The sequence below is a fragment of the Dipodomys spectabilis genome, unplaced genomic scaffold, assembly GCF_019054845.1.
Source record: "Dipodomys spectabilis isolate Male_0828 unplaced genomic scaffold, ASM1905484v1 ptg000234l, whole genome shotgun sequence".
In the NCBI taxonomy this organism is placed as follows: domain Eukaryota; kingdom Metazoa; phylum Chordata; class Mammalia; order Rodentia; family Heteromyidae; genus Dipodomys; species Dipodomys spectabilis.
In genome coordinates this window covers 3797894-4085988 of record NW_024870911.1, presented here as the reverse complement: position 1 = coordinate 4085988, position 288095 = coordinate 3797894, and the positions used below count along the sequence as shown (strand labels likewise).

At 37.8% G+C, this 288095-nt stretch overlaps 3 protein-coding genes and 1 non-coding gene across 11 annotated transcripts; 1 reads left to right on the top strand and 3 right to left on the bottom strand.

The window, feature by feature from the left end:
• Positions 1 to 63126: 63126 nt before the first annotated feature.
• On the bottom strand, positions 63127 to 63598 carry LOC122124376 (chromobox protein homolog 3-like). Its single transcript, XM_042699115.1, has one exon. It carries the CDS (start codon positions 63596 to 63598, stop codon positions 63131 to 63133), a length of 468 nt encoding a protein of 155 aa, XP_042555049.1. The 3' UTR covers positions 63127 to 63130.
• Positions 63599 to 87294: 23696 nt separating this feature from the next.
• LOC122124431 lies at positions 87295 to 87397 on the top strand. The gene has a single exon (XR_006150545.1). It is a non-coding gene; the product is annotated as a U6 spliceosomal RNA (small nuclear RNA).
• Positions 87398 to 119754: 32357 nt separating this feature from the next.
• Bbs10 (Bardet-Biedl syndrome 10) lies at positions 119755 to 123250 on the bottom strand. The gene is made up of 2 exons (XM_042699098.1): positions 123026 to 123250; positions 119755 to 122694 (listed from the first exon to the last, which is right to left on the bottom strand). Exons 1-2 carry the CDS (start codon positions 123208 to 123210, stop codon positions 120765 to 120767), a joined length of 2115 nt encoding a protein of 704 aa, XP_042555032.1. The 5' UTR covers positions 123211 to 123250; the 3' UTR covers positions 119755 to 120764.
• A 1194-nt stretch (positions 123251 to 124444) lies between these two features.
• On the bottom strand, positions 124445 to 261541 carry Osbpl8 (oxysterol binding protein like 8). 8 transcript variants are annotated; one of them, XM_042699102.1, is made up of 25 exons: positions 261364 to 261541; positions 216628 to 216733; positions 208726 to 208764; positions 203733 to 203766; positions 196858 to 196995; positions 173615 to 173685; positions 167717 to 167794; positions 164760 to 164861; positions 161708 to 161911; positions 159034 to 159118; positions 156233 to 156404; positions 153559 to 153796; positions 152806 to 152990; positions 150601 to 150682; positions 150228 to 150326; positions 148144 to 148240; positions 141893 to 141991; positions 141410 to 141507; positions 139206 to 139295; positions 137920 to 138056; positions 136136 to 136321; positions 135771 to 135858; positions 132224 to 132329; positions 129920 to 130022; positions 124445 to 128630 (listed from the first exon to the last, which is right to left on the bottom strand). In XM_042699102.1, exons 2-25 carry the CDS (start codon positions 216667 to 216669, stop codon positions 128498 to 128500), a joined length of 2706 nt encoding a protein of 901 aa, XP_042555036.1. In that variant the 5' UTR covers positions 216670 to 216733; positions 261364 to 261541; the 3' UTR covers positions 124445 to 128497. The 8 variants fall into 8 exon arrangements, with proteins under 8 accessions (XP_042555036.1, XP_042555037.1, XP_042555038.1 ...); XM_042699103.1 differs by having other exon boundaries at positions 196858 to 196986; XM_042699104.1 differs by lacking the exon at positions 208726 to 208764.
• Between the last annotated feature and the right edge of the window lie 26554 nt (positions 261542 to 288095).

Sequence of the window (288095 nt, the reverse complement as noted above, 5' to 3'; positions counted from 1 at the left end):
AGGTGCGTTTATGAAAAGCAGACAAATAATTTATGATATCAGTAAGTGAAAGAGCTATAGGGAAAATAAAATGAGAAAAAAAAAGTTGGAGGTGATTGACTTGACTTTCCTGCCCGGGCTGGCTTTAAACCACAATCCTCATTCTCAGCCTCCTGAGTAGCTAGGATGACAGGTATGAGCCACCAGGGCCTAGCAGTAACAAGCTTTTTAAATTGACCCTTCTTATGACCCCCAAATCACAAAATGTCATTGACCCATCTAATTAAAGATAATGGTGGCACTGACCAGTTAAACTTTTGTTCTTTACCACAATTTTCATTTGAAGATACCTATGGAACTGTAGCTTAGAAGTTTAGAAGTCAGGCTTTGGAGTCAAACAAATAGGTTTTGAGCCTATTCTACTACTTGTTCACTATGTAATTTTAGATAAGTTATATTAGACTCTCAGTTTTCAAGTCTGTAAAACAGGAATAATAAATGCTTAATCCTCATAAGGCAATTTTTAAAAATGTTTTTGTTATTATAAAGGTGATGTACAAAGTTACAGCTATGTAAGTCAGATAAAGAGTACATTTCTTTTTGGATAATATCCCCCTTTAACTCACTTTGCCATTTTTCCCCCTATCCATCCACAAGTTTTTGTTGTTGTTGTTGTTTTGTCAGTTGTGAGGCTTAGACTCTGGGCCTGGTCTCTGTCCCTCAGCTCTTCCTCTGTCCCTTGAGCTCTTCAGCTCAAGGCCAGTGCTCTACCACTTGAGCCACAGCACCACTTCCCGTTTTCTGGTGGTTTATTGGAGATAAGAGTCTCATGGGAAATGAACCCCAAGATAGGGACACAAGTGGTTTTTTCTTTCTTGCTATTGTTTCTAATGTAATTATAATGTACCATGTGATTTTTTTTTGTTGCTTTGTATGTTCCTCCCTGACTCTATAACCCCTGTTTTCACTGTATTTGATGTCAGTATAATTTGGGGAGGGGAAGGGGAAAAAAATGTTTAAATAGGGATACAGGTTGTAACAATGAGATATACAAGACACAGTTGAAAATGAACATTACAATTTAGGTGGGGGTGGAGGGGCAGGGGAGTGGGGGAGGGAAGGGGGGAACAAAAGAAGGGGGGAATGTAGTTGTGGAAGTAGAAGAAAAGGGGTAGTAGGGGAAACAAAGGAGGAGGCAACAATGCTTGATAAGAAATGTACTCATTGGGGCTGGGGGTTTAGCCCAGCGGAAGGGCGCCCACCCGGGACGCAAGGCCCTGGGTTCAGTCCTCAGCCCTGGAAAAAAAAAAAAAAGAGAGAGAGAAATGTACTCATTACCTTGCTCATGTAACTGTAAGCTCTCTGTACAGTATTTTCACAATAAAAAAAACTTATTAAAAAAAAAAAGAATCTCATGGACTTTCCTGTCCAGGCTGGCTTTGAACGGCAATCCTCAGATCTCAGCCTCCTGAGTAGCTAGGATTATAGGCGTGAGTCACCAGCGCCTGGATGCTACCCACAAGTTACACAATTCATTTTCAACTCAGTGTCTAGTGAGTAACACATGCATTTGTTTACCCTTTGTCCCTCCATTTCTGTGCCACCATTTGGCCCTCCAAATAAAGATAAATGAACAAAAAAGACAAAAAGAAAAGAAAACAAAAATAGCATCAAAGAAGGGGAAAAAACCCCTCTTGTTTCCATTTCCTGGGATTTATTTCAAGTATTATACTATATGATCAGATGCATAAAGGCATTGAGCCTTTGTGCTCCTCTCCTAAGAATATCCCCTTTTGGGCTCACTGTGTATGAATGCCTAGAGTCTTGTATAATTTATCATGTCTCAGTTGAACCAAGTTTTCCTGAGCTGAAATAATCCACCCTAATTACTACAAAACTATTATGTATTTCTAAATATTGAATACATGCTCTATAGAAATCAACAAGACAGCTGAAAACAGATAATACCTTACATGCATTATGTCTATGTTTCAGTCTCTAGCAGAAGAAATCATAGGCTTTAAAATCAGACACGAGCCAGTCATGACAGCACATACTTTTAATCCCAACACTTGGGAAGATAATGTAGAATCAACCTGGGCTACTTACTGAGTTTGAGAACAGCCTGGGCTGTGTGTGTGTGTGTGTGTGTGTGTGTGTGTGAGAGAGAGAGAGAGAGAGAGAGAGAGAGAGATGAATGTTGGTTCTTCTGTGATATGAATACTCTGTGATATGAAAAGGTAGTTATCTACTCTGACCCAGAAATACATTGACCTTTAAAATGAAATAGAGTAGAGACAATGGAAAACATAAAGCCAGAATGCCTAGTATTTCTATAAATAATTATTTTAATACAATTATCATTTCACATTTATTACAGAATCTGGAAGACAAATGTGATTATATAGAAGATTTGGTACTCACTGGATGCTATGTTGAAAATGAACTATACAACTCCTGGGTGGGGATGGGAGAGAAACAGAGAGCGAGGGAAGAAGTGACATTGTCCAAAATGGAATGTACTCTTTATGTGACGTATGTAATTGTAACCCTTCTGTACCTCACTTTTATAATTTGGAGATATAGCTTGTTATTGTTTGGGTGTTTGGATATTATTTTCAATCATGAAACAACTGACTACTAAAAAGGAAGTTGTAGGGCACATGCTTAGCACTTGTAAAGCCTTGCGTTCAATCCCCAAACAACAGATGCCAAAAACATGGACACCTTTGAGAACATAATGAAAAAGAAAATAGTCTCCATGATATAATTTGGATATATTACTTGGATATATATATATGCATCCTTTGTTGAAAGATTTAATAGTGAAATGTGGTGGATGCACAACAGAACATTGAGTGTATTGTGATGAAACTGTTGAAGAAACTTGAAAATACAGTGCTTGGAAAATAAAATACACTACCAGGTACTTGTTAGAATTGCTCAAAGTGAAAAGTAAAAAATAAAATTAAGGACCCAAGATGCAGTGAAGATATAAGACAACAGGAAATATAATCCACTGCTGGCGGGAATGTTAAGTAGCGCACCACTTTAGAAGACACTTTGCCAGTTACTTATAACGTTTCCTATATATTTCCCATAGGATCCAGCAATTTTTATTCTTTTCTTTTCATGGTCTAGAGTCTAAAAATATGAAGTCAAGTTGTTGGGGTTTGAATATGAAATGTACTTATAGGCTCATGTGCCGAATGCTTGGTGGTGTATTTTGGGAGGTTCTGGAAGCTTTAGAAGGTAAAGCCTAATGTGAAGAAGTAGGCAGCAGGAGATGTGCTTTTGAAGATTATAAGTGGTCCCTAGTACCTTCCCCATTTTCTGCTTCCTGTCTGCCATGAAATGAACAAACTCCTCCAAAACTCACTCTTCTGCCACCACTAAGTTCTGCTTCCCCATGGGTCCAGAAGCAAAGAAGCCAAGGACTATGGACTAAAACCTCTGAAATCATGAACTAAAGCTTTCCTCCATAAAGTTGTTTATGACAGGCATTTTGGTTGCAGCTATGAAAAATCGAAGACTCAACCTGTTCAAGGGGCTTTGAGAGATCTGTTATCTCTCTTTGGCTTACAGATGATTACCTTCTCTATGTGTCTTTCCTTTCTGTGTTTGTCTATCCAAACTTCCCTTTCTGATAAGATTAGTCAAATTAGTATCTACTTTAATTAACTCATTTTTTTTGGGGGGGGGGGAGGGGGTCCGGTCATGGAGCCTGTACTCTGGGCCTGGGTGCTGTCCCTCAGCTCTTCAGCTCAAGGCTAGCACTCTACCACTTGAGCCACAGCACCACTTCCGGCTTTTTCCTTTTTGCTTATGTGTTGCTGAGGAATTGAACCCAGGGCCTCAGGCATGCAAGACAAGCGCTCTACCACTGAGCCACCTTCCCAGCCCTAATTAACTCATTTTTAACTTGCCTGTCTCAGTAAAGATTGTACTTCGGGGTAGGGGTGGGGGCTGGGAAGGTGGCTCAGTGGTAGAGTGCTTGCCTTGCATGCATAAGGCCCTGGGATCCATTCCTCAACACCACATAAGCAGAAAAAGCCAGAAGTGGCACTGTGGCTTAAGTGTAGAGTGCCTTGAGCTGAAGATCTGAGGGACAATGCCCATGCCCAGAGTTCAGGACCCACAACTGACAAAAAAAAAAAAAAAAAAGATTGCACCTCCAAATAAAGTTACATAATGAGGTACCAAGGGATAGAACTTCAAAATGTGAATTTCAGTGTGGAATAATTTAATCCATAAAGTTGAGTAAATAAATGTAATGGGTATGAGTTTTGGGTTTTTTTGTTATAAGCAGAGAGAGATAGATGATAGGTAGATAAACAGGAAAGTGGACAGATAGATACAGACAGACAAGCAGACAGATATGTGTATGATGGAAATTTATATATGTAGGTTAGTAATACACCCATTTCCTATTTCTGACCACTCAGATAGTCTAGAAGCAGTGACATACCAGAAGCAGCGAGCATACACAACACACAAATCTTGGGTTTGAGCCAGATGCCAGTGGCTCACGTCTATAAACCTAACTACTCGGGAGGCTGAGATCTGAGGATCGCGGTTCAAAGCCAGTCTGGGCAGGAAAGTCCATGAAACTCCTCTTTCCAATAAAACCACCTGGAAACCAGAAGTGGTGCTATAGCTCAAGTAGTAGAGGCTAGTCTTGAGCTAAAGAGCTGAGGAACAGTGCTCAGGCCCAGAGTTCAGGCTCACACTTGGGTTTGGGGGTTTTCTGTGCCAGTCCTGGGTACTATCCTGAGCTTTTTTGCTCAAGGGATAGTGGTCTACCACTCGAGCCATGGCTCCACTTCAGACTTTCTTGGTAGTTAATTGGACATAAGACTCACAGATTTTCCTGCTGAAACTAACTTTAAATGGAAATCCTCAGATCTCAGCCTCCTGAGTAGCTTGGATTCCAGGCATGAGCCACTGGCACCTAGCTTGTTTTTGTTTTGGGTTTTGTTGGTTGTTTGTTTTTAGAAACAATTTTCCAATTAAAGGATAGAAAATACAAGATGATTCTGGAATGACTTGTAATGGTATGAAGAAAGGAAGGCTGGAAAAAAATATTAGGAGACAGAGGGCAGAAACCCAGCCTAAGAAGAAATAGGACAGTGCTCTGGAGGCTGATGCAGCAGAATCACAAGTCTGAGGGAATATAGAGCAAAACTCTTTCTCAAAAAATTACATAGAAGCCAGGTGTCAGTGCCTCACACCTGTAATCCTAGCTACTCAGGAGGCTGAGACCTGAGGATCATGATTTAAAGTTAGTCTTGGCAGGATAGTCCATGAGTCTCTTATCTCCAATAAACTACTCCCAAAAAGCTGGAAGTGGAGCTCTGTCTCAAGTAGTAGAATACTAGCTTTGAGCTCAGGGACAGCCCCCAAGCTCTAAGTTCAAACCCCAGCACTGGCACCAGAAAAAAAAAAAAAAAAGACACAGGAGCCAATCTGAAAAAGATGGAATAATTTCAGCATAAAATCAATGATACTGAGCTAGATGGTGAGTTAAACCTGTAATCCTAGCTACTAGAGAGGTAGAGGTTGGAGGATCACAGATTGGAGGCCAGCTCAGCAGAAAAGTTTTGTACCACTCCATCTCACCAGCAGCTGAGCACAATGTGGCGATTATCTTCCAAGCTACAGGTGAAACAAAATTACTGGGTGGAGCAGTAATGACAGATGCACAAATAGGAGGATCACAGTCCAGGTCAGCCTGGGTATAAAGCAAGATCCCATCTCAAAAATAACAGAAGAAGAAGAAGAAGGGGGGGGGAGAAGAGGAGGGGGGAGAAGAGGAAGGGGAAGAAGAGGAAGAAGGAGAAGGAGAAAAAGGAGAAGGAGGAAGAGGAGGAGGAGGAGGAGGAGGAGGAGGTGGAGGAGGAGGAAGAGGAGGAGGAAGGAGAAGAAGAAGAAGAAGAAGAAGAAGAAGAAGAAGAAGAAGAAGAAGAAGAAGAAGAAGAAGAAGAAGAAGAAGAAGAAGAAGAATTCTAGCACTTTCTTATTGCTGATTGCTTTAAAGGTTCTAATTTTAAAGGTAAGTATTTTATAGTATGTTATGTTTATGGTATCTTAATAACATAACAATTATTCCTCCTCCTTTTCCTATTTCTCAGAGTCTTGTTATATAACTTAAGCTGACCTGAAACTTGATATTGGCCTGTCAAACGCTCTTGAATACTCTAATATGCGTGGACCACCATCTGCCTCTTCTTAAAATACTGAGTTAGATATAATAACAACAACAACAATATTATTAATAATAAAGAAGCTCTTTTGAGCTCTCCCATGTAGCAACCACTATTCCAACCATATTCACATATGTCTCATCTAATTTTCACAACGATACTTGGAGGTAGCAGATATGATCACCACTCCCATTTTATAGATGAAGACATGGAGATTGAACTGTCACACAACTATCAAATGTGAGTTTGGCTTGAGATATCCAAAGTGGTTCACAAACAGGAAGCACCATTAGTCTTTTCTCTAATACACAAAGGATGCAGAAGATGGTAAATAGTTCCAAAGGGCCAAGCATAGTGGTTCATACCTATATTTCCAGCACTCTAGAGGCTGAGAGAGAAGGATTATAAGTTTTAGCCTGGGCTACATAATGGAGCCTATCTCAAAAGAAGAAGAGGAAGAGGAGAAGGAGGAGAGATAAAAAGAAAAGATAAAAAGAAAAGAAAGGAAAAGGAGTTTAAAAGGGCTTTGGAATTAGACAGAAAGTAGTTTGAATTCTTATCCCCTTACCAGCTAAAGTATTTAAGACAAGAGAATTCATCACTGTGAACTTTACTTTTCTCATTTACATTCTGAAAACAATAACCCCCTCACAGGACTATTATGTGTATTTAATGAGAAAACCTGTAGAATGCTTAGTGAAAACCCTGGTAACCGTGTTATTTTGGAATGAGAGACTGTTCTCAGCTTTCAGAAGGAAATTACTTATGATATGCCATTTGCAAGAGGAATTACAGAAGTATGAAATTGCTTTGGTAGATGGACAAACTACTACCTTCAACTCTACCACCTAACAATGATCTTAATGTTGTGTACATTTCCAGGATTATCTCATACTGGCAACCAGAAATCAATCATTCTACGAAAATACTGTCCCATGAAACTTTCTGTAATTGTAGAAATATCCAGTATACACACTGCCTAGCCTGGGCAGTCACTACTCACATGTGTCTTGAGTATTTGAAGTGTAGCTAGTATGACCAAAGAACTGAAATTCCAACTCTATATCATGCACTTAATTTCAATTTAGATAGCTACTGGATAGACAACATAGTTATAGACGGATTGACCAATTATTACATCCAAAGATATATCTATCTATATACATACATATTGCATATGTATATACACACTTACATAGAAAGGATAAGATCCTGATTATGTAGATAGAAGGAAAGAATACTTACTCCCATACTTACTAGAGAAACTCAGTCAAGAATCAATTGAGAGATGCAATAGTCAGGCATTTCCAAAAGAACAGAATCAATAGAATATATACAAGAGGTGATTTATTATGTTGGCTTACCTGGTTTAGTCCAACAATGGCATCTACAGGCTGCAGAGAAAGGGAAACTAGCGTGGGAAAGTTGGAAGGCCCAGAACAAAAAGGACTAATAATGCAGCCCCAGTTTAATACTGAAGACCTGGAAGCTCCTTGAGAGTCAATGGTTCCATGCTCAAAGGCTGAAGAATCTGACAAAATCACTGAAGAAGGGCTGAGAAAGTGAGAGTGTGCTTGGGAACCTCCCCCTTCCTTGTTTTCATTCCATCAGGCTCTCCCAGATTGGCTTACATAACATAGTCTTACAAAGGCCATTTAAAGGTTACAGAGTCAACGAGACCAGAGGCTGTTTAGTGTAAGAAGCTAGAAGCCTCAAAACAAGAAGGATCAATAATGCATCCTTAGTACTGCCCACATTCAGGGCCAGTTTACCACACTCACTTGCTGACCCCACACACCCATTTTCTCTGGAGACATCCTCACACACACACACATTCAATTTTCTAAGTGTCTCTAAATCCAGTCAGATTGATAAGTCAGTTTAACCATCATGACAGATGTCACTTGTATGATACTTTCTTAAGTCACTGAAGTTGAGAGAAATTGTTTTGTGGTTAGTCACTATTTATTTATTTTATTTTTATTTATTTTATTTATTTTTTGATTGCCTAGTTCCACTTCAATTATGTTAGTTAATAATACTTGTTATTAGTTAATGATCACTTCAATATCTAGAGGATTTTATTAAATTATCTCACTTAATTTATGTGAATTTATCAGAAGAGATATGATCCTATTTTACAGATATAGAAAACCAAGGCTCAAAGGGAGTAACTTTCCCAGAAGAAAGCTTTCAAGTGGTACAACCAGGTTGGGGATCCAGCTCTTTCTGACCCAAAGCTTAAACAATAAATACCCAAACCATACGTTATATTAGTTAACTGCTGTCAGTATATTCAGGCTGTATAACTAGTATTTATAAAAACAAACTAGCATTGTTAAACGCATTCCAATGTCATTTAGTTGTGCAATACCACCATACGTATAGTTATTTCAGTTACTTGGTGTATTTGAATTTAGTACAAGGAAAACTGACTCTTGTTGGTTTTAGTTAGAACAAAAGTAAAATAATCCAGCAGGTTTTCCCTTGGGCCTTACCTGCCAAGAAACAATGCCAAATTTATTGCCATACTATCTCTTATCTCAAGTGCCTAGTGTGTAGAGATTATGATGGGGGATGGGGGTGAGTCTACACATCTATCTGTGTAAACACAACAGAAAGTCCCACAGATTGCCTGCAATTGGATAGGGAAAGAAACTACAGCACCATGAGAAGCATGAAAGGTAAATGAGTAGGGACAGAATATGGCCAGGCATGAGAAGCTCTGAAAGCCAACATGGTGGTGTAGTTAGCAATTCTACTGTACATTAAATTTCAGTGCATATAATTTTATTATCATTGCATTAGAAGAAAAACAAAAATAAATAACAGGCAAAACATTTTCTCTACTAATCATGGAGTACTTAATAGCACTTCTTTTTCTTTCAGTAGAACTTTAATTTTTAAATGTCTCTGGAAAATATGTAAAGCAATTTTGGTATAATAAAACAGACATTGAGTTTAAATGATGTCATTGTTTTGGGCATCTGTATTATGAATTTGGAGAAGACAAAGACTAATAATTCTTACATCAGAAGATGACTAAGGAAAGTCAGCATCTCCTGCTGTTGTAGGCTTTGATACCTTGCCACAGACTGAGATAAAAATACCACCAGCATATTTTATTGTATAAATCAGAATTTGGATAAATCAATTTAAGATTTCCTTTTCAATTTAGAGCTCCCCTAAAAGGCAATAAGTGTAATTAATACTCCTAGGGGTCAGTCAGCAATCAACAGATGCAAATGTCAACACATTAACAGAAATAGTAGGAAGCGTGGTCACAAGAAAGACTTCTGTTCTCTTCACAACATTGCTGCAACAGTTTGAATGCATATCCCAAAAGCTCATATGTTGGAACTTTGACTCCCAATATAGTAATGGTTTTGGGAGGCGAGACTTTGGGGAGATGTTCATGAATAGATGAGGTCATGTGCATGGGGTCCTTATGATGGCATTCACACTTCTAAAAGATGATGAAGAGAGCACGCTTGTGCTGTATTTTCATGTGGTGTCCTCCATGCCCTTGGACTTCCTAGACTTTAGAATTATGAACCAAAGAAACTTCTTTCCTTTACAAGTTACCCAGTTATTCTGTTATAGCAGCAAAGAACTGCCTTCACTTCTTTTGCCTTTAAATGCTCTATCAAACTTAAAAGAATCTGAGTGTGCTAAGTTACCATCCCTGGAATTTTCCCAAATGCTTCCTTCATGCTCAGAAGTGGATCAACATCTGTACACAGTGACCAGGAGACCATACACACACACACACACACACACACACACACACACACACACACACACACACACACACACACACATCATCATCATCATCATCATCATCATCATCATCATCATCATCATCATTGCCAGGTTTACCTGACTGAAAATATTACCAGAAAAACATTTGGTGTATGAAGTGTGGTTTTGAAAACTAAAGTATCTCTCGAAAATTCCTTCCTAGCACGTCAGGCTACTATAGTAAGACAATGGGAGTTTTGATAGGTAGAGGTTGGAAAATAAGTAATTTTGGCTTAAAGTAAGTACACCTCTGGTAATGACAAGAGCTTAACACAGGCTCACATATGCGCCCTGTTCAATTTGGACAGAGTAGGACTCAAACACTTAAAAAATACAGAGGGAAATGAGGAACAGCACAAACCAAAGCATTTACTTAAGATGTTAGAACAAGTTGCTTTATCAAATGCATTGAAAATAGCACCTTGCCTTTAATGATAAACACATATTATTGGTCCTAATCTACTGATTTGGCAGATGGGGAAAGGAAGTTCTACATTTTTCTCTTTCAACTTCCATTCTTATGAACTTGGCTTCATGTTTTATGTATAATTTATGGTAGACTATATTCCATATTAGGTTAAAAAAACCTATAATGATCTTGTCTTGGGGCCCAAACAATATTCATCCTATTATTTTTATGGAAAAGTATTTGGCACAAAATAAGTTCTCAATTCTTTGTCTAAATTAAAGCATGTTTAGCATTGCAAACAACTAATAAATGCTTTGGAACTGGATCCATTTGTAGGCTGAGTGTTCCTTCCTATGGGTCCAAGGGATTTTTTTTTTTTAATTTATTTAGGATTGAATGAGAAATGTTTATGAGCATTTTCAAATGATAACCATGTTAAAGTTTTGTGACTTTTTTTAAATTAAAACTCATTCTGAAAAAAAAAAATAACTCATTCTGTCTGGACATGCTATTAATATGGATTTCTAAAAATATAGACATTTTTTTTTTTTTTTTTTTGGGGTCCGGTCGTGGGGCCTGAACTCTGGGCCTGAGCGCTGTCCCTCAGCTCTTCAGCTCAAGGCTAGCGCTCTACCACTTGAGCCACAGCACCACTTCCGGTTTTTTTCTTTCTGCTTATGTGGTGCTGAGGAATCGAACCCAGGGCCTCGAGCACGCAAGGCAAGCGCTTTACCACTGAGCCACCTTCCCAGCCCCTAGACATATTCTCATATCTCTATATCTGTATCTTACATATCATATGGATATAGATATAGATATTTCATTGTTCAGGGACACGAATCTTCCCCAGAGGAACTTGAAAGTAGGAAATGACTTCATATTAGAATGTTATGCAGTTAAAAAGCCACCATCTGGCCAGGCATTGTTTTGTGCCTTCATGAGGTTACCTTAGGTCTAAAACAGGGAAAATCTTTTTTTTTTTTTTTAATTTAATTTTATTTTATTTGAGAACATACTGTACAGAGGGGTTACAATTACATGGGCAGGATAATGCATACATTTCTTACCAAGCATTGCAGCCTCCTCCTTTGTTTACCCTTCACCTCCCTTCCCAGCCTCCCCCCTCCCCCAACCCAATCATACCCCCCCCCACACCGACATTGTAAAGCTGGTTTTGACATGACATTTTGTACTTCTCATTGTTGCAACAGGTCCACCTGAATCCTTAAACGACTTGTTTGTCCCCGTCTCCTCCACATGTTATACTGACATCAAATATAGTGAAAGCGGGGGTTACACTGTGGGGGAGGGACATACAAAGCAACAAAGAAATAATCTTATAAATGCGTTAGAAACACATGCATGAAAGAAACAAAAACATTAAAATACATATTTGAGGGTTCATTTTCCTAACATCACATTATCTGACTTTTTCCGCTTGACTCATATCTATACTAGATATTGCAAATAAGGGAAACCATGGGACCTATGTTTCTTTGGGCCTGGCTTACTTCACTTAATATAATTTTTTCCAAGCCTTTCCATTTCCTAACAAATGGGGAAATGTCATTCTTTCTGATGGAGGCATAGAATTCCATTGTGTATATATACCACATTTTCTTGATCCATTCATCTACTGAGGGGCATCTGGGTTGGTTCCATATCTTAGCTATGGTAAATAATGCTGCAATAAACATAGTTGTGCTGGTAGCTTTAGTGTGGTCTTTTTTGTAAACATTAGGGTAAATGCCCAAAAGTGGGATTGCTGGGTCATAGGGGTGTTCTATGTGAAGTCTTTTGAGGAACCTCCATACTGCTTTCCAAAGTGGTTGAACAAGTTTACATTCCCACCAACAATGAAGTAAGGTTCCTTTCTGTCCACATCCCCTCCAGCATCTGTTGTTGTTAGAGTTCTTGATTTTTGCTGTTCTAACTGGAGTGAGGTGATATCTCAATGTTGTTTTGATTTGCATTTCTTTTATGGCTAGGGATATTGAACATTTCTTCATGTGTCTATTGGCCATCCTTCTTTCTTCTTCAGAGAAGCTTCTCTTTAAGTCTTTCGCCCACTTACTTATTGGGCAGTTGTTTCTTTGAGGATTTGTTGTTGGGTGGTTTAATTTTTTGAGTTCCAAGTATATTTTAGATATGAGACCCTTGTCCGTTGTATGGCTAGTAAAGATCTTCTCCCAGTCCGTGGGCTTTCTATTGATCTTGCTAGCTATGTCATTTGCCCTGCAGAAGCTCTGCAACCTTATGCAATCCCATTTGTCCAACCTTTCTTTGATTTGTTGTGTTTCCGGGTCTCTATTCAGAAAATTTCGGCCTGAGCCAAGGAGACCCAGGGTTTCTCCTATTCCATCCTGTAATGTTTTCAGAGTGTCTGCTTTGAGTTCAAGGTCTTTGATCCATTTGGAGTTGATTCTGGAGAAGGGTGATATATAAGGATCTAGCTTTAGTTTTCTACATGTAGTTAACCAGTTTTGCCAGCACCATTTACTGAAGAGGCTGTCTGTCTTCCATTCTATTATTTTAGCTCCCTTATCGAAGATTAGATGGCTATAGGTCTGTAGGTTCATTTCTGGGTTTTCAATTCTATTCCATTGGTCCTGAGGTCTGTTCTTATGCCAATACCAAGCTGTTTTGATTACTATGGCTTTATAGTAGAGTTTGAAATTTGGTATTGATATTCCTCCAGCAGTGTTCTTTCCGTTGAGGAGCGTTTTTGCTATTCGGGGTCTTTTATTGTTCCATATGAATTTTTGGATTGCCTCTTCTATTTCCTTGAAGAATGAGGGTCGAATTTTGATAGGTATTGCGTTGAATTTGTAGATAGCCTTGGGAAGTATTGCCATTTTCAGGATGTTAATCTTTCCAATCCAGGAGCATGGGAGGTTTTGCCATTTTTTAAGTTCTGTGTTGATTTCCTTTTTCAAGATTTTAAAGTTTTCATCATAGAGGTCCTTCACTTCTTTAGTTAATTCCTAGGTATTTTATTTTTTGTGGGGCTATTACAAATGGAGTTGCTTTCCTAATTTCAGCCACACTTTTCTCATTGTTGGCATACAGAAAAGCCATTGATTTTTGGGGGTTAATTTTATAACCTGCTACTTTGCCAAAGTTTTGAATCAGCTTGAGTAATTTGGGAGTGGAGTCTATGGGATTCTTTAAATACAAGATCATGTCATCTGCAAAGAGGGAGAGTTTTATTTCTTCTTTCCCTATTTGGATCCCCTTTATGTCTGCATCTTGTCTTATTGCTGTAGCTAGGCATTCTAATACTAGATTGAAGAGAAGTGGAGAGAGTGGGCATCCTTGTCTTGTTCCTGAGTTAAGAGGAAATGGCTTTAGTTTTTCACCATTGAGTATAATGCTGGCTGTAGGTTTGTCATATACAGCCTTTATTGTATTGAGGAATGTTCCATGGATTCCTAATTTTTCCAAGACCTTCATCATAAAGGGGTGTTGGATCTTGTCGAATGCTTTTTCTGCATCTATTGAGATAACCATGTGGTTCTTATTCTTGCTCCTGTTGATGTGATGAATAATATTAATTGATTTGCGTATATTGAACCAGCTTTGCATCCCTGAAATGAATCCTGTTTGATCGTGGTGTATGATTTTTTGGATGAATTGTTGAAGTCGGTTGGCCAAAATTTTGTTGAGAAGTTTTGCATCAATGTTCATCAAAGAAATGGGTCTATAGTTCTCTTTCTTTGATGAGTCCCTGCCTGGTTTTGGGATGAGGGTTATGATGGCTTCATAGAATGTGTTCGGTAGTGAGCTTTCTCTTTCAATTTCATTGAAGAGTTGGAGGAGAATTGGTGTGAGCTCTGCTTTGAAGGCCTTGTAAAATTCCGCTGTGAAACCATCTGGTCCTGGACTTTTCTTAGCTGGGAGGTCTCTTATTGCTGTTTCTATTTCAATGCTTGATATGGGCCTGTTAAAACAGGGAAAATCTTAAAGCCTCTTACAATAGGCATCCATTCAAAAATCTTTAGTTATTTATTTTTTTGGCCTTGAACTCAGGGCCTAGGCACTATCCCTTGGATTTTTTCCTCACATATCTATATTACATACAGATACTATATCAATATTTATATACAACACCTATATTATATACAGATATTAGAGATATATTTCTATTATATAGATATAAGTATAGCTATATCTTACATCTATCCATATCTTATAGTTTTTTGTTTTGTTTTGATTTTTTGTTGTTCCTGGGGCTTCAACTTTGTGCCTGGGTGCTGTCCCTGAGCTTCTTTTACTCAAGGCTAGTGCTCTACCACTTGAACCACAGCACCACTTCCTCTATATCTTATGTATCTATATTTTATGTATATCTACGAATGTATAAAGGTATATACCAACATAATAACAACTTTGAATATTTCTGAATGGTGAAATTTCATATGATTTTGAATTTTAATTTATCTACATTTTCTAGTTTTTGAAATGCACATATTAGGTAATTTTGACAAGGACAAGACATTTTAAAAGATGAAGTCTTGTTTTTTAATATTGAAAAGGTAACTATTTAAACATAGATGAAGATCTGTAATCAAGAAGATTGTGTTTTGAAGCCCTGGAAAAGTTCACAAGACACCATCTCGACATAAAAAGCTGGACATTGTAACATGTTCCTGTTATTCTAACTGTCATGTGAAGCATAAATAGGATACCTGGAGACCAGTCAGGCCTGGACAAAAATTGAGACTCTGTCTCAATCATCAGAGATGATATGTGAGGTATGGTTCAGGTGGTAGAGTGCCAGCCAGAGAGGGAAAGGGTCAGATACTGAGCCAGTCCCAGTGCTGGAAAATACAAATCAGAGCAAAAACAACTGGAGGTGTGGTGGAAGCTATAGAGTGTCTGCCTAGCAGTGTGAGGCTCTGAGTTCAAATCCTAGCACTGCCAAGTCAGCATCACCAACAAAAAGATCCAAACTAGTCATGATCAGAGTATTAGAAAACATATGGGAATAAAGAGAAAAAGGTATTTTTTTCCAGTATTGAGGATTGAATTCATATGCAAAAGGAGCACTCAACCATTAAACTACATTCCCAGAACTCTTGCAGAAAAATTAAAGGTGAAAATTCCTCTAGTGAAAAAAATACTTATAAAGAAAAGGCTTTAAGAAAAATAAATGGACAATTAAGGTGGGTGCCAGTAGCTCATGTCTGTAATACTAGCTTCCCAAGCGGCTGAGATCTGAGGATCACGGTTCAAAGCCAGAACAGGCAGGAAAGCCCATATGACTCATCACTAATTAGCCACCAAAAAGCCAGATGTGGAGCTGTGGCTCAAGTGGTAGAGTGCTAGCATTGGTCAAATAAAGCTCAAAAAAAACCTCAGGCAATGAGTTCAAGCCCCACGACTGGCACCCCCTCCCCCCAAAAAAAGAAGACAATTAAATATTGACTACAATAATATCAAGTGAAGAAATGTTTGAATAGACTGCTTATGATAATAATTTCCATTGTGTAAATATTTCTTCTTAAGTTTTTACCACTGATGACAGTTGTAGATGATAAAATAATAAAACACTTAAATGACAAATTAAAAATAAAGTTATTATATACTATAAAGAAATGTATCCCCTCTGACATGTCAATACCAGCATGTCTTGCAGTCATTGCAGTTTTGCTAACAAAGAGGAAAAAGGAATTGTGCTCAGAGGTGACTAATTGTTCAGGGGAACTTTAAAGAAGGAAGTGGCTTCATATCAGTATGTTATGCTGTGAAAAGGCCACCATCTGGCCAGGCATTGTTTTGTGCCTTCATGAGGTCACCTTAGCTCCAAAACAGGGAAAATCTTAAAGCCTCCCTCCTACCCCCTTCACCCTCCACCCACGCTTTTTTTTTTTTTTCTGGTTCTGACACTTGAACTCAGGGCCTAGGCACTATCCATGGGTTTTTTCCTCAAGGCTAGTCACAGCTCCACTTCTGGCTTTTTCTGGCAGTTAATTGGAGATAAGAGTTTCACAGACCTTCCTGCCCCAGTTAGCTTTGAACTGTAGCCCTCAGATCTCAGCCTCTTGAATAATTAGGATTACAGGTGTGAGCCATTGGCGCCTGTGGGGTTTTTTTGTTGTTGTTGTTTTTTAAAATGTAAGACAGACTTGCTATATAATCTAGGATGGCCTTGAACTTGTGAAAGTATTATATCGCTTCACTCTGCACAGGAACATTTTCAAATAACAAATCTTATCACGTATTTATATCCACATGAAATCCATATAAATTAAGATGGAGATCATTGAATTGAACTTTCAAACAGTGTCTGGTGCATTGTGGAAGATGCAAAAAAAAAATGAGAGGCATGATTGGGGTCCAAAAGAAGTTCCCAGATCCAGGGAGAGATCTGGAGGGTCGCAGATAAGAAGGTAGTTGGTAGTGTAAATGATGTTCTCTGGGTGACAAGAGAGTAGATAGAGACCCGGGGGAGAGAAGCATCAGGAGGCTTCTTTTATGAATAAAATGAACTATTTGGGCCCCAGAGGAAGAGTTGTCAGTCACAGGTTAGGAAGGACAAATTAATTGTCAGTAGTAGTCCTTGTATGGCCTTGAAAATAACCTTTCCCCAAATTTTACTTTAAAATGTACCGGGGAAGAGGAGAAAAAATAATTGGCTTGATTCAGGTAATTATGCATTTTGAACTCAGTGAAAGTTAAATGAGTCCTGTAATGCAAGCACTCAGTAGGCTGGGGTAGGAAGATCTCAAGTTTGAGCCCTTGGGCTATACAGAACATTCTAGACCATCCTGGGCAATATATGATGACTCTCTGAAAAACATCAATAAATAGAGAAACATGAATAGGCAAATGAATAAATAAATGATTCACAAGATTATGTTGGTATCATAAATAAAAATACAGTATCAAGGGTTGTCAGAACCTGCCATGTGCTCCTTAATCCGCTGCACTGGGAGCAAGGCAATAATGGAGACTGGACTGAGTTTTGGGGTCCCAGGGGACCTGTAACCTTGCACCAGCAACAGATCCCAAGGTTCCATTAACCAAGGTTTTAATTGGTCTTGTTCAAGGAAGTAAGGTACAAACTTTAACATGTGACTGTAAGGTATATTAAATAGGTTAGGTTTCATTTTATAGCAGATGAAGAGAACACCACGTGGTATTCAGGCAGGAAAAGAAGTTTATTTACCTCTTGACTGAATTTCTGCCCAGTACCTGTATCACCTAGATAACTGGCACCACCTAGAAACAGTAATCTCCCCCTCCTGCTAGTTCACATCCTGGGTAGCCTCTGGTGATGCCTCCCATCTGACCATAGGAGAGTCCCAGGCCCTGAGATGACAGTCAGATCCAGTGCGGCCACACCTTTCCCCTACCTGGCCACACCTCTTCCTGTCTCTGGCCTAGATAAGTCCTGGCCTGGGGGTGAGTTGCCCCTTTTTGGCCATGCCTCTCCACCTTGCAAGGAAGGGGCTGCAGTTTGGTAAATAAATTTCTTTTCCTGCCTAAATATCGCATGGTGTTCTCTTCATCTGCTAAATAATGAAAGCTACCTATTTAATATAACTTTAAGTGACAATATTGTATACACAGTAGTAGGTGACCTTCTTATTCTGGGAAGGAGAGCTAAACAGTAAATAGCCTACAATTTGCATAAACCTAAGTGTACCCATAGGTTCCCACACAGTTTAGGGTAGAATCTGAGTTCTAGTTAAGGCAGGACTGATTGACCTTTCCAGGAAAACTCTCAGCATTCTGACAGTGTATTGGGAGAAAGGCATTCTAATTCTTTTGGGGCCTACAAATGGTCACAGATAGAAGGTGACTATAAATATCTCCATGATAAAAATGAGTGTCCTTCAGCTTATCCTGAGACTGTTTCCACTCCATTGTGATTTTTTTAAAGCCTTTTAGCCTCTGGTGGTCAACTCCTATTTCCTAATTTGCCACAATCTTTCTAGGAACTCCAGGCTGCTTATCAAATAATTATGAAAGTCATATGTTTGGCTCCTTGCAGAATCCTTCCCTCCCTACCTCCAAGAACATAATACTCATGCTTTCATACAGATAACCGTTCATACTTTGGGTAACCAAGGTATAGGATATTTCCTATCCCTTTCTTCTAAGGGAAAAAACCCACTAAATCCAAATACTGCTGAGGGTGAAAATACAAATAGTAGACTTGAATTGCCTTAGTCACTCAGCAATGACTTTGAAAAACACAAAAATCTAATGTATCATTTGTTTGTTAGCAGATAACCTTTCTTTTCTCTAGCTCTCCACTGGGTTATTTACTTATTTTTAGAATTCTGTGGTTAGGTCACACGACTAGAGCATGATTGATCTATTTGTTTCTGCTCTCTTTAATGCTGAAAGCAACAGCTACAGTTGAATAATCAACTGTGTCATAAACCAAACTAGTGGCCACCAACACTAGTGGATTAACAGTACCTAGTACATTTGTTTGGGGGACAGAAGTTCCATTCAGAATCTATGAGAATTAACTAAATTATTGGCAATTGGTAATCAAGTCAATTTCCAATCTCTGTCTTCTCCTTGGATGTCACTGTTTTGCTCCCACCACATGGATTTTTTTTCCTTGGCAACTAGCCCCCATCCTGAGGCTGCCCAGGTAGCCTCAACTACCAGTCATCAAGTAGTCATAAAAAGATATTGAAGCCAGGTGCTGGTGGCTCACGCCCGCAATCCTAGCTACTCAGGAGGCTGAGATCTGAGGATCATGGTTCAAAGCCAGACTGGGCAGGAAAGTCCGTGAGACTTTTATCTCCAATAAACCACAAGAAAACCAGAAGTGGCCCTGTGGCTTAAGCGGTAGTGTGCTCGCCTTGAGCTGAAGAGCTGAGGAATAGTGCCCAAGCCAGAGTTCAAGCCCCACACTGACAAAAAAAAAAGAAAAAAGAAAAAGAAAAAAGATATTCATCACTGAAGTGATTCCAATGGTTTTAAGAGCTTTGTGCCAGGAAAAGGGGGTAATAGATATTTATTTATTTATTCTATCATATGATCCTATGTTCAGATACACGAGAAAGTCCATTGTAGACAAAGTGAAAAATCTTTTCTCTCTTCTTCCCAAGGAAATATATCAGAGCTAGGGGGAATGCTACCAAATCTTTACAAAGCAGATAATTTGATGCCATTCCAACTATTTTGAAGTCTAGATAAAGAGTGGCTAAAAATTATTTTTGTGAAGAAATAGAAAAATGCATACCTAAAGATCTCTACAAATAGAAATGCATAAACTAGTTTTCCAATTAATCTCAACACTAAATTAGTGAAGAACAAGTAGATCCCAATGGTAATTGATGACCTTCATCAACAGATGGTTCATGTCTAGAAAATCCAGTAATATTTATTATCTATCACATAATCATGTTACAAATTCACCAAATGTCTTAGATAATAAAACAAAGTCATTCAATAGAAGAGAATAGATAAATAATCACTTGTTACATCTATCTCAAATCAAATACCAATGTAACCAACTAACCAACAGAAGTGAGAAAAACTAAAGGTATTTGTAGTAAACTCCTATACTACTTATTTAATATTGCACTGGAAAGACAATATGAAGATTTAAAAATAGTTCCAACTTCTAATTTCTTTTTTCTTTGTTATTGTTATTTTTTATTTTATTTTATTTTATTTATTTAATTATGAAAATACTGTACAGAGGGGTTACAATTACACGGGCAAGATAATGAGTGCATTTCTTATCAAGCATTGCAGCCTCCTCCTTTGTTGCCCCTTCCCATCCCATCCTATCCTCCCCCCCTCCTACCCAATCCTCCTCCCAACTTCTAATTTCTTATAGAATAAAGGTAACATCTCAAAGATGGTATTGGAATAACTGGGTAGTTATCTAGTAAGAAGAGTTAAGTTGAATACATATCTAACAACTAACAAATTAGATCAGATATTTAAGTCCTAAAAAAACTGTAATTAGAAGCCGGCGCTGGTGGCTCAGGCCTGTGATCCTCCTCCTACTCAGGAGGCTGAGATCTGAGGATTGCGGTTTAAAGTCAGCCCAGGCAGGAAAGTCCGTGAGACTCTTCAATTAACCACCAGAAAACCAGAAGTGGCGCTGTGGCTCAAGTGGTAGAGCACTAGCCTTGAGCTGAAGAGCGCAAGGACAGTGCGCAGGTCCCACAACTTACAAAACAAAACAAAAACCAAAAATGTAATTAGAATAAATCCACAAAAATTATAGAAGTACAGAGGGAAGAATTTCTTTTTAATCTTGAAGAGAGATACAATCTTTTGACTAAAAAGAATATTTAACTATATTAAAAGGTAAATCTTTTGAAGTGATTCAAGAAGAGCAATAATTATGACATAACTAAAAAAGTCCTACAAGCTTATAGGGGGCCAAAATATAAGACAGTCTCCTATAATCCTTGTCTCCTAACATAGTGTCCTTGTGTAGTCCCCTTCCTGAATCAGAGCAAAATCAGGGCTGGCCTACTGTGACCAATCAAATTAAGACAACAGCGACAGAGTGTGATTTCCAAAACCAGGTCACTGAAAAGGCATTATGTCTTCTTTTCTCTTTAAACACTTTCTTTGGAAGAAACCAGCCACGAAGCTCTGAGAACACTTAAGCAGTTCTGTAGAGAGAAGGAGAAATTGAAGCAGAAGCCCCTGGCTTCTGACATGCCAGTCACCTTAGGAAGACAGTTTGAAGGTGGGTCCTCTGGCCCCAATAGAGTTCTCTGATGGCTGCAGCCCCAGCCAGTGTTTGCCTGCAACTCCACTCCAGAATGCTCTAGCTAAGTTTCTCTACAATCAGTGAGGTAGGCATGAGATAAATTGGTAATTGTTTTGGCCTCTGAGTTTGGGATGATATCTTACACAGCAATAAAAAAAAATACAGAGATCTACCTCTAAAAAAGGCATCAAATTCATATAGCTTGAAGTTCCTTCAGACCTTCAAGAAGTTGATGATTTTTATGCTTTTTAAATATCCCAGGTCATAAAAAAGAAATATTCTAATGCTTTCTATAAAATGAATATAACCTTAACATCAGTCAAACCCTTATAATATTCAAAAAGTATGCAAACAGAAAGGCAGAGAAAGATAACTTCAATTATCTTAGAACTATATATTCAAGGATCCGAATAAAGTATTTTGATTTAGTTTTGTATAAAACACAAAACTATTGTATAAAATAATTATATTAAGCAGACTTTGAACTTGTTAATCGCTAACAGAATTTATTAATGTAATTCATTACATTAGAATATTCACAAAAAGCTACAATAACCTCAAAAGATGCTATAAAAATCACTTGATAAAATTCAATAACCCAATTGAACCCTGTTACAAGTAGCTGTAGCCCCAAATATTCATAAAGCTAAGGAAGAAAGATTACTTGAATCCAGGATTTCAAGGCCATCCTGGGTAATAATGAATCCCCATTTTTGTGTGTTTATTTTTAATCTTTTTTCTTTTTAATTTCAAACTTAAAAAGACCACATAAAATTGTTAGCCAAGTTGACAAGTTTGAGAGAAAAGAATTTGCAGTTTACTTAACAAATATTAATATCCATGTTTTACAGAAAGTTTCTAGAAATCAGTGTCATATTGACTACTACCTTTTAAAAAGGGAACAAAAGACTTGATCAGAATTATTCTTATTTGTGCAAGTCAAAAGCCACCTTCTGTCCTGCACAAAGCATGAGGCAGACTGATAAATGACTTATTTGTACAAATAAAAAATTACCACCTATAGTCGGGTGCCAGTGGCTCATACCTGTAATCCTAGCTACTCAGGAGGCTGAGATCTGAGGATTGTGGTTCAAAGCCAGACTGGCCAAGAAAGTCTGTGAGATTCTTATCTCCAATTAACCACCAGAAAACTAGAAAGTGATGCTGTGGCTCAAGTGGTAGAGTGCTAGCTTGCACTAAAGAGCTAAGGGGCAGTGCCCAGGCCCAGAGTTCAAGACCCATGACCGACAAAAAAAAAAAATACTATCCATGAGCTAATCCAATTAAACCAAGAACACATGGAAACATGGGTTATGAAAACCTAAATCAAAGCCTGGTACTGGTGGCTCAGGCCTGTAATCCTAACAGCACAGGAAGCTGAGATCTGAGGATCCTGCTTCAAAGTCATCCTGGGTAGAAAAGTCCCAGTGAGAGTTTTATGTCCAATTAACCACTCAAAAACTGGAAGTGGCATTGTGGCTCAAAAGTGGTAGAGTGGTAACTTTGAGCAAAAAGAGCTCAGGCCCTGAGTTCAAGCCTCACAATTGGCAAAAAAAAAAAAAAAAAATCAGAATAAGCATGAACTAATAGAAGATCAACAAAGCATCCAACACTCTCACCTAGGTCATATAAAAATAAGAGCACCTAACATTAGGGTACAGTGGCACCCTATGACCCACTGATCAGATTCTCCTCACCCTGCTGTTTTATAAAAAGGCATCACTCAGGGCAAAGCTCTGCCTGAAAGCTTCTGTTCTACACACTGTACAGTAGCTTTGCAGTAGTGCTCAACATCAGTTGCATAGGAGAGATTTCCATAACCAGCCCTGTGGTTACTATAAGCAAAGCAAATCAAGAGACCCCGGATAATCAGCAACATAGCCTGATGTTTAAATCTCACTGATGGTCAGTAAGGGAACCTGTCCTGTTAAACTCTCCAGCTTCTGTTCTTCACAGACAGGAGTCATAGGAAAGTACTTAGCAAAGCGCATTTGGAGGTGCTTTAAATCTCAAGGCATTGCCCTTTATCCTATACTGTAAAAGTAATCTGGTTTTGTTTAAGCCATTCTAGATATGCGTGAATATATACTATGGAGGTTTTATTTTTTATTGTTGTTGGTTTACAAAAACAGGAAAACAGGCTAAATTCATGTCAGTCAACTATCTCTAGGCTTTGCTTCATTTTCAGTGCTTTACCATTTTCAGTGTGCAGAGCAGAAATGCACAAGGACACTCACTGAAGTACTGTTTGTATTGGTGAACATAGATAAGCTAACCATCTACCATAACAAACAATGGGTTTAATAATAAAGATGATTAGTCAGCAGCTTTACAGAATCACAGCTAACAGAGTGTTTGTCATGTGCTCTGCCTTGCTTGGCGCATCTTATGTGTATTCACTCATGTTATGTGATGAGAGTTAAAATCAAGACACGTGTATCAGTTACTGAACACTACTCCTGGTCCACAGCAAGCATTCAAAAAGCTTCAGCTGGTAATGTTTACATTGTTTCCTTGTGCTATTTTCCCATGACATCATCAATAGAATACCACCACCTATACTATCATACCTACTTATAGAGGAGGAAACTTGGCCACTTGCTTAAAACCACTTGCTTAAACCACTTGCTTAAAACACTAGATTTCCCTAAGATTCAAAAGCCAGTAACAAAAAGCCATGATGGAAATTCTTGGCCCTAGGATTTATATTATGATTCTCCCTATGAATTCTTCCTCCTTCAACTCTTTTCCCTTTCTTTTCATTTCCTATGACAAAGAGGACATGGATATTTTTGTTGTAGTTGTTACTACTTTACAGAAAGCTAATGAGGTTCTTTCTACAATGGTCTTCAGAAAATATAAGGTGAACAATGAGGAAACCAAGTGAATTCATATGTGACATCTTCCTCCAGATTTGGTTATGCTGTGTGACCAACTTCTCTTCCTATGTATTGCTTTTTGCATTGTAACTTAATGCTGAGAATGCTCCAAAATTCTGTCAGTTTAGCTGGCCTTATTTTTCGGAAGGACATCCAGGCGCAGGATTTGGCATTCTACCTAGGGAATAAGGTGTGTGTGAGCACATATATTTGAAAAAGATGATTCTGACCTTCCCAAAGTACATTGCAAAGCCAAGAAGCTAGAGCTTTCAGAAAGTGTAAAATCACATTTACAGAAGTATCATACTCCGGGAAAGAAATGTCATTTCAGATTTGTGCAATTCACAGGGAAGGAGAAGAACTTTATGTTCCTTAGGCTTTTACATTTGAAGACAAGGGACCTTGCTCTCTTAACAATAGAGAGAGGCACTTTGTTTATCCAGAATTTCCATTGTCATCCCAAAGAATATGTAGGCTGAACTAGCTCTTCTTTATATTTTTTCTTCTGTTCTTTTTCTTTTTTCAGAACCCAGGGACTTGCAAGTGCTAGGCATGGACTCTACCACAAAATTAAATAAATCTCCAGCTACAAACTGCTTTTTTTTTACTTTTCCTCATCACCAGATAAAACAAATTGAACGAAAGATCAGAAGACATGGGATGTCAGCATACATATCTCCAAGTCAAATCCAATATGACTTGTCATGAGTTATTATGTACTGATCCCAGATGGGGCCTGGAAAGGAGGGCACAGACCAAGGGCTGGCAAGCAACTATCAGTCTTTGTATCTCAGAGGACTTTGTATTGTTAGTCATTTCTAATAATCTTCTAAGTAAATTCAACTGTGGGCCTGCATTTTAAAGACATTGGAAAAAACTGTAAAGATAAGGGACAAACAAAAATATTAAATTTCTTGGGTAAAGATTTTTTATTCGTGAATTATTAATGATGATAGCTAAAAATATATTCCACCCAAGAGCTCCACAACACTAAGCAATCCAATTCTACTTTCTCTTCCAACTGCCATGTCTCAATAGCTAGAGAGTAGACACTACCATATGCCCCTTTCCCTCAGAAAGGAACAAAGGCACTTGCACACGTCTTGTTCTTTGTCAGCATTTGAAAGCCCCCGAAAATATTTGAAAACTCAGGGATGATCAGAATCTCTTCAAAGAAAACCATCAAATATGGATGCCTGGCCATCACCTATCATCTATCCCAGTGTTCAGAGACAGTGAGAACAAAGATCCACAGCCTGCACCTGTTTGGTAAAAAATGAGCTATCAGCTGGGAGGACACAGGAGTCACCGAAGGAATAGTGGTGGGATAAGCCAACGATAAACTAGATTCCATTTCTAAATTTTCTCTGTTCTCAGGCTAACAAATTCAAAATTGATTTTTCCCTTAACCTGCTTAGTAATAAGGAACATGTTCATTTGGGGAGCTAGAAAGATTTAAATGTTTAAAAAATGAGTATTAACTATGTTAAAGAATTTTTTTGGGGGGGAGGGAGGTCTGTCATGGGGCTTGAACTCAGGTCCCTGAGCTTTTCTGCTCAAGGTAGCACTGTACCATTTAGAGCTACTTCTGCAAGGCAAGCGCTCAACCACTGAGCCACCTTTCCAGCCCCTACTTCTGGTTTTTGCGTGGTTAATTGGAGATAAGAATCTTATAGGGACTTTCTTGCTTAGGCTGGCTTTGAACCATGATCCTTAGATCTTAGCCTCCTTAGAAGCATGAGCCTATGGTGCCTGGCTTATTAAAGGATTTTTAGGATGCATTTATTTATTACTAAATTAATATTTAATGACCAAATATCACTGGAAAGATGGCTTTAGATGAATTGTGTCCTTTTTAGTCATTTGTGCAGACTTCTCAATGCTTAACTGGTATGCTTTCCACTCATGGTGAAAGAGGACCAGAAAATATCCCTCCCCAATAGTGCATAGCTTCTATACTCCTTCATAGCAAAGAGGAAGGATCTTGTACTCTCTTTTCCAAGGGGAATTAAGGGGGGAAAAATCAACATCCAATGAACATGATGAAATCTTTAAACAGATCAGGAATCATTTCAATTCTATGTAGGAAAAAGAAAAAAGAAAAGGGTTATAGAGACAAAGATTTATATAACATTTTTTCCCCAGAGTACAAGGATCATATGTGGCTCCTGGGTATCTATGAAGAAGGGATCATCATCGAGGAAGGTGAAAAACCTGTCACCACTGAAGCTGCTTTTATACAAATGATAATAAAACTACTTTACAATAAGAAATAGTTTGAAGAGAGCTGGTGGCTCATACCTGTAATCTTAGTTATTCAGGAGGCTGAGATCTGAAGATCAGGGTTGAAGCCAGCCCAGGCAAGAAAGTCTGTGAGACTCTTATCTCCAATTAACTACCAAAAAAGCCAGAAGTGAAGTTGTGACTCAAGTGGTAGAGTGCTAGTATTGAGCAAAAGAATCTCAGGGGACAGTGCCCAGGCTCTGAGCTCAAGTCCCAAGACTGGCACACACACACAGACACACAGACCACTAAATATAAATATATATGTATACCTATGTATACATATATATTTGTGTATATATATACACACACACTCACTATATATATAATATTTTATATTATAGATAATACATACACATTGCATTGTTCAGAATTTTGGTTGCAATCAGCAGAAACCACAACTTAAATGATTTTCCAGTAAAAGGGAATTTATTAATTCTAATAACTGAAAACACTAGAAACATATCTAAATTTATTTCTAAATATAGGAGTGTAAAAAATGACCAGGATTCCTTTTCCTTGCTCGCAGTCTCTCAGCGCTACAGTTTTCTGGTGGGATTGGCATCAGATGGACCTTCCTCATGTGTTGATCACTGTCACTGTTAGGCATAGACCACTTTACCCACATTTAGGGGAAAGAGGCCTCCTTCATTGGTCTTCCACTGGGTTACATTGGCTCTGGATGAGCCATGAACTCATCAATGAACCAATTCATGGTCTAGAATAATGGGACAACCTGATTGTTTACAGCTAGGACACATGCTCCTCCGTGGAGCTAAGATGAAATAACTCATCCATTACACATGGGTAAAGAGTAGAAAAGATGATGGATCCCTAAAAAAATTAGAGTGAAGTAACCAGAAAAATAGGAAATAGATGATGTACAAGCCAAAGCACAAACACTCACACAGATTTTGAATATCATAGGTTTTATAGGATGTGGACAATATGGATACAAAAGGCTTTAATACTACCTCAGTATGGATAGAAGAGGACTGGACGCACAATGAACCAAATCTGTGCTGAAGGCACTTTATAATGGTATTTCCTAGCCATTTGTTTTATTATAATAAGTCTTCTCTTAAAGAGAGGCTGTATCAATATGACCTCAGTGTATGATCTGTTATACTTATCATCAAATGAATATTTTTATAATTTCTTAACACTTCTTATTTTCTTATCTTTTTTTAAAAATTTATTTATTTATTTATTTATTTGTCGGTTGTGGGGCTTGAACTCTGGGCTTGGGAACTGTTCCTGTGCTCTTCAGCTCAAGGCAAGCCTCTACCACTTGAGCCACAGCGCCACTTCCGGCTTTCTAGTGGTTTATTGGAGATAAAAGTCTCCCTGCCCAAGCTGGATTTGAACCGTGATCCCCAGATCTCAGCCTCCTGAGTATCTAGGATTACAGGCGTGAGCCACTGGTGCCCAGCAATCTCTGTGTTTCTTTTTTTTTGGGGGGGGGGTCCAGTTGTGGGGCCTGAACTCTGGGCCTGGGCGCTGTCCCTCAGCTCTTCAGCTCAAGGCTAGCGCTCTACCACTTGAGCCACAGCACCACTTCTGGCTTTTTTCTTTTTGCTTATGTGGTGCTGAGGAATCGAACCCAGGGCCTCAGGCATGCAAGGCAAGCGCTCTACCACTGAGCCACCTTCCCAGCCCTGTGTTTCTTTTTAAGGTAATTTAGTAGGAAGACTTTTTAAAGTGTGTCTCCACATGAAGGACAAATATATTTAGAGGATGCTAAAAGAGTTTTTCTCCCTTTGATGACACCTATTTGTTTCTTTCTTTAACTTCTCTCTGCTTTCACTTTTCAAATCTCTAATTCCTTTAATACTGATATATTCAATGTGCAGTTAGAACACAACTGAGAAAAGATTTTACTTATATCTAGTTATCAAAGCTGAGGACTCTATGAAATTAGACTCGAGCATATGATGTTTGAGATTTTACCAGATGCTGGTAAAATTTGAGACAGGAGAATGTATGGAATGTCTATTATTTTCTTCTCCAGTGGTTTAGCTCTCTATGAATTTACTCGGACTTACTTAGGTGGTCACAATACTCAAATCAAAGTATGTTGCAAGAATGCAATTCCAATGCTATGGAAAAAATTCTTCTGTTTTCAGAATTGGTCAGAAATCAAAGTTCAAAGAGAACAGAGAAAGGTAAAGAAGTAACCTGAGCTATGATGAGATCTTTCCTTGAGCTCAAGACTGGCCAGCATCCCTGCTTTGTGAAAGGAACAGTGTCAGATAAGAGTCCCACACAGGAATTGGAAAGGAAGCCTACAGGAAGATGAGTTTTGAAGTTGAGAGCCAGTGAGCCTACTTCTGATAGCCCAGCAGGTCAGTCCGAACACCAATGCTAGAACTTGATGTTTTGAGTTACCAAGATAAGTCAAAATATTGATTTCTTTTCTAAGCTTCCATATGTTGGAGATCTTCTCTAATGAGTAAAATACTTTGGCCTTAAACAAAATTATTCTATCATTCTCCTGGCTGTAAATTATAAAGCATCAGCAGGCAGACTGTTTAAATCAAATTAAGTCGCTGGGAAGTTTCTAATTTGGGTTGCAAATTTTCTACCTATGCTTTTATCCCCACCATATCCTAAAAAGATTTACTCTGAACAGAATGTTGCTCAGCCAACATTAAACATAGGAATTAACAGAAATGAATGGACAAAGAGTGAACAAATACGGCAGTGGTGCTCACTAGATACTATGTTGAAAATGAACTGCACAACTTGTGGGTAGGGATGGGAAGGAAAAACTGGGAGAGACCAAGGGAAGGGATGATGTTGTCCAAAAAGAAATGTACTCACTACCTGACCCATGGAACTGTAACTCCTCTGTATGTCCCATTTATACTGTAATAACAAAAAAAAACCCAATATGACAAAAAATAAAAATAGGAACCTGTCTGAAATTTATACAACTAAGTGTCTCCATGTGCCCACTCTTAGTACCTCTAGTTTTTCTCCCTGACTGTAGAGGCAACCCATTCCTTTTCCTAAAAAGCTTTGTCTCCTGCCTGCTATCAATGCACAGTCTCCTGCTGCTATTTCTACATCTGCCAGCAATAAGGCACTGGCCTTTCTACCTCATTCAGGAACCCTGGATTCTTCTTCAAACAAGAATTCATTCACCCTCTACATTCCTGCATGGCACAGGGCATCAGAATTATTTTCAGTGAGTATGAACTCAACATATTCACAGAACAGTTCAGAGGGTCAGCTGAATCTAAAGTTGAGGTAAAATTTTTGACACTTATATATTTATTTATTTTATTACTATTTATTATTATTATTATTATTTTGTCAGTTGTGAACTTGAATTCTGGGCCTGGGCACTGTCCCTGAGCTCTTCAGCTCAAGGCTAGCACTCTACCATTTGAGCCATAGCACCAATTATGGTTTTCTGGTGGTTTATTGGAGATAAGAGTCTCACAGACTTTCCTGCCCAGGCTGGCTTAAACCGCGATCCTCAGATCTCTGCCTCCTGAGTAGCTAAGATTACAGGCGTGAGCCACTAGCACCTGGCTCTTATATATTATTTTAAATTTATATAATAATGTCTAAATATCCCTCAGTCTGAGGAAAGTAGTAATTTTAATAATTCTGACCATTAATGTAACATTCATGTTAAGGAAGCTTTCTTAAAATTTCGTTTTCTTTGGTATTTTCCTTGAAATAACGAGGTTGTACTAGGGAATCTTTGTTCTTTACCCATGAACAATTTCCATGAGTTGTGCTTTTTAGATAATATTCTCCACTTCCCCAAATGGACTATTCATGAAGTTCTCTCTTCCTCCAAACTAACAATATGAAACTACAATTAGCTGTCAGCTATCAATCCCTTTTGGTGACGGCTCCCAGATGGGAACTGGGCTTCCTTCCTACACTACAAGTTTCAGCTTTTCTTGGTAGCTTGCCAACCAGAGCAAGGTTTAAGTGATCACAAGTCATGAGTTGTTGCTTGAATTTTCCTTTTGCCTCAGTTTTCCTCTTATTTTGAAAATGCCCAGGAGAGAGGAAATTACTGTGAAAAGATAACATTGGAAGGGAACACGTGGTTATGTGGATGAGTACTCCTGAGCTTATAGAGGGGATTTTTAGTACTTGGTCCTTAGGGAAGAGCAAAACCCAGAAAATAAGGACTGGACTTCTTGATGCCTTCTGCAGCTAAACATTTTGTTCTGATTTGATTCATACATTGAGATTTTGCACAAAAAAAGAAAGATAAAAGAAAACCTTTTGATAAAATATTCCTAGTGCTTGGACATCATTTTGTGGGTAAGGATGAAGAAAGTTGTTACTTCTCATAAGAACAGTCAGTGAAGTATGGTGTGGATTCTGGCTGGGGGATTACACTCTCTTTTCACAGCTAGGTGACATTCTATCTCTGTCCCGGTTTCCTCATTATAAAACAGAATCAGTGAAGTTGAACTGAGCTGCTTTGATTACAATTAAAGAAAAAGAATCACACTAAGTAGTTGTAAAGCTCTTCACTAAAATGAGCTGTCTGTTATCATTTCTGTGGTATATAACTTTGACACTCTTCACAGGACCTGCTGTGTTCTGTCTGCAAACCATGAGCTCAGGAGGTGCAATGAAAACTGAGGAATGTGTTTAAGAAACCACCCAACTATTTTGTGTCTTACAAAGCCTGCAGCGCTAAAAAAGTACAAGTGAAGAATTTCTTGGCTGTCTTTTAAAAGGTAAAGCAACAGAAGCCCCACCAACTTCAGTTGGTCCTGAATTTCCCTGCCTCCCATTTACTAGCTGCTTCTAAACATGGCAGCTCTCCCATTGCTTAATTAAAATGCTTTTGCAAAACAGCTTCAAATCTGACAAGGTTGACTAGTTGCCAAATGAACCTCTTTCTTTTGCTCCTCCTGTAAGTAATTTGCTTCCAGCTAACAAGAATTGGCACTAAAATCCAGAAGTGAGACAACAAAATGCTTTGGACGCTGGGTAAGGTCTGGTCTGTGATGCTCAAATGTGAAACAAGCAGTTTGGTGTGAGCTTAGATTATTCGACCAATAAATTGAGTAAACTGTACGTTGTGTAAGTCTGTGTCACAAGGCAGCCTAAACAGCATTCAAAGAAGCGGTGCTCAAGTATATGCAATAGTGTCTGATTCCTTTTCAGACTATGATCTCTCCATTGGTACATCAAGGTAAAAAAAACAACATTGGGGTAAAAGAGCTGGTGATGGTGGCTGTGTGCTTACTTACTGAGTATATTTGCTGCATGAGACATGGGATCCCTGTCTCTTCCTCTGTAAAATGGTGGAGTAGAAAGGTTAAGGATTCCTAAAATACTTTGCCAGTCATAAGAACTAAAAGCTCCTTTTATTATCCTTTTATTATTTAAATTGCTACCTATATCAAACCCCAATGGAGTTTAAATTTTTGTGGAGTCGGAAGTCTATTACCCTTGACTGAAGTGTGCTAAAGAAGCTTAGTGCTCTGATCACCACCAGGGCTACTGATTCAGTAAGGACTAAACTGTGCTGTGAGAAACAGATCTGACTGCTAGGGTTAAATGCACACAAAGTGTTTTCTTTGACATGCAATAACTCTGGGGGTAGAAAATGCAGAGCTGCTACATTGTGGCTTTAGAAAAAAGTCTTTATGAAGAAAGTCCTTTTGGGTTGGTCAACCTCAAGGATACCTTGACTGTTAGGATGCCAGCTACTACTGCCTCTATACTTCAGGAGCAAGGAGAAATAGACACAGGACCATCTCCTTTGAATAGGCATTGCTGTTCTTTATCTAGGCACATTGTTGCTACTAAGAAGATGAGATGGATGCCAGGTACCTAGCCAGTAGATGCTGTCACACACAGAGTTTGGTTCAAGGTCCTTGTCCTGCATGGCCTGCTTCCAATATGAGGTCTGCTGGGTGGGGAAGGTGGATCACAATCAGTCTCTCAGCTCTCCAATACCCTGAACACAAAAGGGTGCTGGAGTAAGAGCCTTGTGTTTCTGAGGACCCAGCAGACCATCTTCACAGGCAGAAGATAGCAAATTTATTCTATTACAGGTGTCTTTGTGGCAAATTGATAGTTTAAATGAAGATACTTTTCTATCATGTCTAGAAAATAAACTGCTCACTGTTTTTCAAAAGCAATCCCCATAACTTTATTTTTATGACTGTCCTTGCTGTGAACAAGATGCATAGCTTAGTAACAAGAAGCAGAGGGGAGATAAACAAAGCTTTTCTCATTATTTTTACAATAATAGCTCACCCTGAAGCTTAGATTAGGTAAAAAGACTTTACTTGCTGAAGTTCTGTTTTTATCTTTGTTGCTAAGAAAGGCTGTACTTCTCCTTATGCTTTGATTTTTTTTAAAAGGATTTCAGTTTACTTGAAACCAAAACTATTTAAAAGGTATGTGGGCTTTAAGAAATTAGCAATAATATATGGTTATGAAAAAAAAAAGCTAAGCAGCTTAATATCCAAAGCCAGTGCAGCCAGTAAGGTTTAAACCTAAGTATTCTGAAGTCTGGGGTTCACATTTGCCATAGATCCTAATTTCTCATTTAGGTCAAGTTGGCTAGCTCATGGAACAGATACTTTGTTAAGCATCAGTCTACATGTCACTGGGCTTTTGCTTTTTTTTTTAAAAAAAGAAGAGATTAACATTTAAATCAGTAAACTTTGAGTAAAATAGATTATGCACAAAATGCCAGTAGCCCTTGTCCAATCAATTGAATGCCTTACAAGAAAAGACAGAGCTCAAGCTCACCCCCCCAAAGAAAGACCTCTAGGCTGCCTTCACATTCACACCTGGATTTCCCCTTGCAGTCTGCCAGACTATTCTGCAGATTAGACTAGACTCCATAAGGATGTGAGCCAGCTCCTTAAGATCCATGTCTGTCTCTCTCTATCTCATACACAGACATATACATATGTATGCATAATATATATTTAGTGATCAAGCTCCTTAATTTTATATATACTATATATATATTTGTACTTGTATATGTATAGTTCGTTGTCACTCAGTCACATTGTATAGCCCAGGCTAGTCTGGTGATCACTGGGTAGGCCAAGCCAGCCACAGACTCACAGTCCTCTACCTCTGCCTCCCTGGTGCTGGAATTACAGAGGTGTGCCACCATGCCCACAGGAAAAAATGTATTTATGGATAAGCACTATATATTTTATATGTATTTGTATATGGATATATATATATGGACAGATAATGTTATGTATGTAGACAGATAATATTATATATAATTATTGTAATATGTTATATAAAGCATATAGTTATACATAATTACAATTAATATAGTAGATTTGTCATCTCTGTAATCTAATCAGTAATGAATAATGATGCTGTTTAGAGGATTAAATGGTCTAGATAGTAATGACAACTAAAACTACCTATGTTTCAAATACACACTCTGTTGACATAGGAACACTAACTCTCATTTCTTTCCTGTGTAGCCTTAGGAGGAAGACCTGCATAGAGGTCTAGGAGTTTGTCCAAGCTCCCACTGAGAGCAAGCAGTAGACGCAGAGTCATTATGAGCAGCAGGCTGCCTTCATAACACAGTCTATGTGAACCCAGCCTATGGCTAGCACACAGCAGTTCAGTATTCCCTTCCATTTTCCTTTCCACTGCTTTTTATCTCATTACTCAGTGCATTCTGCTAATGTCAGAGCCAGTGAAAGTAACAAAATATTGTACCATTCCATTTAGAGCGAGGGTGCAGCCCAAAATTTGCCCCAAGGTGATTGATTCTGTCACTTCCTTGGCAGGAACTGAATACAAAAGTGGTGGCTCCCGATTGTGCCATAGCATCATAGATTATCCACTCCTGCCCGGTGACCACATCGGGGACATTGGGAAACCACAGGACACCACTGTGAATCCGCTCCACAGCCTGGCCGTCAAGCTGGTGCACCTGCACGCATGCTCATCACCTCTGTTTTCATGGTGTAATTGAGAAGTGAGACCTAAGAGTAGACGGTGGTCTGAGTTTTTGCTGGCAGCGTGGTGCTGCTTAAACAGCAAGGGCAGTTCTCATGTGACTCTCATGCTGTGGAAGCAGTGCGAGCCGGAGCAAGAAACACCATGCCTCCTACTGCTCTCCCTCCTCACCAGAACCAGGACTGGAGCGGATCTACTTAAGGACCTGGGAGGAAGTTCCAGCTGGCAGTTTTCTCCAAGTGACTCATAAAAGGTCTGAATAGTAAAGGATAGTAATAAGGGCTGGGAAGGTGGCTTAGTAATAGACTGCTTGCCTAGCATGCATGAAGTCCTGGGATCAATTCCTCAGTATCACGTAAACAGGAAAACCAGCAGTGGTGCTGTGGCTCAAGTGATAGGGTTCAAGCTCAGGTTCAGTGGGCCCTGAGTTCAGGCCCCAGGACCAGAAAAAAAAAAAGATGGTAATAAACACACTGTTTCAGCAGACCAAATATTCCATATGTAAAATAGAGGTTAAAGTTTCTTTGAAGAAGATGAACCTAGTCCAACATGTCTTCTGTAATGAAGTCTCTGGAGACCCATCCTAAGTTCTCAGTCACGTGATGCAGTGGCCCTAAGAAGCTTGCACAGAGGAGAAAGTTTCAACTGTCCTTCATAAAGCATATTCTCTTCTTGGCTTACATTCCTCCCTCATCTTTTTGACTGTTGTTAAATACAAACGGTGATGCAGGGGTGCAGGATGGGTGTGAGGGAAACTGGGAAAAGGGGAGAGAAAAAAGAGAAAGAATAGTGAGAACAAATGGAATAAAACTGCATATTAAAAACAAATTAAACCCCAGTGGGCTTGTGCACTCTTGTGGTTCCAGCACTCTAGTGGCTGTAGCAGGAGAACTGTGAGCTCAAGGCTAGCCTAGGCTACACAGAAAGCTCCTGGCTCAAAAAATGCTCCAAAACAATGACCACAAAGACAAGTTCAATGGCTATGCTTAAATTAATGATTAGTCAATTGATAAATCAATAAGCATTTATGATACAAATAGATTTGAAAATAGTATAGAAAAATTGTAAACAACTAGAGCTAAATCTTCCAAATGAAAGTTAAGATTTTGTGAAAGTACAATAATATATAATTACACATACATAATTACACACATATATATATATATATATATATAATTACTGGTGAAATAAGACATGTAAGCTTTGAATTGAAAAGCTATTCAAATTAACATGGAATAGAAGTGAAAGAATCAAAAGAAAAAGAAGTTGAGATGGAAAATGTACAAAGTGGAAGAAAGTGAAGAAGAAAAATGGTTGGGAGAAGGGGGCTGGGAAGGTGGCTCAGTGGTAGAGCACTTGCCTTGCATGCATGCGGCCCCTGGTTCGATTCCTCAGCACCACATAAACAGAAAAAGCCAGAAGTGGCACTGTAGCTCAAGTGGCAGAGCGCTCACCTTGAGCTGAAGAGCTGAGGAAGAGTACCCAGGCCCAGAGTTCAGGCCCCATGACGGACAAAAAAAAAGATTGGGAGAAAACCTTTTGGAGTAAAAAATCAACACAACAATAACAACCTTCTCACTAGCTAGGCAAAGGAAATGAAACTAGGAATGACTTCTTTGGGACAGCCAGGCTTTTCTCAGAAACAAATTCTCGTGAAGCCTATCTCTTATATCAGGGGTCTTGGTTGGTTATGTGTTTATTTTTGCAAGCTTCCATTCATTTTTTTTTTTTTAGTCGGTCATGGGGCTTGAACTCTGGGCCTGGGCACTATCCCTCAGCTCTTCAGCTCAAGGTGAGCGCTCTACCACTTGAGCCACAGTACCACTTCTGGTTTTCTGACCGGTTTATTGGAGATAAGAGTCTCAGGGACTTGCTTGCCTGGCTGGCTTTGAACCTCGATCCTCAGATCTCAGCCTCCTGAGTAGCTAGGATTACAGGTGTGAGCCCGGCTTGTTTTGCAAAGACTAGGAACTCAATGGTTTGAATCAAAGAGAGAACTTTATACCATTAGTGCCTCATGTAATGAGAAGAAAATACGAACATGAAAGCAGGGATTGCACTGGCAAATCATTAATGAGAACTGTAGTGAGAGTTAGGAAGGAAAAGCCCAGGAAGCCATGAGTTTATCTGACCTGCTCATTGGTCGTATATCTGGTATGGATGCTCCGTGGATTTGTAGATAGATGAATGTAGGGGAAGAGAATCTTGAGCATATTTGTACTGAGAGATGAAGGATATATTAGGAATCAACTGGGACAAACTAAGAACAGAGGAGGTCAGCATATATCAACAGAGGAAGGCATTGGTACACTTAAGGAACTAAAAGAAGATCATGGCTCAGACCGACCACCCTATCAAGGGAGAAGTGCAAGATGTGGCTGGACAGGGTGGTTTGCAAATGGTTTATCTATGTGCTAGAAGCTTTGTTTTCGATATGGTGGTAGGTAGAACCTTTAAAGTATGGCTGAAAGTAATTGTCATGAATGGATGGTTTAGAAGAGTGGGTTGGGTCTCACAGGAGTGAATTAGGAAAGTGAATTAGGTCTTAGGAGCCTGGATGGTTATAAAATGAGGCCAGTCTGTGTGCTTGGACTCTTCTGCATGTGGTCCTTTACCTCGCTCAACTTCTCCACCATGTTGCAATGTATCCCAGGAGATACGGCAAGACATCAGGGCCATGCTGGTCAGTCTTCCAGACACAAAAATCATACCCAAATACACTTCTTTACCTATAAATTATACAGCCTCAACTATTTAATTATAGCAACTCAAAACCAACAAATACATCATGGTAAGAAATTTTATCTTTATCATTCTGTCTGACTTGCAAACGTACAAATGTAAGATTGTCTACACTCTTCATGCAAAATGGCTGCCTCTTCATAATCCTGTGCACAATATATATGTAGCTGCTGTTACAGTAAAAAAAAAAAAAACTTATAGGAGGGCCAGTGAGGATGGGAACATAGTATTATAATAAATATCCTGTGGTCTTCTACCTTCAAAGCTATCCTTGGCACCTAGCACTTCCACTCTTGTTATTTATGTTTTTTGTTTTGTTTTGTTTTTTGTCGGTCATGGGGCCTAAACTCTGGGCCTGGGCGCTGTCCCTCTGCTCTTCAGCTCAAGGTAAGCACTCTACCACTTGAGCCACAGCACCACTTCTGGCTTTTTTCTGCTTAATTGATGCTGAGGATTCCAACCCAGAGCCTCATACATGCAAGGCAAGCATTCTACCACTGAGCCACCTTCCCAGCCCCCTAATTATGCTGTTTTATAGCATAAAAGAAAACAGGAGTATATGAACTGCTGGCTATGTAAGAAGTGGTTTCTACAAAGGTTGAAGGGTGTAGAAATTGGCTCTCTACTCCTAACAATGCAGGGTTCCTAGTGTTATTATTGAAATGAAACCTTAACAAAGGCCAGTTCCAGTCTCCAAGTGAAGCATTTCATCTGGAGACCAACCCGTAGTTGCCGGTAGCTACAAAAACCCACCTTGGTACATATTAAAGAAATGTGCTCATTTAAATGTAAGTGTTATTCCTTCAGCAAAACATTCACTGGCCCCAAACTCTATATTTTTCAATGCACACAGCCTCATGCAAGTCTAAACATGTGGAATTATTCTGTCTCATGATGATGAGTTTCCATCTCTGAAATACTGCCTTGTTACACAAAACAATATAAGTATCACAGTAAAACCACATCTTTCATGATGATTTTTGACAAAAATTTAAAACCACATCTGATGAAAGTTCAACTCTCAGGAACCAAGGACTGCCAGAAAATATTAGTGCCTACATTAGGCCTACATCCAGAAGCTTACCTGAATTCTGCCCTTTTGCATGCATATATTGAACTGTAGATTAAAAAATCTTGATTGTTTATTTAAGCAGAAATTAAAAGTTTGCAAAAAAGAATACTTTTGGTCTTTCTCCTAAGAATAATAAAGAACCACGGTTAATTCCCTTCATGGCCTTTAAACCAACCACAGTGCTTTTCATCCGCTTGTCTGTTTACTTTTGGGGTGAATGGGGAGTCTCCTTACTTTGAGTCAGAGGTTATATCTGTTGAGCATTTTTTATGCCTGGCACCCACACAATGGAGAATCAGTACTTTGAATGAATTAAAAGTAAGCCAATCTGGCACTAGTGGCTCATGCCTGTAATCCAAACTACTCATAAGGATGAGATCTGAGAATTGTGGTTCAAAGCCAGCTTGGACAGGAAAGTATGTGAGAGTCTTATCCCTAATAAATCACCAAAAATCTGGAGGTGTGGCTCAAGTAATAGAATGCTAGCTTTGAGTAAAAAGAGACAGTGCCTAGACTGTGAGTTCAAGCCCCAGTACCCATGCCCCTCCCTACAAATTAAGTCATTAGGTTAGAGACATGGCTCATGGTATAACACTTGCATAGTGATTAGAGGCCCTGAGCTCAAGCCCCAGTACCACCAAAATAAAAAATAAAGTGGAGATACACATATCTCATGTGCCTGATCCTTAAAGTTAAAAAAAAATCAAGTAATTTGTGTAGAATCATGATCACAGTCCAAATCTTTTCCCCACTAAGATTCTGTATTGTACCTCAACAGTTTACTTTGAGTTCTGCTAAAAAACACTAGAGGTTAGATATCTCACTCCCTACTTTGTCCATCCTAATAGCAACTTAGATGCTGAAGCATGGGCTACTTCTGAAAGTTGTGAGAATTCTGACTACCTTACTCTACAATAGGTAGATGCCATCTCTAGCTATTTGTGATAAATTCTACAAGTAAAGGAGTTTATTATTTTATATCACATGCCCTTGAATTCTTTTCCTGAAGAACTAACACATGCAATGACAAGTTTGCTTTCTCACTATTAATTTTCACAAGTCTCAGCAAAATCTTAGTAACACTGAGCTTATTAAGTTTTCCTCCCTAAACACCACATTCAGACACCTGGACAGAGCAGTTTTTAACACCCAATTGTAAAGACAAGGTGATATTTAGTAATAGCTGTGCAGTCATTAGGAATGGTAATGCTTCTTTACAATTTTTCTTCACTATAAAAATTAACAATGTAAAATGAAGACTACATTTCAGTTTCAAAAGTATCATTTTAAATTCAGTAAATTGTCATGCATGACTACAATTTGCACTTACCAAACAAAAATATCACACTTTGCATTTTGCACTTTTGATCCATTTTAAAATTTAAATATCAATAAAACATTCAGAGTGGTTATAGGGTATGTCAGTATTGAAGTAAGTCAAATTTTGTTTCATTGATTTTAAAGTCATTGTGTTATGATAGTTTATTTCAAATCCACTTGTTTAAGAGAGGACATCTATAAGGCTACAGTGTTTGAAGACTCAACCGGTACCAGAAGCAAGCTGAAATACTTGGGACTTTTTGTTGTTGGTGGTGGTGGTCATGGGGCTTGAACTCAGGGTCTGGGCACTGCCCCTGAGCTTTTTTGCTCAAGGCTAGCACTTTATATTTTGAGCCATAGTTCCACTTTGGGTTTCCTGGTGGTTAACTGGCAATAAAGAATCTCTGGGACTTTCCTGCCTGAGCTGTCTTTAACTGTGATCCTCAGATCTCAGCCTCCTGAGTTGCTGGGATTACTAGTTTTCTGGGACTTTTTTGTTGTTGTTGGTCATGGGGCTTGAACTCTGGGCCTGGGTGCTGTCCCTCAGCTCTTCAGCTCAAGGTGAGTGCTCTCTACTTGAGCTACAGCACCACTTCTGGTTTTCTGGTGGTTTATTGGAGATAAGAGTCTCACAGTCTTTCCTGCCCGGGCTGGCTTTGAACCGTGATCCTCAGATCTCAGCCTTCTGAGTAGCTAGGATTACAGGTGTGAGCCATCAGTACCTGGCTTTCTTGTGACTTTTAAGAAAACATCACATAGACTCTACAGCCTGGGCCGGGAATGTGGCTTAGTGGTAGAGTGCTTGTCTAGCATGCATGAAGCCCTGGGTTCAATTCCTCAGTATCACACAAACAGAAAAGGCCGGACACAGCATTGTGGCTCAAGGGGTAGAGTGCTAGCCTTGAGCAAAAGAAGCTTAGGAACAGTGCCCTTAATTCAAGCTCCAGGACTGACGAAAGAAAGAAAGAAAGAAAGAAGGAAAGAAAGAAAGAGAGAGAGAGAGAAGACTCTGCAGCTCATTCTGAAGGGAGCAAGTGAGGAAGGCACAAACCGGGAGGACAGGGAAAGTGGAATGTGTAATCGAGTCCTATAAATCAGCTACATAAAATACAATGCTTATTTGACTGGGGTATGGCTCAAGTGGTAGAGTGCTTGTCCAGCAAGTATGAGGCCCTGAGTTTGATTCCAGGTGCCACCAAAATGTTATAATGTTCATTATAGAATAAAAATAAAATATCGGGGCAGATGCCCATGGTTGTAGCACTAGCAACTCAGGAGGCTGAGAGCTGAAGATTGCAGTCTGAAGCCAGCTCAGTCAAGAAAGTTATGAGATCCTTATCTCCAATTAACCACCAAAAAGCTAGCAGTAGGGCTGGGAATGTGGCTTAGTGGTAGAATGCTTGCCTAGCATGCATGAGTTTCAAACCACAAGACTGACAAAAAAAAAAAAAAAAAAGCCAGAAGTAGAGATGTGGCTAAAGTGCTAGAGTGTTCCCTTGAGCAAAAACCTCACGAACAGTTTCCTGGGCCTGAGTTCAAATACAGTACTAGCATCAAAAAATAAAAACCACCACCATATTAACTGAAGCTTACACATATTTATTGCACTTATAATAATTACAGCAATTATCAAAACTGAAATCAAAAATACATTTTGAGAGCATTTTATTTAGAATTACTGCATATTATTTAGAATTACTGCCACATAATAAAAGACCCAATATTTTGAATCATTAAAAAATTTTTTCCTATTAAAATATTTTACAGAGAATGCACATCACTATGCCCTTAGAATGCCACTCTTCCCAAAGAATATAAACAAACCAAGGACAGAGCCCCCTCAGAAATATCAATATTTAAGAAATCAAGGGTTCCTCACTATTTCTCTGGGCTTTTGAGGATCATTTCTAGAAATTAGCTTTAAAAAAACCCACTAGAACCAGAAACTGGTGGCTCAAAACTATAATCCTAGCTACTCAGGAGACTGAGGTCTAAGGCTCTTTGTTCAAAGCTAGCCCAGACAGGAAAGTTCTTGTGACTCTCATCTCCTATTAACTGCCCCCAAAAAGCTGGAAGTAGAACTGTGGCTCAAGTGGTAGAGCACTAGCCTTCAGCAGAAAAGCTCAGGGACAACACCCAGGCCTTCAGTTCAAGCCCCAGGACCAGAACACAAACACAACACAAAAAGAACAACACTGGGATGGAGAACCTCCAATAGGAAAGGCCTTTGACAGACCTTCTGTTCTCTCACTTATTGAAGGCAAACTTCTGAATGTTAAATTGCTGGGTCGAAGTACATTTTTTAAAAAGCGTTTTTGTGCTTTAGCCACGTATCAGATTACTGACTTCTAAATATGAAAAACGATTGCTACTCCTTATCTAAAAGTCTTCCACTGCTGCTCCCATAGAAATTGTGGGCTCCAAAAAAAAGTAGAATTTTGAGGGTTCTGGACTTAAACCTAAGGAAGATCTAGGGCTCACAAGGTAGCTTCAAAGGAGGAAGCTCCTGGGAAGAGCCAGAGGAAGCCATTCCCACTTCCCTGGACAACCTGGTGGCCTCACCCCAACCACCTGGGCTCTTCTGCCTCTCCTAGTAGGAGGTTGGTGTGGGAGGATCATCAGTTTCAGACCAGTCTGAGCTACAGAAGGAGATCCTCATCTCAAAAAGCCAAACCCAACAGGTTTTATTTCCTAGTGACCTCATACTATTTTAGTTTGTCTAGGGTAGTCTGTGATATTCACCCTATGAAAAATCACCAAACAAGACATTTCTCAGAATATATCCTTGTCTTTAGGTGACACATGACTTATTGTCTATATATTCTACATAGTATGTATACTATATATTTACATATTCAAATATAGATAATGTACAGTGGTTTACATGGAGAAATGTAAGTTCTATATAACAACTTTCAAAAGAAACAAATAAGGAAACAATAAAAATGCAAATCCACATAAAGAGCTGGCAATAGTCCCTACTACATAGCAAACTTAGTCCGAGTGTTAGCTAATACTCTGCTGAATGAGCATTAACGTCTCATTATAGTGGTCAAGACCCCCGTCCTACATTAATTGGAATCTTCAATGCATTGCTACAATAATAGTTTGAAATCTCTTAATATTGGTACTGTGAATAAACATGGGATTTTCTTGCTACAGAGGATAGGGAGAATGGAAAAACCTACATCAGGGTTTGTGTCACTGATAAAGACTTTAATACTTTGCCTCAGGAACAAGGAACAAGCGGAGTGCTCAGGGTCAGACTACTTTTACCTGGTCTGAGCTTAGGTAACTCTTTTCACCTGCCAAACTTCTGTTCCCTCACATGCAAATGAAGATAATAATAGTGCTTAGCTTTTCCAGCTGTTGTGAGAACCACATGACACATAAGCATCTAGTATGGCACCTGGCCCTTAGCAGGGGTTCACACAATACGGGTAATTAGAATGCTTTCAGCCTGGCTAACCTTTGTGGAGTTTATTTTTTGCCCCGATTAACTGATTTTTCTCTCACACAATTTAACAAAAAGAAACATGTTATGGAAACGAGCAGTTCATGGTGAGACACAATTATCTAAGAAGGTCACCTTTAAAGGTATTTCAAGAAACTGAATGGTGGGTGAAGACGAAGTCTCTCCCCATCTGTCTCCATAGCTGTCACTTACTTTCCTACCTTTTGTACAACTGGTCCGTTTCATCAAACCCAGGGCCTACTGAATGTAGCAGCTGACAAGCACCATTGTTGTTTCCCATGGGATTTGACAGCATTGTGGGCTCATTTTTTCACCTGCCACCAAGCTGAAGAATGATCAAAATTCTCCCTTTGTTCTGTTCCAGGTTTGGTATTTATAAATATGAAAATAGACATAATGAAGATTCAGGGTAACTTTGGTTTTCTTTTAAAAGAAATGGGAAGGTTGAGTTTGCAGGTGAAAGAAAAATCCTGGCAATGGAGTCTGGGCTGGAACTGGTACCAGTGCCTTGGCTGACTGACCTTGAGACATACCTCTGTCCATTATAACTAAGTTCTCAGGGTTCCAGCATCCTCAGGCCTCACATTTAAGCTCTAGGACCACAGCCAGGATGAACCTGCAGAGCCTGGGTCTCTACAAGTCAACCACCTCCATATCTGTTATGGCTGTAGGTCTCGGTTCTTGCAATGTAGCTGAATCATATTTTCCTTTGACTGTCCGAATCTCCTGTTGCAGCTCTTCTTCTAGGAATGAGTTCTGTCTTGCTCTTTCTGTGACCAGCCAGTGCCCCATCCTTCCAAACATGGACTGTCACTGTTGTGGATAGGATTCTGTGACATCACGTCAAATACTTTTTATGTCAATGGTGGTTTGTCATTTGTGTACTTTGTCATTTCCTGAACACTCACTCACCTCTTACTGGCTGCTTCAGATTACCAGCCATCCTCCTACTTCATCCTACTCAAAAGCAGGACGGCTAAAATAGGGTCTCAATCTGGCTCCCTCCTTGTGTCTCGTATTTTTGCAGGACTCCCTCACATCCATGATGAAAGTTGGTTTTCTCCTATTCATCTATCTTACATCACCTTAATTCTAAAACCAGCCACAAAACCCAGAGGGCAGAAGGAAATACTATCCCCTCTTTTCATCATCCCAAATAAGACATCCATCATCTCAGGTAAAGAAATTCCAGGAGCAAAGGGTTTCTGACTTAAGGTTTAGAGTTTCATTATGACTCAAGACTGAATATACTGAATTTCTAAAAGAAGACATTTTTATACATCTAGCAGTAGCACTGAGCATAGCGCAGGCTTTTGTATAGACAGGAGCAAGTTATCCCCACCGAATAGTTTCAAGTGGCGGAGGGAGACAAAGATAGAGTGTGGATCACGTTCCGTGGGTCATGCTTGTACAACACAGTTACATAAGCCCAGAGCAGCAGCGCGTCCCTGAGAGAAGCCCCGTGCTAATTCTGTCAGCTGTGTCCTCAGTCCCTGCTCCCAGGATAAATATGTCTATTGGATGAGAATATGAAGCAGCAGGTTCTGGAACTTTCTGACTGGCAAAGTGCCAGGTGACTCAGAGCTGTGTTGTGCTGTTAAATGAATCACATCATCTCTCTGTGGGTACTATGTAAATATGGGGTCCTGGCTGAAAAGGCATGTGAGCATCTCTTCAACCTATGAGCACCTATCAGGGGCCGAAGGTTGAAAAAGCAAGGAAACATACTATTTGCTATGAGCAATTCTTTTAATCAAGGGAGGAGATGATTCCAACAGATGTAATGATTAAAGTGAGTTTTGATGAGGAACGGCTTAAGTTGACAGGTCTCCACGTTCATGGGTGCTTTGGAAACATCTAGCATACTTGAAAAATACTGGGCTCTACTCACAAGAGAAAGAGAAAGCTTGCAAGTTAGTCGTCTGGCTTCCTGTCGTGTGTGTGTGTGTGTGTGTGTGTGTGTGTGTGTGCGCGCCAATCCTGTGGCCTAAACTCAGCCTGGGTTCTATCTGATCTTTTTTGCTCAAAGCTAGTCCTCTACCACTTGGACCACACCTTCTCTTCCAATTTTTGGGTGGCTAATTGGAGACAATAGTCTCATGGATTTTCCTGTCCCATTGGCTTTGAACTGTGATCCTGGGTAGCTGGGATTTCAGTCATAAGCCACTACTTCCCTGCTGACACTATACTTTTTAAAGCACACACACACTCATACACACCAGCCATATGTAGTAACAACTTTGCCAGTTTCATCTGTTAAATTTACAAATTGGGTTGGGGTAAAAATATTTTTTATATTGTTATGCACATTATTTTTAACTTATGTTAAAATTAATCTTTAACTTTTTTCTATGCCCTCTACCATTTTTTAAAAAAGCAGTCTTTTCTCTCATATTTTTATTTCTTAGCATGCCTTTCTATTAATCAGATGGTATTCTCAGTTATAATAGGCTGCTCTACCCACGGAATCCAGTAATTCATTCTTCAATTCACTATTTGGGATATGATTATATTATAGTCAACTGTCACACCGCAGATAATAGCTTGTGACATCAGAACTTTGAAAGGACATGTTGATTACCTTACTGATAGACTGAGAAACTTGTTTGATAGTCCACCTCTCTTTGGGCAAAATTTGATCAACAGGACAACTTCCTGGTCCTGAAATGATTGTCTCTAGTTGGTCCCTCATTATACCCTTCCACCTCTCTACATCCTCCTTTCTACACTATTTTCTTTCACCAGGTGTCTGTGAACTTGCTAGAAACCTGGTCCTGAAAAATATTGAGAAGTTGGAGAATCTGAGTTAAATCTTCTCCTCTATTTCTAACAGGTACTTTATCTTTCAACTTCTGTTTTCCTTCTATTTATTCCCGTGGTGCTAGTCTTCTATACTTTTTTTCTATGTTCTCAGTTAGAATCCCTAGGTACTGTTGCTCATCACTGGTTGCCCTACAAAATGGCCCCATGCTCTTTGAGAGGTGCTAAACCTACATGTTATCTCAGGGACATGACAGCGATGATGAAAAAGGGTAAGTCCTGAAAGCCACAGGAGTGTCAGATAGGATGCAACATTGTTTCTTTGTGGGGTTTTTTCTTTTTTTCAGTACTAGGATTTGAACCTTTATTACCAGAGCCTTCCCCTTATTCTTTTTTTTTTTTTTTAAATCTCAAAACGATTGGGTATTGGTAGTAAAAGGTGGAGCCTCTTATGTCAACTACTTTGAAAAGGCACTAATGACACTTCATTGTGTGTCAGAGACTGAGTTCCCTTTTGTATCCGTATGCCGAGGAGAATTCTGACTTCCCACCTCTCCCTACAAGCTGTTAACAGCCACCTTTGTGGTCTTGGTATTATTGCCTTCAACATAGCATGGGATTAAAGAATTTGAATAGGTCAGAGAGACACAGGCCCTGTGGTGGATCCTTGTTCATGAGACATTCTGCATGGGAGATCTAGCTGATGTTTTCTTCTCACTATAACTAGAAGGCTTTCTTAATTGCTCCAAAATATCTTCACAATTAGCTGGGCACAGATGATTCACACCTTTAATCCTAGCTACTCAAGAGGCTGAGAGGGTCATAGTTCAAAGCCAGTGAGGCAGGAAAGTCATCAAACTCTTATCTCCAATTAACCACCAAAAGCCAGAAGCAGGCTATGGCTCAAATGGTAGAGCACTAGTCTTGAGCAAAACAGCTAAGGGACAGTGCCCAAGCCCTGAGTTCAAACCCCAGTACCAGCATACAAACAAAAATGTTCAGTCTTGAAGAGGAGTAACTCCATTCATATAATTTCATTTTTATTGTTATTATGTACATTAAAAATTAGAAAAAATTTAACATGACTCATGATTCTTCAGTGCTAGCTTCATACCCAGCTGATAACAGAAGTCACAATTAATAAATGCAGGAAACTTTGTCATGCATGGAGAAGGAATAGAGAAACATTGTGCTATGGGTAGGAATTCTCAGAAAATTATAAAACTTACCAGAATTTTGGAGACTTCATTTAACCCAGATTCAGTCACTAACAAAGTCCTCATGGACAAACAGGACCTGCTCTTAGTAGTTCAAGCAGAAAGGAATTCATATTGAACTTCTGGTAGAGTTAGCACTCTGGCTGCTTGGGGCTCTGTTGACACATCCTCAAGGTAAAGTCTCTCTTTCTTGTGAGAACCACAGGTCTAATACCCTAGATTCCCTCTCTCCACTTTGGAGCTGGTGCCAATCAAGAACACTCCCTAAAGGCAAACTGTCACTTCCACTCAAACATCTCTCCAAAAGAGTGTTAACTTGACTGCTGCTCCTATTCCTCCATGCTTGCAAGTTCTAACACTAAGTTTAAGGAGCAGAGGAAGCAGGAATCCTAGCCAAAAATGTGAGCTGCTCCTGAGCTCCTCCTTTCTTCTGAGCAATGTTAGTCTGGAATCTGTGATGAAAATAAAATAGAAGACAAGATGTGCCAGGTACTGGTGGCTCAGGAATAGTGCCCAGGCCTTGAGTTCAAACCCTAGGATAAGCACACTCTCACACACACACACACACAAAGACAAGATGAGCCATGGTGCAAAAACACCTCTTTATTCTCAAAGTGCAGATTTAAAAAAAAAATTAAAAGTCTTTTAACAAAAGAAATTCCTGCAGACTTGAAAGGATATCACTGGTTTCACTAGGTACCTCACATTTTGATGCACCCATTCTTTTAGTCTCCAACAGAGGCTGCAGGAACCAGTTTTCCTGAACTTGGGATCTCCTTTTCTTATTGTTGGACTTTTGTTCACATTGATACATTTAGGTCTACATATCTTAAGTCTCCTGCATTTCTACATGATAACTATAGCATGACACCAAGCTGAAAATGAGGAAAAAAGCTTAAAAGCAAAGTATAAGAATGAAGTTCAAGGTTATCTGTGAATATAATATGTACCTTAAGGGAATGGTATAATGTGGCTCAGTACCAGCTGAGAATGTGTACCAGCCTAGAATGCCCAAGGCCCTGGGTTTGATCCCCACCACTGCAAATACACACACACACACACACACACACACACACACACACACACACACACACACACACTTCATAAAATATAAAAGCTGAGTAGGACTTGGCTGCACCTGCCAGGGCCTGAGACTTGGAGGGCCAAGGCAAGATCTTGAATTTGAGGCCTGCATGAGCTTTGTACCAAAACTCTGTCTCAAACAAATAAAAAGGTAAATACTGCATAATCAAAGTTAGTAATCAGTGTCTCCGAGTGCCTCACTTAAGTGTGGGCAGGTGACATTTATAGCAATGCCTCTTCAGGCCCTCAAGCTGCCTGATTTTCCCCCAGCATGACTAACTTTTTTTTTTTTTTTGGTATAGCAAGTCAAATTGCATTTCTTCCCCCAAGACAGTTCCAACTCCTTACCTTTGGTGCCTGAACAAGTGGCTTTGACAGAAATGGTTTGTGCAGGTAGAGTTAAGTTATAGATCTCAAGATGAGATCAACCTAGATTTAGGGAAGCTCCTGAATTCAATGATGGACTCTTACAAGAGATAGCAATGGAAAGACACAGAGACAGAGGGAAGAAGATGATATGAAGCTGGACCAGAGCCTGGGTTGATTTGTCTACAAGCCAAACCACCATTGGCAGCTTCTAGAAATTCAGAAAGAAGCAGAGAATTGATTTTCTCTTATAGCTTCCAGAAGGAGCTAATCTTGCTCATGCTTAGACTGTAGATTTCTGGCCTCCTGATGTATGAGAGAGGTATGAAAATTCTGCTGTTTTTAAGCCATTCCGTTTGTGATCATTTGTTATGGCAGCTGTGGGAAGCTAGTAAAAACAAGTACACTTGTTAGTCTGTGATGTTTTCCCAATGCTAAAGTTCACTTTCTACATTCAATATTATTGCCACAAGCCAGACACTGGTGGCTTATGCCTATAATCATAGCTAATCAGGAGGCTGAGATCTATGGATCATGGTTCAAAGGCAGTTCAGGCAGAAAAGTCTGTGAGACTCTTATCTCTAATTAACCAGGAAAAAAAAACACTGGAAGTAGAGGTGTGGTTCAAGTGGTAGAGAGCCAGTCTTGAACAAAAAAGCCAGAGACAGCACAAGGCCCTGAGTTCAAGCCTAGGTACACACACAAATATATTACTGCTATGGTTTCAGTATAATAGGGTCAACTTGATTTTTTTCTGAAAAAGGCCAAATAGTAACTATTTCAGGTTTTCTAATGCCATCTTGCTCTGTTACAACTATTCAATTTTGCTTTTGTATAATTGTAATGCATAAGAAGCCACAGACAACATGCATATCATTGGGTATGGCTCTTTTTTCAATAAGGTTTTATTATAAAAGCACATGGTGGATCAAATTTGACTTGTGGACCATAGCCCATTAATCCTTTAAAACAAAAACTCTTTTTTAATATTCTGATACCAAATATGTGAGTGCTTGCCTATATACCGAGCTATTCTCCAGTGCTCAGGATGTCCTCCAATTCAATCATGAGGCTAACTACCCAGTTAACAAAGACCCCACAGTTAAGGGCTCAGGCTATAAGACCACCTCTCTTGTCTGGTGTCATCAAAAGTTTCAGGTTATCACTTGTGCGTCTGTTAAATTGTTTATAAATTGGAGCTCCTCACTTACCCTGTCCTCTAGTTGCATAATTTGTTTCATGGAACTCAGGAAAACACTTATTTATACCTGCTGGTTTATGGACAAAATAAAGGGTACAGATAAATAGCCAGTGAAAGAACTATGTGGGGTGAGGTGCTGGAAGACCCCAAGATTAAGAGCTTTTTTGTCTCTTTTGCCTCTTTTTTTGTCACCCTCCTGGCCATCTGGATATGTTCAACAGCTCGGAAACTCTGAACTCCAACATTTATAAATTTTATGTAGTGGCTTCATCATGTAGGCATGACAGAGCACTAACAATCCCTCTCCACACAGGATGGAGGGGCAGGGGGTGTGATGGAAAAATCTAAGCTTCTAATCATGGTGTGGTTTTTCTGGTAAGCAGCCTCCATCCTGAAAGAATTAGGAACACCAAGAGTTATCTCATTAGAACAAAAGATATGGGGGGGGGGGACTTGAAGGGGAGAGATGGGAAGGGATGGGAAAGGGAAACAAAGGAGGAGGCAACAATGCTTGATACCTTGCCCATGTAATTGTAACCCCTCTGTACGGTATTTTCACAATAAAAAAAATTAAAAATAAAAATTGAAAAAAAGATATCCCTATCACCCACGGAATTCCAACAGATTTAGGAATTCTGGGTTAGGAATCAGAGGTATAGATTAAATACTAGACCAATAGATGACTCTGTCACTCATGGATATAGAAGAGAGCACATGGATTTTAGGAGACCAAATATATGCATTTGTCACACCCCTGCCACCATCATCTTAATTCCTGGTGCCATCTCTTGGCAGTCCTGCTGGAGACCTTTCTATATAGCATCTCCCTAAGCACTAGGAGGCAGTTATGTGAAAGGGCTTCTCGGGGCATGACTTCATTCTGCAGAGTTTCCGATAGAGCATGTTCCTTTCAGTTCCTGTTGCCACCACTGATTATCTTAAAATACTCATCTGACCCACTTTATTTCCTATATCTCCATCTTTATAAATTCCAGTCACGAAACATGAATTTCCTTTTCTTCTTATATCCTACGAACTCATTTTCGTAGAGGATTTGTGAAAGTGAAGCGGGAAGCATTTGGGCTGGCATTGGGCTGAGCTGTCAGGGTGGAGAGTACACTGCCAAACACTTGGGGCCAGCAGCCTTCCAGCGCCACAATGAGAAATGAAGGAAAGAACAAGAAAAGAATGAAGCGGCTGCTTACTGCATGCAGTTTTAATGTTCAAGTTCAAGAAGAGGAAGGAGGGGAGACAGACATAGACAAAGATAGATTCTAGCAAGGAATATAAATGGAGCGAGAAGGTTGTAAAATATAGTAACAAGGGAGACAGAATTGGGGGCTGCTCTCCTTTCTTCCTTCTTCCCTCCCTCTCTCCTTTCCTCCCTTCTTTCCTTCTTCCTCCCTTCCTTTCTTCCATCATCCTTCCTTCTTTTCTTCCTTCTTCCCTTCAATTTCTTGTTTCTCTTTTAGCAGGGTCTTTTACCAGCCCATAGCACTTGGAAGTCTAGGACAAGAGTCCCCTAGCAGAGTTGAGAAGGTGGCTCAGTGTAGAGTGCTTGCCTTGCATGCATGAGGCCCTGGCTTCAATTCCTCAGCACCACATAAGCAGAAAAAGCCAGAAGTGGCACTGTGCTGTGGCTCAAGTAGTAGAGCACTAGCCTTGAGCTGAAGAGCTGAGGGACAGCGCCGAGGCCCAGAGTTCAGGCCCCACAACTGGAAAGAAAATAATAAACCTGAGTTCCAATGTTATAAATGCTTTGCAGCTGAGACAATCTTTTCCTTGGTGTATTTTCCCTTTTTTGCCCTGTATCTATGCTCTAAAACAATTCCTTGATTTAAAAAAAATATTTTGGTGGTTTTCTTTCAATTTTTTTTGTTGTTGTTCCTAGAAATACCTCTTCAGGGTTTCAGCTTTACTGCCATTGAAATAGGAGGAGGAGTCATCTTGCTCTTTTGTAATTCAGCAAAGCAGTTATCTTAAGATGGAGACAGATGGGGCAGATTTGGGATCTAGAGAGGATCACAGAACCAGGGCAGCTGGGCTGCCACTCCACACATCCTGTTTGTGTTCTTGTTTGTGTTTGGGTTCAGGGTTCAGTGAGGGCTTCTGCCAGCCTCCGGCAAACAAGCAGTGAGACAGAGTCAGCACTTCCCAGTGTAGGTGCTAGAAACTGCTTAGTAATCTGACTTTGCTGGTTTCTCCATCAGAGAAGTTTAGAAGGAATATTCTTTTTGCTTTAGAAATGAATTCCAGGCTGGAAGTAAAACAGGCTCTATTGGGGGAAGGTACTCTTGAGTAGATTTTATATGCATGTCTGAAAATAGAACAATGTAGTCTACTCAAGTTGTTTTAAGTAGGGAGTAGGGGAATGGGAGAGCACTGAAAAGGATTCATTTGCTTTGGTACAGTTAATGCATGTATGGAAATATCACCCAAAAATGCCCAGGTATGACTAATACATGTTCATAATAAAGGTTTAGAAAATTCATTTCTGAAAGGGCCCATTGAATGGGGCAGCAGGAGTGGGAGGGGCAGGGGAGGGGAGGTGATTAAAGCACACATAGGCACACATGAAAATGTCACAAACAGTTCCAAGTATATTTTAGATATGAGACCCTTGTCTGTTGTATGGCTAGTGAAGATCGTCTCCCAGTCCGTGGGCTTTCTATTGATCTTGCTAGCTATGTCCTTTGCCATGCAGAAGCTCTGCAGCTTCATGCAGTCCCATTTGTCCAACCTTTCTTTGATTTGTTGTGTTTCTGGGTCTCTATTAAGAAAATTTCGGCCTGTGCCAAGGAGACCTAGGGTTTCTCCTATTCCATCCTGTAATGTTTTCAGGGTGTCTGCTTTGACTCCGAGGTCTTTGATCCATTTGGAGTTGATTCTGGTACAGGGTGATATATAAGGATCTAGCTTTAGTTTTCTACAAGTGATTAACCAATTTTGCCAGCACCATTTACTGAAGAGGCTGTCTTTTTTCCATTCTACTTTTTTTAGCTCCCTTAGCGAAGATTAGATGGCTATAGGTCCCCATTGCAGCAATGAGATATACAAGACATTATGTAGAAAAACGAACTTTACAACTTTGGTGCGGGGGGGGGGGGGGGGGGGGGGAGGGGGAAGGGATGGTAAGGGGAAACAATGCTTGATAAGAAATGTGCTCATTACCTTGTTCATGTAATTGTAACCCCTCTGTACAGTATTTTCACAATAAAAAAACACTTAATAAAAAAAACAAAATGTCACAAGAGACGTATTCAATAATGAAAATGAGGGAACTGAGGAATAAGAGCATTAGAGGAGTGAGTATGAACAAAGTAAATTATATGTAAATATGGAAATACACAGTGAAACCCCTTTGTACAATCAATATACTCTAAAGGAAAAAACTATTTGTAGCTGTTGTCACATTATGTAGAATTCTTCGTCACAGGAAACCCATTTATTCCCAGAGGAATATATGAGGAGTGAAGTAGTAAATTGAACACAAGCCAAAAACCCAAATGAACAAAGGACATGTAACTTTTATTTTCCATTAAGAGGCCTAACCCCTTATCAGCTCCCATCCCACTAGGGAGCTGCTCAACTGAAGAGAAAGGAGAAAAACATGAACTTTTCCTTCTTTTCCCTCTCTATCTCTTTCTCTCTCATACTTTCTGTCTTTCTCTTCTGTTTTGAGTCAGGGTCTCATTATGAAGGTCAGACTGGCCGTGAACTCATAATCTACTGATTCAGCTTCCACAGGGTTGGGATTATAAGCATTCACACACCATCACACACACAGCTGTATAGGAACTCTTCTAACTAGTAGGAGATCAAGGCCCTCAGCCTCAGGGTTTCCTTGCCCTATCCAACACAGTGACATCATGTGTAGAGTGGATAGTGTTCTAGTAGACATGAAATCAGCAATACAATCCCTAGCCTTCTGAGTGACCATTTGTCAATGAGCTATGACATCTTTTTGTTGTTGTTGCTTGTGGGGCTTGAACTCAAGGCCTGAGCACTGCCCCTGAGCTCTTTTGCTCAAGGCTCGTGCTCTACTACTTTGAGCCACAGCACCACTTCTAGTTTTTGAGTAGTTAATTGGAGATAACAGTCTCTCTCACAGGGATTTTTCTTCAAACCATGATCCTCAGATCTCAGCCTCTGAGTAGCTAGGATTACAGACATGAGCCACCAATACCTAGCTGAGCTATAATATCTTGAAAAGATGTTCTTGGAAAGAATAAGCTCCAATGTTAGCTTAAAATATTCAGTAAACCATGTTGTATGCAGATATGCTGTCAACAACACTCAGGGTTTGGTGCTTCATTTACAAAGCAAGGGCTTGCTAGGTTTCGTGTAATTCTTGGCTTGCTAGGTTTCGTGTAATTCTTAAGAGCTCTGGGACAATAGCAAGCAGTGAATGACCATTGGTTTCAATTGTCTCCAATAGCCCAAGTCCCTAATAAAAATCAGCCTTTAAGTTTGAGGCTGGGCGTAGATTCTGTCAAGCTTTGAAAGTCCTAAATGCAAGCATTCTCCACCAGGAGGCTGTTTCATCTATCCTGACAATCTGCAGACATCTTCATCATTCATCTTGGCAACAAATGGTCTGTTTTGTTGCAGCTTCTGCTGCAGGAATTTCTCCCTTGACCTGATACTTCTGTTTTGAAGACACATTCTTTTGTTAAATCTCATAAACTGACCTTAGCTGATTCCAAGCTTCCCTTCTGCAGCTGCCTCACAGTTTTAATGGAATTGAAGAGTTAGGGCATTGCTGAGGACGAGGCTTTCGCTAATGAAACACTTGGGCTGGCTTGAGCTTCCACTCAAACCATTAAAATTTCTGACCGCTGAGAAGACTATGATCAAGAAACCAGGCTCAGTGTCTGTTTCCAAGGTTTGTTCATTAGAATGGCTATGAGACTGTCTTGCTTTCTTATCATTTGTTCACTGGAGTAGCATTTTTAATTTCCTTCAAGAAATATTCCTTTGCATTCATAACTGCTGGTACAAGAGTCCTAGCTTTGGCCCATTTCAGCTTCAGACATGCCTTTCTCACTAAGTTTAAAATTTTCTAGTTTTTTATTTAAAGTGAAAGATGTGTCATTCTTCCTTTTACCTGAACCCTTAGAAGCCATTGTGGAGTTCCTAACTAGCCTGATGTTAGTATTTCTGTCTCATGAAGAGGGGATGAGAGGAAGAGAGAGGGGGTACAAGCCGATGGTAAGTAGTAAGGCACATACAATACTTGATAAATTGCATCCTGTCATGGCTTGAATATGCCCTTTTTAAAATTAAAGTGTTGAAATCAAGTTAATGATAGTAAAGCAATACAAAGCCCATATAAAGAGGATTTACAGCTAGGTGCTGGGCTCACACTTGGAATCCTAGCTACCCAGGAGGTTGAGATATGAGGATCACAGTTCAAAGCCAGAGTGGCAAGAAAGTCTTTGAGACTTTTATCTCCAATTAATCACGAAAAACCTGGAAGTAGAGCTGTGGCTCAAGTGGTAGAGTGTTAAATCTTGAGTAAAAAAGCTCAGGGATAGCAGCCCAGGCCCTGAGTTTGAGCCCCAGGACCAGCACCAAAAAAAGAGACTTCACAAAGATTCTTTCTTTTGTTTTCTACTTTTGGCCAGGTGAGGACAAACATTTTTCCAGCAGATGCATGTTTACTGAGAATATCTGAAGCTGAAATAGGCCAAAGCAAGGCCTCTTGTGCAATCGACTGTGAATGTAAAGGGAAATTTTTTGAAGGAAATTCAAAGTTATACTCCAGTAGACAAAGCTGAGAAGCAGAGTTGGAGCCCTCATCAGACATCAGGTCTGCTGGTGCCTCAGTCTTTGATTTCCCAGCCTCCAGAGCTATGAAAAGATAAGTCCTTTTCTTTATAAATTATACAGTATATATTATATAGTAGCACACTATATATATTATATAGTAGTACAAGCAGACTCAAATCACAAACTAGTTGCACCTATACGAGAGACTTTTTTTTAATTTATTTTTTTGTGAACATACTGTATAGAGGGGTTACAATTACATGGGCAAGATAATATAAAAAAAAAAAGACCTCCTGGGTTGGGAATGTGGCCTAGTGGTAGAGTGCTTGCCTAGCAGGCATGAAGCCCAGGGTATGATTCCTCAGTACCACATACACAGAAAAAGCTGGAAGTGGCGCTGTGGCTCAAGTGGTAGAGCACTCGCCTTGAGCCTAAGATCTCAGGGACAGTGCCCAGGCCCAGAGTTCAAGCCCCACAACTGATAAATAAATAAATAAAATAAATAAATATAAAGACATCCTACCCGAGTCTCTTCAAAGCTCAGAAGTACGACATAGTGGTTTTAGTGAATGTTAGGCTGGTTTGCTATGCAGCATTAAAAGTTGGGAGTGGTAAAAAGGCAAGGTAATTTTACTCAGGCTGTGGTATCAGGGGAAGAGAACTTGGCAGGGAAAAAGAACATCCGTTCTTACATCCTTCTGTTCAGAAATGACAGGTGGAATTTCTTCTCATGTTTCATTAGCCAAATCAAGTCAGGTAGCCACACTGAATGCCAAGGAAATTGTGCTTAGGAAGGGCAAGACATGGCTAAGGGATCTACCAACTTGTCTCTAGCAGCAAAGCATGCTGGTGGAAAGAGGTTTGTATGGACTTTTCTGTGTCCAATACATGAGTCAGTACATAGACCTGGGCACAACCCTGAATGTAACAGGATAATTTATCAGGAATGGAGGCAGGAGAAAACACTAGGAGTGGGAGACAGACTGGGATGGAGGTTGCCTGAACCTCCAACGCCAGACTCCAGTCTTGCCTACCAGTTTTGTGCTTTCCCAATCCTCCACTTTCACCCTTTATGTTTGGAACTTGAGTTTGGGATGACTCTGGACAACAACAACAGGAACAAAGTGGGGAAGAAAGAGAATAAAAGGAAAGAGGAGGAGGAATGTGGCCGCTGTGGGCTTGCGAGTGAAATGAAGGAGAGCTTCAGTGCTCCAAACTCTCACTTAAGCACTTTCAGAACTTCTTAGAGAAAAAACAACTGATATGTACACAGAAATTTCAAGCAGAAAGACAAAAGGAAGGGAATGTTTTAGAGGTGTGAAGCATGGAAGTCTGGGTGGTCTGGATAAAAGGAAAAACAATGTACTTGTCACACTGAGCTTAGGGAGAAGTCTGAGAGGCTGTGACTGAAACATTCTGATTCAAGGTTCACGCCTTGTTCGTCCTACCATGGCTAGGTCTTGTGGTCTTTCTGATTTTTTTCTGAAGTTCCCAACTCAGTTTACAGGCTCTTCCTTTGTAGTTAGAATCAAGTAAAAAATAAATCACATTTCCCATTTCCCCTTGATCTTGTCTATTAAATGAATGATCAAACTTGGAAAAAAAAAGTTTGATCATTTTTTTTTCTTTTGGGTCCGGTCATGGGGCCTGAACTCTGGGCCTGGGCTCTGTCCCTCAGCTCTTCAGCTCAAGGCTAGCGCTCTACCACTTGAGCCACAGCACCACTTCTGGCTTTTTTTCTTTTTGCTTATGTGGTGCTGAGGAATCGAACCCAGGGCCTCAGGTATGCAAGGCAAGCGCTCTACCACTGAGCCACCTTCCCAGCCCCAGTTTGATCACTTTCAAAAGACTTCTATATAGTCTTCTCAAGAACCTTATTTATTTTTTTTACGTTTTTAATTGTTATTATAAAGGTGCTGTACAGAGGGATTACAGATAAATAAGTAAGGTGATGAGTACCTTTCTTTTTAGACAGTGTCACCTCTTCCCTTGCTTTCTCCCAGTTTTTCCCTCCTACCAGCCACAAGTCGTATAGTTAATTTTCAACATAGTGTCTAGTGAGTACCACTGGTGCAAAGAACCTTATTACCCTTAATTACTTCCTTAATTTAACCAGTGCTCATAGGGGTTAATTTATTCAACTAGAACTGTCTGCCTTCATTGTCCATGATATGGGGACTTTCAAGGACTGCTGTTAACTAAACCTGGGATCTGGAAATTTTAGCTTGGCCAGCATTTGTTGTCTAATTCATGAATACAACTTCTATTTCCTGCTTCTTATAGAGCTGTCTTTGGTGTCCTCCCACAACTATGTCATTTTAGCTTTCTCTCCACTTTTATCTCCCTCCAAATGCTCTCCAATACACTCCCACTTAACAGTTATGGGTTTCCACATATGTGGAAGCATTAAGCTCTCTTCCTACCTTTCTAGCCTATTTCTTTTGACAAGTTATACCCATCTGTGGCCCCGTCTACAATGATAATTCAATTTGCTCAGCTTTGTCATGCCTATTAAGTATATCTCTTCCTTTATATTGAAGCCTTAAGTTAGCTTGTTTTTTTACATCTGCCTTGCCTTCACTCAAGTTCCTTCAAATGAATCTCTTCACCAGGACTGTCCATTGTTTATAAGTCCACACAGGTGAAAAACTAAGAACTATGCATTCTGGACCTTATTTCCTTACTCCCACCTCCTGATGAATTGTAGAGGGAAGTTCTGGATTAGAAAATCATACCTATAGTCTAAGACAGCTCTGAGTTCCTGAATTGTTATTTGTAAGTCCCCCCAGGATGTAGAGGCATAAGCAGATGTTGGCCTTTTAAGTAGCCAAAACAGATTACTTTTTTTAGTAGTGGTACTAAGATCTGAACTCAGAGCCTTGTGCTTGTCAGCCTGGTGCTCTACCACTTGAAGCACATCATTTTTTGTTTTGATTATTATTTTTTTAATAGGGACTCACACTTTTTACTCCAACCAAACTTGGACTGTGATCTTTCTGCCTATGATTCTCCAAATAGCTAGGATGATAGACATGTGCTATGGTAGCTTATCTCAAGTAATTTTTTTTTGTGAAAGAACAAACTATCAACAAAGGAAGCTTCCTAGGATAGTCAGCTCCAAGAGGCCTGCAGTGATTTCAATTTCTGCTATTCATGGTCTTGTACAGACCCTTCCCTTCTTGTAGACAACAGTTGGTCTGTTTGACTATTAGTATATAACAAAAGTGACTTCACCACACTGCCTAGATTATGTTGGAAGAATATAAAGCGAGGAAGTAAGACCTACAACCTTGTCAGGTGAAAGTGTCTGAAAGACAATTCTCTAATACAGTTCACTTTCCAGAAGCCTACAACTCTACCAGACAGCTTGGCTACTTCCTCAGGAAAGAGAATCATCCAACCAAGCTATACCTGGGTTCCTGACCCTAGGAACTGCGTATGATAATAAATTTTTTTAAAATGTTCTAAGTTTTGGGCCCCAGTGGCTCACACCTATAATCCTAGCTACTCAGGAGGCTGAGATCTGAGGATCACAGTTCAAAGCCAGCCCAGGTAGGAGAGTCCATGAGATTCATATCTCTAATAGATTACCAGAAATCCGGCTCCGAGGCTCAAGTGGTAGAGCGCTAGCCTTGAGCTGAAGAGCTGAGGGACAGTGCCCAGGCCCAGAGTTCAAGCCCCATGACCGACAAAAAAAAAAAAAAGTGTGAAGTTTTGGGGTAACTCATTATGCAGCAGTAGACTGAATTTTTTTTTTCATCCAAAATTCTGTCCCCTCCTTGAGCACAGTGGAAATTTTGTCATTCCCGGAAATTATGCAAAGTTTTGGTACCATGTATTTGGTAAGACAAGACATGTTAGTACTAGCATTTGCCTAGACACCTGCTTTTAAAATTTAGGCTGATAGCCAAGAGCTGCTTGGCTCTACTCAGTAGGCTGAGATCTGACCTGAGGACCACAGTTTGAAGCTAGCCCAGACAGGAAAGCCTACAAGACTCTTATCTCCAATTAACTACCAAAAAAAAAAAAAAAAAAATCCATCAGAAGTGGAGCTGTGGCTCAAGAGATAGCATGTTAGTCTTGCACACAAAAGCTCAGGGACAGTGCCCAGGCCCTGAGTTCAAGCACCAGGACCAGCACACACAGACACACACATACACACACAAAATCAGGGTGCTAGTGGTTCATGCCTGTAATGTTAGTTACTCAAGAGAATCTGGCCCAAAGACAGTTCAAGCAGAAAAGTCCATGAGGCTTCCTCTCCAATTACCCAGCAAAAAGCTGGCACAAGTAATAGAGTGCCAACTTAGCAAGTCAATCAACTTTACACAGCCATACCTGAAAAAAAGAAAAAAAACCCTTACAGTATTCCATGCTATAGTCTTGTCTTTATAATTTGTCTCTATAGTTTTAGCACTGTGTCTTGCTCTGATCTAAAATTGCCTTCTTCAGTTGTTCAGACTGCTGCCAGACTCCCTGCCATTAGCCTGCTGTTAGCCAATCGATTGCTTTAACAGAAACACTCCCAGGGCTTGTGACTCTTTCAGTGCTCAATAGTGCATACATTTGCTCTTCACTTTGCAGAAAAAATGACTTCATGAACTGTAAGTACTATTTAAAAATTTGTTATTAGCATATTTTAATTGTACAAAATCATGGAGCTTTTCATACCTGTATATATTTTCACTACTCTTTTTATGTCTAAGAATTGTAGAAATGAAAGTTATATATGTGTGTTATGCACTTATTTCCTACCTATAGCAAGTAATCTATGCAAAGCACTTGGAACAGCTCCTGGCATGTAAGTGCTTGATTTATATGGGCACACAGGAAGATATTCTATTATACAATAAAGAAATGTCTGATAGGACAAAGTGCTTCACACCTGGCAACCAGCTGGAGAAGGAGCATCCATTAACACAGCCTGAAACCAGTGGCCTTGAAACTATTGTATCCACACCTAAGGGTGAGATGGGAGAAATAAATGCCAGGCTTTCTTTTTTCTATGGCATAAAATGCTACGATAGGATGTTTTTTTAGTGGTCTGGGATTTTAGGGCCTTGTGTTTACTATGGTAGGCACTCTATTCCCCCTAATCCTTGAGGGGCCTTTTCTCTGCCTCTAACAGCTATCTTCTAGTCATGTCAAATGTAAATCACTGAATTCCCAGATTAACCAAGCCTGCCCCTCTCTATTAATGTCAATCAATGTTGATGGGAATAGGAAACAACATCTGCCACTAGGCCTGGCCATCCTAGGCTCAATGGGGACATCACAGCTACCACCTAGGTTTCAAGCTTCTGGAAGTGACTCCCAGAGGACCCAATCAGCAGCAGCCTCAGAATCAAGGGCTCTCTAACTTTCCTTTGTTTCTTTTCCAAGTGCAGGGAGGGGAATCTCTCTAAATTTCTCTTTCCTGACTGAAGAACACTCTTCCAAAACAAATAAATGCCCTTGTCTGAAACCTTCCCTAGGAATCTCATCAAGGAGGTTGGAAAGATCAACCATTAAACAAGAGACTAGTAATGAAAAATCATGACCATCTATGAGCAGGCTTTTTCATCCATTCCTCTGAGGGTAGTTCAGAGTTATTCCTTGTTTTATTATCTGCTGAGTAAGACAATTTTTTTTTTTTTTTGTCAGTTGTGGGGCCTGAACTCTGGGCCTGGGCACTGTCCCTTTGCTCTTCAGCTTAAGGCTAGTGCTCTACCACTTGAGCCACAGCGTCACTTCTGGTTTTTTCTGCTTATGTGGTGCTGAGGAATCGAATCCAGGGCCTCATGCATGTGAGTCAGGTACTCTACCACTGAGCCACCTTCCCAACCCGACAATCTTTTTTTAAAAAAGGCAATGAAATTTGTACTAAGCCATCATCCATTCTTTGGGCACACATATCTATTAGAAAAACTATTTCCAATGTTGTAAAGCAGCCATATCCAGGTTATTTACTACCTCTTAAAACTGCCTACAATCCCTTATTTCCCTCCCCCAGTGACAAAGGGTATGTAAGTCTCATTAGCATATCAGGTAATCGTTCTTCTATAACTTCCCCAGGAACACCAACTAATTCATATACCTTTTGGCCTGTGCTAATCTATTGTCGGTTATTTTCAGTGGAACTTTGGAGAATGAAGGGAACATTTCTACTACCTTTACATTATACATTTGTCCAAACCTGTACAACACCCAGAGTGATTCCTAGTATAGATTACAGTCTTTGAGTGATAAGGATGCATTCATGTAGGGACATGGATTGTCATAGTAAGGAAAGCATTTAGAGTGGACAATTAGTGTAAATATAGAGGTGACCTTTATGAAAAGCAGATTTTAAGACTTTTTTCTTTTGGTCGGTCACGGGGCTTGAACTCTGGACCTGGGCGCTGTCCCTCAGCTCCTCAGCTCAAGGCTAGCGTTCTACCACTTGAGCCACAGCGCCACTTCTGAAAAGCAGATTTTATGAAAGCTGAAAGCGCCTTGGCAACTCGGTCATTGTGCAGAGTGGGTGAGACAAGGAGCAACTTGTGCAGACTGTGGAGCTTTAAGAGGAGCAACAGAAGGGTGGGGGAAGCTGTTGGAGGAAGCTGGGGCTGTTGCTGATTGGCTCACAGTTACAGGACACTGAAACTTAGGTCTCCTGTGATAATCTCATTGGGCCTACCATGGTGAGGCTAGATGGTGAGAATTGTTTCCTGTTCCCATGAATAACAAATGTAACCATCAGGGAGGGGGGCACTGATGGGAGAGGCTTTGCATGCGTGTGGATGCGTCTCAATTTCGTTGTGAATTTAAATCTGCTTAAAAAAAAATTCTTAGGTAAGTGCTGGTGGCTCACACCTGTAATCCTAGCTACTCAGGAGGCTGAGATCTGAGGATGGACGTCTGAAGCCAGCCCAGGCAGGATAACTCATTAAGACTCTTACCTCCAATTAATCACAGAAAAAGCCAGAAGTGATGCTGTAGCTCAAGTGCTAGAGTGCTAGCCTTAAGCAAAAAGAGCTTGGGGACAATGCCCATGCCCAGAGTTCAAGGCCCAGGAATGGTGAAAAAAAATAAGTTCTTAAAACAACAAAAATAATAACAGTGCCTCCAAAGACATCTTGGTTTCATAAAAGCTGGCCTTTGCAAGGCCTACTGCAGGGTCCTTTCTTCTCCTGCTCCTGGCCTCCCTGATTTGCTTGCCTCATGCAGGCACCGCCTCCAGACTTTTTGCTTGGCTCTTTGCTCTTATTCCTATGAAATTTTCCCTGGTATATGCTTGGATCTCTTCCTCGCCCCATTTCATTTTTGCTGGCAAGTGGCTTTCCAAGTGAGGCTCTACCCAGCCATCATCTTTTATTTCACACTGTACACACACAGAGAGCCTATGCAGAATGTCTCCCCACTCCTTCCTCTTTTATTACACTATAGTATATATTTCATGAACTTCATTGTTTACCTTCTGTTGCTAGGAAAACAGAATATACCGTCTCAAACTATGCCAGTTTGGCATAGGATTATTCTGAGAAATTGTAGACAGACGTTCTGAAAACAGTAGATGCTTCCCTTTGGTGAGGGAAATTTACCTGCATAAAGGGTATTTACATGTCTATAATCCTAGCTACTCAGAAGGCTCGGATCTGAGGATTATGGTTCAAAGCCAGCCCCATGAGGAATGTCTGTGAGACTCATCTCCAATAAACTACTCAGAAAAAGCTCAAAGTGGCTCTGGGCTCAGGTGGTAATGTGCTAGCCTAGTGGCTCAGGGACAGCACTCATGTCTCCAGTTCAAGCCCCAGGATTGGCAGATAATAATAATAATAATAATAATAATAATAGGTTATTTACATCATTAATCTCCTAGAAGTTGTTTTTGTATATATGTATTTTTAATGAATATACATATATATATAATAATCAATGGAAACAATTACTGTGTTTCATCTTCCATTCCAATTTAGTCTCTGTTGATAAAAAGCAATTACAACTTGCGGGCATTTAACATTAGCCTCTTTTGCCAGCACCAACTCAGCGTCATCTAAATTTCTCCACTTCATGAGGAACATCAGTTCTCCACCAATATCTGTGACACCAATTATTTGTTCAGGCTCAAGACCCCTAGCAAAGCCATTTTTATCGTCACATTCACTGGCGGATGAACCAGTTTCTTCAGAGTTTATGAAGGCCGTGATTAAGTCAGCACAATGTAAATTTTCTTCCGGCTCCCAGGTATTCTCGGCATCTGAATACCCCTTCCATTTCAGGAGATACTCCACCCTGTGATAGTGCACACGTCGGCCCACTACCTTCTCCACTTCAAACTCTTCGGGCACTTCTTCTTCAGCTTTTCTAGACTTTCCATTCTGTTTCTTTCTTCCTTTCGGTATTGCAGATTTCTTGGGGGCCATTTTCTAATTGCGGATTTGAAGAGCGATTACTAACCACCGCAGAGACCCTGGGCCACCCTGGCCCGCGGAACCTCCGATGGGGATATGTGGTCACTTGCTTTGTACGGTTAAGTCCTCTCCTTGGGCAATTTTAACTCATGTTGAATTGCTGCAGGCAACGTTAGAATACCGTCTGCTCTTGGGTTCCATCTGGTGCCAGGGGCTCACACCTATTATCTTCTGGGGAGGCTGAGCTCTGGTGGCTCTCGATCTGAGGCAAGCCCGGGTGGAAAGGGTGAGGGGGTGGGCAGTGGGTGGGCGGCCTGGCTCAAGGGCCAAGCACCGCGCCAGCAAGCCCGGGGCGGGGACCAAACGCCGCGCACCAGCGGCTACAGAGTGATGGCAGACTTACAGAGCCCCCTGCGGTGTGCTAGGGCTCCGGCCGGCCGCAGGTCCCCCGTTCCTCTGACAGTCTACCCACCACGGGCCCCGACGCAGGCCCGCCGCCCGGCCGAGCTTCCGGGAGCTCCTGGCTTCCAGGGAGGGCTAACAGGGCAGCATCGTTACCGGGCACGTTGAAAGGCGGAGGCCTTGGGGGCGTCTTCCGGGGACCAACGGGCCACCGGGCCTCGGGACTGGGCGGCAGCGTGGCCAAGGCCGCTGGGCCGCGCCTGGTCCTCCGCAGTCCTGCCAGGGGGAGCCCTCCAGAGGCTTTAGAACGTGGCTCTTGAGCTCTGCTCGCAAAGACGCATCGGTGGCCTCTCTCCTCCACCTGCCCGCGTCTTCGAAGGCCCAACTGAAGATCCGAACCCTCGGATCAGAACGCGCTCTCCGCCGCGCGGGGATTTGCCAGCGCTGCCCGGGGCTGGCGGTTAGGATTCGGTCAGCTCCACAGATGGGGCGCCTCGAACCCACAAGTCCCTGAGTCCACACCCTTTGTACGACTACTGGGCTTTCACAAGGTGACTCAACCACCAAGGTGAAGGGCCTCGGGTCTTTAGCTGTGGACACCTAAGCACCACCCCAGCCTGTACTGTTCGTCTCTCTGCTCTTGTTATTAGAGCCCATAGGACATGATTCCATCTTCAGATAATAGAGGGAGAATACACTAGCCTAGCAGTGAAGACATGTAAACACTTGCTGCTTAGAATACACGCACACGGCCCTCAGCAACGGAAGATCTTGTACTGGTTACTCGTGAACTCTCTGGGTGTGTATGGTAAGACGATGCCATTGCCTTCACTATGTTTATTTTCCTTTTGGATCCAGTAGGGTTTTCCTTTCTTTCTCTCTCTTACCTCCTTTTTCTTCCTCTTCTTCCTCTCTCTGTCCTTGTCTCATTTTACTCCCTTCTCCCCCTCAGTCTGGTATTGGTATTTAAATCCAGGGCCTCATACATGCTAGGGAAATAATCTTCACTTACAGCTCCAGCCCCTGAATACAAAACATTATCGTGGACAAAGGAGTGGAGATTTAGATTCTTGCTGCCCAGAACTAATCACAAAGTGTAGACATGAATTAAACTAAATCCTTCATGCCTGCCCTGGTTTCACATTCCTTTGTCACTTGTTGTTGAGTTCAGGTGATGACTTTTGAATCTAGAATTTCCACTCACTCTTTACCAGTGTAAATTCTGGCACAATTGCAGACCACATTGATCTTATTTCAAAATGTCAAATTTTAATATTCAGAGCATTTGAGACTGTGCAAAGATCCTCTGGAACACCTAAGCAATCAAAGTCTTAATATTGGTCATATTCCTTCCCTCCTTCATAGACTGAACTGAATCCCAGAAATTCCAGTAAACTTATTTGCATTTTCATGTCAGTGAGGACAAAGGGAAAAGAAATTATTATCTGGAAGAATAAGCTCAGTGGAACACTAATCTTCCAGTTTATACATGCACAAGAAATTGCAATGTCTCTAACAAGATAAGTTAAATGTCACATAGGTCTGTGTCTCCTTGGTGGTCAGTCTTAATTACCAATACATATAAAACACCAAAAATCAGTGTTATAATAAATACAATCATAGATGACTATTGATCTTTGATTAAATATTATTTCTCTTATTTAATTTGGTTATGTTAGAAATAATTCTATGATATTTGACTCTTGAGTAATACATTTTTCTAAAGATTGCTTGTGTCTGCTTATACAGATAATTCATAGCACACAGTATCTAATCCTAAGGATAAATGTCTTCTTCATAAATATTCTTTATATATTCTGAATTTCCAAACTCAATCATAAACACAAAGATGAAACCTGGAAAACACAAGAGCATCGAGTAAACATGCTGTAAGCATGAAGTTTACATGTTGTAAACCACAGAGCTGGAAAGGATGCATGATGACATCACTAATGACATCAAAAATGACAGAACTAGAAGGGCTGTATAATGATGTCACAGTGAGTCTGAGGTTACCTAAGCCTAGATCATTTCCCTAAACATTCCAGAAATTTAGATCAGGCCTGGAAAGTTAGATCAGTGAAAAGGCTGTGGAAGGGAAATCCTAGAATTTTATCAATTCACCTAAAGAAAATAGATATTTAAAAATAATGATGGACTTAGTAAAAGTTACATTGTCTGCAATCTACTGTACAGAAATTGGGGCTTGAGATGCAAACTTAATCTTTAAGCATTTTTTTGAAAGATGAATATGTATACATCTGAAGATTAAGTTCTAGAACTATAAAATTTTTACTCAGCATACTAGCTTCTAGAGCGTAGTTGACACTGGGCTAAGATCTTTGCATATATTAGCTCACTGAATTATTCCAGATGCTTCTACACACTGCTCCATGTCAAGGGAGGCTAATAGGTATGAGTCACATGACTGGCCACTCTGTCCTCCCTCTTCTGTTGGGTCTGGCCACTGGGGAGGTTGGTAGGGAGTGATATCAAGATATGCAGTCCCAACTATATGCCATTTTGTCAGGGGACATCTTACACTTCCATTGAAGGTCTTGGCTCCTACCAGGTAACTCTCCATATTTCCAGCAACTCAGGGGCCCAGGACCCATTCTACTCCAGCAACCCTTCAGGCAAGGGGTGAAGAGAAGTTTCCTGGTAGTGCCAGTCTCAAAGTAGCATGCTCCTACTCCTTGTTGATTTCCATAAAGCTTGTAGATAGGTTTGCAAATTGCAGACACTCACTTGGAATGCACCCTTTATTTTCTGCTAGGCCACTCACTGACACACATAGGGAAACCACTTTCTCAGTGGGAATTTATCTCTCATCTCAATGGTTCTTTTTTTTTTTTTTGCTGGTTGTGGGGCCTGAACTCTGGGCCTGGGTGCTGTCCCTCAGCTCTTCAGCTCAAGACTAGTGCTCTACCACTTGATCCATAGCACCACTTCTGGCTTTTTTCTGCTTATGTGGTGCTAAGAAATTGAACCAAGGGCCTCATGCATGCAAGGCAAGCACTCTACCACTGAGCCACCTTCCCAGCTCTCTAAATGGTTCTTAATACCTCTTTCTATTCTGCAAGTCTTATGTTGTTTATGGTTGCAATAAGAAATACATTCATTGTGTTTTTATTCAATCAACTATGAAATTCTTATATTCTGTTGAGCAAAACAGTTCTGTCTATCCTTTCAGAAACTGAAAGGCACCATAAAAGAAAACGGAGTAGGGAGAAAGCAATTACTAGTTCTTGTTAGAAGGCAGCGAGGATTCAGTTCCTCAGTGATAGAGACCTTGGCCCTGTGGAGAATCTGTGTCCTCTCTTCTTGTGATGGCTAGTTCTCTAATTAGAGATAGGATCAGACTGAGTGCACAGTGCTTACCGGATGGGAGGATTTCTGTCCATAAGCTCATCTAGTCCGGGGCTTTAAAGCTTTGTTTTGGAGGCACATTTGATCTGCAGAGAGCAGCAACATTTTCCCAGTATTTCCTGTGTGTTCAGCAACCCTGTAAGGTGACTGAGTATGCAACCTCTGGTAATAACAACAACAACAATAATAATAACAATAACGAGGGAGAGGCCCCATGTTCACCAAACACTTTTCAATTACCAGCCACTTTCCTTTGTCCTAAAACCAAATCATTGTTCATATTATTGTATGTATTGCTAACAACACCTCTCAATTATCTAAGGCTTTATAATCTATAATGTCCTCAATTCTATCTTTGCAAGAATATTTTTCTTTTTTCCAGGACCTGGGGGCTGTTCTGAGCCCTTTTGTGCTCAAGGATGGAACTTTCTTGCAAGAATCTGTACATGCACAAATGCAAGTAGATATAGCAGATATGTGCTTTTATTATGATTTTTCTTGTAGTTCTGGGGATTGACACAGTTTTAGAACAAAAGTAGCCACACTTACTTCACAATCCTTCTAGATGTGTTGCAGAAGAGTATGGCCAGCTAGCAAAAAGCATGACGAGATATATTGAATCCCACTGCATAAAAATTTAAACCATACCAACTATATCTAAATGTTGACATCAACTAATGGTGGAACGTGATGAGTGAGCTGGGTTACTGGAAGGAAGGCTTACAGAGAAGAGTGGTATTTCAGAATGGACTGTGATGGAGGGAGGAGGAACATAGAGAAGTGGAGGAGAAAAAGCTAAGTGGAGAAGTGTAAGACACAGACTACTAAGGAGCAGTTAAGGAGAGGTAGTGCTTACCTGGAGCTGATGAAAGGCTTTGAGGCACTAGTGAGACAGAAAACCAACTAGAGGGCTCAGAAGGTGGCTCAGTGGTAGAGCGCTTGCCTTGCATGCCTGAGGCCCTGGGTTCGATTCCTCAGCACCACATAAGGAAAAAGAAAAAAAAGCCAGAAGTGTCACTGTGGCTCAAGTGGTAGAGCGCTAGCCTTGAGCTGAAGAGCTGAGGGACAGTGCCCAGGCCCAGAGTTCAGGCCCCATGACCAGACCCCCAAAAAAAAACAAAAACAAAAAACTTGAGGGGAAGATTGTATTTTTTAAATGTCATCTGGGACAGAGGCAGGGAAGGGGTGACATCCAAAAAGAAATATACTCTACCTGACTTATATAACTGTAACCCTTCTCTTCATCAGCTTTATAATAACAATAAAAGCTTTCTTTTGAAAAACAGGTGAAGTGTCAGGTGTCAGGTATGATGACGACACATTTCTTGTCATTTCATTTATTTACTAAAATATTGTTTCAGATAATAATTAAAAGATTGGCTAACCCATTTGCTGGGTTATAAACTTGTTTGCATCATATTGAGAATTAGTAAGTGTTCCATTCCTGGGGCTTGAACTCAAGACCTGGATAATGTCCCTGAGCTTTTGTACTCAAGACTAGCATGCTGCTATGAGCCACAGCTACATTTATGTCTTTTTTTGATGGTTAATTGGATATAAAAGTCTCATGGACTTTCTAGCTTTGTCTGGCTTTGAACCACAATCCTCAGATCTCAGCCTCCTGAGTAACTAGAATTACAGGTGTGAGCTACCATTGCCAGACTTTCTTCATTTTCTTTTTAACTTTAAAAAAAAGCTGATCATGTTTACCACATGCTTCAAAGCTTTTTGCAAATGTTATTTTTAATATTTATCCTATCTAGTCCAGTTACTATATCAGCATATTATTTTAAATTTCAACCTGGTTGTTAATTTTTTGCTGCAATTATTAATGCCATAATGAACACACTTATATTATTTACTTCAAAGAATTGAGCTTTTCCAAAGGAAGCATGTCAAGGCTGAAGACATAAAATGACAAAGGATTGCATAGTAATGTTGTCTATGTCATTTATAGATGTTTGAGGGTCCATTAATAAGAGTATCAAGTGGCAGTCACTGCTGATGAGTGTGCATTCCACTGCTAAGTGGAATGCTGGCTGTTTCCTGTTTAGATCCTCTGTTTGTAGCTTTTTATCAATATCTGTGGTATCAATACTCCCATCATGGCCAATGGCAAGCTTCTGAAGTGATACAAGTAAACATGGACTTAGAAGGAAGGTTAACACTCAACTGTGCATGTGCACACATACACATGTGCACGTGTATACCCATCCTGGGGCTTGAACACAAGGTCTGGGCCTAAGTCTCATGGATTTTCTGCTCCTGCTGACTTTGAACTGCAATCCTCAGATCTCAGCCTCCTGAGTAGCTAGGATAATAGACATGAGCCACTGTCATCTGGCTTCACACCCAGCTTTTGAGATCTGAAAGAAGATGGTCCTGGGATACCATCTGTACCATGCTTTCTAAGAACCTTCAGTTTTCATATTGGTGAAGACAGAGCTTCAGATGGTGACAGAACAGTAGTTTCCAGAGCTGGCATCTCACTGCAATAGGAATGGCAACTCTGTGAGTGAGGAGATTGCTTCTGTAGATAGCAGCACTGCCAGTTGTAGCCTCCACTTTAGAATGTTCTCTCTCTGATCAAAGTGATTCTATTTAGGTAGAAATTTCCATAATTTAACAAGGTTCATACCTGAGCTCGAGGCCCAGAGTTCAAGCCCAAATACCCGTGCAACACTGCCCCCTCCCAATATCTGAACATGGTAGCATGTGCCTGTCATCCCAGCTATGAGGCATAAATAGGAGAATAGCAGTCCAGGGTAGCCTGGGCAAAAATGCAAGACACTACTCATAAAATAGGAAAAGCAAAATAGCTGGGATGTTACTCCTGTGGCCGAGTATCTGTGTATCAAACACAAGGCCCTGAGTTCAAGCTCCAGTACCACCAAAATAAATTGACAAAACTTATACCAAAATATTCATGGCATCCAAGTATTATTTATAATGTCTATGTTTTTATGTGGCAGTTAAAAAATAAATTTTAAGGTGGGTTGGACTCATCCCTATAATCCCAGAACTCATGAGGCAAAGGCAGGAAGATCATAAGTTCAAGGTGTGCCTGGGCTACACATAGAAAACTTGTTTCAAAGAACCCAAAAGAATTCATTTATTGGGGCTGGGAAGGTGGCTCAGTGGTAGAGTGCTTACCTTGCATGCATGAGGCCCTGGGTTTGAGTCCTCAGCACCACATAAGCAAAAAGAAAAAAGCCAGAAGCGGCACTGTGGCTCAAACAGTAGAGTGCTAGCCTTGCGCTGAAGAGCCGAGGGACAGAGCCCAGGCCCACGACTGGACCCCCCCCCAAAAAAAAAAAATTATTTACTTTGTTTTGATCAGTCACGGGGCTTGAACTCAGGGCCGGGATGCTGTACCTGAGCTCCTTTTGCTCAAGGCTAGCACTCTATCACTTTGAAGCACATCTCCATTTCCAGTTTGGACATGGTTAATAGGAGATAATAGTCTCACCCATTTTCCTGCCTGGGCTGGCTTTGAACTGAGATTCTCAGAGCTCAGCCTTCTGAGTTGCTAAAATTACAGGAGTGAGTCACCAGTGCCCAGGCCTTTTGTTTATTTTTAGTGTAGGATTTTGGGTTTCAAACTGAGAGACCTGGATAATGTCCCTGAGCTTTTGTGCTCAAAACTAGCATGCTGCTACTTGAGTACAACTACATTTATGTCTTTTTTGATGGTTAATTGGATATAAAAGTCTCGTGTGGTTTAGGGCTTTCTCTGAAGATCCCATTCTTTCTTAAAAGCTAGATTTTCCACAAGACATTCAATTGCTGTATAGTCCTTCCTCAGATTCCCAGGGAGAGAGAAGATTGCAGCCAGGTAAACTAGAATTGATTCCACACTCTGTACCCAGACAAACATACACAGACAATCTCAGGTTATTGTCTGTGTGGGATCTATTCCTCACGCCTACAAACTATTTACTCTTCCTCTAAAATTGTCTGCCTTTAACATGAGGAGCATATATAAGCTTCTAAATCTTGGGCTATTAAGTGCTCAATTTTCATTCTGGTGATGCCCTAATACACATAATAAATTTATATTCTTTTTCTCTAGTTAATCTGTCTGTTGTCAGTTTCTTTCAGCGGACTCAATTATTAAATCTTCAAAGGGAGAGGGGAGTTTCCCTAAACCCCTGATAATAGAAAACAGCTTCCATCAGCCTAAATCAGGAAGGGAGGAAACAATGTATAGAGAGACAAAAGTTTCTATGCTCAGCTAGTTTTTAACCTGGGGTCAAAAGCTTTGCTGTAAATGAGGCTTCCCTGATTTCACAGTGAAAACATCTGGAAAGATCATTGGAAACTGGATCTGGGAATATTATCTCCAATGCATGTATGATCTTGAATTTTAATTCACTATAGTCCCAGGGCACTCACCTGGGAGCTGAGATCTGGGCTCTAAGCCATAATAAGATTATCCAGCTTCCCCCATTCCTGTGCTGTCCATCAACTCTGCAGTTCATGAATCTACATAAAATAATCAGGTTACCCTCTGATGCAGCCATGACAATGGCAAAGGGCAGTGAAATAAAATAAGATTAGCACAAATTAATTCTTGTAGGAGTTAAAGTTAGAGAGCTTGTCAACCCAGGGCACTGTCACTCAGTATCAAGATTTATGTTTTATAAGCAAGCATGGGATTAAAGCCATGCTATAAGGCACATTCCAGGAGTCCCAGGATTTAAAGTTACCTACAGCATTAGTTGTAAGGATCACAGGCCGGCCTTGGGCCCAATGTAGTGCACAGGTACATGTGGCCTAGAGTTACAAATGTGTGTGTGTGTGTATCTTTATAGTATATTTAAGAAGGGTTGAAAAGGTGTGATATAAAACAAGGGCTCTTTACTTCTCTTGAAAAATAGATTTCTTTTTTTTTTTTCTTTTCTTTTTTTTTTTTTTTTTGGTCATGGGGCTTGAACTCTGGGCCTGGCACTGTCTCTGGGCTCTTCAGCTCAAGGCGAGTGCTCTACCTCTTGAGCCACAGCACCACTTCAGGTTGTCTGGTGGTTAATTGGAGATAAGAGTCTCACAGACTTTCCTGCCCAGGCTGACTTTGAACCGTGATCCTCAAATCTCAGCCTCCTGAGTAGCTAGGATTACAGGTGTGAGCCACTGGGTGCCTGGCTTAAAAATACATTTCTTGGGCTGAATGTCTGGCTCAAGTGATAGAGCCTCTGCCTAGCAAGTGCAAGTCCCTGAGTTCAAACTCAAGATGCCAAAAAGAAAAAAAAAGAACTAGGGTAAGACATGTACATGATTTAAAAACTAACTTAAAGTACATTTTCTGTTGAAGCAGGCAAGTTCAGGCGTGCAGCTGGGAAGTTAGTACTTATAGGCTGGCATGTCCTTTGGGAGCAGAGTCACTGCCCAGGGCTCAATGAAAATTTGTAATACACTGTCATGTAGTAGGAGGACTTAAAAAGTCTTGGTATCAATTGGAATAAGATTGCTAAGTTTGTCATTTTAAAGTCTTGTTAAAAGTGTGACCAATCCCGAGATTATAGAAAGCATCGTAAGAGACAGAAGCACAAGAGAAAGGGTATTGATCCATTTCTAGTTTTCAGTGTTTACAAATAACAAGATTCAAGGATGGAGAGGCATTGGGGCAGAGAGGAGGAAGACTTTCTTTAGAGCTGGGCACTCAGCCCAACTGCAGTTGAGTGGTTTTTACATCGCCTCTTTCCCTCATCTCACTTGGCCCATTTTCTCTCGTCACAGCTGGAAGGGTGACTTCAGTTTGTGACTTCTGCAACTAGATAATGCTTCAGGTGAGCTCATTTACTTTGCAGGGTACTTCTCTCAAGTGCATTTAATATTTGCACAACCTTCTGTAGAGTACCCCTGCTCAGCTTTATTGAAGGGAAGGAAGAAGATCCCTGCTTTATTTTGTCCATATGGTTCTTGTCAAAAGAGTGCCTTGAATGCCCAGGGCAGGCCAAATACCCAAGATGCAATTTGTTCCCCAGGCTGTTTTCGAGAGGGGCCACCTGCAAGGTCATAGATCCTGGAGTGCTGACCTGTGGAGCCCATCTGGACACAGATAGAACATCACCTCCAAAGGAGCAGAAGCAAGTATGGAGGTGTGTCTGCTTCCTCACATCATCACATCCTCACATCGAGTCTCCTGAAATCCATGTTTCCATCCTTGATATCTTCCCCACATAAAAGGGTAAGCCCTTGAACTTAACATTCAAAGCCACAGGCAGGCCTATTCCTGATTATTATGTTCTATATGTCATCGTGGTGGATAAACCACCCAAGCTTTGTGTCTAAGGCACTAAGAAAAATAAGTGTTTCTCAGATCATATTAGAATGTTTACTATTTCAAGAGTCAGAATTGAGCCATAAACAAGGCTAATTCCCATGAAGTGCATGCATGTCTTAGTCATTTCAAATTTAATAGGGCTGGGAATGTGGCTTGGTGGTAGAATGCTTACCTAGCATGCATGAAGCCCTGGGTTCAATTCTTCAGTAATATATAAACAGAAAAAAAAAATCAGAAGTTGCCCTGTGGTTCAAGTGGTAGAGTGCTAGCCTTGAGGAGACAGTACCCAGGCCCTGAGTTCGAGCCCCAGGACTGGCAAATAATAAATAAGTAAATAACTATAACAGACCTACAAGAGGAAGAGCAAGTCATTAGGTTAACTACATCCTGCCTCCTCCCATGGGAATCTTAGGTTCAGTTCAAGAGCTGCACTAGAAGAGGAATTTTAAATTATTACTTTTATTTCTCTTTTCCAAACATTAATAAAGTACTTACTGAAATGGAAGCTCACTGGAAAGCTGATCCACAGAATCATGAGATTTTCCCCCAAAGCTTGTCATGCAAAAGAGGAAGAAGGCCTTGCTAGTCTCTGTCCTGGAGTAGGGTCACACCCATTATTCCCTCTACAGAAATGGAAACACTATACAGAAATGGAAACACTAGCAGTATGAATATATGCACCAGGTTGTTTTCAGAGTTATTTTTAATTTCTTAAAACTTTTATTATGTATATATGTTACCAACATATAATATTATTTTTATTTCCAATATTTTATGCAACCAATAATTTTATACTACATATTTTCACTTAAGATTGTTTTTAAGACCTAAACACATTGTTACCTTTCTAACTAGGCCATCGAGTTAGTGATGATCTCCCATTGTATGGCCTCATCACAACTCATTGATTGATTCCTACATTATAAGGCATTATCTCTCTTAGCAAAGAACTAGAAATAAAAGGCATGTCTACTAACAAAACAAATTTTGAATAAATAAAAATAGGCATATGTGTGTGTGAATTACAAAAAAAATGAGACAAAGCTATTCATTTGGAAAATGTTCATGATAAATTGCTAAGCATATAGAATGATTTTGTTTTATGCTTAAAAGGTTTAAAAATTGGCCAGGTGCTGGTGGCTCATGTCTGTAAGCCCAGCTACTCTGGAGGCTGAGATCTGAGGATCACACATCAAAGCCAGCCTGGGCAGGAAAGTCTGTGAGAGTCTTATCTTCAATAAATCACCAAAAGCCAAAAGTGGAGTTGTGGCTCAAGTGATAGTGCACATAAGAAAAAATGTTCAAGGACAGCAACCAGGCTGTGCATGCATGCACATAAGCATGCACACACACACATCCAATGCACACACACACATAATTTAAAACTTAAGTATGCACATGTCTATCTACTAGATATGCACATGTGAAATGTTTTTAAACTTTGGAAAATATACTTGATAAGTTCATGAGGAGCCAATAAACAAAACGTTAACACTAATTTTTTCACTAGTGTAACTAAAGCTGGATGGGAAAAGAGGAGACTAAAAGTTTTTACTTTGTGTGTTTCAATATTGTTTGCTTTCACGTGTTGTGAGCTTTATAGTTGAAAATAGCAACAACCACAGAGGACTAAAGAAACCACAAAGTTTTGCTTCAGACTTTTCTTTCTAGATGATTAGTGTTAAAAAACGTCACCTTTTAAACATCCTACCCGTCTCCTCTCCCTCCAAAGTGTCCCTCAAAGTCTCAAGTTCTGAGCTCATTCCTCATTTCTGTGTCCCATGACAAACAAATTCACACTAAAGTATGATTAACTGATATCATTTTAACTTCTGTTTATGCCAGGGACATGAGTATTTTCCAGGGCTGGTTTTGGGGACAGCCAAAAGACACGGAGAGGATTTTACTTCTGTTTTGTTCCCTTTTGCTATACATAAATTACCTGGAACTACAGGAAAAAAATAATGATCATGTAGTGATCTTGCTCTATAGACTGGCCACCTAGATTTATTCTGCTAAGATAGAACTGTTTGGACCAGTCTCAACAATCTGAGGCTGCTCATCAACAACCTGTCTTCCTAAACTTGTATTCTTGCCATTAATCCCCCTGTAGTTCTTGAAGTCCTGGTTCCTGCTTCTGACTGCAGCCATCTCTTTCCAGCCATGTATGAGTGGAAGTGTGTCCACATTGCCAATGCCTCGGACCAGGGGATTGTCCTGTGTCAGCTGGGGTTTTTCAGGACTAATCTGGGGACTTTTTTGCTGTGGTGAAGATCTGGGAAAAAGATTCCATCTATGTTTCAGGGTAAGATTCTTTTTAAACAATTTTCACCTCCCCAAAATGTTCCAAATGTACTAACTCAGAACCTGCAGTTTACTTTGGTAGAATTCTTCACATAAACAGCAATAATATTCTGGAAATGCCATTGTACAATACTCAGGACACTGTCTCTGTAGAAGTGAGTGAATGACACATGATTAGATATGATCATCTGCATCTTATCTGGTGGAGGACAAAGAGCTTCCCAGTCTTTATATAACATGTCCTTTGCTTCTTAGTGGCAAAAAAAATGTCAGCATATGAACACAAGAGAGAAAATATCAGATTCAATGCTTCAGGAAAAATAACTGGAACTACAGCTTTGCCATTGGGACTGGTCTTAGTGGCTAGAACCAGAGTTCTGTTGCAGTCATCTGTTCCTTCTGCTCTTGGTGTATATAGATGGAGTGTTGCACTGTTTCCTCCTCACTTTTCCCCCCGCTGAGTTATACTGAGACAATAGATTCCCCCTAATGTGCCACTGCGTCTAAGCAAATGCTTACTCTATTAATTTTATTTGTTTTTACCTAGTTTGAGGAGACCTATGCTAGACTCCAGTCCAGTTCCTGCTAAAGGCCATTCAACTTCCTGATGCCCTGTCTCCTACCCTTTTAGAAGACACAGTTAACAGAATGGTTAAAAAAATTGTAGCATATTAATGATTAATATTAGGATGTTAATATTAAGTGTCCTAAGATCTAATGTTAAATAGCAATAGCCATTTAGCTACCTCACTTGCCAACATAGGACAGGAACATTGAACAGGCTATCTCTATTTTAGACCATCTTTTGTTCTCTTTAATCCTTAAAATATTGGTGCTTTTGGGTCTTCAGTAGATGGACTAATTTAAGTTGTTTGCAAGACAGGAACTTTCTCACTGGGTATTCTTGGTATCTGTCTGGAAAAACTATTGAGATGAATGCATGTATGGACTCTATTTGCTTTCATTGGTGTACAGTCTATCTTTATGCCAGTGATGTACTATTTAAATTACTATAGCTTTGTAGTACACTTTAAAATCAAGTAGTATACTCTCTAGTTTGGAACTTTTATTTTCCTGAGATTGCTTTGGATTTGCAGGTTATTCTGTAGTTCCATCTGAATTTAGGATTTTTTTTTCTCCTGTGACATATCATAATGAGTCTGCTCCTTGGGGGTTGTGCTTGCTTCTTTATCCCTTTTCCCTTATGCCTTTACAAGGTTGTTTTCCCTCAATAAGCCATTTGCAAGTAATATGACCATCCTTTTGCCCTAACCCCTAAAGAGCCCTACTGCATTGTTGGTAGGAGTGTAAATTTGTTCAACCACTTTGGAAAGCAGTATGGAGGTTCCTCAAAAGACTCCACATAGAGATCACAAACAAGGCTACACTAAAGCTACCAGTACAACTATGTTTATCACAGCATTATGGACCAACCCAGATGCCTCTCAGTAGATGAGTGGATCAAGAAAATGTGACATATATATGTATATATACATACATATATACATATATATAATGGAATTCTATGCCTCCATCAGAAAGAATGACACCGCCCCATTTGTTAGGAAATGGAAAGACTTGAAAAAAAATTATACTAAGTGAAGTAAGCTATGCCCAAAGAAACAGGTCCCATGCTTTCCCTTATTTGCAATAACTAATATATGTCTAGGATAATCTTACCAGACAAGTAGAAAAGGTCAAAAGCTACGTACATATGACCACATAAGATGGTGCTAAGCAAAATGAACCCCAAAATAGAGACACAAGAGGTTTTTTCTTTGTTTCTGCTGTTTTTAAAGCACTTATAATATACTGTCTGATTTTTTTTGTATGTTCTTCTCCCATGGTATAACCCCTGCTTTCACTGTATTTGATTCCGGTGCCCTGCATCTTGTATATACATTTTTCTAACATGGGGAGGGGAAGGGAAATAAAAACCAGGATACAGGTTGACCCATTGTAACAATGATATATACAAGATACTATGCTGAAAATGAGATTTACAACTTTGAGGGGGGTGGTTGGAGAGGTGGGAGGGAAGGGATAGTTGAGGAAAAACAAAGGAAGGAGTAACAATGCTTGAGAGGAAAAGTACTCATTACCTTACTCATGTAACTGCAACCCCTCTGTACAGTATCTTTACAATAAAATATATATATATTTAAAAATAAAAAAAGAAAAGTCCCCTAAATGGTTATGATGGTAACTGCTAAATCTTTCCTTAGATTCACAGGACTTAAAATGTCTGCTAACCTTTGTTACCCTCCCTGCCTCCACCCAAGTCTTTACTCCTAGGAACCAACTAATATAAATCAAGTAAATTGCTTTGAAGTTTAACTTACAGAGAAGTAATATGTTTGAAGAGCCACGAACCAGCCCCTGGAAACCCAGTTAGATGTTCTGGCCAGAGAAGAAGAAAGAATGAGAAATCGTGCTTTAGATGAAAAGATGTTGAAGACCTTGCTCAGCACCTAGCTGTCCTGTCTTGCTCCTCTTTTCCCTCTGTATAAAATTCCTTTGTACCATGAGCCTTCCAAGATGAAGCTTGGAAGTCAATAGTCCTTCCACCTGCCCCAACTCTAGCCCATGAGTAAATCGAATTCCTTCCTTCCTTCCTTCCTTCCGTTCCTCGCTTTTTTCTTTCCTTCTTTTTCCTCCATTTTTTCTTTCCTTCTTTCTCCTTCCTTTTTTCTTTCCCCTCTTCCTTTCCCTTCTCTTCCTTTTTAAAGTTTTGTTTCTGAAATTATCTTTAACTAGTTGAACAAAGGCCATTCCTTTTAATCAGCTCTCATCTCTCAAATATTGGCCCTCAAGCACTGGCGTCCTGAATTTTAACCTGGAAACAGGATGCCATTGGCTATTTGACAGAGACTACATTGAATCTGCATATCACTTTGAATAAAATGGGTATTTTAAAACAATGTTAGTTCTTCTAATCCATAAATGTGGTGTGTCCTTCCACTTACTTGTTTGTTTCTACAATTCCTTTAATCAACGTTTAATACAGAAAAAGGATTATGGATGTGTACCTGCCTCTTGCTGAAATGTCACACATTTTGAAACTTTGTCCTTGTTTGTCTAAGTATTAAGACAGAGTGTTCTCTGGAAACAGAGCTCTTCCTGCCACCCACTTTTGTTACATGTGGGACATTAATAAGGCGATGGTGATCTCATCCTCCTGGCTTGACTTCCTTGGCTGGGTATCCAAAGATGTGGCAGACTCTCGTCTGTAGATCCATCAGGCAGAGCTGAACAATGAACTTGCCCTGGTTGGTCCTTGCCTGGTATTTGCTGACCCAGTATTTTAAGTCTTAGACAAACCAGGTGCTCAGTGCTGTATCCTTCAAGGGCTTTGCCCACTACTCTCCAAATGATGGTCCACAGTGGGAATGCCTTCTTGCTCCACAAATCAATGTCATCTGCTAGGAATACAGGGAGATGGATGAATGGATTGATAGCCTGGGGGGTGGGGGTAATACACCTGAATTCTTTTCTAGAATAAAATAAAAGCAATATAAAATAAAAGCAATAAAAGCACAAAAAATGATACTGAGAAAGGAAGTATGTTTTAGTAGGTTGAGCTTAGCCCAACCAAAGTCCTGTGAGCAGGAGTAGGGCCACATGCAAATTACTGAGGGCAGTTTGCCTAGACTAGGCTTTTATCCCCAACTGTGGCCCTGTAATAGAAAATCCAGAAGCCTGCAGCATGGACATACTCTTCCCTGTTAGGGGTGAAATGAGGCGATGTGTGAGGAAGGGCAGCAGGGAGGAACAGGGAATGTCTTTGATGTGTGTGTGTGTGTGTGTGTGTGTGTGTGTGTGTGTGTGTGTGTGTGTGTGTGTGTAAGGGGGCGGGAAGAGGTTTTTGAGACAAAGTCTGAATGTAGTCCAGGTTGGCCTCAAACTCTCCTCCTACCTGAGCCTCTAAATTCTAGGATTCTAGCAAGATGGTACTACATCCAGCTTCCTGGTTTTCTTTTCTCTCCCTCCCTCCCTCCCTCCCTCCCTCCCTCCCTCCTTCCCTCCCTCCCTCCCTCCCTCCCTCCTTTCCTTCCTTCCTTCCTTCCTCCCTCCCTCTTTTTCTCTCTCTCTCTTCCTTCCTTCCTTCCTTCCTTTCTTTCTTTCTTTCTTTTTTTTTTTTCTGGGTCCGGTCGTGGAGCCTGAACTCAGGGCCTGGGCGCTGTCCCTCAGCTCTTCAGCTCAAGGCTAGCGCTCTACCACTTGAGCCACAGCGCCACTTCCAGGTTTTTTCATTTTTTTGCTATGTGGTGCTGAGGAATCGAACCCATGGCTTCAGGCATGCAAGGCAAGTGCTCTACCACTGAGCCACCTTCCCAGGCCCTTTTCTTTCTTTTTCTTTGATTTATTTTTCCTTAGTCTTAACATCTAGGTTTATCCATCTGGATCTAGGGATGAAAAGTACCCAAAGAGTCTATATCAATTGAACATTCCCCCTAGTTAACAAAAAGATTAGAGCCTTTGATAAAGACTTCACTCCTCAGAAATCTGAGTGACTCATTTTGCCCTGATTTTGACGGGAGAGCAAAGGCAGCAGGAAGGAGGAGCTCTGAGCTGCTCAGAGCTAACCTTTATCAATGAGGAAGAGGAAAAGGGATCAAATTTCCTATCATCCCTTTCCAGAGAGTACTGTGTTAAATGCTATTCAGCCACTCTTTTACTTATTACCTTGGAGGAAACAAATTTCTTCAGCTTCGTTCCAGGGCTGTTGAGGCAATAAGAAATGCAGAAGCTACATCTGGACATGTGGGACCAGAAAGATCCCGGATAGATTTTCTACTTGCACCACCATCTCCACTACTTTGGCAAGGAAATTTGAAATCACTGATGACTCAATGAATAATATATTAGTTGTCATCATGGCTAAGATCTCTGACCTCACCAAATACTCTGAGACAGAGATGAAAGAACATCTCTACAAAGTACTTACTCTAACGCTGTTTTCTGACTTGCAACCTTGGTTCTGGCGTACTTGTCTGTCTATATTGTTTTCAGAAGTGTCTAATGGTATGGAAATTAGAACAGCAATGATGATGCTTCTCCATTGTGCCTCATTATTCTTTATAGCTATATCTCTTGGCCCAGATTTGTCTTTATTCATGTCACTTGAGTCATTTTGATGAATGTCCTCTGACTGCCTGGGAAAAGTTCATTTAGATATGTCAGATCCAGGCCTATTCTCAAGTCTCATTGAAACCCACTGGTGATCTGCAAAGTCAGATGAAATTCTATTGCTTATTACCCAATAATACCCTTTTTATGTATGTGTGCCAATCTTGGGCCTTGAATTCAGGTCCTGGGCAATGTCCCTGAGCTTTTTTACACACAAAGTTAGTGCTCTACCACTTGAGCCACAGATCCATGTCTGTCTATTTCCACTTCTGGTGGTTAATTGGAGTTAAGAGTCTCACAGACTTTCCTGCTCAGGCTGGCTTCAAACTGCAATTCTCAAATCTCAGCCTCCTGAGTAGCTAGGGTTACAGGCATGAGCCACACAGTGCCTAGCCCAATGATGGTCTTGCATTCAGTGCTTTATGCTCATTGCTTGAAACAACACACTATATGTAGAGAATATAGAATCCATTTTTTTTTGGTTTTGATATAAGGAAAGGCTTAATACCTTCTACAAATTGCAACTTCAACAAAGCAATGCTTCAATTTTAGCTCATTACCACTAAATTGCCAGAATTTGCTCAAGAATAATAATGACAGGAGGAGAAAAGAGAATGAGGGAAGGAGTTACATTATCCAAAAAGAAATAAACTCTTTATCTGACTTACGTAACAGTAACCCCTTTGTACAGTACCTTTATAATAACAATAAAAAATTCTAATGTAAAATGTTAATAATAACAGTAATAATTTGACATTACCAATTACATTGTTCAGATCAGGAAACTGAGGCACAAAGATAAAATACCCAGGTTACATAAATAGAATGGTAGAATGTGAACTTGAGAGAACTCACTAATAGAAATAATGTTCATCAGTAATGCGCAAAACTGTTTCTCACAAATACCCTCTTACCAAGGCCCCGTGGCCTCTTCCTTCCTGCCCTATAATCCTCAGTGGTCTCATGTTGGCCTGCTCACCTGACTCCAGACATACTGTCCTCCTTAATGCTGCACTACAGGGCATCTGGAATTCTGTTCTCTACACAAGCTCCTCTCTCCAAATAACCTCCAGGGGTGGGAACATCTGGCCCATGAAGTCATTTGGTACATGATGACACAGACACGTTTACTTCTCGTCAGCTACTGGTGGCCATCTGCCTGTATTAATAACTTTGTGTAGCTGCAAAAATTATGTTATAAATATCCAAGATGCCCTTGGCAGAAAAAAAAGTTTTCCCATCCCTGCAGGCTTCCCTCCATACTCCTTTTGATTAGGCATTTCTTTGGTGCCTAATCAAATGTCACCTCAACAAATTGGCCTCCATATCTTTAAATGAATCCCTTTTACCCCCTGCCTCCACACCTCTGCATTATTTATCTTTATGGCATTTATCAAATATGGTATAGTCTGCTATATTTGTTTTAGATAGATAAAACAAAGCAACTTTTATGATACCATCTCTTAGAATAAGACATATAATGAATATTTGCTGAAGGGAAGGAAAGGTGTTCACACCAATATGTGATTTTCATAATTTTCTCACTTGGAACTCAAAAGATTTCCTAGGTCATTTCCTGAAGCACTTAAGATATCTAGTTCTTACTTTCAAAGTGTCTGGAGATAGGGATAATACAGATTAGTTATGCAATAATCATAAACACTAGTATTTATTATGCACTGAACAGGATTAGGGTTAGGCTTATCTCATTTTATTGCCACAACAGTGCCTTTGCTTTGTTTTATAGCAGTGGGGATTGAACCCAGTACTGAGGATTGGCCTTGCACGTGGGTAGCTATACATGTAAACCCGGTACATCTGAACTACATCCTCAGTTCACTTTAATAGGAAGGAAGTATACATAGACTTTACATATGTAAGTCCTGAAGCCAGTGTTTATCATTTAAAGAGGACATGATATAAACAGAGTAATAGTCTTCCCCCCATGCCCACTCCCACCCCATCCTGGGGCTTGAACTCAGGGCCCAAGCATTGTCCCTTAGCTTTTTTGCTCAAGGATAGCACTCTACCACAGCTCTTCTTCTGGATTTTTTTCTTGTTAACTGGAAATAAGCGTCTCATAGACTTTCCTGCCTAGACTGGCTTTGAATCAGGATCCTCAGATCAACATCTCCTGAGTAGATAGAATTATAGGCATGTCTCACCAGCACCAGGTTGGTAAAAGTCATCTTGAAGATTAAAAGGAATCATTCTGGTGAAGCACTTGATACAGTTTGGCACATGGTGAGCATTCAAAAATCTTAGCTACTATTTTGTCTTCCAGAGCAGAAAACTCAAGCTGAAAGCATTTAAGTACCTTATCCAAGGTCACAGATAACTTAAAAATAAGACTGGGATTTAAACCTGGCACTATTATTAACACTAGAATTTTTCTACACTTTTTAGGCTAGCTGCTTGTTGAATGGCCCTCCAGGGAGTACAGTGTAAGAAAATATCAATTTTATGGACTAGTATTCTTTTTAGAGGTAAGTATTTAACAGTTCACATGGAATAATTATGTGTTGGTAAGCAGAATTAGGCTTGATAATGGTGACTTTTGGAGGCCTAGATATTTATAGGCTGGCTCAAAAAAGTTGCTCACTTTTTTATATGGTGGATTGATTAGAGAAAAACTTAAAAGAATATTTTATGAAGGGGGCTATGCAGAAATGTCTAAGACTACAAAGAGCACCAGCTGCAAATTAGATGATAAACTGGATTTCAAAAAATGAAGAATTTCTTTCCCCTGAAAGAAACCATGAAGAAAATGAAAATGGGAAATGGGGATGTGGCTCAAGAGTAGAGTGCCAGCCTTGATTGGGGGAGGGTGGAGGAGGGGGTAAAAATGAAAGCCAGTGTGAACATACATTTGTACTACTTACAGCCAATAAACAATTCTTATCCAGTATGTACAAGTCAATAAATCAGTAAGATCGATCAATAAGAAAATGCCAGGAGACTCAATAGAAAAACAGACCAAAGACACAAACATATACTTCACAGAGGAAGCCATTAAAATGGCCAATAAAATGTGCCTGTTTAAAATCCATTAAGCCTGTGGAATTCTCAATTAAGATCGAAGGTTAAGCAATCCAGAAAAATCAACTAGCATGCTGTGAAAAAGAATGAGTGTAGATTGTCCTGTGGAAGTGCGTAACACGGTGGAGCACACAGCACAAAGTGGAGAAGAAGGCTTAAAGCACATGACAGTAACATGGCTTAATTCTAAGTAAAGGAATGAGCAGGCTAGGGAGGTACCAATGAGTGTTGTCTCTATGGCTGTGAAAGTGAGTGGGCTGAGAATGTACCTCCTTGCTGGTGGCATTGTTGAAAACAGAAAAGCAAGGAGAATGATAGGAGCATATGTCAGCAGCTCTTCCCATTCAAGGATTGGTAAGACATGGGAGTAAAAACTTCAGGGTTGTTCTGTAAACGCTCTGGAGAGAAGAGGGATCAAAAGGCAGCTCCCCTTTTGTTCACTTCCAGCATTTTCCAGTGGAACAGACCACACTTCTGTTCAGTTCACCATCTCTGGTGTCCCTCAGCTCTTTGTTCTTGGGACCCTGAAATAGGGAATGCTCATGTGTTCTGCGTGTGCTTCAGGAGTCAGGTTTTGGACTCGCATCACTATAGCTTGTCTTGGTTTTCTTTCCCCGGGTCTTTGGTGAACTCACTCTTGGAGGTCACCAGTCCACAGAAGCTTCCCTACAGGTAGACCATGTACTATTTCAACTAATTTGCATGGGACACAAGCTACTGCTTCTTCTAACAATAGCTTCAGTGTTGGGATTCACAGAAAGGATGAAAACACTGCCCACCCATTGGCAAGACTTTCAAAGCAGCTTTTTAGCTCTGGCTGTGAGGGCATCCCAGGTCGGCCATTTTTGCCTCAGTTACTCCAGTGCAAGGCACAATAGCAGCATTGTTCATCCCCAGAAAATAGTGAACCATCCTCAAGCCACTTACAAAAGCGGTTAAAAAACAAAAAAAAAGAGTAAAACACACAAACAATAAAAAGCCTCACTGCTTTCCAGAGAAAAGACATCATTTTCAATGGACTCTTCAATGGAGTTGCACAGATATCATCTGAAACACAGAGCCAATCACAGGTGATTCTGGATTACAAGGCACTGGCTGAGACTTGCCCCTCCCCTATCACCACCACTTTGGAATTTCTTTTTTCTTTTCTTTTTTCTTCCCTTCCCTTCTCTCTCTTTTCCTTTTGTCTCAACACTTGGAGGGTAGTTAGAAACAAGGGGGAAGCTACAAAGAAGGAACAAAGCTTTGGATTGTTTTCTTGAGGGGGAAAAATGAAAAACATTCAAAGAAGTGGCCTAAACTCATCCATTAACTTTTAGAAGAAGCCCTCTGATCAATGTTCTCTCCAATGTCCTCTGATAGGATGACACTATGTCCTCCCAGGTGGGTGGGACTTTAGGCTTGCCAGACTAGGGAGAGATACTCTGTGATTGAGACTTTTCATTTCCTGCCTCTGGTCCTTCCTCTCCTCCCAGTAGGGAGCAGTGTAGAAGGCAGGAGTGGGCCAATATTAAAAATAGAAATGACATTCTGAGAATCCAATGACTATGGCTCAAAACAACAACATGGTTAGAGTATGTTCTGCTTTATATTTATGTTATAAAATACTACACAATAAATTTAATGTGAGCAGGTAATGAACATTTGCTCCCATGTTCCTGAGTGTCTCGAGTAAGACACACATTTGTGGTCATCATCAATAAAACACTAGAGGTCTCAGGAGTCACTGGGAATCAATATTCACACTCACATGATGGATGACTACCTGTCATAAGCAAGCATGGAACCAGCATGGAATACCTGTTACTCAAGGAACTGTAAGAGCAAATGGATCTACATTGGTTCCTATACAAATAACTTGCAAAGAATCAGCTGGAACATTCTGAGTAATAAATGTATGTTACCTTTTATTTATCTTTTGCCCATAGAGGGAAATATATAAAACAGCTAGGAGTAGCATACTTAACAATAATGAGCAAGAAAAGATGGGTCTTGGCCATGAATGGGAAAGAACATGGGGGCCAGCATGCTGTGAAGAATCTGCTTTGATTCAATAGAAAACAATGATAAGTACCTTTGCCAATTTTCTAAACCTTTATCAGTTAATCATCTTTCCATCTTGAAATTTATTTATCTTTTTATTTATACTTCTGTTGGTTTTGTAAAAGGCTCTCACTCTATAGCCCAAGCTGGTCTTGAACTTACAATATTCTCTTGCCTCATCCCCCCCAGTGCTGGGATTACAGACATCTACCACCATATCTGGTCCATAAATTTTGTAATATATCTTAAAACAAATTGTCTGTGCACATAATCCCTCTTCTAAATAAGTACTGATGACCTGAAACACCCTGCTGACAGCCCTGCTAAGACCTTTGCCAGGTCTAATTTGATCTTCTCTCTCTCTCTCTCTCTCTCTCTAACTTCTTTACATTCTAGTAAATCTCTCAAATTACCCAAGTTTCTTCCTAAAATGTAAATCAGATCAAGTTTTTCCTGCTTATAGCCAAAGAAGACTTCCTTGGCTTGGCATATCATTTCTTCATGATCTTTTTCCCTTTTGTCTTTTTGCCTACCTTCTGTAATACCCCATAAAACTCTATGTTCTAATTATAAAACTGGTAGTTTTCAAAATCCTCAGTGCTTTAAAGTGTTTTTCCCTTTCTGGCTTAGTCTGCTTTCTGCCATTACAAAAAATACCTGAGATAATTGACTTATAAAAGAAATGTTTTGTTTTGTTTTTTGCCCCACAGTTTTAGAGGTTTCAGTATACGATTAGTTGGCCCTGTTGATTTCAGCAAGGTGACACATCTCAGGAACGCATGGTGGAGCAATATTGCTCATCTAATGGTCAAAACCCAAGAGAGAAAGAAGAAAGGCTATTTCCTTCAAGGACACATCCCCAGTGACTTAAATCCCTCCCACTTGGCCCTAGCTCTGAAACACTCCACCACTTCCCAATAACACCATCTCAAGGAGCAAGCCTTTGCTAAATGGACCTTTAGGGCATGCTTAGAATCCAAACTAAAGTACTGGAAACTCTAACCATGACTTTACTTCCTAAGCAATTCCTGCTTATGCAAAGCTCATTTAGATTCCCTTTGCCACATCCTATATCTTCCACGCTACTTTTCCTATGCAGAGGGAAGCAAAGGGAGAGCTAGCATAGCCAGAAAGAAGGGAGAAAGAGAGCTCACATGCTAAAAATTGGAATGATACTGAGAAAAGGATCATGGCTTCTGTGCACGGAGGACACCCCAATTAGTGAAGTGTTCCACATTTTTAAAAAAATAAATAAAAGAAAGAAGAAAAAGAGAAGGGAGAGGGTAGATCTGTATTCTAAGAGTAGAAGGGTGCCAATGGACGCTCCACCCCCAGTGAACGGTGCCTCCAAATAACTTCACATCCTTCTTGCTTCTAATCTGGATTGCTCTATGACCCATTTAACCAACAAAAACCAGGCAGAAGTGATATTATGCTTGCTCAGGGTCTTAGACACAGAAAGCGTGCCAGTTTTTGTTGTGTTTTTGTTGTTGTTGTTTGTTTTACTTTGGAAAAAACCTAAGTGACATGTAAAATGATCAGCTAACCTTCTGTAGATAGTGTAAAATGGCCAAATGGAAAGAGACAATCCCAAAGACCATGTTAGGAAAGCAAGAGACCCAATCCCAGTAGCCCAGCTGAGTCCTGATTCTAGCAGTCCTTACCGAAGTGTCAGAAGTGTTAATGAAGCATTCACTAAGCCAGACTACTAAATTAACTGATAAAATAACTAAGCTAAGACTCTACAGGTAAATGAGTCTTAACAATTAAGTCTCTATGAGAAAATGTTATGCAGAGAAGGTGCAGCAACTAATGTCAGAGCCTAGATTAGCAGACAGAGTATCATACCAGACATCCTGAAAGATGGCACGTGTGCACACGTGCGCGCACAACACACTTGTTTGTTGAGTTACACAAACTTTCCCATTGTCTATCACACTCATCAATCTCCAACCTTGACTGAAAGAGATAAAAATGAACAAGCCCAAGTGAACTGTACAACCTGGGGACGGGATTGGGCAGGGAGGGAAAGTGGGGAAAAATGAGAGGGGGTAACAAGTTCGACAACAAATGTACACACTACCTTATGTATGTAACTGTAACACTCTGTACAACACTTTGACAATAAAATAAAAAAAAATTTTAAAAAATGAACCAGCCCCACATAACTTTTACCAATAGCTGGGACTGGCTATCAGGTAAGGCAGAAATCCAGCTGGCAAGAAAGCCAAGGACAGGAAGCCAATATCTGATTAGATGTTACAGCAGAAGTGGCTAAAGTTGATTACCAGCTAGTCCTTTCCCTTTCTGGTCAAGGGCACAGATTCCATCCCAGTTAATTTGGCCTTATTCCATGGCCACAGACTAAACCTCTAACCCCAGCCAGCTGTCCAAATTGGATGTCCTCTATTAGCCTTGGAAAAGCTGGAACAAGACACAATGTCCAATTCACAGTTCTTCTCAGGGAAATGCTGTGCATTGAGTGAGCCCATCTGTACAGTAGCGTCATCAGAACAATAACAGTCTTTTAGAATTCATCCACTCAGCTCCTTCCTCTCCACACAACACCCTAAATTTGTTCCTCTGCTTCAATTCCATATTTCTCTCAATAGGACCCACAAGTCTTTCCCCTCAAGTTTTAAAACTTTGACATAGAGTGGAGACTGGATATAAAACAGCAGGAAGTCGTGGATCCTCTTTGGGGTCTTGCTAAAGGCATTTACATTCCATATATTTCTACCTACTCACCAAATAAAAGCCAAACTCTTCACTTTCACCTTCAAAGCTTTCCATGATTAGCTTCCAATCTAGTTTTACAGACCCAGAGTTTATTAGCAGTGTGTAGCATAGAGTTGGTGTGCTCGTGGTGAAGTTGCCTCCATACTCTTCCATCCCTGGTCATGGAAGACATTGAAACAACTCATGGTCCTCTTTCCTCTTGGGCTCAGCATCATTCTCAACACACTCTGGAGAACCACTACAGACAGAGCAGGTATAATGTACTCATTATCCTCTACTCGTCATTGTGTGCTGGGTTTATGACTATCAATTCCAGTCCAGGCTGAATCTCCAGGTCCCCTCTACTGTGCTACTTAGAATGCATCTCAGGGTATTTCATTCTTGTGAAATAAATACCTGTATTTACATGTTTCCTCTGGCCTACATTCTGCTACCTCATAGGTTATAGGCTCAGTCTCATGTTAAGTATGTTAACCTGCCCATCTCTAAAGGTCATATCAGGTGATAGATCTTGATCTCAATCCTGAGAATTTGACCTGAAAGAGGCTTAGATGAGAGGCTTATTTGAGCTGAAGGATATTTCATGGAAATTCCACCATGCCCCCATCCAACCCAACCCATGCAGTAGCAAACATGGGCCTCTGATTGCTGAGATCTCTCTGACACTCAACAACGTAACTGGTCTGTAGTACTCCATGTACACTTAGTGGGTTCATTTGCTCCTGCTGATGGGTTCAAGATTCCTAGAGCATCATATTCTAGGCTGTAGATTGGGTTTGACTCAGAGGTGTTCAAAGCTTGTGGAAGATGTTTACATGCTATGATGCCCATACCAGACAGAGTGGGTAGCAAAATTTCCTCTATGACTAGTCATTCTATATACATTGCTTCAATGACTTGCTTCAATCACTTTTCTTATCCAATCAAGATGAAAGAGCCTAGTTTTTGTCTTTGTTTGGCAAGACTTTTGTTTTTTCTTTGAAAGTAACTGACTTTATTCTTTATTCTAAAGGAGAAAGTAAGATAGACACTAATAGTATTAGACAGACTAATACAAAATCCAAAAGAAGTGATGTGGGAGAAGGTTCATTTATTTTGCAACATATTTATGGAGTCAGTTTGTCTTTATTTATGATCTTCCCTCTGGTGTAGTCTTTACCCTAATGTCTGCTGCAGTGAGAATCACCTGCTCAGGGTGGATATTGGGTCCTAATGCCAAGTTTGAATATTATAGAACTTGACAGAATAAAAGAAGCCTGTATCTATTGTACGGTACCCTAAATGCTGCTCTAGTTGCCAGTGCAGGTTAATATAGCTCTAACCTTAGGATGATGAGTTTGCTGGGCAACCATAGGTAGTAATGCAAAGGTATGGGAGCAAAAGTATGCTGTATTTAATTGCCATGCCACAGGTGAGAGTCCAGACCTCAAATACTTGCATGGCCTACTGAGTGTCTTTTGTCTGTCAAGAATTCCTGTTTTAGGATTCATTTCAGGGATGCAAAGCTGGTTCAATATATGCAAATCGATTAATATAATTCATCACATCAACAGGAGCAAGGATAAGAACCACATGGTTATTTCAATAGATGCAGAAAAAGCATTCGACAAGATCCAACACCCCCTTATGATGAAGGTTCTGGACAAATTAGGAATCCATGGAACATTCCTCAATACAATAAAGGCTGTATATGACAACCTACAGCCAGCATTGTACTTAATGGTGAAAAACTAAAGCCATTTCCTCTTAACTCAGGAACAAGACAAGGATGTCCACTGTCTCCACTGCTCTTCAATCTAGTATTAGGATGCCTAGCTACAGCAATAAGATAAGATACAAACATAAAGTGGATCCAAATAGGGAAAGAAGAAGTAACTCTCCCTCTTTGTAGATGAGGTGATCTTATATTTAAAGAATCCCACAGACTCCACTCCCAAATTACTCAAGCTGATTCAAAACTTTGGCAAAGTAGCAGGGTATAAAATTAACCCTCAAAAATCAATGGCTTTTCTGTATGCCAACAATGAGAAAAGTGTGGCTGAAATTAGGAAAACACCATTCATAATAGCCCCACAAAAAATAAAATACCTAGGAATTAACTTAACCAAGAAGTGAAGGACCTCTATGATAAAAACTTGAAAAAGGAAATCAAAACAGAACTTAGAAAGTGGCAAAAACTTCCATGCTCCTGGATTAGAAAGATCAACATCATGAAAATGGCAATACTTCCCAAGGCTATCTACAAATTCAATGCGAATACCTATCAATATTCCATCCTCATTCTTCAAGGAAATAGAAGAGGCAATTTAAAAATTCATATGGAACAATAAAAGACCCCGAATAGCTAAAACGATCCTCAACAGAAAGAACAGTGCTGGAGGAATATCAATACCAAATTTCAAACTCTACTACAAAGCCATAGTAATCAAAACAGCTTGGTACTGGTAAAAGAACAGACCTCAGGACCAATGGAATAGAACTGAAAACCCAGAAATGAACCTACAGACCTATAGCCATCTAATTTTCGATAAGGGAGCTAAAAAAATAGAATGGAAAAAAGACAGCTTCTTCAGTAAATGGTGCTGGCAAAATTGGTTAACTACTTGCAGAAAACTAAAGCTAGATCCTTATATATCACCCTGAACCAGAATCAACTCCAAATGGATCAAAGACCTCAGAGTCAAAGCAGACACCCTGAAAACATTACAGGATGGAATAGGAGAAACCTTAGGACTCCTTGGCACAGGCCGAAATTTTCTTAATAGAGACCCAGAAACACAACAAATCAAAAAAAGGTTGGACAAATGGGATTGCATGAAATTGCAGAGCTTCTGTATGGCAAAGGACATAGCAAGATTAATAGAAAGCCCACGGATTACAACAGACAAGGGTGTCATATCTAAAATATACCTGGAACTCAAAAAATTAAATCCCCTGACAACAAATCTTCAAAGAAACAACTGCCCAATAAATAAGTGGTCTAAAGACTTAAAGAGAAACTTCTCTGAAGAGGAAAGAAGGATGGCCAATAGACACATGAAGAAATGCTCAACCTCCCTAGCCATAAAAGAAATGCAAATCAAAACAACATTGAGATACCACCTCACTCCAGTTAGAATGGCTATAATCAAGAACTCTAATAACAACAGATGCTGGAGGGGATGTGGACAGAAGGGAACCTTACTGCATTGTTGGTGGGAGTGTAAACTTGTTCAACCCCTTTGGAAAGCAGTATGAAGGTTCCTCAAAAGACTTCACATAGAGCTCCCCTATGACCCAGCAATCCCACTTTTGGGCATTTACCCAAATGATCACAAACAAGGCCACACTAAAGCTACCAGCATGACTATGTTTATTACAGCATTATTTACCATAGCTAAGATAGGGAACCAACCCAGATGCCCCTCAGTAGATGAATGCATCAAGAAAATGTGGTATATATACACAATGGAATTCTATGCCTCCATCAGAAAGAATGACATTGCCCCATTTGTTAGGAAATGGGAAGACTTGGAAAAAATTATATTAAGTGAAGTAAGCCAGGCCCAAAGAAACTTAGCTCCCATGGTTTTCCTTATTTGCAATAACTAGTATATGTCTGAGTCAAGTAGAAAAGGTCAGATAAGTTGATGTTAGGGAAATGAACCCTAAGATATGTATTCAAATGTTTTTTTTTTCTTTCAGGTGATTTGTAAGATTATTTCTTTGTTGCTTTGTATGTCCCTCCCCCATGGTATAAACCCCTGCTTTCACTGTATTTGATGTTGGTATAATTTGTGGAGGGGAAGGGAAAAAACAAATCATTTAAATAGGGATACAGGTGGATCCATTGCAACAATGAGATGTACAAGTGGTTATGTGGAAAAACGAACTTTACAACTTTGGTGGAGGAGGGGAGGAGGATTTGGTGGGTGAGTGTGGGGGGAGGGTGGGAAGGGATGGGAAGGGGAAACAAAGGAGGAGGCTACAATGCTGGATAAGAAATATACTCATCATCTTGTCCAGGTAATTGTAACCCCTCTGTACAGTATTTTCACAATTAAAATTAAAAAAAGAATTCCTGTTTTTTGTTTTATTTATTTATGTTTATTCAGAATTAAAACCCTATTATGTACTGAATAATTTATCCCTTCTAAATTCATATATTGAGGTCCTAAATCCATATGTGACTGTATTTGGAAGTTGAACATTTGGGACATAGTTAGGTCATTAGGATGAAGCCCTTAGGAGTGGGATTAGTTCCCTCATAAGATGAGAGCAACTCTGTCTCTTTACACCAGGGTTTGATACATTAAGAAGGTTGTAAAGGAATCTCAATCTGTAATCAGGAGGAGAAACCTCATCAGACATTGAAAGTGCCTGTACTTTAATCTTGAACCTAAGTATTGTAAAATATAGATATAATTTATAAGCCATCTAGTACATAATCATAATTTTTTTCAGCAAGCCTAATGAACCAAGATAAACTCCACAAAGAATTAGCCACCTTTAAAAGAAGTGAGATGCAATTCATGCCAAGGTCTCTTCTGCAGTGAGAATGACCGATTCCTTCTATACTGAAAGTAGAGGAATGCTTCACACTTGAGAGACCCTCACTCAGCATGGCAATGTGTTCATGTAGGTTTTATCTCTAATAAATAAAGACAAAGGCACTATTGAGGCAGTTCATGCAAATGACAAAACTTGATAGAAATGAACCCTCAGAACTAGCCATGTTTTGCAAAAAGCTTATTCATTATTGAAAACTCATCAAAACTATGACTATAAAGGGGCATGTGTGTGTGTGTGTGTGTGTGTGTGTACACATATGTATGTTACTGAGGATTGACTTATACATGCTAGGCTGGAACTCTACCACTTAAGCAACATTTAATAATTTCTAATTATCCTCCCCATTATTTGAAATGTTTACTTTTTGTGAAGAAGAAAATGCACTCTGATTTTTGTTTTGTTGTTTTTTGGTAGTGCTGGGGTTTGAACTCAGGGCCTCATATTTGGCGGGCAAGCACTTGTATTCATTAAGCCTCATAGTGGAGGATTGTGAGGCCAAGACTGAAGTCAGTGGCTGATTAGGGGAGATCAGAGCCTTGGTATCTAACAAAGTATGTGTGAAGCAATGATCTAGTAAGTAAGTTGGAAAACTTACTGCTCATTGGTCACTGAAGCGTTTTTTAAAGTTTGTATTAAGATATAGGAACACTGGGGCTGGGAAGGTGGCTCAGTGACAGAGTGCTTGCCTTGCATGCATGAGGCCCTGGGTTCGATTCCTTAGCACCACATAAGCAGAAAAAAAAAGCCGGAAGTGGCACTATGGCTTAAGTGGTAGAGCGCTAGCCTTGAGCTGAAGAGCTGAGGGACAGCGCCCAGGTCCAGAGTTCAGGCCCCACGACCGGGCCAAAAAAAAAAAAAAAAAGATACAGGAACACTTAGAAAAAACTGCAGAAAATAAACACACACACACACACACACACACACACACACACACACACACACCACTCAATAGATACCATGAAGCAATAATTAGGAAAAATTCAAGAGAAGAGGTAGTAACATAGAGCAGCAAATGTCATTTCTTACATAGCACTAATAGTCTCTTAAGGCTTTAAAAGTTTTCTCAAGGCCACCTTTCATGCTTATCATCATTCAATTTGTTTCTTGGGAAATACTTGGCTTTCTTATTTATTGCCATAGACAAAGTTATAACACATCTCTTGCATGCTGTCTTGTCCTTTTTCCTCTCGAAATGCTGCTTTGAAGGGCAGACCAGGGTATAGAGTGTTTGATGTTCTCTGAGTTAGCATGAGTTCTAACTGTAAATAAATCATAAATGTTCCCACCACTCATGAATTATTCATTTTGCCCGTGCTTTCTATAGAACACTATGCATCAAAATCAGATCCAAACTACTGTAATCAAAGGTGGTTTCAGGTCATTAAAATAAGAGGTTATTCAACCTTGCAGAAAATTTTTCTTAAAAATCCATATTTATATGAAAGGTGAAAAAGTAGCGGTATACAGGTAAGCATTGAGCGGGTACCAGTTTTGTCACCATGACAGGAGATCTGCATGTGACTCCAAGAGTTTGGGTGTGGGCACAATGAAGACAGAGCTAGCTGGAGCACCCAGCTAGCTGTCTCAGAACCGGGAAGGAGAGCAAGGTGTCACTGTAGTGGGGTGAACAGGGTGAGAGAGGGACATAAAGCTTTGCGAAGTTTTTAAGAGAACCACAGGACACTAGAGAAACTAAGCACAAAAGAACTGAATGGAGATTACCAGAAGAAGCATATATTATAGATGCCAGAGAATATACAACCCACAAACACTCTTCTTAAAGTGTTTGGTTTGTCCATGAGAGAAGATATTCAACAGCCAAGACAGATGTTGAAACAGTACTGGTAAACAAGGTTATATTCCTATTCCAATTCCTCCTTCCTCTCTACCCTTTGCCCCTGATGTGAAAGAATCAGTGGAATCCTGGGAGACAGGAAAGGCAGGAATGTGAAAACCAACTTCACTCCCTTCCTCTTCAGGAAGGGGGCTCTATGCAGAGGTTATCCTACGTGGGGTGGGGATGGGAGGGAGAGCTTTTAATTAGAAGAAGGGTTGAAAGTTGGACATTAAATTATTGTTTAAGGATAGATGAAAGTTCTCTAACACTTGGGAGTGCTAGATAAAACAAAGGAATCTGCCTGAGATATATTCCAGAGAAAGGAGAATCAAAGGGGATGTGTGTGTGTGTGTGTGTGTGTGTGTGTGTGGGTATGTGTAAGTGTTTTACTGGGAATTGAACTCAAGACTCCATGCCTGCCAGGCAGGTACCTTTGTCCCATTTCATTCTGGTTTTAATTGTTGTTGTTGTTTGTACTGGTAATAGGGCTTGAATTTGGGGCCTCAAGTTCTTACTTGGCTTTTTCAGTCAAGGCTGTTCTACTACTACACGAGCTATACTTCTACTTCCAGATTTTTGCTGGTTAATTGAAGATGAGAGTCTCATGGACTTTTCTGCCCTAGGCTGGCTTCAAGTCTCAGTCTTCTTAATAACTAGGATTATAAGCATCAGATGCCATCACTCAGCTGGCTTTATTTTTTAGACAGAGACTTGATTTTTGCCCAGAAGAACAATCATCCTAATAATCTTCTTGCTCTAGGTGAAACTTGTACACACATGGGGATTGGGGCTGGGGAAGGGGTCTCATGAACCTTTTTTCCCAGAGTGGCTTGAAACCTCAATCCTCCCAATCTCAGCCTCTTGAGTACCGAGGCCTATTGGATGTTTCAAAGCAGTGGTAGAAGAAAAATAAAATAGAAACTAGATTCTACTTTCCTTCCTTCCTTCCTTCCTTCCTTCCTTCCTTCCTTCCTTCCTTCCTTCCTTCCTTCCTTCCTTCCTTCCTTCCTTTCTTTCTTGGGTCCGGTCGTGGGGCCTGAACTCTGGGCCTGGGTGCTGTCCCTCAGCTCTTCAGCTCAAGGCTAGCGCTCTACCACTTGAGCCACAGCACCACTTCTGGCTTTTTTCTTTTTGCTTATGTGGTGCTGAGAAATCAAACCCAGGCCTCATGCATGCAAGGCAAGTGCTCTACCACTGAGCCACCTTCCCAGCCCAATAGATTCTTTCTTTCTTTCTTTCTTTCTTTCTTTCTTTCTTTCTTTCTTTCTTTCTTTCTTTCTTTCTTTCTTTCTTTCTTTCCTTCCTTCTTTCTTTCTTTCTTTCTTTCTTTCTTTCTTTCTTTCTTTCTTTCTTTCTTTCTTTCTTTCTTTCTTTCTTTCTTTCTTTTCTTTCTTTCTTTCTTTCTTTCCTTCCTTCCTTCCTTCCTTCCTTCCTTCTTTCTATCTTTCTTTCTTCCCTCCTCTTCCTCCTCTTCCTCTTCCTCCTCCTCGTCCTCGTCCTCCTCCTCCTCCTCCAACAACAGTTTACCCTTGCTGCAAGGTGTGGAACCAGATAGCTTAGGCAAGTGTGGCAGGATTTGTTTTGATTGTATTAGTGTCTTATTCTCTGTAATTTTCTAAACCACTTCCAAGCTAACAAGATTGTTAGACTCATCCATCCCTTTACTGCAGGGAGGTTTGTACTTCACGGAAGAATGTTAACTACAGGAAGACAAGACATTTTCCATTGTTTGTGGAAGGCTTTATGACTTTTGTGAAAATATTAGATATCCAATAAAGAGGCAGAGAACAGAGGGAGAGGAGGTGCAAGGGAGGAAGGAAAGGAAAGAAAGAGTGGGAGAGGGAGAGAGGCAGGAGATTGGAGGAGAGAGAGATTGAGAGAAAGAGATTTAGAGAGAGAGCGAGAGGAGCAGGGAAGGGAGGGAAGGAAAAGAGAAAAGAATGCTAATGAGATCATACATCACTTTTCTTTCTGGGACTACTTCCATTTAGCAATATATCTTCTAAGTTCAACCATGTAGTCACAGATAGCAGGATCTCTGTTTTTAAAAACCAAATAGTATCCCATTGTTAATATTCAACTATGTCTTATGCATTCTTCTTATAGTAGGCATTGTTTCCCAGTCTTAGATATTGTGAATAAGGCTGCAGTGAACATGGGTGCAGATAACTTTACAATGCTATTTCATTTCCTTTAGATGTATCCTGAGTGGTATGATTAGATGCAAGTGCCAGGCCAGAAGTTTTCTATTTACCCTCCTTAACCCTTATCTCTGTCTGCTTGTCTGCTTGGTAACTAGTATTCAAACTGGTACATAGGTGATAGCTCATTGTAGATTTTTGTTGGTTTCTGTGCCAGTCCTGGGGCTTGAACTCAGGGCTTGGACACTGTCCCTGAGCATCTTTACTCAAGGCTAGGACTCTATTACTTGAGCCACAGCTCCACTTCTGGCTTTTTGGTAGTTAATTAGAGATAAGAGTCTCACAGAATTTCCTGTTTGGGTTGGTTTCACACCACATCCCCAGATCTCAGTCTTCTCAGTCATTAAGATTACAGATGTGAGCCACCAATACCAAGTATTCACTCTGGTTTTGACTGGCCTTTCTCTGATAATAAGCAATACTACCGCAAGGATTGTACTGTTCATGCCTTCTATCTTTTCAACATGTAGGTTTTTAACCAATCACCATTTATGAGATATCTGATTTGTTTCCTATGTGATCACCTGTGTTGCTCACCTGAGTTGGTATAATTACTCAAGGCAGCTTATATACATCTTCTGTAAGGGCATATGCAAATAATATTAGGGCCTTAAATTGAGAAAGTATATTGATACTATTTGAGAGTGGAGATTAAGGTAATTGCAATGGAGATAATAAGGGAGATATGGATTTGAAACATACTTAGTGACTAGAACTTAGAGATGTTTTAGTGATTATTTAAGATTAAGAAGAGAAACAAAGTAGTAGAGCACTAGCCTTGAGCAAAAAAGCTCAGAGATAACACCCAGGCCCTGAGTTCAAGCCCTAGGAAAGGAAAGAAAAGAAAAGGAAAGGAAAAGAAAGGAAAGGAAGGAAAAAGATTAAGAAGGGAGAGTCAGGCTGTATAAGGACAGAATCTGGGTTACAGTCATCTCTCAATCCCTAGGATTCAGTATAGTTGCTGAACTACAGCAAGTACCATAGGTATTACTTGTTAACTTAAGGAATTAGTAAATCAAAATAAGGAGTAGGAATTATTCACCCTGCCAGACTTCTCAGTGGTGCGGATGTGAGCTCTTAATGAAAGATGGAGATAAATGGTAGTGGCAATACTGAAATAGGAAAGTCAGAGACAAACTTGAGGCTGGCATGCCTTAAGAGGTTAGAATAATGATTCCCACAACAGCCAAGTAGGGGATGCCAAAATCTGTGGGTAGAGCTGCAGGAGATAGATGCCGTAGGAATGCCTGAAGATCAGATTTGAAAGGAGGAGCAAACAGATGTTCTGATTTTTAGATGCTGGTTCCATCAATTTCCCTGCTATTAAATTTCTGGGATATGGTTGTTATTGACTTATTCCCCCTTTCCCACAACTTTTGAATTGTGAATTGTGGAATAGACTCCATTACCAGAGTTTTCAGGGGGAAAAAAAAAATCAACCTTTGCAAGTAGTATATAACAAATGTCAAGTCAACACTTCCATGAGAAGAGGGGGACTAACATTGCTTAAACCCTAAAACGTACTTTCTGACATTCATTCCACTCCTGTGGACAAAAGTGGGGTCTTTATCCGCCATGTCTTCCCACCCACTATTGTGAATTATCAACTTAGAGGCTGATATAAGATGTTAGATGACCATTGTTTATGGAGAGCCCTCCCATGTAGGCTTGACTGATGAGTCATTTTGTAATCTCCTTCCTAAACTTCCAGCCAAGAAAGTACCTGGTTCCTTTTCTATCCTTATATCAACATCATCTTCCTTATTACTTCTAGTTTTTCCTATGTTAGTTAATCCTTTAGGATACCCACTTGAAATTTTCTCCTGTGTTTGGAATCTCAACAACTTTTCTGCACATTGCTCTACCCAGAACCCTTGTGAACCAGATACCTTTGTGTTAAAGATTTATAGGCAAGTGCCAAAGCTACTGTGTAGGTGCAGCCATTCCCAATTGATTTTTTTTTTTCAGTGATGGAACTTATTTGTAAAGGTGCCTATTTCACACATTTCAGAGGCCCTTGTATCTACGCCACAAAACACTGTGTATGTTCATCGATCCAATATTGAAAAGGGACTATTACTTTTTTTTTTTTTGCAGTGCTAGGGAAGGACACAGGGCCTCATGACTGCTAGGTGTGTGCTCTCCTCCAAGATACCTCTTGAATGTTCTAGAGAAAGGAAGTGGCATCATAGGAGTACAAAGCTGATAGTCACTTAGTATATACTATACAACTATAACTGTTATTAATATTTTGCTATATTTTCACAGTCCCTGGACCTCTTACAATCCAGAGTCAAGAAATTCAAAAGGTTCCAGAGCCAAGAAATTTGACAATATGTCTTTTACCTTAATCTTGAGGTAAGGTGGCAAGTACTCAGATATGGTAGTTTTTCATCCCTATAACAAAATGTCTGAGGCAATAAACTTGTAAGGAGAAAAGATTTGTTTTTTGCTTACAGTATTGGAGGTTCCAGTCCATGGAGAATTGACTCTGATGCTTCTGAAACTATATAGTAAGGCAGCACATCATAATGGGAGTAGGTAAAGAGTTGAAAGTTTATCTTGTAGCTGGAAAGGATAAAAAAAGAAAAGAAAAAGAGAATAAGGAAGATATTACCCCCCCCCCTTTTTTAAAATTTTTTTGGTTCCAGTCGTGGGGCCTGAACTCTGGGCCTGGGTGCTATTCTTCAGCTCTTCAGCTCAAGGCTAGCGCTCTACCACTTGAACCATAGCACCACTTCCGGCTTTTTCTTTTTGCTTATATGGTGCTGAGGAATTGAACCCAGGGCCTCATGCATGCAAGGCAAGCGCTCTACCACTGAGCCACCTTCTCAGCCCCATATTACCCCCTTAAGACATACCTTCCCTGATGCAAAGAGCTCCTGTTTGACCCTAATCCCAACACTATCTTCATAGGGACAAACCTACTACATACATGGGGGCCATTAGGAGACATTTAAGATTCAAACTATAGCACTGGACTAATGTGTCAGAGGGAAGTAAATTAATCTGAGCAGCCTGCCAGCCCAAGAAGCACAAAGGCTCCCTCAGAGCATGTGTGTTTTGTGTACAACCCCTGAGAAGCAAGGACCTTCCCAGGTTCACAAGGTCAGAAGAGTACCACAGGTAACATTAGCTTATTACTCAGCCAGAACTTCCAGATTAGGAAAATTAGACAATGTCTAGTTCAAGGTGATATACAAAGGGGTCACAGTTACATATGTAAAGTAGTGAGTACATTTCTTGTTGAACTTGTTACCCCTCCCTCATTTTTCTCCTACTTTCCCTCTCCCAATCCCCCGCCCCCACCAAATTGTATAGTTCATTTCCAACATATTGTCATGCTCTCGCTGGGGTTTCTTGTTCACTGCTGATGCTCTACAACTTAAGTCACACCTCCAGTCCATAGCTAGGGACTTTCTATCTCAGTATCACCAAAGATACCTGGAAACAAACCCAGTATTTTCAACTGATTTTTCCTCTAGCCTTGTGTAGCTTAGAGGAAATTCCATTCTTTAGTTGCTCAAGACAAAACCTTGAAGTCATTCTGGATTCCTTCCCTTGTTTTACATCCTACATGCATTCCTTCAAGCAAGTCCTTTTGGCTCCAACAAAATGTGGCTAGAAGCTGGCACTGGTGGTTCCACCTGTAATCTTAGCTACTCAGGAGGCTGAGATCTGAGAATTGAGGTTTAAAACCAGCCAGGGAAGGAAAGTCCATGAAACTCTTATCTCCAACAAACCACCACAAAAACAGAAGTGGCTCTGCGGCTCAAGTGGTACAGCGCTAGCTGAAAAGCTCAAGGACAGTGCCCAGGCCTAGTTCAAGCCCCATGACCAACCAAAAACAACAATAACAAATAAAACAAAACAAAAAAAAACCAACGTGGCTAGAATCTGTGTGTTTATAGCTACACACCCAAACTGCTGTCATCTGTCCTAGATTACTGCAGTAGCTTCCTAATGTGTCCCCCAGTCTCTACTCTTGCTTCCCACAATCCCACAATAATATATAAGCAGCATCAGTTACCCTTCTGCCCAAAATTGTACAGTGACATGTCATCTCACTAAGAATCAAATCCAACTGCTTACCATGGCTGGCATGAGTACATTTCTTGCTCCTTCTGATACCACTTTCTTCCACTCTCTAGTCCTCTGGTTCTTCATATTGCCTGGAAAGGCTCAGCTCTTGCTGTTCCTGTACCTTGGTTATTTGTCCTCAGATGCATGGATAGTACCCCTTCAATTCTATTTAAATCATGTATCATAAGATAAAGCTTTCTCTCTTCCATATAGACAAACTGCACTCCAGGAAGAAAGGTCCTATAGAAATAGACCCTGTAGTAGAGGCTGTTGCAAATTCACCAAAAGGCATTGTGTCTTTCTTCTAGAGGGATAACATTTAGCTGGACTTGTGGATACCTTACAAGAAGCTGCATTCTCTAGTCATCCTTGTGATCAAGTGTGGTCACATGATTGCAAGATGTAGGACAATGCTTTAGAGGGAACAAGCGTGGATTGAGAGTTGGTGAGAGGAGATTCCTCAGTGTACATTTTGACTTTTGAATCAGTTGAGTAGTATAAACAGAATTTTAAAACACTGATGAATCAAGCACATAGATGGAGAATGCTCCTGCAATAGTAAAAAGGACCCTGATCTAAGGAAAGAGAACATGAGCCTGGAAGAAAAACCAGGTAAAAGTCACAGTGACAAATTTGTAGGGCTTTGACAATTTTAATAAAAAGGGAGAGTAAAAACCAAAGGGAATATTCTAGAAGCTATCTGGTTTAGGATTTTCCCAGCAAGCATGGAAATGTTACAACAGTGTTGTTTGGCAGGCTGTGAAGTGATGCGAGGTATGAAAGAGTGCCAGCAAGATGTGTGGCATTTACTTCCTCAGGGAAATTTCCACAGACCTGTGCCTGGTTCCTTCGGATGTGCACTCACCATCAGAGTTTGTCAGTGTGCAGAATGGCTGTGTCTCAAGGGATGACTCAAACCAAGCTTGTGAGTGTGGTTGATTTATTTATCATAAGAATCACCCCAGGAGTTCATATGGTATAGACATGAGCAGTCTTTCCTTTATGGGTGAACATATATGAGAAATCCAATAGTAGTCTGGTGCTTTCTCTGCAAGCTTGGGATGAGCACAAGAGAAATCAAATGAATGGCATGATCTGTTTCTCTCCACGCACTCTCCCAGGCTCTTCTCTCTCTCTATACTCAACTCTTAGAGCTCACGCGTACCATAGTTTGGATGCCACTAGATGCTGATTATGCTGACTGTTATATTTTCAGCCTAGACCTTTTTCTTTGATTTCCCAACTCAGTCATCCAGGTTGGATGCTCATCCTTATTGTATGGGAAATACAATCAATATTTCCCATCCCCTAAGCCTGCTGTTTCCCCTATGGAACCCTCCTGGTGAGTAACATCACAAATTTCCCACTTATTCAGGACAGAAATCTAGGAGACACATTGACCTTGATGTTCTTCACCTCCCACAGGCGAATCTATCATCAAATTCTGCTGACTCCAAGATAAGCATGGGTTGGGAGACGGTAAGAAGGGAATTCCTCAGTGTACATTTGGACTTTTTTTTAACCGGTTGCAGGACTTGAACTCTGAGCCTTTCTGTGCTCAAGGCTAGCACTCTATTACTTCAGCCACAGAGTGCCACTTCTGGTTTTTGAGTGTCTAACTGGAGACAAAAGTCTAGCCCAGGCTAGACAAAGCTAGCCCGGGCTAGACAAAGCTAGCCCGGGCTAGCTTTGAACCACCACCCTCAGATCTCAGCCTCCTGAGTAGGTAGGATTACAGGTATAAGCCACTGGCGCCCAGCTCATTTTGATTTTTGAATCAATTGAATAGTACAGTCTGTAATTCTATGTCATTTTGTAGTTCTCTAGTATAATTTGCCATGAACTTTTTTACTTAAAAATTGCTTTTAATCCCATGAAAGTTGAAAGTATACAATGAATAGCTATATGTCTATCCAGATTGCCAATTACTATTTTACTCCCTTCATGAACATATACATAAACAAAATATGAATACGCATCTTACCCAGCCATCTGAGAGTAAATCAGAGACACTGTTACACCAAATGACTCTATATATCCTTCCTTTGAATAAAGACCTTCGTCTCAAGACAAAGTGATTTTTTTGAAATGGAAACCATGTTACACAATCCCTCTGCACAAATTCTTCCAAAGATTTTCCTTCACACAGAATGAATTCTAAGCGTATCACAGTCTACAAGGTTTTGCATGATTTCTGGCTCCTGCCTATCCATAGGGTCTTGTCTTCTACCTTTCTCTTTAAGTTTCTCTCTACCAGGTACAGTGATTAAAAGTCAGGATATGTGTTCCACACTGAGCTAATAGATAACAAAAATCCCAGAGGCTTCAAACAATGAAAATATTTCCTGATCATATTTCATATCTATTTGGAGTCTACCAGCAACTCTGCTCCATGTGTTTTTCTTTCTTGTTCCTAGATCTAGGCTGATGGAGCATGACCTATCATCATAGCAAAGATGGAAGTAAGAAGTATTTAGAGGGCCCTGTATTGGCTCTAGAACTATTCACATGTTCCTATCTGTCCACAGAAGAATCAATGGTGCAATCCTACCTAGTCTGTGGCAGGCTCCTTTCTCCTCAGCAGTGATTGGATGCACCCAACAACTTTTGCCTCAGTGTCTCCATTTTGTAAAATGTTTCCTGCACCTCCTAAAGTCTAACAGGTTTATTTTCTTGAAATATCATATCACTGCAAAATTCCACCAGCCTGCAAAACATTTCTTCTCTAGGTGGCTGAGTACATCTCTGTTCTCAATGATCACTTGTTAATTTCAGAGTAGTTCTAAGAAATACTACCAAATTTGTACCCCCCCAAATCCTCCCTGTAGCTTTATGTATTGATGACCTATTATGTTATAGTTGACTCATCACTATGCTTAGATTGATAGTATAATACAATGTGCAGCCTCATTCACAACCACTCCTTAGAAGGAAAAGAATTCTCATCCCTTCTATCTCATTATTATAAAGAGATCCTTGGGTAAGAATGCTCCCAACCATTAAATCATTAACTTATGGCCACATTCAATTTATGCTGATCAGGTGTGCACTGTGTTGTACAAGAACAGGGAATCCTAATGGACTCTATTATCTGAGACCCATTAGAGGCAAGTCTTTGCCCCAGTAACAGAAATGCCCACATTCTTTAAAAAGGCAGGCTGCATGGTACATTTAATCATAATACACTTGTGAAAAGTGTATGCATATTTTAAGTTGAAGCTTAATAAACATTAGCTTCTTTGTGGTTGATTGGAACTTCTTTCTTGTGCTTTCCTTCCCCCCTTTACCCGCGCCAAAACATGGTTCCACTTCCTGGCAATGATTTTGATAAACAGTACTTTAGCTGTTGAGAGGAGTTATACCTCTGGATTCCTTCCCTAAGAATACCCTTCTTTAGTCAGTTTGTATATAAATGCATTGAGCCCTGTATATGTTATCATGCATAGTTGTATTTTAGTTTCCACATAAGAGAAAACACGCACCATTTGTCCCTCTGAGCCTAGCTTGCTACACTTATCATGATTTATTCTAGGTTCACCCAATTCCCAGCAAATGTCATGTTATTCTTTCTAACAGAGAAGTAAAGTTCCATTGTGTATATGTACCACATGATCTTGATCCATTCACCCATTGTAGGGCAACTTGGGCTGTTTCCATAACTAGGTTAGTATGAATAGTGCAGCAATGAACATGGCTGTGCAATTATAAAATTTTAACTCTTCCCATCCTACAGCCTTTTGGTCATTCTAGCTAATAGGGAGCCAAAGTTTGGCACTGTGGAAACAGTATAGATCTTTGGGACCTTTGCTAGGACAGACTACAGATATTACAGTAGTAACAGAATGTGTTGTGGCAGATGATATTTTCCTCACACATTTCCCTTGCCATATGGTCTTTTTTTTAACAATGTGACCTTGCTAATTCTCCCATGAAGAGGTGGAGTTCATGTCCATCCTCTTAAACCTGGGCAAAAGCAGCCTAGCTCAATAGGCTATGGTGAAAGTAACACCATGTGAGTTCTTAGGGTATAAAAGGCAATATTGAATGTCCTGGGACTCTTGCTCATGGAACTTATCACCGTGGTGGAAGGAAGGAAGGAAGGAAGGAAGGAAGGAAGGAAGGAAGGAAGGAAGGAAGGAAGGAAGGAAGGAAGGAAGGAAGAGAGGAAGGAGAAAGGAAGGAGAAGGAAGAAAGGAAGAGCTTGAGTAATCTAAGGAGAAGCCCACATGAACAGCAACCAATTCCTGGCCCCTAGTTCTAGCTGTTTCCACCAACCTGCAAGCACCAATCATTTGAGTGAGCTTTAGAAGTGGATCCTTCAGTAACTAGAACTGACAGGTTTTCTTATGAGTAAGTCAGCAAGTATGCTATTCCACAGGAGTGTCCCTAGGTAGTGCATGCCAGTGTGCAGAAACACTGACATACTTCTGAACCAGCCTAGCAAATAGCCACTGCCTTAAGCCTCCCACCTTCCCACTTCCAATTCTGCCATTTTGGCTCATTCCCTGGTAATCACTACTTTATTTTCAACTTCTATGAGACGATATTTTTTAGATTCTACATGTAAATGACATCATGTTGTATTTCTTTTTCTACTCCTGGTTTATTTCACTTAACTTAAATGTTTTTCAGGCTCATCCGTGTTGCTGCAAATGACAAGATTATCAATGATCCTTGGCCAAATAGGGCTCCCCTGTATATAGACAACTCATACTCTTTATCCATTCATTCATTAATGGGCACTCAGATGCTGTGAATAGCACTAGTGCAGATATTTTTTCAGCATTCTGATTTCATTTCCTTCAGATAAATATTCAGTAGTGGGAATGGCGGATTGTTTGCAAGTTCTATTTTTAATTTTACTTTTGGAAATTACTGGGAATTGAATTTAGAGCCTTATGCTCTACTACTGGAGCCATGCCCCAGCTCTTTTGTGTTTCAATTTGTTTTTTAGATAGGGTCTTATGTTCTTGGCTAGTGTCACCTCTGATCACAATACTTCTGCCTTTGCCTTTTGAGTGGTTGGGATTATAGGTGTGCTCCATGATGACTGTCTCTCTATTTTTTATTAGCTTACATTAGTTATACAGAGGAAGATTTCATTGTTGTATTTCCATACATGCTTACACTAAAATCAATTTCATCCCCTCTTATTTTCCTTCTGCTTTTTGTACCTCTATTTTTAAGTTTTGGAGGAAATTCCACAATGTTTTCTTGTGCACTAAATAATATTCCCACCACAATGTGTAAGCTTTCCTTTCTTCCACATCTTTGTTAATACTTTTTTTTTTATCAATAGCCCCATCTGAGGCTAATGACAGGCTCGAGTGGTAAAGCATCTGCCTAGCAAGCACAGATCCCTAAGTTCAAGTCCTGGTACTACCAAAAAATGTATCTCATATAATAGCCATCCTAAACAGTATCACATTCTAGCTTCAATTTGCCTTTCCCTGATTGTTAGTGATATTGAGCACTTTTTCATATACCACTTGGCTATTTATAAGTGTCACAAGCATAAATGTGTGAGAATGTTGGGTTTAGCATTTTTATAGGGCTTAGAAGTTAGAAGGTTTACTTTCTTGTATTTCTCCTGCTTTCAAATGAATTTAGGAAGCACAATTTTATGCAAGTCCTTTTGCTAGAAACTGTGAGGGGATCAAAAGAAAATAACTCACAGATTCTGACTTCAACAAACTTGTGATCTCATGGGGAGCTGGCCCATGAAAAGATGAACAAAATATTATGTAAGGCTTGAATGGGGAAGCACGATTTAACTATAGCTTTTAGCACACTACATGAGGAGAGCTTACTGTGTTGGTGGCAAAGGACAGAAGCAGCTTATCAAACGGGAGTAAATTTGAGTTGGAATTGGAAAGAAGGAATTTAAAGAAATAAGGTAGACATGGGAAATGAGGAGACATATAGCAGGAGGAAGGAAAGAAGTGGAGAGGCAGGATGATAGACCGAGAGAGGGGGGTAGGTAGGACTAGGGAGGAAGGGAGGGAGGGAAGGAAAAAGAGAAACAGTTCAAACAGTTTAAACAAAAATGTCAAGGGATCCATATACAAAGGGGTTTGAACTGCCTTTGGCTCTGAGACTTAGAAAACATATTCAAAGAAACAGTCTAGCAATTAAAAGTAACTCAAACCTCCGAGTCTTTTAAAGGCTGTCCACAGAGGTGCAGTCAAATTGGTATTCCCCTGCATTGTTTCTTAAAATATCCTCTTCCACATTCTCTAAGATCTCACATCTGTCACGTATTGCAGCTACAACTACAGCTGGGGTTGATAAACATTTCTATAAAGAACCAGGTAATCAACATTTTAGTTTTGCAGGACAGTTGGAGTTACTCAACTCTGGAGTAGTAGCATAAAAGCACCCACATATAATATGTACACAATGATGGGTGCGACTGCATTTCAATAATTTTATTAATAAGTATTAAACTGTGTTTTGCTTGATTTTCTCAGAAAAAGATTCACCCCAAGCCCCACAAAGTTCATCCTTTTTTAATATATTGGTGGTATTAGAGTATGAATTCAGCATGCTTGCTAGGCAGGTGCTTTACAATTTGAGCAATGACTCTAGCCCTTTTTTGGTTATTTTCAAAGTAAGGTCTCACTTTCTGCTTGAGCTGATTTGGGCTGCCATCCTTCAACTTGTACTTTCTTGTGTCACTGGAAATTATAGTGTGTACTACCTTGCTTAGCCATTCTTGTGTTATTGGGATAGCAGAAGTCCACCACTAGACCCCAAAATTTGGTTGACGTAGAGTCTTGTTTTATTCCCCAGACTGCCCCTAAACCAATATCCTCCAAGTACTAGGGTTTCAGGTTTTAACCATCATACCTGGCCTGTCTTTTACTTTTATATCCTCCTGCTACCTTCTGTCTTTTTCTTCTCTCTCACATTTCAATTGTATTGCTATAACTCCTGTTTTGTGTTAAGAGCAGGGTCAAATGGTAGACAAAGATAAAATAAGAATCTCAGATACATTGCGGAACTACTGACTGTTTCTAACCAGTGGAAGTGAGTCAACCCAAGTGTTATTTTAAGAAAATTAATGTGGCAGCACTGTGCAGGATGTACTGTAGTGAGTATTTACAGAAGCAAAAAGACTAATTAAGAGGTTATTACGAAAATGTATGCAATGGGTGTGGAGTCTAAGCTGTCATGGAAAGAAGGGACTGGTGTGGGACAAAATGTGACTCAAAGATGAGCTGGAATTGACATTAATTTGGTAGACAGAAAAAGGCAAATCAAGGATCAAAGATAGAAAGTAAAAGATCAGTGGATAGGAGAAGCTAAGTGAAAAAATATTTGAATCATTGATCTCTACATTTCCAGTCTTTTTCCTTGCTTGGTAAGTGATTCCTTCAAATTCTCTTCCTTTTCTTTTTCTTTCTTTCTTTCTTTTTTTTTTTTTTTTTTGGGTCCAGTCATGGATCCTGAACTCTGGGCCTGGGCGCTGTCCCTCAGCTCTTCAGCTCAAGGCTAGCGCTCTACCACTTGAGCCACAGCGCTACTTCTGGCTTTTTTTTTCTTTTTGCTTATGTGGTGCTGAGGAATCAAACCCAGGGCCATAGGCATGCAAGGCAAGCACTCTACCACTGAGCCATCTTCCCAACCACTCTCTTCCTTTTCCTCTCCTCCTCTCCCCTAAAGGGAAATATCCCCTTTTCCTGCTTTCTTTTTCCTATCTTTCCCTCCTTTTCCCACCCCACTTCCCAAACATTTCCTCTTCACAGAATTCAAATCCATGACTCTGACTTCCCAGTTGATGATTTTTCTAGTCTGCTATCTCTGGCCCAAATGTTTCTGGTAAGCAATTCTGGAGGCTGAGAATCACAGTTCAAAGGAGCTGGGGCAGGAAAAGTCTGTGAGACTCTTATATCCAAGTAGCCACAGAAAGCTGAAGTGGAGAGGTAGCTCAAGCAGTAGAGCCCTAGTCTTGAGCAAAAGACCTCAGGGACAACACCCAGGTTCAAGTTCCAGGACCAGCATACACACATGTCACACACACACACACACACACACACACACACACACACACACACACACACAGAACATACATTACTTTCAAGCTAATAAATGAGTAAGTTAGACTTATTACTTCTTTATGGATACAGGCAGAAGAAACAAGACTCTTGGACAAACACAAGGGCCTTTCTGCCAGCAGAAGTGCAAGCAGCATGGGAATTAGCATGTCAGCAAAGTTACATCTTTATCTCAGGGCTCACAAGGTGAAAGAGAGGACTAAAGACACTGTATTGGCAGTGGATGGCATTAAAGGCAAGGCACATAGAACTTAAGGAAACTACAATTTTATAGCAAGCAGCAAGCAAGTCTGCTGCTATTTGTCCCAGCAATTGCTCAAGGTTCTTCTACAAAAGCAAGCCCAAAAATCTGGTCTAGAAAAAGAATGATCAAGGTCTTGAATTTTTTTCAGCACGTTGAGTAGTGTTACAGGAGTGCAGGGGCCAAATGGAAGTATTAGTTCCAACACGCAGTGGGTCCCAAACTGCATTTGGCAATTTCTTTTGCAAATTCGCTCCTCTATTTCCAGTCTTGGTGAGAAGAACCATCTTCTCTGCAGTCACCCAAACCACAAACAGCAGCCATGTCAGCTCCTTCCTGTTGCCTAGTCCCCTCACCAAGTCACCCTCTAGACTGGCTTCCTGTGGCCACCATGATAATTATCTTAGACCAAACAACTTGAAGGTCAGAAATGTATTCTCTTATTTCCGAAGGCCACAAGTCTACAAGTAAGTTTTAGAGGGGCAAACTCCCTCAGGAGACTATTAAGAAATAGCTGTGCTTTGTCCTTCTAGCTTCTGGTGGCTCCAGATGTTTCTGAGCTATTATTTCCCTGAGCTATTTTGTTCAAGGCTAGTTCTCTACAACTTGATCCACAGCCCCCAACTTCTGGCTTTTCTGCTGCTTAGTTGGCAAAAAGAATCTCATGGACTTTCCTGCTCGAGCTGGCTTTCAATCACAATCCTTAGATCTCAGCCTCCTGAGTAGCTAGGATTAAAGGTGTGAGCAACCTGTGCCCAGCTAGAACAGTCATTTTTTTTTTTTTTAAATTTTATTTTATTTTACTTGAGAACATACTGTACAGAGGGGTTACAATTACATGGGCAGGATAATGCATACATTTCTTACCAAGCATTGCAGCCTCCTCCTTTGTTTACCCTTCACCTCCCTTCCCAGCCTCCCCCCTCCCTCCCACCCAATCATACCCCCCCCCCCCCCCACCGACATTGTAAAACTGGTTTTGACATGACATTTTGTACTTCTCATTGTTGCAACAGGTCCACCTGAATCCTTAAACGACTTGTTTGTCCCCATCTCCTCCACATGTTATACTGACATCAAATATAGTGAAAGCGGGGGTTACACTGTGGGGGAGGGACATACAAAGCAACAAAGAAATAATCTTATAAATGCGTTAGAAACACATGCATGAAAGAAACAAAAACATTAAAATACATATTTGAGGTTTCGTTTTCCTAACATCACATTATCTGACTTTTTCCGCTTGACTCATACCTATACTAGATATTGCAAATAAGGGAAACCATGGGACCTATGTTTCTTTGGGCCTGGCTTACTTCACTTAATATAATTTTTTCCAAGCCTTTCCATTTCCTAACAAATGGGGCAATGTCATTCTTTCTGATGGAGGCATAGAATTCCATTGTGTATATATACCACATCTTCTTGATCCATTCATCTACTGAGGGGCATCTGGGTTGGTTCCATGTCTTAGCTATGGTAAATAATGCTGCAATAAACATAGTTGTGCTGGTAGCTTTAGTGTGGCCTTGTTTGTGATCATTTGGGTAAATGCCCAAAAGTGGGATTGCTGGGTCATTGGGGAGCTCTATGTGGAGTCTTTTGAGGAACCTCCATACTGCTTTCCAAAGTGGTTGAACAAGTTTACATTCCCACCAACAATGAAGTAAGGTTCCTTTCTGTCCACATCCCCTCCAGCATCTGTTGTTGTTAGAGTTCTTGATTTTTGCTGTAGAACAGTCATTTTTATACATTAGACATCAGTTGAATTTTGGAGTTATTCACAAAGAAGTAATGATTAAAGCTGTGAAAATAGATGAGTATTCAGGAAGGAGTAAAGAAAAAAACTGTTATTTATGGAGTGAAGCGTTCTCATATGCTTTAAAAAAAAATACTCAAGCTGGAAGCTGGTGGCTCATACCTGTAATCCTAGCTACTCAGGAGGCTGGGATCTGAGAATCACAGTTCAAAGCCAGCCCAGGCAGGAAAATCCATGAGACTCTTATGGCCAATAAACCACTCAGAAAATCAGAAGTGGTGCTGTGGCTCAAGTGGTAGAGTGCTAGCCTTGAGCTGAAGAGTTGAGGAACAGTGCCTGGGCCCAGAGTTCAAACCCCATGACTGACAAAAAAAAGCAAATCATAATTCCTGTAAAGGAGATAGTTTTTCCCCAGTTTACACAAGATAAAACTCATGTTCACAGAGGGCAAAAGCATTTCAAAATTATTCTGGTAATAAGTGACAGAATCAGAATTCTAGATTTGAAAGAGAAAAAAACTGTCATTTTTCTACTGTATTAAATTCAGCAGGGGGTCCAAACTTGGAGTTCTTAGAGGCAGCACAAAATGGGAAAAAGAGGGTGGAGGAGAGTTCTCTAGGGCCACTGAAGACTTATACAAGCACTCCTCTAAATTAATTATCTAGTTAATCTCCCAGGATGATATTGAAATGATTTCTTCTTTAACTGATCATTATTTATTAAGAGATTGGAAAGTTGATGCAGAGAGTTTTATACCAACTTCCACTGGGGAAACTGGAGAATTCCAGTCCCTTCAAGGTCTCTTTTTGAGGTTTTCTTGGAGACAAGGTTTCATTATGTCTCCCAAGCCCGTCTGCAACTGTTAGTCCTTTCGCCAGATTCAAGGCATACTTCACCATTTCCTCCCCTTCCATTTCTCTTAATTGAAAAGCCATAGAATTCAAACTCACTGCAGCAATGACTGTAGAGGGGAGAACTGGAATCTGTTGAGGGCCACTCCTAGAGCGTTCTCTCCCTCCCTCCCTTCCTCCCTCCCTCCCTCCCTCCCTCCCTCCCTCTCTCTCTCTCTCTCTCTCTTCTCTCTCTCTTGTCAATCGCATACTAGGATTCTGCTACTGCTATTCTTGCCAAGAGGACAAGAGGTTGAAGTCTTGATTGAAGTGGAAATTATTCTGGGACTATTGATTGGATCATCTATCACAATGATTTGAAGTAAATTATAATTCAACAAAACTGTCTCTAAATTATGGATTGCTTAACAACTAGAGCAGATGCTAGTATCAGCAAACTTCCATTGAGGAATGACTACAAATGTTTGGGATACACAGAGTGCCGTGGTGAACTGGGGATGCTTTCTCATTCTCCCCCCACCCCCCACAATGCTGCTCAAATTCTGCTAAAAATATGCTGCTTTTCAAAAACAATCTAAAATTCTTACTTTGTCAGATATTGAAATCGAACCTGTTTCACTTTGTTTCGGGGGCACCATTTGGCTTTGGGGAGACAGGTTTTCACAAAATTAAAGCAAGAAAATCTTCAGGAGATCACACAACAATTTCGCCACAACTGTTGATAATCTGGGACTGACTGAGAGACTCTCCTCTTGACACATTGGAATTAAATTTTTTTTGAAATTCATTAATTTTTTTCTTTTGATCATTGGACAAAACTGTGTGTGATAAATTTGTGATCAAGGTAGGCTTACTTAGTCAAATAGCTGTGTTGTGCTATTGACATGTTGGGCTAAGAATATAGGATCTGAAGTTAGGTTGTGTGCATTAAACCTCAAAACTCATTCAATGCACGGATGACCTTGGGCAGGCTGCTGGTCTGTGTTTCCTTTCCTAAAACAAACCGAATGATAGCACTGCAAGGTGGGATTATTTTGAACAGTATATAAGGTAGGATACACAGAAGTGCTTATTTAGCCTGGTTTAAAGTACACTGGTACAAGTACCAATGAATTTTCCTACACATATAACTCATAAAGGACTTGGAAGTTTTTTCTTTTGCCAATCCTGGGGCTTGAACGCTAGGCTTGGATGCCTCCCTGAGCTTCTTTTGCTCAAGGGTAGCATCTACCACTTTGAGCCACAGCACCCCTTCTGCCTTTTCTGTGTAGTTTATTGGCGATAAAGAGTCTCATGGACTTTCCTCCTTGGGCTAGTTCCAAACAGCCATCCTCAGAGATAAGCTTCCTGAGTAGCTAGGATTACAGGCATGAACTACCAGTGCCTGGCCTTGGAAATTTTAACAAAGACAGAACAAGGACATGAATGGGCCACCCCAGATGCTGCTATCCACACAGCCTTCAAACTCATACTTAAACGAAATTCCTGTAGATACCGGAATCCACTTCTCCTGATCCTCCATCATTTGCTGACTTTCTGTTACTCTTCCTCTCTCTTCTGCCTATTTATCTTTTTCTTATCACCCCATCTTCCTTTTATCTCACCATTGGGCACAGTTCAGAACATGACAATTGGGAGGGGGGAGATCTAATGGTGTTTGATTTTCCACCCTGTTTCCCTAAGACCAGAGCACAACATCTGCTTCTCCATTTGTTTTTGGTTACATAAGTGAACTGGTTAAAAATATAGGATTAAAAAAATAAGAAGAGCCATAGCACTTCTCAAATTTGGTTGTGCACATATGTATTTTATAACTATACAGAAAACAGTTCAAATTTAGAACCTCTATGTCTATGAGTGACAGTAAGTATTACCTCAGTTTTTCAAATAGTTCTGTCAACTCAGGCTTTTCTGGACAAATAATCAGTCAGAAACTCAGCATTTTCCCCTTCTTATTTTCCCTTTTGGGGTTGGACTAAATTTTTGGAAAAATCAAGATACTAAAAGGTAACCTAAATACATGAAATTATACAACCATAAACTAAAAATATGTCAAAGATTTTATTTTATTATGTAATGAGGAAACCTGTATGAAGTATTGGCCTCAAAGAGATAATCCAAAGGAAAAACATGTAGGCAGTCAGAAAGTCAGAATTGATTTTGCTAATAATTATGGTTTGGATCTCTTAGATCTCTTAAGAGCTCATGTATTGGCTTGGTCTGCAAATGTAGCAATGTCCAATGGTGGGGCTCTTGGGTAGTAATTGGCTTATGAGGGCTCTGACCTCTTGAATAGACTAATACATAGATGGAGTCATGCTTACTGGGCTAATGGAAAGGATGGGAACTTTAGGTGTGAGGTCTACTTGAGGTCTTAAAGAGTATTATCTGTCTGTATCCCTTTCTCCCCCGACTCCTACTTGGATCCTCATGAGGTGAGCAGCTTTGTCCCTCTCATTCTTCTACTATGATATTCTGTCTCACCTAGAAACAATGGAGTAAGTAACCATGGATTGAAACCTCTGAAATCATAAGCTGAAACAAAATCTTAGAGCCACAGGATGTTGTTTAAGCCTGTAATCCAAACTTCTTGGGAGGTGGAAACAAGGAGATCTGGTTCAAGGCCAGGCTGGATGAAAAGAAGTTTGAGAAATTCCATTTCAACCAATGACTGGGCATATTGTGAAAGTGACATCACTAGTGACACAAGAGTAATACAAGAGTAATAGAGGCCATCCTGTACACAGAGCATGTCCCTATTTCAAAAATAACGATTTCAAAAAAGGGGCTGGAAGAATGGCTTATGTGGCTAGGCCCAGAGTTCAATTCCCAGTAACACATACACACACACTTTTCTGTTCTTTTTTTTTTCTTGTCTGTCATGGGCTTGAACTCAGGGCCTGAGTGCTGTCCCTGAGTTTTTACACTCAAGGCTAGTACTCTACATTTGGAGCCATAGCAAAACTTCTCGTTTTCTGGGGGTTAATTGGAAATAAGAGTCTTACAGATTTTCCTGCCCTGGCTGGCTTTGAATCCTTAGCTTTCAGCTTACCGTGTAGCTAGGATTACATTGCCTGGCACTTTCCTGCATTTAAAAGCTAATTTTATCAGGTACTTTGTCACAGTGCAAAACTAGCCTCTTTTACACTGTGCAAGGTAGGAATTGGTTGGACAAATTTCATTTATCTGCTTTTCTAATAGCAAGAATCTTCAGCATCATCACCCATCTTTTACAAGTTAACTCCAGTTTCTCTAAATTTGTAGTAAAGTAAAAGATAATAAAAGATGCAGACCCTTTTAGAACCAAGAAACACTGGAAAGCTCTTTCCTCTAGAGATTTTGCCAAGAATCCAATCTGTTTAATTTGAGCCTTACCTAGGATCATTGAGGTTTACCTTTGAAAAGTGTTCTGGGACCATGGCTCTTTCCTCTCTGCTTCCTGACCAGCAGAGAGATAAGCAATTTTGGTCCCGTCACATGTTTTCTGCCATGGTATTTAGCTTGCTTAAAGGCCCCTAAACAACAGAACTAAGCAATCAGGGACTAAAACCTCAAACCATGAGCCAAAATAAATCTTCATTTTAAGTTAATTTTCTCAGGTATTTTGCCACAGTGATGCAAAGCTAACACAGCAAGGAAGCTGAAAATATTCTTCTTTTCATACAGTATCCCAACACAATTCACGGGCACTGTGACAACACAGCAGCCATGCTAAACAATTTTGGGGGTTAGCCAGGCACACTGGAGAATCTCATCAAAAGCCTTCAGTATCCCACCTTGACAGTGCAGAATTATCTCAAATACTAGTTTCTCAGGGCAGGAGGTGAGAGCACCTGCCTAGGCAGGCCCTGAGTTCAAACCCCAGTACTACAAAATAACGAAAACTACGGTTTCTGTAGGAAGAGAGAATCCAGTTTAAAATATTTTAAATCACATACAACAGAGTATCTGGAAATGGACTCAAAGCACCAATTTAAAGAGCCTGAAAATTGGAAAGCCAACACTCCTGTTATCTGAACCCTACTTACCCCTTGAACATCTACTTACATTTGGACACTCCATCCTGACTTTTTTATGAGGAAGCATGATGCATGCTGGTCTTTAGATAACTATTCGAGAAACAAAACTATGGCCTATGGTGGATTTCCTTGCTTCTTGAAAAAAAATGATCAAATACAGGAAACTGAACACCTGACAAGCAGATGGAGGATGTTCTTATCTGTGAAAGAAGTGGACACACAAGCTGAGAGTCAGTGACTGGGCAAAAGCCCAAATGAAGGTTCAATATTGACAAATTCTACATTAAGTTCTGGAGACTAGGAGTTGTACAGTAAGCCCCATTAGTCTGGCATGACCCTCTGGAGTTTACTGAAGTTGGTATAGATTAGTGTAGCACTGGACTTATTGTCTTAAGTGTTTTTAAATATGTGTTGCCGTCTTGATGTTTCAAATGCTTTAGTCTTTGTTTTTAGTCTGGCCCCAAACTTCTCAATCCCTCATTGTTAGAAAAACATTTTGGAAAAATAAATATGGGAAAAATTTGATAAAACCACAAGGTAGGTTTTAAAACTATTTCTATTTGATTTTGAAAAAAATATTTATAAAGTCATATAGCCAATGGAAGTTTTTTACTCTCTGTGCCAGATAAAGCTGCCATAACCAAGAGTCTCCAAAATACAGAGGCTGATGCTACACGTTTACTTCAATCCAAGACAACAGTCTAGAGGTGATAGCCTACATAGTTGAGACTCAACCCAGTCTTGTGGGGATCTCAGCTCCTTCCCTTGTGTCCACGCCTTTTCCTAGGGTATTGTCTTTGACTTCACAGCCAAAACTCAGCTGCCTACATGCACTTTAGATAGCAGAGTGGAAATGCCAGTGGATAGGAGTGTACATCCCTTCCCTTGTCCTTTTCAGTTAGTATATCTATCTACAGCTAAGATTGACACTAATCTTTTGCAATGGATATATAATATGTAATATATATATATATATATATGTATAATTAGTTTGTGAGCTAACGTTTTTTGTCTTCTCTGTTGAACTGATGGGAAAGACATAAGCTAGTTCTTCAGGAGCCAAAGAATGAGCAATATTTGGTAAGTTCAGGCTTGAATTGTATTCATTCCTCTTTCCCATTCCTTTTAGTGTGAAACATAGACACCATGACATTTTCCTCCACAACATCATTAACTAGTTCAGACTAAAACATTCAAAACATGCTCAAGTTTCACAACCTAATCCCTATTATTTTGAAGATAAAAATGGTTCCTGTAGGCTTACTGGGGAAAAAAAAAATAAGGTTCCTAAAGGTTACTGAAGAAAATGTTTGTGGGAGGCAGACTGACATGTTAAGAAAACAGTAAAACCTCAGCTAAGTTAAATGCATATTTGTCTTTTATCTCTCCCATGGCTAAGCAGATTTTTTTGCAAAGATCACTGGCTCAATTATATGCCAGCCCACATTCTCTTCTTATAATGTGATGCTGACATCCTTCCTATTGAACAGCAAGGCTCGAGTTCTCCCTGGAATCTGAGCTGACCTTCGTGACTGCCTGGCTGAGTGGAGCTAGAGTACAGTAACGCTCAGTCAAGCCCCAATCCTCAGAAGTAATAACATGATTCAAAGTTCCTAAATTCTGGGGTTATTCATTGTTCAACATTGGAACTAGTGAAGGGATCTTGATTTCAAAATTATCTTCACATTTTCCTTGGTCCCAATTCTTTAATATGTATTCAGATTTCATTCTATTTTTTTTTGCCCAGACACATTTTTATTACTATTCCAAATATACAAAAAAAATGTATGAAACCCATATACTCAGCATAAATAAACAACTCTGTAATCTACCACTGAGCTGAACAATTGGATTATTTCTTCTTGCCTCAGGAGCCCTGATACTTCTTGATTCCCAGTCAGAATTTGCTCTGACAGTTTTGTTCCTGCCATGCCTTACTTTTTAAAAACTATAATTTTAGCCGGGTGCTGGTGGCTCACACCTGTAATCCTAGCTACTCAGGAGGCTGAGATCTGAGGATCGCGGTTCAAAGCCAGCCCAGGCAGGAGAGACCGTGAGACTCCTATCTCCAATAAACCTGGTAGTGGCGCTGTGGCTCAAGCGGTAGAGTGCTAGCCTTGAGCTGAAGAGCTGAAGGACAGTGCCCAGGCCCAGAGTTCAAGCCCCACGACCGACCAAAAAAAAAAAAATTAAAAAAAAATTAAAACTATAATTTTATTGTTATTATTAAGGTGTTGTACAGGGGAGATTACCATTTCATAAATCAGGTGATGAGCACATTTCTTTCTGGACATCCCTTTGTTTTCCCCCCTCCCATCTCTGCTCACATGTTGCATAGTTCATTTTCCAACGTATATGAATACCATTCAGTGAATATTGAATACCATGTTCACCCTTCCTCTCTCCATTTATCATTTTTTATTATGTCACCTCAAACCCTTTGTATCAGAAGGCATAAACTTAAAAGTAATTACACTATTTAAAATCCAAATAAGGAAATAAGGAAAGTTTTATCATCATAACAAAAACATACTTTAATTGAAAGATAAAAGATTACTGTTCCACATTTTATGATTTTCTTTGTCCATTAAGTTTATAAGAAAAATTATAACCTTGTCTAGGAGGACTAAAGGACTAATTTATTCAACAAATACACTCTTAACACATACACTGGGCAGATGTTCTGTGCAAGATATTAAACCAGGTGCCAATCACACAAGGATCCAGTCCCAGGTTACATTTATTTATTTATTTATTTTTCCAGGTTACATTTATAATGCTCAATGAATACCAATGCAGAACATTAGGCAGGTTGGGAAAAATCTCTGAATACCTTTAGTGACTGAAGAATATTTACATTGGCAACAAAAACTAAAACAAAAGGATCTAAAAATGTTTAAAAGAATGGGAGAATGTCCAGCAGTTTGAACAGAGGCTCTCTCATCTATGAACTCAAGAAGAGCTAGATTACACTCCCCATGTTTTTAGAAATGAAATATGCATCTTTTAACATAAACCTTTGAAAATTGAACTATAAAATAAAAGATATTCCCTGACAAAATGCCTAGCTACAGTGGGTTTTTAACATCACTTTTCTTAAATTCAATCTCAAACCAAACAGCGTCATCTATCCATTAATTTTGTAGAAAAGTACACAAAGGCATGGCATATTCAGTATTTAGCCTAGTATTTGGCACACAGTAAGCACTCAGTAAAAATCTGTTGAATAAATCAGAAACACAGACGTAGGGGAACAGATTGAAGATAACACTTTTATTTCACAAGCAGGCCTGAATATTTAGCATAAACAAAAATATCCTTTTGAGTATTACAAAGAACTACAAAAAGCAGAAGACACTGCTCTAATCTATGGCTAGAAGCACAGTATTACTTGCATTTTAAGCTCTTAAAATGAAAAGCAAAATGCATTTCTAAATTCACATTAGAAATATGCCATTTTTTGGTTACTACTGAACAGGTTACTACTGAACATTGCCAGTGTTGGCAATGTCCCATATATAAGAAAAAGTAAGTACATGAAACATCAGGTGCACAGATTAGCTTTATAAGATTTTAGGAGCCAAGGAAAAATGAAAAGTATGAATGTCTTTTCTGGTATGAACTTTTAATTATAGAAATACATTCACAAAGCACAGTGCTGTTTCTGGAAACATATATTAAATATATGTGCATAAATGGCAAAAATTTACCCAAGTTTTTTTCAAATGAGATAGAAACAACCCATATAACTTGTAAAAATTAAAAAAAACATTCTAAAAGGAAAAAATTATGTTAAAAATTATGAGCAGGGAAAATTACTTTTTTCTTGGAAAATTATTTTAAATGAAGCAAATAACATTTGCTTTACAATTAAAATGAGATGGCCTTTGAGGACTCCCATCTGTATCTGAGATCTAACGACTACATGGACTACATATAAAATGAAGTTGAGAGTGAAGAAAGTAGAAAAAAGATAGAAAGGAGCTATAAGCAAGTACCATCTCTCTACACAGATTAACAGAGCTCGATACATATAAAAACAGGCAAGACACAAATATAGCCAAATTTAGCTTCTCCATTTGTTTTGTTTCATAAATAAGTCTAACATAGATTTTAAATGGTCTGATAACCTTACAGTAGATCTACTATTTAAGTTGTATTATTTTCCTAAGTAGACTAAATTGCTTCAGAACCAGGAGTCATATGCCTGCATTACTTTATGGCTTGAGTAGGAATTAAAAATAAAACCTAAAAAAACAAACTTCAGATGTTAAAGTTCATCTTCTGAATCTTGATCACAATTTTTCTGAGGTTGCCTCCTAACACTGATAATCAAATCAATGGTTAATATTTTTGCCAAACACTGAAGAACTGAAGTTAGTAACTGGTACTTACCAGTTACTGATTCCAAACCTACCTGACTGCTTACCATGGGTTGATGGGTTTGCAGTGCATGGATAGAACTCAAATATATTTGTGGAAAGCTGTTATTTCCTTTCTTGGACTTATAAAGGGTTTGAGGAATGCTTAAAAGTGCATTAGCTATTAATGTAATAACTATGGTTTCTTCTGATTGCTGGCATTTTTTGGCATAGTTGAGAAGGTAGTAATGTAACAAGATCTCAAAACTGCCACCTACTGGCAAAACACAACCTGCTGGCACAGATGAGGAATGGTAACATATATCCAATGACTTGGATCTCAATGGTAACAGGTTCCCTTTTCTAGGAATTTCTGTGACCTGTAAATTTTCATAAGAAATTTCTATTCTAGTGTTTTCTGTTGTAGATTTATCAGTGGAATTAGCTAATAGCTCAGAGTCATCCATTATTTTGTTTTTTTCTGGAGACAAACACCTCTGTGCTTTATTTGTTTGGAATGTATCTCTTGGTGCCACTTCTGGTATTGAACATGGAATATTTGCTTCTAATTCTACATCTGAAACTACCAAATTTTCACATACATCTTTGCTCTTTACTACATCCTGATATGATCTAAGTATTGAGTCATTGCTAATTTCTGGTAACTGATTACTTTTTTGGCTATTTTTATAAGTAAGAGGATTTGATCTGCCATTTTGGTCACTGGCTTGTATTACATAATTTAGATCAAGATCAATATATAACTGCCGAAGCATTTTAAGTGCTCCATGTAAAGCACTCTCATGTTGTTCAACAAGGCCCAGAACTGGTCCACAAAGAACTATACTGTGTGGTATAAATGTACATGTGCTAATTAAGCCAAGATGAACATACCTTTTGGATCTAAGTACAAGCGGTTTACAAAATTTCACCAGAGCAGTGTTAGAAATTTCACACTGTGATGAGGTTTGTGGTAGTTCACAGGGAGTAAGACCAATGATTCTCCAGATAAGAGATATTTCTTCTGATGATAAACACTCCACTACTGAAATGCCACTCAATCTTGCATAATAAATAACTAAATCTGGTTGTTTCACACTAGAGAGAAGCAATTTCACATTCTGACTATGTAACTGTGTCATTATTGCTTTTGTTTTTTCTATAATCCAAAACTGAGATGTCTGAAATTGTGCTTCTGAATTTAGCATAAACTCTGATCTAGAGGTTGAAAAAAGAGGCTGGATAATTTCCTTTACTATCACCATTCGTATGTCACCCTCTGCTGGACAGTAAACAGAAAAATCTCTGTGAAGCACGAGCCCATCGACAATTCTAGAGTCTGAAACAGGAAGGCCAGTTACACCAACATTCAATTCTACAAAACAGTCATCCACTAGTTCAAATAATTCAACCCCACTTTCGTAAGTCATACATTTGAAAAAGTAATCACACATCAATTGTGAAATAAATTTGTGATTATTTCTTCCCACCCTTCCACAAAAATAAGCTCCTAAGAGTAACTCTAAAGAGCCCCCACACAAAGTTTTGTCTTTCGCAGATGAAGAAAAGATGGACAGAAAGTGTTTACTTAAACAATGATCCATAGTATAGTCTAGTATTTGTGTCTGAAACGTTAGTAGAGCTTGGGAAATAAATTTCCACTGACAACTATTTTTCCAGTGCCTTTCCAGGGTTTGCATAGTTCCAATACTCAACGAATCCTTTTCTTTTCCTGTGATTGCATGAAGTCCTCTGAGTAAATGGCAAAGAAAAATAATAAATGTTTTAGCACCATCTCCTGTTTGTTTGAGATGACTGGAAACACACGCCACTATCATCCTGTACAAAAAAAATAATAAAGTAACTTGTATTTTCAGAAGGAGGCCTTAATACATTGGAATCAAGATAACACCATGTTCATCACAGCTAAAGACACAGGCACCCATCCTTAGCTTTACTTTTCCTACTCCAAGTCCCTTGGTTCCGTTTTTAAGGTTCTGGGATGGGGCGCAGGGGAGGGTCTCGGGAGGTGGTAAGCTGTGAGGACCAGGCCCGGAGTACTTGCAGGCCCCGTGCGAGGTCGCGCCTGCAGGCGCGCGGCCTAGGGGTCACGAGGCTCGGGCGCCGGCCCACCTGCTCCGGCCTGGCACTGAGGGTGGCACGCAGGTACCTGGCTATGGGATGCTCTAGGTGTAGCGCCGCCAAGAGGCGGCCTCCATCCCGGCTGAGCAGCACCTCGCCGGTGGGCTTCGTACACAAAACCTGCCGCCCATCTGGCCCCAGGCAGCGGCTCACGATGCTCTCCAGCACCTGGGCCACCCGCAAGGCCGTCTTCACCGATGCCGGGACAGCCATGGAAGCAGGGCGCCCAAACCGTTCCCTCCCGCCGGCCTACAGATGTGACGTCAGCGCGACCCGAAGGGGGGCGGGCGAGACCGGAAAGCGGGAGCCGGAAGCGAGGGCGGGGCGTGACCCGGAAGCCAGCCATCAGAACCGGAAGCCGTGGAAGCAAGGCCTGCCAGGGCGGGTAACGTATCCGCTCGCTTGGCTGGAAAGCTGGGCTGGAAGAGCCGTCACGCTTCAGATGGGGCGAGAAAGCCTGGATTTGCCCAGAGCTGTCCCTGAAATGGAAACCCGGAGTCCTAGGTGCATGCCTTACCCTCTGGTGGCCTCAGCTCCGCCCCCCGACCCTGCCTTCGGGCTGCCGCCGCCGCCGCGGGCGGTAGGGCAGGCGGGGGGGGGGGGGAAGCAGGTGGGGGGGGAGCAGGTGGGGGGCCGCGCCCGGGGGAGAGGCCGCGCCCTCCGGGAGCCTCGGGCTCCGCCCCCGAGTCGCGCGCCTGCTGGGCGCGTGGCCGCCTCCGCTCGCCTCCCCGGCACCAAAGCCAGGGAGCTGCCGGACCGCGGCGGCCGCGGCCACCGAGACTCAAGGGTTAGGAAGGGTTTCCACACGTTCTAGAACTCCAGAGCACAAGGCAGCCCCACCAACTGCAGTTGAACCCTTTAACCGAAGTGTTTCGATGATGAGGACATCGTCCCATTAGTCACATCGATGATCAGTGGTATGCTTTAACACTGGTCTACTTTACTGGATCGAGCCCAGAGACTTTAGTAAGTGAAATACTTTTTAGGCATTGATAGAGCAGTAAAATCTTGCTGTCATTCTGGGCCTTTCTCTGTAGCTGTGTGACTATTTCCACTCAAAGCAAAGGTCCTACACCATTTGAACCACACCACTCCTAGCTATCTGCTGTTGAATCGAAGATAAGCATCTCCAGTTTGTCTCCTGAACTGGCTTCAACTCAGTCTCCTGAGGCCTGAGCCACTGGCTTGTGCTATCATTCTTCCTGTGTAGTTTTGGTAGTCATTTAAATTCTCTGAACCTCTATTCTTCATACATAAAATCTAGGTAATTCCCATTTATTTATTGTTAGGAAGAGATAAGAATATAAAGTACCCCTGGTTAAGCATACATTAGAAACTGTTAAATCTCAAGTCCTCCCCCATACTTTGCATCTACCCCCATAGAAAAGGGAGGGAGAGAACTAGTTATACTATGTTATATTAAGAGTCGTTGGATCACAGTTTGCTGTTTTAAAAATTTTATTTAGAATGCCTACTTGTAGAAGTTAACGGTTTTTACAGATCTTTAGAAAAATTCAATTCTTTTCTTTCTGCAAACATTTATAACAGGTTAGGAATAATAGATAAGAAATGTAATACATTACAAAACAGTAGCCTGTGACTATCTACATTTACTATGCACCTTAAGGAAAAGAATGAGTGTGCCATACTTGCACTGCAGATAACATACTTTTAATTTTATCATACAAAACTGACCAGTGGTAGTGCTTGAATTTATAAATGGCCATTAAACAGGATATTTATAAACTTAAGTGTATATTGAGCATGCTAAAACATGAAAAAAAAATTCAACCAAAGTTCTGTGGCTCATCATTCAACTGTTTCATGGCAATTTGCTTTCAATTTTCAGTATTATAATACCAAAATAATTTTACATGATAAATGCAGAAACAAAATTTTCTAAATATTTTAGAAAGTATATTCACATTCATTTTGTCATGGGTTTCTTGTGGCTCTTCTAAAAATGTTAATCATACTAAAGACACTGGTCCTATACAATTTTAACAGTCCATTTTCAATTAAAAACTAACAAAAGTTATATGTTAAGAGTAACAAAAAGGAAATTAAGTACACTAACTTAAGGATATGTAGAAGAAAATGAAATTACATCATATTGGCAGGTTATACATCTTAAAGAATCTCTTTACACTTAGTCAAATAACATACAAATTGAAATGTAAACTTACTGGTTTATGCGGGGTTCCCCTCATTGGGTCAAATTGGAAAATTTTATATAAATACTAATATTTTATTTCTTTATATTTTACATAATTTATCGTAATTTCTATTCTTACATATTGACTCATCAATTAATACCATTATCACTGTAGGTCAAGCAAAAATCTCCAAACTACTAATTACTCACTAGAAATGCTGAACATATGAAAAAAAATTTTACACATTGTTATCTTAAATTTGATGAAGATATTCTTCAAAAAGTTAAAACTGCCTTCCACAGAATTCTGTGTATATGGCACAAGATGACATCCAAAACTGTGTGAATTCCATCAAAAAGGCACTGTTTACAATACTCAGAATAGTCTGACAAGTCTACTTCAGTGATGTTTGAGAATAAGAATATATTTGAAATAGGTAAATAGACAAACCTTTAAAAAAGTACAGCACTGCTATTTAAATATACTTCCACTATATAAAAGGAAATAAAGTGACACAAAGAAATGACCTTTTTATGACAAATAAGCCTATAAATACTTTGAACATATTACAGTTCTGTAACACAAAAATGACAAAAATATTTTCTTAAAGGCACAAAAGCATGAATATTAAGTGAGAGTTGTAATTTACAAGGCCAACTTTTCAATGGAATGCAATTATCAACTGAGCTGTGACAAAGATTATATTGTACCTTCATAAGTGATACATAAAGTACTGATATAAGATATCTATATTGCTGTAATAACATTCCACATGCTTTTATGATCTTTTTTCTAGCCAACAACGTCTCACTAAAAGAGAGATGACTGAAGACCTAGTACATTTCACAACTAAAACAAAAGTGCATGTGTCAATAATTATTACTCATATAAATTTTCCTGTGAGAAAACATTTTCCATAAAAGAAAACTGGTCTTAAGGTCGTAAATCTTAGAAACCACCATGAAGCTTTCAGACAGTTGGGAACTGTGAATGACATTAAAAATCCATATATAGAGGAGTATTAATCTCAGAAAAAAGAACATTCAAAGTCAATTACATATTATGGCTAACTACAAAGATAACTGAATGTTTTAATGGATTCACATACTAAGCCCCAGTATAAGTACTGATCTGCAATTAAGCCACCAATTCCTGAGTTTTGTGTTCTGCCCACAGAAATGAACCAATACAACAAAAGCATGTGGAAACTATTCAATTAGAAATATGCTTTTAGTGTATATAAGAAACAGTCATGAATAACCCACCCTGCTCCTTAGGTTTTGACTCCTTGGGTAAGACTCTATAACATTTTTCCTTAAAAAAAAATCAAAATAATAAAATAATTATTCTTCCAGTCTTATAAGACATCCATGCAAATAAAACAATATTAGATCAAATGAAAAAGTAACATACAAGTGGGTAAGACCAAAACCCTAAGACAGGTCATCAATAAAAAATTTTAAGTTGCCAAGGTTTAATGATGAAATAACTTTTGTGATTAGCCAACCAAGTTTCATATAGTATAAATTAATGCTAATTTAAATCATATAAAGATCAAATTGTACAATATTTACAAAATACCACATGTCAATGAATAGGCAGTTGAGCATATAATATTGGTAACAGAATGCAAATACAAAATATATACTGAGAAATATGAAATATAATCCCAAACCCACCTGTTCTAAGACTAATGAAAATACTGGATACACATACACCTTATTTATGCTGGTACATTTAAAAAGTTCTTATGTGTACATATGGAATGCAGTACTGTTTTGACAATACTGCATGGGACATGGCTCTTCATAGATACCTAAGGATACTTAGTTCTATTTGTTAGAAAAAAACCAGGTTATCAGTTTTCATAAATTAGCAATTCTCCCTTGATATAACATTACATTTGTCACAGCACAGAGTTGATTGTAATTTTACATGTATCTCACAGTCTCTTCTTAGTCAAAGGCAGATATAGTCAGAGCAATTATTCTCTCTGATCTACATTTTCATTTAAAAAAGCACTCCAAAAATCTATATTTTCTAAAGTATATTTTAGGACATCATCTTCCTAAACTTAACTACTTTTGCAAAAAAGAAAAGTTAAGGACTATATGTAAAAACACAAAGTTAAAAGGGTATGTTGAAGATATAGGCAAAAAAAAGAGGAAAAATATGCCTGACAAAATGAATCTTAAAGAATTGTGGTTTTTGCCACAAGATGAAAATTACTAAGAATAGAGGGGCATAATAAAGATTTACACTTTAGAACTCAGTACTTTTAAATGCTCAACTACTGCACATTTTAAGGAAACCAATTTTAATGCATACATATAAAGGCTAGTAAATAGTGCCATTTCTTATTGCCTTTCTCTTTTTGGTTTTTGAAGTAAAACATTTGTTATAGTTTTTTCCTATTCTACTTATTCATTGAACATACTAGGGTTCAAATGAACACTAAAATGTTTTTCAAAAGAAAAAACATGAACTATCACTATTTCATATGCCTTATAAACACCTTTATAATTTGGCCTATTAACATGGACCAGATAACTTAAAAAAAGAAAAAAGGACAGCAATCAATTTTGACCACACTTTTCAACAAGTGCATATGGTGGTGTTACAATTAATACATCCATGTAGCTGCATACCAGGTTTTTTATATTGATATACACATAAGCACATATATACTTATACGTAGAAATGTTAAATTCTACAGGTTTAAAAATCATTTGTAAACTTTTAAAAACTTTGCCACGTCTTTTTCAAGATACTAATTCTGACCATTTGTAATTTTTATTTCTTGGTGTTTCTAAGAACACAATTGACCTGGGTACTTTGGAAATGATTTTTAACAGTATAATATATTGAAATATTTACAATAGGTCTATTACCCCATCATTTCCAAGTCTGTAAATTCCTTGATAATAGTTTTGTGCCTATCTTAAGAAGAAAATAGACTACCATACATACATTAATAAGATCAATAGCATTTTCATTATGAACAATGTTTGCAGTACATCTCAGAACATTCTATAGAACACAAGACTAATGTCTAATAAGAATACATAAGAGATAGCTATGTGTACATGTAATCACATGTAAGACATATTCTCATAAAAGCTAGAAATATCCTGGTTCTTAACACATAGCTCACATTATTAGACAAATGGGATAGCTCTCATTTTAAGTTAAGGATAAAAGATATGAAAGGTAGACACATATACACTTATCTCCTGTAATTTTTGTTTTAGAAATATTTCATGTTTTAACAAAGACCAAACCAACTTGAACACTGGTCCCAGGTCAAAGCTGATCTAGTTCACTGATTGAACTGTAAAGAACTTCTACTTAAACATGAAGTTTATTATGACTTGAAGCAAAATCAGGAGGAAAATGATGAAGTAGTCTTTCTGTTGCAGAAAATAATCCGTGGCAGGTGTACTTGGAACTAAGTGATTTCGAAGAGCCATAATGTTTCTACAAAATTATAAACAATGATTAAATTAATTTTCCAGAGATGTTAGCACAAAATTCACAATTTGATATCATATGGTCAGAAAGACCTTAATACATTATCTAAATAATCTGTTAAATTACTACTAAAACAAGGATATGATGATGCCATACTTCACATCAAATTATATGTACCAAACATAATTATGTTTGTAAAAATTTGATGACATAGAAACATACTACCTTCTGTTACAGCAGTTGTTTTAAAAATAAACATTTGCTTTTTAATTGATTCAGTAAGGTTCTTTTTGTAAGGGTAGAAATAGAAGAAAATTCTAAATTCTCCAGAAAAAAAAATTACTAGTAAAATTCAAACAAACAAACAAACAAACAAAAATAAACCCAGCTGGGCCCTGATGGCTCATGCCTGTAATCCTAGTTACTCAGGAGGCTGAGATCTGAGGATCACGGTTCAAAGCCAGCCCGGGCAGGAAAGTCCATGAGACTAATTTCCAATTAACCACTAGAAAACTGAAAGTGGTGCTGTGGCTCACCTGGTAGAGTGCTCACCTTGAGCTCAAGAGCTCAGGGACAGTGCCCAGACCCAGAGTTCAAGCCCCATGACCAACAACCAAAACAAAAAGAAAAAACAAACCAACACTGTAGATGTAAGCCACTATTTAATTGTCCAAAATGTATCTAGTATTGAGTGCTGAATACATAAAAACAGGTGGGCCAATATTTTCAACATTTAAAAACTAAGCATGGAAGGAATATAAGCATGAGAGGAAATGAATCTGAACTCAGACTAATTTTAGCAATGGAATAGGATCAGGATTCCTTCTCCTCCAAGGAAACTAAGTGTTAATAATCTTTAGTTGCTGGATTTTGGTGTACTTGCTGCAGAGGATACTGGGATAGTAAGAAGAACACTCAAAAATCATTGGGCATGACTATTTACCCATTGTTTTCGTAGTATTTCAATATATCAACAATGAGTAAATTAAATACTAACCATATACAATGGGGCTGTCAAACCAAGCCTTGTTACCTTTCTCAGAAACAATCCCATCTCCACACTCAATTGGAGCATGCAATCCTAGCAGTAAAATACAGTGGTTCCAATTCTACTTCAGAAGAGAAAAAAAATCCACCGTTTTACCCAGTATCTTAGTACTAGAGGAATGTCAAAAGGTTACATACATCAGATGATAGAAGCCAGGATTCTAGTGTAACTTAGCAATAATGTAACTATACGTAAGATTTTCCATATAACCGATTTCTTAACTATTCACTCAGTCAGTAGATATTACCTTTTGATATCTTCCTGTGTTTGTTTTATAGATTCGATGGAATTTTGAATGTCTCCCAGTTCAATCCCTTTCTTTCTTCGTGTACTTGGTTTTACAGATTGAGCTAAAAGACATTTAGAATTAAATGTAAAATTAAATTTAATTCTTGTATAACAAAATTTTCCCTAAGCATTAGTCTTATGGCTAGATATTAGCATAAAACTAATACTCAGTTTTGAGTCTCAACCATATCATTTCAAAACACTATGGATGGGGCTGGGAAGGTGGCTCAGTATTAGAGTGCTTATCTTGCATGCATGAGGCTGGATTCAATTCCTCAGCACCACATAAGCAGAAAAAGCTGGAAGTGGCTCGGTGGCTCAAGTGGTAGAGCGCTAACCTTGAGCCAAAGAGCTGAGGGACAGTGCCCAGGCCCAGAGTTCAGGCCCCATGACCGACAAAACAAAACAAAAACAAAAAACCTTTATGGATGCCAGGTACCAGTGGCTAATGCCTATAATCCTTCCTAGTCAGGAGGCTAAGATGTGAAGATTTATGTCTGAAGCCAGCCTGGGCAGGAAAGTCCATGAGACTCACTAAAAAGCCAGAAGTGGAGCTGTGGCTCAAGCAGAAGAATGTTAGGTTGGAGCAAAAATGTTCAGGGATAGCACCTAGGTTCTGAATTCAAGCCCTAGGACTGGCACAATAAGATAACAACAAAACACCATAGATATAACTAGTCATAAATTATTTTTGGATGGCATAATTTTTTATTCTATAGCTCATTAAAATGGGCAAAAATGATTCACTTAAAATATGTATTAATTGTGGGAAGGTATTACTTTTCTATATCACTTAAATTTTTTATTAGTTGTAATATTCTTTCAGTTACCCAAACTTTAAATCTCTGTAGTCACTTTGGTTCTTCGTCTACACATTTTTATTGCCAAGCAGCAAGCTGTATAGACTTTCCTCCCACTCCCAAATCCCTCATCATATTCATTCCTTCATTTCATTCCTTTTTATTCAGATGTTATTTAACCTCTAGGTCTCAGCTTCCTCTTTCCCTCCCTCCCACCCCTCTTGTTGTTAAGCTGGGGTTTGAACACAGGGCCTTAAACCATAGTCTTTCCATTTTCAGCCTCCCGAGTACCTAGGATTATAGGTATAAGCCTGTCTCATCTTAATAATAATAATACTATTATTATCATTAACATGGTTGTATTAAGGTATAGTTAACTTAGTTTTGACATATGTTAGTCAATAAATAATAAAACTATACATAATGTTACCTTTTAGTACATTGGAATCATATGACTTGCTGATAAACCTTCATTCATTGAATTCCTTAATTTCTCTAGTGTGTTGCACCTCCTTACCACATCCCTAGACTAGATTGCTATAATCCACTAGAAATCCTAAGAATTCATCAGGGCTCTTCTAAGAACCATCTTTCAAACTGAATTGAGATTCTTCTCCTTCAAATTCTTATCTAATTTTCTTATACTCACTGTTTAAGTGAAATTAGCTCCCTAGCAGAGTGCAAACTCATTAGATGCTATGGCTTAAAGTTTATTTTCCCATAATGTCTAAGATATTAATTTGATCCTTTCTTAATTGTATTTCAGTGTAGTTTAAAATCGCTCATATATTATGTGGCTCAAACAAGAATGTGCCATTATTTAATCTAGTAGCCCATAAATTATATATTAGATATAATTTTATATTAGCTATATTGTTTTTGTCTGCGACTTTAAACACCAATTTATTTTAAAAATGAAAGATTTCTTGAAGCATGGAACTGAGCTCACAGCTTGAAAAATGCTTTCTGAATTTCAACCATGTTTTAAGGCATAAGAATTACTATTATTCTTATTTGTCCATCTCTCTTTTGTATCTTCATGCCTTTTCCTTATAGTCTGCTCCTGCAATTTATGTATAATCTAATATAGCTTTTATACCCTATCCCTACATCCCCCTAAATTCTTACATTATCTCCTTGGTTAATTTTGTTTTTAGTCAGTTATGGGGCTTGAACTCTGGGCCTGGGAACTACCTCTGAGCTCTTCAGCTCAAGGTGAGTGCTCTACCACCTGAGCCACAGAGCTACTTCCAATTTTCTGGTGGTTAATTGGACACAAGAGTCTCACGGATTTTCCTGCCTAGGCTGACTCTGAACTATGATCCTCAGATCTCAGCCTCCTGAGTAGCTAGGATTACAGGCATAAGCCACCGGTGCCCAGCTCTCCCTGGTTAATTTGAAAAATCATTTACATACATCAAAATAGATGTTTATGGTGAATAGTTTACAATATATATTTTTACTTTCACTTCCAGATGAGTCCTGGATATCAGGTTCTGGGGAGGAATAGCCTTTTGCCACTTTCTTCTGTTGCCTGGTTGGCTTATGTTTCATTTTGGGGACATTGACCTGAAAAAAAAAAAATCATGCTCTTGAGTTGGCATGGTAATTTATATTAAAAGACCACTGTCATACAATTTTCAAAACCATTCATGGGGGTCAGAAACAGGGCAAAGAAAAAAAGTCTAATGAAACTGAACCAATAATGCATTACAAATTATCTTATTTGTCATAGGAAAAAATTTGGCACCAAAAGTAAAATACCGAAGTAACTCCTCTTTTACTTATTGCAACCCAATGTTTTATTCATCAAATAGACAGCAACTGTTGTTAGTTTGAATTTTCTTCCAAAAGTGTGCTATCTTTGTCTTTTGGAGCTAGAGACTCACAATTTTTCTTTCTTTTTCTTGTTTTCCTATTTTGGAGATGGAGTCTCACAACTTTTCCTTTTTTTGTTGCTTGTTTTTTCAGTTGTATGGCTTGAATTCAGGGGCCTGAAATTTTTAGCTCAAAGCTAGTGCTCTACTACTTACTTCAAGCCACTTCTGGTGTTCTCATGGTTAACTGGAGATAAGAGTTTCAGGGACTTTCCTGCCACGGCTGGCTTTGAACCTAGATCCTCAGATCTCAGCCTCCTAGGTAGCTAGAATTACGGGCATGAGTCACAGGTGCCCGGCTTGTCTCCCAAGTTTTTTGCCTGAGCTGGTTTAGAATCACCCTGATCCTTTGGATCTCAGCTTCCTGAGCAACTAGGATTACAAGTGTGAGCCCAACAGTTCCTGGCTCAATGATATTAAATAATAATGTTTGAATATCATACTTATCAGCTAGGTGATAATAGCTTAATAATTCTAGCTACTCAGGAGTCCTGGAAGCTGTCAGTTTGAAAGCAGCCCAGACAGAAAAATCATGAGACTATTTACAGTTACAAAGAAAATGTAGGCATTTTAGGCATATACCAATTAGTAGAGGCTTGAGCAAGAAAGCAAAGAGAGCATGAGGCACTGAGTTCAAGCCTGGTACCAGTGTAGGCAAGCGCACACACAGGCACACAAAAAATTCATACTTATTTTGTTACCAATATTAGAAATATTGGATGGAAGGAAATACTGCATTATGTTGGGTTTCTAGTAGAACTTAGATGATTTATAGTTTAATAATATACGGATAAAAGAGGAAGCAGCTTAGGGTAAACAGAAATAAAACTAAAATTTTGCAGAGCTTAAACTTACAAAAATTTCTAATTCATAGTGAGCAAGAGGATTCTGTATTCAGCCTATATTTCTACTTCAAATCCTGGAGCATTAAAATGACAAAGGTGTCAGCAATACAATTGAGAGTGTAAATCTTTGCTGATCAGTACAGTCTACTTTTATACAGATGTCTTTCCTGTTCTCTACAATGCTAAACAGTTAAAGAACATAAGCGGTTAAAGAAAGAAGACAATGGATATACATTTTTTTAATGAAAGCATATATACATTTTTTATTTTTAGCAACTATCTACAATGTAGCACCATTAATTAGCAGTATTTTTATATAACAATCACTATTTCCAAAACATCAGTAACTCCCCATTCTCTCCTTTTTCTGATTTTCTGTAGCCTCTAATCTATTTTTAGTCTCTATTAATTCATTCATTTGAAAAATCATATAATATTTGCCTTTTTTTTTTTTTTTGGTCGGTCATGGGTCTTGAACTCTGGGCTTGGGCGCTATCCCTGCGCTCTTCAGCTCAAGGCAAGCATTCTACCGCTTGAGCCACACCACCACTTCCGGTTTTCTAGTGGTTAATTGGAGATAAGAGTCTCACAGACTTTCCTGCCCGGGTTTTGAACTGTGATCCTCAGATCTCAGCCTCCTCAGTAGCTAGGATTACAGGCATGAGCCACTGGCGCCCGGCAATATTTGCCATTTTTATTTGGTCCTACCACAGTGCAAGATTCTCAAGTTTCATCCATGTTGTGGAATACAACAGAACTTCTTAACTTTTTTTTTTTTTTTTTTTGGTCGGTTGTGGGCCTTGAACTCTGGGCCTGAGCACTGTCCCTCAGCTCTTCAGCTCAAGGCTAACGCTCTATCACTTGAGCTATAGTGCCACTTCCAGTTTTCTGGTGGTTTATTGGAGATAAGAGTTTCAAGGACTTTCCTACCAGGGCTGGCTTTGAACCTCAATCCTCAGATCTCAGCCTCCTGAGTAGCTAGGATTAAAAGGTGTGAGCCACCGGCACCTGGCTTCATTACCTTTTATCTTGAATAATATAGAACTGTATCGATATATCACATCTTTATATATCCATTCATCAGTTAATGAATTGTTTCTACCTTTTGGAAAATTGTGGATAATCATGCAATGACCATTGCTGAAGTAGTATTTCCAACAACTGTTTTCAGTTTTTCTGGATTAGAATCGCTGGTTCATGTGGTAATTTTACATTTATAAACATTGAAGAATTATTAATTTTCCTTTTCCATTAATTTTAAATTATAATCTTCATAGTAAGTAATAGTAAGGTAATACCTAAGTGTGGTTTTGGTTTATATTTTCCTCATAATTAATAATGTTAAACATCTTACCATGTATTTTTTGCACCAACTGTATATTTATTTTGGATAAAAGTCTGATCAAAGTCCTTTAACCATTTTCACATTTAGCTGTCAGTTTTGTTAAGTTTGGACTCTTTACATTTTTGGGATAGCAGAGCTTTCTTTATTAAATAAATGAGTAGCAAATACTTTGTCATTCTACAGATTGAATTATAATTTGCTGTTGGTGTTATTGTTACTTATGTTTATAGTGTTATATCTAAGCATCTATTGCCAAGTACAAGGTATGAAGATTTGTCCATTTTCTTCTAAGAGTTTTATGGTCTTAGTTCTCATTTTAAGAATGGATCCATTCTGGAGACAAGAGGCTTTTTCTTTGTTGCTGTTTTTGTTATCTTTCCTTTTCTCTTGTTTTTTCATTGAATTTCTAGAGGAATTTTTCATCTGCTACCATACTTTTCAGCTGTACAATTTGCTTGGTTCTTTTGTATAGTCTCTCATTAATATTCTCAGAAATAAGTGCCTCATGTAGTCTTTTAGGTAGTAAGTAGCCTACTAGGTTGGAATACACACATAAATTCCTGCATATGGTCTGGTTTGATCCTTTGGGCACCAAGAATTCCACTGGAATGAATAAATCTGTAAGACTTACGGGAAGAGGGTCTGGCAAGGGTAAGTAAAATGCTACAGAGCTTTCCTACTAGTTTTTTTTTTTTTTTTTTTTTGATCCAGCATTCTCTTGGTTGATGCAAATGTCTATTTTCCAGAATTCTGGCAACTTTTAATCTGATAGCATTTGCCCTTTTGATGTTCTTTGGGGACATAGAGCTTAAAGCTGCACTAACTCTGCTTAACTAAAATATTTAAATTTGGAAACCAAATTTTAATTGTAGACAGCCATAGACAACAAATTTATATGCCTAGCAGGTGTAATTTTTGTTTTGTCTTCTTTTTAATTACATACCATTGGAGTGCGATGTTTAACTTTAGTCTGGATAACACCATCTTTTTCAAACTGTATCATATCATTAAGTGGGTCCCATGGTCGAGTACTAAATAAATAGAAGAAAAATTGTTTAATGGCCAAGCAAAGAACTTAAAAAACTTGTATTCTGTGATTAGATTTTTATTAATAATTATAAACATAGTTCTAATATCAAGATTGGCCCATATCTAATCTTCTGATCATTAGTTCTACTCTCACGGAATTGAATTTATAATGACTGGAATTGCAAGTTCAGAATTTCACATTAATCTATATAGCAAGTAACAAAACCATTGTAAGAATGCAGGTAAGCATATTATTTGAAATAAATTCATTTTACTTACTCTGCAAACCTGTAATGCCATTCTCCTGTGAGTGCATCAAGTTCAAATAACTTGCAAGTCCATTCTTCATTTTTTGTTTTCCTATCTCTGGCAGCTTGCCTTTGAGCTTCTTCCAAAACACACTTCTCTTGAGTAGCTTCTGTTTGATCTTTGGCATTTATGGCTCGTGTTACTCGTTGCCAGAGTCTAATACATGTGCAAAAATAGTATTAAAAAACAACAGAAAACCAAATCTCTATAAGAATCTATTGAGAGAAAATGATGTTCATGTGGATTTCTGGCTTTAACAGAGCTTACAGTCATATGCTGAGAAATTAGTCAACATAAAAACCCAGTATCTTGAGTAGAGAGACACCTGCTTGTAAGTGAATAATAATTTGTTCTTGGCAAGAGAAATTTATTACATGAATTCTCAAACATATGGTAGTGAATGTTGCAAAATAAAGATAATGGAAATGTACTGAAGGTAGGGCTCAAGAGAATCTACATTTTAACAAGCTCTCCAGATAATTCTTATATATACTGTTTAAAATCCACTGGATTCAGGAAAATCTAGTAGTGCTTCTCAACCTTGGATGCTTGCAAATTATCAGAGAAGTTTCCAAAGGAGAGGGATCAAGTGTCAATATTTTTTAATGCTGTCAGGAATATTCTATGTGTTAACAGTGCTGAAAAACAGTGATTTAACAAAAAAGACTTTCAGAAAGATAATTTAGAAAAATAATTTTCCCATTAAAATTTGTTTTTTTCATCAATCCAATGAAAATACATACAAAATTTATGGATCAACCATCTGAGAATATAGTATGTCGCAAAAAAGAGAATAGAAGTTTAGGCAGATTTGGGCTGAGTCCTAGGGCTGTCACTTCTTAGCTAGTCAAAGTTTTCCATTCTGTCTTATTTCTTCATCTATAAAATAAGACTAATTATACTAATATCTCAAAACATATATTTTTAAAAAGTTTTGCATGGAGAATATCACGTGATTGTGTCTGAATGGATATTTTAGAACTGATGCATAGGTATTTTCTATCTGACAAACTAAATTTTAGTATAGAAAGGAAAGCTCATGTAGACTTGAATAAGGGCATGTAGGAACAATTAATATATATAACTGCATAGCAAAAGTATCTTTCACATAGAAGCATTCTTTGCCTAACATAGATACACTGTATACCATATACCATAATTTTTACTCAAAGGTGTAAGTGATCCAAGCAAAAATGTTATTATTTAGCAATAGAAACTATGGCATTAAGTAAGTAAGGCCAAATAAGTAAGTCCAGCATACCCGTGTCTGTATTCTTGTATTTCAGAGAATGGAACAAAAGTAGATTCAGTTATATTCCCTTTGCCAAGAGTACTACATATCTAACCTAAATTAAGTAACAGCTATTAGGATAAAACCAAGAACTACTAATTTGTTCTGTAATTTTATGCAAACAAAATAAGGCACTGGAGCACATGAGAAGAGAAAGGAAAAATACAGGCAGTTTTAATTGTGAGCTACAGAAAAACAGTATGATTTGTCATAACCCATAAATGATAAACTTCTGCTGAATTAAATTCTGACAGCATATAGAGAATAGTGACTACTCTATAAAGGACTAAGGATGCAATCCTTTCAAAGGTGTGGTTCAAGTGGTAGAGTGCCGGCCATGTGCACAAGAGCCAAGAAAAAAAAACAAAAACAAGGTTTTCAGTTTAAGCCAGCATGCATGCACATACACACACAAAACACTCTTTTGACTTCCATGAAGTGAGCTGACAAATAGTATACTTACTTTTCTGACTCAAAATCTTCTTGCTCTTCAAATTTTACAGTATGCCTTATTAATCTCCATTGCCTAATGTCAGGTGTTGGATTCCAGAAAACCTCTGAATTATCAGTCTTTTTATCATTAATGAAAACTTCACTATCCTATATTTAAGAAATCAAGCATTATTGTGGAGACTTATTGTATTTATAATGAAATTAAATGCATATTGATACAAAAATAATGTTCTTCCTGTTATTGAATCCTATTGAATGAATATATTTTAAAACAAAATTAGTATTTGTCTCAAATTCTTTTCCATGTTTTTTACAAAAACCATTAAGATTAAATATATAACACTCATCCATTTAAAATCTTTGCTTAAAGAAATAAAGTTCATGAGATTTTAGTAAACAAACTTTAGTCATTACATACAAAGCCTTAGCTACCATCTCAAACTGTCCAAGAAAAACATCGTATTTGTTATAGTTACTATCCATGGACTCAATATCTAGGTATGGAAAAACCTTAGAGTTTTTGTTAGCATTAAAGATTTCAGTACAATCTCAGAAATCGTATTTTTTAAAAAGATTGCTTTGTCTGTTTTCTAAGTGACACTCGGGTAGAGCCAATTTTTTTTTTTTAAACTCCATATTTGGCTACGTGCCCAAGTCCCTAAATCATGTTTCATTGGTTACTTTTGCTTACTATAAAGCAGAAAACATTTATACTCAGTTTTCAAAGAGTATCTAATTAGTATGACAATTTTATTCATCTAAGCTCCTCTTTAAAAACCACATATAGAATCTAGAACAACAGAAAAGTACATCAAAGTAAATCAAAGCCATTGCTCTTATATAATAGTTTCTCCAAAAGAAACTATGCTTCTTTCTTTCAAGTGAAAGGTAGTAAAGTGCTGTGTAGAAAAGCACAGCCCTGCAGCCGAACTGCAGAGCTACAATTATTGGTCCACCACCTACTTTAAGCAAAGTATTCAAATGCTTTGAGCTTAGTTTACATCTGCGTAAAATGGGGAACAATAATAAATAGTAGTATGTAACCCACTATACAAGGCTATATTAAATATTAAATAGGTCAATATGAGTTACATTCTTAATACCACATATAGTAGGTGACATAAATTTTATCTATTTCTACTGATTTAAGAAAATATTAAATATAATTGACATTGGAGAAGTATCAAAATATCTATGCTGCTTAAGTTAAATAGTGATGCTTTTATAGCACTTAATTGGTAATCATTTCCATGAGATAAAATTCTTTTTGTAAAGATAATAGATTAAAATACTTACCCAGTGACCTTCCAAAGTAGCTAGGACTTCTTTTCCCAATTTAAGTTTTCCTGATATTTGATTAACACAATCACTACTCCCTAGAAATGGCTTTTAAAAGAGAAAATATTGAACATTTTACTTTTAACTTGTATGCAATATAAGTCAGCAAGGAATAATTATACATTTATGGTATTATTGAAGGCACAAATTCTGAAATCCTGGTCCAAAGTTCAACTAGAAATTTAGTGAGGGCTGGGAAGGTGGCTCAGTGGTAGAGCGCTTGCCTTGCATGCATAAGGCCCTGGGTTTGATTCCTCAGCACCACATAAGCAAAAAGTAAAAAGCTGGAAGTGTTGCTGTAGCTCAAGTGGTAGAGCACTAGCCTTGAGCTGAAGAGCTGAGGGACAGCGCCCAGGCCCAGTGTTCAGGCCCCACGATCGTACTCAAAAAAAAAAAAAAAAAGAAATTTTAAGTGAACTTGATCTGAGGTTATGGAAGACTATCTATGGTACTCTAAATCCATCTAGGATGATCACATTGACATAAATGACACATGCCCTGTGCTTTCTCCTAACACTCAAGACTGTGCCCTGTCAATGTGACAATACATTAAGCAATAACTCAGGAAACTGCAGAAATTTTTTTAAATCTATTAAAAGAAATAGTACATTTTCCTTCACAACAAAACCAAGTAAAATATATAACCAAAAAGACCCTCCAAAATATAAATCTAGAAGGATTACACTTTAGGTTGCCTCACTTATCCCTTCCTTGGTGATGAGATATGAGGATTGCAGTTCAAAGCCTGCCCAGCTGGAAAGTCCATGAGGCTCTTATCTCCAGTTAACCACTACCCCCGCCCCAACAACAAAAACAAAACAAACAATAAAATACATTGGGGTGGTGCTATGGCTTAAGCACTCAAGAGTGCTAGCCTTGTGCAAAAAAGCTTAGGGACAGTTTTATTCAAGCCCCAGGATCTGCATGCACATGTGCGCACACACACAAACACACACACAAAGATGCTCTTTGATACTATTTCATGCAGTGTCCTTTCTTTGACTTTTTCCCACTGTAGCAGTTGTTCTTTCTTGAATGATGATAGTGATGTTTGAAAATCATAATGAAGGTGGTCTTAAAACAATTTATAGAAACGTTCTAAAAACATTAAGCTGGAACACTGCAATTTTGTCCCTCAGACACCAGATACCTAAGTGATGTCTTCAGATGATTCTAGTCTTCAACCGTTAAATCACCCATGCCCTAACAAGCTTTCCTGAAGTGCAAACATTATGTAATGGAGAGAAGCCATTTCTAATATGACTCGTCTAAATTCCTGGCCCTATTCCTTGTGAGGGTAAGCACATGATTATTTTTGAGACAATGAGTTTGGAGCAATCTGTTATGCAGAAATAGTACCCAATACAACTCTATTTTAGTGTACATAACTGGAATGTAATTTGATTTATACATTCTGGTATGTAAAGTAATGCTTTAATTTATGAAGACATTTCTATCCAGTCACTTTTAGGCATTTCTTTTAGAACAGGGGTTTGAATTCAGTCTCTTGCATGATAGGCAGGTATTCTACCACTTGATCTACATCCTCTTACTGTTTTTGTTTTAGTTATATTTTGGATAGGTCCTGGGCTTTTTGCCAGGAACTCAACCTCAGACTATGATCTGCCTTCCTATGGTTTCCCTGTACCTAGGATCACAGACATGTACCAACATTCCTGGCTTGTTGGTTGAAATAGATGTCACTAACTTTTTGTCTAGGCTTGCCTTAAACTGGGGGCCGTCAGATCTCTGCCTTCTAAGTAGCTGAAATTACAGGCATGACTTAGTTACTTAGTTTGGACTTAGTAACTTCTTAATGCTCTTTTCCTATATCAATATTTTTATTAATTAAAATTAAAAACAAAAATGATGGCTTTGTGTTTGGATTTAGCAAGTTTGCTGCCTTAGCCTACCCCAAGATTTTCATTCAACTTGTCCTCGATGGTGGCTTACAAACTTCTTCCCAGGCTTGCTTTGCACCATCATCTTCCAAATCTCAGCCTCCTGAATAGCTAGGATTCCAGGCATGAGCCACTGGTTCTTGGCATGAATGGTGCTTTTATATTTAGTTCTTAAGTAGAAATTAAATTGTGTTCTTTCTTCAATACTTATAACCCAGCTCTCATGTAATTAGGTGATATGACCTATCACATTCTACTAACCTTTAGTTTAAATTCAAGTATTGCACTGTATCCAGTTTTTTGACATGTAATATTGACTGTTCCACCAAGCTCCAGTGTCATTGTGCCATAAAGAATTCCTAAAGAAAAAAACATTGACAAAAGGCTGAAGAGAGAAGGGCAGTGGCCAATAATAAATACCATTGTGTTATCTCCTTCTACAAGAAACTTGTAAATCAAGGTGATTCTTTTCCACAGGATAAAATGCAAACGTAAGTTCATTATATAGAATATGAACAGATATCATCTTATGTCTATTAAATGAATTGGTAATCCTAAATCAAAAGCCTTGGTGAACCCACATACATTCACTTATAAGGATGTAGGGTAAAGTTTGGATAATGATAAAAAAGAGTGACACTGATTAAGATGTATTGTATTCATAACCTGACAAGTTGATCTGGAATCCCTTTGTATGACTACTTAAAGCTAAAAAGAAATATATGAATTAAGGAAAATCTTTACCTTTACAATGAGCATATGGCATTGTCATTACATAATCTTCACCTCTGTTCAAAAAAGTTAGCCGTGCTTCTCCCTCTAATATTGCAGACAAAGAGTTCCCTGAAACAAGTATTGTTTATTAAATTTCACAAGCCTAATTCAACCAATTCAACAGCAAACAAAAATCATTTAGGACATCTATCAGGAATATATAGTAGAATATCTTAAGAAAAATCACAATGTCAGTATGTCCAACCATATATTTAGGACATTGATTCATATTATGAATCCTACAAAATGAGTATTTTAAAAAGTATAGTTTTATGTATTTATTATTCTAGAAAGGTAAAAAGAAGAATATTGCACTTGTAAAATAGTCAATAAAACAGTTTCACTATAGAGCTCCATTTGTCTTTTTCTATGAAAATGTAATTCTTATTTGTAAATCAAATAACTTAGGCCACAAAATTTAAATATAGTAAATATTTATATTAAAATACAATGATTCTAAGATAATTAAAAATAAAAAGATCTAAAATCTACCAAAATATAACTGAAACAATGTCACAGAGATTTCTTAAAGGTTTTTCACAGTGCATTTTTCTCTTCTAATATCTTTAGTCCTCTTATGGTTATAGCTCTATCACTTCATTGAATAGAAACAAATGCACCTTCTAGGTCCATTCAGTTCCAGACCTCTGTACTATTGTACTGGTAACATTTCCAGGTTATATTCTCAGAAGACAATGCTAAATTTTTTGACTACTAATATATATTACAAAACATTGACAACAAGAAAAAAGTCTCCTTTTATTTTTCCAGAAATTTGCCAGTTCAGAAATAATCTTTTTTTTTTTTAATTTAATTTTGTTTGTTTTTTTTATTGTGAAAATACTGTACAGAGGGGTTACAATTACACGGGCAAGAAATAAACTTCAGTTAACTCTGAGTCTGAGTTTCTCTCTGGTATCACCTACCTGACTAAAGAATTTTACTTTGCATTTCTTGAAGTTTGAGTCCACTAGCAACAAATTATTGTGTGTGTGCTTTGGTTTCGTGTGTGTGCTTTGGTTTCGTGTGTGTGTGTGTGTGTGTGTGTGTGTGTGTGTGTGTGTGTGTGTGTGTGTGTGTGTGTGTGTGTGTGTGTGTGTGTGTGTGTGTGTGTGTGTGTGTGTGTGTGTGTGTGTGTGTGTGTGTGTGTCTCCAGGCATAGTCATTATCCTTTAGCTTTTTTGCTCAGGGCTGGCTGGTGCTCTACCACTTGTCATTATTCTACTTCCTGCTTTTTTTTTTTTGGTGGTTAACTAGAGCTAAGAGCCTCATGGACTTTTCTGCCCAGTCCAGCTTCAAACTGCAATCCTCAGATTTTAGCCTCCTAAGTAGCTAGGAGTGTGCCAGAACTTGGCACATGAGATATTCTGATACTTGCCATCTTTTGCAAATTTACTTTGGTGGTACTATATAATTTGAATTTAGGGCCTTGTGCTTAACTATGAGGGCACTCTACACATGAGTCATATCCCAGGTCTTTTGTGTAGAGTCTTGCATTTTTCCCAGGCCAGCCTAGACTTTTATTTATTTATATTATTTTTTAAATAAGTTTTTTACTGTGAAAATACTGTACAGAGGGGTTACAGTTACATGAGTACATTTCTTATCCAGCATTGTTGCCTCCTCCTTTGTTTTTTCCCCTATCATCCTGACCCTCCTAACCTCTCAACTATACCACTCCCTCACCCCCGCCTAAATAGTAAAGTTTGTTTTTCTACATAACGTCTTGTACATCTCATTGTTGCAATGGGTCAATCTGTATCCCTTTTTAAACATTTTGTTTTTCCCCTTCCCTTCCCCAAATTATACCAACATCAAATACAGTGAAAACAGGAGTTATACCATGGGGAACGGACATACAAAGCAACAAAAACAAAAACAAAAATCACATGGTACCTTACTTTCTTAATAGAGATTCAGAAACACAACAAATCAAAGAAAGGTTGGACAAATGGGATTTATGAAGCTGCAGAGCTTCTGCATGGCAAAGGACATAGCTAGCAAGATCAATAGAAATCCCACAGATTGGGAGAAGGTCTTCATTAGCCATACTACAGACAAGGGTCTCATATCTAAAATATACCTGGAATTCAAAAAATTAAATCCCCCAACAACTTATCCTCAAAGATACAACTGCCTCATAAATAAGTGGGCTTTAGCCCACTTAAAGAGAAACTTCTCTGAATAGGAAAGAAGGATGGCCAATAGACACATGAAGAAATGCTCAACCTCTCTAGCCATAAAAGAAATGCAAATCAAAACAACATTGAGATTCCACCTCACCCCAGTTAGAAGGGCTATAATCAAGAACTCTAATAACAACAGATGCTGGAGGGGATGTGGACAGAAGGGAATCCTACTGCATTGTTACTGTGGGAGTGTAAACTTGTTCAGCCACTTTGGAAAGTAGAAAGGAGGATCTTCAAAAGACTCCACATAGAGCTCCCCTCTGCCCCAGCAATCCCACTTTTGGGCATTTACCCCAATGGTCACAAGACCATACTAAAGCTACCAGCACAACTATGTTCATTATTTAACATAGCTAAGATATGGAGCCTAGACTGTTTTAAAGCTGAGCTGACCAAAATGCATGTGTTATTTTCATTCTGCTTTGCCTTAACACTATGTCATAAACTATGTTAAATATTAATGTACAATAGAATCAACTCAAGTGATTGTAAAAATGTATGCTTTAGCGCTCATTAATTTCTGACGTATTAAGTCAAAATCAGTTCAATGTTTTAAAATGTTAACTAATACTCTGATTCTGAAATTGAAGGTTCATATAATGACACTTGAAAAATATGAGCAGTTCTAAATAAGAATATAGTTTTCAACACACAGAGAAGTGGTTGAATACTTACGTTTTAGCTACTCTAGAATAATAGATAGGCACTTGAAAGCAAATGGTGTTTATAGTATAGAATAGCAGTGTGAAAAAAAAAAAACAGGGCAACAGATCAGAAAAGGTAGTCATTAAAGTGGAAAATAATGACTGAAAATCAGTGGTGATTTTCGAAGGGGAAGTTAGTTGGCTTTTGATAAAAGAAAGTTATTTCATTCTATATGCATTTTGTATACGTGGAAATAAATACCAGGCAATTTAAGAAGCAAGACCAGCATAAAAGTATAGAACAAACATGTAAGTAATTACCTAAGCTAAAGTAAGAAGTTTTCTAACCACAACAATAAAAGCAAGAGGTAAAGGGATAGTTGATATATCATTGTAAAATGTCAAGAGAAAGACTTCTTTTAAAAAAAAAAAACCCAAAGAAATTCTTCCAGATTAATTAACTAAAACCCACAGATATAATGATAATGATATGCTGGTTCAATCCAGCTTCTTAACAGCTATATTAACTCAAAGTTACCATTTTTGTAGTTAAAACAGAACATCCACTCTCATCATTTCCAAAATAGGTCACCCTAAAAAAGTCTGTCTGCAAGAAAGCTCTCAAACTTGTTCTTATTTGTATTTGTTGACCATACCTTCCCATGCCCTCAAACAATGCCAGCCTCTGCTACCATTACACTCTTTATTCCTTAAGATCACATCATGGATTTGTCTGATACATAACTTATTAGGTGATATATAATCACCTCAGATATATTCAAATTAAACTTAGACCTAAGAAAATAAAATCATTCCTAGATCAAAATAAACTACTCAAACTCACCTAACAAGAGGTTTCAATATAAGGAACCCTTTAACCAAAGAAAAAATAAGGAAGTTACTTCAAAAATATAAAAAGAACTCTTGCAATGGCTGGATTTCTTTCAAATTATAAAAGAACAGATAACTAACTCTGACATATATAAATTAACTGCATTCTAACATAGGAAAAAGAATGCTAGCAAGGGCTGGGCAAGGGTAGAAACTAGACCCTGAAACACAACAAATCAAAGAAACATTGATAAATGGGATTGCATCAAACTTGTAAGTTTCTACACAGCAAAGGAGATAGTTAACAAGTTAAAAAACAAGTCCACAGAATGGGAAGAGATTTTTACCAGCTATATATCAGACAAGGGCCTACTATCCAGAATATACTCACAAAAACCCAATTAATAAATGGGCTAATAACTTAAAGAGAGACTTCTCAGAAGAATAAGTAAGAATGGCCATGAAGAAATGTTCAACAACTCTGGCCATAAAGGAAATGTAAATCAAAGCAACATTGAGATTCCACCTCACCCCAGTTAGAATGGCCATTATCAAAAAAACTAATAATAACAAATGCTGGCAAGGATGTGTCCAAAAGGGAACTCCATTATATTGTTGGTAGGAACTTGAGCATGTTCAACAACTCTGGAAAGGAGTATGGACGTTCTTCAAAAAACTAAACTAAACTATGATCCAACAATTCCACTCCTGGGCATTTATCCAATAGAGCACAAAGAAGTCTATGATAAAGTCATAAGCACAATCATGTCCATTGCAGCACTATTTACCATACCCAAGATGCCCAGATGCCCCTCAATGGACAAATAGAACAAGAAAATGTGACTTATATACACAACGGAATTCCACTCATCTATCAGAAAGAAGGAAATGAAAAGACCTGGAAAAATTATACCTAGTGAAGTAAGCCAGAGAACAGGTTGTGTGCTTTCCCTCTTTTATGGTAGCTAGAATGTGCCTATTAATCTATAAGTAAACACACTGGGTAGGCAGTATGCAAGCAGTTTTACAAATGAATTAACTGAAGAGTAATATGCTCTATGGAGAGCTCAAATAGTATAATTCTTTAGAAAGACTAAGACAAAGCCCAACAAAATAAATACCAGGAAATGGGCACTTGCAAGAAGAGAGGGGAAGCCAAGGGGAGGAGGGTAAACACGTGAAGGAGGGGAAGGGGGAGAATACAGACAAGAATTCATTGTATATATCACAAAATGAAGAAAAATAAGGGAAGGGGGTGAAAATTTTAAAGGGATGATACAGATCAAGATGCACTAATACATAAACTGCTTTGTTAAATGGCAAAAAAATTTCAATACATACCCTAAAAAATTAAGAAAAGTAAGGGAAGGGGTGAGTTGGGAAGGATGGGTGAGAACGCTGAAAAGGTGACAATGATCAAAAGGCAGTGTATTCAAGAACTACTCTGCTGAATGACAACTTCTTTGTATAAGTACTTAAAATATATATATATAGAGAGAGAGCGAGTGAGCAAGAGAGAGAGAGAGAGAGAGAGAGAAACACCAACATCTAGAGCAATACCAGAATGTGAGGCATTCATTTATTGGTACTCAATAAATAAAATTTTCTAGTTGGCTCACATCTATAATATTAGCTATCACATTATAATATTAGGAGAATAAATTTTAGAGGATTAGGAATTAAGGTTAGTCCAGGCAGAAAGTTTGCTAGACTCCATCTCCAAAATAACCAGAAGAAATGCAGAGCTGAAGGCATGGCTCAAGTAGCAAAACATCAGTCTAGCAAGATTAAGACCCTGAGTGAAAACCTCAGTATGGCCAGTATATAACTGATATTCTTAGTTATTCACCATATGGCTTAGTGAACATAACATACTTTGTGAGATGGTATTTTTGTTTACATCTTAGGTTTCTTTCAAAGCTAAAAATAAAAATTCTATGTACTCATTACCTTGCTCATGTAATTGTAACCCCTGTTTATAATATTTTCACAATAAGAAACTTAGTTAAAAATATTCTACAAGAGTAGAACACATGCTTATAAAAGCTGTATACATTATAGCCAGAGTAGAGAGGAGGACTGAAGGAAAGGAATAATCCAATAAGGAAAAAAATCTTATAATCTGATATGAAATACATGTAACACTTAGAAGAAGCAAACACTAAGTAAACCAAACAAAGCAAAACCCAAACCTGAGCCAAAAGAAATAAGACATCTTGAAAATATAAAGATTTACACCATGTTCCTAATGAAAGACCACTTTCATATTTTCCTGACACAGAATTATCTGTGGTTCTATGCCCTCTCAGGTAGCCAGATCTTTTATTTTTCCTATTTCAGTCTTAGATTCATTTGTTCTCACATTTAAAATTATATGAAATGGTCATGCTTCTATTTATAAGTGGGAGAAAAAAAACTCATTATTCAAATAAACATGATATTAAAAGTGACATAAATTCCTTGCTAAAAACAAATACTGCTTATCTTAGTTGTAAATAAAAACCAGAAAATGCTACCTCTATGGGAAGAGTGCAAGTTAGGACAGAGGGAAACTCACCATAGAATTTGGACTTAGCCAGGATACTACCACTGAGACAAAAGCCATCTTTTCTGTTACTAACATAAAAGGCAGATATTGGTGGATGATGAGACACCTATTGAACACAGTAGAAAACAGAAAATGTAATGGTATGAGAATATTGTTATGCTAGTATCAAAATTTCAAGTATTATACAAATAAGCAGCATCTGACAACAAAATAAAATATTTATGCCTATAGTATATAATGAACCAGATAGTTTGTACAGAAATGATACTATATCACTTATTACTTTTCAATATAGCTTTCATCTTTTGGGGGTTCCCTTGGTCATTTGCTACCCCTCACTTCCGGTCCCACCTTAAGCTCTGAGAACCAGTCTCTCTATGTGGTGAAAAAAATACTACTTAAGGCTCATGTATTGAGGAAGTGAATTATCTTTTATAACAGCGTAGGATAAGCTTGGAAGTGAATTTTCTAGCCACTCAAGTCTGCAGATAACTGTGCTAACTGCATTAGAACCTGACCCAGAATCATTGTTAGAGAGCATTCAGATTCGTGAGCCTGAATATATGAGATAATGTGACTTTAACTCAGTTTTAGCAATGAACTACATACCAGTATATAACTGATATTCTTAGTTATTCATCATATGGCTTAATGAACATAATGTATTTTGTGAGATGGTATTTTTGTTTACAACTTAGGTTTCTTTCAAAGCTAATCATTTTAGCTTTTAAAGCTAAAATTCTTAAACTCTTCAATTTTTGAAGAATTAAAGGGATCTAAAATGTCTTAAAAACCAAAATAGTTCAATAGTATAATAAAATCTCCAGAAGAAGAAAAAAAATTTTAAAGGTCAGAATTATTGAAATAGTCATTTGTTATTGGGAAAGAATACCATATTCCCCAGGTTTGTGCAGATAAAGGAGAAAATGGAGAATCGTGGAAACAGATGTTTATACATTTAATGAAAGTTCAGAAATTAAGAAATATTTTCTGACTGTCTACTATGTGTACAATAAAAAAGATGTGTCTTTGAGGAATAGATGTATACAACTTTATCTTTCTCTGAATTAGAGAAATAAACATCCTTTAATAAAGTGAGTAACATAAGTGTTAAATTAACAGCTTAATGAATGGGTAATCACAAAAATAATACTGATGTTTAGGAAGGAAAACAAACCACTGGGAGCTGCAATTATTTGGATATTAAAGAACATGCAGTCGGGTTGTTCAGATGAAGAATGAATGAAAAATACTGGATGGAAAATTAAGTTTTAAAATAATGAGGCTATAGAGTTGAGCACTGGTAGCTCATGCTGTAATCTTAGCCACTCAGGAGACTAAGATCTGAGAACTGCAATTTGAAGCCAGCCTGGGGCAGGAAAGCTCATGAGACTCTTAAATCAACCAGCAAAAAGCCAGATATAGAGCTGTGGATCAAATAGTGAAGGGCCAGTTACAAAAGTCAAGCATGAGCACAAGGCCTTGAGTTCAAATCCCAATACGATACAAAAACAAAAAAAAATGAGGCAAGAGACTGTACAATCAGGTTACCTATTTGTGAATGCATAGGTATGACTACCAAGAAAAGTCTTTCATTTGAGATCAATTTGGAAGAAAACTGTAAGACTTTGAATGTCAGAGAAATGGGTGTACATCTGACTTAGGGGTTGAAGAACTATTGGAGAATTTTGAGAATGATCATAAACAAACAAAAGGTAGATGAGGAGGTAGAGGAGGAAAAGTAAAGATTTATTTTTCATTAAAGAATTTCATGAGTGCAAGAGTACTACTTAGGAGAATGATATTTAGTAGTTTCTATTTTCTTTTTTCTTTTTGTCGGTCATGGGGCTTGAACTCTGGGCCTGGGCGCTGTCCCTCAGCTCTTCAGCTCAAGGCTAGCGCTCTACCACTTGAGCTATAGCGCCACTTCCTGATATTTAGTAGTATTTAGTACTATACGGCTATATGCCCACCAAAAACATTCACTAATCAGAAAGGCTAAACAACAGTGAATTTACTGAATTAATGTTTTCGTAAAAATATGTCAGCAACTACCAGATTAGTTTTGTTTTTATAACATGCATTTCTAATACCTGTTCAGCAATATAAAACGTTTTGCTGCTTGTTCGTGGATGAATCCATAAACAACGGAAAGTCTCACCAAGGATAGGATTATAAGGTTTCTTTAGTCCCTAAATAAAAAACATTCAGGTTTCAAATTATAAGGAAAGAAAAATCAAAACAGTTTGGACTAGCCAAAACAAATTTAACTGTATCACATAAAAAGATCCCTTTAGAAAATGTTGTAATAAATAAAATCTACATGAAAAAATATGACTTCCATCAGAATATAATATATTACAATCAGAATCAAGCATTTTGGAATTTTGGTAGTAATTATAAATAAATAATCTAAACTTTACACACAAAAATAAGGAACTTATAAAAAGCTGAACAAAGCATTACCTTTGGCTTTTTGTAGAATCCTGACAAATACCATTTTACTACTTTCTTTAAACGGAAATAAGGATTTTCTTCAAGAGCAGCCCTAAAATACAAAATAATAAACCCAAAATATGTATAGGATATTGTATAAATTCTAACATTTAAAACCATAAACTCAATATACTATGACTGGAAAACATAACTTGTAACAGATTTTTCTTAATCTGAATTACTTTCTACCCATCCCTAATTTTTTCTGTTTTTTGGTACACTGTCCCTGTCTCTGGACGATTCCTATTTGGCTTAAATTCTTACTATGCAGTTTTATTTTAAATTTTCCATGAGTATAGGTCAAAAGTCAAAGCAATATGAAGAGAATGTCTTCAGTACATATCCTCAATTGAATAATACAGTAAGTAGTATAAAATACTGTTCTATCCACACTGTTTCTATTTGTCTTCTAAAGGACAGTTTGGTTGAAGGGTCTTTTAAAGGTTTCTTTAGCATGAATGAGCAAATAGAAATCACCTTGTTTTACTTAAAAGGGGATATGGGAGTAAGCAAACAAAATGTACTCTCCTGTACCTCATTTTTTCCCAGAGGGCCTTCTGTATGAGTTCTTCCTTATAAACGTGGATGTACCATGCATTATTTAACCAGACAACTATGGTTGGACATTTAAGCTAAATCTGTTTCACTATTACAAACCCAAGGCAACAAGTTTGAATTTGTCTTCTAGGATATGTGGGAGCTATGTAAGCAGGATTACTACATCAAAGGATTAATGTATTTATAATTTGTCAAATATACCAGATTCTCTTCAAAAGTACTGTGCTAGTTTGTAGGAGTCCTGGGATGGATGAGAATGCTTACAGGCTCACAGAGCCTTGGCAAGAGTGTATGTTGGCAGCAAAATGCAACTTTACATTGATTCCTCCTCTCTCCTCCCTTCTCTTCCTTTCTGCTTCCCTGGCTTTCCCTCTCTTCCTCATTCTCTTCCTTTCCTTTTGAGACAGGATCTGTTATACTTCCCAGGTTGGCCATGAACTTGTGACTCTTCTGTTTCATTCCCAAATTGTTGGATTACAGAGGTGTCCTCTCATTCCTGGTAAAGTACAACCTTTTTATTCATGAAAATGGGTGTTCCTTAAGAAGATCATAATATGATTCACAGAAACTTGCTTATAGTTTGAGAAAAATTAATTTCTAGATAGGAAGGATAAATATCTATAGAAGACAGCAGAACTAGTATATAAAAAGCTTTTGAATTTTTTGTCATTAGGGTGGATGAGTTTTTTGTCATGAGGGTGTATGAACCCAAGATAGTATGAACTATCTTGCTTTAGTTTGAATCTGTGTTTTCTCATTTTGAAGAAGGCTTACATGTTTATGAACTATTTCTATTTCTTCATTTTTTTAAATGCTTCATCATTTCTTCCCCTGTTTTTTCTACAGGTTGAATATTTTCATTAAATTTCTAGTAAGTTGCTTTATTTTAGGGAGGTTAACAATGTCTATAACTTAAGTTGTAAAAATTTTCCACAATTTATTATCTTTTTATTCCAGTTAGGATTTGTTTTCCTGCTCTGTTCACTGATGTTGTAGTTAATAAAAACAACGAAATAGTGATTTTAAAAATCAAGTCACAGAGCCAGAACTCAATACCATAGAAAATACAACACCTTCAAACATCATAACTTGCTAGAATAGGTTCAGCAGGTATCATATGGAAAGGCGTGCACAAAATAGCTACTCATTGCAAAGTTTATGATTTTACAAAAATCTCTTGGAAGAGAAATAAACATTTCTTCCCCTGCCTTCTTTAGATGAAAAGCAAAGCTAACAAAAAAATATTCATGTCAAAAGCCAGCAACTGTAAGGCCATTTGGTTGTAGCAAGTTGCATAGGTCTCAGAAACATGTAGAGACAAACAAACAAAAGCCCAAGAATGGGACCTGCAGATGGGCTTTGTTTCAGAAGAACAATACCAATTCCCTCTCATTGTGTTAGATTAGTGAGCAAGTCTAGAAGGCAGTGACCACACTGCAAGAAGGCTTTAAGTATGTTCTTAAAGTGTACTACAGAAGTGACACAAGACATGTCGCCACACACTGCATGATTTTGGAAAGGCATAATGGTTGAAAAGTAGCACTCTTGAGAATCTGAAATTATGAATTGAGAATCTAAAATTGATTCTTCTATTTTAGGGAATAAAAATATACTTACTCAGACAGGAAATCTGCATGATAGTAGTAATCTGAAAGTTTATCCAGGAAAGAGCGAGGTTCCAAAATAAATGTAGGCAGAACAACCCTGGACAGGTCCATGCCAGGGCGAACTTGTTTTAACAGTGTCCAGATAAGGCTTTTATTTTCTTCAGACACAGTTTCTGTTTGAGAAGCTTCACCTGCCTTTAGCAATTAACAAAACACAGTGAAATATATTTATTTCAGGCATATAAACAACTGAAAGCATGAATTATTTCCAGGTCTATTTCAAGCATTCTAAAATATGCAAATAACCCTCTATATATAAACTCTATAGCTATAAAACTTAGGTAAAAAAGGAGCAATAAGAGTAATATTCATAAAAGATCCAATACAAAAACAATTATTCCACACTACATCTACTTTTATGCGCCTTGGTAAGAATATAAAAATTACAAACTCAAGTTCCCTTGCAATTTACTTTGCATCCAGCAACGATTGAGCAACATTTGTATCCAGCAACACTGAACAGTCCTATATTTCAAAACTAAACTTGAAGGGAATATAAACTTTAAATTTAATAGACTACATTGTCATTTGTGAAAGTGTATCTGTTTAGTTGTTTATAAATCCTGTTTTACTTCATATATATGCACCTTTTGAAATAAGCATATTATATAAGTGTTCAAGAAGATAAAAAAAGCAGATCTCTATAACCTCATTATTAAATTTTCAGGAATCAGAAAACCAGAATTTCTGAAAATAGACTTACCTCTCCAAGTTCTTCATGGCTCTGTTCAGTGTAGGTGGTCTCCTTCAAAGGTTCAACTGGTTCAGGTTCAATATATGAGTCATCTTGTCTTTCTGATGTATCTGTGTCACTTTCTTCACTTTTTCCCAGTACCTCATTGTCTGACTCGTCATGCTCCTGATCATTTTCTTTATCAGATTTATCAGAATACATATCTTGGTCCTTAAAATGCTGTCGATCAATTTCACTATCATTTAATCTTAAGAGAATAAGATGTGATGAAAATGAAAGCATTGTTCTAGAAGGGTTTTATATGGTTTAACTCATTTAATCTTCAAAATTACCCTATGAGATAGGTAAAATTATTATTTTACAGATTAGTAAATAAAGGCATATGTTACATAAAAACCTTGGGAAATATTAAAAGATGTATCTAAGCTCTCTGCCTCTTGGCTTTTGGGTTAAGATCTTCTTAAAACAAATTTTAGACTACCCCTCATTAGACTTTTCCCCTTAGTTTTACAAACAATACTGCTTGAAACAAAATCACTGCTACTTGTGGTCAAGAGAAAAAAAAAAAAAAGGCTGGGCATGGGCACCAGAAGCTCACGTCTGTAATCCTAGATATTCAGGAGGCTAAGATATTAGGATCACAGTGAAGGCAGCCCAGGCAGCAAAGTCCATGAGAATCTTATCTATAATTAACCACATAAAAAGCTGGAAGTGGCGGGCTGAGAAGGTGGCTCAGTGGTAGAGCGCTTGCCTTGCATGCATGAAGCCTTGGGTTTGATTCCTCAGCACCACATAAGCAGAAAACAAAAAACAAAAAAAAAAAAACCAGAAGTGGTGCTATGGCTCAAGTGGTAGCGTGCTAGCATTGAGCTGAAGAGCTAAGGGACAGTGCCCAGGCCCAGAGTTCAGGCCCCACGACCGGACCCAAAAAAAAAAAAAAAAAAAAAAGCTGGAATTGGCACTATGGCTCAGGTTAGCCATAAACAAAAGGAATCAGGTATAGCATCCAGGCCCGGAGTTCAAGCAGATGTTAAGTTACTAGGTTTTCTGGGCATGGTGACACATGGCTATAATTTTAATAAGAGAGACTGAGGCAGGAGAAGTGTGAATTCAGGGCTAGTTGAGGCTATATGGTAAGACTCTGTCTCAAAATTTAAAAAAAGAGGAAAAGAAGAGTATTAGGTTCTCAAGTAAATTCAAATGAATTATGACTTTCTTCCTTCAAAGGTTGCCAAAGTCATTAAAAAATAAGTAATAAACATCAAATTTAAAAAGTGGGAAAGAAGTAGGTTTCATTGGCTCATAACCATAATCTTTGCTACTCAGAAGGCTCAGAACTGAGTATCACAGTTTGAAATCATCCCATGCAGCGAAGTTTGTTAGACTCTACCTCTATTTAACCTCCCAAAAGCTGGAAGTAGAGCTGTGGTTCAAGTGGTAGAGTACTAGCTTTCAGAGCCAAAAAGCTCAAGGACAGCACCCAGGTCCTGAGTTCAAGCTCCACGACCAGCACAAAAAATAAAAATAAATAAAAATGTGAAAAGTGGAAAAGAGAAGCACTTACATTACATTTTATTTAACATTTTTTTGGGAAGGTTTCATCATGAGAAGTATGTTCCAGGGAGAACTGGACGTAATATTTTCAGTTGAATAAAATAAGTCTAGAAGTCTTTAACCCCCATTTCCTGCATGGGTTTCTCTATTTTCATCTACTTTAACCCTGTAATACTGAAATATATTCTTGCTAAAATTTAAAAAAGTCTATAGCCTAAAAATGATAAAAGTCTTCTATACTCATTCTATTTTTATAAAGTAACTGGGGTAATTAATCTATAAAAAGATGGGTAATTTTGTGAAAAGGTACTAACAAATATCCATTTCTATATCAGTTTCCCTATCCCACTCTTGTCTTATTCTACTTAGGGTCCAGATATCTGGGATTAAGATAAACCTCCAGCTCATATGTCTGCAAAGAAAACATGTAAAAAGTCAGGTAATAAGAGATTTTTAAACACTGCTTCTTAAAAAGTAGTGTTGATCAAAAGGATAGGTTAAAAAAAAATGTTCAGCTCAGACACAGAGTAATACACTAACTTTTAAAGGTGAAGAATTAAATGGTTGCAGAGAAGCTGAGAAATGGAGGAAGAGAAATAGTATTTTAAATCCTAACTATAACGAGTGATTCAGAGGATAAAATCATATGTTGGATAATATTTTAATTCAAAATAACAATTATATGAGAATTCTACAACAGCCACAACATTACAAAAACCAAAGTCCAGTGCTACTACAGAAAAATGTGACAAAAAATACCACGAGAAAGACAGATAATAAAGACATCTTATAATTATTCGGCAGAAAAAGGTTCACATATGATGTGACCTTAAAATAAACATATAATTATGACAAGAGAAAAGAAAAAAGGAGTAGAAATATTCTTAATGGAGACACAATATGAACAAAGACAAGGTAGACAGCATAGCTGACTTGGGAATGAAAAGGCAATACACATTTGCATAGAACAAAAGAAATAAGTTCTTGTACCTGATCATATCAGATCAACAAATTTTGAATGCTTCAATTTCAATACTATATACATTAGTAAGGTAAGAGGACTGATACCTAACCTAGTGAACAACATGATCTCTGAAATCATTACTATATTAATAAAGTATCTACTTACTGGAAGTTGTCACCACTGTGGAGATTGTTAGCACGTAATAAGCCATACAAAGTTACATGTGTGTTATCTGATGAAATGCTCAGGTCATGTTCCTTTCCTTCCCTGATCATTGTACGTTTAAGAAGACTAGAACATTTTAAAGCCAATTCCAAAGCATCCATCCAGCATCTTCCTAGAAGAACATATAGTAAATAGAAGAAAATCTATGAAATTATCATTAATTTTAATTTATGAAAAGTATTGAATTAATTAAATAATAACAATAATTTACTAAAATTATTAAATTTATTATTACTTCCTTGAAAAATATATATTGGACAAGTTAATTTGAATACAGTCTTGCTAAGCAGTTAGAAACTACAGATAAATGAATAATATACAACACAGATTAGCAAATTATACATAATATAAGTTAATGTTATTTTCCAAACTGTAAACATTGATATTCAGTGTATTTTAAAGGTTATCAAGCAAAATACATAAAATATACTAAAGTGGTTATGTATCTACTATATCTATACCCAGGCTTACCCCCCATTCTGAATGATTTTAGCATTAATACTTAAATTTAACATATTTTGATCTTATCAACCTCCCTCTCCCCACATTAACATTGCTTGCCCTGGTTCTTTTCCACTTCTCTAACAGCTCTCTTCTATTTTTGTTCATTCTCTGCATTCTATGCAGAGAAAACAGGTGATACTTGTCTGAATCTCCATTATTTCACTTAATACGAAAAAATTTAAGTCAAGAAAATGCTTGTATAATGCCATTATTCACTGCCATATTTGTGATATTCAAACTAGACTTTAGCAGAAATATGTTCACAGGTACTTAAATGCTCTTAAAATTCATTATATATTTAAAGATGTAATGGAATACCAGCCATGTAAAACATTTTCATAGTGAACATTCATGCCTATATTCAGTTTAAAAATAATTCTATGACCAACTCAGAGTGGGCACCAGTAGGAAGTGGAGGGCTAATTAAGGGAGTGAATGGGAAGGATACAGTCCATATAGTTTATTTGTATATATATGAAAACAGAACAATTAAACTGCTGAATTTTTTTATGAAGTGGGAAAGGATTGGGAAGAGGGACAGAGAGGGAAGATTTGATTGGGATACACTGTACATATAGGGAAATTTCCCTTGTACAACAATGTATGCCAAATTAAAAAAAATCATCTAGTAAAAGTCAACTTTAGAAGTTTATAAGATTCCCTACATCAATCTAATCTAAACTATGAAAGTAAAGAAAAAAATCTATTATCAATTATTAAAGTTTTAAAGTTATTTTGCCTCCATGTAAAATTTTTTTTGGGGGGGAGTCCGGTTGTGGGGTCTGAACTCTGGGCCTGGGCGCTGTCCCTCAGCTTTTCAGCTCAAGGCTAGCGCTCTACCACTTGAGCCACAGCGCCACTTCCAGCTTTTTTCTTTTTGCTTATGTGGTGCTGAGGAATTGGACCCAGGGCCTCAGGCATGCAAGGCAAGCGCTCTACCACTGAGCCACCTTTTCAGCCCCTCCATGTAAATGTTTTGTTTTCTCCATATTTGCCTCATAAATTAGGTAACAAGTTGATGAGTGTAGAATAAAGGATTTTGTACTTTAATGTTTTCTTATGTAAAATAAAACCAAAATAGTATATATCTCACAAATGTTAACTTTTTTTTTTTTGTTTTGTTTTGTTTTTTGGGTCCGGTCGTGGGGCCTGAGTGCTGTCCCTCAGCTCTTCAGCCTAAGGCTAGCGCTCTAGCTCTACCACTTGAGCCACAGTGCCACTTCCGGCTTTTTTATTTTCTGCTTATGTGGTGCTGAGGAATTGAACCCAGGGCCTCATGCATGCAAGGCAAGCGCTCTACCACTGAGCCACCTTCCCAGCCCACAAATGTTAACTTTTAATGATAAACAATGAGTGAACAATGAGTTAAATCTATAAAAAATTATCAAAGTTAATGAGCTACCATAAAGAACACTAAAAAAAGTTTAAAAGGCATCAATATATCAACAGAGGACAAAGAGGAAAACTGAGTTGTCAATGTATTGCTCAATTATACAATTATACAATGCTCTCTGTCAAATTTGTCTATCAAATTAATGTGTGTAGTGTTTTAAACAGTTTATTAAAAAAATTATCCTTAAGTACTTGCACAAAGGGATTTCAAGTCAACCAATCAATTTATAAGTATACACATTTTGATCAATGGCACCCCTTCTATCATTGCCCCCTGTCTATCTTGGGATAGACCTCACCTATTCTCCCAAGTTATATGGCTCTCTTTTCATATATGTACATTGTATATTATGACTATCTGCCCACCATTCCTCTCTAGTGTCTTCCCCTTCTCCACAGACAAACATGTTTCAGCTTCCTAGTATTCATTTTCTTAAATTGTCAGCTAATTGTTTAAAGGAGTTACACTATTAGAATTACCTCCACTAAGCAGTTTATGATTATACTGTTTATGGTTACACAGTTTTTGATTATACTGTTCCTGCTGCAAGTGTTATACCAAGATGAGAACTACTCTAGGTTTTGGTAGCTCACATCTGTAATCTTAGCTACCTAAGGAGACTGAGATCTAGAAAACAGTGGTTAATAGTCATACTGGGCAGAAAAAAAATCCCAAGATCATCCCCAGAATAACTAACAAACAGCCAGGATCAAAGTGTGTCTCAAGTGGTAGAGTGTCAGCCGAGCAAGTAACATCAAAAAGTAAGAGAAAAGAATCCCTTCAAGGATAACACAAAGTGATAGATAAACCCTCAAAATGAAAAACAATCCAACAATGTATTTACCATCTGATTCTGAAGTAGCTCGGATGATCAAATAACTGCTAGGTAAGGGCTGAGTTATGGATCCAACTGCTTCACCTTTAGGACCCTTAATAAAAAAATAAATGGTACAGAGTAAGTATCATGAAATCCCAACGTTTTTTGCCACTGTTACCTGGATCACACTGTCAGTCATATCAGACATGGATACTAATGGAAAAGCAATAAGCTCTAACTTCATCCTTCTTGAGAATGCAAATGCTAAGTATTAACAAATGCTCTTTTTCAACAAATATACCTTCTTAACAGAAAACCGAACAAATAATAGTTATTATTAGATACTATTTCTACATATTGTTCACATACTAAAGAAAACAAAAACTTTAGCATATTATACTCTTTAATGAGAATTTACAAAAATACTACTAGATAAGTACTAAATTTATCTAAATCCAAAAAAAATAGGTGGAAATTAAACAAGAAAAAGAGAATTAAGTTTTGACTGAGTCTAGGAAAAAGTAAATCTTTGTTTTATAATTAATGGTATACATTTTTTAAAAGAACAACTATACAACTAATTTTTTTCTTAAAAAAAGCAAAACAAAGGAATTTTACTGATAGCTAGAGATGTTTTAAAAGTATTTAATATAAACATGTAATCCCCAAGTTTTATCTTAGGCAGATAGAGTTCTTATGTGAAAGAAAAATAAGCATTAAATTTACAGTTTAATATTGATGCATAAACAGACTTTTAAAAGTTGTTCTACAGGGCTGGGAAGGTGGCTCAATGGTAAAGTGCTTGTCTCACATGCATGAGACCATAGGTTCGATTCCTCAGCACCACATAAACAGAAAAAGCCGTAAGTGGTGCTATGGCTCAAGAGGTAGAGTGCTAGCCTTGAGTCAAAGAGCTGAGGGACAGTGCCCAGGCCAAGTTCAAGCCTCACAACTGACAAAAAAAAAAAGTTGTTCTACAAAGGTTCGTTATGGTTTTCAGGTTAACAAATGAAACGGGGAACTGGGGAAGTGGCTCAAGTAGTAGAGTGCCAGCTTAGCAAGCAAAAAGCCCTGCATTCAGACACCAGCACCACAAAATACTATATATACTGTAAAATTAAAAATAGATTCCAATTAAGTATAAACATAAGGTACCAAATATGAAAATTCTAAATAATAAAGTTAGAGAAAATCAGTAAGGGTTAACAAATACTATAGTATCCTATTCATTTTCACATGGCTTTGTAATATATGGGTCAGTTCCTAGAACAGTATAAAAAAGAACACAAAAATCAAACCTGGTTCCTTATTAGAAAAATTACTAAAACAACCTCTTTGGTCATTAATGTTTATCTATGTGTAATTGCAAGGAAATCATATTCTCCTCAGAGTTATAAAGACTAACCAATTTCACCTAAAATACCAAATATGGTCTGAATTCTTTTCCCTGTAGAAGGTACCTAATCCCAGAATAGAATGAATTATGTAATCCTAAACCTATTCCTATAAGGACTCTAGATTACTGAAATAAAGACACTAAGTTCACCTATTTTCCTAAGTACACAAATATTGCTTTAAGCCACGGCTACTTTTAGTTAATCCTAATCCCAATTAGGTAGATTTCCTTAAAGGAGAAATTCTAGCCAGATGCCAGTGGCTCACGCCTGTAATCCTAGCTACTCAGGAGACTGAGATCTGAGGATCACGGTTCAAAGCTAGGCCAGGCAGGAAAATCCATGAAACTCTTATCTCCAATAAACCACTAGAAGACTGCCAAGTGCCACTGTGGCTCAAGTGGTAGAGCGGTCTCCTTGAGCTGAAGAGCTGAGGGATAGCACCCAAGCCCAGAGTTCAAGCCCCACAACCAACAAAAAAAAAAAAAAAAAAAAGGGAAAAGTTCTAAATTCTTAACTCAAGGTTGATTTTGACCTGTCCAGAAATTAATGCAATGGTCACTTAGTAAAATATTATAGCTGCATGCCTACTGTTTATAGAATTTGATGATTATTTAATTTTTTATTAACAGAGGCATTTCTATTTTCCTGCTTATCTGTTTTATAGTACAGAAGTGACATAGTAATATTTTTTAACTACAAAGAGCATAAAGCTCCATCTTAAAGAAGGCTCTCAAGAGTAAGAAGACTGCTTCCGCTTCTAGGTTTCCTGTCACATGTTCACATCATGATAGTAGAGGCCAAAACAAAAAAAACCAAAAAAAACAAAAAAGGCAACTTCTGTTTCAGGTGACCTTACTATCTGATGAGAAGAAAAAAAAGTTACAAAGAATTAGTCATTACAGATTGAAAAAAAAAAAAAGGCATAAATTTCATCCCCAAAGACCAAAGATACAAAATAAAATTGTTTAAGTTAGATGTTAAAAGCAATCAAAGCTTTTGGTGCACAAGTCCTTGTAAACAGAAAAAAAAAAAGATGAATGATGCCCTTGAAAAGGAAACAAGATTTATAAGAAACAAATTTATAGGGGAAACAAAGGAGGAGGCTACAATGCTTGATAAGAAATGTACTCATTATCTTACCCATGTAATTGTAACCCCTCTGTACAGTATTTTCACAATAAAAAAATAAAAATTAATAAAAAAGAAACAAATTTATAAGTCCTGGGAGAGTACAGAAAATATTTAGTTTATCTCAGTTTTACTCAGTCATCTTTACTTTTCATCTTTTGAAGAACTTAACATACCTTCACTGCCCAAATAGACTGCTCCAAAGGGTGGAAAAGCTTGAAACAAAAGCCATCCTTTTTTGATGGCCGCTCAATGATTTCACAGGCATTCAGAAGGACTGTTCCAACCCACTGACCATTTTTTTGGGTTTTATAGATCAGTAGCACTCCAGGTTTCAACACACACCACAGCTTGGTCCAGCTCTTCAGAGTACCACGAATCTACAAAATATACATTAAAAAAATAAATATCAGTTTCTCTTTATGCTCCTTAAGATATAAACTGTATAATGGTAAGTATGAGCTACATTTCAGAAGAAGAGCTATTTAAAGAGCTACTGCATGGCAAGCATTATAAGTAGATGTGAAAATGACATCTCATGTTTCTAAGAAACTTAAAATCTTAGTGAAGGACTAGGCTAATAGTTTTGAAATAGTGCACTACATAGAATAGTCTTCCTAACTCCTTACCAAGTAAGGAGACATCACAGAATAGTATTTCTTCATTTTTTAATGTTTATTACAATTGTAGTAACATTTTCTCCCTTACCACCATATCAATAGTGCTAAAAAATACAAAGGTACACTGGATTATCCCTAAATATTTCGTAAATGGTAGAAAAGTCTTTGAAAGAACCTCCTCAGGAAAATGACTTTTCATAAAAATGTTTCTCATCTTAGGATACTGCCATGTTAATAAGGCTCTAGCTAAACTTTTTCTGTCACTTCCTATTTCTGTAACCTATTTAAGTTATTACTAGACCACTCAGTGAATTTACAATACTGAAAAGGATGCTAATGTTAAAAGACAAATAATCCTTACTTTTATTCTAACATATCTTAATAAAACTACATTAATTGCAAAATAAATATACAGATTTCCTAAACCCTATTACTGGCATATGACAGTACTTCTTAGTTAGAAAAATTTTAGAAAGCAAGTTATTTGAAGCTAGGTATAAAAAGAAAAATAAAATTTTTTTTTTTTTTGGGTTCGGTCATGGGGCCTGAACTCTGAGCCTGGGCGCTGTCCCTCAGCTCTTCAGCTCAAGGCTAGCACTCTACCACTTGAGCCACAGCGCCACTTCCGGCTTTTTTCTTTTTGCTTATGTGGTGCTGAGGAATAGAACCTAGAGCCTCAAGCATGCAAGGCAAGCGCTCTACCACTGAGCCACCTTCCCAGCCCAAGAAAAATCTTAATAAAAGGTATGCCTACAATTGGACATCTGTGGCTCATGACTGTAATCTTAGCTACACAGGAGGCTGAGATCTGAGGATTGAGATTCGAAGCCAGTCCAGACAGAAAGTCCATGAGACTTTAATTAACTGCCACAAAAAGCAGGAAGTGGAACTGTAGCTCAAGTGGTAGAACACTAGCCTTGAGCACAAAAGGTTCAGGGACAGCACCAAGTCCCTGAGTTCAAGTACCAGGACTGGCGCACGCATGCACACACACACACACACAAGTACCAGGACTGGCGCACACACGCACACACACACACACACACACACACACACACACACACACACACACACACACACACACACACACACACACACACACTGCATATAATACATAGACATGAAAGAGATGGAAAGACAAGAGAAACAAAAGGAAAAGAATTATCCTGAGATAACATTCTGGGAAATTTCGGCAAAGTGTAGTAAGGTTTAAAAAGCCACCTAGAGATATGCTGGGGATTTAGAGAAGTAGGTTTGACTTGGGGAAAAAAAGTGAAAACTGGAGTAAGTATACTTCCAATTAGAGCCAAAATAATTCATAAGCTATTTTCAGTACAAGACTGAAGATGGTTCAAACATTTCTTTGAACCATCAGGGTAACTGTTACAGCTTCCATCTAAAATGTCCCTTGAAGATACATCTGCTTCATTAACTCTGAAAGCTGATGAATGATTGGGAAGTGAATAGTTACTAAAGACTGATGTAATCCACCGAATCAACAACTTGATGGATTTATAATATGATAACATAATTGGGAGGCCCTAGTAAGAAGTAGGGCCAACTTGGAGGAAGTATGGCTACTGTGGGTATGCCTTGGAAAGATGTCTGTTATCCTGGCCCTATTCTTCTTTCTCTCATCTCTCCTCCACCATGTCTTTCTGTTATATGTTTCTGCCCTGCCAAGAGCCTAAAAGTAGTTAAGACCAGCTGACCATAGAATGAAACCTCTGAAACTGATCCACAATAAATCTTTCCTTCGTTGTTTTCTCAGCTATTTTCTCAGAATAACATTCCTTCCTCCCCAGAAAAGTGACTAACACAACAACCATCATCATAGTATGAGAACACATGACAATCCTCATAAGGCTACAGATCTTCTTAACTCCTTTTTTTAAAATTTATGTTTTATGTCAGCACTGGGGCTTGAATTTAGGACCTCTCATTCTCAGCTTTTACTTAGCTTTTACTCTCAGCGCCCTACCATTTGAGCCACACTTCCATTTCTGGCTTCTAATGTTGGCTAATAGGAGATGAGAGTCTCTCAGATTTTTTTACCTAAGTTGGCTCCAGATTTTGATTCTCAGAGCTCAAATTCTTAGGTAGATACTAGGTATTTAAACTTTCTGTAAGTCAGAGTCCTACAAGTTCACTCTTAAGGACTATTTAAAGCTTCCCACTAGCTACCTCTGCAGATTAGAATCAAAGAATATGACAGACTGACTGGATAACGGGAAATAAAAATAAAAACCATGTGTTTGTCTGATAATTCTTATCAAATGATAATTTAAACTTTTTATCTTTTCCTTCAACAATGCCTAAATCAAGTCTTCAATAATACTAAGTGATAATGAGTAATAAGCAATGAACTGTGTTAAACAACATAACACAAACTAAAGTCTTCTTAAAATAACTATCATATATATTTGATACTACTTCTCTATTAAGTTAGATCATAGAATCTCTGGGGAATAATTAATAGTTTCCATGGCAATGAGAAACAATCATTCTAGGAGTTGTTCCACTCTTGTGGGCTTTAGGTACGCTCTGGGCTTTCCTATTCTAATGGGTAAACATCTAGCAATCAGAATTTAAGCTTTAACACACTTACCTTCAACCAATCAGCCATAACAATAACTGAAGGATCTGTGATTGTACTGAGCAACTCTTTTGTGGCTCTTTTCTTTTCTTCTCGGTAATTTTTCTTTTGCACCTATTTACATAAATAGAAAAAAATTAAAACTCAGGAAAAATATGAAATTCTAAACTTCTTTAGAATGTGTGCATTTTAGGATAAAATAATTATAATTTATTTGGTTGGCTGTTTCAGAGCTGGGTGAAATTCTTTGGAAACCTAGGTTAAATATATTACAAATCATGTCTCATAAATCCCCCACCTTTTGATTCCTAGGCTTCTTAAAGGACACATGTTATATGTAGACCAACAATACCTACTGGACTATTCAGTGCAGATAAATGAAATGACTTGGCAATTGATCATAATTTTAAAATATGAAGGTAGAAAACAACAAAGAATGAGATGGACTCTTAAAACATTGAAAACATTATTTGTACCTTAAATGTAGATTTTTTTGACATTAAAATGATGTATTTATATGTGTAATGATTTAGAAATTCCATTTTGTAGTTTTACCATTCAAAGGTAAAATAATGTGTTTGGGATTTGGGAGATATTGTATTCAGTTGGAGTTGTCAGACAGGAGTCACTCAGAAGTTTAAAAAAAAAAAATCAGTTTTTAAAAGAGATCTGGTTTTTAACTCTTAAAACCCATTGTTGCTTAGATTTTCCTGATGATTAAATTCTTTGGTTTAAATTAGAATCACCAATGCCGTGAAGGAGTTCTTAGAAAATGTGGTATTGGATAGTAACTGCACAGTAACTGCACTGTATCTAGAAAGATCAATGGAAAGTAAAATATTCGAAATTTAACTCTGATAGATTTCTTTTTGATTCAGAAAATAAATCAGATTTTTTTCAAAATAAAAAAATATAGTTTTTGTAATTATTAGTCCAGTTCTTTGTAGCTTTTAAAATAATTTTTTCTGTTTTAATTACATAATGCTTCTGGAAAACATCTTTTCAGACTGTTTCTATGTATATAACCTTCTGTGCTTTTTGTTTTGTTCTGTTTTGCTTTGTTTTTTTTGAAGAATTACAGTTTGAGCTCAGGGCCTCATTCTTGTTCAGTAGGTGCTGAAACACATGAACCACAAACCCTCAACTTTTCTGTTATTTCTCAGGTAGACTTTTAGACTTCCCCCTACCTTCAGGCCTGTCTGAAACACAGCAGTACTACTTACATTTCCCCTGTAGCTGAGATGACAGAATATACAAACCACCATGCTTAGCCTTCTCATTCAGATGAGGTGTTGCTAACTTTTTGTTCAGATCTTAAACTGTGATCCTCTCAGTATCTAACTTAGTAACTAGATTAAAGGTATGAAGCACTAAACCCAGCCTTGTGTTTTTTGGTAAACATAAATTTGTTCCCATTTGAAAGTATATATGTCTACCTTTTCCTTTTAACTACTCCACAGCATTACTAGGCATGAATAAAATAATGAAAGCTAATAATGCTAATAATGGATTCTATGAATCTGACATTGTTCTAAGCCCGTATCTTTATGACAATTACTGTGTTTAATCATCATAAGACTCTTTTAAAGTAAGACTATTATGGATCTTACTTTGTGGATGAAAAACTGAAGCAAAGAATAAGCTGTCTAGGGGGCTGGGAAGGTGGCTCAGTGTAGAGCGCTTGCCTTGCATGCCTGAGGCCCTGAGTTCGATTCCTCAGCACCACATAAGCAAAAAGAAAAAAGCCGGAAGTGGCGCTGTGGCTCAAGTGGTAGAGTGCTAGCCTTGAGCTGAAGAGCTGAGGGACAGCGCCCAGCCCAGAGTTCAGGCCCCATAACCAGACCAAAAAAAAAAGAATAAGCTGTCTAGGATCACACACAATTCAAACTGGTCCCCAAATCTATGCTCTTAACCACTAAGTTATTCTACCTAATTTTTCTAATAAATTCCCTTACTGACATAAATCTACTTGCATTCTAAGGGGCTTTTATTTGTTTTTTTAGCTAATATTAGGTTTAAGCTCAAAGCCTTATCTAAATTGGCTGGAACTCTACCAACTTGAATCATACCTCCAGTCTAATTTTGGGTTGTTGTTTTGGAAGATCAGCTCCCCCTCCCACCCCCAACCTGGTGGTGGTACTAGAATTTGAACTCTGGGCCTTATACTTCCTTTACTTTTCTCTTCTTTTTTTTTCTTGGTCCAGAATGGGACTGGAACTCAACAGTATCCAAATAGAAGTACTGTTCTTTTTCTTGATACCTAAAACCTGCTTCTCTCTCTCTCTCTCTCTCTCTCTACATATATATATATATATATATACATATATATATATATATATGAATGATAACACAAAATTTCTACGGAAAAACACATTAGAGGAAATAGACTATACATATAATAAAAATGTTATAATCAAGTAAACTTTATAGACTTTCCCTCTTGTAAAATATTCATATTTAAATTAAGAGATTTACTATGGGATTACGAAAGCAAATGGGTACAGTATTGGACATGTAACATAAAAGGGTACATCAGATTAGGCAAGGACCTAGAGCCAGTGCACACATTTCTCAAACCCCAGGACCCTAGTCATTTAGGAAGATAGCAAATACTACATATTTCTTAACAGAATCAGTTTGGAAACTATCTTCCGAGTGTCAGTGTCCCATCAGCTGTTCACAACACAGTGATGTGTCTACTCAGCTCTGGTCTATCTGTGAAAATCTGGTACCAAATCCTTAGTCCCTGATGTGGCCAGTTAACTCTGGAACAGCCTGCTCTGGAACAGTCATCAACCAGTCTTATCTGTGACCACAAGAAAATCAGTATTTTCTATTGTGTTTGTCCAACTGGCAGCTGGGAAACTTTTTATTTCCTAAGGAACACATACATATACATGTCTAAAAACATACTTTCAAAAGCACACAAAATACAAGGTTTCTCCTTAGAAATAACAATAGACACTAACCTTAAGAGATTCTTTTTTTGTGAGTTTGCTTGAAGTTGAACTCTCCTTTTCTGAGCCATTATAAAGTTTAGATTCAGACTGAAATCACATAAAAATGAATAGAAAACAAAAGAGTTAAAAACTTCACTTTTTTTCTTAATAAGTCTAGCGCTTGAATTCTGGGCCTGGGTGCTGTCCCTGAGCTCTTCAGCTCAAGGTGAGTGCTCTACCACTTGAGCCACAGTGCCACTTCTGGTTTTCTGGTGATTAATTAGAGTCTCAGGCACTTTCATGTCTGAGCTGGCATCAGCTAAACTTCACTTTTTCTACATGTTATATAAAACTTTTATTTCTCACATTCTTTTTTTAATGCTATCAGGTAAGCAAATAGATTTTCAATTTTTTTATACAGTCTGTGCGTTTAAGAGAAAATGTTAAACCTACAAATATTCCAAAAACTGATCAAAAAGAGCACTTTTAAATTTCTGTAATCTATTTTTGGGATCAGTTCTAAGAACGTATATAATTAGTTATTCTTAGGGAAAAAAAGTAGCCAAAATAATTTTCTCTCCAGTATTTCAACTACTGTTGAAATATTCTAAATTTTAAATAATAATAGTAGTGATTGGGTTTTTAAATTTAGAATCTTCTCAAGTTGCTGCATTACACTGCTCTAAAGCTACTCCTCTTCCCGTGGCAATAAATGCAATAGTTCATCTGGGTGCTGGTAGCTCACGCCTGTAATCCTAGCTACTCAGGAGGCTGAGATCTGACGTTTGCAGTTCAAAGCCAGCCCAGGTAGGAAAGTCCCCATAAGACTCTATTTCCAATTAACCACTCAAAAACTAGAAGTAGTGCTGTGGGGTTCAAGTGGTAGAGCGCTAACCTTGAGCACAGAGAAGCTCAGGGACAATGCCCAGGCCCCTAGTTCAAGCCCCATAGCCCTCCCTTCCCCCAAAGCAATAGTTAGCAACTAGGATTATAACACTCTTTTTGTATCCGTTTATATTTCCAGGCTTGAGATTTTTTCACCTATCCTGCTCACTTCAAGTGTTATTAATGTCATAAATTTGCTGTTAAGACTTTGTTTATATTTCGTTTATTTAGCCTTCATAAGAAACTTGGGGGGGGGGGGCTGGGAAGGTGGCTCAGTGGTAGAGTGCTTCCCTCGCATGCATGAGGCCCTGGGTTCAATTCCTCAGCACCACATAAAGCAGAAAAAGCTGGAAGTGGCACTGTAGCTCAAGTGGTAGAGTGCTAGCCTTGAGCCGAAGAGCTCAGGGACAGCGCCCAGGCCCAGGGTTCAAGCCCTGTGACTGACAAAAAAAAAAAAAAAAAAGAAAGAAAAACAAATGAAAAAGAAACTTGGGGAAAAAACACAACATTTTACAAGTCATAAAGGGAGGCTCAGATGAGCTGATTTTGCAAACCACAATCATTAATATAGCACTTATTAGAACCTAGGCCTCCTTCCTAATCCAGTGCCATAACGGTTTACCAGAGTAGAAAAGAGTATAAAATTAAAGTTTCTTCTATGAATCTGAATATAAAATTAAACATATCCCTTCAATGTAAAATAGATAACAACAAAGAAATTTTTACCTATTGTCAGATATATAATAGCTATGAACCTGAAGTTTTTAATTGCTAAAACTTAAAAGTTCCTAGTTCTTATCTTAGCCATATACCTAATACCAAGAAATTATAAGGGACTTAATCTAAATGGTACCTTTCAAATATTGAATGGCCAGATCTTCAGACTATCATTAGATCTGATCAAAGATGAAAACATTCAGATACAAATTCCCTCCATTTTAATACCTACAAGGGCAGGTGCTATGTTTTGTTATCAGTAACAGCCAGTGTATCACCTGAGTCAATAAATATCTGACCAGTGAATAAAATGAAAATGGAACTAGGACTGATTCTTCTCTCAAGTCTGCTAAAAATGTCTCTGATGTTAGGCTCAAAGCACCTTTAGAAAAATGAGGCATAAATCAGGAATGGTAGTAATAGCAAGTGGCTACACAAGGAAAAAACTGTACTCACTACCTTACTTATGTAACTGTAACCCCTCTGTATATCACCTTGACAATAAAAAATTTTTAAAAGACAGAAAAAGAGAAAAAAATTGTAAATACTGCTCACTATAGAACATGGGGATTGACCTGGTTAGACTGCTGCTAAAGTTACTGACTTAAGAATCAGTCCCGAGGTATCAGATTGCTATTTCCATGAGGTGTCATATACAGTGATGCCAAAACAATTCCTCCAGCTAAACAGGTCTTTACATTCTCCTTGGCCCTGGAAACCCCAAAATGACACAGCTCCTATTGGAGAAATTTGATGGCTTAACATTATCATGAAATTCTCTTTCTCACAAATACAAAAATGTATATCATAACATACTTCTTAGATACTATTAAATGAAGAACCTAACATTACTAGCTTAACAATTAAAGTTGTTAAATGGTTGGTTATTATTTTGCAAAGTATTAAACACATGATATGTGCTATCTCATTTAATATGCAAAGCAATACTATGAGCTAGTAATAGTAGCCCCTTTTTACTAATGAACAAAAGTAAGACTACGACTTAACTATCTTTCAAAAGTCACATTGCCATCAAATAGAAAAGCCAGTGACTAAGTTCTATCATCTTATATCATCAACACAACTTTAATAGGCCAAAACCAATAAACCATTTTTGTGAAAATATTTTACTAAACTAAGTTTCCCTTTGTTCATAAAGTTTACTGACTACTGTCTTAATGATGAACACAGAATTTATTGTACAGTACTTCTAGACTCTTTGTTAAATAGACTTGGAATGTGTAGCATGTTATTTTCTCACTCTTCCTCTCCTTTTTCTCCCTCTCCCCCTTTCTCTCTGTCTCCTCTACCCTCCCTCTCGCCCCTCTCTTTAATTGTTGTGACCTAACAGGCTATGTGACTTTAATAAATTATTTAGTCTCTTTGGTCTTAGTTTCCTCATTTTACAAATGAGGCACAGTACTATGAACTCACAGGGTAGCTTTGAGGGTTAAATGAATTAGCACTTATAAAATGTTTAACTCAGTACTGCTGTGTTTTAGGTTTATGACTATAATCTAGATTGCAAATTCTGTCAAAACTCTGACCTTTCAAATAAGGTATGAACAGTCTTGTGATTTTCTTTGGAAATGACAAAATATTACATTTTATATATATATATATATATATGTATATATGTAGAGAGAGAGAGAGAAAGAGAGAGAGGGTGGGGGGGAAACAGCAAAAATAAGTTACTGTTGGATCAAGAAAATGTGGTATGTATACACAATGGAATTCTATGCCTCCATCAGAAAGAATGACATTGCCCCATTTGTTAGGAAATGGAAAAACTTGGAAAAAATTATATTAAGTGAAGTAAGCCAGGCCCAAAGAAACATAGGTCCCATGGTTTCCCTTATTTGCAATATCTAGTATATGTATGAGTCAAGCGGAAAAGGTCAGATAATGTGATGTCAGGAAAATGAACCCTTAGATATGTATTTTAATGTTTTTTTCTTTCATGCATGTGTTTCTAACACATTTATAAGATTATCTCTTTGTTGCTTTGTATGTCCCTCCCCTACAGTATAACCCCTGCTTTCACTATATTTGATGTCAGTATAACTTGTGGAGGAGATGGGGAAAAACCAGTTGTTTAAGGATACAGGTGGACCTGTTGCAACAATGAGAAGTACAAGTTGTCATGTCCAAAACGAGCTTTACAACGTCGGTGAGGGGGGAGGGGGGGGGGGGAAGGAGAAGGATTGGGATTGGGGAGGAGGGGGGAGGCTGGGAAGGGATGTGAAAGGTAAACCAAAGGAGGAGGCTGCAATGCTTGGTAAGAAATGTACGCATTATCCTGCCCATGTAATTGTAACCCCTCTGTACAGTATGTTCACAAATAAAATAAAATTAAATTAAAAAAAAATAAGTTACTGTAACTACAAAAATAGTTTTGGTTGAAAAAGATTTATAAAGGTCTAGGTTAGTTTATTTTTTAACTGAAAGGTTGGTGGTTTGAACCCACTCAGTTTATTTATCTATTGATCCATCAATTGATTGATCTATTTATTTAGGTCAGTCATGGGGCCTGATATCTGGGCTTGGGTGCTGTCCCTGAGGTCTTCAGGTCAAGGCTAGCACTCTACCACTTGACCACAGCACCTTTTCTGGCTTCTTCTTCTTATGTGGTACTGAGGAATTGAACCCAGGGCCTCTTGCATGCAAGGCAAGCACTCTACCATTGAGGCACCTTCTCAGACCCCAGTTTTGTTTTGTTTTTTAAAGCAAATAACAGACAAATCAGCAATCACACTTGCAAGCAGACAGATAGTTGGAGGATCAAATTAAGGGATCTATGATCCAGAAACTTCTTATGCTGGTAATAAGATTCCTTTATCTCATTAGATACATTAATTATGCTGGCCATTCCACTCATAGAGATAAAATAATTAAAAATTAATTCTATTTCATTTGAGATATCTTGACTAACTATTTCAATACACTTGCTATTGTGATGAAAATATCTAGGGAATGGTGTGTGTGTGTGTGTGTGTGTGTGTGTGTGTGAGAGAGTGAGAGAGAGAGAGAGAGAGAGAGAGAGAACCTAGTTGGTCAGAATATGTAAGTCTTTGAGTCCGAATAGGAATATCATTACACAGTCACCAATTCGTATTAAATGCTTGAAAGTAAACTTCTAAAAAAAAAAACCCAATGTTAATTTCACTGTATTTCTAGCTATGGAAGTCAAGTTATAGTATTCTTTCTTCCTTTTTTGCTTTTGTTTTTTAAGGGGAAGTGGTATGAACTCAAGGCCTTGCACTTGCTAAGTAGCCACTCACCACTTAAGCTATGCCCCCCAGCTCTTGTTGACGTAAGGTATTGTTTTGAATAAGGTCTCAAATTTATGTTCAGGCCAGCCTGGACTGTGAGCCTCCTATATATGCTTCCCAAGAAGCTAGAATGACAGTTGTATACAACCACAGCCAGATTTTATTGATTGAACAGATATTTCATTAGCTTTAACCCTGGGGTGGCCTCAAACAAGGATCCTCCCAAGTAGTTAGCATTACCATTGTCCCCAGCTTCCTTCTTTGGTTTTAGTTAACAAAGAATATGATTGACAGGACTCAAAATATACTACCACAAAATACAGCACCTTGGCACAGTGAGAATTTCATGGTGAAGGAAATGAGAAAGCCTCAGAAGCAAGAAGGCCATTCTCTGACCCTATCTTGTGTTTCTCTTATGAAGCAGGCTATAAAAGATTTCTCTAATGTTCTCCAAACCAGATGTTCTCCCTATCCTTGAAAGAAAAGAGGAAGTGATACATGTAATTCTTCTTCACCAAGAAAAATTTCAACAAATAGGCCTAACTTTATTAGATCATTATCCTCTTTGTCCAATATTATCTATCTATCTATCTATCTATCTATCTAGTGCTGTTACTGGGGATTGAACTCAGCCTTTTCACTCGAGGCAGGTGTTCTACCACTTGGGCCATACCTCCACTTCTGGCTTTTTTTCTGGTTAATTGAAGATAAAAATCTCAGGGATTTATCTTCTCCAGGCTGGCTTCAAATCATGATTCTCAGATCTCAGCTTCCTGAGTAGCTAGGATTCCAGGCATGAGCCACCCACATCCAACTCTTTGTGCATTTTTTTTAATACTTCTACCTCTATCTGCTCATCAAACCAAAGTATTAAAATCTATATATTGGCACTTATAGCAATATAACTGTAGAACTTTTATTACCCAGACTATTAGAGTTAACACATATTCACATAAATATAGATTATAAAAACTTAAAAGAAGTTCAGTTTTAGTTCATTCCTCTTAATTATTAGAAAAATGTCAGAGTTTTGTATTGAGGACAATATTCTTACCTTGCTTTTTGACATAGAAAGTGAAGATTCATCTTTATTTTGAGAGATATCTTCCTTTCCTCTTTCAAAACCTTTGGGATAAATGATCAATATTTTTGTATTACTACATTAGGCCATAGTCATTAACAGTAAAAAGCAAACATATACATGTCATTCAATTTCAAATATGCATTATATTTGATAGTTCATCAGTTTGGGAATCATAGACTATACTCAACACATGGTATTATGATTTACTAACATCCAAAGGATTGTCTCAGTATACTTCTTCAAGACTGATTAAGATTCAGAAAGACAATGAAGTCTTTCCCTGAAACCACCAACATTGAGCTAAATATTTCTTTTTGTGCTATGAGAGCACTATGTTATAAAAATCAGTACTCACAGCTTTTATTATAATGAATTGATTTCTAACAAGGAATCCTAGCACACAGGAACCAACCTGACATACTTTTCAAACTTCTTGTCAAATTGAAATATATTCCAAAATAAAAGAAATAAAAGAAAGTTAGAAAATAAATCTGGACTAAGAAATAAACTTAAAAAAAAAACCCTGAAAACTAAGCTGGGTATATTGGCACATGCCTATAATCCCAGCTACCCTAAAAACACCTGAGTCTAGGAATTTGAAACCAGCCTGGTAATATAGCAATACTTCAGATAGATAGATGATAGATAGATAGATAGATAGATAGATAGATAGATAGATAGATAGATAGATAGATAGATAGATAGATAGATAGATAGGCAGATAGGCAGATAGGCAGACAGACAGACAGACAGACAGATAGACAGACAGACAGACAGACAGATAGATAGATAGATAGGCAGATAGGCAGATAGGCAGACAGACAGACAGACAGACAGATAGACAGACAGACAGACAGATAGATAGATAGGCAGATAGGCAGATAGGCAGACAGACAGACAGACAGATAGACAGATAGACAGACAGACAGACAGATAGATAGATAGATAGGCAGGTAGATAAGCTAAATAAACCAACCGATTGATCAATAAATACTTATTCAGGATGCATATATTCAATTACTGTGACCTTTACTAGCATTGTCTATTACTAACAAATTTTAAAACAAATTCTAAAAGGGTGAACCTAAAATACATGAGCACTGTGAGTAAGGAAGAATAGTCTCATCAAGCTTGCCTTTAGTATTTTGAGGTAGTAAATTCTTTTCAACTATCCTCTTCATTCCCACAAATGAGACAAAAACTACATTCCTATCAAGATTACTAAAATTAAAAGGACTAAAACCATCCAAGTATTAATAAGCTTGTGAAGTAAGAAGAAAGGAAGATAAAGAAGCATAATCATTTTGGGAACCTATTAACATTCTCTACAAGAATTGAAATTTTAACTGGAATTCTAATGTAGATATACCAACAGAGGAGAGAGCACATGAAAGTGTATATGTTTTATTCATACTAGCAAAAATCTGGAATGAATTAAAATGGCTATTAATCATACAATAAGTTAATACAAAAGAGTATGTTCACACAGTAAATGTTACACTGCAATGATAAAGAGAAAAACAATAGACTTAATAATATTGACTTAAAGAAATCACTTGTCCCTACAAGATATAAAGGGAAAATAAAAGAAAGAGAGGGAAGTAGAAGAAGGAGAAGAGATAGAGGACAGAGGAACTAAACATATTATTTCATTTAAAATGTAGAGACCAAATTGGGCATTGGCAGCTCAAGCCTGTAATCCTAGCTACTCAGGAGAAGCTGAGATCTAAGGTCACAGTTCAAAGTCAGCCCAGGCAGGAAAGTCTGTGAGACTCTTATCTCCAATTAACTTCCAGAAAACTGGAAGTGGAGGTGTGGCTTAAAGTGTAGAACACTAACCTTGACCAAACAGAGCTTAGGGACAGTGCCTAAGTCCTGAGTTCAAGATCCATGACTGACAAAAAAAATAATAATATACCCTTCTCCAGTTTACCAGTTTATTAGACTTGTGCTTTCACGATCTTTCTCATTTAGTTTACATCCTCTTAACTCATTCTGCATGTAGCTAATTCTGATTCATTTATTAACTGATGAGTATCATAGCACTACAGGATGAAAGTAACTAATACCCATTTATGAGAATCCTTGTAAAATGCTAGATCTTGACTTACACATTTTTTTCTGATTTTTGGCATGACAGTATGCAAAAAATACTAACCACATATAGTTTGTTTAAAAAACAAAAACAAAACCCTGAGCTTCAGAGAAATTGAGTTGAGTACCATCAACAAGTGACAGTATGGGACCTAATTCTAACTGAAGCCTAACTTAAATTCATGCCATTTTTACAAGGCCACCTTACCTCTCAATACTCAGAGCCAAACCTTCTGGTTTGCCTTACTTTTACTATGAAGATATAGTTAGCCTTTCCTTACTCTGTGACACACAATACTTCACATACATTTGTACTACAGTATTTACATGTTCATGTTCCACATTTGTGAAAAAGAAGGGCCAAGGCCTTATTTATACTTTCAAATTAACTTTTATATAAATTCATAACACTTTAATAAAACTGAAATGTGCTATGTCATATTATCCCCATATCTATAAGATTACCATGACTACTTTACTGTCTTTAACTTGTGACTCCAGTTAAATCACAAAAATTTCTAATGTTAATAAACTAGTATTATATTCTTAGGCTTTTATTTAAATTAGTCATAATATATTCTTAGTAAAGATATTTATAGTATGATTAAAAATGATAGCTTGTCTTTCAAATGAATTTCACATCAAAGTTATAAAACTACTGCTCTTCTACTTCCCTTCCTACCAGTTTCTAAAGACAGCTGTACAAGGTTGGAATTATTTCATTAAACATTCAGAAAAATTCAGTGATGATATGCACCGGATCTGGAGATTCCCAGTTCAATTTCTTTTTCTTTTTTTACTGGTCCTGGGGATTGAATTCTTGACCTCAAGCTTGCTAGACAGGCACACCACCCATTGAGTCATGCATCCAGCCCCTTTTTGCACTGGTTAGTTTTGAGATAGGGTTTGATCTTTATTAAATCAGGCCTGGGCTATGGTTTTTATTTTGCCAGTCCTGGGGCTTGAACTCAGGGTTTGGGCACTGCCCCCAAGCTTCCTTTGCTCAAGGCTATCTCTCTATCACTTGAGTCATATAGCCATTTCCAGCTTTTTCTGAAGATCAGAGTTTGTTGAAGATCAGAGTTTCATGGACTTTTTTGTTGTTGTTGTTTGGCCTGGGCTGGCTTTGAACTGTGATCCTCAGATCTCAGCCTCCTGAGTAGCTAGGACTACAGTTGTTAGCTACCAGTGCCCAACTTCATTTGGACTTGTAAACACATCAGCATATCAACATCCTAGTACCTTTTACTTATTTTATTTGTGCTTTGTCTATAATTATGTTCATTTTTCACTTCTGATTCTGTTTACCAATACCTTCAACTCTCTTTTTCCTTATCAATCTTACCAAAAGATTGTCAATATTGTTAAGATTTTTTTTAAAAAGAATCAGGTCTGAGCTTTACGGATTCTCTCTACAGTGTATATTTTCTGTTCCAACTAGGTCTCTCTTCAATTTCTAAAATACAGTTAACCATATTTAACTTGGATTAAAAAATGAAACACTCATTTTTTTGTTATAGTCTTTTTTATTTTCGGAACAGTCACAAGTTCACAATAACTCCAATGAATATAACTTTACTACTCTATATACTCTACTACTATATAATTATATAACCATAGTTATATAATTAACTTCCAGGGTTTTCAGTTTCTTTTTTCAAATAAATTTTACATTAGATAATCATGATAGGCTTTACTCTCTCTAGCTAATGCAATGGAATATTATTCCTAAATTAGCATTCTGCTCCTAACTTCTGGTTTAAGAAGATAAAAGTATTATCACTGACAAGACATAGTGTTTAATAATATTTCAATAACGAACTAGTTTCATTAATCATTAATATATATTTAGAATGGGTACATACAAAATAAATACAGGATTGATAACATTAATATTCACTATACTCAACACAGCCAAGAACCAAGAAATTGTGCAGGAAAAATTCTTAAGCAGTCAAAATAAACTCTATTGCATTGCTGGTAGGGATGTAAACTAGTACACCATTATGGACAGCAATACAGAGGCTCCTCAAAAGAACTAAACATAATTCTTTCCTACAACCCAATCATACCACTTCTAGGCTTCTACCCAGAATATCACAAACTAGTATACCATAAAGACACTTGCACATCCCTGTTCATTGTTGCACTATTCACAATTGCCGAGTTGTGGAAACAGCACAGATGCCCTACAATAGGTGAGTGAATCCAAAGGACATGGTACCTATACAAAATGGAATTTTACACAGCCATTAGAAAGAATAGTATGTCATTTGCAGGAAATGGATGGACCTAGATCAAATTATGGGGTTTTTTGGAGGGGGTCCGGTTGTGGCGCCTGAACTCTGGGCCTGGGCGCTGTCCCTCAGCTCTTCAGCTCAAGGCTAGTGCTCTACCACTTGAGCCACAGCGCCACCTCCGGCTTTTTTCTTTTTGCTTATGTGGTGCTGAGGAATGGAACCCAGGGCCTCAGGCATGCAAGGCAAGTGCCCTACTACTGAGCCACCTTCCCAGCCCCTAGAACAAATTATGTTATGTGAGGAGGTAAGCCAGCACAGGGTGCATGTTTTTTGCCAAATGAAGAAGCTAGATCTAAAATACACCGGGGTAAAATAAATTATGCAGGACCCTAGGTATTTACACACAGTAAGACCGAAGGAAGATACTCTTAGGGGAGGAACATAAAAGCATAATGCCTCTGTACCTCTGAGCATATACACCAGTATTTATCTAAATGAATTCCAAGAAATGGAAACAAGAGGGTTTTTTTTTTTTTGGTCTTGTTTGTTCATTTATCTGCCTTGGGGGAGGGGTAAGGAGAGGCACAGAAAGGGGAGGACAAAGGGTGAACAAATGCAGCAGTGGTTCTTAGTAGATACTATGTTGATAATGAACTATACAAATTGTGAGCAAGGACAGGAGGAAAAAACTGGGAGAGAGGGAGGAAGGGGTGATACTGTCCAAAAGAAATGTGCTCATTACCTGACTTATGAAACCCCTCTGTATACCACCTTTATAATAACAATTTTGAAAAAAAAAAAGTCAAATATATTTCTAAAAAAACAAAAATACAAACAGCCCTTTCACTGCTTAGAGGTATCGTTAGCAAACACTAGAACTGGACTGAAACAATAATCCCTAAGACTACAGCTTATTTATTTATTGTGCCAGTATTAGGGTTAAACTCAGAGCCTGAGTACTGCCCCTTAGCTTTTTTGCTCAAGGATGGCAGTCTATCACATGAGACACACATCTATTTACTACTTGTTTTTTTAAAGGGTTAAATTTATTTGCCTAAAGTTTATACCAATTTTTGGATACTATTCTATAGTACAATGAGCATAACAAGAAATAATAGTTGAGATTAAAGAAAGAGACAGAATAATTGAAAACAAACTAAAGAGGCATTGCATCATGGTATAATATATGGTCGGGGTGTTATGTCTATAATATAACTTATTGTTAAAGTTAAACCCATACATTTCTTTTTTTTTTTTTTTTTTGTCTTTTTTTTTTCCCCCAGGGCTGAGGACCGAACCCAGGGCCTTGCCCGCGCTAGGTGGGCGCTTTCGCTGGGCTAAACCCCCAGCCCCAAACCCATACATTTCTTTAGCTAGAAGTGAGGAAGAAAAGCCAAGTAACCATGGCTCATTTCTGTAATCCTTACTTCACAGGAGGCTGAGATTTTAGGATTACAGTTTAAAGCTAGTGGGGGCAGGAAAGTCTGTGAGACTCTTATCTACAATTAAGCACCCCACCGCCAGTCCCCCCACCCACCCACACACAAAATGAGAAGTGGAGCTGTGGCTCAAGTGACAGAGAACTATCCTTGAGCAAATCAGTTAAGGGATAGCACCCAGGCACTGAGTTCAAGCCCTAGTACTGGCGCACACATGTGTGCATGCATGCAGGCATACGCACATGTGCACCTACGCACTCCTGTGCACACCCACCCACACACACACAGTGATAAAGAGATAAAAAGTTTCTTCAGAAAAATTGAGATTCAAATAGGATTGAGCCCAAATTGGTAACACAAAGCTATCTTTAAATATCAATCCTGTAGAACTAAGCTCTCCAATTTCCAATGATGTCATATGAAGCAACTGTATGTAAAATATTTTGTCTATGTAAAAATGAAATAGTTCAGAAGAAATTGGGTATTTTTTTCATGTTTAACCTAGGTACATAATGAAGAGCCACATCTCTGAAGCATGAAATTTCATTCCATTGCTTATCTGACAAAGTAAAGCAGACATTTAAACAAACTTTTTACCAAAGCTGGTTGTGTTATGAATAATATGGAACTACTAGTACAAATATACTTTTTCTCTCTTTCAAGTCTTAGGAAACAATGAAAACATTTATTGTTTAAGATGAAAGCACCAAAATAACCTTAAATATTTTTGACAAGTTAAAATGACAATCATTTCTCCAATTGTCTAATTAAGTAAATATCAAACTTTTGAAAAGTGAAGTTTTCTGCTGTTTATCAAGGTCACTTGATTACTCTTTAATACTAAGCAGAATTGTGACATGAAGGTCAGCAAACAGTATGAGATAGCAAGTGTGTTGGCTTAAAAATTACTATCAAGAAGACACACAAATACAGAAATGAGACTATATCTCATTGTGAAAACAAAGGCAGTATTTAACAACATTTTAAATAGATTCAAGATATTGTATTTTAAAAGTCACTTCTGAATAAAAAGACACTAACACATCATTTGAAAGAAAGCACGGTGAGTATGCTATTATAAGAAGTCTAAAGATGGATTATGAATACTGTTTAAAGCTTATGCTACTTAAGCACTGTTCAGGGCTAAGGTCTCTAATTCTTTGGGAAAAGAAAATTAAATTAGTGAGTTTATACCTATTTACTTAACTGTCTAGTTATCTTAGAAGAATCTACTAATAGCATAAATATTCTCAAAGGGTTAAGAATAAAGCATAGTGTGAAAATAGAAAATTTAACTCTAGTTTAACAAATATAAGTACCAGAAAAAAAGATATAAATGACCAAAGCAAGCATCAATCCTTTCTTTGCCCCAAGTAAAAAAGGGTATTTTTAATTTCAAAAGAAATGTATCATCTTAAGAGTAGTTATAACCTTGAGAATAGATATTCCAGAATTTGATAATATAAGATTATTATGTTTAAAAACACACATCTAAAAAAATATATCTCAATATTTGGTACATTAAAGCTTTTCAAATAAAATTTATGTCTCTATCTCATGAACTAAGTATTTAGTATAAAATCAGTTTTCAAATACCTAATTTTATTTTATAACTACCCTAAAGTATCATAACATTTTCTCAGCAATAATTAATCACATACAAATATATCAAACAACAAAAAGAAAGTGAAATATTTTGAAAATTATACTTAGGTAGAAAACTTCACTTTAGTCAATACTTAAAAAAGATAAATAAATTAGTAAGATTAAAGTTCATGAAATAAAAGTCTATTACAGTTACTATTCTGTAGAAATGGCCAAATATCAGTTAAATATCTGTGTTTCATTTGCAGTTTATTTATAGAATTCCACATTTATATCACATTTGGGAAGAACTTAGTTTTATTAAAAGATCATAATATTTACTTAAAAATGTATGCTTTAGCACTCAAGATACCTACTTTACTGGCATTAGTTCTCAAGTTTTAGCTTAAGAGACTATAAAAGAAAATATGGAAAAGCTGAGCCATACAGAAACTGTTATTAAAACATAAGCTTTCACTTTAGAATTATTTTGTTTATATAAAACAGCTTTAAGATGTTAAAAATGCATGGTTTATTTAAATGAAAAGAATAAATTAAGACAAAAATACAAGCTTAAATGAACAAACCTGGCAAGGAAGGAGAAAGTTCATTGTATCCCCCAAATGAAGCATTCCGGATTAGCTTTCGGCCATCAATTCGTGGAGGAAATAAGACAGGCGAAACCCCAGTACATGAAGAAAATCTACGTTGTTGTGAGCTGTCTTCTTTCATGGTTTAGAGGGTCCATTTAATGTATATGCTCACTCAGAAGGCTAATTAGACCAGTATGGCAAAGACAGGCTTTTCTCTCACATCCAAATGTAGCAAAACCCACCAGCACAAACAAAGGACACACACTTACCAGCAAAGGAAGACTAGAGACTGTCAAATCAGCAATAAACAGATAGAGAAAGAGACTGACAGGAAAGGCATTAAGCCCTACAGCTGATTTTTTTTTTTAATGTACTGATTAAAAAGGCTATTCCACTAATGTTTTACCTTTTTTATCGAACTAGTAATGGAGTAAGGGGAGTAACGCCCTGCACTGAATTGCTGCTTTAGAAAAACAAAGAAGATCAATACTTAGCCATTCAGGATGAAGTAATTAAGTCACTTTCTCTTCTTTTTTCCAAGAAGCAGCCTTGTTTTTTTAAATGACATCTATTATGTTTTTCTGGTATCTGGCCATAGTTCCCTTCTCTTCTGACTGTTTTCTTTCCAGCTGTTACTTACTTCAAAAATGGATCTCAGCATAACACTTTTTATCTTGCCTGAGGCATCTAGATTTATATCTAATCTGCTGCTTGCCTGGGCCATGATTAAGAATTCATAAAGAAAGATATTCTTTCAAGTACAATTTTGATGGATTACAAGAGAAAAGCAGAGAATAAATGTGTTAAGTTTTACCTCTAGCAGGTGTATATTAGTCATTAAGCCAGCGTTAATGCAAACCAATCAACAGAGAAGATTAAGTGGCATCTTAATCATGTTATGCATTCTAATGCACATTCCCTTGAAACAAATGAGTTGCTGCAAAGCCTCTTCATTTTAAACTTTTCAAAAAAAAATATATAATCTAACAGTGACCTTTTTCTAGTCACTTAAAATTGTTCTATAAAAATTAATAAACAACTTTATCTCAGAAACAAGAAGAAACACTTTTTTATATACTGTCGTTAAACTAAGAGACTAGTAAGATCACAGATAATTTCTTATTTTCTTAAAAGACACACACACACTATCTCCTTATACCCAATCTTTAAAATTCCAAAGAATTTTAATATTACAGAACTCCATTTACCCTTGTGTCCCTATATTCAATTTGAAAAGCTCTACTCAATTGTTCCTAGATTGTTTTTCTGATCACAGTTCTTACTTTCAACCGGAAAATCTACCTAACAAATTCAGTCATAATGCTGGGTGCCAGTGGCTCATATCTGTAATCCTAGCTACTCAGGAGGCTGAGTAGCTAGGTTTGAAGCCAGCTCAGCAGAAATGTCCCTGAGATGCTTATCTCCAATAAACTATTCAGAAAAGGCTGGAAGTGGCCCAGTGGCTCAAGTGGTAGAGCATTAGCCTTGAGCACAAAAAGGCTCAGGGACAGTGCAAGCCCCAGGACTGGCAAAACAAAAACAAAAAAACCCCAACAACAGTCATAACTTAGAGGGTTTAAAAAAAACTAAAAACAGTAGTAGGGTTTTTTTTTTAATTAGGTAATTTATCATAAGACTCAGTTTCCTTTCTTCACTATGCATATTTCAAGGCTGATTCTCTTGTCATACACATCATCCCATATAAGCTAGAAAGGACATTTTCAAAAAGCACCTCAATTTCCTGTGCAATGTTTTTTTCTTAGGCAAATGTAGTTCAAGTTTATAACAAAAAATAAGTTAATGGCTAATGTAAAAGACTTGTACTTTGATGATTTTTGTTTTATTTTATTATTATCATAAAATGTAAGTTACTATGGACTATAAATAGATAAATAGCCAGAGGCCAGTGGCTTATGTCTGTAATCCTAACTACTTAGGAGGCTTAGGAAGCCAAACCCAGGCAGCAAAGTCCGTGAGACTCCAATTAATTAGAAAAACCCAAGCTGAAGATGTCTCTCAAGTGGTGGAATTGCCAGTCATAACAAGCAAGCAATCTGAGCAAGCACAGGCCCTGAGTTCAAGTTTAGGAGCCAGAAAAAAGAGCAGAACAGAAAAACAATTACAATTAACTTATTTAACAGTGCTTGCCTTTATTTTATTCTTAATTTGTGTGTGTGTGTGTGTGTGTGTGTGTTGGTACTGTGGCTTGAACTCAAGGTCTCTTACTAAGGCTAGCGCTTGCCATTTGAGCCATACATCCACGTGCAGCTCTTTGCTGGTTAATTGGCAATAAGAGTCTCAGACTTTTCTGCCCAGCTTGGCTTCAGCCTCTAAAGTTAGCGAGGATTACAGGCCTGAGTCAATGCATTCAGATGGTGTTGGTCTTTCAAGACATAAAAAAATGTAATGAAGATTATAAGAAAAAGTTAAACAGGACTTGAAATTAAACTTGAGAGTTTAATTCTCAGTTCAGTGTGAGCTGAGTACACCTAATCTACTTGTCAATTCAAGAAAGCTAGTCACAAACCAGTTGTGATGAAAACTGACAACCTTCTTTTTCTTTTGTCTTTTTAAGTTTTTTTTTAATTGTAAAAATAGTGTACAGAGAGGTTACAGTAACACAAGTAAGGTAATAGGTACATTTCCTATAGAGCATTGTTACCTTCTCCTTTGTTTATCCCCTACCATTCCACCACCACCACCACCATCCCCCCCACCATCTCCCCAAGTTGTAAAGTTGATTTTCAACATAGTGTCTTGCACATCTCGTTACAATGGGTCAACCTGTATCCTTATTTCAGCATTTTGTTATTTCCCTTCCCCTCCCCAAATCAGAAAAATGTATATATACAAGATGCAGGGCACGACATCAAATACAGTGAAAAGGGGTTATACCGTTGGGGAAGAACATACAAAAGAAACAAAAAAAAAAATCACACAGTACATTTTAAATACATTAAAAACAATAGCAAGAAAGAAAATGGGCCATTGTTATTAACATTGGCTAAAAATGTAAGGAATGCTATCCATACTAAATTATAAAAGAAAGTGCTTTATTGCTTAGAGTTACTAACCAACAAAACTACCAATTACATACACAGTAAAGTAAAGCTATTTTAGACTCTTTAAGGTCTCAAATTTTTGCTTCCCATTCATGCTTTTAAAGAATTCACTTAAGCAGCCCCTCTTGCCTGGGATGTACCTACTACGTATGTTTGTTCGTTCGTTCTTTCTTTCCTTTCTTTTTCTCTCTTTGTTTTTCTTTCTTTCATTGGTCACGGGGCTTGAACTCTGGGCCTGGGCACTGTCCCTGAGCTCTTCTGCTCAAGGTTAGCACTCTACTACTTGAGCCACAGCACCACTTCTGGCTTTTTCTGCTTATGTGGTGCTGAGGAATCAAACCCATGGCCTCATACATGCAAGGCAAGCACTCTACCACTGAGCCACCTTCCCAGCCCCTGGGACTCTTTTTAAAACAGAATTAAGCTTAATATCCAGGACATGTATCATTTGAGATGAATTAGCTATTTTCCATGTATTTTTAGATATGTTTTTTATTGTAAAAATACTGTAGAGAAGGGTTACAGTTATATGAACAAGGTAACGAGTACATTTTCTATCAAGCATTGTTACCTTCCCCTTTGTTTTTAGAATATCTCCAGTCATATACTATCTTTTTTTTGTTGGGAGGAGCAGGATTGAGAAAATATTCACTTAAACAATTTCTGTCAGGGTTCTGTTGAAAAAGGCTGTTTGAAGAGATATATATATATTTGACCAACACATGGAATATAGGATTAGGACACAATCTCCCCTCTTGCCATTGTATCATATTTCTTTTTTTAAACACAAATTGCTTTAGTCAGCTTTGCCAAGTACTTTTCTCACCTTGGATTTTAAGTTTACCCATGCCTATAATTTTGGATCAGCTAAGGATATTCCAAGTACACAAAGGTGTCCTAACTTTTACCTATTCCTGAGAGGATATTGTGAACTGAAAAGCAGAAAATACTTTTCCTGACCATATCTCTACCAGGTGTACTCCTAAATCAGTAGTAATTATAAACTGCATGTTTCCCAGGATTCACCAATAATCTTGCCCAACCCTCCCCACAAAAGAGTTGTGTCAGCTTTATGAAATTTGCGTCAACTTTATGAAATAAAAAATCTATAATGTGGAACATCATGGTGGTAGAACAGAATCAAAGCTTAGGCTTCTCATCTCATGGCAGCCAGGAAGCAAAGACAGACTGAAAGGTAGGGTTTGGGGACAACATGTACCCTTCGCAAGCATACACTCCAGTGACCAACTTCCTTACTACTATTGGGAGACTACCTCAACATCCCCTCTTTCCAGCTTCTTTTTGTCAGTTGTGGGGCTTGAACTCAGGTCTGGGTGCTGCCTCTAAGCTTTTTCATTTAAGGCTAGCACTCTATCACTTCTGGTTATCTAGTGGTTAATTGGAGATAACAGTCTCACGAACATTCCTGCTGAGGCTGGCTTTGAACTATGATCCTCAGCTCTAAGCTTCCTAAGTATATAGGATTACAGGTGTAAGCCACTGGCATCTGGCACATTTCCAGCTTCTTGATGGTTAATTGGAGGTAAGAGTCTGTCCTGGCTGGCTTGGAACATTGAGTTTCAGCTCTTAGCATCCTGAGTATCTAGGATTATAGGCCTGATCATTGATACTCAACCAGGAACCTAATTTTTATAACAGATAGCAAGATCTCAGCCAAGATCATATGATCAGCCAATAACAGGCAGCTAACTGATCAGACCATGTCAAACTAGGGCAAAAGCATAGCTGTCACTATAAATACCCACCAACCACATTGCAAAGCTGAGCTTTCTACACCTGTTTTTGGTTCTAAGTGGTACTTCAATTATTCTTCCTCAAATACACTGTGAAATTTTTCCAAAGTTTTTCTTTGAACATGATGTAAATAAATGAACATGATGAAAATAAATACAAATTGTTTAGATATGTATATGGGAGAATAAAATTATTATGAAACCAAGACAAGAAAATCCACACAGGGGGAGGAACGGGGGAGAATGATGAAACAGACATTGATCAAGATGCATTGTTTTCATAAACTGCTTTGCTGAATGGCCAAAAATAAAAAATAAAGAAAATGCACACAGAGGTGAGTGTTGTGGTTATATGGGGCAATCACAAGTCATAATAGGGAAGAGATAAAGAGATGAGGATCAGGAAATACATATGAGGATTTGTAAAATGCTGGACATGATCCCTTTAAATCTGGTGTTGGCTTATGATCTAAATGTATTGACTTCTATAAGCTGCAAATATACTTTATGAATCCTTCAATGTACATTAAATATTTCATAGTACATAAAGATGAAATTTTTTATGTTGTTAAATTGATGCCTGATATATAGAACACATTCAACAAATACAAACTATAATTTCTTAATAATAATTCTTAATGCAATACTTTAGAGAAGCAAAGCAGGCTAAAAACAAAACATTAATAAATAATGTGATATAAGCAGGATCACATTCTTTCCTACCATATCTAATAGTAGCTAAATAAAAGTGACCTAGCCAAGATATCTATCTATGTACACACACATACACACACACACCCATTTAATAAGGCATCCATTATCATTCTTTATGTTAAAAAAATTAAAAATGTTTGGTAAACTCAAAATATTTGCTAACACTAGTTGATAAGAAGGAAAAAAAATCACTTCAATAGAACCAATGGAAATAACATTGCAAGTCAGAATAGCTCTGAGTCCTACATCTAGTTTAATGATACAATCTCTGTCTTGGCCATACACCATAATCATAATATATGGTTAAAATTTTAAATACATATGCACATATACGTAAGTATGTATGTGTGTGTGTGTGTTTGTGTGTGTGTGTATGTTTTAATCAATAGAATGTTTTAAAAATGTAAAGCAGTAATAAAGAGTAATAATGAGTTGAATTCTGGGAGGATCTGTAATTTGATTGAAACAAAACCATACTACAGTGACCTCAAGAAAAATATACTGGGGCTGGGGGTTAAGCCCAGTGGAAAGGTGCCCGCCTGGCGCATGCAAGGCCCTGGGTTCTGTTCTCAGCCCTGGAAAAAAAAAAGAAAAAAAGAAAAATATACTGCTGGTTATTAATTTCACAAGGGAAATTTCAGTACTTTTTTAACATAAAATTACTATTTAAAGTAAAAATTATTTGAAGAACCAAAAATGAACTTTAAAACACTGTACCTATCTTCCATGACCATTGGTACTCTTGGTGACAAGCTTGCTAACCTTGGACCAACTGCAGATCTTGAAACAGGCCTAATCCATCTCTAGCAACCCTCTCTATCACAGTCCCAGGAGTTCTGACTGCTAATGACCTACTTGGAGATCCACAGACTGCAAAATTCAATTCCATTTCTTATAAAAGGCCTACCATCTGAAGATCGAACTATAATCTTGTAGGCAGCCTTGTGTCAAGGCTACAGTGTGGATCTATCCCAGTATGAGGCACAGTTATGTCCATACAAAACAAACAAGAATGATGTCTACCTATACTGCACATGACAAGCCTTCCAACCAGACCTTGAAGTCGCCACATAACTTTTCTCCAGTCTTCCTTGATCACACATCAGAGAAAGTCTCACAGAGCCGGGAAAATGGCAAGAAAAAGTCTTTGGGGTACTATAGTGTAAATAATTTTTCTCTTCCTACTAATTCCTTTACTTGCTGGTAGTGTAGCTTTAAAACATTTTACTTCACTTCTGATTTTCTTTAAACATCTATTTTACCACTTTGTGGAACTAAAATTTTATTTACATATTTTCATATTTCTTTATCAAGAGTTCTCTATCTTCTTTTCCCTAAAATTCCCAACTACAAATTAAATCCATGAAGACAAAGGCTGAAATAACATCTTTGGTTTGTTTTTCTTACTAGTAAAAAACAACTATAACACGGGCTCAGTAAATGCCAATTTCATGGAGAAGATATTTGGAAATCCTGTACTTTCCAGGGGACATTAGTCCATCTGTCATGAACATCCTTCCTTCACCTAGAAAGAGATGACTATGCTAAAATTTCCATGTTTCACTGTAAAATAAAATTAATATACACTTCAAAGTCTCAAAGTCTAAAGGAATAGAAACAAAAAAATTCCACAAAGCTATTTGCTCCTAGAAATCATGCAAATATTACATGGTAAATTATATGGCATTAACTCTGTTACACATGTATTAAAATACAGTCTGACTATAAATTCCTCAAATGTTAGTCTAGCAGCACAGATAAAACTCTTTTAACCACTTGTGCTAGGGAGATCTTCATCTTGATCTTCAAAGTAAAAGGAGGTTAAATCCCTTTAATATTATCTTATGTTAAAAATATATTTTAAAAAAGACATTTTCAAGAACAAAAAAAAAATCCTTTAGAATTCTCAGTACTTATCTTTCCACTTGGGTTAAAAAAGTAATTAAGAGGGCTTGGGAAGAATAATCAATCCTCTCACCTTTGTAAAGATGATTTTAAAAAGCAGAACTTATTCCTTCTTACTTTTCAATGCCTGTTTCCTATTATTTTGTTTCCTCTACAGAGGCACTAAAAGAGTTAAATACAGAATTTGTAACATTTTACAAGAGCTATTTTAAACTGCTTTATTTAGAGCTATTTTTAAATGCTTTATTTTAATTTATCCAATATTATATTCTTTTAGTATTTTATAGATACTTCCATAGTTCTATGTAGCAACTACCTCAATTTCAACACAGACAATATCTGTGTCCTATGAAACAACAAACTTCAGGTATCTAATGTATTATGGAATCAGAAACTCAGAAGAAAACACATAAATCTCTATAGTATTTCTATCAAAAATAGCCTATGATTACAAACTAAAATATATCACATAGGATAATTTTTTTATAAAGACAGTGGGAGACGAATAGGAAAAATTTCAAGTCCTCTCTCATACAAAATAGTTCTCATGAAATATAACACATCTATTCAAGAACATATATGTTACTTTTTTGTTTTTGCTTTTTAAAATTTTATTTTATTGTAAAGGTGACGTACAGAGGTTACAGTTATATAAGTCAGGTAATGAGCACATTTCTTGTAGAACATTGTTATCCTCTCCCTTAGTTTTTCTCCCATTTTCCCTCCCCCACTATATGTTACATTTCTATGGTCGGAATTTCTCTACAAAAGTCTTACCAAGAAAGGAGGAACTGCTTCGATTCATGGAAGAAGGTAACTTTCAGGTGTCCTTGTATCTGTGTACCACTTTAAATGAAGGTACTCTCAGTTAACTCCATCTGAGATTATATCCACAATGTCTCAGTAACCCTAGGGAATTTGATATATCTTCACACTACTAAACTGTTTCAAAGAAAATCTCTTTGAAAGTTGTAAATATGTACTATTAAGTTGTAAATATGTACTCATTTCATTTTTAGTGTTGTCAAGGTATTCAAGGTGAAGGAATTTTGTAGGCTTAAGAGGATTTGCTAAGGGAAAAGATAAAGACAGTATTAGCATGCTCTAACACATAACTAAAATGGTTTACAGAGCAAAACTTTTTATTCTAAAATGATTCAAAATTTCAAACATTTAAACATTAATTTGGGCTGAGTAGGTGATAGAAACGCGAAATTCTAACTACTCAAAAAAGATTATGGTCCAAAGCCTTCCCAGGCAAAAGTGCAAGACTTTGTATGAAAAACTAACTAAAAAGTAAATGACTGGGCAGTACAGCTCAGGTGGTAGAATGCTTGCTTAGAAAGTTCAAAGCCCTGAGTTCAGTTCCTAGTACTACCCAAATAAAGGAAAGAAGAGGAAGAGAGAACTTGAAATTGACTCATTTAATTAAGGCATTATTGTATATTATGAAACACTGTAAATCAACAAAAGCAAACAAAACAGCTTTTCACAACCACAAAGGAAGGATTAGCTCAAGTACATCAGGACGCTAAGTAACAATTTTAAACATAATCCATAGGGAACAGAGTTTCTACCCATGAGATGAGGTATAATTTAGTCTCTAGACTCCTTTGGCACTGCTTTTACTTAAAACTAGAGGAGGAAAGGGTATGGAAAGGGAGATAACAAGCTTCATTTATCTACATGTCTTTCTTGCTTCATTAAAAAATTCAAATATATAAAACTCAAACAAGTCAGCATAAAACAAATCTCATCCTACTTAAGATTCTAATAGCACATATAAACTATTATGTAATAAAACTTAGCTTCTGAATAAGGAAACAATCAAGATAATATACAATATTTGGAATAATCTCATTTATAACCATAATACGAACATTTAACACAGTTTATCTTGATGTGTATGGGTTTAATAAGGAGAGTCAAATGTCCTCAGCTCTTTTATTAAAAAAAGAAAAACCTTAAAATGGTAGAAACTAGATTGTTAAAGACTTAAGAACTGTTTTTCAGCAATAATGATCTAGTAAGCTGATATAAGTTAATATGCATAAATAGAAGAGCAATGAGAATGGACAAAATTACTAATTAATGGTAAATAATCCTTCACTTACTAAACATGTAATTTAATGCAACTAACACTGTGTTGGTTGAGTCTGCAAATAAATCCCACTGTAATAACCATACATGGACATGGGAATTTTGGAAATTAGGAAAACATTATCCATGTGAAAAAGTCTTATAAAGGAGAAAAAGTTTAAACTGCAACATCAGGAATGAGCAGGTTCAGGAAGAGAAAGGCATGCCACAGTTGAGAAACAGAAAAATTAAAACCACAGTGAAGAAGGCCATTAAGCTGGACTATACAAGAAGAAATGCAAAATGAAATTGTGTCAATAGAGTAAATCAGACATACTAAGAGAGCCTTGACCACCAGATGATAGAAGCTGTCATTTGTATGCTCTCAATGCCTAGTTTCCAAGTCCAAATGTTACTACATAAGATACATCTAGAGAGCTTTATCAACACTTGTTACCAAGTCTTTCCCTAGAGGTTTTGAAAGGATGGCATAGAATTTGTATCTAAGTAAAGTACCCAGGTGGTTTCTCAGACAAGCCAGACTCAGGTGCCACTGCTCTAGGCAACACTAAGCCAGTGCTTTTTCCAGAATGGAAGTAAATACAGATAATTAACTAGTTTTGCTCTTTGTGTTACTTCACTTAGAGATCTACTACATAGGATCCATGCCATCTTCAGCCACATATATCTATAAGAAACTTTACCCCATTATAACTTCACTTAATATGCAACAGTAATTTCCTTCCTTCCTTCCTTCCTTCCTTCCTTCCTTCCTTCCTTCCTTCCTTCCTTCCTTCCTTCCTTCCTTCCTTCCTTCCTTCCTTCCTTCCTTCCTTCCTTCCTTCCTTCCTTCCTTCCTTCCTTCCTTCCTTCCTTCCTTCCTTCCTTCCTTTTTCTTGTGCTAGTCGTGGGGATGAACTCAGGGACTTGGTGCTATTCCAAGGCCTGGGTTCTATTTTTACTTGAGACTAGTGCTCTACCACTTGAGCCACAGCTCTACTTCTAGCTGTTTTGTGATTAAGTGGAGATAAGAGACCTACAGAATTTTCTGCCCAGTTTAGCTCTGAATTGGGATTCTCAGATCTCAGCATCCTGAGTAACGAGGACTACAGGAACAAGCTGCCTGCAAGCACCTACCCACTAACAGTATGTTTTGCCTGGTTGTTTTGTTAAGAAAAATGAACCTAGCCATGAGCAGGTGTAATCCAAGCTACTTAGGAGGCTGAGATCTGAGGATCACAGTTGAAATACAAGCCAGGGCAAGAAAGTTCCTGAGACTCTTATCTCTAATGAACTACCAAAAGAGTTCAAAGTGGCTCAAGTGGTAGAGCACTAGACTTGAGAGAAAAAAAACCCAAGGACAGTGACTAAGTCCTGAGTTCAAGCCCCAAGGCCAACACCAAACAAACAACAAAATCCACAAAAAATAGAACCTATTATACTAGAGGGGGCACGATCTTTCCTAATAGTGGATAGAAGGCTGTAGAGCTATACAGTATAAATATAAAACAACAAAGATGTCACTAGGACAGTGATAGTAAGAATGAAAATGAAGAGACAAATCAGTCTTGACACTATAAAACTTCAGTAAGGCATGAAATTAGAAGAAAGTATGAGATGCACGGCTATCAAAAAATTTTACCAAAATATTTTACTGAGTGTAAAGCTACAAAATAATACAAAAAAACAATTTTCAATTGGTCAAAAATATGAACTGACATTTCACAAAGGATACACAGTAATCATATGAAAAAGATGCTCAAAATGCACTGTGACACTACTACATGTCCACTAGAGTTACTAAAAACTATCAAGGATATATAGCAACTAGACTGTTCACATGCTGCTAAATGGAATGTACAAGTGGCACAACCACTTTGAAAACGTTGGTTTTTTTTTTTTGTCTTTTGGTTTTTTGTCAGTCGTGGTACTTGAACTATGGACCTGGGCACTGTCCCTGAGCTTTTCAGCTCAAGGTGGGCACTCTACCACTTGAGTCACAGCACCATGTCTGGTTTTCTGGTGGTTAACTGGAGATAAGAGTCTCATGGACTTTCCTGCCATCATGGACTTAACTGCAATCCTCAGATCTCAGCCTCCTGAGTAGCTAGGATTACAGGTGTGAGCCACCAGTGCCTGGCCAAAAGCTTTTTTTGTTTTTGTCAGTCCTGAACTCAGGGCCTGGGCATTGTCGTTGAGCTTCTTTTGCTCAAGGCCAGCACTCTACCACTTTGAGCCACAGTGCCACTTCTGGCATTTTCTGTTTATGTGATACTGAGGAATTGTACCCAGGGCTTCATACATGTTAGACAAGTACTCTACTACTAAGCCACAATCCCAGCTGGAAAACGGTTTCTTACATACTTACTATATTACCTAGCAATTGCACTCTTACGTACTATCTAGAAAAAATGTAAAAAATTCTAAACAAGTCATTGTACATGTAATAGGGATTTACTAAGTCACACAGGAGACAGAATTAAAGTTTGGAAATTTTGTGTCTAGAAAAAAATATAATAAAACTGTAAACAAAAGTAAATTGCCTGAAAGTAAAAATAATCAATTTCCAGTTATATCTAGGTTCCCATTCCAGCCCAATTAATTCCATACTAACTCTGTAAACCCATACTAACCACTCAGTTTCCTCATTTGTAAAATGGGGAGAATGATTTATATCCATAAGTTCTTATAACAATTCTATAAACTAACACATATATAACTCTTAGACACATGAAGGGTTTAACATGTTAGTCATTATCAATCAATGTTTAGTGGTGAGGATTTGAGGGTAAAGTACATTTGTATTGTTGGTGCAAATACTGGAAATCAGAATGGAGCTTCCTCAAAAAACTAAAGACAGATCTTCCTTGCAAAAAATATTTTAAAGTAAACTTTTGGAGCACTAATCTTTCTACTAATGACTAGGTGAAATATTAGTTATGAGTACTTGAAATATGGTAGGTTTGGTACCAAGGAGACTTTCTAGATATGTTTATTACCTCTAGTAGTTGATCTTTGTAATCTAGAATTAACAGGTCTATCATATTTCAAACAAAACTCTGATGATTGCAACTGTAATGTTTAACTACAGTAGGTAAGCTAGAGGGAGATATTTTGCTTTACAATAAATTTAATTAATAACAAGTACATCAATGTCAATCATTGTGTACAAATATTAATTTCTTCATGGCTTACCTATAAATATTTAGCTACAAATCAATATACAACACAGTAGTTGCTTCAAATTTTAAAAGTTTCCATAATACCATATATTTTAAAATGTTCTCGTATAAACCAATGGAGAAAAAAATTAAATCAAAATAACTTAGTACATTTATCTGAAATACTTGAACCAGAAATATTTAATTTCAGGACTATAGATTTTGGAATTTATATACATATGAAATAACTTGGAGATGGCAACTAAGTCTAAGCACAAATCACTTTAAGTTTTTTTTTGGAGGGGGGGTTCTGGTCGTGGGTCCTGAACTCTGGGCCTGGGCGCTGTCCCTCAGCTCTTCAGCTCAAGGCTAGCACTCTACCCACTTGAGCCACAGCGCCACTTCTGGCGTTTTTCTTTTTGCTTATGTGGTGCTGAAGAATCGAACCCAGGGCCTCAGGCATGCAAGGCAAGCGCTCTACCACTGAGCCACCTTCCCAGCCCCCCCATTTAAGTTTTGTATATACCTTGTACACATAGCTTTAGTTAAATTTATTGTGCTTATGTTTTGACTATGACTGACGCACAAAGTCAGGTATGGAATTTTTCTACTTCTGTGTCATGTCAGCTTCAAATTTTGTCAACCTACAATTTTGTAGTAGTCTGGAATTCAGATTTTTGGATAAGATATGGTCAACCTATATTTACTTTACAAAATGTTACAAAAACTTAATCTCAAAGGATAATTCATCAAGTGATAACACATATAAACCATACTAATCACACAGCCAGTAAAATATGCCAAGGTCTAAATTTAACTAAAAAAATAATTAAGTATGATAGCTCCCATTCTCTTATCCACAGGGGATAACTTTCTCTGTGGATCACTGAGCCCACACATATAGTACTGAACTATAGATGCATTATACTATGTTTTTCTTACTATACATACATCACTAATAAAATTTAATTTATAAAGTAGAAAGAGATTACCAACAATAACACATAGCAATGATAACAATGTACTGTTTAAAAAGGTACATGAGTATGGCTTATCTGTCTCCCTCCCTCCTCCTCTCTTTCCTTCCCTTTCTCCTTCCTCCTTCCCTTTTCTTTCCCTTCTTTATTTCTCCCTCTTTCTCAGTCACCAGAAGATAGTAGGTACTTATTGTATCCCAAGGTTGAGTATCACTGGCCAAAGGGATGATTCATGTTCTTGGTGGGACAGAGAAAGACATTATTGAAAATTTATAATGCTACTTAAAATGGAATACAAATTATTTATTTCTGGAAAATTCCATTTAATTATTTCAAAACACAATTGACTAAGCAACTGACACTACAAAAAGTAAAAACACAGACCAGGGATTACCTAAATATATTAACTTTAAAAAGTAAATTCAAGTTCTCAGTTGTAAAAGCAAAAGTTTTTCCACTGGAGCTCTCAGTAGTACAAGATAATTTGGAACATTTAATTAAACGAGCTGTCAGAATCTACTATATAAAACTAAGCAACTATGAATTTACAAGTGTGATCCATTAACCTGTGGGGGACTGTAAGATCATTTTTACAGTCTGAAGGTACAATCCAGTTTCATAGTATTTTTCGTTGTGCTAACGTTTTCACTGATGGTGCAAAAGTAATAATGGATAAAACTGCTAGCACCTAAGCACAAATCAAGGCAAGGGCCATCAAACTCTATTAGTAATCACTGGATTCTTTGTGTTCATGCATTCACAGGAAAAGTATGTGTTTCACTTACAAATGTTAATCACAAACCTTTTGCACACATAGTTTTGACACACTGTGAGTCAACATTTGAAAGCTCTGCATAATTTGGTAAATGAATATTTTCTACATGATATGTTTCAAAATCATGCATGAGTAGAGAGGCATTCAAAATTCAAGACAGAAGCTGGACACAGTGGTTCATACCTGAATCCTAGCTATTTGAGAGGTTAAGGAACAGGAGAGGAGGATCACAGTTTCAGGCCAGCTCTGACACAAGGTATCTGTCCTCAAACTGAAGGCACATACCTGTAAGACCGGCAACTACAGGGAGCTTAAATTGGGAAATTGTAGCTTAGCTATGTAGAGAAATGTGATTATTCTAAAAAATAAAATAAACAGAGCTGAAGGCACGACTCAGTGGTCGAGTACCAGCCTAGGAAGCATGAAGCCCTAAATTCAAATGGTAAAATATTGTTGAATAAAAAAATTAAAGACAGCTAAACGGATTTTAATTTAGTAGAACACAGAAAAGTACAATGACGTAGTTTCAGATTCTATATTGTAACCAATATTTTTTTTAAGTAAGACCAGCTATGATTGCAAAAGTAGGGAGGCCAAAGCAGTAGATTACAAGTAACAGGCTATCTTGCACTATAGAGCAAAATCATGTCTCAAAAAAATAAAACAAAACAAAAGCAAAAACCAAGTTGTGGTATAGTATCATAGAAGAACATTTATAATTATATATAAAAGCTATACACGCCAAATTTTATTCAGTTACTTCAATTACACTTAGTAGAGAGAACTTTTAACATTTTGAATAAAGAAACAAAAAGCCCAAGACCACAACTTCTTACCCTGGCTGTGAGGACTTGCAGGACTAAGAGATGGCTGGTGTAAATCCTTAGTTGGTGTTGAGTATGATTCTTTTCCTTGGCGTTGATTCATCTTTCCTGGTGTCAAAACTTGAGATTCGTCACTGTTTGCTACAATAGCTCAAAGAAAGAGAAGTAAAATAATTAGTACTAAGGTTGAAGATTTATTTGACAACAATATGGAATCAAATTATGAGTCAAATGTTCAAATATATACATATTTCTTACTCAACACTTCTATAAATTCACATAATCATATTTTGTTTTATGTTGGCTTTCTACAAATCCAAGAGAAACTGACAGTCTGAGTGAGTGAAATATGCAAGAAACACACATTATAAAATGAAAATACACACCCAACTGATAATGAGCAGCACCCTGATATTTCCTGTGTGCCTTTACTCTTTCTATGTGCCAGTAGAATGAACAACGGGCAAAAGACAAAGGCATTTCAAAAGAGAAATACAAATGGTCAAAAAGCATATGAAACAATATTCAGTTTTACCAGTAACATGCAAATTATTAGCAGTATAAAATAACATTTTCTATTTCCCAAAATTTCTATTCTTGTCTTAAAACTAAGTAGTCAGTAAATAAAAAAGGTAAGATTCTAACTTATTTGATTCCAAAGTGTTTTTGTTAAATTTTTCTATCACAATAATCAATTTAAATGGTACTTTGAAGATGCTTCTCACCCATTGCTAATACAGGGAAACAATGAAAACAGATTTTTTTAAAAAGAGGAAGCGAAAAGAAAAGATGAGAAAATAAAAACACTCCAAGAGTCTAAGAATCTGACTCTTTTACTCTGTCTTTTCAGGCAGTTTAGTTTCAGCTCAAAAAAGAATGAGAGGCTGGGCGCCAGTGCTCACGCCTGTAATCCTAGCTACTCAGGAGGCTGAGATCTGAGGATCATAGTTCAAAGCCAGCCAGGGCAGGAAAGTCCATGAGACTCTTATCTCCAATTAACTACCAGAAAACTGGAAGTGGCACTATGGCTCAAGTGGTAGAGTGCTTGCCTTGAGCTGAAGAGCTCAGGGACAGCACCTGGGCCCAGAGTTCAAGACCCACAACTGACAAAAAAAAAAAAAAAGAATGAGGCGGCCAGGTGGTGGCCCAATAGGCACTTAGGAAACTGAAATCTGAGGATCACAGCTGGAAGTCACCCCAAGCAAGAAAGTCCATGAAATGTTTATCTCCAATTAAGCACCAAAAAAGTTAACTGGAGCTATGGCTCAAGTGGTAGAAAACTAGCTTTGAGCAATAAAGTTCAGGAACAACATCTAGGCCCTGAGTTCAAACCCCAGGACTGGCACCTCCCTTTCCCTACCCCTGCAAAAAAAGAGTAATCTCGACTTTCTCTAGTTTTAAATTTTCACATTCACATTTTTGTCACAATTTTTATTCAGTTTGCTTTAATATGTCTCATTGTGTTCATTTTCAATATTTTAGCTCCTTATATTTCAAAATAAAAATACAAACCTTTCACTTAATTTAAGTAAAGGTATAAAAAAGTAATTTATACCACCAAGTCAAAAAAATTAAAAAAACTATAGCCTGAAAGTCCTAAATTTATATATCTCCTAAACTAAAACTTAGTCAAGTTTAAGCCTTACAATTATGTCTTTTAGTTAACAGACATCTCAAGTTTTCCTGAACCTATTTCTAGCTTCTGCTTAAACTCTAGATCTGCCTCTCCTCCTCTATAGTTAATGGCATCAGTACTCTTTTTTCTCCATTTTCTCAAGCCAAAAACCTAAGATAGGGCCTTTGATTTTCCTTTCTCATATCTTACATCCTATTATCTATGATTTTAGACTGTACTTCAAAATTGTTCTGGAATCCCACTACTGTTCCATTTCCACAACTACTACTCTGAATCAAGGCAACACTTCTACAGACCAACGGTACCAGATGTTACCTTGCTTCCTGGATATGCAGAGTTCATTTTCTAAACAAAAGCTCAATCCTTTTAGATGGCAAATCAGATTGCCATCATGTAGAAGTACCCTCAATGGTTCCCATTATTATAATCAAATCCATGATCTAAATGTCTAGCACCTAACTTTCCAACCTCATTCTCCACCTCTCTTCTGTCACAAGTAACTTGGCTCTTGCCATAACAGTCTTCTTGGTCTCAGGGCCTTTCTATTTCTTCTTCTAGCTCCTCTCATTTGCTGTCAGTGCTCAAATTTCATCTCTTTAGAAAAGCTCTCTGGTTTCTTCATAATGCTCTTTACTAAATAAGGTCTTATTTTACTATGGCACAATTTATCAATTTTATGGTTACTTGCCTACCATTTCACAGCTATACTCTTAACACCTAATACTAAATGGTTTACATTGTAGGTATGATATTGCTGAAATCTTATTGACTATAGTCTGGTTTTCTCCACTAGACTTTAAACTTCTTAAGAGTAAGTTTGGTCTACCTTATTTTCCCTTAAATTTTCAGTTCTTGGTATGTTTCCTGGCATATTGAAGGTACTGCATCCTGGCATACTAAAAATATTGAATGAAATCTTATTGAAAGAAACAATTAATTTGCTTTGTATCTTTAGAAACTTTTATTATCAGAGAGTATAGAGGCTCATTCAGTTACTAAATCTAAGATTCATCTGATTGCTAAAAAAATTACTGAGATTGGGAGGCAGGTATTGGTGGCTCATGGCTATAATCCTAGGTACTCAGAAGGCTAAAATATGAGGTCATGGCTCAAAACTAGCCTGGTCAGGAAAGTCCATGCGATTCTTATCTTAACCACCAAAAAGCAAGAAGAGGAGCTGTGGCTCAAGCAGTAGAGTACTAACCTTGAGAAGAAAAAAACATAACAAACACACAAACAAAAAAAAAAAAACTAGCAACAGTACCCAGGCCCTAAGTTCAAGCCCCAGAAATGGCACAAAAACAAAATAACCATCATCCTGAAATTTAAAATGCAAAAATAAAATAAACTGGCCTAAAGAACATACTAGAGAGCTCTCAGAAACAAATTGGCAAATGTAGAGACATGTGATAAAGGTAAGAGAAAAAAAAAGACCACTAAATTAATAGTATTGGGACACCTAGTATATCACTCTGGAAAAACAGACAGATCTCTGCATCATACCACAGGCAAAGAATACTTCTATGAAAATAAAAGAAACAAATTCATTGAGAAAACCTGAAAGATTTTATAATATAAAAGCAAATTAGGATAGGCAATAATTCCTTTTAAAATAACAAAGCACTAGCCAAATATCCAAACAAATTCATTACATGAAAATTATTGATTGGTTTAATGATCCCATAATAAAACTGAAAAAGCACAAAACAGTAAAATACATATGTATGGTACTAAACCATCAGTTCAATAACCAAGAAAAACTTAGGGCTACAGGTGTAATTTTAAAATAACAATAATGAAAAAAGAAAACCTATTCATTAAAAAGAAAAAAACCCTATGGGGCCAGGCATGGAGAAAAAAGACAAAAGAAGCATAGAGAGTTTGGGGGGCTTTTTTGTTTGTTTTTGTTTTTGGTCAGTTGTGGGGCTTGAATTCTGGGCCTGGACACTGTCCCTGAGCTCTTCAGCTCAAGGCAAGCACTCTACCACTTGACCCATAGCACCACTTCCAGTTTTCTGGTAGTTAATTGGAGATAAGAATCGCACAGATTTTCCTGCCTGGGCTGGCTTTGAACTGTGATATATAGATCTCAGCCTCCTGAGTAGCTAGGATTACAGAAGTGAGCCACCAGCGCCCAGCTGACAAGAGTTATTTTTAAGATTCTAGTTCTTAGCTTGAGTTATAGGTCTAATATATGTCCAGTATTTGATTATATTCTATTATTTATGAATGTCATATATATTATTGTACAACACTATCCTACAGAATAATTAAAGCTAATTTAAAATGTTGTAAGAAAAAAAAACCACTGGTAGAGTTAAAGTATGCCTTAGAATTCTGACTTCACTATATAAACAAAGAAATAGTTCTGAAAGAAAATTTATTTCTATTTAACTCTTTTTAGTCCAGTGTGTGTGTGTGTGTGTATATGTGTGTGTGTGTGTGTGTGTGTGTATGTGTGTGTGTGTGTGTGTGTGTCACTATATAGCCAAAGTTGACCTTGAACTCACAAACTCATGATCTTCCTGCTTCTGGCTCCCTGATTACTAACATTATAGGGCTCCACCACCACATCTGGCTCTTTAAGCTATGTGAAACCAATGTAGTAAGTGTATGATATTGATAACCTTGAAATGAGAAGAGTACATAGAAATAGCAATGCATAGAGTATACCTCTTTACAGAAAAACAGAAATGTTACATTTCTATTTGTTTTCTATCACTCCATTCACAATCACTAATAACTATAGAGACAAAAGAAGAAGTTCTGTATAATATAAAACTCCCTACCATGGCAAGGCACTGGTGCTTGCACCTGTAATCCTAACCACTCAAAAGGCTGAGATCTGAGAATTGTGGCTGGAAGACAGCCAGGGCTGTCATATATATAATATATATATTATATAATATATATATTAAAATATATATTTTTAATATGCTTGTATTCCTCTCCAGATACTAAAAGTCCTGAGACTCTTATCTCCAATTAACCACCAAAAAGCCAAAGTGCTGTGGCTCAAGTGCTAGAACGCTAGACTTGAAGGAGGAAAAAAAAATTCAGGGACAGTGCTGAGGCCTTGACGAACACACACCAAAAAACCCAAAAACAAAACAAATAACAAAAACAACACTGCAATGCATCCTGTTATCTTCATAATAGTGGAACACCTGAAACTTGATAATGGCAGTGACTTTGTTCTGTCTATATACACTGGCACACAGCTGATCAATACTTGCTAAATGACTGAATATATAATTTGGCAAATTAATCAGCTTAGTTTGAGTTGGTTTGCCTACTAAAGATAATGTTACAGTGCCCTCTGCTGGTTGTACTTGTAGTGCATGTAACCTACTTGGCTAGTCATGGTACTTTACTCATCTTAGTAGAAATGACCCAAAATGATTAATAATAGTACTGGAGAATACAAATCTATAACCTTCTTTCCTTTATGAATTCAATTTACAAACATAAAAACTGCATAATTTAAAAAGTTTCAAATTCTTGTGTCTGCCCTTTGTAGGATCTAAGATATAATAAACTTTTAAGTTATAAGTCAGAGTCATAAGCACATAAAATCTAAGAGAATGTATTCTTTTCTTCTACTTTAAAATTTTCTACTGTACCGATACTTCTGGTTGTACAACAAACTGTATATTTTAAATACTGTGAATTGTTGCAAATTTAAATTTTTTTTAATTTGAATATTATCTCCTTTTAGAGAAAAAATACCTATGTGTTTTAACTGGTATGAAGGGGAAATAACAACCAATTTAGGTGACAAGATTTTTTAGCATAGACAAAAGCCTTTGTTATTATTTTACCCAGTTCCTCGTCCTTGAATGTTGAAGAATGAACAAGCATTAAAATGGCTTGTAACAGTTGATAACTACTGAGAGATGAATAGTAAAATTTCCTAAATTAGTATTATTTCTTATACTGCAATTAAACAGAATTAAATTCTTTATTTTTTGATGCATCATTTTTTATTTTGTTATGCTTGAATTCAGCAAAGTAGTTGTTTCATTTTTTTAGTTAAGAATAGAAAGAGCTGGGTGTTGGTGGTTCACACCTATAATCCTAGCTAAGATCTGAGGACTGAGGTTCAAAGCCAGCCAGGTCACTAAAGTCTGTGAGACTCTTAGCTCCAATTAACCACCAGAAAAACAGAAGTGGAGCTGTGGCTCAAAGTGGTAAAGAGCTTAGTTTAGAGCAAAAAAAGCCCAGGGACAGTGCTCAGGCCCTGAGTTCAAGCCTCATGACCGACAAAAAAGAAAAAAGAATAGAAAAAAGGTACATTGGGCCAACAACCAATTGCAGCTTCTTAGATATTCAACCATTTAGCCTCAGGCTCTTCATCTATGATATTAATGTTTTATTAGATGATCTATGATGCTCTTTTTCCTTCTAGTAATTCCATAATTTTTAATATGCTTGTTCCTCTACAGATACCAAAACCCCTTAGGGGGCAGGTTTTATTCATTGGATATATTAAAAGGGTGATACAATGTTCCTATCTTCCCCTCAAAAAAAAAAAATTAGTAAAATTTTTGAGGTAAATTGGATCTAATGTTAAAGTAAAATCCTAAGAAAAAACATGTTTCACTTTTAACATCCTCAATATACAAAAATTTCAAAATCAGCCAGGCGCCAGTGGCCTATAATCCTAGCTACTCAGGAAATTGAGAGCTGAGTATCTTGGTTCAAAGCCAGCCCTGCAGGAAAGTCCATGAAACTCTTATCTCCAATTACCCACCAGAAAATTGGAAGTGGCGCTGTGGCTCAAGTGGTAGAGTGCTTGCCTTGAGCTGAAGAGTTCAGGGACAGCACCCAGTCCAAGAGTTCAAGCCCCATGAATGACAAAAAAAATTAATATCAAATTATACAGAAAAATTCTGATGAAGAAAAGCAAAACTTTCATATGGCAGTAAGTTCCTTGTATCATCTTGAGTAGTGTTTCATGCTTTATATGATTTTAGGAAATACTACGAAGAGGGCTAATTATAAATTATACAACTAGCTAAATAAACAATGCGTTCTTTAGATTAATCATAATGTAAAAGAAAACACTATGAATCTCAGATGACAATGAGATTGATGGGTTTTGAGCATTGATTGACATTCTTACTCTACCTTGTATTTCAATGCCTAGAAAGCGAGGCAGATCAAAACTGAAATAGTACTTGATTTTTCTATGTGCACATTGAAATACTACCATGTCCCCGAAAATGAAATTTAAACTTTAGCTACTTACTTGATTGCCCAAGGATATCTTTGCTATCACCAAGCTTTTAGTGCAGAATAATTGAGGAGCAAACAAATACAATCCAAACGAGGAAGAAGAAAGTGCATCAGGACGGAAGCAGCAGTGAAACAAAAGGACAAGGAAAACAGCGTTAGTCTATAAGTAGAAAGCACATGCACTTGAATTCTAATTATCATAACTCATGAGATATCCCCTTTCCACACCAAAAAGACCTTGGCTTAAGCATTATCAAACATGTTTTAATTTGAGGATAGAAAGGTAAGAAGAGAAAAATAGAATCATAAAAAGTGTTTTGTTTTGAAGCTACTCAAGTTAAAAAATTATTTTCAAATATAATTCAAGATTAAGATAAGGAGTGGAAATCTATCTATTTAAAAATGTGAAAGCCAAAGTTATTCTTAAAGTTTAAGGCAGTTTAAAAATATACAAAACTCATGCACTATTAAATATTAGTACTTGATGCCATGAAAGTACTCAATATTATAGATTTAGTCTGTTTCTTCTATAGAAAAGAAAACAAGCATTTACCGTATGTTTATTATGTGCCAAGCATTGTGCAAAGAGTTTCAACAAAGACATCAAAGTGCAACAACATTCTTCTCAAATGGCAAAAAGAAAGCATTCGTTAGAAGGAAATTTTATGAGTTAGGTAAATTTTTCTTAAAATACACTATTCAAGCATATTGTCTGGAACTTCTGGCATTTCAAGAACTCAAAAGACTCAGTTGTGTGTATGTATGTATGGATGTATGTATTTAGATGGGTCTGGCTATATGCTCCAGGCTGACATCAAGCTTGCTATGTATTCCAGACTAATTTTCAACTTTCCATTCTCCAATCTTAGTCTTTCAAATGCTGAGATTACAGGGGTGTACCACCACATCAGGCAAAAGACTCAATTCTTGAATAAAGAGATTACAAAGACAAGAAAGAGGTAAAATACCCCTAACCTATTAATCGAATAACTATTTTAACATAATTACTCTAAATGTTGTTAATCGATTAAATTATTTAGTCTGCCTTTAGTGGGAACCATTGTCAGCTTTCCTTCCTTTCAAACACCAGCTATAGTAACATATCAAAACTAAAGTTACAAGGAACTCCACTGATGACACTGTTTTTTTTTTTTTCTTTTTCCCCGCCCCCCCCCCCCCCCCCCGACACTGTTTTTACTTAAAGAGCAAGAGGGAACAGTAATGTGCTGTGACAAAAAAAAAAGTAAAGTTGTTTGTTCTAGCTTTCTGTAATCATGCAGAAAATCTTGGACTTGTAGCCAGGTGCTGGTGGCTCACACCTGTAATCCTAGCTACTAAGGAGGCTGAGATCTGAGGATTGCAGTTCAAGGCCAGCCCTGGAAGGAAAGACCTTGAGACTCTTATCTCCAATAAGGCACCAGAAAACCGGAAGTGGCACTGTAGCTCAAGTGGTAGAGCACTCACTTTGAGCTGAGGGACAGCACTCAAGCCCAGAGTTCAAGCCCCACGACCCACAAAAACCTGTAATCCTACCTAAATGGGAGGCAGTGATCAGAAGTTGAGTGAGTGTGTGTGTGTGTGTATGTGTGACTAAGATCCCAGTCTCCTCTGTAGCTAAGCTAATAGATATGAGCCATCCAGCAAGGAGAATTGTGTTCTAAGGCAAGTCCAGACAAAAAATATCAATGAGACTCCTATCTCAGCCAACAAGCCAGGCATGGTGGCACACTTTGTAATACCAGCTATGTGGGAAGCATAGGTAGGAGGCACCAATTAAAGGCTATCCCAGTTGGGGGGGTTGGGGTGGGGGAGGGGATTATATCTGAAAAATAACCTAAAGTAAAAGGGACTGAGAGTAAGGTTCAAGTGACAGAATGACTATTCAGCAATCATGAGGCTGTAAGTGCAAACTCAAGTATCCCCCACCCCTAAATTTTAAAATCTTCTTGCACTGACAATTTTCCTTGATTTACCCATAACTTTCTAAAGGAAAGTAGTGATTCTAGTCATACATTCACATAGTTTGAAATATTTAGTTTCACAAGCCAGGCACATTTGAAGGTTTTAGACTTGATCTTCTATAGGGAGTAAAATATTAAAAACCTTGTTTTGTTATATAGTTCTGTATTTTTTATTAACAGCAGAGTGCAGAAAAATCACCCTTAACTTCTGAATCACCACTAACTTCTATAATCACTATTAACTTCTGAATATTTGCTGCCAAAAATCTCCAAATGCATTTAACTCTCAGTATTATATTTTCAAGTACACCTGTGTCATGATCCTAACTTTCAGTTTAAGGAACTGAATAATGTTGGAAATAGACATTATCTATTCAACTCGTACAGCTGGGAAGTTCCTGCACTAATATAGGGGAGGGGACTTTAAACAAGTAAAGTATTCGGGAGCAATAAACCAAGAAGTAGTTGATTTCTGAATGTATATTGAAGGCAGAATAGCAGAATTTCCAAATCTACCCAGTGGGAGATAAGTGAAAGAAGGAATCAAGATGTGTTAAGCTCTGGGAACTGGGAACCTGGGAGGATGGAAATGACATTAACTGAGATGGAAAAGACACTAAGAGCAGCTGGGTTTTGGAACAAAATATTACAGAGTTCAGTTTGGGACAAGTTTGAAATGTCTGTTAGGTATCAAAGTGAAATGACAAGTACACAGTTGGGTATATAAGGCAGCACAGGGAGAAATTCAGGCTGCCAGAGAGAAAAAAAAACCTCATGTTACAATATATGTGAGTTAACCTGTATGATCATGTATGATCAGAATGCCTTAATCACTGAAGACTAAAAATCAGCACAGGATAAAAGGACACCAGAGAAACATATTACAATGGGCAAGAGAACTACGAATCAAGCCAAAACGCCAAAATCAAGTCAAAATACAATGAAAAGTCAACCTTTCCCAGAATACAGATACAAAGGCATTAAACTGGATGCCAGTAAAAGCACCCTTCCCAAGTTGATTTTAAATAATGCTAATGAGAAGCAAGATATAAGTAAGTGAAGATTATATAACATTTTTGCCAAGTAACATATCATTTTAGTGAAGACTTTAGTCTTCTGCACATGGCTAACCTGCACACCACAAACTTTACTTAATCTTAATGCTTTTAGGATCTTAGTTTACTTTGGACAGTACCGTATTGTATCTATAGAGTTAATGTGAAATTACTGATGTCAAATAACTAACTACACAAGAATCTTTTAAGATACTAAAAACTAAAGCTAGGCTTTTTGGGGGGCTTTTTTAAAGTACAAAATACTGCTAGCACCTCAAAAAAATCCAGGAACTTCTCAAGTTTGTTCAGAAAAAAAGACCATTAAGATTGGACAAAAAGGGAACAACAGAATGGTAAGACAAAGAACCAATGCAACAGCGATATACGTAAGACAATATGTTGAAAATGATCTGTACAACTCAGGGGTAGGGAGGGTGAGGGGAGGGAAAATAGGAGAAAAATAAGGGAAAAGGTAGCAAGTTTGACAAGAAACATACTTATTACCTTATGTACGTAACTGTAACCCCTCTGTACATCACCTTGACAATAAAAAAAAACAACTCAAAAAAAAAAAGATTGGACAAAATATTGTCTTTGAAAAACTTGTCTTATTCCTTAAAAAATATCCACAAGTCTTTTGAATACAATATTTATAGCCATTATCTAAATCTTTACTGATTATAAATTGTAAAAAAGTATTATATAAAAATGTAATCTTGCTTAATGTTTGTTTTCTCCACCTTTTCTCCAATTAGCACAAAATACGCCATTTTTTAAGAAATGTAAGGAAAATGTAGAGGTTCATCATCATGATCTCCATCCTAAGAATCCCCTAAGACTCAATCAAACCAAAACAAATGGTTACTTTATCATACCAAAAAAAAAAAAAAAACCCAAACGTGAAATCTATAGCTTTATTTCATTGTCTTTAGCACAGCATTTCCACTTTAGATATATTATTAGCTCAACTTGTCATGTGGTATGTTAAAGGAAAAGCATGAAGTTCCTATCAAGCACTGACACAGCTTATGGCATCTCTCCCACCAATACAAATTGACCAAGCAGTTCTCACAGAAGCAACGCTGCTGCAGCTGGTCCCAGAAATCACATTTTGAAAGGATTATACAAACATCTCAAGGGTGCTCTGTTAGTGCTATCTTTGGCTCCCAGAATAAGAATCTTCACTGAAGAATATACAATGCAGCTGAGATCTGCTTGTTCTTAGAATGGGAGTCATCACTCTATACTTAGCTTGACTTTTTTATATTCTTGTAATTGGCTACAAAATCATATGCACATTTTATTCCTGAGTTTTACAGGAGAGGTTTTAAAGGAATACTTTTCTGGGAACTAGAGCTTATCACTGTTAGATAAGAGCATGATCTGGCCTGCTAGGTAGTTATCTTAAAATAACCAAATGCACACTTTTAATCCAACAAGTTCTACTTCAAGAATCACTGGGGTGATCATTCAAAATGTTCAAAAACATTTGTCCATAGATATTGATCATAACATGATTCACAGTAATCTAAAGTGGTTATTTTAAACTGAAAAACATCTTTTGTATATTAATTTTTTAAAGTACATTATAAAAGCTGGAGGCATAACTCAAGGGGTAGAATGCTTGCTTTATCAAACACAAGGCACTGAATTCAAACCCAGTACCATAATAAAAATCCAACAAAAAACACATTACAAAGAAGTTTGTATTACATGATCCTATTTGTTTTTGTGTACCTATATAAGCAAATTTTGGAAAGAAGCTACCAAAATGTTAACAGTGGTTATATTCAGGAAGTAAGCAATAAACCTATTTACATTTTGGATAAAGGCAAATATTTTAAACTAATATTTTCCATCTATGCTTGCTATTTCTCAGAATGACATAAGTATCTGTTATTAAGTACAGTGGAAAATATTGTCTTATCATGAAATCCTAGAAAAATACAGAAGCATTAACATTTTAAACACAGCATCATATATTACTCACTGTCTCTTGAACTTCAGCAACTTCTGAATATGGCAAGATCTAAAAAGAAAATAAATCTTCTCAGGAGTGATTTAATCTCATGTATCTAAATCTAAAGACTGCCACAGTTTACCAAGTAAGTGGTAAAATAATCTTCTAAGAAGTACAATTTAAAAAGAAGGGATACAGAATAATACTTTTTTGCTGGAAACTGAACTCTTCAATTTTTTTCTTAAATCCTGAGACTTCAGAAAATTCTAATCAATTTTCAGCCTGTTAAATTTTCTCTGGAATGTCCTAGAACGGCTTTCAGTTTCTATTCTTCATGTATATTTTTAACGCTCTGAGCTTTTCACCAGGCAAACCCTCTTCTCCTAAAATACTGCATTGCTATGGCTTCCCTTTTCCTATTTTCCTGCTTCTTTGTCTTCTCACTCAATAAGTGCACTGTCATGACCACTGTACAGGTAACAACTACTTGTTCTTCCTCTACTGGCTTTTTTTTCTGCAGATTCCATTCATGGTTAGGCTCAATTTATCACCTTTGCCCAGGTAATTTCCAAGTCTTTTCTTCAGAACTAGCAAATCTCCAAAACATTTCTATCTGTATGTTTGGACATTTAAGTTCCAGTTCTAAAATTCTATTAACAAAGAAGGGCTTTAAGCTTGGTTTGGAAAGCATTTTTATTTCAGAAAAATAGCACAAAGTAGCTCTCTCCCCAAAACACAGCCACACTGATCTGCCCATCCTTCTTTGTCTCAGATCTAAGCCTTGAGTCATCAGACTCTTTTCCTCACCTAACATCCTATCAAGTCATTAAGTTCTGATTACTTTCTTTGCCTCCAGAGGTCTACCTCACATCCAATTCTTCTTCCTTTGCCATCAATACCACTTAGTCAGACCCTCATCACTGCCTTTCTCAACTCTGTTTCTCTATTGCATGTTTCACCCCACTTACTAATTTACAATTCCAGCTTTAGAATTCAAAAACTGGTAGATATCCTATATGTAGCCACTGAATTCTTGTAAAATGGATAATGAGACTAAAGAACTAATTTATAGTGCATTACAAGTACGTTAAAAACAATAGCAAGAAAGAAAAAAACACTTGTGTCCCTGTCTTGGGGTTAATTTTGCTTAACATCATCTTATATGGTTATATGTACATAGTTTTTGACTTTTTTGTTTGTCCTAGACATGTACTAGTTATTCTTTTGTTTCTTTTGTATTTCTTTCCCCACAGTATAACCCCTGTTTTCACTGTATCTGATTCTGGTGTCCTGCATCTTGTATATACATTTTTAAAATTTGGGGAGAGGAAAGGATATAACAAAATGCTTAAATAAGGATACAGTTTGACCCGCTGTAACAATGAGATGTTGAAAATGAACTTTACAATTTGCAGGGGGGGGAGGGCGGCGGAGAGGGAGGAGTTGGAGAGGGAAGGGATGGTAGGGGAAAAACAAAGTAGGAGGTAACAATGCTCCATAGGAAATGTACTCATAACCCTACTCATGTAACTGTAACCCTTCTGTTCAGTATTTTTACAATAAAAAATGTATATGGGAAAAAGAACTAATTTATAAATTTTTAATTTAGTCATATTGGCAGATGGCTACTTAGTGGACTACCTGGGTGTAACACAATTTACTCTTCCCCAATTGAATACAACTAACTGATCACTCACTCTCTTTGCCATGGTAATGACTCTTCTTGAAATTCTCTCCTACCTTTCTTTCCAAAGTATTTGCTACCCTTGCTCTGTTTCTACTTGGTGCTCTTCAAATACTGGCCATTAAAACAGTTATTCCCCAAAGTTGTATCCTAGATCTCTTTTATGCCTATCCAACATGTTTACCACACCTCTGATTCCACTGACTTGTGCTCAAGCTCAACTCACCACTAACTTCCCGAATGGTGTCCTCACTTTAAGCTATATTGAGCTGCAACACTATCATTTCTTCCTTTTAGCCTTTCCTTTTCCATTAACTTCAGAGTTCCACTTTTTATATAAAATAACTCGATTTTCTTTCTTAAAATGTCCATTGTTTAAGGTTTACAATAGTAATGTTCAAACGTTAAGATCTCAAATCTGTTTACACTCTAAGAAACTATTGAGGACTCCAAACAGCTGTTGTTCACATACTGTTGTTCATTATACTTACATAATTTTTCTGATTTAAAAATTTAAATGAAAAATTCACTCCCTTTACTACCTATCTCAGCTAAGTAGTCAAGGTAACAACAAAATGTGGAATGTTTTGCTGACAGTATATAACCTTAGCTTGTGGGAAAAAGTGGTATTTTACTTCTGTGATCTCTCTTCCTAATACTTCTAAGCTCACTCTTTTCATGAGAAAAGTATCAGACAAGTTTCAGATGGGAGGCACTGTATAAAATACCTGACTGCCAAAACTGTTAAAGTTTAGTAAAAATGAGGTAAATAAAACTAAGTGACAGAGTCTTAAAGGATCTTAATTAGCTTAATGTGGCATTATGGATTAAGACCCTGAAAAAACAACAAAGAGATAAAACTAAGAAAATCTGAAAAAAACATGAACTTCACTTAATAATAATGGGTCAATATGGGTTCATTAATTATATAAAATGCACCATATGTTAATAAAATGGTAAGGGGAAAGTGGGAACACAGTATATGGATCTCTGTACAAACTTTTATAATTTCTCTGTAAATCTAAAACTTCTAAAAGAAAGTTTATTTTAAAAATAAAATTTGGAGAGTGTAAAAGAGGTAAGATAAATTGAAAATATGTGGAAATGAAACAATGAAATAATGTATGTACACTAAAAATACAAAGATGCTATCACTAACATGATAAATATTAAAATAAGACATTAAGCTATATTAAGAATATTTATAATAGAGAACAAAAATAGCAACATTTAATTCTAACTCAAAATACTTGATACAACAGAAATTGAGACAACTCCACTAGTTGTCATGTATACTTGCATAAGCACCACAATGTTGCCAGGTGTTATATAGTGCCAGGTTTCTTAGACTATGATGTTAAAGCTTTCAATAAACTTTAGTAACATTAGTTTTACTTTATGATCTGAATACTTATCAATAACAGTACATATGTAAGAAATAATTTCAGAAAACGAGTCATCTCTAGGGAAACATTCATTGATTACAGTCTAAGAACTCAGAACTAAATCATCTTACAGTAAGGATCCTTACATTTTAGAAATTATTCAATTGGAATTCAAATCTTGAAAGATTTTCTAAATTGTGAACCACTTGTGAACACTACAAAGTATTTTCTTCTGAAGTCATTTATATAATTTTAATACAATAAAAGATTTTGTATTCCAAGTAATCTTTATAAAGCAGTTTGCTCTAGTAACAGAAATACTTGAACAAAAATAATGACTTAATTTAAGATGAGGAATATATTCCATTTTTTAATTTGAAAAGGTACCTCTAGTTCAAATTATTCATAAAAGTTTGACTAAGCCAGGCTTTGGTGGCTCAGGTTGCTGAGATCTGAGGGTCACAGTTTGAAGCCAAACTGGGCAGGAAAGTCCATGAGACTCTTATCTCCAATAAACTACTCAGAAAAAGACAGAAGTTGTGCTGTGGCTCAAGCAGTAGAGTGGTAGCCTTGAGCACAAAGAAGCTCAGGGACAATATGCAAGCCTGAATTCAAGCACCAGGACCAGCAAAAAAAAAATATAGTGTGTGTGTTGCTAGGCGCCAGTGGCTCATGCCTGTAATCCTAGCTACTCAGGAGGCTGAGATCTGAGGATCATGGTGGTTCAAAGCCAGCCTGGACAGAAAGTCCACAAGACTCTTATCTCCAATTAACCACCAGGAAACCAGAAGGGGCACTGTGGCTCAAGTGGTAGAGCGCTTGCCTTGAGCAGAAAAGCTGAGGGAGAGTGCCCAGGCCCAGAGTTCAAGCTCCCCGACTGACCAAAAAAAACAAAAAAAACAATGTGACCCCAACAACATTTGAAGCATTTCTTAGTAGATAATTTCTAAAGTGATTAAGTTCTAGCTCTTGAAAAATATTTTAATACAATTATTAAATGTACACTTGTATCCTGAAGTGTATGTTTTTCAGTACAACTTAAGACAAGAAACACTAATATGATGGAATTATGTACAAGCAAAATAACAAAATGATCAAGTGAATTTAAAAAGAATTAACTTATTTGCAAGAACAAAACTAAACAGACACTGCTTAGTCCAAGCTTTCATGACATCACTTCAAGACTACTGAAATTGTCTCTTAATATATTTAGATCTCTCTCATCCAAATCATTTTGTATCCTACTTCGGCATTCATTTAGCCTATCCACATAAAAATAGTAAATAACTTACCATTATCTATATAAGTCCAAAATTCCTCGCTCTGGCACTTAAAGAATTCCATAAATTTGTCCTGCCAAGTCAATCATTATTCCCATAAGCATCACTCCCTTCCAACATTTATTCTCTTTTTTCTATTTGTCTTATCCTAAACTTTAAGCATTATTCTTGACTCCTACTATTCTCCATCCTGTAGGATAATCCCTACTTTCTTGTAGTATTCAGTTTATATTCTCTGAAGAAAGCTTTTCCAGTTACTCTAGTACACATCAATAACCCACTTTGCCCAATCTTCTAGCTTTTAATTTTACAGAGATTAACAGTAATAGTTATATCAACAATAACATAGTAGCTTTTATTTAATAGATAATTTGTGTGACAATGTATAAGAAAAAATACATCTTTTAAAGATGTATTTTTGAAGTAATACTAATCTGGGAAATAGATATATCATAATCGCCTTTATTGAATAGGAAATCTGAAGAGTTCAAAGAATTACCAAGTTATACAACTAAGTGAAAGAGCTCAAGAGCTCTTATACAGCCCATGCTCTTCAACCATCTCTTTGAGATCTAAATAGCAACTAGCTTAGGTAATACAGTCCAAAGGTGATACTTTATAAATTGTTAACTCACAAGTAGCCCTCAACATTAGTTTCAGATGTAGAAAATTTCTGTAATTTATGCTAAAAGATTTATATTATTTGAAATATGTTTTCATTACTTTAAAACATCTTTGTTCCAGGGCTGGGAAGGTGGCTCAGTGGTAGAGCGCTTGCCTTGCATGCCTGAGGCCCGGGGTCCGATTCCTCAGCACCACATAAGCAAAAAGAAAAAAGCCAGAAGTGGTGCTGTGGCTCAAGTGGTAGAACACTAGCCTTGAACTGAAGAGCTGAGAGACGGCGCCCAGGCCCAGAGTTCAGGCCCCATGACCGGATCCGAAAAATAAAATAAAACAAAACAAAACAAAACATCTTGGTTCCAACTTCTCAGGGTTTAGAAAAAAAATCAGAAAAAGTTGATTAATACCTGCCTAAGTATTCTCATGTGGAAATTAATACTATATTCTTAGATATGGACTTTTAAAAAGTTACAATAAATTTTAAGTGATCCTATTTAGAAACAAGAGGTATGTACAGTCAATGTCTTAGGTTGAATATTCAGAAACAGACATCTTAGTTCTACCATGTAAGTCATAAAGAGATAATTACTCTCCCATATTCTTATTTTAAATAATAGTGAAAATAGATGTATCTACCTTTAATGGCTATTATAAGGACACTCTAATGAAATACATACTTAGGAAACCGCAACTGCTTTTATTATTGTGGGTTTTGTTTTTTGTTTTGTCAGTTATGGAGCGTAAACTCTGGGCCTGGGCACTGACCCTCAGTTCTTCAGCTCAAGGCTAGCGTTCTACCACTTGAGCCACAGCATCACTTTCAGTTTTCTGAGTGGTTTATTGGAGATGAGAATCTAAGGGACTTTCTTGCCCAGGCTGGCTCTGAACCGTGATCCTCAGATCTCAGCCTCCTGAGTAGCTAGAATTACAGGCAAGAGCCACTGGTGCCTGGCTATTGTGTTTTTTTAAGTGAAAGTACTCTAGCCACTTAGCTACACTCTCTAGTCTTATTTCTGACATTAAATTATCACTAAGAACCAGAAAGAGTCTAATTGAGGTTTTTCTATGGGAAGGGTGATGCTGGAAGTTCCTTGCATTGTTACATACCCTTTTCACTCATAGCTGACACTCTACTGCTTGGCCCACACTCCTACTTCCTGCTTTTGCTAGTTAACTAGAGCTAACAGTCTTGCTGGTTTGTCTCTCCTGACTGGCTTCAAACTAAGATCCTCAGATCTCAGTCTTCCAACTAGCAGGAATTTCAGGAGCCAGCAAGTCCAATATGGTACATAGCTGGACACTGGTGGCATACTCCTATAATCGTAGCTACTCAGGAGGCTGAAATCTGAGGATCACAGATCCAAGCCTGCCCAGGCAGGAAACTCTGTGAGATTCTTATCTCCAATAAACTATTCAAAAAAGCCAGAAGTGGAGCTGTGGCTCAAGTGGTAGAGCACTTGCCTTGAGAGAAGCTCAGAGATAGCCCAGGCCCAGAGTTCAAGTCCCACGACAGGCAAAAAAAAAAAAGAAAGATATGTGATCAACATCATGTTCTAAAGATAAAGCTTATTTACTTTTTCTTTTTCTGAAATTTATAGTAAAAATAAAATAACCTGCCATTCATTTTCCATTTATGCTCATGATAACAGTAAACTTAATAATTAGCCAAGTTATTTTTAAGCATATTCTATTCTCTATTAACAAACCTTTATCTAGTTAACTTCTTTTTTGGTTATATAAGATACAAACAAGTTTGACCCAGAAATTTAAAAAAGGTTGGGACCAAGTTAGTACATGTCAGCAAAATTGCATTTTGCTATTAATCATTACACTGTTCGTTCGCTGGCAGCGGAACAAAGGACAGCCACTAAATTAAGATTTATAAACGACTCAATACAATAGTGACTTTATATGCCAAAATGAAAGTTGGCCTCTGCTTAATTCAGACAAAAATATGTCAAAGAACCTATCATCTCACAAATGACAAAATTTCTTATAGTTGACTAAATTTTACTGAAAGGCACCCTTGCTTTAGCTAACAGAACCACTCCTAATAGTCTATAAGCCAACATTTAATGGAAGCAATCAACATACAGTAAGAGAATCGAAAGCTACATCATTTTGGAGCAAAATCTTTTTGTACAAGTACAAATCATCATTGAATTCAAAATTTAATCTACTAGGTAATGTATACTGTACATAACCTACTTACTTATTTTTATGTCTGAATATAATTGAATCACAAGGTAGCAATGTTTATTAAATCTTAGAAATTCTACAGAAAGAATAGACATGGCAATTGATCTTAATTTATAAATAGTTTAAATGTGTCATTTACTGTGCTACACACATAACTGGCTCACAATTTGAGATTTGGAGGCATTTAATTTCCTCTTCTATTAACATGCTTTGATTTCACTATAGACAAAAAGGTTGGGGGAAAACAAACACAAACTATTAATTCAGTATACCTGACAAATACAGATGGGAAGGTAAAGAGACCAGAGACCAGAGAGTGACAGAGAGCAAAACTCAGAAAATTGTCTGGTTGTGTTTGTATACCAACACATCTTAAACTATCTGCAATTCTGTCAACACAGGAGTTCAACTATTATCTTTATTTTTTAAATACTTTTTAAAGTTCTGGGGCTTGAAATCAGACTGGGCTTTTTCCCTCAAGGCTAATAGTGTTCTATCACTTGAGCCACAGCTCACTTCCAGCGTTTTGCTGCTTAATTAGAGAGGAGTCTCTTGACTTTCTCTGGGCTGGCTCCTAACCACGCCTCTCAGAACTCAACTCCTAAGTAGCTAGAATTATAGGCATGAGCCACTAGCACTTGGCCTTTAAAAATACATTTTGAAAATTTGGTATCAATATATTTTATTAAAGTCATAGCTTATAACAGAAAGTCTACAACTTAAGTGATATACTTCTACATTATACTATATTTGAACTACTCACCGAAGTTCGGTCAGGTTCTCCATCTGATAAACCTGTCTCCATAATGGAAGAAGATAGGCTTATGCTCTTTCCATCAACATTTAGTCATCCTGTAAGTCTGGAAACCCTAGAAGAAGAAGTTTGATACAAAATTATGAAATATGGAAAATAAACTATTAAGTATATTAATATATCAATGTATAGTAGTCTATTAAGATAAACTAATAAGTATATTAGAAAGTAAAATAGTGATGGCTGAGAAGGAAAAGAAAAGAGAAAGTATTCTCCTAAAAAGGATAGCTAAGTGGGATAAGCTAGTAAGATTTCTACAAAATGAAAACATGCTTAAAATTTCAATTTTACCTACTATTAATAAAATACAATTAGTTTTCATTATCACATTAGTGAAAACCAAAAGGCATGCAAACCTCCAACATGATCTATGTTCTCATACTTTTTTGCATGTTTTCTACCTATGATGTAGTTCTTTCTAGCATATGATAATGAAAAGCTTTACTTTTGTATTAAGAATTTGTCCTGTCAGTCCTTCCATTGTCCATTTGCTCAAATTTTTCTTACTATTAATAAGCCTTTTTTCAGTTCATATATCATATATTCCCCTTTTTTCTCCTCCTCTTCTGTCACCCTTTAAAAATTAAAAATCATCCTTAGTTTGCTGATATTTGTCTTGCTGAACTTTGCCATAATATTAATCTCCTTTATCTCTACTGAGAGATTTCTTCTTAGTGTTTACACATTCAAATTCTCTATTTGGTTCCCCTGTCTTCATATTGACATATAGGAAGAGAACCTATTGGTTCTCCATCTGTGTGTGTGAGTGTGGATATATAAGTAAGACAGATACACAGACACACATAGATAGCTTTGGATGTCATTTTAATGTTTTCCTGGCTTTATTCCAACTTATAATTAAAATAAATGCAGTGCTTTTCTTAACTCTCATTTTCTGGAAAAATGTACTCCCTCAATACAATTTTTACTTAACTAAATCTTACTTAAAAAAACATTTAAATTAGGAAGATACATAGCAAACTATAGTGCATAATTTAAGAATGATTTTTTTTACATTTTTAAAGGATTATTAGAGAAAAAAAGGGGAATAGAATGAGAATATATGAGAGACAAGAGAGAGCCCATAGGCGGTCCACAAAGCCTGAAATATTTACTGATTGACATGTGATTGTTTATCACACAGTAGTCTCAATGGAAGAGGGCCTTATTGGTCAAATGGACAGATTGGCCCATTCTATACTAGAGCAATTTTTCCATGAACAGAATAGCTATTGGACATCAGAAATACTTGCCTTGCATGCCTGAGGCCCTGGATTCAATTCCTCACATAAGCAAAAAGAAAAAAGCTGGAAGTGGTGCTGTGGCTCAAGTGGTAGCGTGCTAGCCTTGAGCTGAAGAGCTGAGGGACAGCGCCCAGGCCCAGAGTTCAGGACCCACAACCGGACCTCCCCCACAAAAAAAAAAGAAATATGAGGGAGTAACATAACCTAGCCTATAACTAATGTGGTTTAAGAAGATATATATATGGCTACCATGTTGATAAGGGGTGAACTATGATGGTTAATTTTATTATGAATTTGGCTAAGCTATGATGCCCAGATGTTGAGTCAAATACCAAATATAACTATGTTGCTAAGACAGTATATTTTTAGTTGTATTAACATTTAAATCAGCAGCCAGGGTAAAGTAGGTTAATCGCCATAACGTGAGTGGGTGGCATCCAATACATTGAAGGCTTTAAAAAAAACAGAAAAAAAAAAAAAAAAAAAACAAGAAAAAAAAATAGAAAGAGAAAACTGAGATTATCCTAAAGGAATTCTGCTTCTAGACTGCCTTGAAATTTAAGATTTCAATATCAACTCTTCCCTGAGTTTCAACCTGTCTGCCCTGCAAATGTTGAATTTGCTAGCCCCAATGTCATGTGCCAATTCCTTAAAATAATCAATCTCCTTCTTTATCTATACATTCACACATATTCACCCTTCCTAATGGCTCAGTTTTTCTGTATAACCCTGACTAATAACAAACCAGTAAACCTGTATTCATTTCTACTATTTAAGTACAGATATATTCATTTAACCATTCATTTCTCACTGCCTTCTGGGATCTTCTGTTTGTCAACAAAGGTAAAAATATGAAAACTTCACTTGGCAAAAATATTGTTGCCTCTGCAGTTCTAAAAGTGATTTATATTTGACCAATGTAATGTATTGCACAATATTTGGAAGGCAAAAAAGAGACAAAAAGCAGATCTTCTCATGGCAGTGAACGTGCACACTTTGTCAAACATGAAGTTTTGCACCAACCACCAAATATTTCCCTGTCAGCTACTCAGCTGGTAATGCCAGGTAACTAGAATTATTAGCACCAATGACAAACCTGAAACCATCCTATTTCCACAGAAAAGCATATTTACTTGCCTCCAGATAATACATTTATCAGTATCTAATTCCTTTTGTTAGTTTTTCTTTAGCTTCTGCAGTAATTTGTTTCCTCAAACAATATGATCTGACAAATTTTCAATAATTAATTTTAATAAATTTTAAATTAATTTTCAATCAACATACTAAAGAGCAATCATTACAAAGAAGGAAAACTAAGCAGGAAGGGGCTATATCACATGTCACAAGAATTGGGGAGAATTTCAGATATGGTAACCTGGAAAAACCTTTAGGCCTTTAACTTATCTTGGAGTGACTCTGAGCCATGATCTCAGTAACAGAAGGGTGAACCACAAAACTACTCAGCTAGAAATGGAAACAGCAAATACAAAGACACCAAGGAAGAAGCATTAAAAATAGCAAGGAGCCGGGCGCTGGTGGCTCACGCCTGTAATCCTAGCTACTCAGGAGGCTGAGATCTGAGGATCGAGGTTCAAAGCCATCCCAGGCAGGAGAGACCGTGAGACTCCTATCTCCAATAAACCACCAGAAAACCAGAAGTGGCACTGTAGCTCAAGTGGTAGAGCGCTCGCCTTGAGGGACAGCACCCAGGCCCAGAGTTCAAGCCCCACGACCAACAACAACAACAACAAAAAAAAAATAGCAAGGAGACTAGCATAGCAAACAGAAAGAGGAAAATGATGAAAAACGGTAATTAACCTCCAAAATGTAGAGTCTGGTAGACTTAGATTTTAACTGTGAATAATATGGGAAGCAACTTTTGAGAAGTCAAGATATGAAAGGATCTAACTTGCACAGAGTCATTCTGGCTGCTGAGAACAGATTAGAAATTAGAAAGTTACTGCTACTGCTGGTGGGAATGTACACTTATACAACCACTTTGGAAAGCAGTCTGGAGGGTCCTTAGAAAGCTAAAGATTGACCTCCCTTACGACCCAGTCATACCACTTCTAGGCATCTACCCTGAACAACAGGAACCAATATACAAGGACACGTGCACCTCCATGTTTATTGCAGCACTGTTCGCAATAGCTAGGATATGGAAACAACCTAGGTGCCCCACCACAGATGAATGGATCCAAAAATTGTGGTATCTATACACAATGGAATATTATGCAGCCATTAGAAATGACAAAATAATGGCATTTGCAGGGAAATGGATGGAGCTAGAAGGAATCATGTTGAGCGAGGTAAGCCAAGAACGAAGAGACAAACGGTACATGGTCTCCCTGATAAGTGGATGCTAAATCCAAAAGGTTAGGTGATACGACAAAACTAACAGGACTTAAGAAACAAAGAACTCCCGCTCATCTGATTGAACCACTACTAAATATCCCCATGCTGCTGATCACAAATATGGTATATAACATGTGAACACTGTTATATATTACAGACTGTGGTAGACAATTTGCTCCAGGGAAGTTAGAATGAACTTGTGACTTTAAAAATATGTAATCATTTAATCACAATCAAAAAAAAAAAAAAAAGAACCTCGGGGAAGGGAGGGAGGGAGGGGATGGTAGGGGGAAAACAATGGAGGGGGTAACAATGTTCAAGAGGAAGTGTACTCATAACCTCACTCATGTAACTGTAACCCTCTGTATAGTAGCTTTACAATAAAAAAAAAAAAATTAAAAAAATAAAATAAAAAAAAAAAGTTACTGCTATACTCCAGGCAAGAAACATTGGTGGAACTTACCAGAAAGTAGATGTGGTTTTCAACTATCAGGTTTATTCTATATCATGCTATATAAAAAGCAAAGGAAACATACCCAAAGTAAAAAAAAAAATCATAATATGACTAACTAAAAATAGGGAGCAGGAAAAGAATAAAAGAATGAACTGAAAGATAAGTGAACTAAATTGCTCATCTCTGTGAGGAGCTGAGAAACACTGCCTAATAAAAACAAAAAATCCTAAAAGACAAAAGTCTTTAAATAATAAAAAAAAAAAAAAATAGGGGATAATGAAAACCTATTGTGTGTGTGTGTGTGTTTGTGTGTGTGTGTGTATCTGTGCACACACACACACATGAGCATATGCTGGTGTTTTTGTGTATATGCATAGTTAATTGGGAGATAAAAGTCTCATGGACTTTCTTGCCTCGGCTGGCTTCAAATGCAATGCTCAGATCTCAGCCTCCTGAATCGCTAGGATTATAGGGTTGAGCCACTGGCACTTGCTTTCTTCTTCTTCTTCTTCTTCTTCTTCTTCTTCTCTTTTTTTTAAATGAGAGCATATTGCTTGTATAACAACAAAAAACATTTAATCTTTTTTTGTAAAATTATACCATATACCAGCACCCTAAAGGCTCATTTCTTGAAATTGTGTAGTTAAAACTGGGCCTGTATCTTAATCTAAATGCAATTACTAGATGAATTCAAACTTTATAAAAGACTGTGTTCTTGTTTTTGCTATCTGTACCATATCCATACTCCAGACACTGTTTGGAGAACAGGTTCTTCATTGTCTATACTTAACCTAACAAGGTCTCTAAAAAAAAGTAATTTTTCAAAACACTTCTATATTTTGGACTTGAATCAGCAACAGAGATAAGAAAAAACAGAGCTAAGCACAGCTGAGAGGACTAACACATGTCATTTAAGAAAACAACTTAATAAGGCTATACTGAATGAATGGTTGTTAACTCGTAAGGGAAAAAGTGGTACAAAATTGGTTTATAGTTTCCAATATGCCACAGAAGTTTGTCTTATTAGAATGCACATATAACAAAATCAGAGATTCTCAAAAGCAGAAGTCCTGTTCACTAAATAAGGTAACCTTTACTAGTGTAATATAATAATACATCACTTATCACTAAGATTAAATTCAATAATCAATTTTATTTAAATTTTTATTTAACAAAAAATAAGAGATTTGGTTTATCAAGTCTGACCTAATCTACAGTATCTACAGTAGGTTAAACCTTATAGTAGGATTTACTTATATACTTATACAGATATGAGTTTCCAAATATCAAGCTAATATCAACACCCATTTTGACAGAAAAAATATTGCTTAATTAAGCTAATCAAATGACTTTAATAAAAATTATTGCAAGATAGGGGTTGAGGATGCAGCTCAAGTGCAGTAAAGCACTTGCCTAACATTAACAAGATCCTGGTTGCAGTCCCCAGCACCATATAGACAAAAAAAAAATTACAAACCAGTGTAACATATATTCCTCAGCATATTTTAGCACCTATAAATAATGTAATTATTTTAATAACAATAACAAAAAAGCAACAGTAATGGGCATGATACTGGAAGACCAAGAGACAAGCAAAAAAGCTGAGAAACTGATGGACAAGGGGGAAGCTAGAAGGAGTGTATGGATCCCAGTTATCAAATAATATTAGGTTAAACTTTAGATAGATACATAGTTGAGGAAGATATTCAGCCAAGAAGAACAAAATGAGCTAATAAAACCAAATCTCAGAGAGGGGATAAAAGTACAATAAATGCTCCCTCCACTGATGTTTATCTTCTCTCCTGTCCCATGTGCAAGGCAAGAAACAAGGGATTCAAGCCCTAACCCCCTCCCTCCCTCTGCCAGTAGGATTGGGTGTTATGTATTGTGGGGGGTTTTGTGTTATGAAATTAAAAGCATGCAAAATAAAAGATGGAGTATTATACAAAAAAGTACAATAAATGTCCTAAATATATAAAGATGGCGGGGGGGGGGGGGGGGAAGGCTAGATGGTTCCACTTATCTTGATTAATCTTGATCAGAGAGATAACTGAAAAAGCAGTCTCCTCCTTAGGTCGAAAAATGAACTTTACAACTTTGGGGAGTGGGGAGGGGATGGGAAGAAGAAACAAAGGAGGAGGCAACAATGCTTGATAAGAAATGCATTCATTACCTTGTCCCTGAAATTGTAACCCCTCTGTATGGTATTTTCACAATAAAAAAGGAAAAATAAATAAATAAATAATAAGTATATCTACAAAAAAAAGAAAAAGCAGTCTCCTAAAAAAAATCAATACATAAAGCCCTCATTAAAACAGCATCTTTCCACTTCTGTATAAATGGTACAATAGCATTCTTTCTAATGGATGAGTAATACCACCTTTTCTTGATCAATTCCTACACTGAGGGGTGCCCAGGCTGATTCCATACCTTGACTGTGGTGAGTAATACTGCAATGAACATGGTTATGCTGGTAGGCTTTACTGTTTGTAATCTCTTGGATAAATGCCCAGGAGTAGAATTGCTTTATCATAGGGTTCTATAATTTTTCAGAGAACTCCATATTGCCTTCCAGAGTGGTTGAACAAGTTTACATTCCCACCAACAGTGTATTAGGGTTCCCTCTTAGTCATCCTCACCAGCATCTAACATCATTTGTTCTCTTGATAATGGCCCATTCTTACTGGGGTGAGGCAGAATCTCAATGTCATTTTGATTTGCATTCCTTATTGGCCAGGTATGTTGAACATTTCTTCATGTGTCTGTTGGCCATTTTAATTTCTTCATCTCAGAAGAATCAGGCCCAGAGACACAAACAATGCATGTTTTCCCTTATATGTGGAAGCTAGACTTAGCTAATAAAATTATAAGTAAATTTGTTGGGTGGTATGCAAGTGTTTTCAAATGCATTAACTGAAATACAGTAGATTCAAGGGAGAATTCAAATAGCATAATCCCTTAGAGAGATAAAGTCAAAGCTCAGCAAAATAAAACACCAGGAAGCAAGTATTCAAAAGGGGTGGGATGGGGTCAAGGAGAAAGGGGTAAGGATAGACAAATGAAGAGAAGAAAGGGAGACTGCAGTCAAGAATCCATTGTATATCCTCCAAAATTATGAAGAATGAGGGAAGGGGCAGTTAGGGAAAGGATGGGCAAAATTATGAAGAATGAGGGAAGGGGCAGTTAGGGAAAGGATGGGTGAGAAATGTTGAACAGAGCGACACTGATCAAGATATATTATATTCATAAACAGTTTTGTTAATGGCAATCTCTTTGTACAACAACTGAAATAAAAATAGAAAACAGCTTCTTAAAAACAGCTAATAGTTACATTAATGAGCATACAGAGCATCTATTTAACAAACTCATTATAACCTAGTTCCCATTTTCTCAAATGCATGCCTACTAGAATAGTAAAATGTAATAAATTACCTAAATTCTGAACTAGAAAGGTATCTAAATACTTTTTATGCCTCCAAATTTCATAAATATATTAAATTCTTATAATACAAGCATTATTTTAGATAAGTAGATAGACAGATAGACAGATAGACAGAGAGACAGACAGACAGACAGACAGACAGACAGACAGACAGACAGATAGATAGATAGATAGATAGATAGATACTAATCATTCAAGGGACAATGGTTAATTTTAAAGAACATTAAACTAAAGACTGAAGACTCATCTGATCTGTTGGTTTGTAAGTATATACTACTAACACAAAGTATAGCCAAAACTCTATCACTGGCACTGGTCCCCTAAGAAAAACCAGAATGCTAGTCTAAATTCTATGAAAAATAAGAAATCACTAGTATCCAGATTCTAGCAATGTAAAAATCAACGTATAATCCCCATCATCTCAGGAAAAACCACTTAGTATACATATTTCATAAAATTCACTACCTATAAATACCTATTGTTGCCTCACTGTTCATTACACATCACTCTGTAATGGTTAAAACACATTCCTCTATGTTGATAATGAGGTATACAACTTATGGGTAAGGATGGGAGGGAAAAACTGAAAGAGATCAATGGAAAGGGTGACAGGACCCAAAAAGAAATGTACTCTTTACCTGAATTATGTAACTGTAACCCCTCTGTACGTTACTTTTATAGTAACAATAAAAATAAATAAAAACATTTACAGTCTCTATGGCTATACAAATATCTAAAAAATAAATCTACAAAAACACATTAATGAACTATCATTTACTTTTAGTCTAGATTCTGAACATACCATAAACCATTAAACTTCATTCCTGTCCTCAGGTAACTTGGAGTAATTCCAGGAGAAAATGAAGTAAACTGACTAGTGTAATACAATGCACTGAGTCTTACAACAAAGGTATTTGCATCGTGTTACCTGTCAACACACAGGATACTAAATCTAGAATTATAAATGATAAAGTGAAGAAAAAAACCTTTTTTGGGCTCTTTTATATTAAAAAAAATACCATAGTAGATATATATTTTTTAAATACCAAGATTACTTCAGGAACTATCATAAGCCAGGCATCAGTGGCTCACACCTGTAATCCTAGCTACTCAGAAGGCTGAGATCTGAGGATCATAGTTCATAGCCAGCCCTTGCAGGAAAGTCCATGAGACTCTAATTTCCAATAAACCATCGGAAAACCAGAAGTAGCACTGTGACTAGCCTTGAGGTGAAGAGCTCAGGGACAGCGCTCAGGCCCAGAGTTCAAGCCCCATGACCAACCAAAAAAAAAAAAAGTAACTATCATAAATTTTTTAACCTAAAGGACTTAATTTACACTATTTATTTTTGCTTTTCCTTTTTCTCTCCTCCCCTGTCCCACCCTGTTTCTCTTTGTGGTAAGAAAGACAGGGGGCTATAAATTTCTTTTTTTAACATTTATTTATTAAGACTTAGTCACAAGCAAACCTGATCTCCTAATACATATATAGTGCTCCAAAAGAATGAGAACTGAAGTAATTTCAAATAAATTACTATGGAGTTTACAACTTAAAGGAAGTATGTGCATAAAACAGATAAGACTACAGAGAATTGACAAGTAATAAAATCTAGTTGCAGTAAGATTCTGTGAGATATACATATAAATCATACATTTTATAGTTAAATATATAAAAATATATTTATAAAAAAATATATATTTATGGTTTATAGAACACAATTTAAAAATATTCTAAAATCAAGGTAATTTGCAGAAAGAATTCTTAGTATACATTCATACTTCCCTTCTCAAACAAGGATAAGAAATGTTATTATAAAGTAAGACAGCTTCATATTTGTTGTTCTGTTGTGCCATTCCTAAGGTTGAACTCTAAGAGTGTCCCTGAGCTTTTTTTGCACAAGGCTAGTGAACTACCACTTGGGCCATATCTCTATGTCTTGCTTTTCCTACTTCTGGTGGCTAATTTGAGATAAGAGATTCATAGACTTTACTGCCTGGACTGGATTCCAACTATGATCTTCACACCTTAGCCTCCTGAATATCAAGGATTACAGTTATTAAGCACCAGCACCTGGCCTTTCAATTACTTCTTAATACATTAAGCTAAGCTGGGCACTAGTGGCCCATACCCATAATATCTGCTCAGGAAGCTGAGTCCCAAGGATTGCAAGTATGAAGCCAGCCTGGGCAAGAAAGTCCACGTGAATCTTACCTCCAACTAACTACCAAAACACCATAATTGGACCTGTGGCTCAAGTGATATAGCACTGACACTAAGCACAAAAGCTCAGAAACAGCACCCAATCCCTGATCAAGCTCCAGAGCTGACACCAAAGAAAAGAGGGGTAGGGGAGAGGGAGGGAGGAGAGGGAGGAGAGGGAGGAGTGGGAGAGGGACAGACAGACAGAAAGAGGGAGGAAGACAAGGAAGGAGAGAGGGAGGGAGGGAGGGAGGGAAGGAGGGAGGAAAAAAGAGGGAGGAAGGGAAAGAAAGAGGGAGAGGGAGAGGGGGCCTGGAAGAGGGGGGAGAGAGAGAATGGGAGGGAGGAAGAGAGAGTGAGGAGAGGGAGAGGGAGAGAAAAATTCCATTTCTCTTCTGGCATGAAGATGTTACCTCTCTGTACACTCTAAGTTCTTAAGATGCAGAACCAATGACACTGTATTTCTAACTTTCAGGTTATCCATCTGCCTTCCCCAGGACATCCATTAGCCTCATGCTGAGTACCATGTGTACCAAGCACTGTCCTACAGCAGTGTCCTACCCTCTGGAGAATCAAAGTAATGGATCTTACATAAGGTCATAGGAAGCTCATCTTAGGAAATGAAGGTTAAGCTGAGATCAAAAGGCCGAATGACAGAAAGCTAAACAAAGACTGGCAAGTGAATAGAAATAACAGGTAGGCAGTCACTTATATTCTTTATTTTCAGTAGCAATACATGGCAATAGGAAACACATTCCAGTGGTAATAATGAGATGATGCAGATGGAAAAAATCAAATCAAGATAAAAGCAGATCTTTTTACTCCAATTTATGGATCTGACAAACTCATATTCAATATGCTACTTAAATTGGCCTTTTTCAAAAAGATTTTTAAAATCAGTGATTTAAAAAAAATCAGTGATTTCCATTCCCTAATTTTCAACAGGGTAATTGGAATAGATGTCATTGGGGAGGTAAATTTTGTGCTCTTTTGCTATACGACTAAAAAAATTCTTCAAGTAGTATTCGATGGAAAAAACATTTCTTTTCATTACTTTATTGGTCTTCCATTTTCTTCCTCAAAATATTCCTTGTACTTTTAAGAATTCAACAAGAGGGTCCAAATTGTTTTTATATCCCCTAAGTTAGCACTTAGCATGGTGTGAGTGACAATATCCTTAACTGTTCATAACACATACCTTGAGTTTTCACAGTAGTGGAAACATAATCCTTAACTATACAAACTTGTTATTGCTGTAAGGAGTGCGAGTAACAAGACTAATGTTCCTCCCTACAAAAAAAAAAAGCAGACACAAAAGTGGAATACAGTAAGAAACTGTGACACTGTAAGTAAGAATATAATATACTTTAGCCACTGCAAAAAACAGTATAGCTGTTTTCAAATAGTAAAAATAAAATTACCCTGGTAGTGGCGCTGTGGTTCAAGTGGTAGAGCAGCACTAGCCTTGAGCTGAAGAGCTCAGGGACAGCACCCAGGCCCAGAGTTCAGGTCCACGATCGACCAAAAATAAATAAATAAAGTAAAATAAAGGTTCTATGCAATTCAGGTATTCCAGTTTTGTAAAAAACTCAAAACCAATACAATGAGGTTTCAAAGAGACAACAGGGTCACAATTAAACAGGGTCACAACAATTAAAATGTAAAAGTACCCCATAGATGAACTGACACAAAATCCAATATGTACATATGGTGAAGCATTATTCTGCCTTTAAAGAAAGAATATTCTAACATAGTTTCAAAATATGGAAGAACTTTGAATACAGTATGCGAAGCAAAATAATCCAGTTACAGAACAACAAATACCTAATGATTTTATTGCTATGACATTTCTAGAGGAGTTTAAATTATCAAAGCACAAAGTAGAATAGTGGTTGCAAAAGGTTTATGAGAACAGTGAATAAGAGGTTACAGTTGAATGGTTATAGAGTTTCATGTTTTCAAGATAAAGACTTTCAGAGACAGGGTGCTGATGGCTACACAACAATATGTACAGTTGGTTCTCCAATGAACAGGTCCTACACATTAAATCAACTGTAGGTGCAACTGGGGGGGAACTGCATCTGGGCTAGGTATAGAGGCTCACACCTATAATAGCAGGCACGCTAGCCTTGGCAAAAAGATTGCAAGACTCCATTTCAACAAACAAACCAAGTGAGGGAGTTTACATGTTTAGTACTATCTATGTAGAAGGCATGGGTAGAACGATCAAAATCTAAGTCCAAACCCAAGAAAAAGTGTTTGTAGTACAATAGCCACGACATTTTATGTAAGAGATCTGAGCACTCAAGGGTTCTCAACCCAAGACACTTTAGATACCAAAGGACAATTGTACTTAACACCACTGAACTATAAACTTAAAATGGCTAAGATGGTTAAGCTGATAAAAGAGTAACGACAGAGTTCTCAGCGACTATATGAACTACTCAAGAGTCAAATGGGGGACAGTTGAGGCTTAACATGCATATTATGAAAAGCTGAACTATGCTATGACTGAATATCTGTGTCTTCCACCCTCAAAAATAAGGTGTGTCGTCACTCTAAAGTGACATTCTCATGCTAGGTTTGGTGTCCTTTAAAGAGGAGACTCTGGAATCTTGTTTCCCCTTGTAAAGCCAGGAAGAAGGTCTTCATAAGAGCTTGACCATGCTAGCAACTAAAAATACAAGGGAACAATTATGAATACGGTAAATCTTCTTAATGCCCAAAAAGCAAGAAAACTCCACTATAAAATTATGAGGGCTATAAAGCAATATGTAAAAGAGACTGATAGAATATAAACCTTTTCAGAAAACAAAGTACAGTATTTAGGTGTTGTGGCAAATTACAACCATGTAAAGTAGGCACATGTAAGCAATGAAGAACAGGTGGAACAGGGAAAACTCCTTTTATGTTGGTAACAGACTGTTCTTACGATAAAGTTGGAGATAATTAAGTTTTGGGATAATAAAAATATTTTAAAGCACCAAATCATGGCTCCAAATTAAAAACTGGCGATAAACGCAAGACAACAGTAGGCATAAAAATATTATTGAATAAACTAAACAGAATAATGCTTTACAAAAGATTCTAAATATTAGGAATTGACAAATTCAAATCTGTTGAGTCTACTTATCCTTGCCTACCTCAGTACCTTATAGTACACTATAAACTTTCATCTTATACTATTTTGTGTTATTTTCAATAACAGAAGATGAAATAATCAGATTCGAGACAATTTTGAGCGACTTAACTTTACAAGTCTGAGAATTTTGATAAGTGGAATTTTTCTGTTTTTAAAGAATTTGAAGGAACTCTTTATGTATAGTAAACCATACCTCATTACTGCTTGAATGCCTTCTGAACTGAAGTTAACATCCAACCAAAGGCTTTAGGAATTACATAATGAAGCTGGGTGCCGTTGGCTCACGGCTGTGATCCTAGCTACTCAGGAGGCTGAAATCTGAGGATCGCGGTTCAAAGCCAGCCCAGGCAAGAAGTCCGTGAAACTCATCTCCACTAACCACCAGAAAACTGGAAGTGGCGCTGTAGCTCAAGTGGTAGAGCGCTAGCCTTGAGCTGAAGACCTGAGGGACAGTGCTCAGGCCCCATGACCGACAAAAAGAAAAAATGAACTGAGCAACTGCTGATAAAAGGGTATTTCCTAAAATAACATTCACTTGTCACATAAATTCAGAAAGTCACAAATGTCAAGGAAGTGTCAAAAGAATCATCCCCACATACAACATGTCCTTTAAACCACTTGAGCAATGTTTTAAATTGGCCTACAAAAGAATACTACTTTTTTTTTCTCTCCAAACCCTTCACATTATACAATAATCTTATGCCAGAACTACAAGAATGCCAAGTCTAAAAAATAGGTAGTGTGGTCTTTCTCCCTCTTTGGAAATGCAGTATGAAGTTATTAGACTATAGTTCATTTCAATCTTTTTTTTATATGATGGCAAAGTTCAAATATCATTGCATTCCAGTTTTATCAACTTCCCAAAAGATTACAAGTCTCTTTCTTTTGTATTAAGGATTTCTGAGGAGGAACAAATATTTTGTAAAAATATTTGACAAACTACAAGCAGAAACTGAACTGTAAAGAAACACAAGATAATGTTGGAATTTCACATTAATTTTTACACTTAAACATCACATTAAAATCATATTTAAAAAACCTAAAGTGTAAGTCCTGCTTATTTTTCCCTTGGAGGAATTTTATTAAATTTATTTCCAGAAAGTAGGTAAATATGTAGAAGCCTAATCCATTTTAGAAAGTTTATCAGAGTATGGGCTGGGAAGTTGGCTCAGTGGTAGAGCGCTAGCCTTGCATGCCTGAGGCCCTGGGTTCAATTCCTCAGCACCACATAAGCAAAAAGAAAAACGCCAGAAGTGGCGCTGTGGCTCAAGTAGTAGTGTGCTAGCCTTGAGCTGAAGAGCTGAGGGGCAGCACTCAGGCCCAGAGTTCAGGCCCCACGACTGGACCCCCCCCCAAAAAAAATAAAGTTTATCAGAGTAAGAAACACAGTTAAAACTGTTTAATGTTTTAAGACATGAAATAACTTCCCATCAATACTTGGCTTAAAACTGTAGTGCCATTGTAGCACTTGGTCACCTACTACTACATAAAGAAGAAAAAAGTAATTATTTTTCTCATTTAAGCCACTATCCACTTGTCTCATTAAAATAGTTAAGATCTGTGCCAGACTAAATCAATCACAGGAAGCCTCTCTGTGAGGATAAAAAATGAAGAAGCTGGTGAGGGAAGAAGGCAAAATCAAGGGGCCCAAGGTAAGACTTGATCTTTACTCAAAGGCTAACATAACTAAAGAATGACTGACTGCCAGGCACTGCTGGCTCACTCTGTAATACCGGCTACTCCAGAGGCTGAGATATGAGGAACAAAGTTCAAAGCCAGCCTGGGCAGCAAAGTCTATGAGACTCCTATCTCCAACAGACAACTCTGAGCCGCACACAAAAGTATGAGCTCCACCAAAAGTGGATCTTTGTGGCTCAAAATTGCAAAGCACTAGCTTTGAGCAAAAAAGCTCAGGGACACAACCCAGTCCCTCAGTTCAAGCCTCATGACCACCATAACCACCACCACCACCAACAACAACAACAAAAAGAATGATTTACTTCCCATGGCTATAGCACTCATGAAGTAACAATTCTGGATATAACATGTAACCCACTGTGAAAGAAGAAGCCAATGGAGAGTATGTACAAGGCAGGAACATGACTCAATTTATATTGAGACACATGACTAACTGCTTTCAAAGCACTAACTCATGTAGTCATTATAATAATCCTACAAGGCAAGTAACTTTTCACTGTAGCTCCATTTTCAAAATGAGGCCAAGAGAAATGAAGTAACTTGTAGATGGCTCCATCTACAGAGCCTCTGTATCACTCCTTTAATATCTCAAGTAGCCTTTCACAGGGCTTTTGTAGCTAATGATTGTTGCCTACACAGATTTTTCCCATGGTTTATTCTCCCACTTTTTCCAGGTGTCTCTGTTTCAGTGTTACCTCATCAAACAGACCTTCCATGACCATCTTTTTTTTTTTTTTTTTTTTGTCGGTTGTGGGGTGTGAACTCTGGGCCTGGGCGCTATCCCTCGGCTCTTCAGCTCTTCAGCCCTCTACCATTTGAGCCACAGGGCCACTTCCGGCTTTTTCTGCTTATGTTGTGCGGAGGAATCGAACCCAGGGCGTCATGCATGAAGGCAAACACTCTACGACTGACCCACCTTCCCAGCCCCACGACCATCTTAACTATAAACTGTATAAACTATAAACCAACTTAACTATAACTATAAACTATAAACTGTATAAGAGCAATTTGCATCTCTACAGTCCCAATTTTTTTACCCACTTTATTTTTCTCTACAGCACTTACTAACAGACATATACTTGTTTGTTTATATTCTTAGATAGAATTTTAGCTCCATAACAAGAAAATAGTTTTTCTCAGTGAAATATCCCAATGCCTAACATGGTACCAGGATGTAGTAGGTATTTTGTAAGTGTTTTGAAAAGTCATAGGAAAAGAGTGGTAATGCCGGGCGCTGGTGGCTCACGCCTGTAATCCTAACTACTCAGGAGGCTGAGATCTGAGGATCGCGGTTCAAAGCCAGCCCGGGCAGGAGAGACCGTGAGACTCCTATCTCCCATAAACCACCAGAAAACCGGAAGTGGCACTGTAGCTCAAGTGGTAGAGCGCTTGCCTTGAGCTGAAGAGCTGAGGGACAGCACCCAGGCCCAGAGTTCAAGCCCCACGACCGACAAAAAAATAAATAAAAAAATAAAAAATTTATTGTCAAGGTGATGTACAGAGCAGTTACGGTTACATAAGTAAGGCAGTGAGTATATTTCCCTCTCCCTAGCCCCCTCCTCAGTAGCACAGATCACGTCAAACATACCGTATTGAGTGTCGCTGTTGCATTGGTTCCCCCTTGGTCCTATGTCTCTCAGTTTGTTGCTCCCCTTCCCTTCCCTAATTCAGATAAATGTCTATGTGATTTCTTGTTTCTTTTGTGTTTTCCCCCCTTTGGTTTATCTCCTGTTGTCACTGTATTTTATTTTGGTCACAAAGATTTAATCAGCTTTCTAGTAGACATTGCTAATAAAGGAGGATTACACTGCTGATTTTCCATTCCCAGAAACAATACAAGTCCTCAACAATGAACTACACAGATGAACTCAATGATACAGATGATAATTGTCACTGTCATCATCTGCAGGAAAAACTTTACAGTATCATCTATCCTACAATAATGCAACCGCTACATTCCTAAGGTATTTAAAGTTATCAAAAATTATGTTTTACATGTCATGTCCTGTGGAGTACAGGTACTAATGGGAGGAAATGGATGAACAAAAGGGGGGAGGGAGAATAAACACAGTCAAAATATATCCATGTGGGAAAATGGAACAAGAAAACTTGATGAGACTGGTTTGAAAATGGGGAGGAGGAAGGAAAGAGAAATACAGTGGTGGTTGGGAGCCAATCATGATCAAGACTTACATCTCTTTGGAAAACCTACATGTATTCCAAGAAATAGAAAGTGAGAAGAAAATGTTTTTAAGACAAGAAATAGCAAGTTGAAGGTACTAGGAAAGAACACATCTACATACAAATATGAAGAAATAACTGATCCTTCAAATGAAGGGTGGGGATAATTGAATTGTTAGTAGATCATGTAGCAGAACTTAAAACCTAATCCAATAACTTTGGAGGGATAGCAATTGTTTATACCAAAAACAGTACTTGCCATTACAATAACCAATCAAACAATAACACAAAAATTGAGAAAATTGTTAAATATTTTCATTTCTCAACAAAATCTTTTATTGGACTGTATCTGGGCATCATATTGACCAAGAATAAAACAAATTGTATTTATAAAACTGAAGCAATGATTGTTTCTAACATATTTATAAGATGATTTCTTTGTTGCTTTGTATGTCCCTCCCGCACAGTATAACCCGTTTTCACTGTATTTGATGTTAGTATAATTTGTGAAGAGAAAAAAAAAACCAAATTGTTTAAATAGGGATACAGGTGGACCTATTGCAACAATGAGATGTACAAGATGTTAGGTCGAAAAACGAACTTTACAACTTTGGGGGGGGTAGGAGGGGGAAGAGAGGGAAATTGGAAGGGATGGGAAGGGGAAACAAAGGAGGAGGCAACAATGCTTGATAAGAAATGAACTCATTACCTTGTCTATGTAATTGTAACCCCTCTGTACATTATTTTCACAATAAAAAAAAACTGAAGCAATGTTTTATTTTTTCTAGCAGTCACCCAATTAAACAAGGTAATATTAAAAAATGAAGACAATTTATTTCCTAAAATACATTAAGATGAGTGGAAAAAGTTACTATAAATCAACTATTTTAAATATAACTACCTAATACTGCTCACTCACAGAAAATTTAAGAATCTCACTTTTTTTTAAGAATCTCACTTTATACTTGTTTAAAAATATATCTCCTTTCATCACATAATAATTAATTAGAATGGAAAATAAATGTATTTATAAAGTATGTTTGAGTATAAACTCATGTTTATAAGAATCAAACCTCTGGGGCTGGGAAGATGGCTCAGTGGTAGAGTGCTTGCCTTGCATGCCTGAGGCCCTGGGTTCGATTCCTCAGCACCACATAAACAAAATGAAAAAAGCCGGAAGTGGCGCTATGGCTCAAGTGGTAGAGCTCTAGCCTTGAGCTGAAGAGCTGAGGGACAGCGCTCAGGCCCAGACTTCAGGCCCCACAACCGGACCCCAAAAAAAAAAAAAAAAGAATCAAACCTCTCTCTTTAATCAGTACCTTTATATTAAAACTCTTTAATGTGAACTAAAGGGATAAAATATACCTACCTATATGCAATTGGTAAGATGAATGTACATATTTCTGGCAATCTGTACACCCTGGTTTATGAAAAAGAGAGAAACAGCATAGACTTCAACAAAATCATATTTTAGATTGGAGTAAAAACGTAAGGATGTTTAAAATGGACATCAAATCTTCCAGATATCCTTTATTTAGCACTCAAGTTTATATCTGCTCTCAGTTTATAACTGTTCTCTACTTAGGTATAATCAGAACTTTCTCATATAGATGCATTTAAATGTGCAGTATCCTCCTTTTATTTTTCACAATGAAACAAATGAAATTTTAACCAAAAATGGTAACATTTTCACAGTGCAAGTAATACAAATTTACGGGCTAAAATTTAAATAATAAAATAAAGAAAAGCAGAATCATTATGCTGGAAATATAAGAAGAGGGTAACATTCTCTCACATTATAATGCTCCATTCTCCTACCTCTACAAGTTACTACTTGGTTTAAAAAAAAAAAAAAACAGTTAAATACATCACTTATTCTTAAACAGTTTTTGGTTTTGGGGGGTTTGGTTTGGTTTGTTTTTGTTCTATTTTAGCTAAAATTACCAATTCAGGCTGGGCACTGGGGGCTCACACCTGTAATCCTAACTACTCAGAAGGCTGAAATCTGAGGATTACAGTTCAAAGCCAGTCCAGGCAGTAAAGTCCCTGAGATGCTCATCTCCAATTAACCACCAAAAAAGCCCAAAGCAGAGCTGTGGCTCAAATGGTAGATGGCTAACCTTGAGCAAAAAAGCTCAGGGACAGCACCCAGGCCCTGAGTTCAAGCCCCAAGACTGGCATATACACACACATACACTAATTTACCAATTTATATAAATTAGGGTAGCCACTATGGAAAACAGTATGGAGGTTCCTCAAGAGACTAAAAATAGAACCACCACATGATCCTGTTATACTACTTCAGAGCATATATACAAAGGGTAAATGAATATACAAAAGAGAAAAGAGATTATTGAACTATGTTTAATAATCACAGCACTACTCACAAGAACCAACCCTGTGTAATCAGTGTAGGTGCCCCAACCATAAGATGCATAAAGAAAGCATGGTGTATATACCACATTTTGGAAGTATTGCTCAGATATACAGAGGAATGAAATTATGTCCTTCACTGGAAAATGGGTGGAACTAGAGATCTCATGTTAAGTAAACTAAGTCAGACTGAGAAAAAAAAAAGGTGGAGAGGGAGAACCAGTGTGAGAAGAAGGGTGAAGGGACAGGGCTCCATAAGACTGCGACTTCCCACTCTCTAGATCTTAGAATTGCTCAGATGTTCCATCATTTTTCTAAAGCTTAATTTTTCAGTTTTGAAAAATATGAATTTACCAGTCAGGTAGATTGTTCTATTTAACTTAGTAAAACTCTATTGCTTAATTAAAGAGTATTAAATGGATATAGAAATTAATTTAGTCATTTTAATCAAAACAATCTACTTCTGAATAAGAAAATGGAAACTATGTTTTCAAATAAATTTATGAAAGTGAAATCAAAGTAAGAAAGAACACAGAACACTATGCTATCACAGGAAAAAATATTTTCTAGCTAGGTATTTTAATTCATTAAATAAGATCTAACGTATAGGCATCATGCAAAATCAAGTATTTTTCTTTACTGAGGTTTTCATTAGAATCACGAAAAGAAAAAACTCGTGTTTAATCGGTAATCTCTGCTTCAGTTTTAGTTTGGCTCCTGTAATCCAAGGTTACTTCTTCGGTGCTTCTGCTTTAATTCCCCTTATTACTATCAAATTAAGGAGTTCCGGTCCACTACATGATTAGAACCAAGAAGAGAGACATTTCTAAAATGATCTATTTGAGCCATTGCATTCCCATTTGTTTGACATATGAAGCAAATATATAGGAGTGAACACAAATAAGTGATGAGCAGTCCCTCTACCCCTAAGGCACTTAAGCACAATCAACATCTATAAACAACTTACAAAGGGGAAGCTTAGGTAGTCAAAACTATCTCATCACCTGCACAAAGGAGAAATACAATTTCAGTAGGAAGAATACACACACCAGATTTATACTCTAGCCTAGAATTTATTTACCAGAATGAATTAATTGAATTGCACAACCAAGATCCATTAACATTTCCAGTATGTGGGAAGTGAAGGACAAGAACATAATAAACAGAAGACAAAGTCCCTGTATTCCACCTCAGGAAAGCACCAAATATATAATGGAGAAAAATCTCGTAACAAAATCTATTATTTTATGCAAAATTATGATAGTTTAAAAAAAATAAGAGAAGATCTAGATGGTCTTTGGAAACAGTAGCCATTGATTTGAGATTTCCCCCCACCAGGTGTGCCAATACTGAAGTCTGAACTCATGACCTTGTGCTCTCACTTTGCTTTTTTCCCCTGCTCACAAATGGTGCTCTACCACTTCAACCATGCCTCTACTTCTGGCTTTGGCTGGTTAATTAGATATAAAAGTCTCTTGAATCTGCCTGGGCTGACACCTAACCATGATTCTAAGATTTCAGCCTCTTGATTATGATTACAGACATAAGCCATCATCAATGCCTACCTGAGTTTTGTTTTTTTTTAACTTCCATTTAAATCTAGTCAGAAACTAAATACAAGCTATAACATTTTTTTCTTTAACTGAACACATTCCCACTAAGTACATACTACAGTTTTGGAAACTGCTATTATAGTTCCTCAAACTTTTGTGAAAATGACTGCTTTAGACAAGACCAGGAATTTTCTGTTTCTGTAACAGAAAGATAAAATGAGGTAAAAGAAACATGAAGCATTGAAAAGTACTGCGATTTCATTTCTTGTTAAGTATATCAGGTCTTCAGACTAAACCAATGGCCTCCCACATAGGCAAGCCTTTTCCACTGGACTACACCCCCACCCCACAATTTGGTATTGAAATACTAGGCTTCTGGTACATACTTTTGTTGCTACAGAGCCAATTTGCTCATCTTAAAAATCAGCCAGCTGGGCACAGCAGCTCATACCTATAATCACTTTTACTTGAGGCAGAGATAGAATGAACACAGTTTGAGACCAGGACAAAAAGTCAGCATGGGAAGTGTATATAATGGAGGTGGAAGAAACATGTCCTGTGTAGGAGATGGCAAAATTATCCTGCCTGAGGCAGCCAGTCCTTACACAAGAGTATCAGGATAATCTTCCCATTTGACACGAAATTTTTCAGTAAGATCCAGACTGTAACTGCATCCAGTGAATGCTACAATATGAGAGAAAGATGTCCATCTGTTTGCCTGGCACCAGTGGCTCACACCTGTAATCTTAGCTGAGATCTGAGGATCATAGTTCAAAGCCAGCCTGGTTAGGAAAGCCTGTGAGACTCTTATCTCCAATGAACCAGCCAGAAGGGGAGCTCAAGTGGTAGAAAGCTAGCCTTGAGCACAGCTCATGCCCTCAGTACTCATGCCCTGAGTTCAAGTCCTAAGATCAGTGTACACACACACACACACACACACACACAATATGATATATATATATATATATATTCATATATATATATATATATATATATATATATATATATATCCGCTCTTTAAGGTAGCTAATTACAAAATTCTTTCTGTTAAAAAATGTAAATGCCTATCATTACCAGCTTCCATCTCTTGAACATTAACCATAGTTCTTCCCCAAAGTGAAAAAAATGAAAAGATAATATATAAGCAACATATGGACTTGATGTATAGCTATCACTATGCTCTTGAAATTAAAAAATTTTTGTTTTAAAAATCAGAATTATATTAACGATTGATATTTTGAAAATCAATATATAAAAGATCACCCCAGATAATTATTCAGCTGTTAAGAATTAATTCTCCTGAACTACTAAGAAGGAAAAACACTAGCACTGTATCCGAATTCTTTGTGTATATGAGTGTGTACGTATGTGCATGCCCATACAGCACTTTCACACTGTTACAAGGACTTTAAAAACTCAGAGCCTTTAGCTTGTTCAGCTTTTTTGCTTACAGCTGGTGCTCAACCACTTGAATCACACCTTAAGTTCCAGCTTTTTCATTGGTTAACTGGAGATAAAGAGTATCACACCATCCTCACATCTCAGATCTCAACCTCCTGAGTTCCTAGGATGTGAGCCATCAGCACATAGCTCTTGGGTATTTTAAGTTTGTTAGTGTTTTTATATTCATACATTTAAAAGTGTTTAATGAAGGATGTAGTTTTAACATTGCTATGATGTTCAAACTAAATCATCATTAAGGGTTGTTGTTTTTTTTTTGCATGTGTGACAGTACTATCTTTCTATGTTCTATATATAGAAGAGAAACATGTCTTTTAAGTATCTTATTTCTGGAAAAGACAGCCAATACAACAAGTAAAAGCATGAGCTAATTTAGTTCTCCGAATGAGAGAAATGAACAGAAATATAAGAGAGTATGTAATCCACAATGAGAAATGAAATATTAAAGGTCAATAATACTGACCTTTAAAGAAGTAGTAATGTAGCTATGCCAAGGACAACAAAGCTACAAGATTAAATTAAGTGTTCTTAATTGGGAAAGGATTTATTTGATTCATCTACATCAGAGCCCTATCCAGTTAGAGAACTTGACTCAGAGGAGCTAGAACATCAGACAACTTACTGACTTTAGCCTTTCTCTGACCCATATATTATACACACATCAATGTTGTTGATGAAATATTTACAAATACAGAAAATAAACTTATTGATGTTATATTGTTCAGATTTTCCTTTAAACTTTCTTTTCATAACAGTATTTTAAGCTATAAAATATTTTCAAAGCATATATTATTCTAAGAAATGTATTAGAAAAATGTCCTTTAAAATAAATTTTGTAATTAGATATTAGGTAAGTATGACCTCCCTGACTTCTGTTGAAAAGATATTTTAAGAAGCTAACAATACTAATCATTTACTACATTTTAAATTAAAACTATGGGATGGGAGCACAGTTGATGTGTTACAGCCCTTGCCTAGGAAGTGTAAAGTACTGGGTTCAATCGGAGGGAAGAAAAGGAAAGGAGGGAGGGGGAGGAGAAAAATCTAAAAACTCGTTACTGATTGGTGGAAAAAATGCAAAACAGTATGGTAATATTAGTTTTACTTATTAAAAAATTTATACATAAAGCCAGGAACCTGTGGCTCATGCCTATAACCCTAGCTACTCAGGAGGCTGAGACCTGAGGATTGCAGTTCAAAGCCAGCCCAGGCAGGAAAGTTCATAAGACTCTTATCTCCAATAAACCACCAGAAACCCAGAAATGGTGCTATGGTCCAAATGGTAGAGTGCTAGCCTTGAGCTGAAGAGCTCAGGGACAATGCCCAGGCCAAGAGTTGAAGACGCATAACTGACCAAAAAAAAAAAAAAAAAATTTACGCATACATTCCAGGTATAGTGATGCATGAATATAAACCCAGCTACTCAGGAGGCAGAGGCAGGAGTATATCAAGTTCAAGGCCAGCCTAGGCAAAATTAGGGAGACATATCAAAAATAAAAACAAAAAGGTCCAAGTGGTATAGTGCTTATCAAGCAAAAACAAGGCTCCTGGATTCAATCCCTGTTTTATATAATGTGTATTATATATACACACGTACATATACATAATATATATATATGTATCACACATGTATGTGTATATGAGAGAGAGAAACAGAAATGAGAGAGAGAGAGAGAGAGAGAGAATATGAGAATGACAGGGATATCTACAGCAATACCCAACTACTAAGAAGTGACTATTTCAGACATAAAATGCAATCTGGTGACAACAGAAACTAACTTTGTAGCTGTGGTTAGACATTTGATAATCCTAGCTACTTAGGAGACTCTGAAAGATTGTAGTTTGAAGCCAGTTCAGGCAGAAATGTCTATGAGACTTCATCTCCAATTAGCTTGCAAAAGGCCAGGCTAGAGGTATGGTTCAAGTGGCAGAACAGGAGCCATAAAATCAAGCTGGGTAAGCTTGAAGATCCTGAGTTCAAACCTCCAGTACAAAAAACAAAAGCTAAAACTAATTTTGTAAGTCTCTATAGCAACTGAATTTTATACGTGATACATATAGATTCTTTTCTTTAAAACACAATTTAGGCACCTATACACTTTTCAACTAGAAAAGAAAATCCATTTAAAATTGGCTTAAGTCTCAGTGTTTCTGTCTCCCTTCTCTGATCTAGTTCTCTCCTTCTTCCTTCTTCCCCCTTCCTCCCTTCCTCCTTTCCCCCTCCTTACCACACACTCCACTAACGATAGTACTTTTTATCATAATTGTTCCTGAAATTGCTTTTCTCTTCACATTAATAGGGACTTCCCTTAAGTATAGCATAATCTTAATTTGCTACAATTACTCTAGCAAGTTAAGAGAAATTAAAATTAGTAAAACTTGAATTATAAAATGCACTTAAATACATTTTCCTTTAGATAGTAATGGAATATGAATCAATGATTTACAAAGAATAAAGATACTTGTAATTTAAAATGTATTTAAATGTAAGTTTATTGCTAAATTGGCTTTGATCATGTTAAAAATAGAGCATTCTTGGAATCCTAAAAATCACCACCTCTACCCCTCTGTAAGTTTAACTAATATTATGGCATTTTTTGCAAGCTGGTATAAATAAAGATGAGACTAAACTTGAGTGTCTATGTAAATTATAAATCCCAGGATCAGATCCATTAAGATTATACAATTGTTGTCCTAATCTCTGATGCATAACAAAATACTTCAGAGTAATTTGTAAAGTTATCGAGAATAGTTTAACCAACTGTGGTTTCTGTAGCCTGGGATGTCCAAGACCAAGAAATGGAACACATTTGGAAAAGACTAGGGGACTTGAACAAAAAGGAGACAAGTATGAGGAGGAAACTTCACTTTATGATACTCAAGAGAATGAATCCACTTGCAGAAAAAGAAAAAAAAAGCACATTACTTGCTCCCAACAGTCTCGTAAAGATACACCACCCCTCAGTACTCAGTACTGTAGACCAAATTTCAACATGAGTTTTGGAGGCAACAATCTGTATTCAAAGCACAGCAGCTGGACTGGGAAGGTGGCTTAGTGGTAGAGTGCTTGCCTAGTATGCATGAAGCCCTGGCTGGGTTCCATTCCTCAATACCACATAAACAGAAAAGGCAGGAAGCAGTGTTGTGGCTCAAGTGGTAGAGTGTTAGCCTTGAGCAAGGAAGCTCAGGGAGAGTGCCCAGACCCAGGACCGGCAAAAAAAAAAAAAAAAGCACAGCAGCTATCAATAGAATCTCATATAAGTACCTGTCCCCTCAAGATTATTTTTCTGTGATTTCAGAATTTTAAATATCTGTCCAAAAAGAAATGTCTTAAATGAATAAATTACATTGTCTTCTCTCTTCCTCCAATTTCCTTCCCAGCCTATGCAAAACTGGTACCCATAACCTTGGGATTTTACTGCAAACACTTACATGAAGATCATTTATTACCAATAATGCTTACTTTACCTCTCTTTCTTTCTTCAAAAATTATCATCTCCTACCCTATTTGTTGGTTTTGTTTTTGCTTTGTTTCACACTGAGACAGGGTCTTGTATTCTGTAATCCAGCTGGTATAGAACTTGCTACATAGCCCACCTTGCCTCACCCTCCTGGCATTCACTAACATACCTGACTCTAAGAATATGCATTTCCAATAGGTTCCCAGGTGACACACACCGTAAGAAATCACTGGTCCATGATATTCTTTTATATATGAGGCACAAGTACTTGAATTTCAACATGACCAAACTAGTCTCCCAGCATCTATTCTCTCATCACTTACACAGCACTAGGAAGATCATTGTAATCCTGGTCATCTCACTCTCTTGTTTAATTTCACTCTCTCCTTAAAATTGCTCTAGTGGGGGGGGGTAGGGGTGGGAAGGTGGCTCAGTGGCAGAGCGCTTGCCTTGCATGCATGAGGCCCTGGGTTCGATTCCTCAGCATCACATAAGCAAAAAGAAAAAAGCCGGAAGTGGTGCTGTGGCTCAAGAGGTAGAGAGCTAGCCTTGAGCTGAAGAGCTGAGGGACAGCACCCAGGCCCAGAGTTCAGGCCCCACGACTGGACCCCTCCCCCCCCCCCCCCCAACAAAAATGCTCTCATGGTTTCCAAGGAATCTGAAGGCAAAATTCAAAAATGTTAATATGGTCCCAAAGTCCTCACATAATCCATTCTCTGCCTCCTGTACAACACTGAAAACTCTCTCACTTTTTTAAACACACATTTTTTTTTTCCAGTCACAACACATTTTTTTCCCAGTCACAGTGAACTCTTTCAGTTCCTAGCAAAGACCAAGTTCCTTGCTGTTCCAGGATTTTTAAACAAGATGTTCTGCCAGAAATATTCTTTTTTCCCCCTCAGTTCAAGTCACTTTCTTTGGCTCCCTACCCCCTCTAGGTCAACAAATTCTTCTATCAGCTTATATTTCTTCCTCTTAGCAGTTTTCACAAAGGAGATTACATGGTTGAGTTGTGCAACTTGTATTTTACTCTCCTCCTCTACAAACAAGCTCAAGGAAGTCAGAAAGCACATCTGTCCAGCTTACTATTGAACTGACAGCTCCTTGTATAGTGACTTGCACTCAAATCTTTTAAAGTTAATCATCTTGTAATATTATTTTGGAAACTCAGAAAGGAAATGATTATTAAAAAGGCACTAAAAAGCATTTTTTAGTATGGTTTACTTCTTACAAATGAAACTTTAAACTTCTGGAAGTTTAAAGCAAGAAAAATTGCAAGTCAGCTTGCTATTTGGAAGACCTAAGAATGGGAACATTGCAGTTTGAGGTAAACCCTGGGAAAAAATATTCATAAGATCCCTTTTCAATCTATACCTGGATACAGTGGTTCATGCCTGCACTCCTAGCTGGTTGAAAGCTGAGATTGGGAAGATTGTATCTCCAAGGTTAGCCAGAGCAGAAAAGTCCAGAAAACTCCATCTCAACAGAGGAAAAGTTAAGAGATGATGGTACTAGCCCTGAGCTAAAAGCTCAGGAACAGCACCCAGGCCCTGAGTTCAAGCCCCAGCACTATCACAAAAAAAAAAAAAAAAAGAAAGAAAAGAAAAGAAGCAACAGAGTCAGGCTTATCAGTAAAGCACTTGCCTAACAAGGAAGAGGTCTTGAATTCAAAGCCTAATATCTAAAACAAAAACAACAATGAGCCAGGTACCGGTGGCTCACGTCTATAATCCTACCTACCCAGAAGGCTGAGATCCAAAGGGTCAATGGCCCCAACCAGGGCTGAAAAGTCCAAAAGATCCCATCTCCAATTAACCATCAAAATGCTGTGCTGAAGACATAGTTCAAATGGCAGAGTACCAAACGTGAGCAAGAAAAGTGGAGCCAGAACACAGGACTCTGGGTTCAAGGCCTAATACATGTACACACACAAGACACAATTAAATCAGGTTACAAGTTCCTCTGAGACAAACGTATAGGTATATTATTGCTTTTTATTTCTTCAAAGCATAGCACCTTCATGCAAATGCTACGTAGTTATGTAATTTAAGCGGGGAAAGAGGACACAGAAATGGAGGGAGGGTAAACAAATGGAGTCTTGGTGTTCCAGTATATGCTACGTGGGAAATGAACTGTGCAACTTGTGGGCAGGGATGGGAGGAGGGAACTGGAAGAAAGCAAAGGAAGGGGTGATGTCCAAAGAAGAAATTACTCATTACCTGTTAGGAAATGGTAACCCCTCTGTATAACACCTTAATAACATCAATAAAATCTTATTTTTTAAGATAACCTTTGTAAAATTTTATCTTAAATATAAGTAAGTCATCAAAGAGTACAACCCAAATGAAATTGATGCTCAGAATTAAATCTAGCCATGGTTAACTACAAATTATATAATAAATAGTAATATAACCGATAATTAACAAAGCCAATTCTTGAAAAAAGTTAAAGCTACATGTACGCCAAAGGATACACTCAGATGGAGTAGCTGCCTGGAATTAAACTGAGCTATGGATAATCATGAATTAGATAATAAATATGTTAAGAGCCAATTATTAACAAGAGGTTTTTTTTTTTTTCCCTAGTTGCTGTGTTTGTTTTCTTTTTGGTGTTGGTTCATTTATCTGTCTTAGGAGGGTAAGGGAGGATGCAGAAATAGAAAGACAAGGAGTGAACAAACTTAGCAGTGGTATTCACTACACACTATGTTGAAAATGATCTATATACCTGTGTGTGCGAACAGAAGGGAAAAACTGGGAGCAAGGGAAGGGGTGACATTGTCCAAAAAGAAATATACCTGACTTATTTAACTGTAATTTTTCTGTGTATCACCTTTATAGTAACAATTTTTTTAAAAAACTGCAAGTCAAAAAAGCCAATAATTGTACAAATTACTGTGAATAATTATACAAATTATTGTGAATATTGTTCTATAAATTCTGCTTATCTTTACATGGAAAGGATAATTCCTCCAACAACTTTCTTCTATTGCACTATGCTAAGTCAGCATAGCATCAACTGAAGTGAAAAACAGAACTTATCAAAACATTTCCCAATCTTAGATGTAACACTAAATCATATAGCAAGATTTACCTCAAATTGAGGTCAACTATATCAGAATAATCCCTTTTAGAGATTCTTGCAAGTGTCATTTCCCACAACAATTTTGTAACTTCTCCCTTCTAATTATTTTCTAAGCTACTTTATAAATGACACAAGAATGTTTCATCTTTTTGGTCACAGCTTATGTTTCATTAAAAATGACACTCTACAGGAAGTGGTGCTGTGGTGCAAGCGGTAGAGCACTCGCCTTGAGCTGAAGAGCACAGGGACAGCTCCCAAGCCCAGAGTTCAAGCCCCATGACCAACCAAAAAAAAAAAAAAAATGACACTCTACATTTCTGATCCCTAATTGCAATGCTATTCTCCAAAAAGATGTAATTTGCCATCATAATATACAATCTAAAGAATTAAGCTAAAAGTACTAAAGAGGGGCTGGGAAGGTGGCTCAGTGGTAGAGTGCGTGCATGAGTCCTTGGGTTCGGTTCCTCAGCACCACATAAACAGAAAAAGCTGAAAGTGGCACTGGACAGGTTTAAGTGGTAGAGCGCTAAACTTGAGCTGAAGAGCTAAGGGACAGCATCCAGGCCCAGAGTTCAAGCCCCACGACTGACAAAAACATAAAAAAGTAAAAGCATTAAAGAAATATCAAAAGAAGATTTCCAGAATGAGCAAAGACATTACTAAAATAGATGATGATAAGTCTGAACATATTAAACATTTTTCTTAGACACATAAATCCTGGTGTTACCTATTTTAAAAACTGCTCATATTTCTACTTTGGGCACAATTCAGAGACAAGCCTAATAGCTAACTTCTGGTTTTCCTGGGTGACAGCTGCTATAAGGCAAGAGCATATTTATTATCAACTACACATTCCAAAGTGAAATTAATTTGGAGAATAAAATTCAGTAGTCTAATTAACTAACTTGGGGAGACAGTATGGTAACTAAAAAGGGCTACAGTTGTAGAATGTAGCAGGGCAAAGCTCAACTTTTCACTTGGCCCCTTAGCAGCTATGTAATTGATTGAACATGTTACTTAAATATGGAGTCTATAAAAACAGCAATAACCTCTCTGTAAAATAGTAAGAATACCATCTATTTCAGAACCAGTAGAAGGATTATATTGTATGTGGCTGAAATGCTAGCCTCTGAGATCGCAGACTATCTATTCCAAACTCTCCATCTTACTAAGACTCGCAGACACTGAATGGTAGTCAAGGTCACACATTTACTTAACAGGAAAGATAATACTTCTGGCAGGTTTCTTATTTTCCCAGTACATCCATCTGTTTACTAAATCAGTTGGCATTTATAATGCTAAGTTCCACATGGCCTTTGACATAAGTCTTAAAGAGTAACCAAGTTCTCTTAAGGATAGGGCATACAGCCAGGTGCCAGTGACTCACGCCTGTAATCCTAGATTCTATTAGCTTCTCAGAAGGCTGAGATCTGAAGATCATGTTCAATGTCAGCCCTGGCAGGACTGTCCATGAGACTCTTACCTCCAAGTAACCATCAAAAAGCTGGAAGTGAAGCTATGGCTCAAGTGACTCAAGAGCACTAGCCTTGACTTAAACATTAACTATCTTCTAAGGAAATATGAACCTTGCTTGTGGTAAAAGTACTTGGAAAAAATGTTTCTAATTTATTAAGTATGGCAACTAATTATAATAAACCAAAAGTTACCCAGCTTCCTACAAGTACGGAATACATACCATTACTTATGTTGAGAGTTCACTATATAAAATTTAACATGAAAGATCTAAAGTTAATTCAAGGCAGTCTTTTCAGTTTTGTTACTGATATTCAATCATATTTTGATATAGATTAAGAATGACTTTCTCACTGGGGTATGAAAAAATAAGCACATGAATACCTAACTCTGGCCTAGATGTTCCTGGGTTTTGAATTCTAGGTGTAAATTACAACCAACAATGTATTAATCATCTTTCATTTATAATGTAAGCAGACAAGAAAGTTAATTACACTTCTGAGTGCCAATTCAAATAGGATCTATGAAAATCAACATTTTTTAATACTCTTACCAAGAATAACTATCAAAACTTAGCAATTATAACCAGGCGGTGGTGGCTCATGCCTGTAACCCTAGCTACCCAGGAGGCTGAGATCTGAGAACCAGGTTCAAAGCCAGCCCAGGCAGGAAAGTCCATGAGACTCTATTAACCACCAGAAAACTGGAAGTGGCGCCGCTGTGGCTCAAGTGGTAGAGTGTTCGCCTTGAGCTGAAGAGTGCAGGGACAGCACCCAGGCCCAGAGGTCAAGCTCCACGACCAACAAAAACAAAACAAAACAAAAACTTAGCAATTACAGAGATAACTTACATGGAAAGCCATTCCTAAAACAAAACTCTTTACCAACATGAAAAATGAGAATATACTTAGTGAATATTTTTTAAAGAATATGTTTTCAAATGAACTTTACAACTTTGGCATGGGGGTGGGGGGGGGAGATAGGAAGGGATGGGAAGGGAAAACAAAGGAGGAGGCAACAATGCTTGTACTCATTTTTCCTCTATTGTGACAGGTTTATGTTCTTTTAATTCTATATCCTAATCACAAATTCTTGGGAAAATAGATACAATTTTACAGACAGCCCTTGAAAATACTGAAAATACTTCCTCTATAATTTCTATATTTAATAGTATTACTGATATATCACTAACACATAAAAATTATATATTTAAGGTTTTCAATTTTATGTTTTAAGATAAAATTTCAGGAATGGTTTTTAGAAAGGACCAAGATTATAAGCATAATAGAAGCAACAATTCAGTCAAGAAGGAAATTAACCACAATAACAGATATTTGAAGGGAAACTCTCAGAAAACTCTGAAAAGATGAAGCACATATGGTTACTATTAAATATAATGTCTAGATTCTAATCAAGTGTTTGATAGAACGTAAAGTTCATAAAATAATAATTGGTTCCCTTCATTACAGAATATTTACAATTTTGACTTCCTCAGACTGAAAACATAAACTACATAAGAGCTGCTTTATTTTCTAAGCTTCTTTAAATTTCAAAGAAGTATTTACTATGTAGGTTCTATAATACCTTATGTAATCAGGCCAAATCTGGACAGTTAAGCCTTTCAAATCACAAGCCTTCTGACAGGATTTCAACTTTAGAGCCGTCAGCAATTTTTAAATCTGGATTGTAAAAACTTCTGATTGCAGGAGAATTATAACTTCAATCACAAAAGATTTCAATAGTCAAAATCACAGTTGTAGAAAATTGGACCAGATTAAGGACAAATGCAGCAATATCATAGAAGAGGAAAGAAATGGATACATTTAAATTTGTTTTCCAAGGTTTGCTTAGAATACTATTCTAAGACTATTCAGTAGGGAGCCTAAAGATTCAGTAAAGAAATCTAGGAAGCAACAAAGAAAATGAAGTTTAAAACAATACTGAAATTCTTTAATGGAATTTTTAATAGATACAAAATGAAATAAATAAAAAGGCCTTCAATAAACGTGCTAAGCAAGTTCACCTTTCTATGTGCCAATAATAACATGGCAGAAGGAAGAGTAATGAAGGACAAAATATTAACTACCAAGGCAGCTATCACACTGGTAGCAGGGAAGCACATGGAAAAGAATGATAACACTTCACCTACGTGGATACAATTTTAAGAAACTGAATGTCTACATAAATCAAAATGTCGGGCTGGGAAGGTGGCTTAATTATAGAGCGCTTGCCTTGCATGCCTGAGGCCCTGGGTTGGATTCCTCAGCACCACATAAGCAAAATAGAAAAAAGCCAGAAGTGGCGCTATGGCTCAAGTGGTAGAGCGCTAGCCTTGAGCTGAAGAGCTGAGGGACAGCGCCCAGGCCCAGAGTTCAGGCCCCACAACTGGGCCAAAAAAAATCAATCAATCAAAATGTCTCTGGGCTCATGAGCTTAAAGCTGAAATGCCATTCTTTGGAGCAGTCACTATTTCTCAAAAATTCTAAATTTTGCATTGTTTCCAAATAGTAAGCCAGAAATGGCAAGAGAAATCTTAACATGTGCAAGTTAAATGACAACATAAGATGGAACAGAAAAATTACACAGATTCCAAAAGAGTTCAAAAGCTTTAGGACAAATTGATGCAAACACACAAACATGTATACAAATCAAAAGTGAAGAGACTTCACTGTATTTTAAATAGTATCACAATCATAACTGCACTAACAACAAAAAAAATTGATAGTTTTCGAATCTGTTTAAAATGTTTGAGAAATCATAATAAAAGATCTAATAAAAGATGGTGGACAAACTAAAAATTTTCTCTCCAATTACTTCAGCTATTCCATTGAAATAAAAGCAATTCATTAAAAAAAGAAGAAAGAAACCTGGAGCTGGAAAGGTGGCTAAGTGGTAGAGTGCTTGCCCTGCATGCATGAAGTCCTCAGCACCACATAAGCAGAAAAGCCAGAAGTGGCACTGTGGCTCAAATGGTAGAGTGCTAGCCTTGAGCTGAAGAGCTAAGGGACAGCTCCCAGGCCCAGAGTTCAGGCCCCACGAAGGAAGGAAGGAAGGAAGGAAGGAAGGAAGGAAGGAAGGAAGGAAGGAAGGAAGGAAGGAAGGAAGGAAGGAAGGAAGGAAGGAAGGAAGGAAGGAAGGAAGGAAGGAAGGAAGGAAGGAAGGAAGGAAGGAAGGAAGGAAGGAAGGAAGGAAGGAGAGAAAGAAAGAAAAGAAAGAAAGAAAGAGAAACAGAGAGAGGGGGAGGGAGGGAGGGAGGGAGGGAGGAAGGAAGGAAGGAAGGGAGGAAGGGAGGAAAGGAGGAAGGGAGGAAGGGAGGGAGAGAAAACCTTAAAGGCAAAGTACCGAAATTGAAGACAAATTTCTTAAAGATCAAAATGCATGTAAGATTGAGAAGCTACAGCCTTTGAGAGGGATGCAGAAAGGATGGGTATTATTATCTGACAGGATCCCAAAGAAGCATGATTGTAGAGTATAGGACAGAGTGGAGGGTAGGGACAAATTCAAGAGCTGAAAGTAGGAACATTGGTATTGTATGCTTCACTGCATAACAGACAGCTTTATCTTCCATCCCCCATCTCTGATATATTCCTCCAGGGCAAAAAGACAGTAAGGCCTTCTATAAAGAAAGCAACTGTCTAGGGAAAGCTAAGTGAGGATGCTGGCACAGAATAAACTCTTCTCATCTGGCATTTGAAGGACGACCTACAGCCTGGCAGCTAGCTCCTCTCTCTTTTATCTAAACAAGCCTGCCAAGAGACAGACCCTACTCTGTACTGCCTTGCCCCAAAGTGCTCTGCCCAGAATTCTTGCACAAAGAAAAACCTAAAACAGAAAACAGTCCAAGGAACAGGACAGAAAAGAAGAAGACCTAGAGCAAAAATCCAATCCTTTCTAACCCTGAAGAGTCAACCAAGAATCAATAAGCTTATAAGGAAAACTAAGGATGAAAAAGATGATTTAAAAAGCAAACAAAATTAACCAAAGAGGAAAGGGAAATAATTGGAAGAGGAAACATAATTTATAAAAGCCTACCTTATATATTTGGAGTCTCAAGATAGATTACAACATAAGAATAAAGGAGAAGAAAACAAATAAGATAAATTGTTGATTACTCAGGAAAAAATCAGCTAAAAGACTAGCTGGGGATTGGGAGGAGAATCCCTAGAAAACAATCACAAAATATGAAAGTAAAAATAAAACAGAGAATCCATCTGAGAGAAAAAAAAATGGCCCAATGAAGAGCCAACACACAAACAAGAAAGTAATGAGATGCCATTACCAAGGTCATGGTAGAGAAGAATTTCCTCGAGTAGGAAAAAGAATGATTCCAGCTGTAGGGACAACTGTGTAGAATAAAAGAAAAATGACCTACAGGTGTCATTATGACTTTAAAGAAGAAAAATAAAAAGCAAAGATCTTTAAAACTTTTAGACAAAATGAAGAACACACTAACTTAAAAAGGTAATCTTTTTGAGTTCCAAAGGGATTTTTTTTTCTTGATCAGTTGTGGGGCTTGAACTCTGGGCTTGGGCACTGCCCCTGAGCTCTTCAGCTCAAGGACAGCACTCTATCACTTGAGCCACAGCGCCACTTCCAGTTGTCCAGTGGTTTAATGGAGATAAGAGTCTCACAGAAAGCCGGGTGCTGGTGGCTCACGCCTATAATCCTAACAACTCAGGAGGCTGAGATCTGAGGATCGCGGTTCAAAGCCAGCCCGGGCAGGAGAGACTGTGAGACTCCTATCTCCAATAAACCACCAGAAAACCGGAAGTGGCGCTATAGCTCAAGTGGTAGAGAGCTCGCCTTGAGCTGAAGAGCTGAGGGACAGCGCCCAGGCCCAGAGTTCAAGCCCCATGACCGACAAAAAAAAAAAAAAAAAAGAGTCTCACAGGTTTTCCTGACAGGGCTGGCTTTGAACTGAGATCCTCAGAACTCAGCCTCCTGAGTACAGGCGTGAGCCACTAGCACCCGGCTCCAAAGGGAAATATTTTGAAACCAGCAATATAGTAACCAGCCAAACCAGTCAAATGTGAGAATAGGGGAAAAAAAATACATATTTTGTACATAGAAGAACTGAGAAAGGCAGCTTCTTAATGTTACTATAGCATGTACTCCAACATGGAGTAAAGAAAAAAAAGAAAGCATATGTTAAAATGGATACAAGTCAAAAATACAACAAAAGAAAGAGTCCTAGAAGGCAAACAGCCTACACTGGAAACAGACAGATCCAGAGATAGAACACAATGTAATATATAGTATGCTGGAGGGACAGGAATGAAGGAATAGGGGAAGACTTTGATAAAGGAAGATTGCATAAGAATAGGTGGCAATTAGAAACACCAAGAGAAACAGGAAGTATTATCTAAATAGTTTTTTAACTTTATAGTAATATCCAGTTTTTCCTAATTGAATGGTGTTAACTGATAAAATGTATTCTACTGGACCTTGATATTACTAATATTTTTCTAGTAACACTAGTAGCACAAGGGCTGCTTAATAAGATCTAAATGAGTCTAAATAATCTACTAAATACTTAATAAGATCTAAATGAATCATAATCTGAGCATGTCACATGATCCAACATTAAATAATATATATTCATAATATCAAATCATTGGTTGTTATCATTTATAAGTAAAACTATGGACATGATAGCTGGAGTTACAAAAGGGAAAATGTACTTAATACAGAAAATAAAAAGTATAGCTACAAACTTAGGAGAAACTTAGAAGAAAAAATTGGAAAATTCAGGTAACGTAGTTTTCTGAGGATATACCTCAGCGTAGAGCACTTGTTCAGGCCCTGGGTCTAATCCCAGCACCGCAAAAAATAAGAGTAATAATAATAATGTTACATACTATTGGTAAAAAATAAGTGTGGGTCAATATGGAATAGAAACTAGAGCACTGGTGGCTAATGCCTGTAATCCTAGCTATTCAGAAGGCTGAGATCTGAGGATTGCAGTTCAAAGCCAGCATTGTCAGGAAAGTCTGTAAGACTCTTATCTCCAATAAATACCAAAAAATTAAGAAAAGTAGAGCTTTGGCTCAAGTGGTAGAGTGCTGGCCTTGAGTAAAAGAAATTCAAGGGGCTGGGAAGGTGGCTCAGTGGTAGAGCGCTTTCCTTGCATGCATGAGGCCCTGGGTTCAATTCCTCAGTACCACATAAGCAGTAAAAAAAAAAAAAAAAGCCTGAAGTGGCGCTGTGGCTCAAGTGGTAGAGCGCTAGCCTTGAGCTGAAGACCTGAGAGACAGCGCCCAGGCCCAGAGTTCAGGCTCACGACCGGACCCAAAAAAAAAAAAAAAAAAGAAATTCAAGGACAGGGCTCAGGACCAGCTAGGGTGTTTTATCAAAATAGTGTAAGTTCCTACACCAAAACAAAAATTAAAATAAAAAAAAATCCTACCACAAAATTCCACACATACTCTAAAGGAGAAAAAGTCCTTCAATTAAAGATAATTTTTTTTCAGCTGGTCATTGGTGGCTCACACCTATAATCCTAGCTACTCAGGAGGCTGAAATCTGAGGATCATGGTTTGAAACCAGCCCCAGCAAAAAAGTCTATGAGACTCTCAGTTAACTACCAAAAAAGCTGGAAGTGGAGCTGTGGCTCAAGTGGTGGAGCACTAACCTTCAGCAAAAACAGCTCAGGAACAACACCCAAGCCCTGAATTCAAGCCCCAGGGAACACACAAAAAAAAGGGTAATAGTTTTTCTTCACTTGAAAGTAATTTCTTTGAGAGCCAGACACAGTTGTGTGGTGGTGTAGACATAAAATCCCAGTAGTTGGAAGGAAGAAGCAAAAGAATTCCAAGTTCAAACCCAGACTGAGCTACAGGGCAAGAACTTATCTCAAAAAAAAACATGCTGGGGCGGGGAAGGTGGCTCAGTGGTAGAGCGCTTGCCTTGCATGCATGAGGCCCTGGGTTCAATTCCTCAGCACCACATAAGCAAAAAGAAAAAAGCCAGAAGTGGCGCTGTGGCTCAAGTGGTAGAGCGCTAGCCTTGAGCTGAAGAGCTGAGGGACAGTGCCCAGGCCCAGAGTTCAGGCCCCATGACCAGACCCAGAAAAAAAAAAAAGAAACATGCTAGCTATGGTAGTACATGCCTGTAGTCACAGCAGTAAGAGGTCAGGGCAGGAGGATGGCAAATTCAAAGCCTGCTCATGGGTTCAACGCCAATATGAACTACACAGCACGAAGCTACCATCACAAAACGAAAATAAAAATAATTTCTTTCAGGTTCCTTCAATCTTTGAAGCAATAATGTTCTACTAAAAGTGGCTGTGTCCTACTCCCACCATGGGACATTTGGCAAGGTCTTGAGACATTGTTTAACTGTCACAAATAGGAGATGTGCTACTAGAAGGTAGGATATAGAGTCCTACAATGCATAGGAACTCACAGCAAAGAATTATCCAGCTTAAAATATCAAGTGCCAACTTAAGAAATCAGGTTTAAGGGAACTCCAGATTTGTAATCATTTTTCTCTCTCTTCCTCATTCCTTTTTTTTTTTTTTTTCAAATGGGGCTAGGCTCTGGGCCTGGGTGCTGTCCCTGTGCTCTTTAGCTCAAGGCTAGTGATCTACCACTTGAGCCACAGTGCTACTTCCGGTTTTCTGGTGGTTAATTGGAGATAAAAGTCTCATGGACTTTCCTGCCTAGGCTGGCTTTGAGCTATGATCCTCAGATACTCAGCCTCCTGAGTAGCTAGGATTCCAGGCCATGAGCCACCAGTGCCCAGCTCTTCCTCATTCTTATGATGGTGTCTGAGCATAGGAAAAAACTACCATGTGCACTGAAAGTGTCACATCACACATTCAGTCTGAATACAGACAATTTTCCTTGTGAGTCTATCTCTAAGGTTTGGTCATTGGCCCTCATAGAGTTCTTGGCATATGCTAATGAGTATGTCAGAACAGCATCCATGTGCATTTCCTCATCAACCTAAGCTGCTATTCACAATAATAAGGATATTCTTAGAACTCTTCCATCCAGTCCACAGCTTATAGTTAAGACAACATTAGCTCCTTAACAACCCCCAACTTTTCAGTAGCTTCACTCGATTAAAATTATAGTCCATTGTTAGCTGTTCCCTTTATACATAGCTTTGCTCTATCTTGTTATTTAAGGACTCTTGATCCTTTCAGTCTTACAGGCCTACCTTACCTTAAAAGCTATAGCCTCATGGATTGCAAGAAAAGTTGAAGAAAAAAAATGTACTCTCTTGTCATTTCAATCTAGAAGTGACAAATGCTATTTCCAATCTTAGGTGAACACATACTATATGGTAGACAAGCGGCCCTCTCTACCGTTCTGCATAGTCTCTCCCCTTACAACAGCAACCTTGTGGCAAGTTTGCTAACCCTCCCTCCTAATTTCAGTTTCCTTCATTTCCTTGTAAAGAATTTCCAGGTCTCTTTCACATAATATAAGAACCATGAGAACCTCACAGTGTACTATTTCTAGTGCCTTCCTGTTTAAATCTATACATACCATCTTTCTTCCTGTGAGCACCCTATGTCAGTGCAGGAACAGGCACAGAGCAATAAACTAATAAACATAGGTCCTGGACTTGCTGTTCTGCCTCTTCAAATTTCTTAAATAATAAGGGAGTCCTTCATTACTAGCAATGAATACTTGTAATACATTCACATTTTATGAAACAGCTCAATAGCTTGAGGGTAGGAATGGGAGGAAGAAAATGGGGGAGAATGAAGGAAAGGGTGACACTGACCAAGAAGCATTGTTCTCAAAACCTGACTTATGGAATGTAACCCCTTTGTACAACTACTTTATATTAATAATTGTAAAAAAATCTTAGGAACTACTATTACAAACTCCACATTGTAATTCAGACTGTTTTCTGTATTTCTGAATTGCTCATTTTACATTATTTAACCACAACAATATGCAAATTTATATAAAAATAAGCATATATAGCTTCCATAAATCCTTCACCCTATTCTCCATTTGAACAATGTACCTAGTCTCTCTTGTCAACAGAATCCTACCTCATTACTCCAGTGTAATAACAATGCCATTCTCAACTGCTCTCTCACCGAATGTGTAATACTTATAACACCACTAAAATATGTCTACACAAATCCCATAATTTCCATAGACGTAAGACCTCTTTGTAACAAACTATGCAATCAGATAAACTACTGTTGATATATATACATTTGGAAGCCAAAATTCAAGTTTTTAGTAGTAGTTACACGGTTCCAATAAGGATAGATTTCAATTTCATAGATGTGTAATATTTTCAAATATTACAACAAAAGAACCATCTACACCAATTCTGTGAATCAGTCCTCTTATTAAAACAAAAACCAAAATCTGGGTCCTGGTGGCTTTGCCTGTAATCTTAGTTACTCAGAAGACCAAGATTTGGAGAATAGAGGCTCAAAGCCAGCCCCAGGCAGAAAAGTCCATGAGATTCCATCTCCAATTAACCAGCAAAATGCTGGAATGGAAGTACCAACTGTGACCAAAAAAGCTGTTTACCAATCTCCCCATCCAAAAAATGATTATAGTAAATTACCCTAAAATACTGTATCACTATGTTCTTTTATTTGCAGTCTGAAATTCCCAGCATGAAAACTGCCAATGAGTGAACAAAATTATTTCCTTTATTTTAAGCAATTTTTAAGATTTAAAAACAGACTTATCAGTCAAATTTAAGTGAAATGAAAAAAAAAGACTATGTCCATTAATTACAAAGTGCCTGAGGCTATATTCCATCTTATTACAAAATGTATTTTTATCAACTCACACAGGCAAAACAGACTCAGAAATTATCAGGCCAAGACCTGTCAAAAAAGGTAACTGCTATTGAACTATATACAACAGTATAATAATAGTATTTAAAAGGACAGTCTCCAATGTCAATGATCAGGTTGAACTACAAATTTAAATCCTTTTGGTAGGCTCCACTACCTACTACCTAACCTCTCAGTGGCTCAGGTTTTAAAAAGAAGAAAAAGCCTGTCTTCTGAAGATTAAATGTGATGACATGTGTTAAGTACTTTCAGAGTTATACCTAGTATATATTTAGGACTCAATACATATTAGCTATTATTATCATAACCAACTATTCCTCTAAGATACCCTGAGAAGTTATACTATTCTCCCTTTGAATCTATCAATTTTAACAACCCTAAATCAAATGCCTTTTCCTTTTTCTAAGCTCTGAAACCATTTTTTTCTTCAGTCCTCTGTGAATAGGAAGATTTGAGGTAAGCAGCTTCTTTACCTTCTGAAGACTCAAGACAGTCTTTTCACAAAATCATTTCCAAATATTATACAATGAACAGACTGCTCCATGGATCATGAACAATACAAGGAGTTCACTTGTATAATGAAATTTTGAGATTCATAAAAGAACAAACTGCTACTGGAACAAAAAAGCCTAGATAAGAAATGACAGAAGTCTATTAGTCTGCTCAAAAAACACTGCATTCTATTTTAAAAAACTGAAGGTGGAAATCCTTCTGATTTACAGTTACTCATATCACGAGAAACAATAGTAGATAGTACAGTAAGCAAACTGTATAGGAAAGAAAAGACTAACGGGTTAAACTTGAAGTCACACATTATCTCTTAGCGAAAGCTTTAAAAATCTAAAAAGATCTCTGGGCACCAGTGGCTCACACCTGTAATCCTAGCTTCTAAGGTGGTTGAGATCTGAGGATCAAGGTTCCAAGCCAGCCAAGGCAGGAACTCCTGTCCATGAGACCCTTATCTCCAGTTAACCACCAGAAAACAGGAAGTGGCATTGTGGCTCAAGTGGTAGAGCACCAGCCTTGATCTGAAGAGAGTTCAAGCTCCACGACAGACCAAAACAAACAAACAAAAAATCTAGAAGACTTAGCATCTTTTGTTGTATATAACATGCAGTAATACAATTAAGCATCATTTTTACTAGAAAACAATTAAGCTTGACTGAAAGAAAGCGATCCAAAATTTTTATTGTGAGGGATGAAGGCATGGCTCAAGAGGTAAAGCACCCTACTAAAAAGCTCAAGTCCCTAAATTCAAACCCCAGCATCACCAAAATAATAATAGTAACAATAATAATTTGATTTTCATAAATTTAACACAGATCAAATAAATATTAGAATTCATTGCAAATGAACCAAAGTATTTTTTAATACATAGAGACAAAAAGAAGTATTTAAAATAACTGCATGCTTTCTAAGCCTCCCAAATGCTAGGCATATTATGTAACTTCATTCTCACAACAGCCACACTGGCTCAATAAGGATCATTGGTCTTATTTTTCAAAGCAACTAAGGCCCAATAATTTACACAATGACGCGTTTATAATTTATATAAGATGCAGTCAGAACTCCAATTCACATTTTTTATGCCCAGATTAATCTTATTTAGTTGTAACACTATAAATTCTCAAAACTTAATCACTCTACATCTAAGCTTTTTTAAAGTGTGCCTTTTAAAAGTTAAAATATAGTTTTCCTCCCTTTTTTTTTTTGGTGCCAGTACTAGGGCTTGAACTTTGAGGCCTCACACTATTGCTTAGCTTTTTTTTCCCTCAAGGCTGGCTTTCTACATTTGAACCACAACTCCAACTTCTAGCTTCTTGTTGGTTAATTGGAAATAAGAGTCTCTCAGATTTATCTTCCCAGGCTGGCATCGAACATCTATCCTCATTGAGATCCCAGCCTCCAGAGTATCTACCATTACAGGCATGAGCCACTGGTGCCCAGGTAGATACAGGTTTTCAAAAGTGTGATCTTTTTATCTAGGGAGAGACAATCATTGTGAGGAGAAGAAAAAAAATTTTAAGGCACTGGATAAGGGGGAGGGAGTTGTACTACAGCTATAATTCTAGCTACTCAAGAAGCTGAGATCTAAGGATCAGGATTGGAAGCCAACCCAGGAAGGAAAGCCCATGAGACTCAACTCCAATTAGCCACCAAAAAGCCAGATGTGGAGCTATGGCTCAAGTGTTAAGAGTGCTAGCCTTGAGCAAAAAGCTCATGGACAGAGCCCCAAGGTCTAGTTCCCAGTACCAAACTTTCCCCCACCAAAAAAAGTAAAAAGGCACTGTCTTAAGTTTGACATTATGTACTCTATTAAATGCTTCCAGTTCATCCTGTCCACTTCATCAGATACTAGGTTATTTTCAGATGCACAGCCTATACTAAAATCTAACAGAAGAACCAGTACGTTCCTCAGTATAAATGACCTGTTTCCCTGTTCCCAGGCTAACATCCTACCTTCATCACCTCATTGCTTTTATCTAGCTGTGACTACATTGTCACATACTCATGCTTTTGAAAGGGCCCATGCAGGATGAAGATCAAGTGGGCAGGATAGATCTACAATTTTTGAGAAAAAATTTTGAGAAAAAAAACACTAATTTGAAATTTGCACAAGAAAACTTCAAGCACCTCTAATGAGCTCTTCACACCCAGGCAGCCTCATTAAAAGTGGCTTTTTGTTCCAGTGGCACTTAAGTCTCATTTGTAGGTCATACTTACAAGACTAAGATAAGATCTATATCTTCTACTTTTGAACTGCCCAGTGTTCCATTGAAAGTTTTCAACTTGCAATACAATATAAACATCAAAATATAGTTCAACTATTGTTCGGAAAGTTTTCTAATATAGTACAAAAATCCATTTCTTTGACTTTCATGTTTGAAATAATCTGCTCTCCATAGATTTCTTACAAACTAAACCAAGTTGAAATATTCTAAGAGTTACTTCCCGGTTAAAATCCTGCAATTCATCCTTTTAGAGGAAAGATTCCTTTGCACTGCACTTTGAAAATTTATCATATTTCCTAAGTCAAAGAACAATGAAATATAACTTTATTAACAAAGAGTAGCACAGCTATCCACAAAGTATGATTTTAAACTCCCAATTTGAAAATGAATCCAGGAACTAAAACCATTTTGCTATCATGAATGCACTGTAATAAACATTTCTGATTGTTTGTAAAATGTAGTAACACTCTAACGGAAGAAAAATACATACAGCATCTTCCCAAGGATCAGAGATTCCATGACTATTAAGTGAGAAAATAAACCATAACCATTTTTAATTAAACAAGCATTTCCAAGTAACTGTGTTGAGCACTGTGGCTCAAACTGTTCACATGGAATTTGATCACAACTTAATCTCTTTAATTAAAGACCTAAACAGTAGCTCTAATGTTCCATCTCTTTACCAGCATTTGGAACCTGCATAAGTAGATGTCCCACATACAGTAAAAGAAAAGTAACCTATGAAAATGAGTTATGCTTTAACTGAAGGGCATTTTAAATTGTGTAGCCTTACTCTTCCTTCTCCAACCTGTTCTACAAAACTAGCAACATTATAATACTCGCTGCAAAACAAGTTCTAGCATAGAGATTAATCACAGTCTATCAACATCATCAGCTTCAGATGAAACCCTGTTAGATGGGAGAAAAATCTAATAAGCAAGTTACCTGTTTCTCCATAGTTTACACACTCCAGAATTCTTAAGGAAGCAGAAACTGTTTTAAATGATTACTGGAAGACTGCAGTGGCACTAAGCACTAAGTTGGGACTAAGTTTCAGGATATATATACACACACTCACACACGTATATACATATCTATTACGTACAAGGTGTTCTAAGCTAATCTAAAACTTAAGATACTTAAGTCTTCCAGCAGCAAAGAGGCAAAAACTGCACTAAATTATTTAAAGAATCCATAGCATCGGGTTTAAGTTTTCCCATCTGCTTAAGGAGGAGCCCAGGTTAATTTGTTTCAGACAGCACTTACATAAAACAAAATTAGGTTATGTTCTGTAAAGGAGGAGTCCCTCGTGGAGAAGAGTGTTAGATGACTTTTGTGAATGGAAAAACCTGCATACACTGTTGCTTCGCCTCGGCCAGTCACGAGTGGGTGGAAAGGAACCCAAAGCGCGCTCCGTTCCACGCCCCGTGGAAGCCGATTCCACTCCTGCGTGCTTTCGAAGCAAACATTACAAGTCCAGTACGGCCGACTTGGCCTTCCTGCCTGCCTGCCTCCCTATAACGTTACAGGCAGGCAGGCCACGGGAGCCGAGGGTTCCCGTGTCACCAGACTCCGCAGGGGCGGGCTCGGTCTGCGGGAGCACGGCACAGCCTCCTCCGGGGCTGTCACCGGAACACCCCAGCCTCGCCTCAACCGCACGGGAGCGACCGGGCGCTAGCTCCCCGGGGCGCCGGGGCGGGGGAGCGGGCTTCCGGCGAGACCATCGCTCGGGCAAACTTCGGGAGGTGCAGATCACCCAAGCACCCCCGCCGCCCCCCACGCCCCCGCCGCCGCCGCTCGCGCTCCCCGGCCGTGGCTTTCGTCAGGCTGCGGACACACCTAAGGTGGGCCCCGAAACGCTCCACCCCCGGCAGCCTCTCCCGTCGCCCCCGCCCTCCCCGCCACGCCACCCCTGCTCCGACAGGGACAAAGGAGCCCGAGTGGAGCTCGCGTGCGCGGGATGCCCAGAATCCCCGCAGCCCGGGCGCAGCTCGCCGGGAGGGGTGCGCACCCGCCGCCGCCCCCCACTCGGGACCCGCGTGACACTCACCGGCGCTCAGCCCCGGCAGAGGCGGCACGCCGGGAGCCGGTTCCTCCGAGATCCGGGCGACCTCCGGGGTCCGGGACCCGACGTGCGTTCAACTTCTCCGGGTGGCGGGCTCCGGAACCCGGACGGAGGGCGCGGTTTGGCGGCCGCGGGGGGGAGTCGGCCCGCGAACGGGGCGGGAACTGTGACACCGCGGGCCACCGGCCGCGGCGGGTCCCTCCCCCGCCCCTCCCCGCGCCCGCTCACTGCCGGCCGCTAACGGCGGCGGCCACTGCCGGCGCCGAGGCGAACGCTACAGCTGCTCCGGCTGCCGCTACCACCACCGCCCAGCCAGGAGCCCGTCGCGGCCTAGTGTTGTCATCGGCCGCGTCGCCGCCTTTCTGGGCACGCCGAACTGCCACGAGCCTTCACATTCGGGCGCCCAGCCCCCGACAGGCCCCACCCCCGGACCCTAGCCACGCCCTTTTCCCGTCACGTGACGCGCCGCGCCACGGGCCGGCGGGTCGCTTCCCCCTACGGGGCTGGCGCTTGTGGTGAGGGAGCAACTGCCAAACGCCTGGTCTGCACGTCCTGGGGTGGCCTCGGGAGACTCACTCCCCCACCTGGAACCCGCGCCGGTCCACACACCGAGGTGAGGCCTGGCCCTGGCTGCCTAGCCTTGCCTAATTTGACCAGGTCGCCCGGAAGAGCTACCTGGCCTGCTGCTCCCCAGCTCTGAGGCCCAGGCCCGGCCCGGGCCCAGCGTCCCGCCTGGGGCTCGTTGAACTTGTTCCAGAGGCCCCAGGAGAAGTCACCCTGTAACAGAGTCTGTCTTGAAAGCATCCAGCAACCAACTCGTATTCTAGTAGCACATTCATTGTGGCATTTAATTCACTGTTTTTTTCTCACTAGAGGGTGTGTGTGTGTGTGTGTGTGTTTATTTTTGAGGAAGCAGTGGTTTGCCTCAATCACGCTGGGATGAAAATAGCCTAGACAATAATTTTTGTTCTTAGTCATAGTTGAGGGATCTTCGTGCCAAAGTTTTTACAGTGCGTTGGTTCGGTGGGATAGGAGCTTGGAATTCAGTACTTTCCATTTTACAAAATAAAGCCTGATTCTTGCCTTGTTTCCCCATCCCCACCCCCACCCCAAGTACCTTAACTCTTGAACTTCACCTTTGTCATTCTTTTTTTAACCCTGACTCCTGGAACCTGACTTCCTCATGAGAAGGAACAATGGTAGACACCCAAAGAAAGTTACGATATAGAAATAAGAGAAGAAATAGAACAAGTTGAAGGCCAGCCTACAGTGTTCTTAAAAAAGTAGAAGAGCGGGGCTGGGAAGGTAGCTCAGTGGTAGAGTGCTTGCCTTGCATGCATGAGGCCCTGGGTTCGATTCCTCAGTTCCACATAAGCAGAAAAAGCCGGATGTGGTGCTATGCCTGTTCAAGGGGTAGAGTCCTAGCCTTGAGCTGAAGAGCTGAGGGACAGCGCCCAGGCCCAGAGTTCAGGCCCCACGACCGGCAAAAAAAAAAAAAAGTAGAAGAGCAAAAAGATCACACTGAAACCCTGGTTAACAGGAAAGGCAAGTGAAAATGTTTTCTGTAATCATTATACTCGGTTTGTTATTCATTTTCTAGACCAGAACTAAGGACTTTTTTTTAAGCAGGTCTCAACTCAATACATTTTCTTCTTAGGAAGTTAAACATGGCATTCTGTTTGGAGGGATACTCTGAAATTCTTTTTTTTTAGCATAGATATTTAATTGTGAAAATACCGTACAAAGGGTTTACAATTACATGGGCAAGATAACGAGTACATTTCTTATCAAGCATTGTTGCCTCCTTCTTTGTTTCCCCTTCCCATCTCCCATCCCCCCCAGCGCCCCCCAAAGTTGTAAAGTTCGTTTTTCGACATAATGACTTGTACATCTCTTTGTTGCAATGGGTCCACCTGTATCCCTATTTAGACGATTTGTTTTTGCCCTTTCTCTCCACAAATTATACCAGTATCAAATACAGTGAGAGCGGGGTTATACCTTGGGGGGGGGGGGGTACATACAAAGCAACAAAGAAATCATCTTATAAATATGTTAGAAACAATCGCATGAAAGAAAAAACCATTTGAATACTTACCTTGGGCTTCACTCTGAAATTCTTAAGCCACAATTTGGCCTACATAATTCTTATTGTTAATATAATTTATAGAAGCTCTAAATATAATAAACTCTTAAGACTCACCATTATTTTGTTACCCAAGAAAGAAAATAGCCATGTCACTGATCTTGAAGACTCCTCTTGAATTCAGAGATGTTAACATGTGAAAAACAATGAGTCTTAGAATCTCTGAGATAATGTATAATGAACTGGTGTTCCAATGAGAAGATTCTACCACATCATTTGGAGTCTGAGAAATTATACTTAAATGTCAAACATGAGGAAAGTTTATTTTGGTCTTTGAAGATAATAACTTCGGGGTTTGTCAACAAATTGAATGTCTTTTATATTCTGGAACAGTGTTTTTCAAAATGTGAACAGATTTTTTTGATGAAACAAACTAGAATGGAATAGAATTTAAAAGATGAGTACAAACCTAAAAAAGGAAGAATTGCTTTGTATCAGATATGAGGAAGAATGAGTGTGTCCTGTCTTGTGATTAAAACTCTTTTATTTCTTACTGTGAGTTTCCATCAAGTGGATTTGAAAAAGTCTTCCTAAAGCATTAGATAACATGCAAAATGTACCATCTGGATTCTGTTCTTTGGTGTTTTTCTTTTACTCTGAGAACTAGGACTGAAGATTAGAAAGAAGAGAGAAATTGCCTTGTCTAATCCTCTCCATCCTCTGCCCAAATTTCTTATATTGGTATATATCAATATACTACAGGAGAAAGATCTCTGATTTTTAGGTATTTTTATATCTAATATTCTATGATTCCAAATACTTATTCAACCTAGTATTTTTAGCATAATAGCGTCAAGCTAAGTAAAACCATTACAGACATTTTCCGAAGAAGACACTTATATTTGGGAATAGCAGAAGATTGCGATACAAATAGTAGAGCATTGCAATGTGAATACCCATACACTAAACTATAGACATGTTAAGATCGGTTGACAAAGGAAAGTATTTAAAAACAAGACTTACGTCACCAGTCTTGAAATAATTCTTAGCCAAGGTGATTACTAACAAGAGTGGCATCAGACTGAGATTAAACAGACAGTTGCTAGGCAGATATCCCTATAAAAGTACCTTTTGTAATAAGGTCATGATGGCCTCCATGAAAACTTGTGGTTCTGGCAGTCTTTGTGGTAGTTAAATAAAAGTCATACATAAGAACCCTTCTTTCATAACTTAAGGGTTTTTTGTTTGTTTTTTTCTCCCGGTTGTGGGGCTTGAACTCTGAGCCTAGGCACTGTCCCTGAGCTCTTCAGCAAAAAGCACGTGCTCTGTCACTTGAGCCACAACACCACTTCTGGTTTTCTGGTAGTTTATTGGAGATAAGAGTCTTATGGACTTTTCTTCCTGGGCTGGCTTTGAACCTCTATCCTCAGCTCTCAGCCTCCTGAGTTGCTAGGATTACAGGTGTGAGCCACCAGCACCCAGCTTCTCAGGTTTATTATGTTGTATGTACATTAGAGCTGACATAAATTACTCCATTTTTTTTATCATTCTCAGAATTCTTTCACAGCAACATCAAAGTATATGATCCTGAATTATAAATGAAAAATGTATAACTCATTTGCTGTTGAGATAACCTGCAAGCCTGCTGATCTTAAAATAATTATAATAACAATTTTTAAAATAAAACTTTCTGTCACAGGTATCCAATTATAATTCCCATGAGAATTATTCTCTTTTTTTTCCACTACCACTTAACTAATTATACAATTTGAAGAATGACTTCTTTTCCCCAAATCTGCTTAAGCACTGGTAGGCATGGTAATGTCTCACAGGATATATTTTAATCTGACCTACAATGAAAGAGGTGTCTTCAAGTTGTATTTTTTTTAATCACTTTATTCAAAAACTGGTTGTCAAGCTGGGTGTTGTTGGCTCAGGTCTGTAATCATAGCTACTCAGGAGGCTGAGATGTGAGGATTGTGGTTCAAAGCCAGCCTGGGCAGGAAAGTCCATGAGACTCTAATCTCCAATAAACCACCAGAAAACTGGAAGTGGCACTGTGGCTCAAAGTGGTAAAGTGCTAGCCTTGAGCTGAACTGTTCAGGGACAGCGTCCAGGCCCAGAGTTCAAGACTCACTATTGACAAAACAAAAAACTGGTAGTCAAGATTATAGACAAAAATGTCTAGGAGAGGGCTGGGAAGGTAGCTCAGTGGTAGAGCGCTTGCCTTGCATGCCTGAGGCCCTGGGTTCGATTCCTCAGCACCACATAAGCAAAAAGAAAAAAGCCAGAAGTGGCGCTGTGGCTCAAGTGGTGGAGCGCTAGCCTTGAGCTGAAGAGCTGAGGGACAGCGCCCAGGCCCAGAGTTCAGTCCCCATGACCGGAACCAAAAAAAAAAAAAAATGTCTAGGAGAAAATTGAGATTGAGCATAATCTCAAACAAAGGATCCAACTCAACTTTGAAGACTAGTAAATTGTAATATTTTTGTTGGTCATATGACTTGCTTTAGCCATGCTAACTCAAAGGAGAAACAAGTGTAACAGTTGGGTCTATTTCTCTAGCTTGAACAGCCTGCTATGAAAAAGATATGTTCCAGATAAAATCTCAGAATAAAAAAAAAAAAAAAAAACATATGGAATAGATCTGAACCCAACTCATCCTGGAACAGCACTGGAGCAACTGACCTGCCCCTGCACTGTGATGCTGCTGATGTTAAAACAAAGCAAACTATAGCAAAAATATTTGTTATGGTAAACCAGAGACTTTTCAAATCCCAGGTTACCATAATCTTGCAAATTATCTAAAGTGAATTTGAGTTAGTGATTAAATAGTCTAAGTATACTGTAAAACAATATTTGCCCTTCTCCTTAAAACTCCATACTGATAAACCTATTCAACCAGATAGTTGGTAAACATCCTCTACAAGTAGTCAGTAGCCAGATGTGAATGGTTCACACCTGTATCTTAGCTACTCAGGAAGCTGAGATCTGAAGATCACAATTTGAAGCTAGCCTGGGCAGAAAAGTTTGTGACACTCTTAACATTACTGAGCCAGCTAAAGGTCATAACTGGAGTTATAGTTCAAGTGGTAGAGGTCCAGCCATGAGCAAAAAAAGAGAGATCGGCTTCCCCATGACCCAGCAATCCCACTTTTGGGCATTTACCCAAATGTTTACAAACAAGACCACACTAAAGCTACCAGCACGACTATGTTTATTGGAGCATTATTTACTATAGCTAAGATATGGAACCAACCCAGATGCCCCTCACTAGATGAATGGATCAAGAAAATGTGGTATATATACACAATGGAATTCTATGCCTCCATCAGAAAGAATGACATTGCCCCATTTGTTAGGAAAGGCTTGGAAAAGATTATATGAAGTGAAGTAAGCCAGGCCCAAAGAACCATAGGTCCCATGGTTTCCCTTATTTGCAATATCTAGTATATGTCTGAGTCAAGCAGAAAAGGTCAGATAAGGTGATGTTAGGGAAATGAACCCCAAGATATGTATTCAAATGGTTTTTTTTCTTTCATGCGATTGTTTCTAACACATAAGATGATTTCTTTGTTGCTTTGTATGTCCCTCCCCCACAGTATAACCCCTGATTTCACTGTATTTGATGTCGGTATAATTTGTGGAGGGAAAGGGGAAAAACAAATCGTTTAAATAGGGATACAGGTGGACCCATTGCAACAATGAGATGTACAAGTCCTTATGTTGAAAATGAACTTTACAACTTTGGCGCAGGGGATGGGTGGGAGGGGAGAGGGGAGGGGAGGATTGGGTGGGGGTGCAGGGGGAGGATGGGAAGGGATGGGAAGGGGAAACAAAGGAGGCTACAATGCTTGATAAGAAATATACTCATTGCCGGGCGCTGGTGGCTCACGCCTGTAATCCTAGCTACTCAGGGGGCTGAGATCTGAGGATCGCGGTTCAAAGCCAGACCCGGCAGGAGAGACCGTGAGACTCCTATCTCCAATAAACCACCAGAAAACCGGAAGTGGCGCTGTAGCTCAAGTGGTAGAGCGCTCGCCTTGAGCTGAAGAGCTGAGGGACAGCGCCCAGGCCCAGAGTTCAAGCCCCACGGCCAACCAAAAAAAAAAGAAATATACTCATTATCTTGTCCAGGTAATTGTAACCCCTCTGTATAGTATTTTCACAATAAAGAGAGAGAGAGAGAGAGAGAGATCGAAGCTTTAAGTTCTAGCCCCAGTACCACCAAAAAAAAAAAAAAAAAGTCAAGCATGTCATCCACCTGTAATTCCAGCACTAGCAAGGTTGATGCAGGAGGATAGAGAATTTGAAGCCAGACACTGTCTTGGAAAAAGAATGAAGAAAGGACTGAGGATATGATGTGCTAGAGCATTTGCCTAGTATCTATAAGACTCTAGGTTTAATCCTCAGAGGGAAAAACGTCCTAAATAAATGAAGGTAGGAACTTGGGTAGTTCAACAGAGCCCACAGCCAACCTTTCCAGACCCAAGGAAATGTTATTAAATTCAGTTTTCATGACTTTATAAGATACAAATTAATGACCTGTATTACATGCACATAGAAATAGAAAGAAAGTAATTTTGAGGATTCTTAATTCCTTATAAGGTTATACCAGAAATGAGATTAACCTATACTAATAAATAAACCTTTCTCCAGAATTTACAAAGATTAATCTTCTTAAGTCTTAGAACCCAGTAGTAACCGTCAAAGCAAAATCATGTTTGAGAATTTAGAACCCAAATGTAATTCTCCAATAAAAAGTAAGTGAAATTCGGGGCTGGGAAGGTGTGTCAGTGGTAGAGCTCTTGCCTTGCATGCATGAGGCCCTGGGTTCGATTCCTCAGCACCACATAAACAAAAAGAAAAAAGCCAGAAGTGGCGCTGTGGCTCAAGTGCTAGAGCACTAGCCTTGAGCTGAAGAGCTGAAGAACAGCACCCAGGCCCAGAGTTCAGACCCCACGACTGGACCCCCCCCTCCCCGCCCAAAAAAGTAACTGAAATTCCTGGGTACCAAGAAAGAAAAAGTCTTCAAGCTGATAACTAATGATTTTTGACTGATTGAGTTATTGGGTACCAAGTAAAACATGCTAATCCACTATGTTCATAGTAAGCTTTAAAAAAAAACTAATAAATGTAATACTGAGGAAAATGACTAACTTATATGCAAACAATAATAAGCACAAAAGAAAATAAGACATCATTAGTGAGAAATGGTAGTGACATAAAATGACAAAAATATTCTGAGAAACCAGATAGTGGACTCACCAAGCATAGACTATAATTCTATTGAATATGGTCAGAGATACAAAAGACAAGCTTGAGTCAGGTGCTAATGGCTCACATCTGTAACTATAGCTAGAACAGGAGGCTGGAAACTGAAGGATTCCATTTTTAAGTCAGCCTAGGCAGAAGTCTTCTATCTCTAAAATAACCAGCAAAAAGCACGGCTTGAATTGTAGAACACCAGCATAGCAAGCAAGCTGAACAAGTGTGAGATGGTGAGTTCAAACCCCAGTACTGGCAGAAAAGAAAAAAGGACAAGCTTTTTAAAGACAGAGAACAAGAAACTATAAAGAAGTGGGGCACCAATGGCTCACACCTGTAATCCTAGCTACTCAGGAGGCTGAGATCTAAGGATTGCAGTTTGAAGCCAGCCCAGGTAGAAAAACACATAGAGACTCATCTCCAAAAAGCAAGAAGTGGAACTGTGGCTCAAGTAGTAGAGCATTAATTTTGAGCAAAAAAGCTCAGGGACAGCAACCAGGTCCTGAGTTCAAGCCCTAGGACTGGCATAAAAAAGGGGGGTAAAAAACTTTAAAAAAAAAGATGAAGGCTGTTTGGGAAAACCAAAACGAGTAGAATTTTTTTTTATTGGAAAACACAATTATTTAGGGACAAATTTCATGGTCTATCTGACACAACAAACACACAAGCTCGTGTGGTGACAGAGAGATAAAGAACTATCCCAAATATAACAGAAAAAATAAAACTTTTTGTAAATATGTATAATAACATATAAAAGAAACTTTAAAGTGACAGTGGGAGAAGACTTTAAATCTTATTATAGCTTCAAAAGAAAAGGTAAGAGACAATGGGATAAAGGCAGTATTTGACAAGATAATGGTCGAGAACCTTCTAGAACTAATGAAAAGACTCCAACGCAGACTTAAAGAGCCTTCCAAATCCTAAGCAACTCAAAGAATAATAAATCTACACTTTGACATGTTAGAGTAAAGATGCAGAATACCAAAAACAGAAAATTATAGATGTAGCACATAAAAAATATGAATTATTTCAAAGTATCAGGTAACTCATCTTCAGCAGAAGCACCAGAAACCAGAAAAATGTATGTCACCCTTTGAAAAGTGTGAGGCTACAAATAAGGTATTTTCAAGCAAGCAAAGCAGAATTTGCAACCATCAGTTGATATTAAAGGACAATCTAAGGAAATTTATTTCAGACAGTAAGAAAATTGATCACAAATGTCAGGTCTGAACTTTGAGAATGAAGGAAAAGCACTATTAATATTTGCACTACATAAGAACTATTGATGACAAAACAATTGTCAAAATTATTTTAACAACTTTTTAAAAAACTAACCACTCAGTATTAGAAAAAAGTTTGAATTCTCATTTTTTTTAAATTTTGCTTAAAATCATCTTTTTTTAATTATTAAATTCTCATTTTATACCTGCTATTAGAGTCATCAAATATTTTTATCCTCAACTAGCATATGTCTTTAAAAATGGAAGCACTATATATTTTCATTTTTTTCTTTCCTATAAACAAGTGACAATATTTTATTGATCTTTTTTTTTCAGTTCTAGGAAATGAACTTAAGGCCCTCTGCTTCCTGGGTAGGTGCTCTACAACTTGATCCATGTTCCCACCTTTTGTTATTCTCTTAAAATAATAGTATAACACTTTTAAGTATTTTTTCTTTGTAATATTCTTATTTCAAATTTGCATAATGTACCAATGAAGATAATTTGTTATATAGTTTGAAATTAAGATATGTTTAGATCATGATTTAAAGTAATAAAAGGCAGTATTACGTACTGTCCATATAACTGTGAAGCATTAATGATTCCCACCATAGAAGTCTAAAAATGAAAGTTCATCATAACAAATTATATAATTATGTATTCACAGGTTAAGGACAATTAAATCTTATTGAAAAGCTCTGCCTACTCTTTCCACCCACATTGCCTATTCAAAATTAGGCAATGACTTTTATCAGCCTCTCTATAAATATCAAGAAATTTATGCTCGAGGTACTAGAATTCCTGAATTTTAATTCAACTCAGAAGACATTCTAAACTTGAATTCCCAAGAGAATAAGAATCCATTTCCTACTGTTATATACCTAGGCTACATGTTCCCAATTGCAATTGTGTTTTGTATTTTAATTTTATGATGACATATTTTTAAAAACAGTGTACCATAATGATTTAAACATGAGCAGCAGCATAATCTCTTGGAAATGCCAAAGCTGTGAATAACTATAATGTATCATTTAATATATAACTATATATATATAATATATAACTATAATGTATCGTTTAATATATAAAGATTTATATATAACTAATATTCCAGTAAACTAGTAGATTTCTAGTTAAATATGAGATTGTTCCAGTTCCCTTTGTCCAACATATGTTTATATAAATGTATGAACTTCCTAAGAGGTAACAAAAATTTCAACTTTTATAAACCAGGTTGTACATGAGTTCTTTCAATTTAATAACCTTAATAACTTTAACCCATTTTTTCTGAGTCATAACCGGGCCCTATCTTGCTTATTTAGTATACATATATATGTATGTATACACATATTTATATATAAAACCTCTATATGTTGTACTTTCCACCTTTTCATTGAAATAAATGTAAAGCTAGGAAGAAGCCTTAACCTACCAACTAAAAGTGACTCAGAACTGTCATTTCTGCTATCCAGGTGCAACCATCTTCCCACCTTTCCCATTAACAGGTCCTATCTACCTAGCTGCCAGATCTTCTAGTATTTAGTATCTTTTTTACCCTCCTCTAACACAGGTGCTCAAAGGTGGCAAGGTAGACAAAGAAGCACATAACCTGTGTTCCAATAAACTCTGTTCACTGTATTCCTGTACAGATCATCCTTCCGTTCTGAGATCTCTTGTTATTTTTCCCTTGATGTTTTCAGTCAGTTCTTCTGGGAGCACTGCTTTTACCTGGCATTTTGATATACACAGCTGAAATTACACTCCAAATCCCATTCCCCAGTAATTTCCTTTAGCCTTTAAATACTGCAAACCCTCCACAAACAGACTGAGGTTGGTAACACTTCTATTTAAAACCTCAAATTTGAATTTCAGCTGCTTTGCAGTGATAACCAAACTCCACCTAGTGATCTCACATCATTGTTTACTTTCCATTAACTTCATGGAAAAAATAATTCACCAGCCATTATTTGCACCCTAATTGCTATCTGCACCCTCTTACCTAAAATTGCCAAAGTGTACCAGCTGAATATAGTTATCTAAAGGAGTGAAAATGATGGAGAAAAAAATTACCTTTATTCAGGAAATAAAGGTTGGGGGAAAAGCACAGCTGCACATTAAAATAGACTCATCAGGTCTATCAAATGCAATTTTTAGATTGTGATTCAGACAAATCAAAAAAGACATCAAAATAGCTAAGGAAATATTAATATTGTCCAGACAATAATCTTAAGTAATTATTAACTAAGGTTTGATAATATATAATTGCATTTAAAAATCTCATTTCTTTTTTTTTTTTATTGTAAAGATACTATACAGAGGGTTACAGTTACATGAGTGAGGTAATGAGTACACTTCCTCTTGAACATTGTTACCCCCTCCATTGTTAAAAATCTCATTTCTTAAAGATACTTGGCCCCTGCTTTAGAATACAGCAACAGTAATAACAACAGATTATGTCATTTTCTTTTTTTTCTTTTTTTAGCTTATATTATATAGAGAGGATTTTGTTGAATATGTCTTTTTGTTTCTTGTATATGATGATCAGGTCCATAGAATGTACATTGTGATTGATACATAGTGTTTTTTACCCTTAACAAAATATTTTTAAAATAATTTCCTGCTTATCATGTATATTGTTTATTTTTAAGTATTCAAATTAAAAGCAATCCAGCCAGGTACCTGTGGCTTATGCTGTAATCATAGATACTCTGGAGCCTGAGATCTAAGAATCATGGTTCAAAGGCAGCATAGGCAGGAAAGCTTGTGAGACTTTTATTTCCAATTACCTCCCCAAATAAAGCTGAAAGTGGAGCTTTGGTGCAAGTAGTAGAGTTCTAGCTTTGAGCAGAAAAAATCAGGAATAGCACCTAAGCCCTGAGTTCAAGCCCCAGGGCTCACACACACACACACACACACACACACACACACACACACACACACACACACACACACACACACACACAAGCAACCCAAACTGCAATTTATCTTCTGTTTACTCCTATTAAGCCTCTGTGTAACAGGCATGGTAATACATACCTATAATTCCAGCACTCAGGGATATTGAGCATTTGAAGCCAACTAAGCTACAGCACAAGTCTTTTTCTCAAAACTAAACATACTACCAAAGGTCTAACATCATGATTGGTGGTAAATAAATCTGGTGAACATGCTAACATTCAAATTTATGTAAAGCTATGTGCAAGTGTAGATTACTCTAGAGATGCTAAGAAGCAGATGCACTGATCTCCTTGGCACCCCATGATTCAGCTACAAATAGAATTTGAGCAGATTCGAAATGCACATCTGTCAAATTCATAAAAAGTAACAAAATATGTCCAAAAAAGTTCAGGCTTCTCCTTGAATTGCAGTTCATATTGTTTGAAGCAAAAAAAAAAAAAAAAACAATTTTTTTTCAGTGCTAATATTTGACAAGAACAGGCATAGATGTGCCTTATGGGTTAAGTGATAATTCAGACACCATTTAAGTTAGATCCAAAGAAAATCTGAAAAACTGCTTCAGTGTTACAAAGCTCATTCACATAACTTTGATTCACTGAAGTATATTGTAGAAGGGGTTGAAGTCCAACAAGAAAGTTAGACAACTATCACGTTACCCTGAAGGATGGTTCATACTGGAAGGAAAAAATAACTTCTAACTTTTAGTTACTAACTTTAGAGACTAACAGGAAAATTTGATTTGAATTTTAGACAAGATTAAAATTTATTAAAGAGGCAGAGATTGTGGGCACTGCTGGCTCACATCTGTAATCTTAACTACTCTCGAGGCTGAGATCTGAGGATTGTGGTTCAAAGCCAGCCTAGGCAGGTCCATGAGACCCTTATCTCCATTAAGCCAACAGAAAAGCAGAAGTGGCACCGTGGCTCAAGTGGTAGAGGCTAGCCTTGAGCTGAAGAGCTCAGGGACAGCGCCCAGGCCCAAAGTTCAAGCCCCACGACTGACCAAAAAATAAAAATAAAAAAGACAGAGATGGACTGGGCACTAGTGGCTCACATCTGTAATCCTAGCTACTCAGGAGGCTGATATAAGGATCACAGTTCAAAGCCAGCTGGGGCAGAAAAGTCTGTGAGACTCTTATCTCCAACTAATCACCCAAAGACCAAAAGTGGATCAGTAGTTCAATTGGTAGAATGCTAGGTAGGCTTGAGCAAAAAACTTGGGACAGCACCCAGACCCCAGGACTAGCATGGAAAGAAGGAAAAGAAAGGGAAGTGGGGAGAGAGAAGGGAATGGAAGGGAAGGGAAGGGAAGGGAAGGAAAGGGAAAAAAGAAGAAAGGAAAAAAGAAGAGGAGAAGGAAACACATTTGCATATACAGGATGAAGGAATGGATATGAAAGTCCAGCCAGAGTTAAATATGGCCTAGATTATGATGGTAACATTGAAAGTATTTTTAGCAGGTTTAAATGTTATTGATGTTTGAGTTGAGGGAAAACGGAAGATCAAGAATTGATCCTAGCTGCTTGAAAAGTTAAGAATAATAGGCCAGGGTTCAAGGCCAATCGAGACAGAAAGATTTTTGAGATGCCTTTTTTTTCCAACTCATAGCTGGGTATGGTGGTACTCAACTATCATCCCAGAAACAACTAGAAGCCAAAAACAGGTGGATCGAGGTCTGGCATATGATTGAGCAGGAAACAAGACACTGTCTCAAAAATAACCAGTACTTAGCTGGATGCTGGTGACTCCTAGCCTCTCTGGAGGCTGAGATCTGAGGATCACAGTTCAAATCCAGTCCAGGAAGATAAATCTAAGGGATTGTCTTTTCCAATTAACTAGCAAAAAGCCAAAAGTGGAGAGGTGACTCAAGTGGTAGAACATACCAGGTAGAACATACCTACCTAGCAAGCCTAAGGCTCTAAGTTCCAGCTTCAGATTGCCCTCCCCCACCAAAAAAAAAAAAAAAATGCCTTCTAGTATTTTGGCTTCAGAGATTGGGAATACTAGAGGATGAGTAATATTAGATAAAGGTATAGATTTACCCAGAATTAAAACATTTCTGAGAATCCTTTCCAATGAACGTCCAGTACATTACGTGAATCTTTTTAAGAATATTTTCTTGATTTCTACACTGCTTTGATACTTGAATATATCAGGTAAATGTCTAACATGTTACAGCTGGACTTTGATGGGAGGAAAAGAAAAAAATGAAGCTCTTGTTTCTAGTTCAACAACTGTGTGGACAGTGACACCACTCACTGAGGTAAGAGTATAAGGGAGACTCCCAAATTCATATTTCTATCCTGACCTCTCTTCTTAACTTTATCGCTGTTTATTCCAGCTGTTTCACTTTTTTACAGGCATGCCTCATATACATCTCGAGATTTATATTTTTATTCTAGTTATAGTTTGATATGCAAGCATACTGTATGTAGGCTATGAGAAAAAAAGGAAGACTCAGGAGTAATGCCTAGGTTTTTGTCTTAAGCAATAGGGTAAACAGTGCTACTGAAATTCAGACTATGGAAGACATTAATTTCTTTGCAAAGTGAATCAAGAGCTCTGCTTAGGATTTGTTCACTTTGTACTTGTATATTCAGTTGTATATACAAATGTGATACTTTGGGATAAACAGTATGGGCAAGTAAACTACTGCTTCCAGTTTTATACCTTCCATATCTATATTCTTCTCTGTTGTCTGTATTCTCTTTCATTTTACAAAGCAAATTTGATTATGTTACAACTCTCCATAATATTTCTTAAAATATTCACAAAAGAATCCAAAATTTTAATGTAATTTATAAATATATACCCTTTCTATCTCTCATTTCTTCTCATTCATCAGCTTTCATGCTTCATATCCTGACTTCTGGATTCCCATATACTATGACATTTTGGTGTTTTGACCCATGCTTTCCCCTTTAGCCTACAAATTCCTTATTTCACTTCTTCATTCCATTAATAGTTACACATTTTTTTAAAATTCAGATTGCAACTCCCTTTGAATTCTTTCCATGATGTTATCTCCAAAAATATAGGTTAGGTATAAGTATCAGTTAAGGATCATGTTTTGCAGCATAAAACAGAAACTCAATGATGCTATCTTCATCAAGGAGTAGGTAGGCCTGTTGTAAGATTTCAAGGCCAGCTTAGGTAACTTTGCCAGATTCAGTCTTCAAACAGCACACAAAACAATTTAGCAAACTCCTTCAAAGAAGGGGAGTTAAAGGCTTACTCAGACAAAGAAAAGCTAAAACACTTTATCACTGCCAGACCAGCCTTTCAAGACATACTAAAACAAGTTCTTCAGGTTGAAATGAAATCATGCTAAACAGCTACATGATATCATAAAGAAGTATGAAACTCAATGGTACGTATAAAGACATGTACAAATACTATGTGACTTTTGGTGAGTAAATCATATTTATTATATTTTTAATAAAAATAGCCAGTTTTAGCCAGGCCCCAGTGGCTCATGCCTATAATCCTAGCTACTCAAGAGGCTGAGATCTGAGTATAGTGATTCAAAGTCAGCCCAGGCAGAAAATTCCCCAAGACTCTTACCTCCAATTAACTGCTCAAAAACTATGGCTCAAGTAGTAGAGCACTAGCCTTGAACACAAAGAGGCTCAGGGACAACGCCTAAGCCCTAAATTCAAGCCACATGACCAAACAAAAAAACAAACAAACAAAAACCCAACAACAAAAAAAGATAGCTTTAGGGCTAAGAATGTGGTTCATTAGCAGAGCAATTGAATTGCATGTGTGATTGCTGAGTTCAATCCCCAGCATTACAAAATATTAAAATAGCTTACTTTAAAAAAATGTTTAAAAAACATCCTTGTTGCCAACAAACAAATTATGAGAATAATAATATAAAATGTCTATGGGCAGAGAAGTAAATTACAGATTTTTGTATATGTGACAAAACTTTGTAATCAAGTTAAAATAGATGGTATGTAAGACCCAACATAATACATGTAAAATAAGTATAGAAGTTACAAAGAAAGAGAAAGCAATCCAATTATATAAAAAAATCAAGACAATGGACGACTGTAAAACATCTACAACATATTAATTATACATTTTTATCACAAAATATGTTTTAAGGAATTATAAAGGTGGGTTGGGTATGGTTGGAATGGGAGAGAATTAGGAGAGGTATACTGATCAAGATGCATTGCACTCATAAACTGGCATGTTGAATTAAAACCTGTGTGTGCAACTATTTAAAAATAATAAAACGGGCTGGGAAGGTGGCTCAGTGGTAGAGCGCTTGCCTTGCATGCATGAGGCCCTGGATTCAATTCCTCAGCATCACATAAGCAAAAAGGAAAAAGCCGGAAGTGGTGCTGTGGCTCAAGTGGTAGAGTGCTAGCCTTGAGCTAAAGACTGAGGGACAGCACCCAAGCCCAGAGTTCAGGCCCCACGACTGGACCCCCCCCCACACACAAAATAATAATAAAACAATAATATATTTAAACGCAGAAGAAGCCAAGTACCAATAACTCATGCCTGTAATCCTAGCAACTCAGGAGGCTGAGATCAGAGGATCATGGTTTGAATCCAACTCATGCAGGAAAGTCAGCGACTCACCTCCAATTGAGCTAAAAAAAAAAAAAAAAAAAAAAAAAAGCCAGAAGTAGAGCTTTGATTCGAGTGGTACAGCTCTAGGCTTGAGCAAAAAAAAAAAAAAAAAAAAAAAAAAAAACCTCAGGGACAGTGCACAGGCCCTGAGTTCAAGCCCCAGGACAAGCATGCCAAATAAAAACAAAATGGAAGAGAGATGAAAGAAAGAAGAGAAGGGAGGAAGGTAGAAAGGAAGGAAAGAAGGAAGGAAGGAAGGGGAAGGAAGGGAGGGAGGAAGGAAGGAGAGAGGGAGGGAGGGAGGAAAGAAGGAAAAGAAAGGAAGAAAAGAAAGAGAAGGAAAAAAGAAAGCTTTAACTGAAAAGGTGGGGGAAATTCCATGCAGATGGTAAACAAAAGAGCAAGGCTGCCAATTTTTCTACTGGACAAAGCAGTTTTTTACATAAAATTAGAGACAAAGAAGGACATTTTATGATGATGAAAAGTCAACCCCTCCAGAAATATAAAACAGTTATAAAAATATATGCACCCAACATCAGAGCACCTAACCGCATAAAGCAAAATAAGAGGAGAAACAGAAAATAATACAGCTTGGAGAAAAGACTTTAATACCTAACATTTAGTAATGAATAAAACTTTCAGAAGGCAATAGGGAAATGGTTGGAACTACAATTTAGGACAGACTTCACAGAAATACATAGAACATTTCATTCAAGATAACAAGCATGGGCTGGGAAGGTGGCTCAGTGGTAGAGAGCTTGCCTTGCATGCATGAAGCCCTGAGTTCGATTCCTCAGCACCACATGAGCAAAAAGAAAAAAAGCTGGAAGTGGCGCTGTGGCTCTAGTGGTAGAGTGCTAGCCTTGAGCTGAAGAGCTGAGGGACAGCACCCAGGCCCAGAGTTCAGACCCCACGACCGGACCCCCCCAAAAAAAAACACTGAGGGTACATCATATGTTTGGTCACAAAATATTAAGAAATCTAAGAAGATTGACATGGCAAAAATATTTTATGATACAATGGAAAAAAATAGAAATTAACACTAGAATTTAGATAATTCACAAATGTGGAAATTTAAAAACCTACTCATGAACAATTGGGTCAAAGGAGTAAAAAAGGAAATCAGAAAATACCTGTTAGATTAAAATAAAAGCACAACATTATCAAATCATATGGAATATAACAGAAACAGAACTAAGAAGAAAGTTCATAGTGATAAAGAACTTAATTAAACAGGAAATATCTCAAACTTGTATCTAAAAGAACTAAAAAAAATTAAACTAAGCCTAAAGAAATAAGAAAGAGCAGAGCAGAGCTAAATGAGATAGATTTAAATTTAAATTTAAAATCTATATTTTTAAACCCTAAAAATTGGTTTTCTGAAAAGATACTTAAATTGAAACTTCCTTAGTACACTAAGAAAAGAGAAGACAAAAATATTAAACACAGACAAGATTGATGGCTTATGCCTGCAATCCTAGCTACTTAGGAGGCTGACATCTGGAGGGTCTAGGTTCAAGGACAATCTAGGTCCTCTCCTCCCCCGCAAAAAAGTCCGTAAGACTCCATCTCCAATAATCAGTAAAACATTTGGTTATGAGTACAGCTCTGTGGTAAAGCTTAGCCTAGCATATAAGCCAAGCAAAGGCAAGATCTGGAGTTCAAACTTCAGAACCAGAAAAGACAATTTTTTTTAATGAAACAGTAGATATTATAACTGATAGCAAGAAACAACAAAGTATTATTAGCCCTTCCCACCCCCAGCTAAATAATCTAGAGAAATTGCAAATATTCCTAGAAACATACAACCTACAGAGGCAATCATGAAGAAAGAGAAATTCTAAACGTATCTATAACCAGTTGGAAGGTTAAATCAGTAACATTAAAAATCCCAATAAAGAAATATTAGTGAATAATATTAGTAGACAACTTCACTGGTGAATTCTATCAAACATGTAAAGAAACATGTAATAGCAAACATGTAATGGCAGTTCAGCCTCTTCTAAAAAACTGAAGTAGAGAGGATATTGCCAAAGTAAGCATTATTTGGATATGAAAGACAAGATAAGATCTATTTTATTAGAAGTCAGTATCTCTCTTGAATACGGACACAAAATCCTCAACAAAAGCTAGCAGGGCATAAGAGTCATGTATAATTATTAAGCAGTCCAGTCATGGATCACAGGTACAGTCTGATGGTCAGAGGTGTGGTCACGTTGCTTTTGATCTCAGAAATTAGCCAGGCTGCACCTTTTTGCAAAAGAAAGTCATTGTTGCCTGGAAATGGAGTGGCTTCCACTCCTGTCTCAGGATGATTATCCTTCAGTGCTGTCTATTTGGGATTCCAAGGAGTCTGAAAGGTAATTACAGAGAGAATGGCTTGAACAAAGGGCACAGATAGAAAATGGGAAGAGGTGCCAATCGCTTATTCTACTTTTAGTTACCCTTTGAACATTTGTCAGGATCAAATGAAAAAATGAACAATTTTTGTTTTTGTTTTAGCAAATGTAGTTTCTAAAAATACCTATTATAACCATATAGCAGAAATCATCTTCTAGATAGCCATAATAAGGGAAGAAAGATGTGAGAAATCTCATATTGCTTTTACATGATGTCATCGTGAAAGTGGCATTTGTCAATTCCACAATATTTTACTGACTAGTCTGTGTCACAAGTCTCTATCCAACTGTAGGAGCTCTGAGAAATATAGTCAATCCAATGTGTGCCCAGAAGGGAAAAAAGTAGTGAATATTTCTTAACAATAGCAATATATAATGTGAATGGCTGTTACGACTGTCCTCTTTGTATAGGAAAGCAACTAGAGACTTTTCCAAGTTAAGTAATTCATCCAAGATTGCATACAAGGTAAACAGGGACACTTAACCTGGGTCAAGGTAAGCAGGCAGACCTAAGCAATCTATCTCTAGAGTTTATGTGTACCCTGTATCCTATATCATATCTCAGTGACATGCTGGGAGCCTTCACAAGTGGTCACTACTAGGGATATTTAATTCAACTCTTATGAATTCAGTTCAATTCAAATCAGCTTACATTTGCTGAATACTTTTGTTGTTCCAGTATTGCAGTTGCATTTAGAAAATGGTTGGACTGTTGGACCACATAGAGCTTTTCTAATTTTCCAACTGTGGTTATAAACAAATAACTATGTTGATCAATTTTATATGCTAACTTGGCTAACCCATATCACTCAGATATTTGGTTAAATCTTCTGGATAAAACTGAAAATGCTTTTGGATAATATTAACATTTAAATTGGTGAATTTAGAGAATGTCATATTACTCCTTTTTGTGTATGTGTGATACTAGAGTTTACATGCTAATGAAATACAGTTTTCACTTAGTGAATATCTCTTTTATCTCACATCAAAATTTAAAAACCACTAAGTTGGACCATCATAAGTCAAGTATCATTTGTACAGATTATGATAGCCAATATCCCCTACTTACTTCGATCTTAGAATATTGAGTAGAAAATAGCAGAATACTAGAACGGCCTACAGAAACAAGTCAATGTTTACAATTCCTTTTACAATACAAGAAATTTTAAAACTCGCCCATTATAAAACATAAAATACTGAAAACATAACCAAAACAGTGTTCTACATACGGGTCTCAAAGTGTGGTTTTTAAACCTTTCTACATTGGCGAATGTCTCAACTGCTTTCACAAATTAGGTGTTGTAAGAATGAGTGACTAGACATTAATAAGCATTTTAGAAGTTAGCCATCCTACACAACTTAAGGTGAACAATCTATATGAGATATTATTTTTTAAGTGTTCAGTTGCCCCCTACTGGCTATATAATTAGAAAACTCCTTTTAAAAATCCTCAGTGGATTGTATGTAATGATAATTTTCTGAAAGAATGTATTTAACATTCATGTTTGTGTATGCGCCAATCCTGGGGCTTGATCTCAAGGCCTCACACTCTCCCTTAGCTTTTCTTTTTTTTGCTCAAGATGGGTGCTCTACTACTTGAGCTATACCTCTACTTCTGGCCCTTTGCTGGTTAATTGGAGATAAAAGTCTCTCAGATTTATCTGCCAGGGCTGACTTCAAACCTGGATCTTCAGACCACAGCCTCATGAGTAGCTAACATTACAGGTGTTAGCTACCACAGCCTACCTGTATTCAACATTTTTTCCCTGTGCCAATGCTGGGGCTTGAACTCAGAGCCTAAGCATTGTGCCTAGAGTAGCACTCTACCACTTTAGCTACAACTCCACTTCCAGCTTTTTTGGTGCTTAATTTAAGCATCTTACAGACTTTCCTTCCCTGGCTGCAATCCAGAAATCTCAGTTTCCTGAGTAGCTAGGTTTATAGTCATGAGCCACCAGCACCTGGCTATATTCAACAGTTTTATCAAATAAATTTTCAATGAATATTCAGCACACAATTAAAATTTGCAAATTAATCCAAAGTTCCTCATTAACAAAATATTCATTCTACAGATGTCACATTTTATGTCTCTTCAATTCCTTTTTAAAACCATGCAGGAATAATTTACCTAAGGAAAAAAGAGGAAACTACTTGTTCAAAAATATTTTTAAAAATGTATTCTGTTTCTAAAACTACTTCTCTGGATAATATTAGAAAAGACACCTGAACTTTCTCTTGATTCCTACTTCCTCATCTATTAAATTAGGTATGCATAATTGACAAAAAAGAAACTGCACATAGTTAAAGTGTATAATTTGATAACTTTTGATCTATACATACAACTGTAGAATCATCTTTACAATCGATGTATACTAAACATATTTATCACTCTTACATTTTCTACATACTGCTTTATACTTTCTCTCTTCTCCTCCCCCTCTCAAGCCCCTTCCGTCTTTAATAACCACTGATATAACTATTAAAGGCTTGCATTTCTTAGAGAAGTAAATACTTTTTAAGCTTACTACTTTAATAGATTAAATGAGATATGGAAAATAAATGCTTTCTAATTATTTTTTAAAAATCGGAGCTTTCCTATCCTGTAGCTTGAGGCAATAGTGTGATTAAAGTGGTTAAAACCTGGCGCTTCTGAGTCAGTAGTCATGAGCCTGGATCTGGGCTCTGTCATTTAACAGTTGGATGACCTTAAGAAGTTACTCAACGTCCTAACTGTGGCTAATAGTTGCCCCATGTTTAAGGCAATGGATAATAATAGCATCTATCCTCATTAGGATGTTGTGAAATGACATATAAATGCTTGTGGCCCAGGACTGGGCTTGTACATGCAAAGCACAAGTGGAAGTCATCTGTCTTCAGACATTTCAGAGTACCACCCCAAAACTCCAAGCAAAGGAAGTGCGAACTCTGAGCAGGTAGCCAGTATGATTCTTATGTCAGTCTTTAAAAAATGTTATGTAAAGATTGTTGTAGCTCACTTGTTAGAAATGACATACAGACATGACTCTGACTCAAGTCCTTTTCTTAAGCAACCTATCAGATTTTCTTTCTCATAACACTTTCCCCAAGTGTCATCATAAACTTTTCTTTGTAATCCAGCTCCTAAACATAGGACCAGACAGTCAACTCATTTCATCTTTGTGTTCTGACAAATAATTTGGCCAGAGATTGATGACAGTCACTCGACTGATTGAAGACCATTGGAATAGACATAATTGAATAAATTCGGGGTTTTTGTGATATATTTTCTTTAATGGTTTTCTCCTTATATTCAGTACTGCTGCTCCCCCATCCATGTTATTCTTTTGATCTGTTAAAGTCTGCCATATTCATACTTTTTAAAGTTTTCTCCTTACAATTGGAAACTACTTTAACTCTACTTGTCACCCTAGCCCAAACTAGTACCTAAAACCAATTCTAACCTTATGTAGGAAAGAGTTAAGATGCTATAAATAAAAACTATACAAAGAAACACCTGGAGCATATTTTTATTCCATGAAGTTTCAGCACTGACTTACTGAAGAAAGCCCAGAGAAATATGTGAGGATAGAGGAAATATTCCACAGGGAAGAGAGCGTCTTGCCTATCATCTCTCCTGTAGTATAACATACTATTTATATACATTCATTCACTCTTTTCATAAGCTGGCATCTTCCCAGAAATTGAAGTCTGAGACAATAACTTAAGTGGAGGTAATTGATTTGAGGAAAATGTCCTAGTGAGTAGGAATGAGAGACTGGAAAAAAAAATCAAAGCATGAAAAAAAAAAAAGAAAATAATTCAAGAGTCTGTTATCAGTCTTGGCATTGCTATAAGCAACTAGTGGCTATTTTTCTAGATCTTTCAAATAGCTATCTAGAGCCTACCAAAATAATTTTCATGAATGAAGAAGAGGGGAATATATATTCAGTAGTTTCTTTCCATCATTGGTCAGTGTGGCAATGAAATCTCTGATTTCTGGTGTTTATCGACCTTCTTCAAGCCCCCCCCCCCCTCCTTAGTTTGGGTTGAAACTGAATGCTTCCATCCAGAGAACATGGCAAAGGTAATAAGATGTGGATGAGAGGTCAGAACTTTCCCTGGTATGATACCCCCAAACACTCTGATATACCCAGTAACACCATTTATGCTGTGATTAAAAATAAAAAAGAATGTTCTATATGAAACATTAATGTCTATATTCCCTTTCTTCTTCAAGGATTTCCTCTCTGCTTTTCATGCCTGTTTGTGTGTGTGCTTACACTGGGGCTTGAACTCAGGGCCTGGCACTCTTGCCAGGCTTTCTCGTTCAAGCTTGTCACTCTACCATGGCGCCACATCAGCAGTTCAGTCTTTCTCTGGTTAATTAGAGATCGAGTCTCAAAGACTTTTCTTTCTGTACTGTCTTTGAACCATAATCTTCCAGGTCCCAGCCTTCCGAATAGCTAGGATTACAGGCATGAACCACCAATGCCCAGCTTAATGTAGCTCTTTCTAGTGGGAAGTATTTGACATTTTGGGGTTAGGAGGATTGAAATGCCTCTTATCTATTAATTTATGGATCTCATATATCTATTGCCAAATGTAGATTCTTTATTCAATCTTCACTTGAGGCTTTAGTAACTAAGTTACATGTTGCCTCCAGAATTGAAGTATTTCTTTCAGCAAATTACAGTACATGCCATCTTTTAATTCATGGAAAAGGAAACTAAACTAAAGTCCACTAACATTTTAGTGCTTTTCCATGAAGACTCCTGCGCAGCTGGGAGGATATCTGGATCCTTCGATGACTGTAATTCTGAAAGTTGGACCACTTTTTGGTGCTGCTAATCATTGACTGTAGTCCCCAAAAGCCTTATAAAAATGTTATGTCCTATGTAATTGCAAAGTAACACAAAGTAAAATTGCATTTATAAATCATTTTTATAGCTATATAAAATTGCATAATCAGATTTTAAAGTGCAAGTAAACTTACTAATTTCTGAAAACCATCAGTAGTTTCAATTTAGCCTATGCGAAATATAGTTGTGATACACATATTTCTATAATGTGATACTCCTGTGTAGAGATGCCTTGGAAATGCATCAAGTCTGACTACAACATAGAATATTTTACCATAAATCGGTCTCATGGAGTTCCTTATATATAAACAATACACGTTAGCCGGGCGCTGGTGGCTCACGACTGTAATCCTAGCTACTCAGGAAGCTGAGAGCTGAGGATCGCGGTTCAAAGCCAGCCTGGGCAGGAAAGTCCTTGAAACTCTTATCTCCAATAGACCACCAGAAAACCGTAAGTAGCACTGTGGCTCACGTGGTAGAACGCTAGCCTTGAGCTGAAGAGCTGAGGGACACCGTTCAGGCTCAGAGTTCAAACCCCACGACCGACAAAAATAATAATAATAATAATACACGTTAAATGCTTTGTGGAATAAAGTGAGCATTTTAAAATTTGAAATAAAATGAAGCGTGAGACAGAAACCTACTAGAAGAAATAAAATTATAAGAAAAGTACTGGGTTTCAGAGTTCTCCATAATGGCCAGCAGGTGGCAGTAGAGTAGCTCAGATGTCAAGCACAACAAAGGGAGAAAGTAAAAACCAATCAAACAACTCTGCTTTAGGTGAAAGAAAATACAGGAAGGCAACATGACGGTTTAAATTTGAATGTGTCTTTCTAAATTGTTCCTTGTTTGAAGCAAAGCACTCCTCCAGATACAACCAAAAGTTTTATTAAACCTTGCTGTGCCTTGAATTGCTCCCTAAAAATGGTTATTTTAATAATGTCTAGTAGGGTAGTTATATCCAATAGTGAATTACTGTGAGCACATGCAACAGTGCAGACTGTACAGGAAGTGCTGTACATTATGACTCTGTTCAATGACTATGAGGTACTGGTGATAGGGACTGAAAAGATATAAGAGGATACACGATTGAATGAAATGCAGAATAGCTCAGTATTTGTAATTCAAAGACTATCCGGTATCAAGTGCCTATAAGACAAATAGGTCTAGAAATAATAACTTTCATTGGTGATGTGACTATTTTAAAATATATGTAGCCTCAAGAATTCATTGAACTGATATCTCTCCGAGAGTGCAAACTTAAAATAGTATTAAATATTGCAACATTTGGCAGAACATTTTAGTTTATTCCTTTGCAAAGAAGTGTCAGTCTCAAATAGGGAGCTGGTGGCTCACACCTGAAATCCTACCTACTCAGGAAGTTAAGATCAAAGGATCAAGGTTCACAGCCAGCACAGGCAGAAAAGACCAGGAGACTCCTATATCCATTTAGTCCAGAAGTGGAGCTATGGCTTAAGGGTAGAGTGCCAGCCATGGGTGAAAAAGCTAAGGGACATTGTCCAAGCTCTATCTGTAAGTCCAAGCCCCATTACTGGAACACAAAAAAAGAAATGTTAGTCTCAACCATGTTTAACCCAACCAAGACATCGATATAAAATATCTTTGTTTTCTGAGCTCAGTTCCATCATTACCCAGGCCATTTAAGATGGATGCAATACACAGGGAGACCAAAGAAGAATTGTCTTAGGAGAGGATCACAAGGGCTCAATAACTATGTGCATATGATCATATACAGTGATTTTTATTGAAATGAACTCCAAGAAATGGAAACAAGAAGTTTCTTTTCATTTTGGTTTTTGTGGGTTCTTTTCAGTCTTTACCTTTTTGTGGCTTTTTTTTTTTTATTTCTGTACCTTTTGTATTGTATGTAAGTTTATCTGATTTGGGGAGGGTAAAGCAAGGCACAAAAATGGTGCAACAAAGGGTCAGCTAATCCAGCAGTGCTACTCACTGCACACTATGTTTGAAATAAACTATACAACTTGTGGGGGAGAGAGGTTGGGAGGGAAACAAACTGAGGGAAGAGGTGACACTGTTAAAAAAGAAATATAAAAAAAAGAAATATACTCATTACCTGACTTATGTATCTGTAACCCCTCTATATCATCTTTACAATAATAAATAAATACAGACATAAATAAGTAAGTAAATGAATAAATGAATAGAAGATGGGTGAAATGCTGGCAAAAATTAGTTTTACTGGTGAGCTAGAGGGGAACTTAAGGACTTGTTTAATCTTTAAGCTGAACTTGCCCTCCCTGTCTTTTTACTCTGTAAGCTTTAGGCTTAAAGTCTTTTAACTTTTGTTATAAACCTTTTGACCCTCAAGACTTAAAGTAGGATTTCTACTTAGTATCAAAGTTTTTTTTCTTTCTCATTTTTTTTTCTCCTGAGAAAGTGACTCTTTCCCAGACCCAAGCGAGGGTCTTACCTACCTGCTTATGACTTCTTCCTCTCTTATCCTGTTATCGGAACCACACCATTATCCTTAAGACATTGGCCAAGGTCCGGCTTCAGATCACATTGATTTTTCTGTGGTGATGCTCAATCACTGCTTCCTAAGTACAAATAACTACTGTAGTCAGAGGAACAATAATTGTCACATCACCTCTTGGATGTGGACCCTAGAGCAGATTCACTCTAAATCCTCACAGACTTTAGAGCTTAGCCAGTAGTACTTCTGAGCACAGTAGCAGAGGCAGACCCACTGGCTGCACTCTGCTTTTTTTTCCTTGCCCTTAGCACTTGCACCTACTACTTCATAAATCCTCATTTATGGCTGATAGGACAGGCCGACAGAAATGGAATAAGAAGAAAAGAAAATAGCACAAGGAAATGGAGTGCTAAAATGCTTTGAGCTCCAAATGTGGAAATGCTGTGTACAGAAAGGGGAAGATAAGTTCTAAAGTTTTAGGGGCTGGGAAGGTGGCTCAGTGGGAGAGTGTTTGCTTTGCATGCATGAGGCCCTGGGTTCGAGTCTTCAGCACCAGGAAGGAAGGAAGGAAGGAAGGAAGGAAGGAAGGAAGGAAGGAAGGAAGGAAGGAAGGAAGGAAGGAAGGGAGGGAGGGAGGGAGGGAGGGAGGGAGGGAGGAAGGAAGGGAGGGAGGGGAAGGAAGGGAGGGAGGGAGGGCGGGAAGGAAGAAGCAGCATCATTGGACTAGAGGCATGAATAGAGTGATAGAGCATCAGCTGAGTAATCTAGCCTAGAAAGATACTTTGTTCAAACCCTAGTACAAGAAAAAATAAAAAACAAAAAACATCATCTTTTCCAATAGTTTCAGTAGAAGTCTGGTATTTGAGAATCAATTAATAGGCTTGTGTTATAAGCTCATCCCTGAATCAATTG

What these genes read in the sequence shown, in the direction of transcription:
- LOC122124376 (XM_042699115.1), bottom strand. Translation starts at nt 63,598, where the DNA reads ATGGCCCCCAAGAAATCTGCAATACCGAAAGGAAGAAAGAAACAGAAT.
- Bbs10 (XM_042699098.1), bottom strand. Translation starts at nt 123,210, where the DNA reads ATGGCTGTCCCGGCATCGGTGAAGACGGCCTTGCGGGTGGCCCAGGTG. An exon ending in CTAGAGCATCCCATAGCCAG is followed by an intron (nt 122,695 to 123,025) that starts GTACCTGCGTGC and finishes TTTTTTGTACAG; the next exon opens with GATGATAGTGGCGTGTGTTT.
- Osbpl8 (XM_042699102.1), bottom strand. Translation starts at nt 216,669, where the DNA reads ATGGAGACAGGTTTATCAGATGGAGAACCTGACCGAACTTCG. An exon ending in TTTCTATGTCAAAAAGCAAG is followed by an intron (nt 167,795 to 173,614) that starts GTAAGAATATTG and finishes ATGTGATTTCAG; the next exon opens with TCTGAATCTAAACTTTATAA. An exon ending in GATTCTACAAAAAGCCAAAG is followed by an intron (nt 150,327 to 150,600) that starts GTAATGCTTTGT and finishes TTTTTTATTTAG; the next exon opens with GGACTAAAGAAACCTTATAA.